This window comes from Bufo bufo, chromosome 1, assembly GCF_905171765.1.
Source record: "Bufo bufo chromosome 1, aBufBuf1.1, whole genome shotgun sequence".
NCBI lineage: Eukaryota > Metazoa > Chordata > Amphibia > Anura > Bufonidae > Bufo > Bufo bufo.
The window spans coordinates 35,864,878-36,153,235 of record NC_053389.1 but is presented as its reverse complement, the minus strand read 5'-3'; the positions used below and the strand labels follow the sequence as shown (position 1 = coordinate 36,153,235).

General features: G+C 45.6%; 2 protein-coding genes across 2 annotated transcripts; both read left to right on the top strand.

The window, feature by feature from the left end:
* The first annotated feature begins 17,115 nt into the window (after nucleotides 1-17,115).
* LOC120993498 (cysteine-rich venom protein 6-like) lies at nucleotides 17,116-46,148 on the top strand. The gene is made up of 4 exons (XM_040421997.1): nucleotides 17,116-17,138; nucleotides 27,981-28,037; nucleotides 29,630-29,665; nucleotides 45,694-46,148. Exons 2-4 carry the CDS (start codon nucleotides 28,001-28,003, stop codon nucleotides 46,041-46,043), a joined length of 423 nt encoding a protein of 140 aa, XP_040277931.1. The 5' UTR covers nucleotides 17,116-17,138; nucleotides 27,981-28,000; the 3' UTR covers nucleotides 46,044-46,148.
* Nucleotides 46,149-111,989: 65,841 nt separating this feature from the next.
* Nucleotides 111,990-249,360, top strand: LOC120993490 (serine protease inhibitor swm-1-like). The gene is made up of 4 exons (XM_040421985.1): nucleotides 111,990-112,043; nucleotides 246,588-246,651; nucleotides 247,294-247,332; nucleotides 248,920-249,360. Exons 2-4 carry the CDS (start codon nucleotides 246,615-246,617, stop codon nucleotides 249,300-249,302), a joined length of 459 nt encoding a protein of 152 aa, XP_040277919.1. The 5' UTR covers nucleotides 111,990-112,043; nucleotides 246,588-246,614; the 3' UTR covers nucleotides 249,303-249,360.
* The last annotated feature ends 38,998 nt before the right edge of the window (nucleotides 249,361-288,358 follow it).

Genomic DNA, 288,358 nt, shown 5'->3' with positions numbered 1-288,358 from the left:
GGTCAGGGACGTTATATCTCCATAACAGCACACTGGGTAAATGTAGTGGCGGCTGGGCCTGAGGCGGATAGCAGTTTGTCCTTCTACCACGAGGATTGCAGGGCACTTCAGTTTGCCTCCTGTTGCTTCCTCCTCATACTCTGCTTCCTCATCCTCTACCAGCTCCTCATCAGGTCAGCATGACACCTTCACCACCAACTTCAGCACAGCCAGGGGTAAACGACAGCAGGCAGTTTTAAAACTTATCTGTTTGGGGGACAAACCCCACACAGCGCAGGAGCTGTAGACGGGCCTTGAACAACAGACCGATGAGTGGTTTGTGCCAGTGAGCCTCAAGCCTGGCCTGGTGGTGTGCGATAATGGGCGAAATCTCGTAGCAGCTCTGGGACTAGCCAGTGTGACGCACATCCCTTGCCTGGCGCATGTGCTGAATTTGGTGGTGCAGAGATTCCTTTAAAATTACCCCGATATGTCAGAGCTGGCTGCATAAAGTGCGGGCCGTCTGTGCGCGCTTTTGGCGTTAGCCTGCTGCTGCTTGCCTGTCAGTGCCTCATATGCGACGTGCCCACAAGGTGGAACTCCACCTTGCACATGCTGGCCAGACTGTGCGAGCAGCAGCAGGCGATAGTGGAGTTTCAGCTGCAGCACGCACGGGTCAGTCGCACTGCGGAACAGCACCACTTCACCACCAATGACTGGGCCTCCATGCGAGACCTGTGTTCCTTGTTGCGCTGTTTCGAGTACTCCACCAACATGTGCAATAAGCAGGACACTGGTACAGCGGGTCAGCTATGCAGTGGGTCAGTATATATGTGTAGTAGTTTGGGATGCCAATTGCAGCTTGCGCAGGTACTGTAGCAGGGCCCTTTAAGATGTTATAACTCACGTACCAGGTGAGGAATGCCAGAGGGGGATAATGTCTCTGTATAGCAGATATGGTAGTGTCAACGGTGTCTCCTACCTTGGTACGGCTGGACTCCTGGATCCTGGCTCACTTGCAATAAAATTGAGGGTAGTCAGTAGGAGTAATGGTGGAATAATTGAGATCCAGACAGGAGATATAATCCAACTTGTCTTTACTTAATGGCAACAGATATCCATACGAGTTACAGCAATAGTCTTTTTGGGTCCCAGCAGGTATTGGCAATATGTGGCAGGAATCTATATATATTCTGCTTCTTATCATATGCCTAGTGAATCTGGCAGGTATTTATCTTCTGCTCTGTCTGTCTTCTGCTTGGTATGGGCCTGACTAGCTGAGGAGCAATTTGGCTTCTCCTGGACTCTGAATTAGTACTCACAGGACTGCTCGCAACGAATGATGTCGTCCTGGAGATCTGTAGTTCTGGAGGTTGTTGCTTGCTTGTCACCAGCTGAGGTAGATGACTCAGGCTGGGAAGATGGATCCTTGGCCTCAGCCGAGGCTGGATCCAGGGTTGGGATCCCTGGTTCTGGGAGCTCCTACCAACACAACCTACTCCCAGAAGGGGTCGCTAGTACCCACTAACTAAACTTCCTCTCCTCCTCATAAGACAGGACATGGGAACATCCCACTTCTGCTCACACAGGGGGGACTAGACTGAAATGGACTATTCCAGGCTAGATATACTAACTGGCTATGGTCTGCTACATATTGCTGCCACCTGCTGGCAGACAGGGAAATTACAGCAAATACATAATACAATCCTGGAAAATACATATACAGGAAAATGCAAAGTTTGACTACACAAGATGGTATTATATATACACTTGACATGTTGTAGCAGCGAGACAGAGTTTTTAGTGACATACTCTGGGATGGTACACATGGCCAGTGCCGATAACGCCGTTCTCAGCATTACTATCCCACTTCTATGCCTCCTTGAAAAAACGCTCATGGCGATGATGGAAGAGGATGTGGCACAGGAGGAGGAGGAGGAAGAGGGATCATTTCGTAGGGTTTCCGGCCAGTCATTCCCAAGTGGCTCCGAGGGTGGGTTCCTGCACCCACAAACCCAAGTTACACAATTGTCCAGCCAGGGCACAGTTCTGGAGGATCAGGAGGTGGAGGATCAGGAGGAGGAGATGGAGGAGGAGGAACCATGTTCACAGCAGGGTGGCACTCAGACCAGCTCATGGCCACCACTAGTGGATGGATGGGGCGATACAGAGGACACAGACGATACACCTGATTACTGAGTGGCCACGCTGCTGGATCCCCGTTACAAGGACAATGTACCGTCCTTAATTCCGTCACTGGAGCGTGATCGTATGATGCGCGAATCCAAGCGGACGCTGGTAGACTCGTTGCTGGTGGCATTCCCACCTGACAGCGGGGGCACAGTGAAAGCACAAGGCGAAGGCAGAGGATGAGGAAAAGGTCGCCAACGCAGCTGGGGCACCACCAGCACCTCAGAAGGCAGGGTTAGCATGGCCGACATGTGGAAAAGCTTTGTCAGCACGCCACAACAACCAGCACCACCAGCTGATATGGAACGTCTTAGCAGGAGGCAGCATTTCACCAACATGGTGGAGCAGTATGTGTGCACACGCCTACATGTACTGAATGACGGGTCTGCCCCCTTCAACTTCTGGGTCTCCAAATTGGGCACATGGCCTGAGCTTGCCCTTTACGCCTTGGAGGTGCTGGCCTGCCCTGCAGCCAGTGTATTATCTGAAAGTGTGTTTAGCACGGCAGGAGGCGTCATCACAGACAGGCGCAGCCGTCTGTCCACAGCAACAGAAGCTCACAATCATTAAAATGAACCAGGCATGGATCCCTCAGGACTTGTCCGTACCTTGTACAGAATAGACATGTATACCTGCACTAAGCAGCCATCGTTATACTGCAGCGCAACTGCTCATGTTTGTATTTTGGATATTTCACACTCTTTTGGAGTGTACCCTAACTTTGCAAAATTTAATTAAAACCAAAAACCTGTGTTCTTATCCTCCTCGTCCTCCTCCATCGCCGCTTCCACCTACTCCGCTACTTCCACGCCTCCTCAAACTCCTACTCCATATGGAACTCCACCTCATAAATAAAATTTTTTTTGTACGTGTTTTATTTTATATAATTTCACTACTTTGTCATTTACATTTTCGGGTGAAATTAATCAATTTTTGGGTGTATAGCACCACTGCTATACCTAGTAGACCGGTAAAAAAATAAAAATAAATTGTCATTTACCTTTTAGGGTGAAATTCACCAATTTTGGTGTGTATAGTACGACTGCTATACCTAGTAGAACGGTTGTAAAAAAAAATAAAAAATTGTCAGTTATTTATTCTGGTGAAATTCACCAATTTTTGGGTGTAATATACCCCTCCTCTACCTAGTTGACAGCTTAATAAATTTCAAGAATTTTTCTGTTACATTCTTGGGTTGACATTATACAATATTAGACGTGAATAAACACCTGCTATGCATAGTTGACAGGGAATAAAATGTAATAAATTATTCAGTAATTAATGATCGCCACATCCTTACATTCAATGCTTAAACTTTGAAAAGTTTTCACACTTTTATGCTTTAATAATTTCTCCCATATTTCAACTCTATCATTTTAAATTTGAAAAAATTAATCCTCCCTTGGATGTGGTCTCTCTCTCTCACACTCTCTCTCTGGCCTGGAACCCTGATTCCCCGCCACCCGTGATCACCATGGTAGGCACATAAAAGAACATCGAAAGTTGATAGAGCAGATATCAAATTGGATTGTGAACATCACGGGGACGTGCGACATGGTGGGGCAGCAAGTGTGCACACGCCTACACGAACTGACTGACAGGGGTCAGCCCCTGCAACTTCTGGGTCTCCAAATTGGGCACATGGCCTGAGCTTGCTCAATACCCCTTGGAGGTGCTGGCCTGCCCTGCAGCCGGTGTATTGTCTGAACGTGTGTTTAGCATGACTGGAGGGGGTTATCACAGGTTATATTTCCCAATGTTTTGGGGTGTACCCTAATTTTAAAAATAAAATTTAAACCCAAAAACCAGTGTAGGCTACCTCCTCCTCCTCCACCGCCGCTTCTACCTACACCGCCACATCCACCGCCTCCTAAACCTCCTACTCCATATGGACCTGGTCCTCTTAGATCAAAATTATTATTTTTTATTTTTACATATTTTATGTTATTTTAAGTCATTTCCCTATCCACATTTGTTTGCAGAGCACTTGCCATGCTCTTAACCACATTTTGACGCTATTTGCAGCGCTCTAGCCCTTTCCATGACATTTTTACAGCCATTTTAGTGCTCAAAAGTTCAGGTTTTCATTGACTTCAATGGGGTTCGGGGTCAAGTTTGGGTCAAGTTCGGGTTCCGAACTCAAACTTTTTTCCGAAGTTCGGCCGAACCCGTCGAACCCGAACATCCAGTTGTCCGCTCAACTCTAGTTAGGACTATGGTAAGGCGGGGAGTCAAAAACCCCCCGCAAAAATGGAAAATCCCAGGGCCCTTAAGGGGTTAAAATGCCCTTATTTATAATAGTGCTCCTACAGTATTCCTGCTAATAATAATGCCCCTATAGTGCTTCCAGCAATAACACTGCGCCCCAATTCTACCCCAGTAATGATACTGCTGAGAGTTGAAGTGTTACATCTAGGAGACAGTGCCCCAGGGGTGCCTCAGTAGTACCCCTATAGTGCCCTACATAATGCAACTTATAGTGCCTTGTATGTTACCCAAGTAAAATAAAAACATCTGATACGCCGTCATCTGCAGTGCAGGCCACAGACCTCTTCTGGCCTGCACCGACACAGGACTAGTGGCCTAAGGGTGAACAGTGGGCAGGGAACCATTGGCCACCATGCTCAAGCTCAGTATTCAACTGTATCTCCATGCTAGTACATTTGAATTTAGGAGGGCATCTGTGACCACCAGGTGGGTACATAAGTACCTGACACTTCCAGCATTAATGCTAGGATTCCCAGCTTCTTAGGTACCCAGTCGATGGCTGTGATGAAGATTTTGGCATCCATTTGGGTATCGGCCCAGTGAGTCTATGGTTAGTCTGCCGCTGCCAACAACCAGAATGGAGTAAGGCCTGAATATATAAAGGCTAGACAATCAGCAACTGCACTCTAATCAACCAGACAAAGCTAGATGACAACTAAGCCCAGATCCAGATGCAAGAGAGTTGCATAAAAACTGTTAAAACAAAATTAGTAAGGCTGAGTTCACATCAACGTTCAGCCTCGCAGTTCTTCTGCTCCGTTATACTTTGTAGGAGCAGGAGATCGGAGAGAACGGATTCGGCACAACACTGAGCCAAACTGAGCCTACAGACCCTATAGACTGTAATGGTCATGCAGGCAGGACTTTTGTCTCCACTTCAAAAATCCTTTCTCTGAGCAGAAACCTAATGCACCTCATTATAGTCCATGGGGTCTGTAGGCTCAGTTTGACTCAGTTTTGTCCTGAATCCGTTCTCTACGTTCTTCTGCTCCTATAACAGAGCAGAAGAACTGAGCGGCTGAACGATGATGTGAACTCAGCCTAAATTGTTGAACATGAAGCAATAGACATGTTGCTTGTAACACCCAATTTATTAATTGCAGATTAGACATCATAAAAAGACTTGGTGTCCTTAGTCACACCATGGACAGAACATGATGTCTACAGCTGACACAGTTACATAAATTATGTAATCAAAAATAAATAGAATAAAAATATAAGAAAATGACAAAATATACATTCAATAAAAAAAATGCGATAAACATAAAATATAATATACAATTAAAATAAACATATTTAATAAAAATCATAAACATGAACTTAAAACAAATAAGTAAGGCTCTGTTCACACTGACATCATCAAAAAATAAAGTAAAACAGTTTTAATCTTTACAAAAAGAAAAATGATTTGCAAAAAAGATTTTAGGCTGCCGGAATATATTTACGTTTTGACATATGAAGGATTTTTTTTTTTTCAGGACTTGACTTTTTTGTCAGAACAATGTACTGTGTAAGAAGATGAAGAAAGGGGCAAATACAGTTTATTATTTATGATAAAATATTTTGAATTATGTTAAAGGGATTGTCCAGAATTGGAAAAACATGGCTGCTTTCTTCCAAAAACAGCAGCACATCTGTCCTTAGGTGGTGTGTGGTATTAGAGTGAAGAACTCTGCCAGGCCCAACCTCGGCACATCTGGTGACGTCCACTGCCTGCTGCCTTTAACCAGGTATTAGTGTCTCCTGTCCCTTCAGGCATCAGCTATCAGAGGTAGTGTAATGACCTGGAGATTCCCTGTGGGAAAGTCTATGCTTCCTCACAGGTGAAAAACTCACGAGCCCTTAAAGTGTAACTGCCGTTCTGTTTTTATTTGTGTAATGTGCAGAGGCAGTGATACTGACCATTTTTTATTTTTTTTTGTCATCTGTGTTTTTATTGTTTTGGATAGCTAAGAGAAGTTATCCAATATGGTCATGACAAAATACAAAAATACCCCAATCGGGGCCATGAACATCAATGAATAACATGACACATTAAAGATACAGCATATGACTAGTATTACAGCATACTGAGTTACATATCCTGATGACATCATATAGGGTAACAAACTTGTTTATATCCATAAACTAGAGTAGAGAGTTAATGGGCACCTAGGAGAGGATATGCTTAGGCTAATGAGGAAGGGAAGGGGGGGGGAGGGGGAAGGGTGGCAGGTGTATTTCAGGAAACTATTTCACTAGGTATTAGGAGGGAAGATTGGAACGTGTTCCTCTGCAATATGGTGATTTCAGCCAAGCGTCCCAGGTTTTGAGGAACTTATGATGGGTGCGACATGATCTACTGGATATCTCTTCAAACCTACAAATTTGATGTAACTTTTCGAGCCATTCGTTAGTAGTGGGGGGAGCAGTATTTAGCCATTTCAAGGGGATTAGAGATTTGGCTGCTGCCAAAAAATGATTAATCAAGGCCAAGGAGTGTTGACGTGTATCCAATAGAGGAGACCCATATAAGACCAGAGCCGGAGTTAGTTGTGTACCCAAAATTTCTTTTGCTATACGTTCAATTTCAGACCAAAAGGGGCGTATAATCATGCAGTCCCACCATATATGGGTATGCGTACCAACCTGAGAATTACACCTCCAACACTGGTTTGTGGGGGATAGGTCATGTGCATAAAGAAACTCAGGTGTTTTATACCAACGAGCAAGAATCTTGTAGTGTGTTTCTTGCAAGCATACACATCTTGAGTAACCATGGGAATTCTGAAGGATTTGATTTATTTCCATCTCAGTGAAAGATAGACCCAATTACTTTTCCCAGGACAAAATGTACCCAGGGCTACTCAAGTGTTTTACTTCTCTCATTACCGATACCACTTTAGAGAGCCTACCAAACCTGGAGACCGTAGATGATAGATCTGATTCAAAATCAGTAAGTTCTCTGAAGGGATAGTTGGTTTGTAGGAAGTCTGCACAACATCTGTTGAAGTGTGAAATATGCAGAAATGTGAGAGTGAAGTTTGGAAGCAATTCTTGTAGTTCTGTACAACCGGGAATCCCTCCGCTCGGGAATAGATTTGAGACTGTTACGTGTGCTAGTTGGTCCCACATGGGTTTCAAGGTCAAAGATTCTCTGCCAACGACCACAGGTATTAGGCTGGAAGGCAATAATGGCAAGATTTTAGGAGCTAGAGAAGGTGAGAGTGAGGTCCAGGCATTAGAAGCACCTTTGAAAAGTAGGTTATTGTCAAGTGGGTTATACTTATTACGTACTTTAGAGAGAATCCACATATCACGCAATAAATCTCCTTTGTAAGCCCTTGCAGACCACTGGAATATGTTCTGCTGTTCAGAGAAGCCAGTCAAATTGATCCATCTTCTCAATTGAATCGCCTTATATAGTGTTTGCACATCTGGCAAACCTATCCCTCCTTTCCCCGAAGGTCTAACTAGGAGTTCATGTGCCAAACGAGGGCGTTTCTGTTTCCATATATAACTCGAGAACAGTGATCTTAATTTAGCAAAGAAAACTTGTGGCAATGCAATCGGTAACATTTGCATCTTATATAAGACCCTGGGAAGGATATATGTTTGAATGACATTTTTCCTGCCAAACCATGAGATCAGAGGAATATCATAGTCTGAGAGGATTTTTTGGATTTCCGTAAGGAGCGGACGAAAGTTCATATCATATAATTTATGTATGGACGAGGGGATATGTACACCTAGGTATTTGAGGGAAGAAGGGGACCACACAAAAGGCGAGATGCCTTTGACTCTCAAAAGATTTTGTTTGGTGAGGGAAATATTTAGTAACTCCGATTTCGTGACATTCACTTTGAAATTTGACACTTCCCCAAAAACTTCAAACAGATCAACCAGACAGGGCAGCCCCACCTCTGGCTCAGGCAGTAGAAACAGTTAGTCGTCTGCAAAGGCTAAAGCTTTCAGTTCCCCTTCAGGAGTAGGAAAGCCCTTAATGCGCAAATGTTGTCTTACTCTTTGTAGCAACGTTTCCATTACCAGTACAAATAAAGTGGGGGAGAGAGGACAGCCCTGCCTGGTACCGTTCGCTATCTCAAAGGGAGGCGACAGATAATCATTAACCAGAAGAGAGGCCGATGGATGAGAGTAGAGCGAAAAAATCGCTTCTATGAAGGCAATTGGAAAGCCAAACTTTATGAGAGTAGAGTGCATAAAGAGCCAATTAACTCTATCAAAGGCCTTCTCGGCATCTACTCCGAGAAGGACCAATGATTTAGCTTCTGTATGTGCTCGATGTATCGCTGTGAGTAGTTTAATCGTATTGGTCCTCCTCTCCCTCCCCGGGACAAAACCCGATTGTTCTTCACCTACTGTATCAGGTGCGGCAGGAGTTTCTTTATTCTTAAGGACAAAAGCTTAGCCCAAATTTTCAGGTCTAAATTTAGAAGTGATATGGGTCTATAACTCCCACATTCTTCTGGGTTCTTCCCTTCTTTTGCTATAAGGGTAATATGAGCCTCTTGAGACTGCTTAGGCCATGGGTCACCTCTAAACAATGAGGAGCAAAGATCTAAAAGGTGAGGCATGAGCACATCTTGGAATTTTTTGTAATAAAGCAATGGGAGCCAATCCGGTCCTGGGCTTTTTCCTGGGGGGAAGGAGGCGAGGACCATAGATACTTCTTTTTGTGTGATAGGGGTGAGAAGGGAATTTATCATAGCTTGGTCTAGCTTTGGCAAGGAGATGTCTTGTAAGAAGTTATCTGTCAAGATTTTCTTCTGATTTTCGCTGTGTGTCGTATTTGCTTTATCTATATTATATAGTGCTGAGTAATACTTGTGGAATGCTTCTGCCATCTCTGGAAGAGACGAAGTTGCCTTACCCATGTGGTCCCTAATTTTATGAATGTGTTGCTTAGCTTTCTCCTTCTTAAGCAAAGCAGACATAAGCTTCCCACCTTTGTTTCCATGGGCATATATCTTATGTCTAAAATGCAGGTAAGCCTTGGCAGATTTATTTTGTAGATGAGTGAGGAGCTTTTCTCTCAAGACTCTCAGTTTCTCTTGCGTTACACGTAAGCTGGAATTTTTATGTTCTTTCTCTAGAATAGTTATCTGTTCTAGCAGCTCATCTGTGACTTTTTGCCTTTCCTTTTTTAATTTAGATCCCCAGGAGATAAATATGCCCCTAACAAAAGCCTTATGAGATTCCCAAATTATTGGGCTCTTTGGGCCTGAGTTTTTGTTTAATTCGAAGAAAACAGTAAGTTGCGATTGTATATCCATAAATGCTTTAGTGTTTTCTAGAATCTGCTCGTTAAGGCGCCATCTCCATGTTGTGGGAACAACGTCAGCTAAGGTAAGGGATAAATGGACCGGTGCATGGTCTGATATAGTTATAACCGAGATACCTGTGGTCGTTACCCGTGGTAGCAGAGATGCGTGGACCATTAAATAATCCAACTTTGATGCGAGTTATGTACTGAAGAGAAATATGAGTAGTCCCGAGCGGAGGGATTCTGTAGCCGCCAGATGTCTGAAAGAGAAAGTTCAGAGAATTTAGAACGCAATTTAGCTAATGCACGTTGAGAAACGCCAGACTTATTAGTTGAGGAGTCCAGCGAGGGATTCAAAGTTACATTCAAGTCTCCTCCCAAAATTATGGGGCCGTCTGCAAATAGTTTAAGTTTGTCTAAGGTGTCTATAAGCCAAGAAACCTGCCCGTGGTTGGGAGCATACAAATTTGCCAAAGTAAGTTTGGTATTATATATTTGAACTCTCAGAAATAGTATTCTACCTTCTAGGTCTGTGAACTGTTTCAGAATTTTGATAGGGATAGATTTGTGTACTGCTATAGATACGCCCTTAGAGGCTGAGGTAGCATGACATGAGTGATACCAATTTGTAAAGTATTTGGAGGGTAACTTGGGGATTTTGTTTTTCTTAAAATGAGTCTCTTGCAAGAAGAGAATGGAGGCTTTAAGTTTCCTGAGCATGTCCAGTATATGATGTCTTTTATTAGGGGTATTGTAACGGTCGCGTACACACACACACACAGGGGGGAGGGAAGTGACCACTGCGCTCCACCCTTACCCCTGGCCCTGCCTACTTGCCTCGCGAGTCCTAATGACAGGGGAAAACTGGACGGCAATCCCTAACTTGGAATAAGTGCAGGGATGACAGACAGACAAACAACAGGACGTGAACGGACCGAGTCAATACCAGGAAAGCTGCAAAGTACAAATGGAGCAAGCAGAGAATTGTCAGGAGAAGCCGGGGTCATAAATACCAGGAGAGCAGAGAAGTACAAGAGGAGTCCTAAGAGAGTAGTCAGGTGGGAGCTGAGGTCACAATACCAGGACGGATGCGCAGTACAGGAGGAGCAGGCAAAAGGATGGTCAGGGAACAGGATCAGGTAAGTATTCAGCAGTCCAACAAATAGCCAGGAACCTAGAAATTAACAGGCAACCTGTAGCCAGCAGGCTGCCTGTATTTATAGTGGGGAGTGAGGGTCATGTGACGTGGCCAGCGTCACATGACCGACAGACCAACCAGTCGAGCACCGAGTGATCAGCTCGGCACTCAAGGCAGACTAGGAGCAGGGAGCCACACAGCTAGTAAAGCCGCCCTGGGAATGAGGTCAAACACAGAACCTCATTCCAAAAGCTAAGCAACAGTTCTGCGGGCAATGGGGGACCGAGTGCACCTTCGGAACCCCGTGACAGTACCCCCCCTTTTACGAGGGGCCACTGGACCCAAGACTTCAGGCGATGGATTTTCAGGGTGTTCTAAATGAAATTTACGAACAAGTCTAGGAGCATGAACCTCCCTGGCAGGTACCCAAGATCTCTCTTCAGGTCCATACCCCTTCCAGTGAATCAGGTACTGCAAGGAATTACGCACCTTCCTGACATCCACTATTTTAGACACCACATACTCAACAGCATCATTAACAAGAACCGGCGGAGGCGAGGCTTTTGATGGTACTACCGGTTCAAAATATTTTTTAAGTAGAGATTTATGGAACACATTATGAATGTGGAATGACTCGGGCAGCTCCAACCTAAAAGATACCGGGTTAATCACTTCCGTGATCTTATATGGTCCAATAAAACGAGGAGCAAATTTTTTAGAAGTTACCTTGAGAGATAGATTCTTGGAGGACAACCATACTTTATCCCCAACCTGAAAGTTTACCCCCCTTGAACGTCTCCTATCGGCCTTGAGTTTTTGAGAACATTGAGCCTTTTCTAGGTTCGATTGAACCCGGGCCCAAACTGTGCACAGTTCGGAGGAGAGTTTATCTGCTTCAGGGTTAGAGGAGGAGACGGACGACCCAGAATGAAAAAGGGGATGAAAACCATGGTTACAAAAGAAAGGGGAGACCCCAGCAGAAGAATTGACACGGTTATTCTAAGCAAATTCAGCCAACGGAAGGAATTTGACCCATAATTGCTGGTCATCAGCAACATACAACCTCAAGAATTGTTCCACAGACTGATTAAGGCGTTCAGTCTGCCCATTACTCTCAGGATGGTAGGCGGAAGAAAAAGACAATGAAATTTTACATCTTTGACAGAAGGCCCTCCAGAATTTGGACACAAACTGCACACCCCTGTCAGAAACAATATTTTCCGGGATGCCATGTAAACGAACAATCTCTCTCACAAAAATAGACGCCAGGGTTTTAGCATTCGGAAGTTTAGACAGGGGAATGAAATGAACCATCTTGCTAAACCTATCGACCACTACCCAAACCACAGTCTTACCCTCCGCCAGCGGTAGGTCAGTTATAAAATCCATCGAGATATGGGACCAGGGTCTACTGGGAATGGGTAGGGGTCGTAGGTTACCAGCAGGGCTAATCCTAGGTGTCTTGGACCTGGCACAAACCTCACAGGCTGACACGTAGGACTTGACATCCCTAGTTAGAGTGGGCCACCAATAAGATCTAGAAACCAGATCCTTAGTGCCCTCAATACCCGGATGTCCACAAAAGGCAGAATCGTGACACTCACCCAACAGCTGGAGACGAAATTGTACGGGAACAAGCAACTTATCTGTTGGGGTGGATACCGATGCCAGATGTTGTTCAGACCTAATGCGAGCCGAGATATCCTGGGTAAGAGCTGCTAAGAAGATTTTTGCTGGTAGGATGGATTCAGGTGGTACCTCAGTAGGTTGAAAAGCCTGGAAGCTCCGAGATAATGCGTCCGCCTTCACATTTTTACTTCCCGGCCTGAACGTGATGGAAAAAATCAAAACGAGTAAAAAACAGAGCCCATCTGGCTTGACGGGGATTCAACCTCTTAGCAGACTCGAGAAACATAAGGTTTTTATGGTCAGTGACAACAGTTACACAATGTCTTGCCCCCTCCAGGAAATGCCTCCACTCCTCAAATGCCCATTTAATGGCCAGCAGCTCCCTATTCCCTATGTCGTAGTTTCTCTCCGTGGGAGAGAATTTCCTGGAGAAGAAGGCACATGGTCTCAGATTAGTGAGGCTAGCAGGACCTTGTGAAAGGACTGCTCCTACGCCGTCCTCGGACGCATCCACCTCCACAATAAAAGGTTTCTCCTGATAAGGCTGGATCAGAATGGGAGCGCTACTGAATGCCTTTTTTAATTTTTCAAATGAAGAAATGGCCTCAGTAGACCAATTCTCCAAATCCACCCCTTTCTTAGTAAGGTCGGTCAACGGTTTAGCAATTACGGAAAAATTCATAATAAATTTACGATAGTAATTGGCGAAACCTAAGAACCGTTGTAAGGCCTTTAAGGATGAAGGTCTTACCCATTCCTTAATTGCTAGTACCTTACCAGGATCCATCTTGAAGGCGTGAGGAGTCAGAACATGCCCTAGAAACAGAATCTCCTGTACACCAAAGACACATTTCTCTTGTTTAGCGGATAGCTGATTCTCCCTCAACACCTCTAATACTTGTTTAACATGAGACACATGGGATTCGAAGTCAGGAGAAAATATCAAAATGTCGTCAAGATAGACAATAACAAATTTACCTAAGTACTCCCTAAGAATGTCATTCATGAAGTTTTGGAACACAGCTGGGGCATTGCTGAGTCCAAAAGGCATCACTTGATATTCAAAGTGTCCTACCGGAGTATTGAACGCCGTCTTCCATTCGTCTCCCTCCTTGATTCGGATTAGATTGTATGCCCCTTTCAGGTCAATTTTGGAAAACCAGGTTTCCCCCAGAACCTGGTTAAATAAATCCGGAATCAATGGGAGGGAGTATCTATTCTGGACAGTGATTTTATTTAATCTCCGGTAATCGATACATGGCCTAAGACCACCATCTTTTTTCTTAATGAAGAAAAACCCCACCCCCATAGGAGAGACAGAAGGTCTAATATGCCCTTTACCAAGGCTCTCCTTAATATAATCTTCCATAGCCTTGCGTTCGGGCATAGAAAGATTATAAATTCGTCCTTTAGGAAACTTGGCCCCCTCTACTAGCTCTATGGTACAATCATAAGGTCTATGGGGGGGTAGAACCTCCGGGGTTGGTGATAAGAATACATCAGAATATTCTCTAACAACAGAGGGTAAAGTATCAGACTTTACTGAGACCCCAGCCTGTACCACGGACAAGCACGAGTCACACTTAGGCCCCCAACTCACCAACTCCCCATTGGACCAATCTATAGTGGGGTTATGTAGTCGGAGCCAAGGCAACCCTAGTACCACCTCAGCAGGTAGGTTCTCCAGGACTAGAAGCGAACATCTCTCTGAGTGGCACACACCCACGGTTAGAGAAATCTCCGAGGTACATAAGCTCACCGTACCACCAATAAGAGGAGTAGCATCAATAGCCATGACATGGATAGGAGTTGGTAAGGCAAACATAGGAATACCCAATCTTACAGCATACTCAGAGTCAATAAAGCTAGCGGCTGAGCCAGAATCAATAAAGGCCTTACCCGGCCATTTATCTACTCCCAGAGAAATCGTAATGGGTACCGAAAGCTTACATTTAGAAAATTCAGGGTGTACCTGGTCTTTAGGGTGCCTTGTCTTAGGAGACTTGACAGAGAGGACCTTCTTAGGACACTGGTTGATCCAATGGTCAGGATCTCCACAGTAAAAGCATTCTCCACATCTGCGGCAAAGATTCCCTCGGGTCATGCCAACCTGCATGGGTTCCTCGGTGGAGACCTCAGCATTGTCTCTGGGATAGGCCTCTGGCTGGACCACCATCTGGGAAGAGAACTGTTGTTCCTGTCGTCTCTCTCTAACCCGTCGGTCAAGTCGGACAACAAGGGTCATCATCTCCTCTAAGGTCTCTGGAAGTTGATAACTGACCAGAAGATCCTTTAATTTATCAGACAGACCTGACCTGAACTGACTCTTCAGGGCTGGTTCGTTCCATCCTGAGGGGACACACCACCTTCTGAATTGGGTGCAATAATCCTCCGCTGGTAAATTGCCCTGAACCAGTGCCTTTAGAGCCGTCTCGGCTACTAGAGCCCTGTCTGGTTCATCATAGAGGGTACCCAAGGCCTGAAAGAACCCCTCCACAGAATATAAACAACTGGTGCCAGCAGGTAAAGAGAACGCCCAGTCCTGGGGATCACCCTGTAATAGGGAAATGATAATGCCCACCCGTTGACTCTCGGGGCCAGAGGACACGGGGCGCAAACGGAAGTAAAGTTTGCAACTCTCCTTAAAAGAGAGAAACTTCCTCCGGTCTCCAGAAGAGGGTTCTGGGAGCTTAATCTGGGGCTCAAAATGCGTACTGGAGGCCTGAGGAGTGGAAGAACCTTGCCCTAACTCAAAAGAACTGAGTTTTTCCCCTAATTCCTGCACCCTCTGCGTCAGATTAGAGACATGGTCAGTCAGGGTCACCAGAGGATTCATAATACAGTGGTTATTGGGCCTGTTAATCTGTAACGGTCACGTACACACACACACAGGGGGGAGGGAAGTGACCACTGCGCTCCACCCTTACCCCTGGCCCTGCCTACTTGCCTTGCGAGTCCTAATGACAGGGGACAACTGGACGGCAATCCCTAACTTGGAATAAGTGCAGGGATGACAGACAGACAAACAACAGGACGTGAACGGACCGAGTCAATACCAGGAAAGCTGCAAAGTACAAATGGAGCAAGCAGAGAATTGTCAGGAGAAGCCGGGGTCATAAATACCAGGAGAGCAGAGAAGTACAAGAGGAGTCCTAAGAGAGTAGTCAGGTGGGAGCCGAGGTCACAATACCAGGACGGATGCGCAGTACAGGAGGAGCAGGCAAAAGGATGGTCAGGGAACAGGATCAGGTAAGTATTCAGCAGTCCAACAAATAGCCAGGAACCTAGAAATTAACAGGCAACCTGTAGCCAGCAGGCTGCCTATATTTATAGTGGGGAGTGAGGGTCATGTGACGTGGCCAGCGTCACATGACCGACAGACCAACCAGTCGAGCACCGAGTGATCAGCTTGGCGCTCAAGGCAGACTAGGAGCAGGGAGCCACCCAGCTAGAAAGCCGCCCTGGGAATGAGGTCAAACACAGAACCTCATTCCAAAAGCTAAGCAACAGTTCTGCGGGCAATGGGGGACCGAGTGCACCTTCGGAACCCCGTGACAGGTATTTAGGCCCTTTACATTGAAGGTTGCACATCTGATTTCGCTCATAGTCCTGAATATTCCTTATACCTAATACAGGAAGAGTGCAGGAAAGGTCAAGACTTGTTCACAATTTGAACACTTTGTTACCTCCACCCCTGAGTACTAACTCACACAATAACCCATTTATTGGCTTCAAAGATTTGAAGCTCATCTTTTACTTTACTCCTCTCACTCATCTCATCCTCTTTTGTCATCCTTATTGGCCTTCACACTACTTGTGTGTTGAGGCTGGTAGTTTCTTATTCTCACGCTGATATCCTGCAGCTCAGCTCATTCCACCACCAGCTGTAAAAAATGGGTGTCAGACCCCAGCAATCTAATATCAATATCCTTAAGATAAGCAATCAACAGCTACAGGCTGAAACCCCCTTTAAAGGGAGAATTCCGTGATTGTTGTAAAAAAATTAAAATCAGACATCATATAGCACAACAATCTATTTCTAATAAAGGTAAAACCAACCCTGCACCTCACATGGATCCAGAGATCTCCACCTTCACTGCTCCAGTTGCTCTGCTAGATTATCTTCAGCTCGGGGGCGGGGGGGGGGGGGGGGGGGGTGTCCTTTCTGCTACAGCTCTCTCCTTGTAACTGCTAAAGCGTCTAACAGAACATATGGCTGGTGGCAGTTATAGATTTGAACTGAGCGCGTTCGAGGAGCTCAGTGAGACGGACAAAAAAAAAAAAAAAAAGAACAAACAGCAGGTGGCGCTGTACAGATACATTTTATTCTACATCTCAGTGGCTATGCAAATTTTTTTATTACATGAAATGGCGAGAGTTTTCAGATCCAGGTGCTGGTTTGAAAAATTTGGAATATGTTTCGTAACAGAAGCCATTAATGAAGAAGTCAGAAATGATTATAATTTTTGTAATCAGAAACTAATTATAGGTTAATGATTACATAATAATTTGGTCATTACATATGTCACAGTGACAGTCATTATAAACGGTATTTAGGTCACAGGTCACACCCGTATCACCCTTATACCCCCACTGTATATATAATGGAGCGGCAGTAGTATCCCTGCTTCACCTGAAGACCATACTCATCATCATACGTGCATCATCCAGGTAGGTACCAAAGCTTCTACTCTTCCAGACTAAAAGATACTGCCCCCATTGTGAAGGACTGTCCTCAACCTTGGGGAACGTTTTTGGGTGATAACTAAACTCATGGCCACCAAATAAACACAACAAGACCAATGGGTGAAACAAAAACAGTTTCTCACTTATCTTGTTTTTCATGTCTCTGGTGAAAGACCCATAGAGTAGATAGAGTCCTTAGCTAGTGGTGACCCGCTATGGGGCTGGTTCACATCAGCACATGCATATGGCAAATATGAAGTGTCCAGTGCTGTTTGACTCTATCCCATTCCTTCTAGGGGGTAACCGTTATAAGTGCCCATTCAGGTCAGAGGATGCAGGTTTCACTTGAAGAGACTTGAACGTCCTTACTTATTCCACTGGGGCGGGGAGTCATTGACAGATTGACTCCCTATAGAGAAGTCAGAGATGGCTTATTACCGTCCTTACCTTCCTGATGGCTACAGTTACAGGTTCTGTGCTGTAAGAGAGAGCATAAGGTTCACCCCTACCTTCCTCCTTGCACTTTGCCCAATGTACAATAACAGTGGTGGAAATTTACCATTTTTATAGGGGTTGTCCACGCAATCATTCATGGCTTATCCTCCAGATAGGCCATCAGGGTCTGATTGGCAGGGGTCTGACTCCTCTGATGCACTTTAATAGGAGCAGCACTGCAGTAACCAGCTCTGCCCACTGTGAAATGGATGGAGCTGGGTAGTTTAGGCAACAACTTCCAGTTCCAGAGTTACTGCTGCTAATCAGTGAGGTGCAGAGGGTCAAACTCATACTGATCAGACACTGGTGACCTATCCTGATAGGACACCAATAGTAAATTAGTGAACAGCGTCTTTTGCTTCACCGTGAATTATGAGATCTGGGAATAAAACAGGCTTGACAAGGCTTAGGTGTATAAAACTTTAGTATAGTATGATCTCTCATCTCCAACTATTTATTGAAACAAAAACCAACACCAGTGGTGGGTATACCCCCACAAAAATGTCAGGGTCTTAATAACTTGTCAAATGGCCTTGAGCATCAATTATAGCTTGACAACAACAACATCTAATGCTGTTCACAAGTCGTCTTATTGTCTGCTGAGGCATGGCATCCCATTCTTCCTTAAGGGCATCTCTCCAGTCATTGAGGTTCTGGGGTACAGAGTTACGAGCCTCTACACGGAAACTCAGCTGATCCCATACGGTTTCAATGGGATTCAGGTCTGGAGAAAGTGCAGGACACTCCATTTGAGGTCCCCAGTCTCCAGCAGCCTTTCCCTATTGATGCGATCTCAATGAGCTGGCGCATTGTCATTCATGAAGATGAACTTAGGCCTGTGTTGTTTATGCAGTTATTGAAGTAGTATGGGTGTTTTTTACTGGACCATTCAAAAAGTGTAGGGCAGTTCTGTATTGACTAGACACACCTGCCCACACTGTAACACCACCACCAAAAGCTCGTCTGGTGACAACAGAGGCTGATGCAAAACGCTCTTCTTGTTGTCTCCAAAATTGTTTTGGAGGCAATTGGGGCCATCATTTCTTCTCAGCGTGAATCGACTTTCATCAGTGAACAGCACTGAGGCCCACTGTTCCCAGTGTAAATGACAAGTCGATGACACCTGTGCCTGGTGGTGTGGTCAGGCATCATTTCAGGTTGTCTAGCACGCAGACCACGCTGATGTAAATGGTTTTGAATGGTCTGACGTGACACTTGGGTGCCTCGCACCTTCTTCAAATGTGCCTGGAGTTGTGAGACATTCATCATCCAGTTCCACAGGGCATTGTTCACATTGAAGCGGTCTTCCGTGTGGTATGTGGCCAAAGGACGTCCATTTCTATGCCTTTCTGTGACTCTTCCAGTCTCTCCGTATCTCTGATACAACCTGCTGATGACACTCTGTGACACTCTAAGCTCGGTGGCCACTTCAGTCTGAGAACATCCAGCTCGAAGCCTCGCAATGACGAGGTACTGTTCATCAATTGTTCGGTGTCGTTTTTTTGGTCTCATGATGTCAAAATATGAACAGCATGATGAGGAGGACTGTTTAAATACCTATTCTGTTTCAATAGTTTTTATTGAGTTTTTAATTTCAAACAGTTAAAGAAAGTACATTACAGTTTGATTTGTTACAGCGTCAAGCAGAGTACCATTCTAATCAGGTAATCAAAGGAGAATATACATTCCAATATAATACAATTATTCAGAGAACATTATTTTATGTAAAGCATCATCCTATTCTTTATTGTGCTTCAATGAAGCAACCGTCTATTTGGTAATTGCTTTGTGTGGCCAAAAAGTATTGTGTACTGTATGTAAAGTGTAGAAGAAACGGGGTAGATGCGGGTAGAGATAAAATAAACAAAAAGATATATAACTAGAAAGAACTTAGAAAAACCTATTTAGGTCCCTTATGCAAAGGAAAAAATGTTCATCACATCCTAATCTAAGGCTGGGTTCACACCTGAGCGTTTTACCGCGCGTTCCTACGCGCTGTAAAACGCTCAACAAGGAGAAACCAATGATTCCCTATGGGAATGGTTCACACCTGGGCGTTTACAGCGCGTACGATCGCGCTGTAAAACGCCCGACTCCCCAAGAAGTACATGAGCTTCTTTGGGGCGTCTTGTCGCACGTTCCCGTACATAGACTTTCGGGAACGCGCGACAATGGGCGTTCGCTTGTCTCTGTATGCGCGATTGCAAACGCCGGTACAATCGCGCATACAGAGCGCTCCTTTCAGAACGCTCAGGTCTGAACCCAGCGTCATGGCTCATGGACATGAACGTATTTTCTTTTCCGTGTCAGTTTATTTTTTATTTTTTTGCGGACCACATGCAGAACATACACTTCGATGGGTCCGCAAAAAAAACGATAGTTACTCCATGTGCATTCCGTTTCCGTATGTCCGTATTTCTGTTCTGCAAAAAAATAGAGCATGTCCTATTATTGTCTGACAAGGATAGAACTGTTCTATTAGGGGCCAGCTGTTCCGTTCAGCAAAATACGGAATGCACACGGATGTCATCTGTATTTTTTGCGGATCCGTTTTTTGCGGACCGCAAAATACATATGGTCGTGTGCATGAGCCCTAACTGTCTAATAATGAGAAGTACCTAGATGAAGACCACGGTGTCCCAATTCTGTGTATTTATTAAGGCTGGGTTCAGACCTTAGCGTATGGGATGGAGCGCTCTGTATGCGCGTTTACAGACGCGGCTCCGGAACAAGCGAACGCCCATTGTTGCGCGTTCCCGCTGAAGTCTATGTACGGGAACGCGCGACAAGACGCCCCAAAGAAGCTCCTGTACTTCTTGGGGCGTCGGGCGTTTTACAGCGCGATCGTACGCGCTGTAAAACGCTCAGGTGAGAACCCTGCCCATAGGGAAGCATTGGTTCTTGCCTGTTGAGCGTTTTACAGCGCGTAGGAACGCGCTGTAAAACGCTCAGGTCTGACCCCAGCCTAAGTGTATTGTTGCTTCTGGCAATCATTTTTTCAAAGCTACAATTGACATTTACCTTCATTATTATTTGAGACATGTGAGGAGTTGATGAGGATTTCCAATTTTGCGCTATACATTGGAGAGAAGCTGTTAAAATATGACCAGTCCTTTGGGGGACTGAGTACCTATCGATATCAAGTCTAAGCAAAAAAGTCAGGGCTAGGCCTCATGCACACGACAATTTGCGGTCTCCAATGCACGGGCAACGTCCGAGCGGCGGCCGGGATGGATCGAGACCCATTCAACTTTAATCAGTCCGTGATCCGTCTGCACCGGAAATTTTTTAACAAGTTCTATTTTTTTGCGCTGCGGAGGCACGGACAAAAACACTAAGGAGTGCTTCCGTTGGGTTCCGATCCGTGCTTCCGTTCCGCATCTCCGTGATTGCAGACCCATTCAAGTGATCCATGATGCGGAGTGCACACGGGCCAGTGCCCGTGTATTGTGGACCCGCCGTGTCCGGGCCGCGATAAGGGCACACAACGTTCGTGTGCAAGAGGCCTAAGTCTGCTATCTTTGCTTTAATGCTTGTAACATCATTGTCCAAGAAATTATGTGCGTCTACTAATGTGTTACGTGCTACAGTGTATTCTGCCATTTTGTTTTCCATATGATCTACCCTGTCTCCCAGTTCCTCTATATTCGCTGAAAGATTGCTACACATTTTAGTTATGTCTTCTTTAATTGAGCTTTTTAGGGCTAAGAGCATCTCCTTCATAAGATAACCTCATTAGAGGTGGGAATGTGGGCAAAGACCCCCCATAGTATGTTGGGAGCAGGGGCGGACACAGACAGCAGAGGGCCCCTGTGCAAAGAATATGCCTGGGCACCCTCCCCCCCAAGCCAAATTCGCAACCTAACCTATTCCGTCCTAACATTACTTATAGCAATAGAAGACATACAGGGTAAGGCTACATTCACACCTGCGACACTACGCTCCGGCCACCTGATCCGGCTGAAAATGCAAGGAATCGGCCAGATAAAAACCACAGCATGCAGCGGTTTGTGTCCCGCTGATTCTCTGCATTTTTGCCAGATTGTGTCCGGATCTCTGCCGTACCCCATTATAGTCAGTGAGGCCGGCGGGCATTCTGTCTGCATTCAGCAGTACCGGATCCAGTGAATTCCAGCAGGCTGTTCTCTGCTGGAACAGCCTGCCAGAATCACTAACGCAGATGTGAAAGTAGCCTAATACAGGTCCACATACCTCTTCCATCCAGGGACGTCTCCTTTGATGTAGATGTTCTCTGTCCTCATCTTCTCCTTTCAGACCAGACCGCCATGGTGATTTTTCAGCCATCTCTTCTCTCTGCAGAGTTTGACAGACATCTTAGTTCCCTACTTTTCCATCATCATCCTTCTCCCACCTTTTGAACACCCCATCCTGCCACCCCCAATACTGTGCCCACTGTGCTCCCTATACAGGTTACACACAGATAGTTCTCCTTCAATAATTACTGGCACACAGTGTCCTAAAAAATAACTGTGCCCAGAAAACAGTGTCCCTGACACTAATAGTGTAAACATAATGTTCCCCAAAAATAATTGTGCTAAGCCGATACCGTGCCAGGGTGCCCCCCACAGTAACAGTGCTCCCCAAAGTCCCATCAATAGAAATAATCATCTACCAGACAACACGTAGTAGTAATAGTGTCCCAGAAGTAATAATGCTCATATAGTGCTCATACTAGTATTTATGTTCCTCATAGTCCCTCAACTGTAATAAAACCCACCATAATGCCCCGGGTAGTAATAATTCTCTTTATAATGTGTTACAGTAAAAATAAAAGTGCCCTGTTGTGTGGCAGTATAAAATAAAATCCTCCTCTTAGTGCCCCCTGTAGAGCCAATGTCCCCATAGTCACCTCATAATGTGTGCCAATGACCCCTACTGTGTGCACAAAAAAACCCTTAGTGCCCTCAGTTGAGACAAGGTCCCCATAGTGCCCTATAATTTGCGCCAATATAAAATACTCCTATATCGTGCCCCAATAGTGCGCCTCCCCTTATCCCCATGGTGCCGACAATGTGCCAGAATAAAATGCCCCCATAATGTGTGCCAGTATAATTCCCCTATATAATGACCCCAATAGTGCTCCTATTACCTCATTCTCCATAGTGCCCCCCCATGTGTGCCAGTATATAAGATAGGGTCCCCAGTAGATGCCCCCATAGATGCTCCCCCCTTCTCCATAGTGCCCCCCATGTGTGCTAGTATATACGATAGGGCCCTAAAAGTGCTCCTCTCCTCCATTGTGCCCCCCATGTCTGCCAGTATATAATATAGGGCCCCAGAAGATGCCCCCATAGTGCTCCTTTCCTCCCTTCTCCACAGTGCCCCCCATATGTGCCAGTATATAAGATAGGGCCCCCATAGTGCTCCTCCCTCTCCATAGTGCCCCCCATGTGTGCCAGTATATAAGATAGGGCCCCCATATTGCTCCCCCCCTTCATAGTGCCCCCCATGTCTGCCAATATATCAGTTATTTGGCATATTACAGTATATAAAATAGGCAGGCCCCCCATATGTCACTTGCTCAGATAGGCCCCCATATCAGTTGCCCAGGACCCCCCATATCAGTTACTCAGGAGGACCCCCCAATATCAGTTGTTTATTTATTCAGCCCCCCATATATCTCAGTTGCCCCCCATATTGATGTGACAGACCCCCAGGGCCCCATCAGACCTCAGATCAGACTAAAAAGAAATAATGAAATCTTACCTCTCCTGCTCCGCTGCTCTCCGTGTCCTGATGTGAGTGCCTGCCCTGCTGGTTTTCAACAGCCCGCGCTGCACAGTCACATGACCTGACTGCGTACAGCGTCACGTCATAGTGCGCGCTGTACGCAGTCAGGCCGGAGGGGTAAGTAATCGCCGATCTCTTGCATACTAGTGAGCGCTTTTGGATGCGCTCACTAGTATGAATGGGCCCCCTCACACGCCGGGCCCCTGTGCAGCTGAACCGGCTTATGTCCGCCCCTGGATGGGAGAGAGAAACAGACTGTCACCACCAGATCTCTGAGAAGTTCTGATAGACGCTCTTCAGTACCTCCTGCATGATCTTCTTTTGTTTTGCTTTCGTTTTGACATCTCTCCTCCCTCTCCCAGCTGTCATCTATTAGCAGTGATTGCCTCCCTATATATCTCCTCCCCATACTGCCTCACCTTGCGGTTTATATTACATTCTGGATTGTGTTCTCTGCTAGAAGTTGCTACAGCTGGTTTTTCAGATAAGTCTATTTCTGTATTTGTTGTTTTCCTGTTGGCTTGGTTCTAGGTGACCCTGACTCCCTCCGTATTAAGTGCAGGGAGCCGGTGGTCGTGTCACCTCACTATTATAGGGTTTGCAGGTGTCACTCAGTCTAGGTACGTGGACATGCAACCTTCTATCACTGAGATCTTTGCATGGGCTGAGAAGACAGGGAGAGCTTCAAGGGCTTTAATAGGGGTCACCCTTTTGTTCCTTAGTTTTGGATCAAGCCAGTCGGATCCTTATTTGTAACTTCTTGTTTTCTGTTACACCATCCGTGACACAGACTTTCCTACCTCAGGATCAGAGGCTGGAATGTTTTCCATTCTTGTTAGTTTTTTTCCGGGCTCTTGACTGAAGAGGAGCCGGACTGCGCTTCATGCTGCAATAAGCGGTATGCTGAGCCCACAGAGACACTTCTAGGTGTTGTGGCTGGCGTGGTCAGGTCTATTAGTCTTAGAACCTGCTTTATTTGCATGCTGTGGTGGGCATCTTTGTTTTCCTCCCTCCTGTCTAGAAGCTGCTGCTGGCTGCACCGGTCTCACAGCTCTCTCCTTCCCTCCTCTCTGCTCTGTCATGAAGAAGTCAGCTAGATGTTTTGAACGCTCCCTGCTCCTACCTTCTTGCACCATGGTCAGTATGTCACTCTGCTGCTGCTGCCCTGGGTGGAGAAAGGTTTCAGTTTGGGGGCCTGAAACTGCTTGTAGCTGTGTGGGCTGAGGAGCTCCTCTAAAGTGCAGCCATCTCAGAAGGAGCTAAGCCACACACCCCTTAAATACCAATTCTAATTGAACCAGGAAATGCATTGGGCGATTCATGGATCAAACACCTGTTGCCGTTAAAGTGGTCGTCTCACTTCAGTAAGTGGCATTTATCAAGTAGAGAAAGTTATTACAAGCCACTTACTAACGTATTGTGATTGTCCATATTGCTTCCTTCTCTGGCTGGATTCATTTTTCCATCACATTATACACTGCTCGTTTCCATGGTTACAGACCACCCTGCAATCCATCAGTGGTGGTTGTGCTTGCACACTATAGGAAAAAGCACCAGCCTACGTGCGCTCCCATGGTCCCGGCCACCAGAGAGGCTGACGCTTTTTCCTATAGTGTCCAAGTACGACCACCGCTGATGGATTGCAGGGTGGTCTGTAACCATGGAAACGAGCAGTGTATAATGTGATGGAAAAAATGAATCCAGCCAGCGAAGGAAGCAATACGGATAATAATAATACATTAGTAAGTGGCTTGTATTAACTTTCTCTACATGATGAACTTACTGAAGTGAGACGACCCCTTTAAGCTCCTTGTTAGAGAACAGCAAGTTGTGCAAAAAGTAGTGAAACACTGAACATTTGGACGTGTGCATTCAAAAGGTTAGAGAAGGTCACATTAAGTTCTCCTGTAAAGGTTAAAGGGCATTTTAGGTTCATCCTGAAATTTTACCCACAAGCCAAATACCCCTAACTTTTTGTGAGTAGTATATACAGGTCCTTCTCCAAAAATTAGCATATTGTGATAAAGTTCATTATTTTCTGTAATGTACTGATAAACATTAGACTTTCATATATTTTAGATTCATTACACACAACTGAAGTAGTTCAAGCCTTTTCTTGTTTTAATATTGATGATTTTGGCATACAGCTCATGAAAACCCCAAATTCCTATCTAAAAAAATTAGCATATTTCATCCGACCAATAAAAGAAAAGTGTTTTTAATACAAAAAAAGTCAACCTTCAAATAATTAAGTTCAGTTATGCACTCAATACTTGGTCAGGAATCCTTTTGCAGAAATGACTGCTTCAATGCGGCAATGTGGCATGGAGGCAATCAGCCTGTGGCACTGCTGAGGTGTTATGGAGGCCCAGGATGCTTCGATAGCGGCCTTAAGCTCATCCAGAGTGTTGGGTCTTGCGTCTCTCAACTTTCTCTTCCCAATATCCCACAGATTCTCTATGGGGTTCAGGTCAGGAGAGTTGGCAGGCCAATTGAGCACAGTAATACCATGGTCAGTAAACCATTTACCAGTGGTTTTGGCACTGTGAGCAGGTGCCAGGTCGTGCTGAAAAATGAAATCTTCATCTCCATAAAGCTTTTCAGCAGATGGAAGCATGAAGTGCTCCAAAATCTCCTGATAGCTAGCTGCATTGACCCTGCCCTTGATAAAACACAGTGGACCAACACCAGCAGCTGACATGGCACCCCAGACCATCACTGACTGTGGGTACTTGACACTGGACTTCAGGCATTTTGGCATTTCCCTCTCCCCAGTCTTCCTCCAGACTCTGGCACCTTGATTTCCGAATGACATGCAAAATTTGCTTTCATCCGAAAAAAGTACTTTGGACCACTGAGCAACAGTCCAGTGCTGCTTCTCTGTAGCCCAGGTCAGGCGCTTCTGCTGCTGTTTCTGGTTCAAAAGTGGCTTGACCTGGGGAATGCGGCACCTGTAGCCCATTTCCTGCACACGCCTGTACACGGTGGCTCTGGATGTTTCTACTCCAGACTCAGTCCACTGCTTCCGCAGGTCCCCCAAGGTCTGGAATCGGTCCTTCTCCACAATCTTCCTCAAGGTCCGGTCACCTCTTCTTGTTGTGCAGCGTTTTCTGCCACACTTTTTCCTTCCCACAGACTTCCCACTGAGGTGCCTTGATACAGCACTCTGGGAACAGCCTGTTCGTTCAGAAATTTCTTTCTGTGTCTTACCCTCTTGCTTGAGGGTGTCAATGATGGCCTTCTGGACAGCAGTCAGGTCGGCAGTCTTACCCATGATTGCGGTTTTGAGTAATGAACCAGGCTGGGAGTTTTTAAAAGCCTCAGGAATCTTTTGCAGGTGTTTAGAGTTAATTAGTTGATTCAGATGATTAGGTTAATAGCTCGTTTAGAGAACCTTTTCATGATATGCTAATTTTTTGAGATAGGAATTTTGGGTTTTCATGAGCTGTATGCCAAAATCATCAATATTAAAACAAGAAAAGGCTTGAACTACTTCAGTTGTGTGTAATGAATCTAAAATATATGAAAGTCTAATGTTTATCAGTACATTACAGAAAATAATGAACTTTATCACAATATGCAAATTTTTTTAGAAGGACCTGTACATGGAGAGAGAGAGCGAGAGAGATAATGATATATATTAAAAAGTAACAGTCATCTGGGCCGTGAACAAATGAGCAAGCTCCCCATCGACCAGTTCCCAACATGGCATCGAGCACGAGCGGTGCTAATCACAAGAGTTTTTACCCAATCGATGCCATCGGTGCAGCTTAGCTCTTTGTTATATGCCTAGACGTTTTCTAACCTCCTCGCTGCTTCTAAAGGTCTTCAGTGTGCAGGATGCATGTACAGCTGCTTCAGACCTTAGGAACGCGGCCTGGTACCTGGTACCGCTAACCACCTACATTACAAGGAATTAAAGGGAAAGAACCACTAAAATAACATTTCCACACACCTTTAAAGGGGTTGTTTTACAGAAAAAAATCTACAGTTTTTACAAATCAGCTCCTGCATCTAAATACTTTTGTAATTGTGTGTGATTAAAAACTTAGCATAGCCACTGAGTTATTCACTGACATCTCTCTGTATAGCGCCACCTGCTGTTTGCTCTTTTAAAAAATTTCTTTGTCCTGCCCACTGAGATGGAATTACATGCATTAGTTCTGTCCTTCAACTACCACCAGCTACAGAAGAAAGGGCACACCCCCTGAGGAAGGGCACACCCCCGGAGAAAGGGCACCCCCCTCAGGAAGGGCACACCCCCTGAGGAAGGGCACACCCCCAGAGAAAGGGCACCCCCCGGAGAAAGGGCACACCCCCTGAGGAAGGGCACACCCCCTGAGGAAGGGCACACCCCATAAAGCTGTCCACTTGAAATAAATCTAGCAGAGCCATGAATGTGGAGACCTCTGGATCCATGTGAGGTACCTGGCTGGTTCTAGCTTTGTTAGAAAGAGATTGCCGTGTACTATAGGATTACATTATTCATGGGATAACCCCTTTAAGTATAGAGGTTTGAATCATGTGAATACATTTGCTGATCTCTGATTAAAGTTTTCTAATCAAATTAATTATTTACAGGAAGAAGTTTGAACCTAAAGATGGCGCCAACATCCGTGGTGCTCATTTTATCCCTGAGTGAGTTGCACATATTATCGGTATACTGTTGAATACAACGTATATAGAAAAATGTTCCATACAATATACAAAAAGTGATTGTCACATATTAGTAGTTACATATTAGAAATCATCTGTTTTATTTAACCTCTTAGTGACCACCCATACGCATTTTTACGGTGGTCACCATGGGGCCTTAGGCTGGGCCGCCGCTTTTTTACGGCAGCCCCGTCTAAGCGCTGCACAGATCCCCGTACAGCGGGGACTCGGCTCTCATATGAGAGCCAACCTCCTGCTCTAACAGCTCGGACCGGCGGGGTGCCTATCCGGGCTGTTTAACGCTTTACATGCCGCAGGCAATGGCGCCCGCCGCATGTAGAGTGCTCGCAGAGGGAGTGGACTCCCTCTGTCTTCCATTGGAAGCACACAAATGCGATTGCGGTCTGCCAATTTGTGTAAAGGCAGGCTGAGGCCTGGTATAGGCCCCAAGCCTGCCTTGAGTAGTTTCCAGCAGGCTGTGCCGTATAGCAGTCAGTCTCTGCAGCTGCCAAGTGAATAGTCCCTTTTCTAGATTGCTCCAGCTCTCTCTCCCTCTTTCACAGCAGGAAGTCTCAGCACAATGAGGAACTGAGCTTATCGCCTTTACAAAGGGGAAACCAAAAATAATTGAGTCAAATTGGTGAAAGTAACTCCAACATATAGTAGTGCCACATAGCTGAATATGCATTGGAACATGACTTCTTCACAGTTTTCCACACAACAGTCCCTTAAAGGGGTATTCTCCTCTCAGGCATTGAGGCCATTAATGTCTTATAGATGCGGGTCCCACCTCAGGAACATGCACCTATCTCTAGAACGCTGGTCTTGTTAGCTGCATGTTTAGGCTGCAAGAGACGGTTAGCTTTACAGGAACAGCTTAGCTATGTGTGTTATGCCGTTCCCGTACCTCCCATTCACTTTTATGGGAGCATAGCACAGTCAGCCTGGCTGCTTCTGTAAACCAAGCCAACTCTCGCAGCCTGGATGCGGTGGCCACTGGGAAGGGATGGGGTAAGGTTGGATCAGGAGACCCCTGTTCTAAAGATATGTTTGAGTCCCAGAAGTGGGACCTGCATGGCTTCATCTATCAGACATCCATGGCTACTTGAGTAGTCAATCTCATGCATTTCATCCAGGGGCATACACAGGTCTCACAATCTTTTTTTATAAATTGGAGTAAATTTTTTATTATCTAAAAAAATTGCTCACCACATCACCCACTTTGCCCTAATTTTGGGTCCAAAAATTTGATTATGTCCTCCAAATAATAAATTGTGTGAGGTGCTCCCCCTCACACAATGTATAAAACTGGCTGCCTGCAGCTACCACTAGGGGGAGCTGAGTGCACAGGAATTTATACAGATACCATTAAATATAATGGCAGCTGTAAACATTTCTTTGCGCGTTCCCTAGTGACAGCCGCAGTAAACCGTGGTACATTTTTGTTGGAAGCAGTGGAGTGGTCTGCCTCCACATGTGTACTGCCAGGGTGCCATATACAACCTCTCTCATTATATATGTTCTATGGTCTTTGCTCTGAATATATCCGGGACGTTTGTGTTCTTGTTTTGCAGGTCTTCTCATATTAATATCTGCCCAGGGATCTAATGGTAAGTATTAGACCCCCATTAAAGGGTGTCTCCGATGTTTATCTATTGATGACCTTTCTGCTCCCATTCAAATGAAAACCCCTTTAACTGGTTAATGGAGTGCGTAGTCCCCTCAGTCATTTATGTGCGAGCTCCTGCACACAGTGCCACAGGCAGGAACAGGTCCTTAGGGAACCCTATGACATCACTGATGACATCACAGGGATCCTCTGTGGTAGAGGGGGCTGGAGAGCACAGAATGGCTGCCACAGGACTCTCATACACATTAGACTATTGTCCGAAACCACCATTTTTTTCTTCGGATTTAATTTGCGGATTCTCAGAAAAATACACAGTGTATCTGTCCAGGGCAAATGTGACTCATGTGAACATAACCTTTAAGAGACTGAGCGAAAGGGAAGACCCCTCTAACAACCTGAACCGTCCCCTTCCAAACCATATACAGGACTCAGGTCCAGTGCTTCCATACATTACCCAGCATTCATTAACACATACAACAGTATACACATACATCAGTATACACATACAACAGTATACACATACAACAGTATACACATACAACAGTGCACACATACAACAGTACACACATACAACAGTACACACATACAACAGTATACACATACAACAGTATACACATACATCAGTATACACATACAACAGTATACACATACAACAGTATACACATACAACAGTATACACATACAACAGTATACACATACAACAGTATACACATACAACAGTATACACATACAACAGTGCACACATACAACAGTATACACATACAACAGTATACACATACAACAGTATACACATACAACAGTATACACATACATCAGTATACACATACAACAGTATACACATACAACAGTATACACATACAACAGTATACACATACAACAGTGCACACATACAACAGTATACACATACAACAGTGCACACATACAACAGTATACACATACAACAGTATACACATACAACAGTGCACACACAACAGTATACACATACAACAGTATACACATACAACAGTATACACACACAACAGTATACACACACAACAGTATACACACACAACAGTATACACATACAACAGTATACACATACAACAATATACACATACAACACTGTACATAGTGGTATACATATACACAGAATTCATTAACACATACAACAGTACACACATACAACAGTATACACACACAACAGTATACACATACAACACTGTACATAGTGGTATACATATACACAGAATTCATTAACACATACAACAGTACACACATACAACAGTACACACATACAACATTACACACATACAACAGTGCACACATACAACAGTACACACATACAACAGTATACACATACAACAGTATACACATACAATGGTATCGTACACATAAAACAGTATTTACATAGAACAGTACACATATACAATATTATACACAACAGTAAACACATGCACAGCGGTATACACATACACAGTTGTACACATATAGGTATATACTTACACAGCGGTATACACATACACAGCGGTATACACATACACATCGGTATACACATACACAGTGGTATACACATACACAGTGGTACACATATAGGTATACACATACACAGCGGTATACACATACACAGCAGCATACACATACACAGCGGTATACACATACACAGCGGTATACACATACACAGCGGTATACACATACACAGTGGTATACACATACACAGTGGTACACATATAGGTATACACATACACAGCGGTATACACATACACAGCAGCATACACATACACAGCGGTATACACATACACAGCGGTATACACATACACATATAGGTATACACATACACAGCGGTATACACATACACAGCGGTATACACATACACAGCGGCATACACATACACAGTGGTATACACATATAGGTATACACATACACAGCGGCATACACATACACAGCGGTATACACATACACAGTGGTATACACATACACAGCGGTATACACATACACATCGGTATACACATACACAGTGGTATACACATACACAGTGGTACACATATAGGTATACACATACACAGCGGTATACACATACACAGCAGCATACACATACACAGCGGTATACACATACACAGCGGTATACACATACACAGCGGTATACACATACACAGTGGTATACACATACACAGTGGTACACATATAGGTATACACATACACAGCGGTATACACATACACAGCAGCATACACATACACAGCGGTATACACATACACAGCGGTATACACATACACATATAGGTATACACATACACAGCGGTATACACATACACAGCGGTATACACATACACAGTGGTATACACATATAGGTATACACATACACAGCGGCATACACATACACAGCGGTATACACATACACAGTGGTATACACATACACAGCGGTATACACATACACAGCGGCATACACATACACAGCGGTATACACATACACAGCGGTATACACATACACATTGGTATACACATACACAGCGGTATACACATACACAGCGGTATACACATACACAGCGGTATACACATACACAGTGGTACACATACACAGCAGTATACACATACACAGCGGTATACACATACACAGCAGCTTACGCAGCGGTATACCCATACACAGCGGTATACACATACACAGCAGTATACACATACACAGCGGTATACACATACACAGCAGCATACACAGCGGCATACACATACACAGTGGTATACACATACACAGCAGTATACACATACACAGCGGTATACACATACACAGCAGCTTACGCAGCGGTATACCCATACACAGCGGTATACACATACACAGCAGTATACACATACACAGCGGTATACACATACACAGCAGCATACGCAGCGGTATACACATACACAGCAGCATACACATACACAGCGGTATACACATACACAGCGGTATACACATACACAGTGGTATACACATACACAGCGGTATACACATACACAGCAGCATACACATACACAGTGGTACACATACACAGCAGTATACACATACACAGCGGTATACACATACACAGCGGTATACACATACACAGCAGTATACACATACACAGCGGTATACACATACACAGCAGTATACACATACACAGCAGTATACACATACACAGCGGTATACACATACACAGCAGTATACACATACACAGTGGTATACACATACACAGCAGCATACACATACACAGCAGCATACACATACACAGCGGTATACACATACACAGCAGCATACACATACACAGCGGTATACACATACACAGCAGCATACACATACACAGCGGTATACACATACACAGCGGTATACACATACACAGTGGTACACATACACAGCGGTATACACATACACAGTGGTACACATATAGGTATATACTTACACAGTGGTTCACACATACACAGCAGCATACACATACACAGCGGTATACACATACACAGCGGTATACACATACACAGTGGTACACATATAGGTATACACATACACAGCGGTATACACATACACAGTGGTACACATATAGTGAAAATTATTACCTGGAATTTTGCTTTCCATGAGTCCGAAGGCAGCACATGAAGGGTTAACTGAGTCCTATTCTCGCCCCAGGACCGCCCACCTAGCTAAAAACAAGATAATTAATTAATTAGCAGTCCTCTAGGTCCCTATAAAGCACTCCCTCTTTCAAACCTCCAACGTGTATAAAAAATAGATTCAGGCAATATGCAAAACAAAAGGATTTATTAGGGAGGGTGTGTATGTGCTGCCTTCGGACTCATGGAAAGCAAAATTCCAGGTAATAATTTTCACTTTCCCCTGTCGTCCTCGGCAGCACATGAAGGGATATGCATAGATACTAAAGGGAGGGAATTACTGAACTGCTGCACTCAACACCGCAGTGCCATAGGCTGAGCTCTTATTTTCTATGTCCAGCCGGTAGTGCTTCATGAAGGTAGATGGCGTAGACCATGATGCTGCTCTACAGATCTCTTCTAGGGAGACATGCGCTTGTTCAGCCCAAGATGTTGCTGTGGCCCTAGTTGAGTGGGCTCTAATCGGAGAAGGAGGAGAGATGCCCTCTATGGTGTATGCCTCCAAGATGACAGACTTGATCCATCTTGCCAGGGAACTCTTAGATGCCTTGTGACCTTTATTAGGACCGGAGTATAACAAAAACAGATTTTCATCTAATCTAAAATTCTCCGTCCTACGAAGGTAGATCTCAACTGCCCTCTTGACATCCAAGGTGTGCCAGCGAGCTTGTTCTTCATCTGAGGGATCTGGGAAAAAGACTGGTAGAAATGCTTCTCGGTTGACGTTAGCAGAAGAAGGAACTTTTGGCACAAAGGAAGGTAGAGTGCGCAGCAGAACTCCATTCGGCAGGATTCTTAAATACGGTGTTTTAACCGATAGTGCTTGCAATTCCCCGAGTCTCTTAGCTGAAGTGATGGCAATAAGAAAGAGAACTTTACAGGAGAGCCAATTAAGTTCTGCGTCTATTAAGGGCTCAAAGGGAGTTTCGGTCAATCTTCTGAGGACTAATGACAGATCCCAAACAGGCATAGGGTGTCTCACCACCGGTCTAAGCTTCTTAATGGCCTTGAAGAAACGATTAATTAAGGAATGATGTCCGAATCTGCTTTCTGTCATGGCATTAATGGCTGTCATGTGCACTTTCAAAGTGTTCGGAGTAAGACCCTTCTGGAATCCATCTTGCAGGAACTGGAGGATAACAGGGACTGTAATATCTGAACATTCATTCTCTGACATCCAGGATGAAAATTTCCTCCATATCTTTTCATACTTGATATTCGTAGAGGCTTTCCGGGAGGAGAGTAGAGTATTGATGACAGGGACAGACAGCCCTTTTTCTTCTAGTCTGGACCTCTCAGTCTCCAAGCTGTGAGATGAAGTTTGTTCAGATGTTGATGAAACAGGCCGTTCTGAACTAGTAGGTCGGGATAAGATGGAAGCTTCCAGTAGACTCCTCTGGATAACTGGAGTAGAAGTGGGAACCATGGCCTGCGTGGCCAAAAAGGAGCAATCAAGATCGCTTGAGGTTTCTCTAATAGGATCTTCTGCAGGACTCTTAAGATGAGGGGTACCGGGGGAAAGATATAAACATACTGGTCCTTCCAAGTTATAGAAAAGGCGTCTACTGCTGCTGGATTCTGGAATCCGTTCAGGGAACAGAACTTGGGCAGTTTGCTGTTTTCCCTGGAGGCCATCAGATCTATAGACGGAGTACCCCATCTGGCTGTAATCTGCAGGAAGTATTTCTGGTTCAGCTCCCACTCGGTTTGTCTGATCTTCCTCCGACTGAGAAGATCCGCCTGAGTATTCAACGAGCCTTTGATGTGTACCGCCCTTAGATTCTGTAAGTGCCTCTCTGCCCATGCGAAGATCTTCCTGCATAATGCAAGGAGTAGAAGGCTCCGGGTGCCTCCCTGCTTGTTTATGTAAAAAACTGCAGGGAGATTGTCCGTCTGAATTAGGACTGATTGGTTCTTCAAATCTGCCCGAAAGTGTTGTAATGCCAGCTTGATTGCCTTCAACTCTCTGAAGTTCGAGGACAGCTGTCGTTCTGTGCAGGACCAAGAACCTTGAACCCAACTGCTTCCAAGATGGGCTCCCCAGCCCCGGGAAGAGGCATCTGTCGTAACAGTCACCGTAGGTGTTAGCTGGAAGGATTTTCCTCTGGATAGATTCCTTCCTCTTAACCACCATTTCAGCTCCGTGATTGTGGAATCTCTCAACCTGACACGGGCTGAGAGATTGTGGTTGTACTTCCAGACTTGAAGCAAGTTCTGCTGTAATTCCCGTATGTGGGCCTGAGCCCATGGAACTGCATCTATTACTGATGTCATATGACCCAGGGTTTTCATCACCCTGTGGACTGTAGGTCTTTGGCCCGCAATTAAGATCTGTGTAGGCGTAAACTTGCAACAGCGATTACGGCTAATTTCGTAAAAATCCTGGGTGCTGATGAGAGGCCGAAGGGCAGGGCTTTGAATTGGAGGTGCTTTACTTTTCCTCCCAGGGTAATTGCAATCCTCAGAAAGCGTCTGGACGCGTTCTCTATTGGGACATGCAGATAAGCGTCTCTCAAGTCGATGGATGCCAAGAAGTGACCTTCTTGAAGCAGAGACGTGATAGACCTTATGTTTTCCATCTTGAAATGAACCTTTGTGATGAACTGATTCAAGTAGCGGAGGTCTATGATTAGGCGCCACTTTCCCTCTGGCTTGGGGACTGGAAATACTCTGGAATATACTCCAGTTCCTTCTTGATGGGTTTATCCTCTGGTTTCTTCCTACCCTTATCCGATGTTCTGGCAAAATATCTTCGGTCAGATCCTCTCCTGTCCGAACGCCCGCGAAAATCGGATCTTTGAAAGCGCTGCCTTCTGAAGGGCCGAAAGCTTCTGGGTTGAAATCTGCGCCTGGCAAGAGGAAATTCCAGTGCTTTATCTTCCTTATTGGTTTCCAATAACGTGTCAAGTTGAGAGCCGAACAGACGCCCTGGTTCAAAAGGAAGAGAACAAAGGTTGTTCTTGGAGGGGACATCACCCGACCACAATTTCAACCAGATAGACCTCCTGATAGAGTTGGAGAGGGCCATATTTTTGGCTAATCCTTTCAGGGTATCCACGGGGAAGTCACATAGGAATTCCGCCGCGATCTTCAAAGAAGGAAGCTGCTGAAGCAAATCTTCTCTCTCAACGCCATCCTCAATATCCCTTCCTAGTTGACTCAACCAAACCCTCAGGGCACGGGCTACAGGTACTGCGGCCATGGACGCCTTCTTCAGGGAGGCTATATATGAATGAAGCCGTTTTAGGAGATTATCTGCCTTCTTATCCATGGGATCCTTTAATAACGTAGAGTCGTCAGATGGAAAAAAGGACCTCTTCGCTAGTCTGGCCACTGCAGGATCAACCTTGGAAGGTGCCCCCCATTTCTCACATTCGGCAGGGTCTATCCTGTACATAGCCCTAGCTCTTCTTCCTGAATCCATCTTCCTTAATGGATGTTTCCATTCCTTCTGGATGATGGATTCAAGCACCGGATGACTGGGAAAAACCTGTGCTTTCTTTTTAGGAAAGTAAAACAGGCTCCCCTCATCTTGGTCGGTACGCGTCTCCGTCTTGGATTCAATTATATGTTTCACATCCTTGATGAGACGGTTAATATCCTCCTTCCTGAACAAGAAGTTCTCTTCTGTGGATGGTTCTAGATCTGAGCTAGAACCAGAGGACACCTCCCCTTCCGAACGAGAAGACCTCTCGGGAGACGTAGAAGGGCTAGGATCAGCCCGTTTCCTCTTATGCGTCTTCTGTCTCTTAGACTGAGACAGAAAGGATTCGAGTAAGGAGATTAATTTTTTCGTATTATCTTCAGAGACAAGCTCCGGCTGAGTACAAGCTGCGCAAATGTTTGACGTGTAACCCTTAGGAAGCGGTTTGATACACGTGATACATAAGGGCTGCTTCTTATGTCTCTTCACACGCCTGGGTGAGGATTCCGGGGAATGGGAAAACGCCTCTAATCCACAGCTCCCACAATAATCGTCCTGGTGGTCATCAGGGAGAGGCTGGTCGCAGGATTGGCACAGCCTGTGCCTGTGTTTCCTGGCTCTTTTTCCTCCTTTACTGGAATGGCTGGACATCTGGAAGAGGAACAGATTAAATATATACCATAAAATATAAAGTCAGGTAAAACTGGCTGTAATCAGTCAAAACCAGAGCCTGGATAAGGGGTACCTTAGAAATAATAGAGCTCGACTGCCAAGGCACAAGGGCAGTGAGAGCATGGACTATACCACCTTAAATACAGGAGAAAATTAGAATTTGCCGCCGGAATCCCGGGGGGCGGGCGCCCGCTGATGACGTCACACTCAGCAGCCGACGCTGCGTTCCACGATGCGTTCCACTGGGATTTGCAGGCACCGCCATTGCCACCCAGAGAGAGAAGCGCTGGAGCGGCATATTGTAGGCATCGCTGCACACACGAACCCGGCACAGGAGAGGACATACTCCACAGAGCAGCGCCAAGGCACCCCCATGGCTAGCTGGACTCTGAGCCTAAGCCTGGGACACCCCCCAGGCATGAGGGCTCCAGATGAGGTGGGCTAGAAACCTGTCCAGAATCAGGACATGAAAAAAACATGTTGGAGGTTTGAAAGAGGGAGTGCTTTATAGGGACCTAGAGGACTGCTAATTAATTAATTATCTTGTTTTTAGCTAGGTGGGCGGTCCTGGGGCGAGAATAGGACTCAGTTAACCCTTCATGTGCTGCCGAGGACGACAGGGGAAAGGTATATACTTACACAGTGGTTCACACATACACAGCAGCATACACATACACAGCGGTATACACATACACAGCGGTATACACATACACAGCAGTATACACATACACAGCAGCATACACATACACAGTGGTATACACATACACAGCGGTATACACATACACAGCGGTATACACATACACAGCGGTATACACATACACAGCAGTATACACATACACAGCGGTATACACATACACAGCGGTATACACATACACAGCAGTATACACATACACAGCGGTATACACATACACAGCGGTATACACATACACAGCGGTATACACATACACAGCGGTATACACATACACAGCGGTATACACATACACAGCGGTATACACATACACAGCGGTATACACATACACAGCGGTATACACATACACAGTGGTACACATATAGGTATAGACATACACAGCGGTATACACATACACAGCGGTATACACATACACAGCGGTATACACATACACAGCGGTATACACATACACAGCGGTATACACATACACAGCAGTATACACATACACAGCGGTATACACATACACAGCGGTATACACATACACAGCGGTATACACATACACAGCGGTATACACATACACAGTGGTACACATATAGGTATACACATACACAGCGGTATACACATACACAGCAGTATACACATACACAGCGGTATACACATACACAGCAGCATACACATACACAGCGGTATACACATACACAGTGGTATACACATACACAGCGGTATACACATACACAGCAGCATACACATACACAGCGGTATACACATACACAGCAGTACACACATACACAGCAGTATACACATACACAGCGGTATACACATACACAGCGGTATACACATACACAGCAGCATACACATACACAGCGGTATACACATACACAGCGGTATACACATACACAGCAGCATACACATACACAGTGGTATACACATACACAGCGGTACACACATACACATACACAGCAGTATACACATACACAGCAGCATACACATACACAGCGGTATACACATACACAGTGGGATACACATACACAGCGGTATACACATACACAGCGGTATACACATACACAGCGGCATACACATACACAGTGGTATACACATATAGGTATACACATACAAAGTGGTATACACATACACAGCGGTATACACATACACAGCGGTATACACATACACAGCGGTACACACATACACAGTGGTATACACATACACAGTGGTACACATATAGGCATACACATACACAGCGGTATACACATACACAGCGGTATACACATACACAGTGGTACACATATAGGTATACACATACACAGCGGTATACACATACACAGCGGTATACACATACACAGTGGTACACATATAGGTATACACATACACAGCAGTATACACATACACAGTGGTATACACATACACAGCGGTATACACATACACAGTGGTACACACATACACATCGGTATACACATACACAGCGGTATACACATACACAGCAGCATACACATACACAGTGGTACACATATAGGTATACACATACACAGCGGTATACACATACACAGCGGTATACACATACACAGTGGTATACACATACACAGCGGTATACACATACACAGCGGTATACACATACACATTGGTACACATATAGGCATACACATACACAGCGGTATACACATACACAGTGGGATACACATACACAGCGGTATACACATACACAGCGGTATACACATACACAGCGGCATACACATACACAGTGGTATACACATATAGGTATACACATACAAAGTGGTATACACATACACAGCGGTATACACATACACAGCGGTATACACATACACAGCGGTACACACATACACAGTGGTATACACATACACAGTGGTACACATATAGGCATACACATACACAGCGGTATACACATACACAGTGGTATACACATATAGGTATACACATACACAGCGGTATACACATACACAGCGGTATACACATACACAGTGGTACACATATAGGTATACACATACACAGCAGTATACACATACACAGTGGTATACACATACACAGCGGCATACACATACACAGCGGTATACACATACACAGTGGTACACACATACACATCGGTATACACATACACAGCGGTATACACATACACAGCAGCATACACATACACAGTGGTACACATATAGGTATACACATACACAGCGGTATACACATACACAGCGGTATACACATACACAGTGGTATACACATACACAGCGGTATACACATACACAGCGGTATACACATACACATTGGTATACACATACACAGCGGTATACACATACACAGCAGCATACACATACACAGCGGTATACACATACACATCGGTATACACATACACATCGGTATACACATACACATCGGTATACACATACACATCGGTATACACATACACAGCGGTATACACATACACAGCGGTATACACATATACAGCGGTATACACATACACAGCGGCATACACATACACAGCAGTATACACATACACAGCGGTATACACATACACAGCAGTATACACATACACAGCGGTATACACATACACATTGGTATACACATACACAGCAGCATACACATACACAGCAGTATACACATACACAGCGGTATACACATACACAGCGGTATACACATACACAGCGGTATACACATACACAGCGGTACACATATAGGTATACACATACACATCGGTATACACATACACATCGGTATACACATACACAGCAGTATACACATACACAGCGGTATACACATACACAGCAGTATACACATACACAGCGGTATACACATACACAGCAGTATACACATACACAGCGGTATACACATACACATCGGTATACACATACACATCGGTATACACATACACAGCAGTATACACATACACAGCGGTATACACATACACAGCAGTATACACATACACAGCGGTATACACATACACAGCAGTATACACATACACAGCAGTATACACATACACAGCGGTATACACATACACAGCGGTATACACATACACAGTGGTACACATATAGGTATACACATACACAGCAGTATACACATACACAGTGGTATACACATACACAGCGGCATACACATACACAGCGGTATACACATACACAGTGGTACACACATACACATCGGTATACACATACACAGCGGTATACACATACACAGCAGCATACACATACACAGCGGTATACACATACACATCGGTATACACATACACAGTGGTACACATATAGGTATACACATACACAGCGGTATACACATACACAGCGGTATACACATACACAGTGGTATACACATACACAGCGGTATACACATACACAGCGGTATACACATACACATTGGTATACACATACACAGCGGTATACACATACACAGCAGCATACACATACACAGCGGTATACACATACACATCGGTATACACATACACATCGGTATACACATACACATCGGTATACACATACACATCGGTATACACATACACAGCGGTATACACATACACAGCGGTATACACATATACAGCGGTATACACATACACAGCGGCATACACATACACAGCAGTATACACATACACAGCGGTATACACATACACAGCAGTATACACATACACAGCAGTATACACATACACAGCAGCATACACATACACAGCGGTATACACATACACAGTGGTATACACATACACAGCGGTATACACATACACATTGGTATACACATACACAGCAGCATACACATACACAGCAGTATACACATACACAGCAGTATACACATACACAGCGGTATACACATACACAGTGGTATACACATACACAGCGGTATACACATACACATTGGTATACACATACACAGCAGCATACACATACACAGCAGTATACACATACACAGCGGTATACACATACACAGCGGTATACACATACACAGCGGTATACACATACACAGCGGTACACATATAGGTATACACATACACATCGGTATACACATACACATCGGTATACACATACACAGCAGTATACACATACACAGCGGTATACACATACACAGCAGTATACACATACACAGCGGTATACACATACACAGCAGTATACACATACACAGCGGTATACACATACACATTGGTATACACATACACAGCAGCATACACATACACAGCAGTATACACATACACAGCGGTATACACATACACAGCAGCATACACATACACAGCAGCATACACATACACAGCGGTACACATATAGGTATACACATACACAGCAGTATACACATACACAGCAGCATACACATACACAGTGGTATACACATACACAGCGGTATACACATACACAGCAGTATACACATACACAGCGGTATACACATACACAGCGGCATACACATACACAGCGGTATACACATACACAGCGGCATACACATACACAGCAGCATACACATACACAGCGGTATACACATACACAGCGGTATACACATACACAGCAGTATACACATACACAGTTGTACACATATAGGTATACACATACACAGCGGTATACACATACACAGCAGTATACACATACACAGCGGTATACACATACACAGCGGTATACACATACACAGTGGTATACACATACACAGCAGCATACACATACACAGTGGTATACACATACACAGCAGTATACACATACACAGCAGCATACACATACACAGTGGTATACACATACACAGCGGTATACACATACACAGTGTTATACACATACACAGCGGTATACACATACACAGCAGTATACACATACACAGCGGTATACACATACACAGCGGCATACACATACACAGCAGCATACACATACACAGCGGTATACACATACACAGCGGTATACACATACACAGCAGCATACACATACACAGCGGTACACATATAGGTATACACATACACAGCGGTATACACATACACAGTGGTACACATATAGGTATACACATACACATGCAGTGGGCGGGTTTGGGGTGACCCCAATGATGCGCTGGGTCCCCCGTTCTCCGTCGAGGTGTCACCATGTGTTGCTGCTCCCCGGAATGGAAGGTAAGGCGGGGTGCACCCCAGTGGGAAATAAGTCCAGAGAGTCGGGGTCTGCAGTAACCAGTTCTTTACTGGAGGAATTCAGGTGCAAAACAATACAGGTGAGACACTGAGCGGCCTCTCCGCTCTCCTCCCCGGCAGAAGAAGGGTTCGATGCTGAGGAAAGGCCCGGGCTAGCGGTCCTCCTCTCTCAGGCTACTTTCACACTAGCGATCCGGCAGGGATCAGCAAAAACCCTTCCGTTACTGATAATACAACCATCTGCGTCCGTTCTGAACGGATCCGGTTGTATTATCTGTAACATAGCCATGAACTCTATTGAAAGTCAATGGGGGACGGATCCGTTTTCTATTGTCTCAGATTGCTTTCTGTCCACATGCTGCGGTTTGCTCTCCGGTATGAGAACATTTTGGAGCTCTCCGTTCTGTTCAGTTACGTTTTGTCCCCATTGACAATGAATGAGGACAAAACGGAAGCGTTTTTTCCCCGGTATTGAGACCCTATAATGGATCTCAATACCGGAAAATGTTAACGCTAGTGTGAAAGTAGCCTTAGTAGTCACAGGATCTCAATAGCGGGGGAAGACGCTTCCGTTTTATCCCCATTCATTCTTCAAAACTGAACTGAAGGGAACAGAGTTCACCAGAATGCATTCCGTTCCATTTGGTTGCGTCCCCGTCACGGACAGAATAATCCTGCAAGCAGAGTTTTTATGTCCGCGATGTGGTGCGGAGCAATGCGGATTCATCCTGACACACAATGTAAGTCAATGGGGACGGATCCGTTGGTGTTCAAGACGGATCCTTCATGGCTACAGAAGACATAATACAACCGGATCTGTTCATAACGGCTGCAGACGGTTGTATTATCAGAACGGAAACCTTTTTGCTGATCCATGACGGATCCAGCAAAACCGCAGGTGTGAAAGTCGCCGAATCCTGCCTGTAATGATACCACCTCTGTGTACAGATAAGACAGGATCCACCATTCACAATAGGTGATTGTCACATCTTGTACAGTGACCTCAGACCAGGCCTAGAAAACTCTCCCATGTAAGGGCTCTTTTGACCCCGGAAGTTTTTCCGTTTTTGTTTTGCGCTCCCTGCCTTCCCGGAGCCATAACTTTTTTATTTTTCCATTCACATAGCCGTATGAGGGCTTGTTTTTTTGTGGGACAAGTGTTACTTTCCAAGACCACCATTCAATATTGCATTGCATGTAGTGGGAAGCAGGAAAAAAATTCCAAATGGGGTGGAATTGGAAAAAAATCTTTACGGGTTTTTTATTTACAGCGTTCATTGTGAGATAAAACTGACCAGTTACTTTCTTTCCTCCAGGTCAGTATGAATCCGGTGATACCTTATATGTGTAGTTTTTCTTGTGTTTTGATACTGATAAAATAATAAACATATTTTTTCCAAGGTTTAGAATTTTTTCTTCGCCACATTCTGACTCCTATAACTTTTTTGTAGTTATGTGTACAGAGCTGTGTGACGGCTCATTTTTTTTCGGGGTGATCTTTACTTTTCATTGATACCATACTGAGGTATGTATAGTTTTTGACCAATTTTTATTTAACGTTTTGTGGGAAAGCGACCAAACTGTGAATCGGCCATTTAGATTTTTTTTTTTTTTTACCATTTCTCCATTTGCCATATGGGGAAAATATTTTTATATTTTTATAGTATGGGTGTTTTTTCACATGGTGATACCCATGATGTGTCTTTTTAAAAAAATGTTTTATTTATTTTGGGAAAGGGGGGCTTTTAAATTTTTATATTTTTTTAGTTTTAAAAACGAAAAAAAATTTTTTAAACATTTTTATAGTTTCCTTAGGGAACTATTACAAGCAATCACTACATTGCTATTCTCATAGACTCCAATGCATTGGCTTTGGAGTCTATGAGAAATGCACTAGTTTCCTATGGAGCCTTATTACAGGCAAGGGCTCCATAGAAACTACTATGCAGCATCCTCCTGTCATTCTCTATACAAGCTCTGGCCCCTCTGATCGCCACCGTGGTGGGGCTGGAGCATTACCGGAAGCATGTGCTTCTGAGTTTTCGCGCTCACAGATGCCGTGGTCAGGTTTGACCACGGGATCTGAAGAGTTAAATGTCAACGATGGGTCGCGGACAATTGCTGTATGAAACAGCAGGCACCCTCCCCTCTCCGCGGCTATGGCGCTCCGCTCTGCTCAGGGGCAGGTGCCATCTTTAGAGATCCGGCCAGCGCTGCTGGTTGGAAAGGAGTTAAATATCTGGAATGCATGGAAAATTGAAAACAACATCATCAAAAATTCTTAAAAAATATGTGAAACATAAAAAAATTATTTCAACAGAAGGGTCATTTTCTGATGACATTCCCTTTAATCAATCCCTGCAAATTGGTGACTGGTCGTCATTGTGTAATTCCCAGAAATCCTTATATAAATCAAAATGATTGTTCAGAATTAAAAAAATATATATTTTAAAAAAGCCACCCCTATATTGAATTGTTGACACAACCCTACTGAAGTGAATGCAGCAGAGCTAGTGCACCTAGGTACAGGGGTGGTGCTGGTCTTGGTAATCATGGCCGCCTTTTCATTCTTCTTTATTCTTTTTTTTGCAGTCAATGATAAACTTTGTACGGGTGGCAGAGTATATGACTGTAGGCTCCCCTGTCCTCCAACCTGCGATAACCCAAATCCTAGGTGTGATCTTGCGGTGTGCCGCCCAGGATGTTTCTGCCCATTTGGCACTGTAGAAAGTGGCAACGGGAAATGCGTGAAGATAGAAGAATGCTGCAAGGGCAACACGACAAATGGCTGCCGCAATAACTGCCTCGATGTCTGCGAAAAACAGCCTGATCCGATATGTTTCACGTTTTGTGAAATTGGCTGTTCCTGCAAAAGTGGCTACGTGCGCCTGCCCAACAGCGACCAATGTGTCCTTCCTCAGGACTGCCCCAAAGCTGGCTAAAACCAATAAACCGGCCCCTGCGCCTTATTAGCTATGATCAAAATGTAAAGAGACCTACTGTATATGGAGTCATGTCTAATGGAAATAAACTGATTGTAAAGCTTGTTTTCATTCATTTCTATTGATTCATAAAGCGATAAGGATCTGACCAATCAGATCACAATCAGCCAAAACTGACTGTCCCCTGTCTCATCGGCATTTCAGTCTCTCTGAATTAGGGTAGATGTGTCTAGAAACTGAGCTCTAGCATGCAGATCAGACCTTTTTACATAAGCAGATAATTGCCCAAATGAACGACTGAATAAACGATCATTCATTACTTACGATTGTTATTGCTGCTGATTGTTCCCGACAGTTGCTTCGCTTGTCAGTGGAGGTGACCACTGCATTTACACGCAGCGATCTCCTCCTCAGTATGGGAAGCAGAGATTGCTGTTTAGATGGCATGACCTGCTGCCGGCAAACAATGCTTTAGTAGACCGCACCAACATACCTATTACCCAATGAATGAACGTTTTGCTCAAATTATTCATCGGGTAATCCTTGGCACCTTTACAACCTTCGGGCAGTGTAAAGTACCCTTTACTTGGATGGATTATTGTCTGGAGCAGGGGCATAACTATAATCCTCTAGGATCCAGAGCAAATTTTGATCTTGGGGCTCATTAAACAGACGGAGCAGTTCTAATCTTAAATGTTATATCACATCACAGTCAAATAGACATTTCTTGCCATTGTTTATGCAACGTGCCACCCCCCCAGGGTTGATCATGTCCCAGGTTTATTGGAATGCCGAGTGGTGTGGTGTGGCCTAAATAGTTTTCTCTGTGTGTGTCACGGTGCTCCTACCTGGATTCCGTCGCTCCCCAGGGCTTGGTTCCAAAGCAATAAAGGGACGAGTAATGGTGGAGAATAAATCGAGTCCAGACCTTTATAAAGTTCAACAGCTTTACTTGCATCAACTTATATCCAGACAATATTCAGGCTTTCTCTTGGTTTTAGCAGGTTTTGGCATATACTGGCAGGCAAACTTGAATATTCTGCTTCTCCTTCTCTGCTGTGCTAAAATCAGCTCGGTTCTGGCAGTTGGACTTTAGGACTGTTTTGGTATCTTTGGAGTGGGGCACCTTTGGATGTTGACCCACTTGTGACACTCTGTAGGTGAATCTGCAAGGAGTCAGGGTGCTCTATGAGCTGCTTCCCTTTTGACACTTCTGCTGCAGGATGGGGACCTCCCTTCGCTGCGACGTCTTGGCACATCTTTTCAGCTCCACTGTCTAGACTAGACTGGAATAAACTGGAACTGTAAACCCCTTTTTTTGATAAGAAACAGGACTGGCCCACTTCTGCCCAAAAGGGTGAAAATGGAATGGTATGTTCCATTCTATCTAAGGCTACTTTCACACTAGCTTTCGTTTTGTCCCCATTCATTGTCAATGGGGACAAAACTTAACTGTACAGAACAGAATGTTCCAAAAAGCAGCAGCATGCTGCGGTTTTCTTTTCGTCATGGGATATGGAGCAAGAGGGATTCATCATGACCCACAATGCAAGTCAATGGGGACGTATCCGTTTAATTCTGACACTATCTGACACAATAGAAAACGGATCTGTTCATAACGGATGCAGATGGTTGTATTATCAGTAACGGAAGATTTTTTGCTGATCCCTGCCGGATCAGGCAAAAACGCAAGTGTGAAAGTAGCCTAAGGATCTCTCGCTCTATGCCAAATACACACCTCCATCTGCTGGACAACCAGGAACATTACATGAACATAACAGTTTCAGAGTAACATTATGATGGACCTGGAATAAGTACAAGAATGACACTATGGGTTAGCAATTAGAGTTGAGCGAACACCAGGATGTTCGGGGTCGAGAAGTTCGGCCGAACTTCCCGGAAATGTTCGGGTTCGGGATCCGAACCCGACCCGAACTTCGTCCCGAACCCGAACCCCATTGAAGTCAATGGGGACCCGAACTTTTCGGCACTAAAAAGGCTGTAAAACGGCCCAGGAAAGAGCTAGAGGGCTGCAAAAGGCAGCAACATATAGGTAAATCCCATGCAAACAAATGTGGATAAGGAAATGAATTAAAATAAAAATAAAAAAATAAAAATTAACCAATATCAATTGGACAGAGGTCCCATAGCAGAGAATCTGGCTTCACGTCAGCAGAGAATCAGTCTTCATGTCATAGCAGAGAATCAGGCTTCACGTCACCCACCACTGGAACAGGCCACTGTCACATATTTAGGCCCCGGCACCCAGACAGAGGAGAGAGGTCCCGTAACAGAGAATCTGGCCTTATGTCAGCGCAGAATCAGTCTTCATGTCATAGCAGAGAATCAGGCTTCACGTCACCCACCACTGGAACAGGCCACTGTCACATATTTAGGCCCAGGCAGAGGAGAGAGGTCCCGTAACAGAGAATCTGGCCTTATGTCAGCACAGAATCTGTCTTCATGTCATAGCAGAGAATCAGGCTTCACGTCACCCACCACTGGAACAGGCCACTGTCACATATTTAGGCCCCGGCACCCAGACAGAGGAGAGAGGTCCCGTAACAGAGAATCTGGCCTTATGTCAGCACAGAATCTGTCTTCATGTCATAGCAGAGAATCAGGCTTCACGTCACCCACCACTGGAACAGGCCACTGTCACATATTTAGGCCCCGGCACCCAGACAGAGGAGAGAGGTCCCGTAACAGAGAATCTGGTCTTATGTCAGCACAGAATCTGTCTTCATGTCATAGCAGAGAATCAGGCTTCACGTCACCCACCACTGGAACAGGCCACTGTCACATATTTAGGCCCAGGCAGAGGAGAGAGGTCCCGTAACAGAGAATCTGGCCTTATGTCAGCACAGAATCTGTCTTCATGTCATAGCAGAGAATCAGGCTTCACGTCACCCACCACTGGAACAGGCCACTGTCACATAATTAGGCCCAGGCACCCAGACAGAGGAGAGAGGTCCCGTAACAGAGAATCTGGCCTTATGTCAGCACAGAATCTGTCTTCATGTCATAGCAGAGAATCAAGCTTCACGTCACCCACCACTGGAACAGGCCACTGTCACATATTTAGGCCCCGGCACCCAGACAGAGGAGAGAGGTCCCGTAACAGAGAATCTGGCCTTATGTCAGCACAGAATCTGTCTTCATGTCATAGCAGAGAATCAGGCTTCACGTCACCCACCACTGGAACAGGCCACTGTCACATATTTAGGCCCCGGCACCCAGACAGAGGAGAGAGGTCCCGTAACAGAGAATCTGGCCTTATGTCAGCACAGAATCTGTCTTCATGTCATAGCAGAGAATCAGGCTTCACGTCACCCACCACTGGAACAGGCCACTCTCACATATTTAGGCCCCGGCACCCAGACAGAGAAGAGAGGTCCCGTAACAGAGAATCTGGCCTTATGTCAGCGCAGAATCAGTCTTCATGTCATAGCAGAGAATCAGGCTTCACGTCACCCACCACTGGAACAGGCCACTGTCACATATTTAGGCCCAGGCACCCAGGCAGAGGAGAGAGGTCCCGTAACAGAGAATCTGGCCTTATGTCAGCACAGAATCTGTCTTCATGTCATAGCAGAGAATCAGGCTTCACGTCACCCACCACTGGAACAGGCCACTGTCACATATTTAGGCCCCGGCACCCAGACAGAGGAGAGAGGTCCCGTAACAGAGAATCTGGCCTTATGTCAGCACAGAATCTGTCTTCATGTCATAGCAGAGAATCAGGCTTCACGTCACCCACCACTGGAACAGGCCACTGTCACATATTTAGGCCCCGGCACCCAGACAGAGGAGAGAGGTCCCGTAACAGAGAATCTGGCCTTATGTCAGCACAGAATCTGTCTTCATGTCATAGCAGAGAATCAGGCTTCACGTCACCCACCACTGGAACAGTCCACTGTCACATATTTAGGCCCCGGCACCCAGACAGAGAAGAGAGGTCCCGTAACAGAGAATCTGGCCTTATGTCAGCGCAGAATCAGTCTTCATGTCATAGCAGAGAATCAGGCTTCACGTCACCCACCACTGGAACAGGCCACTGTCACATATTTAGGCCCAGGCACCCAGGCAGAGGAGAGAGGTCCCGTAACAGAGAATCTGGCCTTATGTCAGCACAGAATCTGTCTTCATGTCATAGCAGAGAATCAGGCTTCACGTCACCCACCACTGGAACAGGCCACTGTCACATATTTAGGCCCCGGCACCCAGACAGAGGAGAGAGGTCCCGTAACAGAGAATCTGGCCTTATGTCAGCACAGAATCTGTCTTCATGTCATAGCAGAGAATCAGGCTTCACGTCACCCACCACTGGAACAGGCCACTGTCACATATTTAGGCCCAGGCACCCAGGCAGAGGAGAGAGGTCCCGTAATAGAGAATCTGGCCTTATGTCAGCACAGAATCTGTCTTCATGTCATAGCAGAGAATCAGGCTTCACGTCACCCACCACTGGAACAGGCCACTGTCACATATTTAGGCCCAGGCACCCAGGCAGAGGAGTGAGGTCCCGTAACAAAGAATCTGAGCTTATGTCAGCACAGAATCAGTCTTCATGTCATAGCAGAGAATCAGGCTTCACGTCACCCACCACTGGAATAGGCCACTGTCACATATTTAGGCCCAGGCAGAGGAGAGAGGTCCCGTAACAGAGAATCTGGCCTTATGTCAGCACAGAATCTGTCTTCATGTCATAGCAGAGAATCAGGCTTCACGTCACCCACCACTGGAACAGGCCACTGTCACATATTTAGGCCCCGGCACCCAGACAGAGGAGAGAGGTCCCGTAACAGAGAATCTGGCCTTATGTCAGCACAGAATCTGTCTTCATGTCATAGCAGAGAATCAGGCTTCACGTCACACACCACTGGAACAGGCCACTGTCACATATTTAGGCCCAGGCACCCAGGCAGAGGAGAGAGGTCCCGTAACAGAGAATCTGGCCTTATGTCAGCACAGAATCTGTCTTCATGTCATAGCAGAGAATCAGGCTTCACGTCACCCACCACTGGAACAGGCCACTGTCACATATTTAGGCCCAGGCAGAGGAGAGAGGTCCCGTAACAGAGAATCTGGCCTTATGTCAGCACAGAATCTGTCTTCATGTCATAGCAGAGAATCAGGCTTCACGTCACCCACCACTGGAACAGGCCACTGTCACACATTTAGGCCCCGGCACCCAGACAGAGGAGAGGTTCATTCAACTTTGGGTTGCCCCGCAATATAATGGTAAAATGAAAATAAAAATAGTATTGAATGAGGAATTGCCCTGGAGTAGAATAATATATTGTTAAGGGGAGGTAGTTAATATCTAATCTGCACAAGGGATGGACAGGTCCTGTGGGATCCATGCCTGGTTCATTTTTATGAACGTCAGCTTGTCCACATTGGCTGCAGACAGGCGGCTGCGTTTGTCTGTAATGACGCCCCCTGCCGTGCTGAATACACGTTCAGACAAAACGCTGGCCGCCGGGCAGGCCAGCACCTCCAAGGCATAAAAGGCTAGCTCTGGCCACGTGGACAATTTGGAGACCCAGAAGTTGAATGGGGCCGAACCATCAGTCAGTACGTGGAGGGGTGTGCACACGTACTGTTCCACCATGTTAGTGAAATGTTGCCTCCTGCTAACACGTTCCGTATCAGGTGGTGGTGCAGTTAGCTGTGGCGTGGTGACAAAACTTTTCCAGATCTCTGCCATGCTAACCCTGCCCTCAGAGGAGCTGGCCGTGACACAGCTGCGTTGGCGACCTCTTGCTCCTCCTCTGCCTTCGCCTTGGGCTTCCACTGGTTCCCCTGTGACATTTGGGAATGCTCTCAGTAGCGCGTCTACCAACGTGAGCTTGTACTCGCGCATCTTCCTATTACGCTCCAGTGTAGGAAGTAAGGTGGGCACATTGTCTTTGTACCGGGGATCCAGCAGGGTGGCAACCCAGTAGTCCGCACACGTTAAAATGTGGGCAACTCTGCTGTCGTTGCGCAGGCACTGCAGCATGTAGTCGCTCATGTGTGCCAGGCTGCCCAGAGGTAAGGACAAGCTGTCCTCTGTGGGAGGCGTATCGTCATCGTCCTGTGTTTCCCCCCAGCCACGCACCAGTGATGGGCCCGAGCTGCTTTGGGTGCCACCCCGCTGTGAACATGCTTTATCCTCATCCTCCTCCACCTCCTCCTCATCCTCGTCCTCCTCGTCCTCCAGTAGTGGGCCCGGTCTGGCCACATTTGTACCTGGCCTCTGGTGTTGCAAAAAACCTCCCTCTGAGTCACTTCAAAGAGACTGGCCTGAAAGTGCTAAAAATGACCCCTCTTCCTCCTCTTCCTCCTGGGCCACCTCCTCTTCCATCATCGCCCTAAGTGTTTTCTCAAGGAGACATAGAAGTGGTATTGTAACGCTGATAACGGCGTCATCGCCACAGGCCATGTTGGTGGAGTACTCGAAACAGCGCAACAGGGCACACAGGTCTCGCATGGAGGCCCAGTCATTGGTGGTGAAGTGGGTCTGATCCGCAGTGCGACTGACCCGTGCGTGCTGCAGCTGAAACTCCACTATGGCCTGCTGCTGCTCGCACAGTCTGTCCAGCATATGCAAGGTGGAGTTCCACCTGGTGGGCACGTCGCATATGAGGCGGTGAGCGGGAAGGCCGAAGTTACGCTGTAGCGCAGACAGGCGAGCAGCGGCAGGGTGTGAACGCCGGAAGCGCGAACAGACGGCCCGCACTTTATGCAGCAGCTCTGACATGTCGGGGTAGTTGCGAATGAACTTCTGCACCACCAAATTCAGCACATGCGCCAGGCAAGGGATGTGCGTCAAACCGGCTAGTCCCAGAGCTGCAACGAGATTTCGCCCATTATCGCACACCACCAGGCCGGGCTTGAGGCTCACCGGCAGCAACCACTCGTCGGTCTGTTGTTCTATACCCCACCACAACTCCTGTGCGGTGTGGGGCCTGTCCCCCAAACATATGAGTTTCAGAATGGCCTGCTGACGTTTACCCCGGGCTGTGCTGAAGTTGGTGGTGAAGGTGTGTGGCTGACTGGATGAGCAGGTGGAAGAAGAGGAGGAGGAAGCTGAGTAGGAGGAGGAGGAGACAGGAGGCAAAGAATGTTGCCCTGCGATCATTGGTGGCGGAAGGACGTGCGCCAAACAGCTCTCTGCCTGGGGCCCAGCCGCCACTACATTTACCCAGTGTGCAGTTAGGGAGATATAGCGTCCCTGGCCGTGCTTACTAGTCCACGTATCTGTGGTTAGGTGGACCTTGCCACTGATGGCGTTGCGCAGTGCACACTTGATTTTATCGGACACTTGGTTGTGCAGGGAAGGCACGGCTCTCTTGGAGAAGTAGTGCCGGCTGGGAACAACATACTGTGGGACAGCAAGCGACATGAGCTGTTTGAAGCTGTCTGTGTCCACCAGCCTAAATGACAGCATTTCATAGGCCAGTAGTTTAGAAATGCTGGCATTCAGGGCCAGGGATCGAGGGTGGCTAGGTGGGAATTTACGCTTTCTCTCAAATGTTTGTGAGATGGAGAGCTGAACGCTGCCGTGTGACATGGTTGAGATGCTTGGTGACGCAGGTGGTGGTGTTGGTGGTACATCCCATGTTTGCTGGGCGGCAGGTGCCAACGTTCCTCCAGAGGCGGAGGAAGAGGCCGAGGCGGCGGCAGCAGCAAAAGAGGCCGAGGCGGCGGCAGCAGCAGAAGAGGTAGCAGGGGGAGCCTGAGTGAGTTCCTTGTTTTTAAGGTGTTTACTCCACTGCAGTTCATGCTTTGCATGCAGGTGCCTGGTCATGCAGGTTGTGCTAAGGTTCAGAACGTTAATGCCTCGCTTCAGGCTCTGATGGCAAAGCGTGCAAACCACTCGGGTCTTGTCGTCAGCACATTGTTTGAAGAAGTGCCATGCCAGGGAACTCCTTGAAGCTGCCTTTGGGGTGCTCGGTCCCAGATGGCGGCGGTCAGTAGCAGGCGGAGTCTCTTGTCGGCGGGTGTTCTGATTTTGCCCACTGCTCCCTCTTTTCCTACGCTGTTGGCTCGGTCTCACCACTGCCTCTTCCTCCGAACTCTGAAAGTCAGTGGCACGACCTTCATTCCATGTGGGGTCTAGGACCTCATCGTCCCCTGCATCGTTTTCCATCCAGTCTTGATCCCTGACCTCCTGTTCAGTCTGCACACTGCAGAAAGACGCAGCAGTTGGCACCTGTGTTTCGTCATCATCAGAGACGTGCTGAGGTGGTATTCCCATGTCCTCATCATCAGGAAAAATAAGTGGTTGTGCGTTAGTGCATTCTATCTCTTCCACCCCTGGGGAAGGGCTAGGTGGATGCCCTTGGGAAACCCTGGCAGCAGAGTCTTCAAACAGCATAAGAGACTGCTGCATAACTTGAGGCTCAGACAGTTTCCCTGATATGCATGGGGGTGATGTGACAGACCGATGGGCTTGGTTTTCATGCGCCATCTGTGCGCTTTCTGCAGAAGACTGGGTGGTAGATAATGTGAACGTGCTGGATCCACTGTCGGCCACCCAATTGACTAATGCCTGTACCTGCTCAGGCCTTACCATCCTTAGAACGGCATTGGGCCCCACCAAATATCGCTGTAAATTCTGCTGGCTACTGGGACCTGAGGTAGTTGGTTCACTAGGACGTGTGGCTGTGGCAGAACGGCCACGTCCTCTCCCAGCACCAGAGGGTCCACTAACACCACCACGACCATGTCCACGTCCGCGTCCCTTATTAGATGTTTTCCTCATTGTTCCCGTTCACCACAATTTTGAGAATGGCAAATTTGGGAATAGTTTTTCAACCCAGAACAAAAAGTGTGCTTTTACGGTCACTACAAATAACTTGACCAGCTAAAACAGTACAAATTTGGTTGAATAGAAATGTCAGGTCTATTTTTTAGGCGCTGGGTGACAGGCTCAACTTGCCCCTGATGTAGTATATGGCCAAAAAATAACCACACTATTGATGGTTAAATGCACATGGGTGACACAGGCTCAGCCTGCACCAGATGTAGTATATGGCCAAAAAATAACCAGACTGTTGATGGTTAAATGCACTTCGGTGACACAGGCTCAGCCTGCAGCTGATGTAGTATATGGCCAAAAAATAACCAGACTGTTGATGGTTAAATGCACTTCGGTACTGCAGCTGATGTAGGATAGAGCACAAAATAACCACACTATTGATGGTTAAATACACATGGCGCACCACAAGCCACAAAATGGCCGCCGATCACCCCAGAAAAAAGTGATCTAAAAACGCTCTGGGCAGCCTCAAAAAAGTGAGCAAGTCGATATTAGCACTTCAATGATCCACAGCTGCAGATCGATCACAGAATGAAGTCTTTTGGAGGAGTTAATCACTGCCTAATCTCGCCCTAACGTCGCAGCAGCAACCTCTCCCTATGCTTGAATCAGCAGAGTGACGTGCAGCGCTACGTGACCCAAGCTTATATAGAGGCTGGGTCACATGCTGGACTGGCCAATCACAGCCATGCCAATAGTAGGCAAGGCTGTGATGGCCTCTTGGGGCAAGTAGTATGACGCTTGTTGATTGGCTGCTTTGCAGCCTTTCAAAAAGCGCCAAGAAAGCGCCGAACACCGAACCCGGACTTTTACGAAAATGTTCGGGTTCGGGTCCGTGTTACGGACACCCCAAAATTCGGTACGAACCCGAACTATACAGTTCGGGTTCGCTCATCCCTATTAGCAATTAAAGACAGTAGCAGGGTGTAGGAATCGTAATTCCACTCTGGGATATTACATTTACTTAAATTGTTAAGAACTGAGATGAGAATCACTACATCAGTGTCTTGCTTTCCTAATTATGGTGTCTTCAGGGTCCCTAGACTGATATTTGCTGTGTTGTTGTGCATTTTCATAAGTATACAATATTAGCAAATGATATTTGTCAGGACTGGAATAGTGGATCAGGTATGCCGGGCAACCAGGAGGCTTCCTTAGTCAGAAGCCAATCATAAGGCTGAGGGCGGTGACGGAGGCTGAAGCCCTCCCCCAGCCTGAGTAGCACCTGTGGTCTGGAATGGAGCATGTGCACTACGCTTGTATCCCTGCGCACGCGGCTTGTGTACCGCGCACGCGAACCCGGCGTCCGACACGCGCAGGCGCACTGGCCACATTGACGTCAGGTGTCCTGTCAGGAGGAAGAGGAGGAGCTATCTGCGCCCGCCGCCCGCGCCTGCGAACCTGATGCGAAACGGCCCCCCTGGTTCCCTGACAATATTATAGCCAAAATGAATGCTCATTGCCTTTAAGAGGATATCAACTTGAACCAAAGTTCTGTTATGTGGCTGAGGAAGCCAAGATGAGTTCATGGCAAGTTCAATTTCTAAAAAAAAAAAATTGTAAACATGAACGGACATTGTATTTAAAAGTTATTGCTAAGAATATGGGTTTATCTATGGGGAGTACACCAGCTTCCTCAGACATGTCTGTCTAAAGGGAAAAAGGTTGTTTCATGGATAAGCCATGACGTGATAAGAATTCATATCCTTTAGGCACACCTGCTGTATGAGGTTTAATTCATATATTCATAATTATATTATATATATCTCTGTATGGTATATTTAGTTTACAACATATTTTAACTAATAATTCATATAATGTGTTGTCTATGTGTAACAATGTATCGATTTATATATATATGTTATACCATGTATATATCATTTAGAATATATTTTGTAGGAAATACAGAGACATTGAAGTAAGTTTCTGTTAATTGGATTTCTGAGAAGAGTTAATATATATTTCAAAAAGATAGGAGAAGACAGCCGACTCCAAGTCCAAGTCCAGGATATAGGTAATTAAAAGTTTTAGGAAAATACCTTTCTCAATTATGTATATTAAAAAGGTTAAGAAGGTATGTGAACGTATTATTAGATATTTTGTTTTAATGTTTAAGGTTGTGATGTTCATCTGCAGTACCACAGTGCCATCTGGAGGCAGATGGACAATATTATATTATTTTATAATTTGTTTGATAACATGTTAGGAGTTTATATGACATTATTGTATTATTAGCATGCGAATACACCCACCTTACCTGATTGGAAATCCCTAATCTAAAGGGGATGATTCTTAGATAAGGGGGGAATAATTACTTGTGTGCGGAACAGCAAGATAGATCCACAGATCCAGCCATCCATTCATTCAATCAAGACCAAAAGAAAACTCAAAAAGAAAACTTTACCAGAAGAAACTTGGATTATTTTTTGGGATTACTAGGAAAGTATAGTATATTGTGTTTACTACTCATGATATTAATAAGATATTTCTCTCGGTATATAGCCAAGTGTACCCATACTGTGGGAATATATAGTGTTAGGTGCCTCCATAATGCTGATTATTCTCTTAGCAAAGATGCATATTGTTAATGGAAGATCTGACATTATTTGAAAAGAGTAAACCCTTGGAAAGTTATTTTCCATAGTCTGATTGCCGAGCTGAATATTTTTTCATATTAATAGGGATAAGAGTTATTTTCCTGTATAATCCGTGTTTTATTGTTATAGCCTGTTTGATAAACAGAAGATCCTAAGTTTCTCTTGGTATATGAGTCTGTTTGTTTAAAATATGACACTGGTTGTCATAAATCACTAAGTCACACTGTGCTGATGAGATAGGGGTGTGTTAGCACCACTGTGTGGTACATTTTGGGTATTATTTTGTAACTTCATCATTTGTTTTGCAATTGTATTGATTTTATATTCTTTGTTTTATAATAAACGATATATATATTTTGCATATACAATTCTCCCTTTGTTTCACTGCTTGCACAAATAAAATTAAGATACTCGATAAAAAGAACTTAGAGGTGTGTTTATGTCCGCCTGAAGGATCATATATAATTTTTTTGATATATACATTTTTTTTTTATCCTCTTTTTTATATGAAGATTCTTTTTATATAGAAGATATATGACATGAATGGAGGTCCCACCGAGATCAAGTAATTATTTAATTGATTGTGCAAATAGTGAAAGGTTCCACATTTCTTCTTGGCTAGCCAGTGTGGTGTTACATCTATGTATTGATTAGTGATCAGAAAATTGAGTGCTACAGGCAGTGACCAGGGTAGTGGCTATGCTACAGCAGGTAGTCCACCTAGCCCAATGCAGTCTCTTTCACAAAAGAGACGTGAGTCTGTGCAGGGAATGGAGATCTATATAGCCCAGCTAGAATCAGATCTCAGAGTCACAGAGGCCAAGATTAAGGACTTAAAATACAACCTTGATCACAGCCATGATGCATATCAAAGGGCAAAAAGTGACTTAGAGGAGTTACATCTCTGGTATTCCAAAATTCAGCAGACAGGCAAATCAAGCCATACTATAATTGATATTGATCAAGATCCGTCTGATACTGCGGGATTTTCAGACTCCCCAAATCTTACGCCCCAACATCTAGACATGTCATCACATGCTCTTAAAGCAGACTCCATTCCAGACCACAAGCCACCCAGAAGTGATGGCATGATTACACAGGAGGCATTGACCCAATTAAAGGGAACCTGTCACCAGTTTTATGGTGTCCTAACTAAGGGCAACATAAATAAGTGACTGATTCTCTTAGCAAAATGCTGGGTCACTTTCTTTAACCGCCTCCGGACCGCATAACGCAGGATCGCGGTCCGGAGGCGGCTGTCCCAGGCAGAGTGACGCATCTATGCGTCATCTCGCGAGACGCGAGACTTCCTGTGAACGCATTAAGGTAAGAGAGTGGATCTACAGCCTGCCAGCTGCGATCGTTCGCTGGCAGGCTGTAGATGCGATTTTTTTTAACCCCTAACAGGTATAGTAGACGCTGTTTTGATAACAGCGTCTAATATACCTGCTACCTGGTCCTCTGGTGGTCCCTTTTGCTTGGATCGACCACCAGAGGACACAGGCAGCTCAGTAAAGTAGCACCAAGCACCACACTACACTACACCCCCCCTGTAACTTATTAACCCCTTATTAACCCCTGATCACCCCATATAGACTCCCTGATCACCCCCCTGCCATTGATCATCCCCCTGTCATTGATCACCCCCCTGTTAGGCTTCATTCAGTAGTCCGTATGTGTTTTACGGATCCACGGATCCATGGATCGGATCCGCAAAACACATACGGACGTCTGAATGGAGCCTTACAGGGGGTGATCAATGACAGGGGGGTGATCACCCCATATAGACTCCCTGATCACCCCCTGTCATTGATCACCCCCCTGTAAGTCTCCATTCAGACGTCCGTATGTGTTTTGCGGATCCGATCCATGGATCCGTGGATCCGTAAAACACATACGGACGTTTGAATGGAGCCTTTCATGGGGGTGATCATCCCATATAGACTCCCTGATCACCCCCCTGTAAGGCTCCATTCAGACGTCCGTATGTGTTTTACGGATCCATGGATCTGAATTTTTATTTATTTTTTCTTACAAAATCTCATATTCCACTAACTTGTGTCAAAAAAATAAAATCTCACATGAACTCACCATACCCCTCACGGAATCCAAATGCGTAAATTTTTTCAGACATTTATATTCCAGACTTCTTCTCACGCTTTAGGGCCCCTAAGATGCCAGGGCAGTATAAATACCCCACATGTGACCCCATTTTGGAAAGAAGACACCCCAAGGTATTCGCTGAGGGGCATATTGAGTCCATGAAAGATTAAACTTTTTGTCCCAAGTTAGCGGAAAGGGAGACTTTGTGAGAAAAAATTTTAAAAAATCAATTTCCGCTAACTTGTGCCCAAAAAAAAAAAATTCTATGAACTCGCCATGCCCCTCATTGAATACCTTGGGGTGTCTTCTTTCCAAAATGGGGTCACATGTGGGGTATTTATACTGCCCTGGCATTTTAGGGGCCCTAAAGCGTGAGAAGAAGTCTGGAATCCAAATGTCTAAAAATGCCCTCCTAAAAGGAATTTGGGCCCCTTTGCGCATGTAGGCTGCAAAAAATGTGTCACACATGTGGTATCGCCGTACTCAGAAGAAGTAGGGCAATGTGTTTTGGGGTGTCTTTTTACATATACCCATGCTGGGTGAGATAAATATCTTGGTCAAATGCCAACTTTGTATAAAAAAATGGGAAAAGTTGTCTTTTGCCGAGATATTTCTCTCACGCAGCATGGGTATATGTAAAATGACACCCCAAAACACATTGCCCAACTTCTCCTGAGTACGGCGATACCACATGTGTGACACTTTTTTGCAGCCTAGGTGGGCAAAGGGGCCCACATTCCAAAGAGCACCTTTATAATTTCACAGGGCATTTTTTACACATTTTGATTTCAAACTACTTCTCACACATTAGGGCCCCTAAAAAGCCAGGGCAGTATAACTACCCCACAAGTGACCCCATTTTGGAAAGAAGACACACCAAGGTATTTCGTGATGGGCATAGTGAGTTCATGGAAGTTTTTATTTTTTGTCACAAGTTAGTGGAATATGAGACTTTGTAAGAAAAATAAAATAAAATAAAATAAAATCATCATCATTTTCCGCTAACTTGTGACAAAAAATAAAAAGTTCTATGAACTCACTATGCCCATCAGCGAATACCTTAGGGTGTCTACTTTCCGAAATGGGGTCATTTGTGGGGGTTTTCTACTGTTTGGGCATTGTAGAACCTCAGGAAACATGACAGGTGCTCAGAAAGTCAGAGCTGCTTCAAAAAGCGGAAATTCACATTTTTGTACCATAGTTTGTAAACGCTATAACTTTTACCCAAACCATTTTTTTTACCCAAACATTTTTATTTTTATCAAAGACATGTAGAACAATAAATTTTGAGAAAAATTTATATATAGATGTCATTTAAAAAAAAAAAAATTACAACTGAAAGTGAAAATTGTCATTTTTTTGCAAAAATGTTGTTAAATTTCGATTAATAACAAAAAATGTAAAAATGTCAGCAGCAATGAATTACCACCAAATGAAAGCTCTATTAGTGAGAAGAAAAGGAGGTAAAATTCATTTGGGTGGTAAGTTGCATGACCGAGCAATAAACGGTGAAAGTAGTGTAGTGCAGAATTGTAAAAAGTGGTCTGGTCATTAAGGGTGTTTAAGCTAGGGGGCTGAGGTGGTTAATTTATCCAGTCAATCTGCCAACATCTTGTATTGAAAAGCTCCAGCTGATAATGATGAGTCATGAATATTCATGAGCTCCTGACTCTCCCCGCCTAGCTGCTGACAGTTATTTCCCATATGAATCAGCAGCAGGTGGGCAGGGGAGTGGCTATAGCTCTGAATTAAATATACTCTGGACTCACTGACATCACGCTGGACTCAAATCAGCCCATTAGCATGCAGCATCTTTGTGTGCATATTATGAGGTAACCATCTGTCACACCAGTAAGTGAATACATCTAAGGTACTTTTTAGTAGTTAATGATAGTATTAAATTAGTTAGATTATAATCAAATATCCACATGACAGGTTCCCTTTAAGTCAGGCATTCCAAACTGTAACCTCCTTACTAGGTGCCAGCAACACAGAATCCCCTAGAAGTGTCTCTCCACATATTCCCCTGGAGAGAGATGTAAGGGTTAAATCTCCTGCGCCATATGTGTCTTATGGAAGTGATCAAAATGCATGTGATTCTGACAGTGATACGGGAAAACATGTGTCTTATTCCCTACCACGCAGGAATGAGTTTACCCATAAGAAAGATCAGGGTCCCAGGCGACCAACATATGCTGAAGTGGTCTCTAAGAGGAAAAATCATCAGTATTCAGAAAAGGATCAGAGTTCCTCAAGCATCATTAAGTTTCTGAATGCCACTGTGCCCAAGTTCTCTAAGAAAGGTTCTTCTCAAATAGCAAACCACTTAGAACTGTATGAGTCCACTATGGATTCTTTAAAGTTGTACTCTGATGTTGACAGGATCAGATTCATGTCACTATTTTATTTCCTTTAGGGATAGAGGAATTCAAGATTGGCAAGATGTTTTGCATGAAATTAATCTGGAATTCGGACCTTACCGAACCCTTACTGCTGCAAAACGTGAGATATATAAACTCACATGTAGGCCCAATCAGAGCCCCCATGAATTCCTCCCTGTCCTTAAAAATGCCTATGGGTTAGCATATAGAACCACGGCATCAGATGTATATGGGTAATGACCTTCTGCACCGATTTGCTGTACAGATTGATCTGGTAAATAATACCCTCTGGTCCAGATTACCGGGAGACCCAGAGGGATTCCAGGATGTAAAGCAAGCCTTGATATGGGGACAACAGATGCCCTATGCAGTGAGTATCATGGTTGCTGAAGAGGTTAAAATCCCTGGAGGATGTAAACCATTTCTTCTTCTCATTCAAGTGAAGAAGGAACAAACTCTGAAGAACACGGATGCTTTGATCTGTTTGTCCAACCGGATGCAGCAATTCGGCCTGAAGGTAAAACCCACTCCTATAATTAACATTCATCAGGATCCATTGCACATGATAATTCATAACATGACTCCCCATAGCATATCTCTGCAAAAGAACACCGTAATTGGTCTAGCTATGGATTCAGAATACTATACTTTTGGATTCCAGAATGATGTTATTGGACTTATTCCTGATGAATACCTAACAGAAGAACAGGTAGTGGAACAACATTTTTCCTCAACACCTGAGGGGTTATTCAATATCCACTCTGTTTATCCTTTCAGTTCTGAAGAAGGTACATGCCACATCGAAGAATCATCATTGGTTTTCAACCAGGAGATCGATGAAAATGAGTACGAGTCCTGCCAACAAGGAAAGGATAAGGTACTCTACACCCAAAATGATTTAACTAGTGAGCTTGAAGAAAGTTACGAATTAAGTCAGCCTGAAATCTTTCCAGAATTTCAGAAACGAGTGGAAGAGCAAATCTCTTTAGCTGACGCATGCTCCAATGAGTCATCAGCGTCAACAGCTAAAGGAGCTCTTCACAGAATTCCAGGACATGTTTGCCAAGGATTCTTATGATTGTAGGGAAACAGACCTGCATGTCGCAAGAATCCAGACAGATCCTGATGCACCCCCTGTCTTTGTCAAACAATACCGACTTCCACTGGCGGCTTACGAGTCCCTATTGGAAATCGTCAAAAACCTGGAGAGAAGGGGCATCATCCGTCCAATACATAGCTCGTTCAACCATCCTATACTTGGAGTCCTCAAACCCAATGGTCAATTTCGACTCTGCTTGGACCTAAGACAATTAAACAAACATGTTTACATGTCCGGATTGCCCATGCCATACATTGACCAGTGTTTGGCGCAAATTCAAGGATCCAAAATTTTCACAGCTCTTGACTGTGCACAAGGATATTGGACGATTAAGGTGGACAAAAGGGATCAGTACAAACTGGCCTTCACATTTGGAAAGACACAATATGCATGGACCCGACTACTCTTCGGGTACATAAATGCGGGCCATGAATTTGCCGTGTTCATGCATAAGGCAAAGCCTGATGCCACTGAACGAGGTACCTTATCCTATGTGGATGACAGCCTAAGCAATCCACAGAAGAAGAAGGTGGAAGCAGTGATCAATACCAAGTCACCAACAAATCTCAAGGAGTTGAGATCTTTCTTGGGCATGATGAACTATTCCAGTAAGTTTATAGATAATTATGCCGAAATTACAAAACCTCTTTTGCAGTTGCTGAAGAAAGGAGTGAAATGGGAATGGAGTGAGCGTCATGAGAAAGCTGTGAATGAACTCGAGGCCAAGCTTGTTCAGGCCCCATGCCTTGCCTATCCAGAGGGTGGAAAACCTTTCTTCGTGGAAACAGGTTTCCACAGTCCTTTTCCAGAAAAAGGAAAACCTGAACAAGATCATCACCTATGCCAGCAAATCCTTATCACCGGTTGAGGTAAAATTCAACAGTTGTGAGAAAGCAATACTATCAACAGTGTGGGGTTTACAATATTTCAGGAGCTTTATTCAAGGTGAAAAGATCATTGTGGAAACTGCACATCAACCACTACAATATTTGCAAAGTGACAGGGTCAAGGATGGAAATTTGTCAAACAGCAGGATAACCGCCTGGACGATGTCCTTAATGGGATGGCCATTGGAGATCAAGTATAAACAAAATAATAAGAACCCAGTTGCTCAAGGATTAGCTGAACTGCATGATTGTTCCACTGCGGAACAGGAAGGTAAGTCACCAGAAAATGATTTCTTGGAGGAACAATCATCATCCCATATAAATCTTATGATGAGGAGTACTGCGAATAATTACCATATGTATATGTGGATGGCTGTTCTTTCCATACAGATGTAGGAAATGAGCGTACACTGGTTGCAGGTGTCGGAATTGCATGGAATAATATATTCCCGGACATATCCGTCAGATACAAAATTGGCCCCAAAAGTAGCCAAGTCCCAGAACTCACCGCTGTGTACAAAACCATACAAATGGCTATCGAATATGATATTAAAGAGTTTTCCATAATCACAGATTCTGATTATATTCCTAATAGCTTTGTGGAGTATTTCCCCGGATGGAAAAGATCCAACATGATGAGAAGCAATAACAAGCCAGTCAAGCATGGTAAGATGTTTTGTAAAATCGATGAAAGGGTTATTACCAACAGTCTTACCATTTACTGGACAAAGGTAAAGGGTCATTCAAAGTATCCAGTTATGGATAAGGGAGGGAATGATCTAGCAGACTCCCTCGCTAAACAAGCAGCCATCAATGGAGAAGTTTTGGATGTGGATGATCTCATGGTAACTGTCCAAGTGGATGCAACAACAAGAAGTCAGGCCCAAAAGGGAACTGAAGCCAATGTGTTGCAATGGAGCCAAGATTTCTCTAGTGAGGATCTCATTGCGAGCCAAAAGGGGGATCCAGTTATTGGTACTTTTTATAAACACATTGAAGATCCACAGAATTGTCCCATAAATATGGAAGACTGCGATGGCAGAGAGGAGTTACAGATTTTGATGAAGGGTAGGTCCCAATTCTCGTTACAGGATGGACTGTTGTTTAGGACCTCGAAGAATGGTATCATGCAAAGGGTAGTACTCACAACATACCAAGGTTTGATGCTACAACACGCCCATGATGTCCCGACAGCTGGTCACCGAGGTGAGAAGTTGACGTACGAGTTGTTACGGGACTATGCTTATTGGCCACAAGTGCTCGCACGTATTGTCAAGGATGTCTAATCTGCCCTCAATTCCAGCCACAGACACCCACTCATGGAGCGCCGCTGATAAAGAGGGGGATATCCATGCCATGGTCAGACATCCAAATTGACTTCATCGGACCAGTAACAACCTCATCAAAAGGCAACAGATATATGTTAACCGTAACTTGCTTGTTCACAAAATGGGTGGAATGTTTACCTTGGAAAACATGCAGTTCAAGCGTATGTGCATCTCTTCTCATTAACCACATATTTTCTAGGTTTGGTCTTCCCCAACGCATCGAGTCCGATCGTGGAAGTCATTTCACTAGTGAGGTGATGACAAAGATGTGGGAGATAATGGGGGTATAAAGGAAGCTGCATATAGCTTATCGGCCAGCCTCTAGGGGTGGAGTGGAACGTTACAACCAGTCCATTGTGAACATTCTAAAAAAGTTTGTCAATGAATACGGTAAGGACTGGGATGTCAAATTGCCTTTGGTTCTTATGGCCATCAGAGCCACCCCAAGCGCAGCAACCAAAATTTCTCCCTTCAAAATGATCACAGGCAGGAAGATGGTGTTACCCCAACATTTACTCTACCGGACGACAGACCACAATTTAATAAATGCTACAACATCTCATCAATATGTGGAAAATCTACGCAAGCACCTTCAGCATGTTTGTCATCCTAGCTCACGACTTCGCGAGATAGAAGGAGTTGGATGAAGAGAGGTGGAGAGATTTTACGGTTCCAGCTAAAGACAGAAACCAGGATTAGTATTGTATGAACAAACATGTGTACTAACCATCCTCATGTGTGTTTCCTCTGTGACTAAACATCTCTTAACTTACCTCTAAAACTGAGAACTTGCTCTGTTCAAGAAAAGAACCTATGCCAAAGATACATGATAGCATTAACTCTTTTCTTGCAGGATAAAATATGAAAGATGTATGTACTCATATGTGTCATACAATTTTATAGTTACAAGACGCCAACTAAGATGATTGCCATCATTTATGTCATCCTAATCTTGGGGAAGGAGCTCCTCGCCGAGCCGATTGCTGTGCCAGGCCCTTCATCCGGGATCATGCTGCAGGATACTGCAGGATTCATACTGACGAACAAGAGGATTCTATCCCAGAAGATCTACATTAGCCTGGATCCATGCGTTTTTGTTGAAAGACAATTCAACGTGTCCGAGATCGTGTCACCGGAGATCCAAGCCTGGTACCAGACGCACATCGGATATTCCCAAGAACGGATTGCGCAAATCCTGGAGCAAGCGAGAAAGACCTTGACCAGAGAGCAGTTATCTACAAACCAAATACCAAAGCAATTCATTTCTGCAATCGTAGCTGCCATGATTTTTGGCATAGTGGGCACTGTTATTGCTATCGGTGTGACAGTTGCCAAGTCCATCTCTATCAAGACATTGGAACTCGAAGTTGGTTAATTGAAAAGGAACCTAATAAATATTAATGCGGAGATGGAGAATCAAAACAAACATTTATCAAACTTATATACTGTTATGCAGGATCATCCTGGGATGGTTGAGTTTATTGACCATCCAAGTGGTGCGTTGGATAAGATTCTTCAAAAAGACTTTGGCCAAGTTATGGTACAAGCAAGGTTCACGCGCCCAATCCTTGGAGGATTCCATATGAAAAGCCCTTTTGGACATTCCAAATACATTCACACTTTCTGGAACATTTTTGGAATGTAGGGGGATTTGTTGTGCATTTTTTTTATAAGTATACAATATTATCTAATGATATTATAGCCACAATTAATGCTCATTGCCTTTAAGAGGAAATCAACTTGAACTATAGTTCTGTTATGTGGCTGAGGAAGCCAAGATGAGTTCATGGCAAGTTCAATTTATATAAAAAAAATTGTAAACATGAATGGACATTGTATTTAAAAGTTATTGCTAAGGATATGGGTTTATCTATCGGGAGTACACCAGCTTCCTCAGACATGTCTGTCTAAAGGGAACAAGGTTGTTTCCTTGGTAAGCCATGACGTGATAAGAATTCATATCCTTGAGGCACACCTGCTGTATGAGGTTTCATTCATATATTCATAATTATATTATAAACAGTACAGACAAAAAGTTTGGACACACCTTCTCATTCAAAGAGTTTTCTTTATTTTCATGACTATGAAAATTGTAGATTCACACTGAAGGCATCAAAACTATGAATCAACACATGTGGAATTATATACATAACAAAAAAGTGTGAAACAACTGAAAATATGTCATATTCTAGGTTCTTCAAAGTAGCCACCTTTTGCTTTGATTACTGCTTTGCACACTCTTGGCATTCTCTTGATGAGCTTCAAGAGGTAGTCACCCCAAACCATCTCGATTGGGTTCAGGTCCGGTGACTGTGGAGGCCAGGTCATCTGGCTCAGTACCCCATCACTCTCCTTCATGGTCAAATAGCCCTTACACAGCCTGGAGGTGTGTTTGGGGTCATTGATCTGTTGAAAAATAAATGATGGTCCAACTAAACGCAAATCGGATGGAATAGCATGCCGCTGCAAGATGCTGTGGTAGCCATGCTGGTTCAGTATGCCTTCAATTTTGAATAAATCCCCAACAGTGTCACCAGCAAAGCACCCCCACACCATCACACCTCCTCCTCCATGCTTCACGGTGGGAACCAGGCATGTAGAGTCCATCCGTTCACCTTTTCTGCGTCGCACAAAGACACAGTGGTTGGAACCAAAGATCTCAAATTTGGACTCATCAGACTGAAGCACAGATTTCCACTGGTCTAATGTCCATTCCTTGTGTTCTTTAGCCCAAACAAGTTTCTTCTGCTTGTTGCCTGTCCTTAGCAGTGGTTTCCTAGCAGATATTCTACCATGAAGGCCTGATTCACACAGTCTCCTCTTAACAGTTGTTCTAGAGATGTGTCTGCTGCTAGAACTCTGTGTGGCATTGACCTGGTCTCTAATCTGAGCTGCTGTTAACCTTCAATTTCTGAGGCTGGTGACTCGGATGAACTTATCCTCTGCAGCAAAGGTGACTCTTGGTCTTCCTTTCTGGGGTGGTCCGCATGTGAGCCAGTTTCTTTGTAGCGCTTGATGGTTTTTGTGACTGCACTTGGGGACACTTTCAAAGTTTTCCCAATTTTTCGGACTGACTGGCCTTCATTGCTTAAAGTAATGATGGCCACTCGTTTTTCTTTACTTAGCTACTTTTTTCTTGCCATAATACGAATTCTAACAGTCTATTCAGTAGGACTATCAGCTGTGTATCCACCTGATTTCTCCACAACGCAACTGATGGTCTCAACCCCATTTATAAGGCAAGAAATCCAACTTATTAAGCCTGACAGGGCACACCTGTGAAGTGAAAACCATTTCAGGTGACTACCTCTTGAAGCTCATCAAGAGAATGCCAAGAGTGTGCAAAGCAGTAATCAAAGCAAAAGGTGGCTACTTTGAAGAACCTAGAATATGACATATTTTCTGTTGTTTCACACTTTTTTGTTATGTATATAATTCCACATATGTTAATTCATAGTTTTGATGCCTTCAGTGTGAATCTACAATTTTCATAGTCATGAAAATAAAGAAAACTCTTTGAATGAAAAGGTGTGTCCAAACTTTTGGTCTGTACTGTATATCTCTGTATGGTATATTTAGTTTACAACATATTTTAACCAATAATTCATATAATGTGTTGTCTATGTGTAACAATGTATCGATTTATATATATGTTATACCATGTATATATCATTTAGAATATATTCTGTAGGAAATACAGAGACATTGAAGTAAGTTTCTGTTAATTGGATTTCTGAGAAGAGTTAACATATATTTCAAAAAGATAGGAGAAGACAGCTGACTCCAACAAGTCCAAGATATAGGTAATTAAAAGTTTTAGGAAAAGACCTTCCTCAATGATGTATGTATATTAAATAGGTTAAGAAGGTCATGCGAACATATTATTAGATATTTCATTTTAATGTTTAAGGTTGTGATGTTCATCTGCAGTACCACAGTGCCATCTGGAGGCAGATGGACAATATTATATTATTTTATAATTTGTTTGATAACATGTTAGCAGTTAATATGACATCATTGTATTATTAGCATGTGAATACACCCACCTTACCTGATTGGAAATCCCTAATCTAAAGGGGATGATTCTTAGATAAGGGGGGGAATAATTATTCGTGTGTGGAGCAGCAAGATAGATCCACAGATCCATCCATCCATTCATTCAATCAAGACCAAAAGAAAACTCAAAAAGAAAACTTTACCAGATGAAACTTGGATTATTTTTTTGAATTACTAGGAAAGTTCTTAAGAACTGGTCACATCTGAACTCTGTCTACCTTTGACCCGGTAACGTTTATTGTATTTACTACTCGTGATATTAATAAGATATTTCTCTCGGTAAATAGCCAAGAGTCCCCATACCGTGGGAATGTACAGTGTTAGGTGCCTCCATAATGCTGATTATTCTCTTAGCAAAGATGCATATTGTTAATGGAAGATCTGACATTATTTGAAAAGAGGACTAAACCCTTGGAATGTTATTTTCCATAGTCTGATTGCCGAGCTGAATATTTTATCATATTAATATCATATATTTTTAATTGGTCATAGGAAAACAGAGTCAAGGGATAAGAGTTATTTTCCTGTATAATGCGTGTTTTATTGTTATAGCCTGTTTGAGAAACATTTTGGGTATTATTTTGTAACTTCATCATTTGTTTTGCAATTGTATTGATTTTATATTCTTTGTTTTAAAATAAACAATATATATATTTTGCATATACAATTGTCCCTTTGTTTCACTGCTTGCACAAATCAAATTAAGATTCTCGATAAAAAGAACTTATAGGTGTTTTTATGTCCGCCTTAAGGATCATATAATTTTTATGATATAAACATTTTTTTTTTATCCTCTCTTTTATATGAAGATTCTTTTTATATAGAAGATACATGACAGTGTCCCTAATAAAAGTAATTTGTGCTGCCCCCCACAGGAGGTAGGCACAATGTCCTCCACAAAGCCCTCTAAAAGGCAGCCAGATGGGACCTTACAGTCCAAACAAGATGGAGGTACACAGTCTTTTATGGAAGATTCCAACACTCACATGGAATGGTGTGGCTGAGCGGGAGCACGGTTCCCAACTCTCCGGGTGCAATTCCTCTGCTATGTTTCTTCGAAGCTAAGAGGCAGGGGCGTAGCTATAGGGGAAGCAGGGGAAGTGGCTGCTTTGGGGTCCTGAGTCAGAAGGGGAGCATCCAGGAGGAGGAGGACTAAAAGATTTTGTAAGGGCCCCTCAACAGTATTACAAAATGAAATTATATACAATGGCAGTATAGACGGATGCAACAGCTACCGGGCCTGGTGTGAGAAAGTGATCTTTACTAGCCACAGGAATGGGGGCGGCATGAAAGCAAGGGGTTGCGAAAAAATTACTGGGGGAGGGGGGCCCCATTTAAAAATTTGCTGTGGGGCCCAGTCATTTCTAGCTACGCCACTGCCGAGAGGTGAACATTTATCTTACGCTTCTTCAGTTCCTACAGAATGGTGCTAAGCCAGCCAGGAAGGCTAAGTCCATGTTATGAGGTCCAGAACTTAAGTATTCTCCTCACAGACTGCATCACACTCCAACTGAACAGAGTGGAAGGGAAGGTGCAAAACCTAACTAGTTTAGCTCTGCCTTCCTTCCATAAGATTCTACACACCCAAGACATACTGCATGATATTAACAGCATGATAGCTTTAGTGCTCATGCACACGAACGTATCTTCTTTCCGTTTTTTTTGCGGACCGTATGCGGAACCATTAATTTAAATGGGTCCGCAAAAAAAACGGAAGTTACTCTGTGTGTATTTCTGTATGTCCGTTCTGCAAAAAAAAATAGAACATGTCCTATTATTGTCCGCATTACGGAAAAGGATAGGACTGTTCTATTAGAGGCCGGCTGTCTGTTCTGCAAACTACGGAATGCACATGGATGTCATCCGTATTTTTTGCGGATCCGTTCTTTGCTGACTGCAAAATAAATACAATCGTGTGTATTCTGTGGCTTGCTACGATTATGGAGATAACAAAAACCCTATAAATCTGGTAAGTTTTACAGTTTTTAAAAATTAAAGCACTTTTTAGAAAAAAAAGATTGCTTTGTGCTGCCATTCTCTGACACCCATAACTGTTATTTCCCTGGTGAGCGGTGAGGGGGATCTTTTATTGGGGTATGAGCTATAGAGATTATATTAATCATTTTTTATTTTATTTTTTGGGGGGGAGGTTAACAAAGAACTGAAAATTTTAGGATTGGGAATTTTTTATTTGTTTTACAGGTTAAAGTTTTTTTTTTTTAAAGTTCATGACCTATCCTCAGGGTCGATCCTCAGGATAGTCCACCAATTTGAAAATCCCCGGAAACCCCTTTAATCTCTTAAAGTAACACTCCAGACAAAATGGAATCACCAGACTATGGCTTGTGTAGGGGCTAAAGGGGGCGGAAAATGAGCTTTCTCAACAAAAAATACCAGCCAATTTAAGCCACGCCCAAAAGGGGCTGTGGTTGTGGGGGCGTGGCTTAACACAGGGTGTTAAGTTGCTATCATACTGTGGCTCTCAATAATATTAATGCCCCCATTTGTGCCCCCAGAATTAATAATGCCCCACATTAGTGTCCCCGGTAATATTAATGCCCCCATTAGTGCACCCCAGAATTAATGCCTCCATTAGTGCCCCCTGTAATATTAATGCCCCCATTAGTGCACCCCAGAATTAATACTGTCCACATTAGTGTCCCCCAGGAAGAATAATGCCCCCATTAGTGCTTCCTATGAAGAATAATGCCCCCATTAGTGCCCCCAGTTAGAATAATACCCCCATTCGTGCCCCTAGTTAGAAAAATGCCCCCATTAGTGTCCCCAGTTAGAATAATTAGTACCCCCAGTTTGCTTCTGCAAAAAAAAAAAAAGCACTCACCTCCGCTATTTGCTTGCGCTGCGGTGAACATTCGCTGCTCCCTCGAAGCTCAGGACAGGACCTGCGATTCAGTGTGATGACGTCTCACAGGTCCTGTCCTGCACATCCAGTCAGCAGCAGAAGCAAAGGGCGGAGGTTAGTGATTTTGAATTTTTTTTAAATTAACATGGGGGGGGGCGCTAGTTTGGTAAAGGCTGCACTAATGAGCGATCCACAATTGAAGCGCTCATTAGTAGCAGTCCGCAAAGGAAAATACCAGCAATTAACATTAATGGTACCGGTAGAAAAAAATTACCGGCAACGGCAGGGCCACTAAATTTCCAGCCTTGCTGGTGAGATACCGGCCGTGTGGCAACCCTAAGCATGACATGGAGCCTCCGTTTTTATGCTCCGCCCCTAAGCCTCCACATTCCCTATGACAGTGTCAGTTTCACATTGAGTGCTCCTTCCCCTTGGTGCTGACACTCCTCATACTCACAGGGTTGGCGCCGGGTACCAGTTTCCCATTCACGTTCACCAGGCACCTGGCAGCCGAGTCCTGGTTGGGAAATTCTACGAAGCAGTAACCGGAGAGTTCACTGGAACAGAGGAACGAAAACACTGTCACATGACTGTACAGCATAAAATATGAACAGCCTCAATTACACATCTCCCACGTTGTGTACACAGCTCCTACGCAGACCCATGTGTCTCCACAGATACAAACCCTGTCTGATCACATGCAGTCCTGTCTCTTCTGCTGTCTGACGGAACAAAGTAACACACAACGGCACGATCTGACTACACGGGGTTATCTGTAGTCTGTAACCATGGAGACAGGTCTGCGGTGTATGCCCAAAATGGTAGAACATTTTTGATGAAGACGATCTGTAAAGTTGCTGTGTTTTTTTTCTATTTTAAGTGCACTCAAGCAATGAATACAAGCCTAGTTGCAAAAGTCTACATACTCAACATACTAGAAAAGATACAGCAGGCACTTTTGCGGGTGGAACGACACTTAAAGGGGTTGTTCCATGAAAAATATTTTACAATTTTTAAACCAGCCCCTGGATCTGAATACTTTTGTAATTGCATGTAATTAAACATTTAATATAGCCACTGAGTTATTCAATAAAATGTATCTATATAGCCCCACCTGCTGTTTATTTTTTTATTTCTTTGTCCAGCCTGAGTTGTGAGTTGTGATAGCAGAGCATAGACACGCCCCTTGAACTGCAGCAGAAAAGACACGCCCCTTGAGCTGCCAGCTTGATATAAATCTAGCAGAGGAATGAATGTGGAGACCTCTGGATCCATGTGAGGTACAGGGCTGGTTCTAGCTTTGTTACAAAGAGATTGTCATGTCCTATATGATGCCTGATTTTCCTTTTTTACATTAGTCATGTGATAACCCCTTTAAGTCATGTGGGTTGAGAGGCAGCACATGGGCGTGGCAGCAATGACTGAGGTCACAGTGGCCACATGGAATCTCTGGGCTGATGGGGATGCACAGTGAATTAAGTCCCCATGTCTCTATTTCCATATTCATGAGAGGTGGAGTTACACACAGAGCCTGGAGAGGAAGAGAAAGGGAACATCCATCTTAGAGGGAGCTGAGACAGAGGAACTATGTCAGCAGAGGATACAACTGCATCCAGGTGTGGGAGCATACATCAGTGACCAGAGCTGCAGCTAAGTGAAGCTGATCATGTCCAAGACCCTGATCCTGTTCAGAGGAAGGAGGATTGCTTCCAGGAACACTAATGAGAGCTGAGGAGCAAAGCAACATACACTGCGGGACCGCATGCTTGTTGGAGAGGCATTTGTTCTGTTCAGAGTCACCAGCGGATGCAGAGCAGACCCAGGTCGGTAAGATTGTGCACGCACCTCATTACAGTGTTGGCGCCTAGAGACTGAGACCAGGCCTGCAGTTAGTTAGTTAGGGTTTCTGTTTGTGTCAGGCCACAAGTGTTGCTACTGTCCATTGCAAGGACTCTGTAACTCTAAGTGACATTCCACACTGGAGAGCTGATAAACTTCCCACAAACTCAAGCCAGGCTGGCGTTTTGTTCAGGAGGAATACTCAGGCACGTGCTACAGGACCAGTTATGGGACGAGGAACCCTGTAGAGCTTTGTAAGATTGTAAGCTGTTGTGCTGCACCTCAGGATAGCCCGTACCGCACACCCAAACAGTTATTCTTGCTTTTTTAAGGTAAAAACAGGTAAGATGTGGCAGTTTAGTCGTGCCTGCCAGTAGGCAAATTACCACATTTTCCTCCGGCATCCATCGGAGGGCGCCACACTGTGCAGCACAAGGGTCTCAGCCTTCGGGCTGGGTGTATGTAAATTTATTGTATGGTTCCAGCATTTGTGGTTGTGCTCAGTACCACGTTTAAGTAAAATTTTGTTTTGGCAAAAACTGGTAGTGGAGTTGTTTTCCTCATTCGTGACTTCGCTGTATCCTGGGGAGCCCACCCTTGTACCTGGCTTCCATCCTATGTCCAAAGTGTCTTTCAAATAACTCCAGAGGCATAAGGGTGCACTCCGACCCTGTATCAACTAGGCAGCGTATCTTCTGGCCTTCCAACTCGGCTTCCATAACGGGGCTGCTGGCATACAGGTTGTGTTCCTCACGCACAGGGCTTAGCTATTGGTGTACCGCCGCAGGACACCTGGCTACGGCGGCGGTCAGAAGTTTAACGTTGGCTCGGACTTCATCTGTTCTGGGCACTCTCTGGCCATACGGCAGTACTGTCGACAAGCTCAGCAGAGGGGCTCTCTTTTGACGAGCCCCCGCACCTGCTTTATCCTGGGTGGAGTGGCGTGGGGTGCTGAGGTCATTTATGGAGGCCTGGGTGATCCTGCCTTCATCTGGGAAACTTAAAGCCAAAGTTCTCTCAATTCTGTCGGCAGGGCCTGGACCATATCCTTTATGGACTCTTAGTCTCTAGACCCCGACTGGTCCCCTGTAGCATTTGTGCTACTCACTACTCTCGCTGCCACAGGCATGTGCTCTTCTTCTCTCTCCACTGCGGCTAGGTGTCACCGCCGGCTCTGGGAGAGATCTTAGAAGTTCAGATAGACGGAAGACTCAGGAGTCTATATGACAGATCTCTATTGTTTTCATTGTTGCTGACGGGTTTCCACCCCTTTGCAGGTGTTGCTCATTATCAGTCAGATGGCCCCTTTATATGTTCTGCCTTTCACTGGTTTCCCTGCGGCTAATAGTTCTTCTGAGGAGTGCTCTGCTTGTGTGGTGATTCTCTTGTCCCTTTTCTTGTTGTGTCTGTCCTGACTAGGCCTCAGGGAGACACTGGCTCCTTCAGGTTGGAAGGAGCCGGTTGCCTCTTTCCCCGTTCTCTAAGCTGAGGGTTTGGTTCAGTGTGTCAGCAGTCTCAGGTTCCAGTGCATGTGCATTTCTACCTTTGAGAATTGCACATGTGGTTAGCAGCTTAGGGAGAGAGTCAGGGTTTGCTAGGAGGTGACCTCTTTATTCCCTAGGCTTGGGGCTTAGTCTGTAGTTGTTTTGTTGTCCATCCCAGGGGCGGACATACCGCATGTTGTTGTGCATTTTCATACGTATACAATATTATCTAATGACATTATAACCAAAATGAATGCTCATTGCCTTTAAGAATAAAATCAGCCTGAACCAAAGTTCTATTATGTGGCTGAGGAAGCCAAGATGAGTTCATGGCAAGTTCAGTTTATATAAAAATAATTGTGAACATGAACGGACATTGTATTTAAAAGTTAAGATATAGGTTTATCTATGGGGAGTACTCCAGCTTCCTCAGACATGTCTGTCTGAAGGGACCCAGCTTGTTTCATGGATAAGCCATGACAAGATAAGAATTCATATCCTTGAGGCACATATGTATGAGGTTCAATATATATATGTTCATAATTATATTATATATATCTCTGTATGGTATATTTAGTTTACAACATATTTTAACCAATAATCCATATAATGTGTTATCCATGTGTAACAATGTATCAATTTATATAGATATTATGCCATGTATTTATCATATAGAATGTATTGTAGAAGGTACAGAAACATTGAAGTAAGTTTATGTTAATTCGATTTCTGAGAAGAGTAAATGTTATTTCAAAACAATAGTTATTCATGGATGTAGATAAGTGAAATGTACAAGTTCCGATGCCAAGCATCAAAGAAATTTCAACATATACTTCAACATATATTTCAAAAAGATAGGGGAAGACAGTGACTCCAACAAGTCCAGGATATAGGTAATTAAAAGTGTCAGGAAAAGACCTTCCTCCGTGATGTATATTAAAAGGTTAAGAAGGTCATGTGAACGTATTATTAGATGTTTAGTTTTAATGCTTAAAAGTTGTGATGTTCATCTGCAATACCACAGTGCCATCTGGAGGCAGATGGACAATATTATATTACTTTATAATTTATTCTATAACATGCTAAGAGTTAATATGACATCATGGTGTTATTAGCATGTGAATACACCCACCTTACCTGATTGAAAATCCCTAATCTAAAGGGGATGATTCTTAAGGGGGAATAATTACTCGTGTGCGGAGCAGCAAGAGAGAGCCATTGATCCATCCATCCATCCATCCATCCATTCATTCAATCAAGACCAAAAGAAACTCAAAAAGAAAACTTTACCAGAAGAAACTTTGATTATTTTTTGGATTACTAGGAAAGTTCTTGAGAACTGGTCCCATCTGAACTCTGTCTACCTTTGACCCGGTAACGTATATTTTGTTTACTACTCGTGATATTAATAAGATATTTCTCTCTGTATATAGCCAAGAGTTCCCATACTGTGGGAATATATAGTGTTAGGAGCCTCCATAATGTTGATTATTCTCTTAGCAAACAATGCATATTCTTAATGGAAGATCTGACATTATTTGAAAAGAGGACTGAAACCCTTAGAAAGTTATTTTCCATAGTCTGATTGCCGAGCGGAATATTTTATCATAATAATATCATAGATTTTTGATTGGTCATAGGAAAACAGAGTCAAGGGATAACAGTTATTTTCCTGTGTAATCCGTGTTTTATTGTTTGATAAACAGAAGATCCTAAGTTTCTCTTGGTATATGAGTCTGTTTGTTAAAAGGTATGACACTGGTTGTCATAAATCACTAAGTCACACTGTGCTGATGAGATAGGGGTGTGTTAGCACCACCGTGTGATACATTTTGGGTATTATTTTGCAACTTCATCATTTGTTTTGCAATTGTATTGATTTTATATTCTTTGTTTTATAATAAACAATATATATTTTGCATATACAATTGTCCCTTTGTTTCACTGCTTGCACAAATCAAAATTAAGATACCCGATAAAAGAATTTAGAGGCGATTATGTCCGCCTGAAGGATAATGTAATTTTTTTGTTTTTTTCTTGATCCTCTCTTTTATATGAAGATTTTCTTTATATAGAAGATATATGACAATGTGCAGCCGGTTAGGTTGCACAGGGGCCCAGAGCAGGAGGGGGCCCCTTCTTACTGGCTGCAGGGGGAGATAAGCTACTCCCAGGGCCGTCTTTAAAGCAGGGCCAAAGGGGCAGCTGCCCCGGGCCCAGATGCTCCTGGGGGCCCCAAGCAGGGGCATATGGGCCTGGCGGGGGGAGGGGCCTGTTGCACTCCCATGTAATGGGAGCGCTCTGACCGCGACCAGCATGAAGTACAGTGAGAATGCCGTCCCCAGTCAGAGCGCTCTTCAAACATGAGGTGGCGCAGAGGCAAGAAGGAGGAGGGGGGGCATACTCACCCGGCCCGGCAGTTCTCGTCACTGCCGGGCTGTTCGTTTCTATAGTGAAGCAGGGAGACCTTTCTGCTCCCTGCTTCACTGATATTCAGAACTCAGGCGCTCCCCCTGCTGGCCACACATTGTGCTACTGTCTGTGGGAGGAGCGCTGAATGCCCGGGAATCTGCCTTCAGTACAGCCAGCAGCGTGATGTGAGTGTGGGAGCCTGTCATCAGGGAAGTATTCAGTTTATCCCCCCCCCCATAAAGCTGCAAAAAGGGGGCAACCACTAAAGTGAGGGGGCACAAAAGAGCATAACCACTGTGAGGGGCACATATCTGGGTATAACAACTACTGTGAGGGGGCACAGATATTAGGCATAACTACTGTGAGGGGTACATATCTGGCATAACCGTTGTAAGGCAGCTCATATCTGGCATAACTATGGGCACATATCTGGCATAACGACTGTGAGGGGCACATATTTGGCATAACCACTGTGAGGGGCACATCTGGCATAACTGCTGTAAGGGGGGCTCATATCTTGCATAACCAGGGGCACATATGTGGCATAACTGCTGTGAGTGAGGCACATTTCTGGCATAACTGCTGTGAGGGAGGCACATATTTGGCCATAACTACTGTGAGGGGGCACATATCTGGGCATAACGACTGTGAGGGGGCACATATCTGGGCATAACAACTGTGAGGGGCACATATCTGGCATAACGACTGTGAGGGGGCACATATCTGGGCATAACGACTGTGAGGGAGGCACATATCTGGGCATAATGAATGTGAGGGAGACACACATTGTTGTGCCTTTTCATAGGTAAATACATTGATATCCAATTCATTCTAGTCAAGATGGATGTTCATTGCCTTTAAGAGCCATGCTCGACTATATTTACAATTTTGTATGTCTTGAGTAGGTCAAAGTAAGGTCGCACAAAGGTTTCTGTGTAAAAAGGTTTATGCCCTTTAGTGTTATTCTTCTCATGAATGTACCAGTCTTATAAGAGGCCTCCTTGTATACCTATACATTTATGAAGGGAGATAAAGATAAGCTCCATGCAGCTGGTTATAATTACCTATACAATTAGGTATTTATTAATGAAGCAAAATATATAATATTCATGTATTCATTTAATGAGCCTTAGTCCTTAGCATAAGACAATCAGTAGGTCATATATATATATATATATATATATATACAGTACAAACCAAAAGTTTGGACACACCATCTCAATCAAAGAGTTTTCTTTATTTTCATGACTATGAAAATTGTAGATTCACACTGAAAGCATCAAAACTATGAATTAACACATGTGGAATTATATACATAACAAAAAAGTGTGAAACAACTGAAAATATGTCATATTCTAGGTTCTTCAAAGTAGCCACATTTTGCTTTGATTACTGCTTTGCACACTCTTGGCATTCTCTTGATGAGCTTTAAGAGGTAGTCACCTGAAATGGTTTTCACTTCACAGGTGTGCCCTGTCAGGTTTAATAAGTGGCATTTCTTGCCTTATAAATGGGGTTGGGACCATAAGTTGCGTTGTGGAGAAGTCAGGTGGATACACAGCTGATAGTCCTACTGAATAGACTGTTAGAATTTGTATTATGGCAAGAAAAAAGCAGCTAAGTAAAGAAAAACGAGTGGCCATCATTACTTTAAGAAATGAAGGTCAGTCAGTCTGAAAAATTGGGAAAACTTTGAAAGTGTCCCCAAGTGCAGTCACAAAAACCATCAAGCGCTACAAAGAAATTGGCTCACATGCGGACCGCCCCAGGAAAGGAAGACCAAGAGTCACCTCTGCTGCGGAGGATAAGTTCATCCGAGTCACCAGCCTCAGAAATCGCAGGTTAACAGCAGCTCAAAATAGAGACCAGGTCAATGCCACACAGAGTTCTAGCAGCAGACACATCTCTAGAACAACTGTTAAGAGGAGACTGTGTGAATCAGGCCTTCATGGTAGAATATCTGCTAGGAAACCACTGCTAAGGACAGGCAACAAGCAGAAGAAACTTGTTTGGGCTAAAGAACACAAGGAATGGACATTAGACCAGTGGAAATCTGTGCTTTGGTCTGATGAGTCCAAATTTGAGATCTTTGGTTCCAACCACCGTGTCTTTGTGCGATGCAGAAAAGGTGAACGGATGGACTCTACATGCCGGGTTCCCACCATGAAGCATGGAGGAGGAGGTGTGATGGTGTGGGGGTGCTTTGCTGGTGACACTGTTGGGGATTTATTAAAAATTGAAGGCATACTGAACCAGCATGGCTACCACAATAGTTTGCAGCGGCATGCTATTCCATCCGGTTTGCGTTTAGTTGGACCATCATTTATTTTTCAACAGGACAATGACCCCAAACACACCTCCAGGCTGTGTAAGGGCTATTTGACCAGGAAGGAGAGTGATGGGGTGCTGCGCCAGATGACCTGGCCTCCACAGTCACCGGACCTGAACCCAATCGAGATGGTTTGGGGTGAGCTGGACCGCAGAGTGAAGGCAAAAGTGCCAATGGAAGACCATTGAAGCTCATCAAGAGAATGCCAAGAGTGTGCAAAGCAGTAATCAAAGCAAAAGGTGGCTACTTTGAAGAACCTAGAATATGACATATTTTCAGTTGTTTCACACTTGTTTGTTATGTATATAATTCCACATGTGTTAATTCATAGTTTTGATGCCTTCAGTGTGAATCTACAATTTTCATAGTCATGAAAATAAAGAAAACTCTTTGAATGAGAAGGTGTGTCCAAACTTTTGGTCTGTACTGTATATATACTGTATATATATAAAACTTTATATTATATTGTTATATGTTATGAAGACAACATGTATCCAGTATATTATATATATTTCTCATTAGGAGAATATTCGTCTCTAAAAGAGTGTCTGTAAAGATGTGTGTTTTGTAACAATTAATCACATCTTTGGTATGACAGAGGAGGTACTGATATCTCGGTCTATAGACCACAGTGTGAGAAACATGCAGAGAGACGCCTAGAGGTCTGTCTCTAATTGCTACAAGTGTCAGAATTAATCCGTATAGCTTTGAATTAAAGCTTCTAAGGTCAAATATATAGAATACTTTTATTCAGACTTACATAAGTTAACCCTTTATACTATGATGCAAATAGCTTACACAGCAGTGCCACCTAGGTATGAGTAGGTGACATTACAACAGTAGAAAAAGTGCATTCTGGGTAAGTTTATGATGTCATATTTCTTATCAATAGTCACGCTGTGACGGTAACGTACACTACACACATGGGGGAGGATAGTGACCACTACGCTCCACCCTCACCTCCGGCCCTGCCTACTTGCCTCGCAAGTCCTAATGACAGGGGACAACTAGACGGCAGTCCCTAACTTAGGATACGTGCTGGGAAGACAGACAAGACAAATAAAGGAACATGAACGGACCGGGTCAATACCTAGAGAGCTATGCAGTACTAAGGAATGAGCAGAGAATAGTCAGGAAAAGCCGAGGTCAAATACCAGGAGAGAAACGAAGTACAACAGGAGTCCGCAAAGAATCATCAGGTGGAAGATGGGGTCAGGATACCAGGAGAGATGCGCAGTACAGGAGGAGCAGGCAGAGAATCGTCAGGGAACACAGGATCAGGTAAGTATGCAGGAGCAAAACAATCACCAGATACCTAAAATTAAAAGGCAACCTGTGGACAGCAGGCTGCCGGTATTTATAGTGGGGAGTGAGGGTCATGTGACGTGGCCAGCATCACATGACCGACAGACAGACAAATCGAGCACCGAGTGATCAGCTCGGCGCCCAAGGCAGACCTAGGAGCAGGGAGCCTCCCAGCTAGCAAAGCCGCCCTGGGAACCAGGCCAAACACAGATCCCCGCTCCCGAAGCTAAGCAGCAGGTCTGTGGCTGATAGGAGACCGAGTGCGCCTTTGGCGCCCCGTGATAGTACCCCCCCTTGTACGAGGGGCCACCGGACCCAAGACTTCAGGCGATAGCCTTTCAGGGTGTTCTAAATGAAATTTTCGAACAAGTCTAGGAGCATGAACCTCCCTGGCAGGTACCCAAGATCTCTCTTCAGGTCCATACCCCTTCCAGTGAATCAGGTTCTGCAAGGAATTACACACCTTCCTGACATCCACTATTTTGGACACCACATACTCGACAGCATCATTAACAAGAACCGGCAGAGGCGAGGATTTTGATGGTACTACTGGTTCAACATATCTTTGAAGTAGAAATTTATGGAACACATTATGAATGTGGAATGACTCGGGCAGCTCCAACCTAAATGATACTGGGTTAATCCCCTCCATGATCTTATATGGTCCAATAAAACGAGGAGCAAATTTTTTAGAATCTACCTTGAGAGAGAGATTCTTGGAGGATAACCACACCTTATCCCCAACCAGAAAATTTGCGCCCCTTGAACGTTTCCTATTGGCTTTGAGTCTTTGAGAACTTTGAGCCTTTTCTAGGTTCATTTGAACCCGGGCCCAAACTGTGCACAGTTCAGAAGAGAGCCTATCCGCCTCAGGGTTAGAGGAGGAGACGGATGACCCAGAATGAAAACAGGGATGAAAACCATGGTTACAAAAGAAAGGGGAGACCCCAGCAGAAGAATTAACACGGTTATTCAAAGCAAATTCAGCCAACGGAAGGTATTTAACCCATAATTGCTGGTCATCAGCAACATACAACCTCAGGAATTGTTCCACAGACTGATTAAGGCGTTCAGTCTGCCCATTACTCTCAGGGTGGTAGACGGAGGAAAAAGACAACAAAATCTGACATCTTTGACAGAAAGCACTCAAAAATTTGGACACAAACTGCACACCCCTGTCAGATACAATATTTATCATGTAACCATACAATTTCTTTCACAAAAATAGACGCCAGGGTCTTGGCATTCAGGAGTTTAGACAGAGGAATGAAATGAACCATCTTGCTAAACCTATCGACCACTACCCAAACCACAATCTTACCCTCCCCTGGCGGAAGGTCAGTAATAAAGTCCATCGAGATATGGGACCAGCATCTACTGGGAATGGGTAAGGGTCGTTGGTTACCAGCAGGGCGAGTCCTAGGTGTCTTAGACCTAGCACAAACCTCACAGGCTGACACAAAGGACTTGACATCCCTAAATAGAGTGGGCCACCAATAGGATCTAGAAACCAGCTCTCTAGTGCCCTCAAAACCAGGATGTCCACAAAATGCAGAATCATGACACTCACCCAACAGCTGGAGACGAAATTGTATGGGAACAAACAACTTATCTGTTGGGGTGGTTGCCGGTGCCAGATGTTGTTCAGCCTTAATGAGAGCCGAGATAACTTGGGTTAAGGCTGCTACGAAGATATTTGCTGGTAGGATGGATTCAGGTGGTGCCTCTGTAGGCTGAAAAGCATGGAAGCTCCGAGATAATGCATCAGCCTTCACATTTTTACTTCCAGGCCTGAAAGTAATGGAGAATTCAAAACGAGTAAAAAACAGTGCCCATCTAGCGTGATGGTGATTCAACCTCTTAGCAGATTCGAGAAACATAAGGTTCTTATGGTCAGTGACAACAGTTACACAATGCCTTGCCCCCTCCAGAAAATGCCTCCACTCCTCAAATGCCCACTTAATGGCCAGCAACTCCCGATTCCCTATGCCGTAGTTTCTCTCGGTGGAAGAAAAATTTCTGGAAAAGAATGCACACGGTCTCAGGTTAGTTAGACTAGCAGGACCTTGTGAAAGGACTGCTCCTGCGCCGTCCTCAGACGCATCCACCTCCATAATAAAAGGTCTCTCCTGATCTGGCTGGATCAGAATGGGAGCGCTACTGAATGCCTTTTTTAGTGTTTCAAATGAAGTAATGGCCTCAGTAGACCAGTTCTCCAACTCCGCCCCTTTCTTAGTAAGGTCAGTCAACGGTTTAGCAATTACTGAAAAATTCTTAATAAATTTACGGTAGTAATTGGCAAAACCTAAGAACCGTTGTAAGGCCTTTAAGGATAAAGGCCTTACCCATTCCTTAATAGCTAGTACCTTACCAGGATCCATCTTGAAGGCGTGAGGGGTCAGGACATGCCCTAGAAACAGTATCTCCTGTACACCAAAGACACATTTCTCTTGTTTAGAAGACAACTGATTCTCCCTAAACACCTCTAATACTTGTCTAACATGAGACACATGAGATTTGAAATCAGGAGAAAATATCAAAATGTCGTCAAGATAGACAATGACAAATTTACCTAAAAACTCTCTAAGAATATCATTCATAAAGTTTTGGAACACAGCTGGGGCATTGCTGAGTCCAAAAGGCATAACCTGATATTCAAAGTGCCCTGCCGGAGTATTGAACGCCGTCTTCCATTCGTCTCCCTCCTTGATTCGGATTAGATTATATGCCCCTTTCAGGTCAATCTTAGAAAACCAGGTTGCCCCCAGAACCTGGTTAAATAAATCCGGAATCAATGGGAGAGAGTATCTATTCTGGATAGGGATCTTATTCAATCTCCGGTAATCGATACAAGGCCTAAGACCACCATCCTTCTTATTAACGAAGAAAAACCCCGCTCCCATAGGAGAGACAGAAGGTCTAATGTGCCCCTTACCGAGGCTTTCCTTAATATAATCCTCCATGGCCTTGCGTTCGGGCTTAGAGAGATTATAAATATGCCCCTTAGGAAACCTGGCTCCTTCTACTAACTCTATGGCGCAATCATAAGGTCTATGGGGTGGTAGAACCTCCGGGGTAGGTGATGAGAACACATCAGAATATTCCCTAATTACTGTGGGTAATATATCAGATTCTACTGAGACCCCAGCTTGTACCACAGACAAGCACGAGTCACACTTAGGTCCCCATTTCACCAACTCCCCCCGGACCAATCAATAGTGGGGTTGTGTAATCGGAGCCAAGGCAACCCTAGTACCACCTTGACCGGTAAGTTCTCCAGGACTAAGAGGGAACATTTCTCAAAGTGGCACACCCCCACGGTTAAAGAAATCTCTGAGGTACATGACCTCACCATACCACCTACCAGGGGAGTGGCGTCAATAGCCATGACATGGATAGGTGTAGGAAGAGAAAAAATTGGAATACTCAGTCTAATGGCTTACTCAGAGTCAATAAAGCTGTCCGCTGGACCAGAGTCAATAAAGGCCTTACCCGGCCATTTATTAACCCCTAGAGATATTGTTATAGGTACCAAAAGTTTACATTTCGTAATATCAGGGTGTACCTAGTCTTTAGGTTGCCTTGCCTTGGGAGACTTAACGGAGAAGGCCTTCTTAGGACACTGGTTGATCCAATGGTCAGGATCTCCGCAGTAAAAACACACTCCACGTCTGCGGCGCAGATCCCCTTGAGTCATGCCGACCTGCATGGGTTCTTCGGTAGAGACCTCAGCGTTGTTTCTGGGATAGACCTCAGGCTGGACCACCATCTGAGAAGAGAACTGTCGTTCCTGTCGTCTCTCTCTAACCTGTCGGTCAAGTCGGACTACAAGGGTCATCATCTCCTCTAGAGTCTCTGTAAGCTGATAACTCACTAGAAGATCCTTTAAGTTATCAGACAGACCTGACCTGAACTGACTCAAGTGCTGGTTCATTCCATCCTGAGGGAACACACCACCTTCTGAATTGGGTGCAATACTCCTCCGCATGTAGATCGCCCTGAACCAGAACCTTTAGAGCAGTCTCGGCTACCAGTGTCCTGTCTGGTTCATCATACAGGGTACCCAGGGCCTGAAAAAAACCCTCCACTGATGTTAAACAACTGGCATCAGAAGGTAAAGAAAATGCCCAGTCCTGGGGATCACCCTGTAACCGGGAAATGACAATGCCCACGTGTTGACTCTCGGGGCCAGAGGATACAGGGCGCAAACGGAAAAAAAGTTTACAATTTTCTTTAAAGGAAAGAAACTTCTTCCGATCTCCAGAAAAGGGCTCAGGAAGCTTAATCTGGGGCTCTAAATGTGGACTGGAGGCCTGAGGGATGGAAGTACCGTGTCCTAGCTCAAAAGAACAGAGTTTCTCCCCTAGCTCCTGTACCATCTGCGTCAGGTTAGAGACATGGTCAGTCAGGGTCACCAGAGGATTCATGATACAGTGGTTAGGTTACAGCCTGTTAATCTGTGACGGTAACGTACACTACACACAGGGGGGAGGATAGTGACCACTGCGCTCCACCCTCACCCCTGGCCCTGCCTACTTGCCTCGCAAGTCCTAATGACAGGGGACAACTAGACATCAGTCCCTAAATTAGGATACGTGCTGGGAAGACAGACAAGACAAATAATGGAACGTGAACGGACCGGGTCAATACCTAGAGAGCTATGCAGTACTAAGGAATGAGCAGAGAATAGTCAGGAAAAGCTGAGGTCAAATACCAGGAGAGAAACGAAGTACAACAGGAGTCCGCGAAGAATCGTCAGGTGGAAGCCGGGGTCAGGATACCAGGAGAGATGCGCAGTACAGGAGGAGCAGGCAGAGAATCGTCAGGGAACACAGGATCAGGTAAGTATGCAGGAACAAAATAATCACCAGATACCTAAAATTAACAGGCAACCTGTGGCCAGCAGGCTGCCTGTATTTATAGTGGGGAGTGAGGGTCATGTGACGTGGCCAGCGTCACATGACCGACAGACAGACAAATCGAGCACCGAGTGATCAGCTCGGCGCTCAAGGCAGACCTAGGAGCAGGGAGCCTCCCAGCTAGCAAAGCCACCCTGGGAACGAGGCCAAACACAGACCCTCGCTCCCGAAGCTAGGCAGCAGGTCTGCGGCTGACGGGAGACTGAGTGCGCCTTTGGCGCCCCGTGACACACGCCCATCTGACAATGATTGGAAAGTTCCAAACTAGGAAGGTGTATCTAACTGATAAGTTTGTGGTCATAAACCACACAAAGAGATTAGAGGGAGAGAAGTTGAGCTCTCTAGAGGGGTCTATCAAGATAAAAGCCATGGTGAGATGCACTATGATGGACCATGCAGCTTTCCTAGGAGCAGAAGTGAGATTCCTACTAGGACTTGGTAAGAGACACAGAGAATGATATTTCATTTTATTAAGACTAATTTGATAGTGTGGGTGAAATTATACCATCTAGATTAGCAAATAAATAAATACATTAATTGATCATCTCCATATTAAGTCTTAGGGTATTGTGAGACTTCAGTCTACCTGCAGAAGAATCTAGACTCATAATCTAGCAAAGCATTAAATTATTGCATATATAAACACTGCTCAAAAAAATAAAGGGAACACTTAAACAGCACAATGTAACTCCAAGTCAATCACACTTCTGTGAAATCAAACTGTCTACTTAGGAAGCAACACTGAGTGACAATCAATTTCACATGCTGTTGTGTAAATGGGATAGACAACAGGTGGAAATTATAGGCAATTAGCAAGACACCCCCAATAAAGAAGTGGTTCTGCAGGTGGTGATCACAGACCACTTCTCAGTTCCTATGCTTCCTGGCTGATGTTTTGGTCACTTTTGAATGCTGGCGGTGCTTTCACTCTAGTGGTAGCATGAGACGGAGTCTACAACCCACACAAGTGGCTCAGGTAGTGCAGCTTATCCAGGATGGCACATCAATGCGAGCTGTGGCAAGAAGGTTTGCTGTGTCTGTCAACGTAGTGTCCAGAGCATGGAGGCGCTACCAGGAGACAGGCCAGTACATCAGGAGACGTGGAGGAGGCCGTAGGAGGGCAACAACCCAGCAGCAGGACCGCTACCTCCGCCTTTGTGCAAGGAGGAACAGGAGGAGCACTGCCAGAGCCCTGCAAAATGACCTCCAGCAGGCCACAAATGTGCATGTGTCTGCTCAAACGGTCAGAAACAGACTCCATGAGGGTGATATGAGGGCCCGACGTCCACAGGTGGGGGTTGTGCTTACAGCCCAACACCGTGCAGGACGTTTGGAATTTGCCAGAGAACACCAAGATTGGCAAATTCGCCACTGGTGCCCTGTGCTCTTCACAGATGAAAGCAGGTTCACACTGAGCACATGTGACAGACGTGACAGAGTCTTGAGACGCCGTGGAGAACGTTCTGCTGCCTGCAACATCCTCCAGCATGACCGGTTTGGCATTGGGTCAGTAATGGTGTGTTGTGGCATTTTTTTGGAGGGCCGCACAGCCCTCCATGTGCTCGCCAGAGGTAGCCTGACTGCCATTAGGTACCGAGATGAGATCCTCAGACCCCTTGTGAGACCATATGCTGGTGCGGTTGGCCCTGGGTTCCTCCTAATGCAAGACAATGCTAGACCTCATGTGGCTGAAGTGTGTCAGCAGTTCCTGCAAGACAAAGGCATTGATGCTATGGACTGGCCCGCCCGTTCCCCAGACCTGAATCCAATTGAGCACATCTGGGACATCATGTCTCGCTCTATCCACCAACGTCACGTTGCACCACAGACTGTCCAGGAGTTGGCAGATGCTTTAGTCCAGGTCTGGGAGGAGATCCCTCAGGAGACCGTCCGCCACCTCATCAGGAGCATGCACAGGCGTTGTAGGGAGGTCATACAGGCAAGTGGAGGCCACACACACTACTGAGCCTCATTTTGACTTGTTTTAAGGACATTACATCAAAGTTGGATCAGCCTGTAGTGTGTTTTTCCACATTAATTTTGAGTGTGACTCCAAATCCAGACCTCCATGGGTTGAAAAATTTAATTTCCATTTGTAATTTTTGTGTGATTTTGTTGTCAGCACATTCAACTGTGTAAAGAACAATTAATTCAGATCTAGGATGTGCTATTTTTGTGTTCCCTTTATTTTTTTGAGCAGTGTATATGTATATATATATATATATATATATATATATACATATATATCCAGAAAAAGGACGGCACTCCAGCAGGATGAAGGTGAAAAACTTCTTTTTAATCAACCATACCAGCACCGTATGGTTGATTAAAAAGAAGTTTTTCACCTTCATCCTGCTGGAGTGCCGTCCTTTTTCTGGATATATTGGTTGGGGTAAGAGGTCGATTCCCCAGGAGCGTGCACCCGTTTTTTTCCTATTGTAGCCAGTGCCGCCATTTTTCCTTTTTATATATACATATATATATATATATATATATACACTCACCTAAAGAATTATTAGGAACACCATACTAATACGGTGTTGGACCCCTTTTGCCTTCAGAACTGCCTTAATTCTATGTGGCATTGATTCAACAAGGTGCTGATAGCATTCTTTAGAAATGTTGGCCCATATTGATAGGATAGCATCTTGCAGTTGATGGAGATTTGAGGGATGCACATCCAGGGCATGAAGCTCCCTTTCCACCACATCCCAAAGATGCTCTATTGGGTTGAGATCTGGTGACCGTGGGGGCCATTTTAGTACAGTGAACTCATTGTCATGTTCAAGAAACCATTTTTTCAGTCTTCAACAGTCCAATTTTGGTGAGCTCGTGCAAATTGTAGCCTCTTTTTCCTATTTGTAGTGGAGTTGAGTGGTACCCGATGGGGTCTTCTGCTGTTGTAGCCCATCCGCCTCAAGGTTGTGCGTGTTGTGGCTTCACAAATGCTTTGCTGCATACCTCGGTTGTAACGAGTGGTTATTTCAGTTAACGTTGCTCTTCTATCAGCTTGAATCCGTCGGCCCATTCTCCTCTGACCTCTAGCATCAACAAGGCATTTTCGCCCACAGGACTGCCGCATACTGGATGTTTTTCCCTTTTCACACCATTCTTTGTAAATCCTAGAAATGGTTGTGCGTGAAAATTCCAGTAACTGAGCAGATTGTGAAATACTCTGACCGGCCCGTCTGGCACCAACAACCATGCCACGCTCAAAATTGCTTAAATCTCCTTTCTTTCCCATTCTGACATTCAGTTTGGAGTTCAGGAGATTGTCTTGACCAGGATCACAACCCTACATGCATTGAAGCAACTGCCATGTGATTGGTTGACTAGATAATTGCATTAATGAGAAATAGAACAGGTGCTCCTAAAAATTCTTTAGGTGAGTGTATATATATATATATATATATATATATATATAGATATACATATATAGATGGAACATTCTTCGCCAAGCTAAGTGATGGATTCCCACAGGAAAGACTTGTTCCAAGTCCTTCCCATTTAAGATATGGTCTAGCAAAGATTCTAGATCCCTGTTATTTGTCTTAATATTCTTACCAAAGTCATATGTGTGAAAATAGTCCAGGAGGGGACGGAAGTTTATAGTTATCTCTTCTAAGTTATATCCTTGAATGGATTTGCCCATTCTGGAAGTCATGTGATGTGTAGTTGGTTAGAAGGGGCCAGAACGCATTTAGCATTCTATATTGATGGGATTAGACATGCCCATCTTGATATCATGAGGTTTTCTCTGAACAGAAGTAATGTATATAACTTATGTTCCTATTTTGATATCCTAACCTAATAATAGCTTGGTTATAATGTGACAAGTTATTTCCACTCACATGTATTGTTAAGCTTGTAATGCTTTATATTAACGCTATATATTTTCATTTGCATGTATCATTGTGTTTATTTACTTATGTATGTTTATAACCTTGTAACCAATAAATCTGCATATTTTTATAATACCTGTGTATTATTGTATAATGTAGGACTACATTTTTATCATTAACGTCATCTCACGTCAAAAGAACTTATTTATCTGAGCAAATAGTCAGACTCAGATGTGAATTGTATCGATTAGTTTGTCTACAATTCACCAGGTCATAATTTAAAAAATGTATTAAAAATTTTATAATTTTTTATATTTTTTATGGTTAATTATTTTTATGACCATAATTAATAATTCTTGATTGAATTATTATCACCCGACAATATCTGTGCATAACGACAGTGAGGGAGGCACATATCTGGGCATAACAACTGTGAGGGAGGCACATATCTGGGCATAACTACTGTGAGGGAGGCACATATCTGGGCATAACTACTGTGAGGGGCACATATCTGGGCATAACGACTGTGAGGGGGCACATATCTGGGCATAACTACTGTGAGGGATGCACATATCTGGGCATAACTACTGTGAGGGGCACATATGTAGTGTCCCACTAGGTAAATGTGGGCACTACACATGGGTGAATTGGGCCACGTTGTTCTCCAACTCCTGAGGAACAGGGGCATTGTATTTTACAGTCCATTTTAATGTATATTGCTATGCTTTTATGCAGGGCCGCTGATAGGCCAGTACAGCTGGCCCAGTTGTACCGGGCCCGGCTGGCAGGGGGGCCCGGGCAGCCTCGACATAACCAATTAATGTTTTAAAAAAAAAAAAAACCTCCACAGCCCTGACCGCTAGTCAAACGCCGTCGTACCCCCCCCCCCCCTGCTTTCTACGTTTTTTTTTTTTTTTTAATCGCCGCTCAGTACCTGCCTGCTTGCTCCGTTTGTATGCGGCAGCAGGTAGGGACTATTTCCTCTGTTTCGGGCGCGGAAGAGTATCTCTTCTCTCTCCCGCGCCCGCTCCTCTGCTCTGCTCAGTCTGCTCTGCAGAATCAAGTCCCGGCCAGCTTGTCCTTCCCTGGCGCCGCGGAGTGATTCTTCTCCCTCCGCGGCGCCAGGGAAGAGAGTGAGAGAAGGAAAAGCACCACTGGCAGTGAAGAAAGGAAAAAAAAAAAAAAATTTTGTGACACTCCGGGCAGCGAATCCAGGAATCCAGGGAGGCAGACAGCACAGCAGCCAGCGCTACTACTACAGTCTATCTACAGTGAAGGAGGAAGTGACTCTGTCCTGGGGCCAGGAATCAGGATAACAGGTATGAATGTACTTGTTTGGGGGGGGTCAAGATCTACTGTCTGCAGGCTCACTCTAATTATTATTTCAGGCCTGGCTACCCCACTGTAGTTGAGTTGTCTACAGTAAACTATCTTTAACGAGACCTGGCTTGTTGTTTTTTTTCCACCTTTATCATTTGTTTAATCTTCCTAATTTTTTCAAAATACCACTTCATTTATTCATTAATGTTTTTTTATTACATATTGATATTAAAGAGGTCTGTTCTCATCTGAAAACAGTATTTATTTTGGATAATAAAACTTATAACTGGCTGGAGAAAAATAAATATCACTTGTAGACAAATCTGCATGTTGTTTCAAGGCGGCGTCTGGGGAGGGGCCAAGGGCGGGGCCAGGGGTGTGGCTGAAGGAGGGATCAGGGGGTGGAGCTGAAGGGGGCCCCGTCATGTATGCTGTACGGGGCCCCATGATTTCTATCAGCGGCCCTGCTTTTATGTGTATTTTTCCCTGTTATGTGTGTATCAGGCCTGTTAGGGTGTAGTTCCTCCTCCTGGACAGTAGAGGGAGCTAGGGAACCCCTAGTATAAATAGTCAGGTCCTGTTCAGGGAAGGGTGTTGTGTAGTCAGGAGTCTGTGTAGAGCCAGATGAGTGTGTGCACTTTAGCCAGAGAGGAGCTGAAGGCCACCTCCTGACATGCAGCTAGACAGCCCAGGCTTCTAGTTGCCACCAGGAGAAGAAGTTGCCTCCTGAGAGAAACCTGAAGTTCCCATAACCAGAGCAGAGCAGAGCCAAAGTGTTTCCAGCCAACCTGAGAGCTGAAGGGCAGAAGGATTTTTCTTAAAGCAAGGAGATATATACTTGAGGAAGTTTGTTACCAAGGATAAAGCCAGCTATAGGGCATACGGGCCTTGGGATAAAGACAGATAGGATTCTGAGGAAAAGTTCAACCTGATCTGTAAGTGTTTAACCCTCTGAGTATCTTGCAAGAACAGTGTGCCTCCCATTTGTATAAGCCTGCTTGTGACTGCTGCTGACATATGGAACTTTGCCAAAAGACTGTAAATAGTTAACTGTTTCCAGTAAAAGGAAGTTTTGGTTCACCACAACATCGTGTTCCTCAATTATTCCTACCATAAATCAGTGTGCCACCGTTACCGGCACAGGCGTCACAAATTTAAAGGGATCTTGCCACCGGCACCTTAAAAACACCTGCAACATCCATGGCACCTCATCTACCATCAGGCCTGGTCCCTATACACAGAGAGTGCCCCAGAGGACCCCTGTGCCAGCCTCTCCATCACTGCTGTACTTTTGCCCAGGGTATATAAAAGACTGTGAGGACTATAACTACCCTCGGTTAGTAACTACCCCTGTGACCATTTGCCTCACCCTGCAGGGCGGCGTACTGCACATACCTGGGCATTACTGTGAGGGGCACATATCTGGGCATAACGACTGTGAGGGGGCACATATCTGGGCATAATGACTGTGAGGGAGCACATATCTGGGCATAACGACTGTGAGGGAGGCACATATCTGGGCATAACTACTGTGAAGGGCACATATCTGGGCATAACTACTGTGAGGGAGGCACATATCTTGGCATAACTACTGTGAAGGACACATATCTGGGCATAACAACTGTGAGGGGGCACATATCTGGGTATAACTACTGTGAGGGGCACATATCTGGGCATAACGACTTTGAGGGGGCACATATCTGGCATAACGACTGTGAGGAAGGCACACATTTGGGCATAATTACTGTGAGGGGGCACATATCTGGACATAACGACTGTGAGGAGGCACATATCTGGGCATAACTACTGTGAGGGAGGCCCATATCTGGGCATAACTACTGTGAGGGGCACATATCTGGGCATAATGACTGTGAGGGGGCACATATCTGGGTATAACTGCTGTGAGGGGCCACAAGGAGGACATAACTATTTTGACGGGTTAATTACTGTGAGGGGCCACAATGTGGGCATTAGTACTGTATGGTAGCATTAGATTACCCTGCTATACATTGGGATGGCTCAGTCTTACAGGCCAGCACAGCGTCCCCTGCTGGCGATTTCACAGGGGCAGTCACCATCCCTTCCTTATGTGATTATTCTTTTTCTCTATCACCACAGGGACCTTGTTCTGGATCCAGTGGACGTCACGCCAATGCCAGCGACACCTTGGATGAGGTAGGACCAGATTTTATTAGGACTGGGTGAGTATAGCCATGCATTGGGCTTAGGGCTCTTTCACACAAGCGGATGCCGTGCGGGTAATCCACTGCGTGAAAGAGAGCCAAGCCCCACTCCGGACAGCAGAGACACGGAGCATTAACATGATTGATAGTGCTCCGTGCCTCTCTGTGATCCTTTTACTACAAAATCTCAGTGACACTGTATGTTTTGTATTGCTATAAGTAATGTTAGGATAGAATTGGTTATTTTGAGAACTTGGCTTGGAGGGGAGGGGGCCCAGGCACATTCTTTGCGTAGGGGCCCTCTGCTGTCTGTGTCCGCCCCTGGTTGTTCCCTTTGGTTGTCTTTCCTTCCCCGTACTACCCGTGACATTAGCCGCCGAATGCTGTTACTGTTTCCCCTGCTCCTTGTTGTCATGGATCCTGTCTCTGCACTGGTGGATCGCATGCAGGGGTTGTCGCTGGAGGTAGCAGACCTCTGTGAAACTGTTGCAAGATGCCAGGCATCTGTCTCCGCCAGTGGGGTCCAGACCTGCTCTGAACCTAAGATCTCCCCCCCGGACCGATTTGCCAGAGGAAGTGACAACTTTGTTCGGTTCAGGGAGTCATGTAAACTTTATTTTCTCTTACGCCTTCACTCCTCTGGTGACGAGAGTCAAAAGATGGGGATCGTTAATTCTCTATTGAAAGGTGACCCTCAATCCTGGGTCTTTTCTTTGCCGACCGGATCTCAATCCCTCCGGTCGGTGGATAGTTTTTTCAGAGCCCTTGGACTTATTTATGACGACCCAGATCCAGTTTCTCTGGCTGAATCTATGTTGCGCGGCTTGCATCAGGAAAATCGGTCTGCTGAGTCCTACTGCTCTGAATTCAGGAGGTGGGCAACTGATTCTGAGTGGAATGACCCTGCCCTCCGGAATCAGTTCTATCAGGGGCTTTCTGAGAGACTAAAAGATGCCTTAGCACTCCATGAAAATCCTGTTTCATTAGAGGCTGCCATGTCTCTTGCGGTACGAATTGATAGACGTCTGAGGGAAAGGTGCAAGACTCCATTCTCTCAAGATGTATTACCTGAAGGGAGGTCGGTCACCTCTGACACTCGGGGTACTGAGACACCTGAGCCCATGTCTGGAGATGAACCTATGGAATTGGGACGGGTCTCTCCAGACCTTGGTGATAAGAACTTCAGGGCTAGAAAGAGACTTAGTTTTTTTGTGGTAAAGGGGGTCATTTTGTTAATGTTTGTCCCTATGTACCAGTTTGTCCTGGTGATGCAAAGAGATCTCAGTGTTCGCTATTGATTCTGCCCCCCTTTCTCAAAAATCGTTGACTCACATGGTGCAGGATATCCAGTTAAGGGTGGGGGATTCTAATGTTGAGGGTATTTCTTGTTTTATAATGAAGGGTCTGCCGGCCCCTCTGGTGCTAGGGTTGCCATGGTTGTCCAAACATAATCCTGTCATTAATTGGCAAGCGAGACAGATCAAGGGCTGGAGTGATTACTGTATGGACAACTGTCTTGTCACATCTCTTGCTGGGATATCCACGAAGATGTTGCTCTCGTTTCTCTCTGTCTCTCTGATGTGTTTGCTGAGGGTGTGGATCAGGAGTTACCCGCTCATAGAGAATATGATTGCCCTGTCAATCTGATTCCCGGAACTAAGTTGCCAAAGTCTCGGTTGTATAACCTGTCTGAACCCGAAAGAGTTGCTATGCGAAAGAATATTACTGAGAGTTTGGAAAAGGGACACATCAGACCATCTAAGTCACCTATGGCGGCAGGGTTCTTTTTTGTAAAGAAAAAAGATGGGACATTGAGACCGTGTCTAGATTTCCGAGAGTTGAATTGCAATCACTATCCGTGATCCTTATCCCCTTCCCCTGATCCCAGATTTGTTCAACCAGATTGTTGGAGCTAAGGTGTTTTCTAAATTAGACCTAAAAGGGGCATATAATCTAGTCAGGATCAAGGAAGGGGATAAATGGAAGACTGCGTTTAATACCCTAGATGGTCATTTTGAGAACTTGGTCATGCCTTTTGGTTTGACCAATGCCCCAGCAGTATTTCAACATTTCATCAATGACATTTTTCATCATTTGGTGGGATGGTTTGTTGTCGTATACCTGGATGACATATCTATGCCATTATTAATCCGGTTTCTTTTCGCCTTGAACTTCCGCAGGCTTAGAAGATCCATAATGTCTTCCATAAATCTTTGTTAAAGAGTTATGTGGAACCTGCTGTACCATCTCCCTTGCCACCTCCACCTGTCATGGTTGATGGGAATCTGGAGTTTCAAATTTCCAAAGTTGTTGACTCTCGCGTCCTTTGTGGTTCCCTTCAATACCTCATTCATTGGAAGGGTTACGGTCCGGAGGAGAGAATGTGGGTCCTGGCGACTGATGTGAATGCCAGTCGGCTGCTGAGGGCCTTTCACAGAGCCCACCCTAATAAAGTTGGTCCTGGGTGCCCGGAGGTCACCCGTAGAAGGGGGGGTACTGTCACCGCCGACTCTGGGAGAGATCTTAGAAGTTCAAATAGACAGAAGACTCAGGAGTCGATCTGACAGATCTCTATTGTTTTCATTGTTGCTGACAGGTTTCCACCCCTTCGCAGGTGTTGCTCATTATTAGTCAGGTGGCCCCTTTCACTGGTTTCCCTGTGGCGAATAGTTCTTCTGAAGAGTGCTCTGCTTGTGTGGTGATTCTCCTGTTCCAGTTGCTTCTCAAGCTAAGTCCTTTCCCTTTCTTGTTGTGTCTTTCCTGACTAGGCCTCAGGGTGACACTGGCTCCTTCAGGTTGGAAGGAGCCGATTGCCTCAATCCCTGTTCCCTAAGCTGAGGGTTTGGTGCAGTGTGTCAGCAGTCTCAGGTTCCAGTGCATGTGCATTTCTACCTTTGAGATTTGCACATGTGGTTAGCAGCTTAGGGAGAGAGTCAGGGTTTGCTAGGAGGTGACCTCTTTATTCCCTAGGCTTGGGTCATAGTCTGTAGTTGTTTTGTTGTTGTTCCCTTTGGTTCTCTTTCCTTCCCCGTACTACCCGTGACACTAGGTAGATGCTGTAGAATGTCACGTCGGCAGTCGGCCGGGTCATCTCTTGCAATTTGTCCTGTAAGAACTTGTTGGAGAGCCCCACTATGAACTGGTCTCGTAGTAGCCGGTCCACTTCCCGGAAGTGACCACGGCATCTGCGCAGAACGGAACCGGAAGTCGCGTGGTTCCATTCCAGTAACAGTTTTCCCAGGCTGAGAGAGGGGAACTTGTTAACTTGCGCTAATTGACCGAAGCCTCAAGCAGGCTTCAGAGTCAATTAGATGTATATATCAATACAGGCCACCAGGTGGCAGCCTTGAATTGATATAGTGCAAATGAAGTCTTCAATGATGGCTATTTAGCCATCACTGAATACTATGGGCAATCAAATAATTGCCAGTTATTGTCACCCAAGGTGAAAAAGTAAAAAAATAAGTAAAAAAAAGTTTTCACAAAAAAAAAAAAAGTTCAAGTCACCCACCTTTCCTTAAAATATAAATAAAATATAAATACTTAACCAATAAAAAAAAATAAACATCATGGGCATCGCCATGTGCGAAAATGCCCATACTATTAAAATATAACAATATTAATGGCATACGGCAAATGGCATAGCGGGAAAAAAATTAAAAACAGCCAATTTGCCATTTTTTGTCACTTCAACTAGCCAATAATTTTTTTTATAAAAAATGATCAAAAAGTCGCACACACTTAAAATTGGTATTACTGAAAAGAACAGATCGTTAGGCAAAAAATTAGCCCTCACACAGCCCCGTACACATAGTTACAAAAAAGTTATAGGGGTCAGAATATGAAAAAAAAAAAAAACTTTTTGCTCAAAGGTCTTAATTTTTTTTTTTCAGTATTAAAACGCAAGAAAAATTATACAAGTGTGGTATTGTTGGAACTGTAGAATGAAGATAACAGGTCAATTTTACCGCATAGTATACAGTGTAAAAAAATAAAATAAAAACATTTATCAGAATTGCGTTTTTTCCCAATTCTACCTCATTTGGAATTTCTTTCCCGCTCCCTACTACATGGTATGCAACCGTAAATGGTGTCATTAGAAAGTACAACTTGTCCCGCAAAAAATATGCCCTCATAAGGCTATGTGAATGGAAAAATAAAAAAGTTAGGACTATGGTAAGGCGGGGATTGAAAAAAAAACCTGCAAAAATGGAAAATCCCAGGGTCCTTAAGGGGTTAAAATACCCTTATTTATAATAGTGCTCCTACAGTATCCCTGCTAATAATAATTCCCCTATAGTGCTTCCAGCATTAACACTGCACCCCAATTCTACCCCAGTAATGATACTGCTGAGCAGGGGCGTAGCTATAGGGGGTGCAGAGGTAGCAGTCGCTACCGGGCCCAGGAGCCTGAGGGGGCCCAAAGACCCTTGTGCCACATAAGAAGACACTGATATGGAAAGTGCTTGCTGGTCAATTTACGCCTCTCGCTGGAGGGAAGGGATTAGGTCAAGAATTTGGCATGTGGGGTGCCGCCGTTTCAATTTTTAAATTTTTGCCTCCCTGGTCACAAAGCACTGAGGGAAGAGGGCCCAAGCTGAAATCTTGCACCAGGGCCCATGAGCCTTTAGCTACGCCTCTGCTGCTGAGAGTTGTAGTGTTACATCTAGGAGACAGTGCCCCAGGGGTGCCTCAGTAGTACCCCTATAGTGCCCTACATAATGCAACTTATAGTGCCTTGTATGTTACCCAAGTAAAATAAAAACATCTGATACGCCGTCATCTGCAGTGCAGGCCACAGACCTCTTCTGGCCTGCACTGACACAGGATTAGTGGCCTAAGGGTGAACAGCGGGCAGGAAATGATTGGCCAACATGCTCAAGCGCAGTATTCAACTGTATTTCCATCCTTAGGATGGCAGTACATTTGAATTTAGGAGGGCATCTGTGACCATCAGGTGGGTACATAAGTACCTGATGCTTCCAGCGTTAATGCTAGGATTCCCAGCTTCTTATGTACCCAGTCGATGGCTGCGATGAAGATTTGGGCATCCATTTGGGTATCGGCCCAGTGAGCAGTTTCCTGGTAGAGTCTATTGTAGTGTCCCACTAGGTAAATGTGGGCACTACACAAGGGTCAATTGGGCCACGTTGTTCCCACCTCCTGCGGGACAGGGTCACTGTATTTTATATAATGCTTTTATGTGTATTTTTCCCTGTTATCTGTGTATCAGGCCTGTTAGGGTGTAGTTCCTCCTCCTAGACAGTAGAGGGAGCTAGGGAACCCCTAGTATAAATAGTCAGGTCCTGTTCAGGGAAGGGTGTGTAGAGTCAGAAGTCAGTGTGGGCTTTAGCTAGGCAGCAGCTGAAGTGGAGCTTCTGACATGCAGCTAGATAGCCCAGGCTCCTAGCTTGCCACCAGGAGAAGAGTTGCCTCCTGAGAGAAACTAAGTTCCTACAAAGTACAGTGCAGAGCAAAAGTGATTCCAGCCGAACCAGAGAGCTGAAGGGGAGAAGGATCTATTTAAAGCAAGGAGACATATACCTGAGGAAGTTTTCCCTAACCAAGGATAAAGCCAGCCATAGGGCATACGGGCCTTGGGATAAAGACAGACTGGATTTTGAGGAAAGTGCAGCCTGATCTGCAAGTGTTTAACCCTCTGAGTATCTTGCAAGAACATTGTGCCTGCCAATTGATGTAAAGCCTGCATGTTACTACCTCTTACATGCGGAACTGACCAAAGATTGTAGATAGTTAACTGATTCAGTAAACAGAAGTTTCGGTCCACCACAACATCGTGTTCCTTAATTATTCCTACCATAAATCGGTGTGCCACCGTTACCGGCACTGGTGTCAATTTAAAGGGATCTTGCCACCGGCACATTAAAAACCTGCAACATCCAGGGCACCTCACCTACCATCAGGCCTGGTCCCTATACACTGAGAGTGCCCCAGAGGACCCCTGTGCCAGCCTCTCCATCACTGCTGTATGTCTGCCCAGGGTATATAAAAGACTGTGAGTACTATAACTACCCTCGGTTAGTAACTACCCGTGTGACCTCACCATTCGCCTCACCCTGCAGGGATGCGTACTGCACTATGGTCAGTCTGCCCCTGCCAACAACCAGAATGGAGTAAGGCCTGAATATATAAAGGCTAGACAATCAGCAACTCCACTTCTAATCAACCAGACAAAGCTAGGCGACAACTAAGCCCAGATCCAGATGCAAGAGAGTTGCATAAAAACTGCTAAAACAAAATTAGTTAGGCTGAGTTCACATCAACGTTCAGCCTCTCAGTTCTTCTGCTCCATTATAGGAGCAGGAGAGCGGAGACAACGGATTCGGCACAACACTGAGCCAAACCTAGCCTACAGACCCTATAGACTATAATGGTCATGCAGGCAGGACTTTTGTCTCCGCTTCAAAAATCCTTCCTCTGAGCGGAAAACTAACGGATACCATTATAGTCCATGGGGTCTGTAGGCGCAGTTTGGCTCAGTTTTGTGCCGAATCTGTTCTCTCCACTCTCCTGCTCCTATAACAGAGCAGAAGAACTGAGAGGCTGAACGATGATGTGTAGAGTTGAGCGGACAACTGGATGTTTGGGTTCGGCCAAACTTCACAAAAAAGTTCGAGTTCGGGACCCGAACTTGACCCCGAACCCCATTGAAGTCAGCTTTTGAGCACTAAAATGGCTGTAAAAATGTCATGGATAGGGCTAGAGCGCTGCAAATGCCAGCAAAATGTGGTTAAGAGCATGGCAAGTGCTCTGCAAACAAAAGTGGATAGGGAAATGACTTTAAATAACATAAAATACGTATAAATAAAAAATAATAATCTTGATCTAGGAGGACGAGGTCCATATGGAGTAGGAGGTTGAGGAGGCGGTAGATGTGGCTGTGTAGGTGGAAGCGGCGGTGGAGGAGGAGGAGGTAGCCTACACTGTTTTTTGGTTTTAAATTTATTTATATTTTTTTAAATTACGGTTTCGATGTTCTTTTCTGAGCCTACCATGTTCATCACGGTTATCGGCGAATCAGGGTTCCACGTCAGAGAGGGAGCGTGAGAAAGAGAGAGCACATCCAAGGGAGGTTAATTGTTTCAAATTAAATATGATAGAGTGGAAATGTGGGACAAAGTATTAAAGCCAGTGCAGTTTCTAGGTAAAATTTCTCTCAGGGCGAGTGTCAAAAAAATTTCCCCCCCCCCCCTCAAAACTGCTTGATGAAATAAGTGTCTCCCCATTGCACGGACGGTCACAGTGACGCACCCAGTGACCCACTGTCCCACAGACTCAGGCTCTCACTCACAGCAGGCTTCTTTCTCAGCACTGCTCCGGGCGGGCGGTAACAGGCAGGCAGTGCGGGCGGCGGTGCTCACCTCACTACTGTACCTCACGCAGTGCGTGAGGTACAGTGAGTGAGCGCCGCCGCCCGCACTGCCTGCCTGTGGGGGGACATTATTTTTAATAAGGATCACTATGGACATTATTTAGAATGGAGGCTGCTGTGGGTGTCATTACTCATTATAACTGTATAATGTCTGATAGGCCTAGTCCTGAGCTGAGTTATATTACCCTGCCCTGTATAATAATGTACCCTGATACCCCTCAGTTATATTACTCCCGCGGGGTAATATAACTAAGGGGTATCAGGGATGGGTACATTATTATACAGGGCATGGGCAGGGTAATATAACTCAGCTCAGGACTAGGCCTGACATTATACAGTTATAATGAGTAATGACACCCACAGCAGCCTCCATTCTAAATAATGTCCATAGTGATCCTTATTAAACTTAATGTCCCCCACAGTGACAGTGGCCCCCATTTTCATGTCTCCCACAGTGGCCCCCCCATTGTAATTAATGCCCCCCCATTGTAATTAATTCCCCCCATTGTAATTAATGCCCCCCCATTGTAATTAATTCCCCCCATTGTAATTAATGCCCCCCCCATTGTAATTAATGCCCCCCCCAGACCATCACTCGCCTCACAGCAGGCATCAGCACTGCTCAGGGGCTCAGGGCGGGCGGTAACAGGCAGGCAGTGTGGCGCTCACTCACTGTATGTCACGCGCCTGCGCCGCCTAGTGGGAGGAGCAGGCGCGTGACGTCAGTAAGTGCCGCCCGCACTGTCTGAAGAGTGAGAGGACTCGGCACTCGGGCGCAGGTCAGGCGAGATGTCAGAAGGAGGGAGCCAGGGCGCACGGCCGAGAAACGACAAGAGGGCGCCCCTGCCGGCGCCCCCCTTCTGACAGCGCCCCGGGCGGCCGCCCGTCCCGCCTGCCCCTAGAAACGGCCCTGATTAAAGCAGAAGGATCAAATGAAAGGGCCAATTAAAGACGAATTTTTGAAATTTAAGTCCCTGTCACCTATGCAGAGCAGGGGTTTTTCATCGCCAGAAATGGGTTAATGTCACCCCCTAATGGAACAGATTATTTTTAAAAATTTCTGTCCCTGTCACCTATGCAGAGCAGGGGTTTATTCACGTCCAAAATTGTAAAATGTCAACCGAAGAATGTAACAGAAAAATTTGTGAAATTTATTAACCTGTCTACTTGGTAGAGCAGGGATCTATGACAGAAAAAAATTGGTGAATCTCACCCGAAAATGTAACAGACAAAGTAGTGAAATGACATAAAATAAAATACGTACAAATAAAAAAAAATAATAATTTGATTTATGAGGTGGAGTTCCATATGGAGTAGGAGTTTGAGGAGGTGGTGGATGTAGCGTTGTAGGTGGAAGCGGCGGTGGAGGAGGACGAGGTGGTTTTAATTTATTTTTTAAATTAGGGTAGACTCCAAAAGAGTGTGAAATATCCAAAATACAAGAATGAGCAATTGCGCTGCAGTATAACAATGGCTGGTTAGTGCCGGTATACATCTCTATTCTGCACAAGGTACTGAGGGATCCATGCCTGGTTCATTTTAATGAACATGAGCTTGTCCACATTTGCTGTTGACAGACGCCTGCGCTTGTCTGTGATAACGCCCCCTGCCGTGCTAAACACGCGTTCAGATAATACACTGGCTGCAGGGCAGGCCAGCACCTCCAAGGCGTAAAGGGCAAGCTCAGGCCATGTGCCCAATTTGGAGACCCAGAAGTTGAAGGGGGCAGACCCGTCATTCAGTACGTGTAGGCGTGTGCACACTTACTGCTCCACCATGTTGGTGAAATGCTGCCTCCTGCTAAAGCCTGGTTCACCCCTGAGCGTTTTACAGCGCATTCCTACGTACGAACGCGCTGTAAAACGCCCTACGCCCAAAGAAGTACCGATGCTTCTTTGGGGCGTATTGTCGCGCGTTCGCGCCCATAGACTTCAACGGCAATGCAGCAAAATTTCTCCTTGTGTGCACGTAGGTTATCGTACATGGCCCAGAACTGTCCTCTTTGCTTTCGGTTCACAATCACAGGATGGACCCAGAACCGTCGCCTGCTCAGTCTCCTTCTCCTCAAACGCATTATATACACTGCTGCAACTATTGCTGCAATTCGTCGTCGTTTGCAGAGATCCATAACAGACTGCAACCAACACACTCTCCTCTGTACATAAACACACAGGAAAGGGTGATGGTGCTCCACAGGAAGTCTTTTTCATTGGACGCCTCTGTGGTCAATCGCAAGAACGCGCGTACGGCGCGTTCCTATTTCCAAAAACGCGCTGTAATACGCCCCGAAAAGGACTGACAAAAACGCGTGTAAAACGCTCGTATCAAATACGCTCAAGTGTGAACCAGGCCTAAGACGTTCCATATCAGCTGGTGGTGCTGGTTGTTGTGGCGTGCTTTTCCACATTTCGCCATGCTAACCCTGCCTTCTGAGGTGCTGGCGATGCCCCAGCTGCGTTGGCGACCTCTTCCTCCTCCTCTGCCTTCGCCTTGTGCTTCCACTGTGTCCCCGCTGTCAGGTGGGAATGCCACCAGCAGCGCGTCTACCAGCTTGCGCTTGTACTCGCGCATCTTACGATCACGCTCCAGTAACGGTACGTTGTCCTTGTAACGGGGATCCAGCAGCGTGGCCACCCAGTAATCAGCACAAGTTAGAATGTGGGCAACTCAGCAGTCGTTGCAGAGACACTGCAGCATGTAGTCGCCCATGTGTGCCAGGCTGCCCAGAGGCAACGAAAAGCTGTCCTCTGTGGGAGGTGTATCGTCTGTGTCCTCTGTATCTCCCAGCCACGCACCAGTGATGGCCATGAGCTGGTCTGGGTGCCACCCTGCTGTGAACACGGTTCCTCCTCCTCCTCCATCTCCTCATCCTCCAAAACTGTGGCCTGGCTGGACAATTGTGTACCTTGGGTTTGTGGGTGCAGGAACCCACCCTCGGAGCCACTTGTGAATGACTGGCCGGAAACCCTACGAAAGGATCCCTCTTCCTCCTCCTCCTCCTGTGCCACATCCTCTTCCATCATCGCCAGCAGCGTTTTTTCAAGGAGGCATAGAAGTTGCATAGTAACGCTGAGAACGGCATTATCGGCACTGGCCATGTTGGTGGAGTACTCGAAACAGCGCAACAAGGAACACAGGTCTCGCATGGAGGCCCAGTCATTGGTGGTGAAGTGGTGCTGTTCCGCCGAGCGACTCACCCGTGCGTGCTGCAGCTGAAACTCCACTATCACCTGCTGCTGCTCGCACGGTCTGGCCAGCATGTGCAAGGGGGAGTTTCACCTTGTGGGCACGTCGCATATGAGGCGGTGAGTGGGAAGGCCGAAGTTACACTGCAGAGCTGACAGGCGAGCAGCAGCAGGGAGAGAACGCCTAAAGCGCGCACAGACGGCCCACACTTTATGCAGCAGCTCTGACATATTGAGGAAATTTTTAAGGAATCTCTGCACCACCAAATTCAGCACATGTGCCCGACAAGAGCTGCTACGAGATTTCGACAATTATCGCACACCACCAGGCCGGGCTTGAGGCTCACTGGCACTAACCACTCATCGGTCTGTTGTTCAAGGCCCGTCTACAGCTCCTGCGCGGTGTGGGGTTTGTCCCTTAAACAGAAAAGTTTTAAAACTGCCTGCTGTCGTTTACCCCTGGCTGTGCTGAAGTTGGTGGTGAAGGTGTTACGCTGACTGGATGAGGAGGCGGTAGAGGATGAGGAAGCGGAGTAGGAGGAGGAAGCAACAGGAGGCAAACTGAAGCTCCCTGCAATCCTCAGTGGTGGAAGGAAATGCGCCAAACTTCTATCTGCCTCAGGCCCAGCCGCCACTGCATTTACCCAGTGTGCTGTTATGGAGATATAACGTCCCTCACCGTGCTTACTGGTCCACGTATCCGTAGTAAGGTGCACCTTGCCACAGATGGCGTTGCGCAGTGCACACCCGATTTTGTCCCCTACTTGGTTGTGCAGGGAAGGGATTGCACGTCTGGAAAAGTAGTGGCGGCTGGGCACGACGTACTGTGGGACAGCCACCGCCATAATGCCTTTAAAACTCTCTGTTTCCACCAGACGGAATGACAGCATTTCAAAGGCCAGTAATTTTGAAATGCTGGCATTCAGGACTAGGGATCGCAGGTGGGTAGGGGATACTCCCAGTGTTTGGGAGATGGAGAGCTGAACGCTTCCGTGGGACATTGTGGAGATGCTTGGTGACCCAGGTGGTGGTGTTGCTGGCAGATCCTCTGTTTGCGGTGTGGCAGATGGCACTGTCACTCCAGAGGTGGATGAAGAAGCCGAGACTGCAGCAGAAGAGGAAGCAGGAGGAGCCAGGGACCTTTCTTGATTTTTGAGGTGTCTACTCCACTACAGCTCGTGCTTAGCACTTAAATGCCTGGTCATGCAGGTTGTGCTCAGGTTGAGTTTATGCCTCGCTTCAGGCTCTGATTGCACAGCGTGCAAACCACTCGTGTCTTGTCGTCAGCACATGTAGTGTCCCACTACGCAATGGTGGGCACTACTCAAGGGTCAATTGGGTCATGTTGTTCTCCACCTCTTGTGGAACATGGTCATGGTATTTTGTATTGCATTATAATGTATATTGCCATGTTATCTCCTGTGTATCAGGCCTGATAGGGGTGTAGTTTCTCCTCCCAAACTGTAGAGGGAGCTAGGGAACCCCCTAGTATATATAGATAGGTCCAGTCCAGGATAGGGTGTGTGTGGTTAGAAGCCAAGTGTTCACTTTAGTCAAGTAGTAGCTGAAGATTCAGCTTCTAACATGCAGCTTGATAGCCCAGGTTCCTAGCTTGCCTCCCGGAGAAGAAGTTTCCTCCTGAAGTGATCCTGCATCTTGCAAAGTACAGAGCAATGCTAATCTTATCCAGCCAAGTAGAAAGCTGAAGGGAAGAAGGTTATTTACAGCAAGAGGATTTATACCAGAGGAAGGTTTCCCTACCCAAGGATAAAGCCAGCTATTAGGCATACGGGCCTTTAAGAAAGCCAGACAGGATCTGAAGAAAGTACAGCCTGATCTGTGAGTTTTATTCCCTCTGAGTTACCTTGCTAGGATTCTACCTGCCATTGATGTAAAACCTGCCTGTTATCAAATATTCTTCACATGGAACTGTCTGAAGATTGTACATAGTTGAACTGTTCAGTAAAGAGGAATTCTAGTTCACTACAACCGTGTGTACCTTCATTATTCCTCCTAACAATCGGTGTGCCACCGTTACCGCCACTGGCGTCACGAACTGTAAGGGATCTAGCCATAGGCACGCTAAACCTACAACACCCAGGGCACCTCACCTATCACCTGGCCTGGTCCCTATATCCAGAGAGTGCCCCAGAGGATCTACGTGCCAGCCTCTTCACCACTGCTGTACGCCTGCCCAGGGTATACTAAAAACTGTGAATACTAAGAGCAACCCTCGGTCTGTTAACTGACCCCCGTGACCTCACATTCGCTCACCCTGAAGGACTGGCGGACTGCATATTTTGGCATCACAAACAGGATGCATATATTTCTACGCCATAGTGGAATCTGAACTGTGTGCCATAATTGCCTACTAAGTGATAAATGCCCTATCTGTTTATTTGAAAATTTTGGGGCCAAAGAACTGTGGAAAATTGCGGTGTGAAACTGTATATTGTAGACTGTCTGCCGAGCCACCGCTTGCTGTCAGTGAATTGACAGCGTTATGTTTCAAGATGGCCGCCTAAGCTGACTGGAATTATTGCTGCGCCATCGCTGTATTTTGTTGGCGGGAAAAATTTAGTGCCTTCCACTGAGAGAGCGGGAAGGACTGTGTTTTCGCGCCACCGCCTCTGCATTTAATTTGCACATATGCCAAGATGAACTCCGCCTCCCCCATGTTGGACTACCTAGGGGGCGGCCTCCTGGAGCAGTGGGAGGTCTTGTGCGAAGTCCTGTGTGCAGTAGAGGGATTGGACATGTCGCAGAGTGGAGATTCTCCTGCCGGAATGGCATTACCTGCGGACAAGAACCCGGAGTCTGAGATGGTCAGAGAGGGAGAAGAGCCACCCGCTTATACTCCGGGACCGGAGAGGCCACCTTGCTCCCCACCGCGTCCGCAGCCCGAGCCTTGCCCTGGCTCGCGTGGAGGGAGGGTTAAGCCTTCTGCGCAATGGCCCCTGCTGATGGCCGAGATACGCGCCGCCGAGATACGCAAGACTACTGCCAAGAAGAGATACTTCGAGGAGCTCGCAGAGACTATATTCGCGCACCATTCAAATACCCAGCCCCGTCTGGAGAGAAGGCGGGGAGTGGTCGTGACTTTCGATAAAGGCCGAGGTTTCGGGTTTATAAAGGACTTCTCTACCGGCCGAGACGCCAGGGAACTCCTTGGAGCTGGCTTTGGTGTGCTCGGTCCCTTGCTGCGGTGGACAGTAGCAGGCGTACTGTCTAGGGGACGGCCGCTCCGCTTTTGCACCCTGCTCCCTCTTCTGCTGTGCTGGTGGCTCTGTGCGACCACCGCCTCTTCCTCCGAACTACACAGGTCACTCGCATGACCTTGATTCCATGTGGGGTCGAGGACCTCATTGTCCTCCACATCATGTTCGACCCAGTCTTCACCCCTGCCCTCCTTGTCAATCTGCACACTTTCGAAAGCCCCAGCAGTTGGCACCTGTGTTTCGTCATCATCCGAGACATGCTGCGATGGTCCTCCCATGTACTCATCTTGAAACATAAGTGGTTGGGCATCGGTGCACTCAATCTCTTCCACTTCTGGGGCAGGACTAGGTGGATGGCCCTGGGAAACCCTTCTAACAGAGTCATCAAAAAGCAGAAGTGACTGCTGCATGACTTGGGGCTCAGACTGCTTGGCTGATTTGCAAGGGGGTGAGGTGAAAGACTGATAGACATCGGCTGCAGGTGCCAACTCCGATCTTTCAGCAGGAGACTGGGTGGGAGACAATGTGAAGGAACTGGAGGCACTGTCAGCAACCCAATCTACTATCACCTGTACTTGTTCAGGCCTCACCATTCGTAGAGCCGCATTAGGCCCGACCAAATACCGCTGCAGGTTCTGTAGCCTACTCGCACCTTAGGAAGGGGTTTCACTTGTGCATGTAGCTGGCACAGATTGACCACGTCCTCTCCCTGCAACAGGAGCTCCAACAGCAGCACCATGACCGGGGCCACGTCCCTTATTTGACGCTCTCCTTATATTTCCCAAATTTAGGATCTTGCCCTAAATGGGTGTTTAATTAATAGCAGAATAGAACGACAGTATGTAAAGGTTGTATCTCACGCGTACAGATCCAGACTAGGCCGCAATTAAAGTTTTTTGCCCAAAATGGGTGTTTGTTTAATAACAGAATACGACAGCAGTATATAACCATTGAATTTCACATGTGCTGATGCAGCAAGGGCTGTAAAATTGTGGATTTTGCCCAAAAAGGGTGTTTTATTAATCGAAGAATATAACCATAGTATCTAAAGTGTGTATCTCACACGTACAGATCCAGACTAGGCCGCAATTTAAGTTTCTTGCCCAAAATGGCTGTTTTTAAAATAACAGAATAGAACCACAGTATATAAAGTGTGTATCTCACACGTACAGATGTAGACTAGGCCGCAATTAAAGTTTTTTGCCCAAAATAGGTGTTTTTTTAATAACAGAATATGACAGCAGCATATAACGCTTGAATTTCACACGTGCAGATGCAGGAAGGGCTGTAAAATAGTGTATTTTTTACAAAAAGGGTGTTTTTAAATACCCAGAAAATTATAGCTGTATTTCTAGCTTAAATTGCACACTGACTAATCCTGCAAAGGCACTAGGTGTTGGATATTGCCAAAAATGGGAGTTTTTTTTAAAGCCAGATTATTATTGCAGTATTTCAAGCTTGGATTTGAATGTCACTAAAGCACATATGCAGTGCTGATGCACTGAGCTTGCATAAAATGGCCGCTGCCCACCTAACAGACGGATAAAAGTTATTTTTCTGTGTCACTGGGCTCAGGGCAGGCTAAAAGATTGTGCACTGCACCCACACAACTAAATCTATGTAGATCGCTGAGTTCAATTGCAGTTCTGGTCACAGATTCTGTCCTATTCTCTCCCTACACTAGTAACAGCAGAGTGACGTGCAGCACTACGTGACTCCAGCTTATATAGAGGCTGGGTCACATGCTGCACTGGCCAATCACAGCCATGCCATTAGTAGGCATGGCTGTGATGGCTTCTAATTTCACACAGTTAAACGCTTGTTGATTTGCTGCTCTGCAGCCTTTCAAAAAGCGCTAAGAAATCGCCAAACACCGAACCCAAACCCGAACTTTTACTGAAATGTTCGGGATCAGGTCCGGGGTCCAAAAATCCTAAAGTTCGGTACAAACCCAAACTTTACAGTTCGGGTTCGCTCAACCCTAGTGATGTGAACTCAGCCTAATTAGTTGAACATGAAGCAATAGACATGTGGCTTGTAACACCCAATTTATTAATTGCAGATTAGACATCACATCATAAAAAGACTTGGTGTCCTTAGTCACACCATGGACAGAACATGATGTCTACTGCCACAGTTACATAAATTATGTGACCAAAAATAAATAGAGTAAAAATATAAGAAAAGGACAAAATATATACATTCAATAAAAAAATATAAATGTGATAAACATAAAATAAAACATACAGTAAACATAATTAATAAAAATCATAAACATGAACTAAAAACAAATAAGTAAGGCCCTGTTCAGATAATGTGTCCTAGTATAAAATGCCACTGTACAGAGCCCTCCATATAACATAACCCTTCTTTGTGGCTTCAGTAGATGCCCCTATAGTGCCACCTAATAATGTGCCAGTAAAAAGTGCCCCCAATGATGCCCCCCGACCTTAATGTCACATTACTCCCACTCCATGTCACATCACCCCTCCTTTTTACATCACCCCCTTAATGTCAAATTTCTTCCCCCTCCCCTCCATGGCAGGACTCCCCCCACCCAATGGCACATTTCTCCCCTTCCATGGGCCTGGCAGCAGCACAGCTTACCCCCCCTAATGGCACATTTCTCCCCCGACCACCTCCGTGATGGCACAGTGGCACTGGCCCCCTTTGAGCCCTATGTCTGCACGTCTCTGCAGAACAATGTACTGTGTAAGAAGATGGAGAAAGGGGCAAACACAGTTCATTATTTATGATAAAATATTTTGAATTATATTAAAGGGGTTGTCCAGAATTGGAAAAACATGGCTGCTTTCTTCCAAAAACATATATATATATATATATATATATATATATTGTTCTCTACAGAACTCACCTCCACCCCTTGGCGCCTCTGATAACCTCTACTCCAGGTACCTTTCTCGTGAGTCCTGGTCCATCCCTAGGACCGGAGAGTTCCAATTGTACCGTAATCCTCTTTTTTTTGTATTCCTATATCTATCTTCTTCCAAAAACAGCAGCACATCTGTCCTTAGGTGGTGTGTGGTATTAGAGTGAAGAACTCCGCCAAGAACGACCTCGGCACATCTGGTGACGTCCACTGCCTGCTGCCTTTAACCAGGTATCAGTGTCTCCTGTCCCTTCAGGCATCAGCTATCAGAGGTAGTGTAATGACCTGGAGATTCCCTGTGGGAAAGTCTATGCTTCCTCACAGGTGAAAAACTCACAAGCCCTTAAAGTGTAACTGCCGTTCTGTTTTTATTTTTGTAATGTGTAGGGGCAGTGATACTGACCATTTTTGAAATATACTTTAATTACTGAAATGATACATTTCTATTAGAAATATAGCTGTAAAGTTGCCCATTTTGAGCCTTAACAATGCTCCTCTGTCTTCTGTTTACATAACAGTGGAGACTTGCTAACACCGACTGTGTTATGTAAACAGAAGACAGAGGAGCGTTACTAAGGCTCAAAACGCGGAACTTTAGAGATATATTTCGAAAAGAAATGTATAATTTCAGTAAGTAAAGTATAATACAAAATAGTCAGTATCACTGCCCCTACATATTACAAAAATAAAAACAGAATAGCAGTTACACTTTAAAGGGGTCTTCCAGCCAGAAGCAGAAGTCCTCACTGTGTAGTGACTGTGCTGATATCCTGCTGCTCAGCTCACCCCACCACCAGCTGCCAAAAATGGGTGTCAGACTCCAGCAATCTAATATCAATATCCTTAAGATAAGCAATCAACAGCTACAGGCTGAAACCCCATTTAAAGGGCGAATTCCATGATTGTTGTAAAAAAAAGAAAATCAGACATCATATAGCAATCTTTTTCTAATAAAGGTAAAACCAACCCTGCACCTCACATGGATGCAGAGATCTCCACTTTCACTGCTCCAGTTGCTCTGCTAGATTATATTCAGAGGGTCCTTTCTGCTACAGCTCTCTCCTTGTAACTGCTAAAGCGTCTAACAGAACATATGGCTGGGGGCAGTTATAGATTTGAACTGAGCACGTTCGAGCAGCTCAGTGAGACGGACAAAAAATAAATAAAAAATAACAAACAGCAGGTGGCGCTGTACAGATACATTTTATTTTACATCTCTAAATTTTTGATTGCATAAAATGCAGAGTTTTCAGATCCAGGCGCTGGTTTGAAAATTTTAAAATATGTTTCGTTACACAAGCCGTTAATGAAGAAGTCAGAAATGATTATAATTGTTGTAATCAGAAACTAATTATAAGTTAATAATACACTAGGTTAATGATTACATAATAATTTGGTCATTGCATATGTCACAATGACAGTCATTATAAATTGTATTTAGGTCACAGGTCACACCCGTAACACCCTTATACCCTCACTGTATATATAATAGAGCACCAGTAGTATCCCTGCTTCACCTGAAGACCATACTCATCATCCTACGTACATCATCCAGGTAGGTACCAAAGCTTTTACTATTATCCAGACAAAAAGATACTGCCCCCATTGTGAAGGGACTGTCCTCAACCTTGGGGAACGTTTTTGGGTGACAACTAAACTCATGGCCGCCAAATAGACACAACAAGACCAATGGGTGAAACAAAAACAGATACTCACTTATCTTGTTTTTCATGCTTCTGGTGAAAGACCCATAGAGTAGATAGAGTCCTTAGCTAGCATCTCAGTAGTGACCCGATGCTACGGCAAATATGAAGTGTCCAGTGCCTGTTTGACTCTATCCCATTCCTTCTAGGGGTAAACGTTATATGTGCCCATTCAGGGCAGAGGATGCAGGTTTCACTTGAAGAGACCTTAACGTCCTTACTTATTCCACTGGGGCGGGGAGTCATTGACAGATTCACTCCCTATAGAGAAGTGAAAGATGGCTTATTACCGTCCTTACCTTCCTGATGGCTACAGTTACAGTTTCTGTGCTGTAAGGGAGAGTATGAGGTTCACCCCTACCTTCCTCCTTGCACTTTGCCCAATGTACATTAACAGTGGGGGAAATTTTTATAGGGGTTGTCTACGCAATCATTCATGGCTTATCCTCCAGATAGGCCATCAGGATCTGATTTGCAGGGGTCTGACTCCTGCACTCTGACAATCAGAGGCTCTGATTCACTTTAACCAACTCTGCCCACTGTGAAATGGATGTAGATGGGTAGTTTAGGCAACAACTTCCAGTGCCTGAGCTATTGCTGCTAATCAGTGAGGTGCAGAGGGTCAAACTCATACTGATCAGACACTGGTGACCTATCCTGATAGGACATCAATAGTAAATTAGTGAACAGCGTCTCTTGCTTCACCATGAATTATTTGATCCAGAAATAAAATAGGCTTGAAAAAGCTTAGGTGCATAAAAATTTAGTATAGTATGATCTCTCATCTCCAACAATTTATTGAAACAAAAACCAACACCAGTGGTGGGTATACCCCCACAAAAATGTCAGGGTCTCAATAACTTGTCATATGGCCTTGAGCATCAATTATAGCTTGACAACAACATCTAATGCTGTTCACAAGTCGCCTTATTGTCTGCTGAGGCATGGCACCCCACTCTATTTGGAGGGCAGCTCTCCAGTCATTGAGGTTCTGGGGTACAGAGTTACGAGCCTCTACACGGCAACTCAGCTGATCCCATACGGTTTCAATGGGATTCAGGTCTGGAGAAAGTGTAGGCCACTCCATTTGAGGTCCCCCAGTCTCCAGCAGCCTTTCCCTATTGATGTGACCTCAATGAGCTGACGCATTGTCATCCATGAAGATAAAATTAGGCCTGTGTTGTTCATGCAGAGGCACAATGACTGGATTAATGTTGTTATTGAAGTAGTATGGGCTTGTCACTGGACCATTCAGAAAGTGTAGGGCAGTTCTGTATTGACTAGACATACCTGCCCACACTGTAACACCACCACCAAAAGCTTGTCTGGTGACAACAGAGGCTGATGCAAAATGCTCTCCTTGTTGTCTCCAAAATTGTTTTGGAGGAAATTGTAGCCATCATTTCTCCTCAGCGTGAATCGACTTTCATCAGTGAACAGCACTGAGGCCCACTGTTCCCAGCGTAGATGACAAGACGATGACGCTTGTGCCTCGTGGTGCGGTCAGACACCATTTCACGTCGTCTAGCACGCAGACCACGCTGATGTAAATGGTTCAGAATGGTCTGACGTGACACTTGGGTGCCTCTCACCTTCTTTAAATGTGCCTGGAGTTGTGAGGCATTCATCATCCAGTTCCACAGGGCATTGTTCACATTGAAGCAGTCTTCCGTGTGGGATGTGGCCAAAGGATGTCCACTTCTATGCCTTTTTGTGACTCTTCCAGTCTCTCCGTATCTCTGATACAACCTGCTGATGACACTCTGTGACACTCTAAGCTCGGTGGCCACCTCAGTCTGAGAACATTCAGCTCGAAGCCTTGCAATGATGAGCTACTGTTCATCAATTGTTAGGTGTCGTTTTGGTCTCATGATGTCAAAATGTGAACAGCATGATGAGGAGGACTGTTTAAATACCAATTCTGTTTCAATAGTTTTTATTGAGGGTTTAATTTCAAACGGTTAAAGAAAGTACATTACAGGTTGATTTGTTACAGCATCAAGCAGAGTACCATTATAATCAGGTAACTAAAGGAGAATATAAATTCCAATCTAATACAATTATTCAGATAACATTATTTCATGTAAAGCATCATCCTATTCTTTATTGTGCTTCAATGAAGCAACCTTCTATTTGGTAATTGCTTTGTGTGGCCAAAAAGTATTGTGTACTGTATGTAAAGTGTAGAAGAAAAATAAACGGGGTAGATGCGGGTAGAGATAAAATAAACAAAAAGATATATAACTAGAAAGTACTTAGAAAAACCTATTTAGGTCCCTTATGCAAAGGAAAAAATATACATCACAATCTAATCTAAGGGCTCATGCACACGAACGTATTTTCTTTTTGTGTCCGTTCCATTTTTTTTTGGCGGACCGTATGCGGGACTATTCACTTCAATGGGTCCGCAAAAAAAAAAAACGGAAGTTACTCCATGTGCATTCCGTTTCCGTATGTCCGTATTTCTGTTCTGCAAAAAAATAGAACATGTTCTATTATTGTCCGCATTAGGGACAAGGATAGGACTGTTCTATTAGGGGCCAGCTGTTCGGTTCAGCAAAATACGGAATGCACACGGACGTCATCCGTATTTTTTGCGGTTCTGTTTTATGCGGACTGCAAGATATATACGGTCGTGTGCATGAGCCCTAACTGTCTAATAATGAGAAGTACCTCGATGAAGACCACGGTGTCCAAATTTCTGTGTATTTATTAAGTGTATTGTTGCTTCTGGCAATCATTTTTTCAAAGCTACAATTGACATTTACCTTCCCTATTATTTCAGACATGTGAGGAGTTGATGAGGATTTTCAATTTTGCGCTATACATTGGAGAGAGGCTGTTAAAATATGACAGAGAACAGTCCTTTGGGGGACTGAGTACCTATCGATATCAAGTCTTAGCAAAAAAGTGTCAGGGTTAACTGGTAGATTGATGTTAAGTGAAGAGTAGATTAGAAGGACAGTTTTTTTTCCAGAAACCTGTAATAATTGGGCATTCCCAAAATATATGTCGTAATGTGCCGACTTGATTACAGCCTCTCCAACGTAGATCGGGGGAATCTTTATATATTTTAGAGAGCCTGTATGGGGTGTAATACAATCTGAAGATTAGTTTGGACTCGGAGTAAGCCTCATGTTAGAAATGTGTGAATCCAGATAGGGTCCTGCTAATCTCCCTTTCAATGATTTATTTATTTGATTATTCAATATTACATAGGAGGGATGGATTTTAGGGGGTGAGAACTCGTTTTTATTCAGGAAGGTACGTATTTGGAGATATTTATATAAATCTGATTTATCTAGTCCGTATTTATTGCTCAAGAATAAAAAATTATGAAGTATTGGGCCTTTGTAAAGATCTTGTATGGTCTTAATACCTGATTGTATCCATGAGGAGACTGATATTTCCGGGATGACAATATCGAGGACTTGGAGGAGAATTTCCATTGTTTTAAGGATTGGGAGATTTGAGCATATTTTGATATGTTTGGAGAGTGGATTTGACCGTCGGCAGTAAGTTGGTATTATTTATATTGCCCACATTAGAGGCCAGTAAGAGAATGTTTAGTCTTTCAGTCTGACTAGTATGTTTCTCTATGTTCACCCAGAGTTTGTCAGATTGGGGAGTCCACCATGCTGTCGATTGATCAAGTAGCGAAGCAATATGATATGAGTTAATATCTGGGAGGCCCAAACCACCATGGTTTTTATGTCTGGTCAGTACCCCAACTGCGATTTTAGGGTGTTTGTTTGACCAAATAAGCTTGCTACGGCCAGGGTTGAAAGGAAACACTGGCAGCAGATCACCGCTGAAGACACGGCGCCTGGGAGCATCACTTCCTGTCCTTTATGGTTTGGATCATGTGACCTTGCTGACCAATCCTCACCCTCCTGCAAATATTTAAGTGACTCAGCCCCCTTCCCAGATGCCTCAGTGTCAAGGTCCTTGTGTCCTGTTAAGGTTCCTGATATCTGCTTGTGTTCCTGACTCGTACATGTATTCCTGGACTCTGCTACCTGTTTGATCCCTGCCTGCTTGCCTTGACTCTCCTGTTGCCGACCCGTATTGCCTGACCTGTACCTGTGCCACCTGCCCTGACCTGTTGCCTGTTTGACTTCTCCTCTGCCTCACCCTTCGGTGCTGCACTGTTGCTCTTGGTTACGATTCAGCCTGCTGACAACGCCTGTACCTCTGGCACCTTTCTCAGGTACCTCCTGGTCCGCCTGGACCAGCTGCCTCGTGTGCCTATCCTCCTCAAGAGTTAGCGACCTGGTGTTCCCCTCGGGAAAGTCTATCCCCACCATCAGGGGTACTGTGAAGATCGAGGGGTTCACTTAGACAACGCCCTTAGAGGAGGTGGGACACGTGGCACAGTGTTGACCGTGCATTGGGGACCGAAAATTGTGGTCCCCAATGCACGGAACGGCTGCACAACGGCCGTGTGCATGAGCCCTCATATGTAGGGGGTTCAGTAATTTACCATTAGTTGTTGTATCTGTGAGTTGACCGCGGCAGTGCAAGGGTTAATGCGCCGGCATAGATGTTTTCACCGATGCCGGCGCATACAGCAGGGGTCCGGTATCAGTGACTGCCGGACCCCTGCAGCTGATCAGTACGGCGCTGGGATTTGTGACCCTGATACCAACGCCATACATGTACAGTGCTGGTATCCTACGGTATCCTCCGGCTAGTAGTGTCTAAGGTTGGATTAGTTATAATGTTAAGGTCACCAAATATGTATAGATGACCCTATTGAACGTTTGCAAATTTTTTGGCAAATTTGTTTAAAAAAGAAATCTGCGAAGCATTGGGGCCATATAAATGACATATTGTGTATATTATTCAGCTTACATACCAAGACAAACCTTCCCCTTTTATCTTTCAATAGACATACTTTCCCAAATGCTATGGAGTCTGTAATTGCAATGCATACACCCGCCTTTTTTGTGGTTGAGCACGAGTGGTAAAAATATGGGGGAAATGTTTATGCTTCATCTAGGGGCATCTTCTAGCAGTAGATGGGATTCTGGAATGCAGATAATGTCTGCTCTATTGTTTTTTGCTTCCCTCCAGAGAGAATGGCGTTTATATGGATGATTAAGTCCTTTTACATTTAAGGAGAATACTTTAATAGTCATTTTGTGTAGTTGTGAATAGCTTGCGGTTGTCGTAGATCCTTGGGAACGGACTGTAAGTCTTTGGTTTGGCTTGACTGGCATAAATCAGTTTGTCTGGTTTGAAGGTCTTCTGAGGACGAGTTGTGTTGTTGGGGTGGCCGTCTGGTTGTCATCTGATGTTGGTTCTAAAAAGAAACAAAGCAAAAACGCAAACAAAAACAGTAGAACTATTCCTTGTGGAAGTTATCTGGGCGATCAACAAGTGTATGGGGACAGTCATTGTGGACTTGTTCTCCTCATGTGTTGTGAGGTTCAGGCCTCCTTAGAGGCATGGATCCATTCCTCCTGAATATTCGTTGTTCCTTTTTTCCTCATGTTCTGTGATTATTAGTTGCCACTGTGTAAGTAGCTTCTTCCCTTGTTCTAGGTTTAGTATGATGTGGGTTTTCCCTTCTTTATGGAGAATTAGCTGGTGGGGAAGCCCCATTTGTAAGGGATTTTGTTTTCCCTTAGACATGCCGTAATAGGGTTAGATGTTTCCTTTCTAATATAGTCGCTTGTGAAAGGTCTGTAAAAAGCGCTACTTGTTCATAGGGCTCCGGTAGAGTGTGTTTTTTTCTTGCCGCTGCCATCATTTCTTCTTTAATGTGGTAGACGTGGATGCGGGCCAGGACATCTCTAGGTTTGTTTTCGGGTATAGAATTAGGTTTAGGGAGTCTGTGTGCCCTGTCCACTGTGAGACCTAAGGGTGTCTCCTTTGGGTAAAGGGTTTTCATTATATTCTGAACATATTTAGTCAGGTCACTGGGGGGAATTGCTTCAGGAATCCCTCTGAACTGAAGGTTGTGTGCAGTTTGCAGTCTCCAATGCACAGGCAACGTCCGAGCGGCAGCCGGGATGGATCGAGACCCATTCAACTTGAATCGGTCCATGATGCGTCCACACCGCAAAAAAAAATACAATAGAACAAGTTCTATTTTTTTGCGGTGCGGAGGCACGGACAGAAACATTAAGGAGTGCTTCCGTTGGGTTCCGATCCGTGCTTCCGTTCCGCATCTCCGTGATTGCAGACCCATTCAAGTGATCCATGATGCAGAGCGCCCACGGGTCGGTGACCGTGTATTGCGGACCCGCCGTATGCGGACCACAATACGAGCACTCAACGTTCGTGTGCAAGAGGCCTAAGTCTGCTATCTTTGCTTTAGTGCTTGTAACATCATCGTCCAAGGAATTATGTGCGTCTACTAATGTGTTACGTGCTACAGTGTATTCTGCCATTTTGTTTTCCATATGATCTAGCCTGTCTCCCAGTTCCTCTATATTAGCCGAAAGATTGCTACACATTTTAGTTATGTCTTCTTTAATTGAGCGTTTTAGGGCTAAGAGCATCTTCTTCATAAGATAACGTCATTAGAGGTGGGAATGTAGGGGAAAAAAAAGCACCAGCCTACGTGCGCTCCCAGCCACCAGAGAGGCTGACGCTTTTTCCTATAGTGTGCAAGCACGACCACCGCTGATGGATTGCAGGGTGGTCTGTAACCATGGAAATGAGCAGTGTATAATGTGATGGAAAAATGTATCCAGCCAGCGAAGGAAGCAATACAGATAATAAAAATACATTAGTAAGTGGCTTGTATTAACTTTCTCTACATGATAAATGCAACTTGAAGTGAGATGACTGCTTTAAGCTCCTTGTTAGAGAACAGCAAGTTCTGCAAAAATGAGTGAAACACTGAACAGTTGGACGTGTGCATTCAAAAGGTTAGAGAAGGTCACATTAAGTTCACCTGTAAAGGTTAGTGGGCATTTTAGGTTCATCCTGAAATTTCACCCACAAGCCAAATACTCCTAACTTTTTGTGAGTAGTGTGTATGTACTGTGTATATATATATATATATATATATATATATAGAGAGAGAGAGAGAGAGAGATAATGTTATATATAAAAAAATAACAGTCATCTGGACCGTGAACAAATGAGCAAGCTCCCCATCGACCAATTCCCAACATGGCATCTGTCAGTCGCCCATATAATACAACGAGCGGTGCTAATCACAAGAGTTTTTACCCGCTCGCAGGGCCGTCTTTAATATTGATTGGAGCCTGGGCAAAAATTTACTTGGGCCCCCTGGATCCCGCCTTCCCACACCCTAGCAGGCAATCACGCCCTCCACCACAACACACACAAAAAATCCCCACACCTGGTAGAGTACAGTAATTGACTGTAAATACTTCCAGTTCTGAAGACTCCAGTGGCTCAGGATCAGTGCTCTGGGCAGCTGGGCTCAGGCTGGAAGTGGGCACCGCTCTGCAGGAAGGAGACCGGGGCTCGGCTCACCCTAGTGTTACAGTGCACCCCAGCACCCCACAGTATGCAGTATAGCACCCTATAGTATACAGCACCACACAGTATGCAGTATAGCACCATATAGTATGCAGCACCCCACAGTATGCAGTATAGCACCCTATAGTATACAGCACCACACAGTATGCAGTAAAGCACCCTATAGTATACAGAACCCAACAGTATGTAGTATAGCACCCTATAGTATGCAGCACCCCACAGTATGCAGTATAGCACCCTATAGTATACAGCACCCCACAGTATGCAGTATAGCACCCTATAGTATACAGCAACCCACAGTATGCAGTATAGCACCCTATAGTATACAGCATCCCACAGTATGCAGTATAGCACCCTATAGTATACAGCATCCCACAGTATGCAGTATAGCACCCTATAGTATACAGCATCCCACAGTATGCAGTATAGCACCCTATAGTATACAGCATCCCACAGTATGCAAGCAGTATAGCACCCTATAGCATACAGCACCCTACAGTATGCAGTATAGCACCCTATAGTATACAGCAACCCACAGGATGCAGTATAGCACCCTATAGTATACAGCACCCAACAGTATGCAATATAGCACGCTATAGTGTACAGCACCCCACACTATACAGTATACAGCACCCCACAGTATATAGTAGAGCAGTATAACACTCCACAGTATACAGCAACCCATACTATACAGTATACAGCACCTCACAGTATACAGTAGAGCAGTAGAGCACCCAACAATATACAGCATCCCACAGTATACAGCACCTCACAGTATACAGTGTACAGTACCCCAAACTATACAGTATACAGCACCTCACAGTATACAGTAGAGCAGTATAGCACCCCACACTATACAGCACCCCACAGTATACAGCACTTCACGATATACAGTATACAGCACTCAAAACTATACAGAATACAGCACCTCACAGTATACAGCACCCCACAGTATACAGTAAATCAGTATAGCACCCCACAGTATACAGCAACCTAACGGTATACAGCATCCCACAGTATACAGCACCCCACAGTATACAGTAGAGCAGTATAGCAACCCACAGTATACAGCACCCCATAGTATACAGCACCCCATAGTATACAGCACACCATAGTATACAGTAGAGCATTAAAGCACACCACAGTATACAGCATCCCACACTATACAGCACCCCACAATATACAGCACCCACAGTATACAGCATCCCACACTATACAGCACGCCACAATATACAGCACCCCACAGTATACAGTAGAGCAGTATAGCACCCCATAGTATACAGTACCCCACAATATACAGCAACCCAAAGTATACAGTAGCTTACAGTATATTAGCATAACAGCCTCTGTCACCTTTTCCTGACGTAATCTTCACAAAAAAAGCTCCACAATTAAGGCAAACTTCTCCTGCTGCAACACTCCTGGTAGAAAGAAAGGACCTTTGATTACCTCATAACCATGTGACCAGTAATATTGCTAGGTTTCTGGTCACATGGTGATGATGTCATCTAAGGTTCTTTAGAATCACAGCTCTCATGGTTCGCTGCCTGGAGTGCTGGCAGGCAGGCATGGCAGCACCCCCCTGTGTAGCTGACAGCCTGACACCCGGGGCAGTGGCCAGCAGGGCTCAAGAGGCAGCGACCTTGGGCCCCCCAGGAGCAACTGGGCCCGGGGCAGCTGCCCCTTTTGCCCCTTGTTAAAGATGACCCTGCCCGATCGATGCCATCGGTGCAGCTCAGCTCTTTGTTATATGCCTAGAAGTTTCTAACCTCCTCGCTGCTTCCAAAGGTCTTCAGTGTGCAGGATGCATGTACATCTGTTTCAGACCTTAGGAACATGGCCTGGTACCACTAACCACCTACATTACAAGGAACAAAGGGAAAGAACCACTAAAATCCACTAAAATAAACATTGCCACACACCTTTAAAGGGGTTGTTCCACAGAAAAAAAATCTACAGTTTTTACAAATCAGCTCCTGCATCTGAATACTTTTGTAATTGCGTGTAATTAAAAACTTAGCATAGCCACTGAGTTATTCACTGACATCTATCTGTATAGCGCCACCTGCTGTTTGCTCTTTTTCAAAATTCTTTGTCCTGCCCACTAAGATGCATTAGTTTTGTCCTTCAACTGCCACCAGCTGCAGTAGAAAGGGCACACCCCCTGAGGAAGTGCACACCCCATAAAGCTGTCCACTTGAAATAAATCTAGCAGAGCCATGAATGTGGAGACCTCTGGATCCATGTGAGGTCCAGGGCTGGTTCTAGCTTTGTTAGAAAGAGATTGCCGTGTACTATAGGATGTCTTGTTTTCATTTTTACATTATTCATGGGATAACCCCTTTAAGTATAGAGGTTTGAATCATGTGAATACATTTGCTGAATGATCTCTGATTAAGTTTTCTAATCAAATCAATTATTTACAGGAAAAAGTTTGAACCTAAAGATGGCGCCAACATCCGTGGTGCTCATTTCATCCCTGAGTGAGTTGCACATATTATCGGTATACTGTTGAATACACCGTATATAGAAAAATGTTCCATACAATATACAAAAAGTGATTGTCACACATTAGTAGTTACACATTAGAAATCATTCGTTTTATTTAACCTCTTAGTGACCACCCATACGCCTTTCTACGACGGTCACTAAGGGGCCTTAGGCTGGGCCACCGCTTTTTTACAGCAGCCCCATCTAAGCGCTGCACGGATCCCCGTGCAGCGGGGAGCGGGGGCTCAGCTCTCATATGAGAGCTGACCTCCTGCTCTAATAGCCCGGACCGGCCGGCTGTTTAACGCTTTACATGCTGTGGGCTGGGGCCTGGTATAGGCCCCAAGCCTGCCTTGAGTAGATTCCAGCAGGAAAGTTGCTCACCACATCACCCATATGTCCTCTAAATAATAAATTGTGTGAGGTGCTCCCCCTCACACAATGTATAAAACTGGCTGCCTGCAGCTACCACTAGGGGGAGCTGAGTGCACAGGAATTTATACAGATACTATTAAATATAATGGCATCTGTAAAAATTTCTTTGCGCGTTCCCTAGTGACAGCCGCAGTAAACCGTGGTACATTTTAGTTGGAAGCAGTGGAGTGGTCTGCCTCCACATGTGTACTGCCAGGGTGCCATATACAACCTCTCTCATTACATATGTTCTATGGTCTTTGCTCTGAATATATCCGGGACGTTTGTGTTCTTGTTTTGCAGGTCTTCTCATATTAATATCTGCCCAGGGATCTAATGGTAAGTATTAGACCCCCATTAAAGGGTGTCTCCGATGTTTATCTATTGATGACCTTTCTGCTCCCATTCAAATGAAAACCCCTTTAACTGGTTGATGGAGTGCGTAGTCCCATCAGTCATTTATGTGCGAGCTCCTGCACACAGTGCCACAGGCAGGAACAGGTCCTTAGGGAACCCTATGACATCACTGATGACATCACAGGGATCCTCTGTGGTAGAGGGGGCTGGAGAGCACAGAATGGCTGCCACAGGACTCTCATACACATTAGACTATTGTCCGAAACCACCATTTTTTTACTTCGGATTTCATTTGCGGATTCTCAGAAAAATACACAGTGTATCTGTCCAGGGCAAATGTGACTCATGTGAACATAACCTTTAAGAGACTGAGCGAAAGGGAAGACCCCTCTAACAACCTGAACCGTCCCCTTCCAAACCATATACAGGACTCAGGTCCAGTGCTTCCATACATTACCCAGCATTCATTAACACATACAACAGTATACACATACAACAGTATACACATACAACAGTATACACATACAACAGTATACACATACAACAGTGCACACATACAACAGTATACACATACAACAGTATACACATACAACAGTATACACATACAACAGTATACACATACAACAGTGCACACATACAACAGTATACACATACAACAGTATACACATACATCAGTATACACATACAACAGTATACACATACAACAGTACACACATACAACAGTGCACACACAACAGTATACACATACAACAGTGCACACATACAACAGTGCACACATACAACAGTATACACATACAACAGTATACACATACATCAGTATACACATACAACAGTATACACATACAACAGTATACACATACAACAGTGCACACATACAACAGTACACACATACAACAGTATACACATACAACAGTGCACACATACAACAGTGCACACATACAACAGTATACACATACAACAGTATACACATACAACAGTATACACATATACAACAGTATACACATACAACAGTATACACATACAACAGTGCACACATACAACAGTACACACATACAACAGTATACACATACAACAGTGCACACATACAACAGTGCACACATACAACAGTATACACATACAACAGTATACACATACAACAGTATACACATATACAACAGTACACACATACAACAGTACACACATACAACAGTACACACATACAACAGTGCACACGCACAACAGTGCACACATACAACAGTGCACACATACAACACTGTACATAGTGGTATACACATACACAGCGGTACACATATACATATACACAGCAGTATACACATGAATAGTGGTACACACATACAACAGTATACACATACAACAGTACACACATACAACAGTATACACATACAACAGTACACACATACAACAGTATACACATATATAACAGTACACACATACAACAGTACACACATACAACAGTACACACATACAACAGTATACACATACACAAGAGTATACACATACAACGGTACACATATACAATATTATACACAACAGTAAACACATACAGCAGTGCACATGTTCAACAGTATACACATACACAGCAGTCTACACATACACAGTGTTACACTTATAGGAATACACATACACAGCAGTATACACATACACAGCGGTATACACATACACATATAGGTATACACATACACAGCAGTATACACAGACACAGCAGTATACACAGACACAGCGGTATACACATACACAGCGGTATACACATACACAGTGGTATACACATACACAGCGGTATACACATACACAGCGGTATACACATATACAGCGGTATACACATACACAGTGGTATACACAGACACAGCGGCATACACATACACAGCGGTATACACATACACAGCGGTATACACATACACAGCGGTATACACATATACAGCGGTATACACATACACAGTGGTATACACATACACAGCAGCATACACATACACAGCGGTATACACATACACAGCGGTATACACATACACAGCGGTATACACATACACAGCGGTATACACATACACAGCGGTATACACATACACAGTGGTATACACATACACAGCGGTATACACATACACAGCGGTATACACATATACAGCGGTATACACATACACAGTGGTATACACAGACACAGCGGCATACACATACACAGCGGCATACACAGCGGTATACACATACACAGCGGTATACACATACACAGTGGTACACATATAGGTATACACATACACAGCGGTATACACATACACAGTGGTACACATATAGGTATACACATACACATGCAGTGGGCGGGTTTGGGGTGACCCCAATGATGCGCTGGGTCCCCCGTTCACTGTCGAGGTGTCACCATGTGTTGCTGCTCTCCGGAATGGAAGGTAAGGCGGGGTGCACCCCAGTGTGAAATAAGTCCAGAGAGTCGGGGTCTGCAGTAACCAGTTCTTTACTGGAGGAATTCCGGTGCAAAACAATACAGGTGAGACACTGAGCGGCCTCTCCGCTCTCCTCCCCGGCAGAAGAAGGGTTCGATGCTGAGGAAAGGCCCGGGCTAGCGGTCCTCCTCTCTCAGGCTACTTTCACACTAGCGATCCGGCAGGGATCAGCAAAAACGCTTCCATCATAATAATACAACCATCTGCATCCGTTATGAACGGATCCGGTTGTATTATCTGTAACATAGCCATGAACTCCATTGAAAGTCAATGGGGGACGGATCCGTTTTCTATTGTCTCAGATTGCTTTCTGTCCACATGCTGCGGTTTGCTCTCCGGTATGAGAACATTTTGGTGACTTCGTTCTGTTCAGTTACGTTTTGTCCCCATTGACAATGAATGAGGACAAAACGGAAGCGTTTTTTTTCCGCTATTGAGACCCTATGACGGATCTCAATACCGGAAAATGTTAACGCTAGTGTGAAAGTAGCCTTAGTAGTCACAGGATCTCAATAGCGGGGGAAGACGCTTCCGTTTTACCCCTATTCATTGTCAATGGAGACAAAACTGAACTGAAGGGAACAGAGTTCACCAGAATGCATTCCGTTCCATTTGGTTGCGTCCCCGTCACGGACAGAATAATCCTGCAAGCAGAGTTTTTATGTCCGCGATGTGGTGCGGAGCAATGCGGATTCATCCTGACACACAATGTAAGTCAATGGGGACGGATCCGTTGGTGTTCAAGACGTATCCTTCATGGCTACAGAAGACATAATACAACCGGATCTGTTCATAACGGCTGCAGACGGTTGTATTATCAGAACGGAAACGTTTTTGCTGATCTATGACGGATCCAGCAAAACCGCAGGTGTGAAAGTCGCCGAATCCTGCCTATAATGATACCACCTCTGTGTACAGATAAGACAGGATCCACCATTCACAATAGGTGATTGTCACATCTTGTACAGTGACCTCAGACCAGGCCTAGAAAACTCTCCCATGTAAGGGCTCTTTTGACCCCGGAAGTTTTTGTGGTTTTGTTTTGCGCTCCCTGCCTTCCCGGAGCCATAACTTTTTTATTTTTCCATTCACATAGCTTGTTTTTTTGTGGGACAAGTTGTACTTTTCAAGACCACCATTCAATATTGCATTGGATGTAGTGGGAAGCAGGAAAAAAATTCCAAGCAATTCCACCAGAGTTTTTTATTTACAGCGTTCATTGTGAGATAAAACTGACCAGTTACTTTCATTCCTGCAGGTCAGTATGAATCCGGTGATATGTGTAGTTTTTCTTGTGTTTTGATACTGATAAAATAATAAAAACCTTGAAAAAAAATCTGTAAAATTTTTTCTTCTCCACATTCTGACTCCTATAACTTTTTTGTAGTTATGTGTACAGAGCTGTGTGACGGCTCATTTTTTTTTCGGGGCGATCTTTACTTTTCTTTGATACCATACTGAGGTATGTATGTCTTTTGACCAATTTTTATTTCACGTTTTGTGGGAAAGCGACCAAACGGTGAATCGGCCATTTTTTTTTTTTTTTTTTTTTTTCATTAATCCATTTGCCATATGGGGAAAATATTTTTATATTTTTATAGTATGGGTGTTTTTTCACATGGTGATACCCACGATGTGTCTTTAAAAAAAATGTTTTATTTATTTTGGGAAAGGGGGGCATTTACATTTTTATATTTTTTTAGTTTTAAAAACGTAATTTTTATTTTTTTTTAAACATTTTTATAGTTTCCATAGGGAACTATCACAAGCAATCACTAGATTGCTATTCTCATAGACTCCAATGCATTGGCTTTGGAGTCTATGAGAAATGCACTAGTTTCCTATGGAGCCCTATTACAGGCAAGGGCTCCATAGAAACTACTATGCAGCATCCTCCTGTCATTCTCTATACAAGCTCTGGCCCCTCTGATCGCCACCGTGGTGGGGCTGGAGCATTACCGGAAGCATGTGCTTCTGAGTTTTTGCGAGCACGGATACTGTGGTCAGGTTTGACCACGGGATCTGAAGAGTTAAATGTCAATGATGGGTCGCAGACATAAGCTGCGGGTGGCTGCTGTATGAAACAGCAGGCACCCCCCCTCTCTGCGGCTATTGTGCTCCGCTCTGCTCAGGGGCAGGTGCCATCTTTAAACATCCGGCCAGCGCTGCTGGTTGGAAAGGAGTTAAATATCTGGAATGCATGGAAAATTGAAAACAACATCATCAAAAATTCTTTAAAAATATGTGAAACATAAAAAAATTATTTAAACAGCGGGTCATTTTCTGAGGACATTCCCTTTAATCAATCCCTGCAAATTGGTGACTGGTCGCCATTGTGTAATTCCCAGAAATCCTTATATAAATCAAAATTATTGTTCAGAATAAATGTTTTATTTTTTTTTTAAAAGCTACCCCTACTGTATATTAAATTGGTGACACAACCCTACTGAAGTGAATGCAGCAGAGCTAGTGCACCTAGGTACAGGGGTGGTGCTGGTCTTGGTAATCATGGCCGCCCTTTCATTCTTCTTTATTCTTTTTTTTGCAGTCAATGATAAAACTTGTACGGGTGGCAGAGTATATGACTGTAGGCTCCCCTGTCCTCCAACCTGCGATAACCCAAATCCTAGGTGTGATCTTGCGGTGTGCCGCCCAGGATGTTTCTGCCCATTTGGCACTGTAGAAAGTGGCAACGGGAAATGCGTGAAGATAGAAGAATGCTGCAAGGGCAACACGACAAATGGCTGCAGCAATGACTGCCTCGATAGCTGCGAAAAAAAGCCTGATACGATATGTGAAATGTCTTGTAAAATTGGCTGTTCCTGCAAAAGTGGCTACTTGCGCCTGCCCAACAGCGACCGATGTGTCCTTCCTAAGGACTGCCCCAAAGCTGGCTAAAACCATTAAACCGGCCCCTGCGCCTTATTAGCTATGATCAAAATGTAAAGAGACCTACTGTATATGGAGTCATGTCTAATGGAAATAAACTGATTGTAAAGCTTGTTTTCATTCATTTTTATTGATTCATAAAGCGATCAGGATCTGACCAATCAGATCACAATCAGCCAAAACTGACTGTCCCCTGTCTCATCGGCATTTCAGTCTCTCTGAATTAGGGCTCATTCAGACGGCCGTATGCTGTCTGCAAAAATACTGAATGCTATCCGTTTTTTTGGATAGTATTCAGTATTTTTGCGGACCCATAGACTTCAATGGGGCCATGTCCTGATTTTCACGGACAAGTATAGGACATGTTTGATTTGTTTTGTGGAACCGTGGAATAGAAAAGGGCCCCATAGAAGTGAATGGGTCAGCATCTAATCCGCAAAAAAAAACAACGGATTTGCATTTTTACGGATAGCATACGGCCGTCTGAATGAGCCCTTAGTGTAGATGTGTCTAGAAACTGAGCTCTAGCATGCAGATCAGACCTTTTACATAAGCAGATAATTGCCCAAATGAACGACCAAATAAACGATCATTCATTACTTACGATTGTTTTTGCTGCTGATTGTTCCCGACAGTTGCTTCGCTCATCAGTGGAGGTGACCACTGCATTTACACACAGCGATCTCCTCCTCAGTATGGGAAGCAGAGATTGCTGTTTAGATGACATGACCTGCTGCCGGCAAACGATGCTTTAGGAGACCGCACCAACAATCCTATTACCCAAAGAACGAACGTTTTGCTCAAATTATTCATCGGGTAATCCTTGGCACCATTACAACCATCGGGCAGTGTAAATGCAGTACCCCAGTCCCTCAGGGAGAGCGAATGTGAGGTCACGGGGGTCAGTTAACAGACCGAGGGTTGCTTTTAGTACTCACAGTTTGTAGGATACCCTGGGCTGGCGTACTGCAGTGATGGAGAGGCTGGCACGAAGATCCTCTGGGGCACTCTCTGGATATAGGGACCAGGCCGGGTGATAGTTGAGGTGCCCTGGGTGTTGTAGGTTTAGCGTGCCTGTGGCTGGATCCCTTACAGTTCATGACGCCAGTGCCGGTAACGGTGGCACACCGATTTGTTGTAGGAATAATTGAGGTACACACAGTTGTAGTGAACCAGAACTCCTTTTTACTGAACAGTTCAACTATATACAGGCTTCAGTTAGTTCCATATGCAAAATCTTGGTAACAGGCAGGCTTCACATAAATGGCAGGCAAAATCTTTGCAAGATACTCAGAGGGAATAACACTCACAGATCAGGCTGTACTTTCTACAGTTCCTGTCTGGCTTTCTCCAAGGCCTGTATGCCCTATAGCTGGCTGTCTCCTTGGGTAGGGAAACCTTCCTCTGGTATAAATCCTCTTGCTGTAAATATCCTTCTGTCCTTCAGCTTTCTACTTGGCTGGTTAACACAATGCCTCTGCTCTGTACTTGGCAAGATGCAAGGAACTTCAGGAGGAAAACTGTTCTCCTGGGTGCAAGCTAGAAACCTGGGCTATCTAGCTGCATGTTAGAAGCTGATCTTCAGCTGCTCTCTAGCTAAAGTGCACACTGGCTTCTAACTACACACTCCCCCTCCCTGGACTGGACCTGTCTATATATACTAGGGGGTTCCCTAGCTCCCTCTACTGCCTAGAAGGAGGAACTACACCCCTAACAGGCCTGGTACAGGAGATAATAGGAAAATACACATTAAAATACAATACAAAATACCATGACCATGTTTCAAAAAAGGAACAACGTGACCCAATTGACCCTTGTGTAGTGCCCACATTTACGTAGTGGGACACTACATAAAGTACCCTTTACTTGGATGGATTATTGTCTGGAGCAGGGGCATTACTATAATCCTCTAGGATCCAGAGCAAATTTTGATCTTGGGGCTCATTAAATAGACGAGCAGTTCTAATCTTGAGTGTTATATCACATCACAAAAGCCAATATAAAAGTAAAATAGACATTTCTTGCCATTGTTTATGCAACGTGCCACCCCCGAGGGTTGATCGTGTCCCAGGTTTATTGGAATGCCGAGTGGTGTGGTGCGGCCTCAATAGTTTTGTGTGTGTCACGGTGCTCCTACTTGGATTCTGTCGCTCCCCAGGGCTTGGTTCCAAATCAATAAAGGGATGAGTAATGGTGGAGAGTAAATCGAGTCCAGACCTTTTATAAAGTTCAACAGCTTTACTTGCATCAACTTTCATCCAGACAATATTCAGGCTTTCTCTTGGTTCCAGCAGGTTTTGTCATATACTGGCAGGCAAACTTGAATATTCTGCTTCTCCTTCTTGGTTCTGGCAGTTGGACTTTAGAACTGTTTTGGTATCTTTGGAGTGGGGTGCCTTTGGCTGTTGACCCACTCGTGACACTTTGTACAGTAGGTGAATCTGCAAGGAGTCAGGGTGCTCTATGAGCTGCTTCCCTTTTGACACTTCTGCTGCAGGATAGGGACCTCCCTTCGCTGCGACGTCTTGACACATCTTTTCAGCTCCACTGTCTAGACTAGACTGGAATAAACTAGAACTGTAAACCCCTTTTTTGGTAGGAAACAGGACTGGCCCACTTCTGCCTAAAAGTGAGAATGGAATGATAAGTTCCATTCTATCTAAGGCTACTTTCACACTAGCTTTTGTTTTGTCCCCATTCATTGTCAATGGGGACAAAACGTAACTGTACAGAACAGAATGTTCCAAAAAGCATTCTGTTACGTTTGGTCACGTTCTAATACCGGAGAGCAGAAGCATGCTGCGGTTTTCTTTTCGTTATGGGATACAGAGCAAGAGGGATCCGTCATGACCCACAATGCAAGTCAATGGGGACGGATCCGTTTAATTCGGACACAATAGAAAACGGATCTGTCCCACATTGACTTTCAGTGGAGTTCATGACGGATCCGTCTTGGCTATGTTACAGATAATACAACCGGATCCGTTCATAACGGACGCAGATGGTTGTATTATCAGTAACGGAAGCGTTTTTGCTGATCCCTGCTGGATCAGGCAAAAATGCAAGTGTGAAAGTAGCCTAAGGATCTCTCTCTCTATGCCAGATACACACCTCCATCTGCTGGACAACCAGGAACATTACATGAACATAACAGTTTCAGAGCAACATTATGAAGGACCTGGAATAAGTACAAGAATGACATTATGGGTTAGCAATTAAAGACAGTAGCAGGGTGTAGAAATGGTAATACCACTCTGGGATATTACATTTACTTAACTTGTTAAGAACAGATGGGACCTTACAGTCCAAACAAGATGGAGGTACACAGTCTTTCATGGAAGATTCCAACACTCACATGGAATGGTGTGGCTGAGCGGGAGCGAGGTTCCCAACTCTCCGGGTGCAATTCCTCTGCTATGTTTCTTCAATCCGAGAGGCAGGGGCGTAGCTATAGGGGAAGCGGCTGCTTTGGGGCCCTGACCCAGAAGGGGGCCATCCAGGAGGAGGAGGACTAAAAGATTTTGTAAGGGCCCCCTCAACAGTATTACACAATGAAATTATATACAGTGGCAGTATAGACGGATGGAACAGCTACCGGGCCTGGTGTGAGAAAGTGATCTTTACTAGCCACAGGAATGGGGGTGGCATGAAAGGAAGGTGTTGCAAAAAAAATTACTGGGGGGCCCAGTCATTTCTAGCTACGTCACTGCCGAGAGGTGAACATTTATTTTACGCTTCTTCAGTTCCTACAGAATGGTGCTAAGCCAGCCAGGAAGGCTAAGTCCATGTTATGAGGTCCAGAACTTAAGTGTTCTCCTCAGAGACTGAACAGTGGAAGGGAAGGTGCAAAACCCAACTAGTTTAGCTCTCCCCCTCCTTCCATAAGATTGTACACTCCCAAGACATACTCCAGGATATTAACAGCATGATAGCTTTAGCGTTCATGCACACAAACGTATCTTCTTTCCGTGACCGTTCTGTTTTTTTTGAGGACTGTATGCGGAACTATTCATTTCAATGGGTCCGCAAAAAAAACGGAAGTGTATTTCTGTATGTCCGTTCTGCAAAAAAAAATAGAACATGTCCTATTATTGTCCGGAAAAGGATAGTACTCTTTTATTAGGGGCCAGATGTTCTGTCTGCAAACTACGGAATGCACACGGAATGCACACGCACGCGGACCGCAAAATACATACGATCGTGTGCGTGAGCCCTTATTCTGTGGTTCTCTACGATTATGGAGATAACAAAAACCCTATAAATTTGATAAGTTTTACAGCTTTTAAAAATTAAAGCACTTTTTAGAAAAAAAGATTGCTTTGTGCCGCCATTCTCTGACACCCATAACTGTTATTTCCCTGGTGAGCGGTGAGGGGGATCTTTTATTGGGGTATGAGCTATAGAGATTATATTAATACCATGTTGGTTTACAGGGGACCTATTGATCTTTTTTTTTTTTGGGGGGGGGGGGTGAACAAAGAACTGACAATTCTAGGATTGGGGATTTTTGTTTTGTTTTACAGGTTAAAGTTTTTTTTTTTTTAAGTTGATGACCAATCCTCAGGGTCGATCCTCAGGATAGTCCACCAATTTGAAAATTCCCAGAAACTCCTTTAATCTCTTAAAGTAACACTCCAGACAAAATGGAATCTCTAGACTATGCCTTGTGTAGGGGCTAAAAGGGGCGGAGACTGACCTTGCCCAACAAAAAATACCAGCCAAGTTAAGCCACACCCAAAAGGGGCTGTGGTTGTGGGCGTGGCTTAGCACAGGGTGTTAAGTTGCTATCATACTGTGGCGCTCAATAATATTAATGCCCCCATTTTTGCCCCCATAATTAATAATGCCCCACATTAGTGTCCCCAGTAATATTAATTCCGCCATTAGTGCACCCCAGAATTAATGCCTCCATTAGTGCCCCCAGTAATAGTAATGCCCCTATTAGTGCACCCCAGAATTAATACTGTCCACATTAGTGCTCCCCGTAATATTAATGCCCCCATTAGTGCACCCCAGAATTAATGCCTGCCATTAGTGCCCCCTATGAAGAATAATGCCCCCCATTAGTGCCCCCCAGGAAGAATAATGCCCCCATTAGTGCCCCCAGTTAGAATAATGCCCCAATTAGTATCCTGGGTTTGCTTCTGCAAAAAAAAAGTACTCACCTCCTCTATTTGCTTGCGCTGCGGTGAACAGTCGCTGCTCCCTGGAAGCTCAGGACAGGACCTGCGATTCAGCGTGATGACGTCTCACAGGTCCTGTCCTGCACATGAGATTAGTGATTTGTTTTTTATATTAACGGGGGGGGGGGGGGGGGGGAGCTATAGTTTGGTAAAGGCTGCACTAATGAGCGCTCCACGATGGAAGCGCTCATTAGTAGCAGTCCGCAAAGGAAAATACCGGCTTAGAAAAAAATTACCGGCATTGGCAGGGCCACTAAATTACCGGCATTGCTGGAGATAGCGGCCGTGTGGCAACCCTAAGCATGACATGGAGCCTCAGTTTTTATGCTCCGCCCCTAAGCCTTCACATTCGCCTTGACAGTGTCAGTTTCACATTGAGTGCTCCTTCCCCCCTGGTGCTGACACTCCTCGTACTCACAGGGTTGGCGCCGGGTACCAGTTTCCCATTCACGTTCACCAGGCACCTGGCAGCCGAGTCCTGGTTGGGAAATTCTACGAAGCAGTAACCGGAGAGTTCACTGGAACAGAGGAACGAAAACACCGTCACATGACTGTACAGCATAAAATATGAACAGCCCCCATTACACATCTCCCACGTTGTGTTCACAGCTCCTACACAGACCCATGTGTCTCCACAGATACGAACCCTGTCTGATCACGTGCAGTCCCCTCTCTTCTGCTGTCTGACGGAACAAAGTAACACACAACGGCACAATCTGACTGCACAGGGTTATCTGTAGTCTGTAACCATGGAGACAGGTCTGCGGTGTATGCCCAAAATGGTAGAAATTTTTTGATGAAGACGATCTGTAAAGTTGCTGTGTTTTTTTTCTATTTTAAGTGCACTCAAGCAATGAATACAAGCCTAGTTGCAAAAGTCTACATACTCAACATACTAGAAAAGATACAGCAGGCACTTTTGCGGGTGGAACAACACTTAAAGGGGTTGACCCATGAAAAATATTTTACAGTTTTCAAACCAGTTCCTTGATCTGAATACTTTTGTAATCACATGTAATTAAACATTTAACATAGCCACTGAGTTATTCAATAAAATGTATCTGTATAGCGCCACCTGCTGTTTATTTTCTTATTTCTTTGTCCAGCCTGAGTTGTGAGTTGTGATAGCAGAGCATAGACACGCCCCTTGAACTGCAGCTGAAAAGACACACCCCCTTGAGCCGCCAGCTTGATATAAATCTAGCAGAGCAATGAATGAGGAGATCTCTGGATCCCTGTGAGGTACAGGGCTGGTTCTAGCTTTCTTACAAAGAGATTCTCATGTCCTATATGATGTCTGATTTTCCTTTTTTACATTAGTCACGGGATAACCCCTTTAAGTCATGTGGGTTGAGAGGCAGCACATGGGCGTGGCAGCAATGACTGAGGTCACAGTGGCCACATGGAGTCTCTGGGCTGATGAGGATGCACAGTGAATGAAGTCCCCATGTCTTTACCGCATATCCCATTTCTCAACACAAACTCTCCGTACTGATGCCAACAGCGGCATCATACTGCCACACCCAATACTGTGTCCATGGTGCTCTCCAATGGCCCCAAATACTAAACTGTAGAAAAAATGCCCCTAGTAGTAATAATGCTGCTATAGTGATCCCAGTAATAACAATGCCTCTATACTGCCCCATGTATTAATAATGCCCCCTATAATGCCTTTGTAGGATGGGGAAACAGTTCTCCTTGTCTGAACACTGGGTAGATTAAATTAAATGATCTGGACTGACATTCTGCTGTTTGGCCACAAGATGCCGCTGTTTCCTAAACACAGCTACAGACTGCATATATTTCCATATTTATGAGAGGTGGAGTTACACACAGAGCCTGGAGAGGAATAGAAAGGGAGCAGCCATCTTAGAGGGAGCTGAGACAGAGGAACTATGTCAGCAGAGGATCCGACGGCATTAAGGTGTGGGAGCATACATCAGTGACCAGAGCTGCAGCTAAGTGAAGCTGATCATGTCCAAGACCCCGATCCTGTCCAGAGGAATGAGGATTGCTTCCAGGAAAGCTAATGAGAGCTGAGGAGCAAAGCAACATACACTGCGGTACCGCATGCTTGTTGGAGAGGCATTTGTTCTGTTCAGAGTCACCAGCGGATGCAGAGCAGACCCGGGTCGGTAAGATCGTACACGCAGCTCATTACAGTGTTGGCGCCTAGAGACTGAGACCAGGCCTATAGTTAGCTAGTTAGGGTTTCTGTTTGTGTCAGGCCACAAGTGTTACTACTGTCCATTGCAAGGACTCCATAACTTAAAGGGACAGTCACACTGGAGAGCTGATAAACTTCCCACAAACTCAAGCCAGGCTGGCGTTTTGCTCAGGAGGAATACTCAGGAACGTGCTACAGGTCCAGTTATGGGAGGGGGAATACTGTAGAACTTTGTAAAATTGTATGCTATTGTGCTGCACCGCAGGCTAGCCCGTACCACACACCAATACAGTGGTTCTTGTTCTTTTAGGGTAATAACAGGTAAAACAACTCCACCACCAGCTTTTGTCAAAACAGAATTTAACTTAAATGTGGTAATGAGCACAACTACAAATGCTGGGAACATACAATAAACATTTACATAGACCAAGCCCGAAGGCTGAGACCCTTGTGCTGCACAGCACGGCGCCCTCCGATGGATGCAGGAGGAAAGTGTGGTAATTTACCTACTGGCGGGCACAACTAAACTACCTGCTATTACCCTAAAAAAAACGGTATATATTTGTAAATACTGTAAATATTTGACATAGATAATAAACTACACAAATTAAATGGATATGCATGCTACCTTTCAGTGAAAGCTCCTCAGGAGATGATGAAGACGAGAAGATGACCCTGCAGAATTTATAGCTTTGCTCTTCTAACCAGGAGACTGAATATTTTTGGAAATTTTTATGAGCTTCCTCCAGGTGGGACTAATTACGAGTCTCATGGACTGAAGACAATTCTATTTCATTTAGGCAATCCATTACCCAACAGGTGTAATTACACTCTGATTCAAATATTTGGTAATATAGAATGCTGCCATGTGCCATATATGAGTGTTATTTTACCTGAACTTCTTATCCTTAACCTACTACACCACAATGTTGTGTCTAATCCAGGCATGCTTAACCTGCGGCCCTCCAGCTGTTGCAAAACTACAACTCCCATGATTCCCAGACAGCCTACAGCTATCAGCCTACAGAAAGGCATGGTTGGGAGTTGTAGTTTTACAACAGCTGGAGGGCTGCAGGTTGAGCATCCCTGGTCTAATCTAATGAAGATTTGGTATAAATATCAGGTCAATTCCCTTACTCAGGGCCTGAAGGTCCACGTAAATTTCACAAGTATGTTCTATTTCTTGGATTGATCTGTCTGGTTGTTAGCTCGTGTAGATTTTGCCTTAAGCAAAAAAAAAAGTTCCTTTTAGCCAACCCAAGTTGTTAGTTAACTTAAAATGAAATATACCCTACCCTAATTCCAAGTGAATGTAAAATCAAACTGTGTCTGAAGTGTATTACCCCAGACCTGGGGGTATCTGCAATTGTTATGTTTTATATTTTGTGTCTTGTATGTGTATTCATGTTTTCGCAGTTCATTCCAGCAGAGTAGGTACTGGTTGGCAATGGTTAGCATTGGGAATAGGGCCAATCACCCTGTTCTTCCTCCCTACCTATCGGTAGAGCTGGTCTTACTTTCTGCTTGGATGGAGAAGTCCCAGTCCAGACAGTAAAGCAGGGGTGGCCAATCTTACAGACACAAAGAGCCCAAAAAAAACACGTATGACTATGAGGAGCCACAAGCTACACATTTTCACACGAGTCACCGTACTTTTCGCCCTACAAGATGCACCTAGGTTTTAACAAAGAAAAATAAGAGAAAAATAAATAAATAAAATTTTTTCATCAGACCTCAGATCAGAGTCCTAAATCAGATCCCCAATCCTCATCTGACCTAAAATATGTACCCCAAACCTCATTAGGCCTCCAAATCAGACCCCCAAATAAAGACCCCCATGTTCGGATCAGACAACACAAATCAGACTCCCAGTAACAGACCCTCATTGCTCAGACCCCCCCCCCCCCTAATGCTCAGATCTGCCCCCTCATGCACAGATCTCCCCCCCAATGCTAAGATCTCCCCCTTTCTCAGATCTCACCCCCGATGCTCAGACCTGACAAACCCATGCTCAAACAAGATACCCCATGCTCAGATCCCCCCCATGCTCAGATCTGACCCCCATGCTCAGATCAGACCCCCATTGCTCAGATCAGGACCCCCTCATGCTCAGATCAGACCATACCCTTCATGCTAAGATCAGAACCTCCTATGCTTAGATCAGACCCCAATGCTCAGTTCTATCATTAAAAAAATTGTCTTCCCTCTCCTGATCAGGCACTGGGCACCTGCTCGGGCACCTGCTACTCTGCAGGTCTGACATGCTCGCCACTGTTACCTGATGAGCACAACGTCAGGTCAGTGCGTGTCTCCATGTACTACGTTCTCACACTGTGTGCATCAGGACGTAGTGGAGAGTGAGCTGGAGCTGCAAAGTAGCAACAGTGCCTGATCAGGAAAAGAGATCTGAGCCTGGGGTGGAGAGTGAGCCGCCTGACTGCTTCCCGGCTCCACAGCTGGAGCCGCACTTGAAGAAGCAAAGAGCCACATGCGGCTCAAGAGCCACAGGTTGGCCACCCCTGCTGTAAAGAGTAAGGAAGCACATGCTGTACTCATATCGTTTCCAATTCTCCTGTGAGACCACACTGGCCAGAAGGATATTTAGGAACCAGATCAAGTTCTTCTGTGAGACCAGCACTCCTTCAAAATCAAGACTACTGTTTCCAGAAACCATTGTTATGACAAAACAACAGAGTCATTATGCAATGAGCAGGACACTAGTACAATGCAGTGGGTCAGGATTAGAGATGGCCCGAACTATCCGACGGCGAACAGTTCCCGGCGAACATAGCTTGTTCGCGTTCGCCTCTGCCGGGCGAACACATGCGATGTTCGGTCCGCCCCCTATACATCATCATTGAGCAAACTTTGACCCTGTACCTCACAGTCAGCAGACACATTCCAGCCAATCAGCAGCATACCCTCCCTCCCAGACCCTCCCACCTCCTGCACAGCATCCATTTTAGATTCATTCTGAAGCTGCAGTCTTAGTGAGAGGAGGGAGACTGTAACTGCTGCTGATTTAATTGGGAAATCGATAGCTAGGCTAGTGAATTCAGTGTCCACTCCAGTCCTGAAAGACTCATCTGATCTCTGCTGTAAGGACAGCGTCCTGACAGCACCCCAAAAAGCCCTTTTTAGGGCTGCAACATTAGTCTGCTTTTTTTTTTTCCTTTATATACATATTGCAGTTGCCTGGCCTGCCTGTGTGTGAGGAGCTGCAGGCCCACAGACTGTAGTGTGCCCACTGCCAGTGCTCACCCCTGTCATTCCGTGTGGCACAGGACTTTGCTTAAAAAAAGGCACTTAATTTTTACACTTTAATCTAAGGTTAGTTGCCTGCCAGTGTGTGTCAGGCTGACTTCCACTGACTGTAGTGTGCCCACTGCCAGTGCCCACCACTCATACCGGCTGGCACAGGACTTTGCATAAAAAAGGCATTTAATTTTTACACTTTAGTGTAATTTCAGCTGCTTGCCTGCTGCTAGTGTGTGTCAGGCCGACTTCAACTGACTGTAGTGTGCCCACTGCCAGTGCCCACCCCTGTCATCCCGTGTGGCACAGGACTTTGCTTAAAAAAAAGGCACTTCATTTTTACACTTTAATCTAAGGTTAGTTGCCTGCCAGTGTGTGTCAGGCCGACTTCAACTGACTGTAGTGTGCCCACTGCCAGTGCCCACCCCTGTCATCCCGAGTGGCACAGGACTTTGCTTAAAAAATAGGCACTTAATTTTTACACTTTAATCTAAGGTTAGTTGCCTGCCAGTGTGTGTCAGGCTGACTTCCACTGACTGTAGTGTGCCCACTGCCAGTGCCCACCACTCATACCGGCTGGCACAGGACTTTGCTTAAAAAAGGCATTTAATTTTTACACTTTAATGTAATTTCAGCTGCTTGCCTGCTGCTAGTGTGTGTCAGGCCGACTTCAACTGACTGTAGTGTGCCCACTGCCAGTGCCCACCCCTGTCATACCGAGTGGCACAGGACTTTGCTTAAAAAATAGGCACTTAATTTTTACACTTTAATCTAAGGTTAGTTGCCTGCCAGTGTGTGTCAGGCTGACTTCCACTGACTGTAGTGTGCCCACTGCCAGTGCCCACCACTCATACCGGCTGGCACAGGACTTTGCTTAAAAAAGGCATTTAATTTTTACACTTTAATGTAATTTCAGCTGCTTGCCTGCTGCTAGTGTGTGTCAGGCCGACTTCAACTGACTGTAGTGTGCCCACTGCCAGTGCCCACCCCTGTCATACCGAGTGGCACAGGACTTTGCTTAAAAAATAGGCACTTAATTTTTACACTTTAATCTAAGGTTAGTTGCCTGCCAGTGTGTGTCAGGCTGACTTCCACTGACTGTAGTGTGCCCACTGCCAGTGCCCACCACTCATACCGGCTGGCACAGGACTTTGCATAAAAAAGGCATTTAATTTTTACACTTTAGTGTAATTTCAGCTGCTTGCCTGCTGCTAGTGTGTGTCAGGCCGACTTCAACTGACTGTAGTGTGCCCACTGCCAGTGCCCACCCCTGTCATACCGAGTGGCACAGGACTTTGCTTAAAAAATAGGCACTTAATTTTTACACTTTAATCTAAGGTTAGTTGCCTGCCAGTGTGTGTCAGGCTGACTTCCACTGACTGTAGTGTGCCCACTGCCAGTGCCCACCACTCATACCGGCTGGCACAGGACTTTGCTTAAAAAAGGCATTTAATTTTTACACTTTAATGTAATTTCAGCTGCTTGCCTGCTGCTAGTGTGTGTCAGGCCGACTTCAACTGACTGTAGTGTGCCCACTGCCAGTGCCCACCCCTGTCATACCGAGTGGCACAGGACTTTGCTTAAAAAATAGGCACTTAATTTTTACACTTTAATCTAAGGTTAGTTGCCTGCCAGTGTGTGTCAGGCTGACTTCCACTGACTGTAGTGTGCCCACTGCCAGTGCCCACCACTCATACCGGCTGGCACAGGACTTTGCATAAAAAAGGCATTTAATTTTTACACTTTAGTGTAATTTCAGCTGCTTGCCTGCTGCTAGTGTGTGTCAGGCCGACTTCAACTGACTGTAGTGTGCCCACTGCCAGTGCCAACCACTGATACCGGGTGGCACAGTAGCTTGCCGATAAATAAGGCATTTAATTTTTAGACAGTAGTCTAAATTCAGTTGCTTGCCTGCTGCCAGTGTGTGTCAGGCCCGCTTCCACTGACTGTAGTGTGCCCACTGCCAGTGCCAACCACTGATACCGGGTGGCACAGTAGCTTGCCGATAAATAAGGCATTTAATTTTTAGACAGTAGTCTAAATTCAGTTGCTTGCCTGCTGCCAGTGTGTGTCAGGCCCTCTTCCACTGACTGTAGTGTGCCCACTGCCAGTGCCAACCACTCATACCGGGTGGCACAGTAGCTTGCCGATAAATAAGGCATTTAATTTTTACACTTTAGTGTAATTTCAGTTGCTTGCCTGCTGCCAGTGTGTGTCAGGCCCGCTTCTACTGACTGTAGTGTGCCCACTGCCAGTGCCAACCACTGATACCGGGTGGCACAGTAGCTTGCCGATAAATAAGGCATTTAATTTTTACACTTTAGTGTAATTTCAGTTGCTTGCCTGCTGCCAGTGTGTGTCAGGCCCGCTTCCACTGACTGTAGTGTGCCCACTGCCAGTGCCAACCACTGATACCGGGTGGCACAGTAGCTTGCCGATAAATAAGGCATTTAATTTTTAGACAGTAGTCTAAATTCAGTTGCTTGCCTGCTGCCAGTCAGTGTGTCAGGCCCTCTTCCACTGACTGTAGTGTGCCCACTGCCAGTGCCAACCACTCATACCGGGTGGCACAGTAGCTTGCCGATAAATAAGGCATTTAATTTTTACACTTTAGTGTAATTTCAGTTGCTTGCCTGCTGCCAGTGTGTGTCAGGCCCGCTTCTACTGACTGTAGTGTGCCCACTGCCAGTGCCAACCACTGATACCGGGTGGCACAGTAGCTTGTCGATAAATAAGGCATTTAATTTTTACACTTTAGTGTAATTTCAGTTGCTTGCCTGCTGCCAGTGTGTGTCAGGCCCGCTTCCACTGACTGTAGTGTGCCCACTGCCAGTGCCAACCACTGATACCGGGTGGCACAGTAGCTTGCCGATAAATAAGGCATTTAATTTTTAGACAGTAGTCTAAATTCAGTTGCTTGCCTGCTGCCAGTGTGTGTCAGGCCCTCTTCCACTGACTGTAGTGTGCCCACTGCCAGTGCCAACCATTCATACCGGGTGGCACAGTAGCTTGCCGATAAATAAGGCATTTAATTTTTACACTTTAGTGTAATTTCAGTTGCTTGCCTGCTGCCAGTGTGTGTCAGGCCCTCTTCCACTGACTGTAGTGTGCCCACTGCCAGTGCCAACCACTGATACCGGGTGGCACAGTAGCTTGCCGATAAATAAGGCATTTAATTTTTAGACAGTAGTCTAAATTCAGTTGCTTGCCTGCTGCCAGTGTGTGTCAGGCCCACTTCCACAGACTGTAGTGTGCCCACTGCCAGTGCCAACCACTGATACCGGGTGGCACAGTAGCTTGCCGATAAATAAGGCATTTAATTTTTAGACAGTAGTCTAAATTCAGTTGCTTGCCTGCTGCCAGTGTGTGTCAGGCCCACTTCCACAGACTGTAGTGTGCCCACTGCCAGTGCCAACCACTCATACCGGGTGGCACAGTACCTAGCACGCGTAGTACCACTTATCTAAAAAAAAAATGACAGGCAGAGGCAGGCCACCCCGCAGGGGCCGTCGTGGTCGTGGTGCTGTGATTTCCACTGTCCCTGGAATAATGCCCAGTTTTCAGAGGCCACGTACCCTGAACCCGAAAAATTCAGAGGACGTAGTTGACTGGCTTAGACAGGACACCCAATCTTCAACAGCTTCCGCTAAGAACCTTGACGCACCATCCTCCTCCAACTCAGCTTCGGTCACCTGCTCTCAAGTTACCACGCACCCGCCCGTCGCCACTACCACCACAGCCACCACAGCCGCTTCACTTGATCCGTCAGAGGAGTTATTTACACATCAGTTGGATGCAATTAGTGATGCGCAACCATTATTGCCAGATGATGTAGATTACGGGGATATGTCTCAGTCAGGCAGGATTACACACATGGACGTACAGTGTGATGATGATGATGTTGTACCCGCTGCTGCTTCCTTTGCTGAGGTGTCAGATACAAGTGAAGCGGTTGATGATGACGATGTGTCCACGGATGCCACGTGGGTGCCTGCTCGAAGAGAAGAAGAGGGGGAAAGTTCTGAAGGGGAGACAGAGAGAATGAGGAGACGAGTTGGAAGCAGGGGGAGGTCGTCGCAAGGAGTTAGTGGCACAGTCAGACAGCATGTATCGGCACCTGGGGTCAGCCAGACAGCACGCCAGTCAACGCATGCTGTTGCCACCACTAGAATGCCGTCATTGCAAAGCTCAGCAGTGTGGCATTTTTTTTGTGTGTCTGCCTCTGATAAAAGCAATGCCATTTGCAACCTGTGCCAAAAGAAACTGAGTCGTGGGAAGTCCAACACCCACCTTGGTACAACTGCTTTGCGAAGGCACATGATCTCACATCACAAACGCCTATGGGATCAACACATGAGTACAAGCAGCACACAAACTCAAAGCCACCATGCTCCTCCTGGTCCTGCATCTTCAGCCACGTCAACCACTGCTGTCCTCCCTGCCCCCTCTCAACCACCCGCCACTCCATCTCTCACCTTCAGCAGTTCCTGCTCATCTGCCCACAGTCAGGTGTCTGTCAAGGACATGTTTGAGCATAAGAAGCCAATGTCACAAAGTCACCCCCTTGCCCGGCGACTGACAGCTGGCTTGACGGAACTCTTAGCCCGCCAGCTTTTACCATACCAGCTGGTAGAGTCTGAGGCCTTCAAAAAATTTGTCGCTATTGGGACACCACAGTGGAAGGTACCCGGCCTAAATTTTTTTTCATAAAAGGCAATTCCTGATATGGGACGTAACAGGGATTAAACTGATGAGAATAATACTACAGAAAATACCACTCATATCGGTGGAGGGAGCCAGCGTTTTTTTAACCATCTCCCCGTTCAAAAAATCTATTTAATAAATGGCCCCCAGATTGGGGATGTTAGAGGGATTAAACTGATGAGAATAGTACTACAGAAAATACCACTCATATCGGGTGTGACAGTAAATTGCACGGCGCAGATGCAGTCACCGTGGTTTAAAACAGAGTGGAGGGAGCCAGCGTTTTTTTAACCATCTCCCCGTTCGAAAAATCTATTCAATAAATGGCACCCAGATTGGGGACGTTAGAGGGATTAAACTGATGAGAATAGTACTACAGAAAATACCACTCATATCGGGTGTGACAGTAAATTGCACGGCGCAGACGCAGTCACCGTGGTTTAAAACAGAGTGGAGGGAGCCAGGTTTTTTTTAACCATCTCCCCGTTCGAAAAATCTATTCAATAAATGGCACCCAGATTGGGGACGTTAGAGGGATTAAACTGATGAGAATAGTACTACAGAAAATACCACTCATATCGGGTGTGACAGTAAATTGCACGGCGCAGACGCAGTCACCGTGGATTAAAACAGAGTGGAGGGAGCCAGCGTTTTTTTAACCATCTCCCCGTCCGAAAAATCTGTTTAATAAATGGCCCCCAGATTGGGGAGTCGGGGACGTTAGAGGGATTAAACTGATGAGAATAGTACTACAGAAAATACCACTCATATCGGGTGTGACAGTAAATTGCACGGCGCAGACGCAGTCACCGTGGATAAAAACAAAGGGGAGGGAGCCAGCGTTTTTTTAACCATCTCCCCGTTCGAAAAATCAATTCAATTGACCTTTCGGGGACCCTTGGTGTTGTACGTGGCTGGGTGGAGGAAGAAACCTTCAATGACATCACCGGGACGTGGCTAGCTTGGTATCCAACCTTGTGCAAATGGGGAGTTTGCGGTTGTGCAAATGAACTGTTTGCGGTGCATTAAAAGGGGAGTTTGGTCTGTCAATGTCTGTGATGCGGGCGTAACCCTTACACTACCTGATCGATACAACATCATACCTGATCGTATACACACACTGGATGTTTTAAAGCACGTTATTCCAAACAATTTAGGAATGTTAGTTGATTTATGCCCTTTATGGATTAAAACCCGACTCTGCGTCCACTACGTAATTTTCCATGGGAGTTTTGCCATAGATCCCCCTCCGGCATGCCACAGTCCAGGTGTTAGACCCCTTGAAACAACTTTCTCATCACTATTGTGGCCAGAAAGAGTCCCTGTGGGTTTTAAAATTCGCCTGTCTATTGAAGTCTATGGCGGTTCGCCCGGTTCGCCAGTTCGCGAACATTTGCGGAAGTTCGCGTTCGCTGTTCGCGAACTGAAAATTTTATGTTCGCGACATCACTAGTCAGGATATAAATGTAATAGTTTGTGACGCCATCTGCAGCTTGCGCAGGTACTGTAGCAGGGCCCTTTAAGATGGTATAGCTCACATACCAGGTGAGGAATGCCAGAGGGGGAATAATGTCTCTATGCAGTGTCAACGGTGTCGCCTACCTTGGTACGGCTGGACTCCTGGATCCTGGCTCACATACAACAAATTGAGTGTTGTTAATAGGAGTTCTGATGGAATAATTAAGATCCAGACAAGAGATATAGTCCAACTCGTCTTTACTTAATGCAGCTTTGAATCCGTACAAGTTACAGCTTCAGTCTTTAGGTCCCAGCAGGTTTTGGCAATATGTGGCAGGAATTTATATCTATTCTGCTTCTGGTACATATGCAGCGTACTCAAGTTGTGTGTAGAAAGGTGTCCCTGGGTGTAGTAGTGCAATGACACTAACCTGAGACGGCTGACTCTCTGCAAGGGCAGGTGATGGTAGAAAATGTTCGTGACGCCAGTGCCAATTAAACGGTGGCACGCCGTTTGCTGATAGCAGGAATAAATGAGGAACACCGTGATGTTAAAACAGAACTCCAACTTTAGTAGTTTTCATAGAGACATTAACGGAAGCACAGTTCCTTTGCATACAGTTGATTTTTCAATACGGTCGATGCAGGCAATACAGATTGAGCAAGGTGACTACAGAGTGTTAAACACACAGGACTTGCAGTACAGGAGCTTGCACTCTATCTCTGACTGATCCTGGGACATAGCAAATCTTCTCCAAGGCCCAATACCTTAACTCTGGCGTATATCCTTGGTTTTAGCTTTATAAAGTACCTCCTCTGTTATCTTGAGTACCTCTTGCTTCTCTGCGCTTTGCCTCTGTCTCCCTCTCAGCTTCCTCAGGCTCTAGAAGTTTCTGAACAGTGGTCTTCCTGCTTCTGCATATATATATGTTCAGGAGGGGAACCTTCTCTTTGCATCTGGAACCCGGTTACAGGGACTGCAATACCCTCTCCTGGTTCCGCAGGCTTCAGGCCTGGACTTGTCTCTGACATAGTCTAAGCTCCAGCTTCAGACTGCAGGCTGCAGCTTTAGACAGACACTTAGACTAGACTCCCCTTCACTTCCCTGACTAGGCCTTATATAAACTAGGGCTCTCTAGCTCCCTCTAGTGACTAGAAGCTGGAATGACACCCCTAGCAGGCCTGTACATGCAAGTTTCATAGTAACAGGGAAATACATAGCATTGCATTACATGACAATTTATAAAAATGACATATACCAACTTCCCCATAATTAAGGAGGGACGACAGCACACCAAGTGACACTTTTGTAGTGACGGGCATTACAGTCCCCGTACACTACATACCCCACTGCTTTAAGCTGAGTACGACCTCGTACTCCATCAGGGCTCGCCCAACTGGAATCTCTACCTGAAACAGAAAAAAAAAGACATGCAGGCATACATACATGTAATTCATCTGCATTTACATTCATATCAGGTCCAATTGGCAAAGATGAAGGGTGGTGACAAGGGGCGTCGTTCTCTTCTCTTCAGGATAGTGAATGGAACGGGGGCGCTGACCTGGCACAGCGTAACATCAGAACCAGGATAGTCCATGACAATGAATAAGTCCATAATAGAACAGTACAATAGATAAAACAGTATAAAAGTTCTTGGAGGCTCAAAGAACAAACATGAGTCCGTACCCAGGTTATTTTCCCAATAAATCACAGAGGCTCTCATGCGGTGGAGTCCATCTCTGGGCACATTTCCTTTTAAAAGAGCAAAAATCTCAGAGGCTCAGGTTCTTTTGAGTCTGTCTCCGGGCACGGTTCCTTAGTATAAAGTTGCACAATAAAATTGTACAATATAAAACAAGTGCTGTAATACCCCTGATCAACCTGAAAAGGGGGTGAAGGGTAAAAGGTGCAACTAAGGAACAGGCACAACTTGGCGTGGGGGTAGCAAAAGCAGGCAGGAGGTCCTGGGAACAAACTTGGCTTTGTTGACTTTAATACTTCAGTGGTCAACACCTACCACTGAGCCGTGGATAAACTGGCAGCAGCAACAAACGACCAGGAACATAGGACTCCTGTCCTGGAAGGGTTAATACCCTCATTCATTGATGAAATAAATCAAAAGGCCTAGCAGGCTGGTTTACAGAGGCATATCATAATCACTTAACCCTGCTGGCAAATATGGCCTGTAGTAGTCCTCTACAGGAGGATGGGCCCACATAACGGTGTTAGGGGGCAGCTGCAGAGTAAAGGGGCCCCTAATAGGTATTGGCCCCATGGGCCTAGGGGTAAACCCTTGGGTGGACCGTACCGGTCCCGGCATAATAATGGTGGGATGGATTGGAGTGGATACCGCCGCCGCAAGCGGTCCGGTGGGCTCTGCGCAGCAATTCACAGCAACAGGGGGTCTTCTTTGGGGCACTGGCGGAGCGGTGGCAGCAGAAGGTACTCTACGGGTGGTGACAGACACCCTTACCTCGTCCTCCTTTGGCGGCGTCTGGATCCTGGCGGTCGCGATCTTGCGCAGCTCCCGCAACTTTTCCTCCAGCCGGACAATCTGCTCACCGATGCTCTCCGTGTCAGAGTCGCGGTCATCTGCTGGCGCCGCCGGCGCAGGTACAGTCACCGATTGCGCGGACTCGGCCTCTGCAGGTTCTGGTGATGCATCGGGTCTCCGACCCCTCCGGATGTTCTCAAAGGTATTTCGAAGTCCCTTTAGATTTTCCATCTCTTGCATGGTCTTCTCCCGACGAGGCAGCTCGGGGGAAGGGTAAGGGCTCACCCATTTTTCCAACACGGTTGGCTGCCAGAAGACGTTAGGCCCAATGAAGGAGCTCCGCTCCTGGAAGGCGTGATGGGCCGGCTCTGGAGAGCGTTCCGGTTCCCGCTCGCAGCCAGAGTAGTCTTCTTCTTCTGCCTCCCAGTCTTCAGGTTCTCGCTTGGGACGGGTCACGGCAGTGGCATAAGGGCCTCTCAGGCTCTCGGCAGGGGTGAACTCCACTTCCTCTCCCTCGCGGAGGCTGTGCTGATAGGAAGGGAGGTAGTCTCTCTTGACAGACCTTCGGTTAACATATAGGTCTCTGCCAGTCAGGTAATCTTGGATGAACCCGTAGCCACGGGTTTTGTCAAAGGACACCACCACTCCCTTTCTCCTTTCCAGGCGGGGTTGGGTGTTGGTGTGTCGTTCATGAATTGTCTTGGTCAACTCTTCATAGTAGATCTTGGTCTTGGTATTTCGCTTTATTGCGGCCTCCCGGATCTCCGCCATGAGTGAGGACCATTTGAAAGAGGGCTGAAAGAAGTCTCTCCACGAGCCATAGCAGGGCTCTGGTTCTTTCTCCCTTGGGCGGCAGGCGGGTTTCTCCGGTCCCGGAGAGTAGGCCGGTGGAGCCTCCTCTGGCTCTACACCAATATCAGACATCTTTGAAATCTCAGGTGCGGACGTTGCAGCAACGCTCTGTTCACTTTCCAACATGCTCGATCCTTCTCTGGAGAGCGATAGGGTCGCGTCAATTAACTCAGCCAGCTCCTCCCCTCGCACTGGGAGGCCGCCCCCCAGGTATTCCAGTATATGGAAGGCGGTGTCCATGCTGGCAGACATGCAAATGTCCAGATAAGCAGTGGCGCCTGACCTTGAACTCCTTCCCGCTATTTCCTCAGAAAGGCGCCAATTTTTCCCGCCTTTTCGGGACGAAGATGACGCAGCAGTAAATTCAGCAAGCTCAGCGGCCATCTTTAGCAAGAAACGCTGTCCATTCACTGACAGCAAGCAGGATTGTAAAAAGTCCACAAAACCACACTCCAAGGTGGCGTTTTTCTTCCTCTTGATAGCGCAACACTGTACAGCGCTTTTTGGAGGTTTTAGGCACACTTTGGGTAGGATTTTCAGTCCACAAAGTCCACTTTAAATAAACAGGTAATTTGTCACTTTGGTCACAGGGCAACTGTATAAGGCACAAAGTTCACGCTTCTTGCACTATAAAGCGTGCGTATCCTGTTCGTGACGCCAAAAGAGAGGTGCAGCGTACTCAAGTTGTGTGTAGAAAGGTGTCCCTGGGTGTAGTAGTGCAATGACACTAACCTGAGACGGCTGACTCTCTGCAAGGGCAGGTGATGGTAGAAAATGTTCGTGACGCCAGTGCCAATTAAACGGTGGCACGCAGTTTGCTGATAGCAGGAATAAATGAGGAACACCGTGATGTTAAAACAGAACTCCAACTTTAGTAGTTTTCATAGAGACATTAACGGAAGCACAGTTCCTTTGCATACAGTTGATTTTTCAATACGGTCGATGCAGGCAATACAGATTGAGCAAGGTGACTACAGAGTGTTAAACACACAGGACTTGCAGTACAGGAGCTTGCACTCTATCTCTGACTGATCCTGGGACATAGCAAATCTTCTCCAAGGCCCAATACCTTAACTCTGGCGTATATCCTTGGTTTTAGCTTTATAAAGTACCTCCTCTGTTATCTTGAGTACCTCTTGCTTCTCTGCGCTTTGCCTCTGTCTCCCTCTCAGCTTCCTCAGGCTCTAGAAGTTTCTGAACAGTGGTCTTCCTGCTTCTGCATATATATATGTTCAGGAGGGGAACCTTCTCTTTGCATCTGGAACCCGGTTACAGGGACTGCAATACCCTCTCCTGGTTCCGCAGGCTTCAGGCCTGGACTTGTCTCTGACATAGTCTAAGCTCCAGCTTCAGACTGCAGGCTGCAGCTTTAGACAGACACTTAGACTAGACTCCCCTTCACTTCCCTGACTGGGCCTTATATAAACTAGGGCTCTCTAGCTCCCTCTAGTGACTAGAAGCTGGAATGACACCCCTAGCAGGCCTGTACATGCAAGTTTCATAGTAACAGGGAAATACATAGCATTGCATTACATGACAATTTATAAAAATGACATATACCAACTTCCCCATAATTAAGGAGGGACGACAGCACACCAAGTGATACTTTTGTAGTGACGGGCATTACAGTCCCCGTACACTACACATACGCCTATAGATCTGGCAGGTATTAGTCTTCTGCTCTGTCTGTATTCTGCTTGGTAGCGGGCCTGACTAGCTGAGGAGGTATTCGGCTTCTCCTGGACTTGGGAAATGTACTCACAGGACAGCTCGCAGGGTATAGAGTCTTCTTCCTGGAGATCTATTGTTCTGTGGATGCTGCTTCTCTGGTCGTCCAGCTGAGGTAGATGACTCAGACTGGGAAGATGGATCCTGAACCTCAGCCGAGGTTGGATCCAGGGCTGGGATCCCTTGTTCTGGGAGCTCCTATCCACACAACCTACCCCAACAGGGGTGGCTGGTACACTCACTAGACTTCCTACTCCTCCTCATGATGCAGGACATGGGAACATTCCACACCTCCTCAAAGAGGGGGGGAGCTAGATTGGAATGTACTATTCCAGTCCAGCTATGCTAAACTGTCTAAGTCTATGCTAAACACATTGCTGCCACCTGCTGGTGTACATGGAAACCACAGCAATTATATGAAACAGGCATAGAAAATGCACATAATGGAGAATGCAGTGTTAGATTACACAAGATGATAATACATACACACCTAACATATGGTAGCAGGGAGACAGAGTTTAGTGACATACTCTAGGATGTTACAATTAGAGAACTAGAGCTTTACAGACATTCATGCAAGGAGCGGGACTGCAGCTCAGACACCTATCACTCAAACCACATCCAGGCCAGACTAACTTCAAGCCTGTCACACAGTGGACACCTATAGTCACACCTAGTGCTATAAAATTGCCATCCAACCTCCTCATCGGGATCCAGAAACTGCACTTTGTACTTAATACTGCTGGATGCGACACACATTATATTTTACGCTAAGTAAAGAGAGAGTGTTAAACATTTACTTCTGGCCTCATCAGCCATGATTGGAGGCCAGATGGCAGGCAGGCAGACAGCAACATTGGCAAAATAAGGCACCGAGAGCAAGGCCAGATCTATTCATTGGCCTCAGCTGGAGGAGCGTCCAATCCAGGCTTGGTTCATTTTGGCAAAAGTGATGTTTCAGAAACTGGTGGAGGACAACGTGGTCTGTTTGGGCGACATTGCACCTCCCACAGTGCTGAAAATGCTCTACAAGATGACACTAGAGGCTAGACAAGAAAGTTCAGGCCACTGTTCAAATACGCTTGCCCAGGAATCCATGGGGTCAGGGAACAGGGTATGCACCAGAGACTGGCCAGGGTTTAGGTAGGCCTGAACCTGGGAATTGAGGCGGGACCTGTTGGATTGCTGACTGGCTTCAGCCTGGCGGGGCATGAGGAAAAACCCCTCCACCATGTTGAGGAGAGTGAAATGCCTGCTGCTGCTCATGGAGGTGGGAGGGGTATATTCCGCGGAGAGAGGCTTCCTTTTCAGACATGCTGGCAGCAGGCATCTTCTCACAAAAGCAGTGGCAAGCTTTCCTGGGTTTAACGTAATTTGTCCTCCCTTTCGTAAGGAGAAAAACATTCACAATTTTGCTTTAATAGAGAGTGTCTAAAAGCATGGCTATCCAGTAATCATCAGGCTGCTTGATGACACGCCTGTCCCTTCGTAAACAAGTAAGTCCACAGGTCGCCATTCTGGCCAGTGTGTCCAAGGAGCCAGTTTTTTCCAACTCCACCCTCCACCCCCCAGTACTTTCCAACTCCACCTGTCATCATCTTCTTGCTCCTCCAACTCCAACCCCGACTCCTCTTCCTCCTCCTCCCGTTGCAGCACCTCATGCTCATCCTCCCCCATGGCATTTTCTCACTGTGCGTTCCCATCTGCTACAGGTTGGACAGCAAGATACGTGGCAAGCGCCCGACTGTATAGGGAGGGTGCTTAGGGACTGATGGTCCTCCTCCCCCCATTCCCCCTTCAGGACATTCTGGGAGCTGGCCCCGTCATGTAAGGTTTAAGTAGTGGTGGATTAGGACGGCCGTTAAGGGGTTAATTCTGGTGGAACCTCCGTAGACAGGATGGGGGCGGTGCAGGAATCCTGAAGGTACATATACCCCTCCCCCTGCTCCAGCACTTCCTCTTGCAAGTGGAAGCAAAGATTGTAGAGGTATTCTCCCTCTTTGTTCTGTCCACTCCAAGTTTCCGCGGGAGTTGCGGCCTCTCTTGGCCTCCTGGCGAGTTTGCATGTAGAGGGTGAGGGTTGGCCGGCTCATTTGTGAGAGTTACCGGCTTTCCCTGGCACCCTCCACCCCCCTGCTCCTATTTACGGTTATGGCCGGGAGCTGCCGCATCATGCGTGCAGCCCCGGCGCTTAAGCTATGGGGCCGCTGGTAATCCCTGCCCCCTCCCCGCTCCCCGCTCCCTGCTCTCCGTTCATTTTACTAACTTGCTGGGAGCTGCCGCATCATGCGAGCAGCCCCGGCGCTTAAGCTATGGGGCCGGCGGTAATCCCCGCCCCCTCCCCGCTCCCTGCTCTCCGTTCGTTTTACTAACTTGCCGGGAGCTGCCGCATCATGCGAGCAGCCCCGGCGCTTAAGCAGTAGTGTCGGCGGTAACTCCCGCCCCCCCCCCCTCCCTCCGCTCCATTTGACAGGCATGGCCAGTAGCTGCCGCACTATGCGAGCAGCCTCACCACCTAAGCGATGGACCTGCGATCCGCACGGCAGCCCCCATCCTCTCCACCCCTCTACATTGACCCCTAATTTGACCTGCGTCCCTCTATTGATTGACCTGTATGGTCTCGCAGCGCCGCACCGTGCCCCTTCTCCCCCCCCTTTTTAACCCCTACACAGCGCCTTTGACTGACTACTATGATCGGTGGTGGGGGCATAAGGATTTTTTTTTTTTTTTTCACCCCCAACACCTGAGCATCCTTTGAATCCGGTAGAGACATTCAGTAATAGAGATATCTTTGTATATTTACTATTTTCTAAGCTCGGTGCTATGATGCAGTCGCTGTGAGTTCGGACTCCCTCACAAATTTTTGCTTTTTGTATTTCAATTGTTTCAGTAGGGCGAATCAAAGGGGGATACCCGCGATGTGCACGGTACAGGAGGCCTTATTTTAGTGCAACTGTGTTGTTCGGCTCGGCGGTATTGGGCGCAGCGGTTGCAGGTTTTGTACGTGGCTCCGCTGCCTCTATTTGGGTGTATATTGCAGGAGCCGGGTCTCAGGTATAATTGGAAGTTAAGACGTAAGCGGATTTCCGGGTCCGTTTGTTCGTCGCTCAGGGTAGAGCCTTAAAAGGTGCTAACACAATTCATGAAATTTCACTTTTATCTGCAGCCTTTCATATCCCCGTTCTTGGCGGTTTTAAAAACACTATTGGTCATCTTATGGCCTTCACAGGCCGTCATGCTGACCCTCCAAAATATAATTTTCATGCATCGTTCCAATTTACGGCTGGCGATGCGGTTGTAATAAGTGAGTATTTACTTTGGTAAGTCATGTTTCGCCTCCTTCAGCCTTTGTTGCCTTATTGATATTTCATCCAAGATGTTTGTCTTCTTCATTCTAGGCCGCACAGCGTTTGGTTTTATCTCTGGTTTTTATGGGGTAATAGTTTTATTGGGCTTAGGGCCCGCCTATACATTACGATCCAGTGTATCTAGGTGGTGTGTACCTCCTCTCCCGCCCGGTTTCGATTGGCGGGTAGTTGGTTATTTGGTTATGACTTTACTATGGGGGGCTTCAATTCCTTTTTTCTCAGCGTGGTTTTTTCCTCTGTGGTTTTTCATTTCAAAAAGCAAATAAAAAATATGGAAAGTGAAAATATATAACTAATTAATACATAATTAAACGATAAGAATAAAAAAAAAAAAAAAAAGTCATTTGTATGGAATAGAGGTATTCTGTGGCTAGTTATATGATCGATCCTCTATGTGGTGGCTGCTCAGGCTAATTGTTTTTTCTTTCAGGTCGTGGTGTTCGGTGGTTTGCTGGTTGGCCTTTCGGATATCTTCCGTGGGTTCGGAGAGAGGACCTCGGCCCGGTGGGCGTTTTTGGTTTCGAGAGGTGGAAGTTTCTGGAACGGGATCCGGGATTCCAGGTGGTTGGTATAGAGTTGTGCCAGGGGCGCGGTGATGCTGGAGACACAGCTGAGATAATTCCCTGGCCTATTCCGTAGCTTTGGACATCATGGTTCTTACGTACGTTTATCTCAGTCATTTTTAGGAGGTTGGTGATAATCACACAGGTGGGTATATTTGGGATTGCGTTAGGGATACAATACAGAGGTATAGATCATGGGGTGGTGTTTTGTCACCGTTTCGGATGTTGCAGCTATATGGTGTAGTGCTTACAGCTGGATCAACGACTCTCTAACCTTCTTTTTCCGTACGCAGGGGATCCCCTCTTATAGTGGCTCAGTCCTGTGGGTAGATTTATGGGAGTTGTCCAGCTCCGGTATGTCTGCTTGTTTACGGGACACCAGAACTGTACACTGTCCTTCATGGTGGTTTCACTAGTATTTTATATGAGGGTTGGGCTATGTTCTCCTCACGGGTTTCTATCCCCCGTTTTTCATCAACCGGTTTTCTTATTGGCTTTGTTTTTGATGGTACATGTTGGCGTTTTGTATGTTAGTCGGTAAATTCCTTTTCGCCTGTAAGAAGGTTTTAAACAGACCCTGTTCCGCTGGGTGGTGGTCGGAGCCCCGTTTGGAGAACGGTTCTCCTCCGTGGCGGCATTTGAGTACAGCGGAGATATGTTGGGAGCAGATGGCGTGCTTGCCCGCTGGGAGTCCAGCTGTGGGCATACTGCTCTGATGATTACGGTTTAACTTGCCTGCTGGGAGTCCAGCGGTGGGCATATCGCTCTGATGATTACGGTTTAACTTGCCCGCTGGGAGCCCAGCGTTTGGCATACTACTCCGATATTATGGTTTATTAAGGTTTGCCGCTTTAATAAAGAAGCTGTGGCTGATCACCATCCAGCAATAAAATGATACAGTTGTCTGTGTTGTTTGTTATGGGTCAAGGTTGGGTAAAGGGGCCAGAGGTGATTAAAGGTGTTTCCCCCCCCTTCCCATGTTTCCCTGAATACCGGCAGTCTTAGCTGTTCTTTCTCCCCTGTTACCACCTGTTGCATGAATGTCTGTGTCTCTTCAAAAATACATATGAGAGGAATGAGGAACAACTGCAGCATGAACAGCATGAGCTGCCACTACCTGACCTGGAAGCAACACGTGCTCCCTGCTGAGGCAGTCTGGTGCATGACAAAATCGTTCACATCTTTCTGCGGCTCGTACAGAGGATTGCTAGTGTTTAATGATGAATTCCAGTGACATGGAACGTTGCGCATTAAGCATTGTAGCTGCAGACCATTCTGATGCTGCAAGTCCAGGGGAACTTTCCTCACCGCATGTGAATGGCTGAAAAGAGGGACAGTCTCTTGGACATTGACAGCACTTCACACAGGCCAGTGCACTTTTTCTTAAAAGATCATAAGGCCAAGCAGGGAGCATGTGTTATTTCCCACAGGTTCAGGGCAGCCAGGGTGTTGAGGTCATTGTCCTTGACCACCTTGCTTCGTTGGAGTCGGTGGTGTGACAACCAGTGGGATTTTTGCTGTTTGATGTACTGCTCGCTGGTGTGGCAACTCTCCCCCAGGCTAATCAGCTCTGACCCCACATGGCAATGCGGGACTTCATACATGTGATAGGAAGGAGGGGGAGCAGGAGCGATGCTGTGCCCAGCTTCTGTTGTGGATGGGAGTGCATCCATTGTGGAGGAGGCAATGGGCTTAGCTCTGGTGCATTTTAGGCCTAACCCACCCACAGTGTCAGTGGCATCATTAGGTCCCGAAGTAGACATGGACCTGGCTATTCTTTGGGAGGTATTTTACCTCTGCTCTTTACCGCTCCTACTGCCACCACCACCCTTCTCCAATAATGTTGCCTCCTTCTCAGCACCCTGATCTGGTTCCCATGTCCTGTCCATCACACAATTGTTATCAGAGTCCTCACCTTCCCTACTGCTTTTATCAGACTGTGAAATATCAAGATGGGCTCCTGGCCCCCCATCCCCTGCTCTGTTTTTTTCTCTAACTGACACTGTTGCTGCCCCCACCACTAATGTCTTGGCTACAGGTGCCACTATTACCACTACCATCAACACACAGCTATGCATGGGGTCCCCAGCCTCCTCCTGAACCTCCTCCTCAAGACAACCCAAATGGTGATTGCTCTCACTCGAGTCATTATCAGGGAGACTCTCTTGACTGTCTGCCATAGGGCGTGGTCAAGTTTTCTTGCCACTACTTAGGAAAAAGGAAGGTGCTTAACTAGGATGGAACAGTAAAGGCAGAGAGGACTCCACTTAAAGCCTTCTCTGGGCTGCGCCTACGCTGACTACGTTACAGTGAGGAAGCCGGCACCAGGAGCGCGGCCTTCACTCACTGCGCCTGCGCCGAATGCAGAAGTGAACGGCGCAGGCACGGGATTTCCTCAACGATGCATGGAACTTGGACATCAAAATATGTTGACCCCTGTGGCAATAATGTATAGATCCACAATATCTCAAGAAGAGAGAATTTCCTCTCTTATTTATCTCTCCTGCATTTTTTATTTTTTATTTTACTTTTTTATTTTTGAAGAAACATATATATACAACATACCAACACTATATAGAAAACAGAAACGCGTTTCCAGTAATAAATGGAACTGGACTGGTATGTTCAAATGGATCTCTCCATAATTTGTTCAGTATAAGTAACGACTATATAAGTTGTTCTTCTTTTTTAATATATATTTTTAGTATATCAGTATACAGTATTTATTCAAGGTATAACTATATGGATGTTAATGGGAGGATCCATCCCACCTTTTTGTAGAACCTCAGAGAGGTTCATTAAAAACAATTAGTATATCTTTCTCTATTAGTGTTGATCGCGAATATTCTAATCGCTAATTTTTATCCCAAATATCGTCACTTCGAGAATTCGCGAAGATGTAGAATATAGTGCTATATATATTCGTAATCGTGAATATTCTAGATTTTTTCTCCATCAGTAACCTCCCTTCTTGCTTGTGGGCCAATGAGAAGACTGCAATATATGTGTCAGAGCTTAGCAACATCCCTAGCAACCAATAGGAAAGCTTCCTCCCCCCTTACTATATAAGAACCTCCCCAGCAGCCATTTTCGCAGTTTTTTTTGCAGTTTTGAGACAGAGAGCAGTGACATTGCTGTGCTCTGTGCTTTCATCTGGATCCTATTCCTTATCCAATTACATTAGATAGTTAGTTAGTTCATATATATATACATATATATATATATCTATATACACTGCGTGCAGAATTATTAGGCAAATGAGTATTTTGACCACATCATCCTCTTTATGCATGTTGTCTTACTCCAAGCTGTATAGGCTCGAAAGCCTACTACCAATTAAGCATATTAGGTGATGTGCATCTCTGTAATGAGAAGGGGTGTGGTCTAATGACATCAACACCCTATATTAGGTGTGCATAATTATTAGGCAACTTCCTTTCCTTTGGCAAAATGGGTCAAAAGAAGGACTTGACAGGCTCAGAAAAGTCAAAAATAGTGAGATATCTTGCAGAGGGATGCAGCACTCTTAAAATTGCAAAGCTTCTGAAGCGTGATCATCGAACAATCAAGCGTTTCATTCAAAATAGTCAACAGGGTCGCAAGAAGCGTGTGGAAAAACCAAGGCGCAAAATAACTGCCCATGAACTGAGAAAAGTCAAGCGTGCAGCTGCCAAGATGCCACTTGCCACCAGTTTGGCCATATTTCAGAGCTGCAACATCACTGGAGTGCCCAAAAGCACAAGGTGTGCAATACTCAGAGACATGGCCAAGGTAAGAAAGGCTGAAAGACGACCACCACTGAACAAGACACACAAGCTGAAACGTCAAGACTGGGCCAAGAAATATCTCAAGATTGATTTTTCTAAGGTTTTATGGACTGATGAAATGAGAGTGAGTCTTGATGGGCCAGATGGATGGGCCCGTGGCTGGATTGGTAAAGGGCAGAGAGCCCCAGTCCGACTCAGACGCCAGCAAGGTGGAGGTGGAGTACTGGTTTGGGCTGGTATCATCAAAGATGAGCTTGTGGGGCCTTTTCGGGTTGAGGATGGAGTCAAGCTCAACTCCCAGTCCTACTGCCAGTTTCTGGAAGACACCTTCTTCAAGCAGTGGTACAGGAAGAAGTCTGCATCCTTCAAGAAAAACATGATTTTCATGCAGGACAATGCTCCATCACACGCGTCCAAGTACTCCACAGCGTGGCTGGCAAGAAAGGGTATAAAAGAAGAAAATCTAATGACATGGCCTCCTTGTTCACCTGATCTGAACCCCATTGAGAACCTGTGGTCCATCATCAAATGTGAGATTTACAAGGAGGGAAAACAGTACACCTCTCTGAACAGTGTCTGGGAGGCTGTGGTTGCTGCTGCACGCAATGTTGATGGTGAACAGATCAAAACACTGACAGAATCCATGGATGGCAGGCTTTTGAGTGTCCTTGCAAAGAAAGGTGGCTATATTGGTCACTGATTTGTTTTTGTTTTGTTTTTGAATGTCAGAAATGTATATTTGTGAATGTTGAGATGTTATATTGGTTTCACTGGTAAAAATAAATAATTGAAATGGGTATATATTTGTTTTTTGTTAAGTTGCCTAATAATTATGCACAGTAATAGTCACCTGCACACACAGATATCCCCCTAAAATAGCTAAAACTAAAAACAAACTAAAAACTACTTCCAAAAATATTCAGCTTTGATATTAATGAGTTTTTTGGGTTCATTGAGAACATGGTTGTTGTTCAATAATAAAATTAATCCTCAAAAATACAACTTGCCTAATAATTCTGCACTCCCTGTATATATATTACAGATAGTTAGTGGGAGATAGTCAGTGTAGGTCAGATAGTGATATAGTGTAGCTGATAGGTTCCAGTGCAGGGTGTTAGGTTGTGTGATAGGAATTACTGTTTCTCTGCTGTCCATACATACATGCTACAGACATAGTGCTGTGATGTCACAACAATACTTAGTGCACCAATCAGTAATATCTACTCAGACCTGATACAATGTGAAGTTGCATGTATTGCTCAAAAAATATGCGCATCATTAGTGCTGATTTGTGCAATTGCGAAAATAGTGACTAGAGATCACGAATTCGCGAATTTATTGCAAATATAATGCGAAAATATTGTGAAAACAAATATTGCCTATGCCGCTCATCACTAGCAGTCAGACCTGCTAAAATGTGCAGTTGCACGTATTGTGCCAAAATATGCGCATCATTAATTGCCGATTAATTGCCGAATATATTGGAGCACTCTATCTGCATATAAAGCTATTGTAATGTTTTGCCGTGCCAACCATTTTCTCCAGTCTCAGGAAACTTCTAGCAGCTTGAAAAATGTAGCAAAAGTGACCCACGCCTGTATTGCGCGTGCAATACGCGCATATTACATTGTCGATTTTCACAATCAAGAAAATAATCGAGAATTTGTGAATTTATGACGAATATTCGCGAAATATCGCAAATTCGAATACTGCCCCTGCCGCTCATCACTACACAACAGGCTTTAAAAGATATAAGGTAACTGCACCACTAAACGCCAAATATATTTTGCTTTTGCCACTAATACACAACAAAAAGGTCTGTATTTTTCTCACTTCACCACACAACGGCTAATAAGCCCTTTTCTTCCCACTAAAAAAAGCCAAAAAATGCTTTAGAACAGTGGTGCCCAACCATTTTTCATCTGAGGGCCGCACTAGACATGGTATAAATTTTGCGGGCCAGAACCAGGTAGCTTTGCCAGAAAGAAATGCAAACACTCCATCATTAATTGGGCCGTACCCCCACCACCGTACCTATCTAGCTGGTCAATTGAGCTTAAAAAGACATTTAATGAGCAGGAAACTATGTTAATCTTGCAATCATCTATACCCAAAATCACATCAACTAGGCTTCGAGAGTCGCACTATAAGATAATCTCTAGGTGGTATAGAACTCCCGTTCTTTTAAACAAAATTAATCCGGAGATTTCTATGCTATGCTGGAGGTGCGGTGATGGGGTTGGTTCCATTACACTTATCTGGTTTTAATGCTCTAAAATTGCCCCTCTGTGGCAGAAATGTAATCAGATAGTTTCTGATATATATGGGACGCATGTAGAGGTAGACGAAGAACTCGTTCTACTGGGACTTTATAATAAAACACATAATATCCTCAAAGATCAGCTATTTCCCTTCTTAATTGCAGCGTTAAAAACCATTATACCTAGACACTGGTTAGGCGCAGAAATACCTTCTATACAGGATTGGCTCACGGAAGTCTTAACTATTAGCCGGTTTGAGAAATTTAGATGGACCATTGCCGGCAATCCCAAAAAGTACCTCAGGATCTGGACCAGGTGGAGCGATTACGTTTCTACTAACAGGATCTCTAAATATTTTGACTGAATATATTTTCAACAAGTGATTTTCCGCTTCCACTCTTTCTTTTAAAGATTATTCACTAAGAACATGTGACAATTTTTTGTTCCCCACCGTTTGACCTCTTGTTTTGTTTTCCTCCCCCTCCCTCCCCCCTTTCCTTCCTTTCCCTTTCACCATTCTACGAGTCCTTCTTTGATTGACTTATATTAATCCACTTGCAATGTTCTCATAGTCAATAAACGCTCACCTTGTTATTAATCTGGATTAGATTAAACTATGGATGATAATCATTAGAAATGTTTTTTCACTAGTGATATTTTTTTCTGTGCTTAGAACTAGGAAATAAAATCTCTTTGTTGTCATAATAAAATATACTGCTCACATATATATATATATCTGTAATGGTGATTGTTACCTCACCCCATACTCCTGTAAGCTTTTATCGCTTTTATTATGCTTGTTAATAAAAACAAAAATTTACAAGAAATGCAAACACTGTGAGGGGGCATGTGTGAGCATTACTATTGTAAAGGAGCAAATATCTGGGCATTTTATCTGTGAAGGGGGCAAATATTTGGGCATTTTATCTATGAAGGGGGCACATCTGGGCATTACCCCTGTCAAGGGGGTACATCTGGGCATTACCTCTGTGAAGCGGGCAAGTCTGGGCATTACCTCTGTGAAGGGGTCACATCTGGGCATTACCACTGTAAAGGGGGCACATCTGGCCATTACCACTGTGAAAGGGGGCACATCTGGGCATTACCACTGTGAATGGGGCACATCTGGGCATTACCACTGTGGAAGGGGGCACATCTGAGCATTACCACTGTGAAAGGGGGCACATCTGGGCATTACCACTGTGAAGGGGGCACATCTGGGCATTACCACTGTGAAAGGGGGCACATCTGAGCATTACCACTGTGAAGGGGGCACATCTGGACATTGCCACTGTGAAGTGGGCACATCTAAGTATTACCACTGTGAAGGGGGCAAATCTAGGCATTACCACTGTGAAGGGGGCACATCTGGGAATTACTACTGTGAAAGGGGGCACATCTGGGCATTACCACTGTGAAATGGGGCACATCTTGGCATTACCACTGTTAAAGGGGGCACATCTGGGTATTACCACTGTAAAGGGGGCACATCTGGGCATTTTGTAGTAGTAATGCCCTCTGTGCCCCCTTGACAGTAGCAATGTCCTCTGTGCCCCTTTAACAGTAATAATGTCCATTATGCCCCCTCCATAGTAATAATGCCCATTGTGCCCCCTTAATAGTAATAATGCCCTCTGTGTCCCTTTGTAGTAGTAATGCCCACTGTGCCCCCTTCACAGTAATATGCCCTGACACACACACACCACAGTGGGTGTATTTTTTTTTTTTCTAACTGAAGCAGCAGCAGGCCTCGGCTGCAGTGTACACTACAATGCACACAGCGGTTTTCAGGAGGACTATAGAGGAGCACTGGATCGAGCGAGCGGCTGCAAAGATGGAAAGTTTTTTCCTACCTGGAGGAGGGTGAGCTGCGGCCGGCGGCGAGCACAGAAGTGAGTGAGATAGGTGCGCGCACACTCCCTGACTCAGAGCGCGCACGCTACTTCATAGGCTGATCCCCCTGCTGCTGCACTGCCCACGTGACCTCCCCTCCTCTGTCTGTCACTGCTGGCTGCGCTCATCCCGCCTGAGCCGTTCAGTTAATGATTCACTGAATGGCAATGGTCAAGATGAGCGCTCACACATAGTTCGCTGCCTGATGCCGGCGGCACTGCACGGGCCGCATGACACAGCTTCGCAGGCCGGATTTGGCCGGCAGGCCGTAGGTTGGGCATCACTGCTTTAGAACATATAACAGCACCGCACAAGGGCAAATAGAACATAGAAATATGTCCTTGTAATAAACCCTGTTAATGGCTGTATCACACAGCACTTGCACCCCAATAACAAGAACGGTTTGCTGGAATTACAGAGCAGTATAATAGCAATTTGGATCCCCAGTCAGTGCAGCAAGGTGTAATAGGATTGTTCCTGTTACCCAGGCTGTAACCTTCCTACAGAACCCTCTTCAACATAAATGCTGTGGAATGATTCCTCCCTATCCTTTCCCTATACCTTGAATAATCTTTCCCTGCACTTGTAAATCGCTTTTTGTGAACAATTAAATATATTTTTTTCTAACACTGTCCCTAGCGCCTGCTGACGTCTCTCCCTGCACTCAGTACACTGGGAAATGGCAGAATCCAAGATGGCTGAGGCTATTTATAGGGCTGTGACATCACAGGGCTGGCTGTCTGCTGATTGGCTGCATGCATGGCATTATGGGTGATCCCGCCTTCCCAGAGTTCCTTTCTCCATGTCCTCACACGTGCAGCAGCCATTTTAGGAAAACTGTGACTCGTTACCACGAAGCGCAAGGAAATTTACATTCGGTGCGAATCGAATTTTTCTACTTATCATCATACTTGCATCATCCAGGTAGGTACCAAAGCTTCTACTCCTATCCAGACAAAAAGATACTTCCCCAATTGTGAAGGGACTGTCCTCAACCTTGCGGAACATTTTTGGGTGACAACTAAACTCATGGCCGCCAAATACACACAACAAGACCAATGTGTGAAACAAAAACAGTTACTCACTTATCTTTAGTGATGGACGAACATTGGCCGGGACGATTCGTGAATGCGCGTTCGTGATCAAATGTTTGCAAACCGCGCGTTCGCGGCAGGCCCCATTCACTTTAAGGGAAGGCGAACATGAAAAACCTTCAGCTCATATTTGCAGCCAGCAAACACTTACTAGAAGTACACAAATAGTCCCACAACATGGACAGTGACATACCAGAGGGGGATCATTGGCAAAAATTCCCACAAAAAATATGTATTTTAATCAGGGGCCATTTTTATGCATCTTAAAGGGAAACTCCAAAAAATGTGCCCTGCTGGAGCCTAGAAAAAATATATTTCCTATCGGTTTGATGTATACAAAAGTGCAGCACGTTTTTGTATCCTGTAGAGTCAATTAAAAAAATGCAGACGTTAATGTAATATTTTTTTCTACCATGGAACTGTATGGTGAACGGACGCCACTGTACGGCATCAGTCTGAGGCATCTGTTAACGCATACATTTTTGGTATTCATTAAATGGATGGCAAAAATAGGATGTGAACCCAGCCCTAGTGTCAGAATAAGCACCAGTACACAGCGGAGCAGCGTGCTGGAGAGGGGAGGCCGCCATGTACTGACAGAGCGCTACCTGGTCCTGGTGGTCAGGGATGAGGACTGTGTTTCCCAAGGATCATTTTCTACTGGGAAATACAGGGCACAGTATAATACACTAGAATCTATATAATATAAAGATATTAGCCCTACCCCCGAATAATAATACAATTAGGTGGTCATTTATTATATAGAAATACATCTATGTTAGGAGTATTTCTGACATAGATTGTGGCGTAAAGGTCCTTAGCTCCGCAATCTGCATATTTTTCCCACTCATGCCAGGTCTAAAAAAGGATGGCATGGGCAGGGAAAGGGATACAGTTATGGCCACCCAGATATTGGATACCACCACCATATATTGACCGGATAACACCTCTGCACAGTGACCGGATAAAAGAGTATAAGAGGGCACAGTACAGGGAATGACTAGGGGCACTGCACAGGGTGTGGTAAGAGGGCACAATGCAGGGTATAAGGGGGCACAGTACGGGGTGAGGGGCACAGTACGGGATGTGGGGCACAGTCACATGACCCTGTGATACCGGGGTCATGTTTGTACCGGGGGTCTAAGTACATTGCCACCCAGTACTGGTCCTTGCCCTTAATGCTTTTTATACAGGGGTCCCTCTTCAAACACTGGAGCATGAAGGCCCCCATTTGCACTAAATTGGAAGCGGTGGAGTGCCCTGGCTCCTGCTCATCGCCCAGGAGAATGTCATCCTGGGTCTCCTCCCCCCAGCCACAGACAACACCAGGGATCCCAGAAAAGTTTAAAGCTTGCTCTTCTTGCTCCTCCTCCTCCTCCCCCAGCCACCATCCTCCTCTGACTCCTCTTCAGACTCCTGCTGACTTGTCTCAGATGGAGTAGCCCCCCTGGGAATTCATTCAGCATTGCGACTTCCTCATCTTCCTGCTCCTGCTCCTCAACAGCTTCATCAATGACACGACGCAATGCACGCTCCAGAAAGAAGGCGTAAGGTACAATGTCACTGATGGTGCCCTGGCTGTAACTGACCAGTTTGGTGATCTCATCAAATGGCCGCAGAAGTCTGCATGCGTCGTGCATGAGCAGCCATTGGCGCGGTGTTAAGAAACCAAGCTCCCCAGAACCTGTCCTGCCTCAGAGTTCGTACAGGTAGCCGTTAATGGCACGTTTCTGCTGGAACAGCCTATCAAGCATACACAAGGTGGAGTTTCAGCTCGTCGGGCAGTCACAAATCAGATGTCTGATGGGCAAATGGTGTCGCTGCGTCATCAAGGGGAGCCATGGCCGTGTAAGATCTTCTAAAATGGCCAGAGATTTTCCTGGCCTGCCGCAAGACGTCCTGTACCCCGTGGTATTTGGCAACGAATCGTTGCACGACTAAGTTCAGGACGTGTGCCATACACGACACGTGTGTCATTTTGCCCTGTTTCATCGCGCTCAGCAGATTGGCACCGTTGTCGCACACCACTTTACCAACTGTCAAATTGAGTGGGCTTAGCCACTGATCGGCCTGTGACCGCAGAGCTGAAAGCAGTGCAGGACCGGTGTGGCTCTTGGCTTCCAGGCACAACAGCCGAATCACAGCATGGCAACATCTCACCTGGCACGTCGAATAGGTTGGGGGTGCAGCAGAAGAGGCGGTAGCAGTGGAAAAGGAGGAGTCAGCCGAGGAGGAGACGGAGGATGGCGTAGGAGGAGAAGAAGAGGCTGGCCTGCATGCAATCCGTGGCAGTAACACAAAATCCACATGCGTGTCACGGGTTACATGCTTGATGACTGTCAGAAGGTTCACCCAGTGGGCAGTAAAAGTTATGTACCTTCCCTGCCCGTGTTTGCTAGACCATGTATCTGTGGTCACATGTAACTTGGCACCGACACTGTGTGCCAGAGATACATTCACTTGCGCTGAACGTGGCCAAATAGTTCAGAGATGCCCTTCTGGGATAAATATTTCCTTCCAGGGACCTTCCATTGCGGTGTGCCAATGGCCACAAATTTTCTAAAGGCCTCCGAGTCCACAAATTTATATGGCAGTAGTTGGCAGGCTAGCAGTTCCGACAAGCCAGCAGTCACCCGTTGGGCAAGATGATTATCCAGCGTCATCATTTTTTTACGCTAGAACATTTGGGCCATGGAAGCCTGCCTCGTGCCAGATGAACGCGACAACGGCACAGTGGAAGATGGAGTGGAGGACAAATGGGAGGAGAGAGAAGAAGGAGAAGAGGCAGAATGTGGAGCGCTGGGAGTGTGGCTTTTTGGGTTCTGACGGCGTTGCTCCCACTGGGCTCTGTGATGGGAGGCCAGGTGCCTTCTTAAGGCAGTCGTCCCTAGGTGAGTGTTGGGCGTATGCGTTACTTATGCGTTGACAGCACAGGCTGCAGATGGCAACACTATTGTCAGCAGCTGACACGTTAAAAAAAGCCCACACTGCGGAGCCATGTGTCGGCGTCCTGGGAGCGCCAGATGTGACCGTGCATGGTGGTTGGCTCACTCTAGATACATTTGCAGTCTGCTTTTTGCCTCCTGTGCACTGCGATGTTCTGCCTGCTTCTCCTCCTTCTCCTCCCTATCTGCTGCTCCGTCTCTCCCTCTGAACTCCCCTCCTCTTCCTCTCTTGTGGGCAGCCACGTGATGTCCATCGACACGTCATCATCATCACCTTCACCATCACTGACATTAGAGATCTCGGAGTAGGCAGCAACAGCGGGGACCACCCTCCTTGGGCTGATCTGGGTACTGTCGTCAGACCGATGGGTGGCGGCCGTTGCTACCTCCTCTTCCTCATCCGATGCTAAGAACTGCTGCACATTGGTAAGGTCTGGGAATGGATGGGAAAATAATTCCTCTGACTCGAGTGGAGGCGCCATGGTGGTGGTGGTGGTGTCTTTGGGGGTGCACACAGCAGAGAGTGAGGAGAGTGCAGATAGAGAGGATGAGGAGGGTGCAGAAGCGGAAGGCTGAGTGAGCCACTCAACCAACTCTGGTGTGTCCTTTCACGTAATCGCACGCACCTTCTCCAACTTCCCACTTAGGCTCCGGCCTGGTGCACCTGCCCGACCCCTGCCACCCCTGCGGAATGGCCTGTCTCTTCCTCAGCCTTTCATTTTCAAAATGACCCTGTGCCAAAGTCCCTAGAGAAGAGCAGTATTTGTGGAAATCGATATATGGCAGGTCTCAATCAGTTAGTTGAAGCTGGTATATCAAAACTCGCAATCTGTATTTTTTGAAAGCAGGTATATGGAAAACCTCTATCATTATTTTGTGGAAGCTGATAGATGCAGTGTCCTGTAGCACACTGCTTAATGTTGTGATTGTGTTTCCTGTAAACTGTGCTTGTAAATGTGTTCTCATAAAGTTGCATAGGGAGGGGGAGGTTCTAACAAGCCTCCCAGAGTTCACTCCGCCTGTAACGGCATACAAGGGAATACTCCAAACTCCCGAACGGAACCTCACCAATAGCTGCTAGCAGACGAATAGGAAACACACCCAAGCGGCTTACACTCCTAGCAATTAGTCTCTAACAGCATACAGTGAATCCCCCCAAGAACGAGACGAGGCTCTGTGTTGAGGGTCCAGCAGTGGACAGCCAGAGCTGTGTGTCCACCGTTCCCACACAACACTGTTACACCTTAGTACCACCCACAGGGTTCTGCAAGACAACCAGCAGACACGCACAATACACTCAGACATTCCCGCACAAAATCCTCCCCTCTGCCTGTGACACAACCACCCCACACAATGGGTCAATGAAACCACCACAGGCAGGAGAACACACAGTGCTACACAATGTCTTCTGTCCTGGAGACAATTGTGAAGTAATCCAATCTATCTCCAAGGGCAGAGGCAAAACTTTATTAGCCACATGGTAGCAAAAGACAATAAAAGACAGAAGAATATTTAACTGTGCAGCTATTTCATAAAACATAGACATTTAACATATCCAAAAATGGCACGAATTAGACCAGGGGTCCAAAAGTTTGTAAAAGTCCTTTGTGAACAAAGGAAGCATGGCTTTTCTGCCCAAAACCAGTTTTTACAGAGTTAGGCTGTGTGAGATAATTAGCTTAACTGGGTGTGGTAAGCCAACTAGGTACAGAAATTACCTCTATTCACAACAGCAAAACTACACAAAAATACATAACCCCTATCAAACTGAACAGAACCCCCACATTCAACTTATCCCCAGATGGCTTGGATCTGAGCGCTCAATATATCCGAACAGCGCTCAGATGCCACAAACACAGTCAAATCACCATGGGGTTTAAGTTTAGCATGGGCTGATGAGAGGGCCCATAATCCTGGGGCAAGAGGCTGGCAACCAGGCCTCTCCAACACCCAGTGGCGAGATTGGTTTCGCCACACCGCCCTACACACAACACAGAGCAGAAGGAGCAAGAAGGTCAGTGTGTGCGATGTCTGACCTCCACAGCCATTTTGGAGAGTTATCCAAACGCCATACTTAGTTCCATGCACCAGCCCATAGAAGGGAAAAGATTACAGAAGAACAAGGCAACTCAGAGAGGGAATGAGAATATTGACAAAGGAAGCTAACCGTCATTTGTGGTCAAGGCTCCGGGGGGAGCGCTGGATGAAGGTAAGAGAAACTGGACACGGTTGAACCTAACTTGGCTAGTGGTGTGCCTTTAGCCATGTACGCGGGTAAGCCAGAAAAGGGGGCAAACCCAAGAAGTCTGAGCTTGGAGCGAGACTGGAAATGAGGGAGGGTAGGGTGGGGCACCACGCGATGCTGACAACTTAGAGAGGCCGTGCGGCAGGATAAGTACCCTATGCCCCTCCCACAAATGCAGGCTGGAAATCCAGCCTGCTGTACTTGTGGTCAAGGCTCCGGGGGGAGCGCTGGATGAAGGTAAGAGAAACTGGACACGGTTGAACCTAACTTGGCTAGTGGTGTGCCTTTAGCCATGTACGCGGGTAAGCCAGAAAAGGGGGCAAAACATGAATTTAGGCAGTTTATTGATTGAGAAATTACAGAACCAAACTGGAAAAAGCTTTGGCGATCTCGACCCGTGGATGTGGGATGTAACGGGAAAAACATGAAGATTGCCACCGTCCCATCTTCCGGATGATGTGAGCTGGGACGCCGTGTTTGGAAGCTGCGGACGCGGCCCCGATTCGGAAAGAATGCCCGGATATGGAGGCGGCGTGAAACCCTAGACCCGAAGCTAGAGTGCGAATGTGTCTGATGAACTGCGCAGAAGACAGTGAGCGCACGGGGAATGGCAGTAAGGGACTGTCGGGATTTCTGTCACGGAGAGTGGAGAGCAGTTGGTTGAACACTGCCACTGGGCACCAAGGGTTGAAGGAATTGAAGTACTCGATCTGAACCGGTGGACCGACTTGGGAGGTTTTAGAGGAAGCTAGGAGGAAAATGAAATGGTCGAGACTACGGTGGAGCTGACTAATTGCTGGCCTTATGTTTTGGGCTGAGGTGCAGCAGAACTCCCCAGGCCTGAGAAACCCATAGAAGCTGAGGTAGAGGGCAGCTTTGAGGATCAAACTTTTAAATGGGCCAAAAGGACTACCATCTAGGGCGGCAGAAATTTTTTGAAATAAATCCCCTGTGACCGGTTGTCTGGTGGGAGTGGACGGAGAGGAGAGCTTCTGGATGCCTCTCAAGACTGCCTTAACCGCCTGGGAAGAAAAGAAGGAGATATGACTGGGATGATTGATCATGTGGTGATGTACTTATCTAGTCCATGATCAGGGCTTCGAACCCTGGAGGATTGATTCCGACTCTCCGCGCTCCTGGCATGACCTGAAAAAATAAATTAAAGTTTAATCGGGACAGGGCATCGGCTGCGGTGTTCTTTTTGCCCTCTATGTGCCTGCAGATGACGTGGAAGTTGTGTTGCAAAGATAGCCAGGTGAGTTTGCGAACTAGACGCATGACCTTGGGGGAGCTGGACCTACCCCTGGCGAGGATGTCGACAACCGCTTGGTTGTCCGTCATGAAGCATACTGGCCTGTTACTCCATGACTGCCCCCAGACAAGAGCTGCTACTACGATGGGGTATACTTAGAGCAGGGGAGAGGACTTGGCGTCCTCCTGGTCTGTAGAGACCTGCGGGGGCCAAGGACCCGCAAACCATTGGTCCCCGCAGATGGCCCCGAAACCGAGGGATGCGGCAGCATCGGAAAACACCAAGGGGGAGGCATCATTCCACTGGGGAACAAAGAGGGAGATGCCGTTCCAGCTGGACAAAAAAACTGACCACATGGCCAGATCCGCCAACGCATCGCGTCCGAGGTGGATGAGGGCATGCTGATCTGAGGCTGTTGGGAGGAGTCTGAGTAGGCCGGAGGTGAACGATCTGCCCTGGGGCATGATCCTGGCGGCAAAGTTGAAAGACCCCAACAACGATTGGAGTTCCAACTTTGACACCGTGTGGGTACCCACGAGCCTGGCCACTGAGTCCTTTAGCCTAATTAACTTGTCCAGGGGAAGGCTGGCCTCCATTTTGACGGTGTCCAGGGTGATACCTAAAAAGGTGATTACCCTGGAGGGGCCCTCGACCTTTGATGGGGCCACTGGGACGTTCAGGTGACTGAACAGGCTGAGGAGGCTGTCCAGCCTGTCCGGGACGTGTTCGGCCTGCTCGATGAGCAAGAAGTCGTCCAAGTAATGGATCACCCTCGGACAATGGGCATGGTTGACCAGAATCCAGTGAAGTGCTTGGGCGAACTGATCAAAGAGCCAGGGGCTGCTCTTTGACCCGAACGTCAAGCGGGTGGCAAAATAATACTTTGCCCTCCATTTGATGCCATAGAACTTCCACAGGTGAGGCAGAATTGGTAGCAACTTGAAGGCATCAGAAATGTCAGCCTTCGACAACCAAGCTCCTGCTCCGACCTGTAAGATGAGTTCTATGGCCTCGTCCAGAGAAGAATACTGCATGGAGAATTCGTCTGACGGGACCAGAGAATTTAGGCTGGGGGTGCAGGATGCATGAGGAGCAGACAGGTCGTAGATTAATATTTTTTTATTTGAGGATTTCTTGACAACTAAGCCTATGGGGCTGACCCGGTACACAAGGAAAGGAGATTCGGCAAATAGACCAATCATGAATCCTTTCTGCAATTCAGCCTCCAACAATTCGTCCACCGCCACGGGGTCCGCCAGAGATGAGAGAAGGTTGGGGCATTCATGAGTGACCTGCAGAAGGGTGACTAACCCTGTATGGAAACCCTCGGAAAAACCCTGTTTGAGAAACAGGACGAAACTGGGGTCATGGTGCTGTTGGAGGAGGGAGAGTAACAGGTCAATGTTGACCCCGCCTAGTCAGGAGCGTTTGGCCGTTCGTTGGGAACAGGAGGACTGAGGGTGGGCCCTAAAACAGATAGAGCAAATGTGTAATGCTTTGCACTTGTCGTAACTGCAGAAGCCTAAGTTGAAATTGTTACATATTTGATTCTTCCCTAAGAAGGTGATGGGACGGCCGAGTTTGTCCGTGAAGGGGTTGGATTTCTGCGCTCCGGTGTTGATTATTAGCCTGGCAGGGGGTGGGTTGGAGACATGGGGGCACCAATCGGAAGAATGGAGGACTGATTGCCAACCGGAGCAAGCTGGGGCTTTCTGGCCGGCAAAATGCCTGCAAAAGAGCTCCATGTCCAAAACAGCCCAGTTGGTGACGTGCTGATATTGGAGGAACGCAGCTGCTGCCTTTGTGGAAAATGACCGGTGGTATTCATAAAAGGCGGAGCCGCCTTATTTGTACCCTAACTCGGTGATCCTGTACAGGTACGTATCTAGTTCCTCCCTGCGGTGGGGATGCATGGAGCACACGATGTCACGGTACAGGCTGAAGGTCAGCATGAATTCGGGGATGGTAAGCTTCCTATTGAGGCGGACATCTTTAGACCTGAGCACCACCGATACATCACCGCAGGAAATTGTCCGGTTTTCGACTGTGTTGTGGGTGGAGATCAGGATGGCGGCTAAGTTGATGTCCTTTCCTGCCAGAATATCACGCCTGATATTTTCAGGCACGAAGAAAGCGGGGGCGATGTCGGGAGTGCCAAGACTTGTACCTGGGGTGTTGGACCGGGAAGTGGAAGGAACGGCTTCGGGTTCTGGGGGAGGAGGAGACGTGGAACCCATGTTCTCGATGGCCTGGAGCCTGGAATCGATGTCTGAAATTGATGACGCTAAGTTGTTGATGGTTGCGTGGAGTTGGGTCAGGAATAGTTGAATGGTAGACATGGAGACCAGGTCTTCGGAGGCTCTGGGTGGTTCGGGAGCCCTGGGTGATTCGGGAAAGAGCAGACGGTATAGCTCGGCCTTTCGCGCTGATGCAGAGTGGCGGATCCCCTTCTTTTTGAGTTCAGTGACCAACCTGGGGATGGTCCAATGTCTGTAAGAAGCGCGGCTGGCTGCTTCGGAGATCGCTGACTCCGGGATAGACATCGAGTCTTCAATGTCGGATACGTGGGACATGATACCACTGAATATGGGCACACCATTCGAGCCGGACCCTGTTGGGAGGATCTGAAGTGAAATGACAAATCCCATGCAATACCAAGATTTTTTATTTTTTTTTGTAACTTACCTGGAGCCAAGAAGGGTTAGGATGGAATTTAAATGGAACACTGGGTGCAATCGAAAAGGCCGTGTATGTCCGCGAAGAGGGTGAAAACTTCACACCCTGCGAACCTGGGATCGGTAAGTGAGGAAGAAAACTAACTGGTACCTGCGTGAAGAGGTACACCAAAAATATTCTGAAACTGAACTTACGTAGATGACGATCAGGAAGAACGAAACCTGAATAAGGAGAAAAGAAATGACAACCTGAGCGTGTCAGGAAATTACGAAAAAACAATAGACGGTGCAGAATGATCGGATTGGAGACCCAGGGTGCTCCAGGAGTTGGTTCTGAAGGAGATGAAAGATGGTGCTGTGTAGACGAGTGGCACATGCCAGGTGCCCTGATGAGTGGACAGAAAGCATGCCCAGGGCCAACGAAACTGACCTGAACGTGTCAGGCAGAAGAAACATGGAAATAACCTGAACGGTTCCAGGCGACGGAAGGACAAGACCTGAAGGAATCACGAAAAAACAAAGTGGCCTGAGCGTATCAGGTAGTGAATGAAACATGACCTGGCGTGACAGGTGATTTAGAAACGTTGGGCCCTGTAAACAAGACCGAGGGCCGAGACGCCTCTGGTGACGATGCCCCAACTGGATGCCAGCGTGGAATTTACCAGTGTGGCAGGCAGTGAGGTGACATGATCCGCGCGTGATGGCAACGGAGAGCAACAGGACCCGAGCGTGACAGGTAGAGAAGCATGAACTGACCGTGATATGTACACTTATGAGGCAGAAGACAAGAAGTGTGACAGGACAGTAGGAGAGGAGTTCGACATGAGTGGCGTGAGTAGACAAAGGAAAAGATTTGGAATGATGAACGAAAAACAAGCAGATCAGGCAAACGGGACACGAAAAACCGAACGTATCAGGAGGGAGGACATGAAGAACACTGAACATAACAAGCAAGAGGACATGATCAAAACCTGAACGTATCAGGCAACAGGACATGACGAAAACCTGAACGTATCAGGCAGGAGGACACGAAGAAAACCCTGAACGTATCAGGTGACCGGACATGAAGAAAAACCTGAACATATCAGGCAACAGAAACGAAGAAAACCTGAATGTATCAGGCAACAGGACACGAAGAGAACCTGAACGTATCAGGCGACAGGACACGAAGAGAACCTGAACGTATCAGGCGACAGGACACGAAGAGAACCTGAACGTATCAGGCGACAGGACACGAAGAGAACCTGAACGTATCAGGCGACAGGACACGAAGAGAACCTGAACGTATCAGTGCAAAACAGGAAATGAAGACAACCTGAACGTACCCGGAAGGAGAAAACCATGACGGGCCAGGCAATAGAATACAAGAAAAATCTAAGCGTGTGACAGAGCTAGACGGAAAGGAGTATTTTTTTTTTTTTGCAGTGCAAGTGTTGCTTGATGAGACGCAGCATGGTAAACGGGGGGGTTCTCCACCGGCCGGACCCGCCGATCCGTTGGACTGGACCCGGGGGGTGGGCCCCTGGCGTGGAAAAGGGAACCCGGCGTTGAGGATGCTGCGACTCATGGTGGAATGTGACCTCTGAACGTGGGGGGGGGGGAAGCGGCTGAAGAGTGGATGACATGCCTGCGCCATGCAGTGGGCCAAAAGCCAGAAAATGGGCCCTGACCCGCCTCATGATCTGTCCTGGATGAGCTCCCCCCACCTCAGCACAGGCTCAGGATCGGTTAAATCATCGGAAATGTACCAAAACCTGGGGGAGCTGCGGCGGAGCGGACTTGTCCCGAGCAGAGGACCCCGGCACCCCACTCTCACGCATGCTGTGTCTGAGTTCAGCCCCCAGAGGTGGGTAAGGGACAGCTCCTCTGTAGAGTAATGGCATGCTCCAGCAGGCATTGACCCTGCAGGAGACTGCTTGGCACATTGAGGAGCTGTGCCCATGCTAAGGCAGTGTCCCGACCTATCCACAGGAAGAAGCGCAGTTCTCCGCGTCCCCGTCTGCTGCTGTCTCTGACACCGGCAATGAGAACTGCAGGAGGGAGGAGGAGACCGTGCAGCGCCCCCTGCAGTAGCGTCGGGCTGAGAGAAGGGGCCTGTGTTTGCCGGTGGAAGTCTCCGCAGCGTGCTGATGGCAGGGACCCTGCTGCTGCCCGCGGCCCCTGGATGCCCAGCTGCTGGCCGCTGCCGTGTATGTGTATGGGACCGACCGGGGAACCGCAGGGGCCGCTATGCACGTGGCGTGTGGAGGGAGCGCAGTGAGCGGGGATGAACTGGGGGACCGTGAGGCTGGCAGCGGCCGCCCGGACATGCCGACGAGTGACAGAGCGAAACGGGACCGATTTCAGCTTACCACAATTCGCCGCGCAGGAGAGGAGTACTGCCGCCGCCGCTGCTCGTCGATACAGGGAAGGCCGGAACCGGAAGTCGCACTCGGATGACGTCACCGCAATACGAGTTGCACCACGCGATGCCGACAACTTGGAGAGGCTGTGCGGCAGGATAAGTACCCTATGCCCCTCCCACAAATGCAGGCTGGAAATCCAGCCTGCTGTACTTATCAGACTCCAGCCTTCTTTGCATCAGGTGGAGAGATTCATAGCTACAAGCTACCCACCATAATTAAAGACAAAAAGGCCATTTGTCAGAATATAGTATTCCTAGAAGAGGATACAGAAGTATAGGATTATACAGTATAGCAGAGATAGTTCATCCCTCCAACCTGGAGAAATAAGAGAGATAATGACTGATTGTCATAGAGGACTATGCCTTATGAAACCTCTGGGAACTAATGTGAATCTCTGTAAAAGCTGCCTTGATGTAAACGACTTTTGCATACATTGATGACCTGTGGATCCGCTTCAGTAAAGTACTGGGAGTTTGTTAAAAGCTCTAGTCTCCATATTCTATATCACCATTACTACTACTCTCAACATTTGCACCTAATGGTGCTGGCATCACAAACCAAGGGCCCAGCCACCAAAGCACCTTAAACACCAATTACCATCAAGGGCACCTCAACCAACATCTGGCTGGTGTTCCCTGCAACAGAGAGTGCCCTGGAGAATTTTGTGCTGTCTTCCCATCCACTGCACACTGGCCCCAAGGGACAACTTAACCATGAGTACTACTATCCTCGGCACCTTATCACTAGTAGGCTCTTGCACATCACTCCTAGGGTGTCCGGTCGTTGCATTAGAATTGGCGTCACGAACAGGATCAAATCCTTTGCACCTTATGCGAACTATATAACAACAGGATACAAAATCCTCTGTACATAGTAAGAATAAGCCCCACTTGCTTTATTGAAAGACTTTTGTTTGTTACACGCTTTATTGGGCTGCAGAACTGTTTCAATTGCTTAAGACTGCATGGATGTGTGATACAAGTCACATGCTACGGAATCGCTGTATTAAAAGTGGAAAAATCGCATGTTTCTGTGTTACTACCACTGTTTGCTGTCTGTGAATGGACTTTTGCATTGACAGACAGAGTCGGTGCTGGTCAAAGGGAGACTGGGCGCAGCACAAACTGAAGGATAGACCTAGGACGTGTGGTGCCACTAGCCAAAGGGCCTCTGGCCTGAGGGAGACAAAGGCAGGTAGCCTAGAAGCATGCAGGACCGGTGTGGTCTGTACAGAACCAAGGTGACTCAAACCTGCCGTTTGTTTGCTATGGAAGGACTTTTTGTTCTATGCTCTATGTGGATACTCCCCTTTGTGGTCTGCATATTGCCTGTTGTGCCTTTGGTGTGAATAAAATCACGGTGTATCACAAAGACTGTCTGTGATTGCCTCAATACTGCCGCAACTACCGTAGCCTACCACGAGCACACACCCACAATATACATATATAATAGTGTTCCGACTCCCCTGCAACCTGAGAACCTTCCAGGAATGTCAGAGCGAGTGCCGCTGGACGGAATTAACTTTAAGCGGGACTGTTTGGGATCATAATCTGCCTTGCAAAGCACCATACTACTCAGGGCTTTTTTTCTCAGAGAAAAGGTGGTGGAACTCACCCCCCTCCCCTGGCCACGCCCCTACCCACCCCTAGGACCGCCCCTTTAGAGAACAGGGATGCAAGTAAATCAGGGGCGGATTAAGTGCATGATAGGCCCGGGGCTGTCTAACCAACTTGGGCCCCCCCCTCCATTTTAGTTTATTATTTTTTTGTATGAAGAGGCTGCGGTGCTTAATGAGCGCCACAGTCTCTTCTTAGGCCATATGACATCTTCAGACAAAAAAAATACCCCAAATTGGGTCCTAAACTGAAAAATTTGGTTGCCAAATTTAAAATACATATAATTATAATACAAACCGGATTCCAAAAAAGTTGGGACACTAAACAAATTGTGAATAAAAACTGAATGCAATGATGTGGAGATGGCAAATGTCAATATTTTATTTGTAATAGAACGTAGATGACAGATCAAACGTTTAATCCGAGTAAATGTATCATTTTAAAGGAAAAATACGTTGATTCCAATTTTCACGGTGTCAACAAATCCCAAAAAAGTTGGGACAAGTAGCAATAAGAGGCTAGAAAAAGTAAATTTGAGCATAACGAAGAGCTGGAAGACCAATTAACACTAATTAGGTCAATTGGCAACATGATTGGGTATAAAAAGAACTTCTCAGAGTGGCAGTGTCTCTCAGAAGCCAAGATGGGTAGAGGATCACCAATTCCCACAATGTTGCGCAGAAAGATAGTGGAGCAATATCAGAAAGGTGTTACCCAGCGAAAAATTGCAAAGACTTTGCATCTATCATCATCAACTGTGCATAACATCATCCGAAGATTCACAGAATCTGGAACAATCTCTGTACGTAAGGGTGAAGGCCGTAAAACCATACTGGATGCCCGTGATCTCCGGGCCCTTAAACGACACTGCACCACAAACAGGAATGCTACTGTAAAGGAAATCACAGAATGGGCTCAGGAATACTTCCAGAAACCATTGTCAGTGAACACAATCCACCGTGCCATCCGCCGTTGCCAGCTGAAACTCTACAGTGCAAAGAAGAAGCCATTTCTAAGCAAGATCCACAAGCTCAGGCGTTTTCACTGGGCCAGGGATCATTTAAAATGGAGTGTGGCAAAATGGAAGACTGTTCTGTGGTCAGACGAGTCACGATTCGAAGTTCTTTTTGGAAATCTGGGACGCCATGTCATCCGGACCAAAGAGGACAAGGACAACCCAAGTTGTTATCAACGCTCAGTTCAGAAGCCTGCATCTCTGATGGTATGGGGTTGCATGAGTGCGTGTGGCATGGGCAGCTTGCATGTCTGGAAAGGCACCATCAATGCAGAAAAATATATTCAGGTTCTAGAACAACATATGCTCCCATCCAGACGTCATCTCTTTCAGGGAAGACCCTGCATTTTTCAACAAGATAATGCCAGACCACATTCTGCATCAATCACAACATCATGGCTGCGTAGGAGAAGGATCCGGGTACTGAAATGGCCGGTCTGCAGTCCAGATCTTTCACCTATAGAGAACATTTGGCGCATCATAAAGAGGAAGGTGCAACAAAGAAGGCCCAAGACGATTGAACAGTTAGAGGCCTGTATTAGACAAGAATGGGAGAGCATTCCTATTTCTAAACTTGAGAAACTGGTCTCCTCGGTCCCCAGACGTCTGTTGAGTGTTGTAAGAAGAAGGGGAGATGCCACACAGTGGTGAAAATGGCCTTGTCCCAACTTTTTGGGGATTTGTTGACACCATGAAATTCTGATTCAACATATTTTTCCCTTAAAATGGTACGTTTTCTCAGTTTAAACTTTTGTTCCGTGATTTATGTTCTATTCTGAATAAAATATTAGAAGTTGGCACCTCCACATCATTGCATTCAGTTTTTATTCACGATTTGTATAGTGTCCCAACTTTTTTGGAATCCGGTTTGTAAAAAAGACATATAGGGGAATACAGCACCACATACCTCTTACATCCAGTGACATCTCCTGTCATGTAGACCTTCTCTTTCCTCTTCTCCTCCGTTTGACCCGGACCACCATGGCAAATTCTTTCAGCCGTATCTCGTCTCTACAGTTTGTAACACAGACACGTTAGATTTATCAATTTTTCCATCAACCTCCTCATCCTGGTGTCCCCACAGTGTCATCCTGCTGCCACTCCTAATACTGTGCCCGTTTTGCTCCCCAATGTTCAAGGTACTATACTGCTGAAAAAATTGTGACCCTAATAGACATAATTGGAGTCATTTATCAAACTGGTGTAAAGTAGAACTGGATTTCCAAAAGAGCTGTCAAATATGAAAGGTGGAATCTGATTGGCTGCTATGGGCAACTAAGCCAGTTCTACTTTACACCAGTTTGATACATTACCCAAAATGTTCCTATAGTGTCCACAGCAGCTATAATGTCCCCTAGAGTGCCCCCAGTAATATTACCACCCTCTATTGTGCTCCAGGCAATAATCCCTGTATAGTGTCCCCTAAAATAATAGAATTGCCCCTACAGTGCCTCCCCAATAGCAACACACCCATATAGTAATTTCCACCACACTGCCCACACATAGTAATCCCCCCATAGTAATTTTCCCCACACAGTAATTTCCCCTACATAGTAATTTGCCCCACACTGCCCCTACATAGTAATTTCCCCCACACTGTCCCCACATAGAAATTACCCCACACTGCCCCCACATAGCAATTTCCCCCACACTGCCCCCACACAATAGTTTCCCCCACACTGCCCCCACATAGTAATTTGCCCCCACACTGTCCCCACATAGCAATTACCCCACACAATAGTTTCCACCACACTGCCCCCACATAGTAATTTGCCCCCACATAGTAGTCCCTCCCATAATAATTTGGCCCCACACAGCCCCATATAGTAATTTGCCCCCACATAGTAGTCCCTCCCATAATTATTTGCCCCCACATAGTAGTCCCTAGGCCTCCCATGATAATTTAGCCCCACATTCCCCCTCCCATGTACTCGAGGTCTCTTCCCTAATAGGTCCTCCTCTGTGTGTCGTCCCCCACATGTCCCCCAAAGTAGGCACATAAAATAAAATAAAATAAAAAATAAAAAATGAAAAGCTAAATACTCACCGTCCAGGGCCAGGCACTTGCTCGCAGACGAAGGCGGGATGAGGCAGGCGTGCACACGTCAATGTGCTGTGTCCCGGCACAGGCACGTGATGACGTCATCACGCACGCCTGCGCCGGGATTTCACTACTGCATAGGCCTCAGGCCTACTAGGCCTGAAGCCTATGGCGGTGATAGGCGACGGGACAGGGAGCTATGCGCTCCCGTGCCCCGCCGCAGTATGTGGGCGTTCGGGTCGGCGTTGGGCCCCCCAGCGGTGCTGGGCCCGGGGCTGCCGACCCAAACGTCCCTATAGTAAAAATCCGCCACTAAAGGGGGGCGGGGCGAGTCGGCAGAAAATAGGTGGCGGAACGCTGTTCCGGGGCGTTCCGCCAGAAAAAAATGCCTGATACTACTCCATATTAAGTTGTAACAATGACTCTTAAAGGGCCAGGCACCTGCAAAGTAGCAGTTGCCCATAGCAATACAACGCAACAAGTGTGTAAGACTGTACTTAACCTGCATTTTATTGAAATCCTGTCACTGCCATGTCTGAACAAGGAGATAGTGAGCAGCCTGACCTTAGCAGGTCCACTGCAGTAGCCGCAACTGGTCCTAGTGCAGGCCCAGCCAATGCAGCACCAAGCATCAATCCCTTAACAATGCCTTATTTTCTAGGAGCACCCTGGTTCCCACGATATGCTGGGGAAGCTCACACTGTTGTCGATATTCAGATTGTATCTTGTGTCAACAGAACAGCAAATGCAAATCCTCATTGCACAATTGGTAGGAGCCGCCCTGAGAGAAGTAAAATCCTGGCCAAGCTCAGAGAAAAGAAGAGTGGAGCAGATATTTGAACGACTCTACACCACTTTTCAACCCAGGACTATGTCAGAGGTCAAGATGAGATTCTTCAGCAAGAGAAAGCAGCCCGGTAAATCACTCAGAGACTTTGCATTATCCTTACAGGAAGCCCTGCGAGCTGTTATACAGGTAGACCCTCATGAAGCAGAGGATCAAGATAAAACACTGATAGAACAATTAATTGAAGGTGTTAGTGTAAGCCGTGTACTGGGGTGGGCTCCCCAGAATACAGCGAAGTCACAGACAAGGAAAGCGACACTGACACCAGCTTACTATGCAAGAACAGAAACTTTACTTAGACGACAAGTAATAACATAAGAACAATACAAACATGCTATATCTCCGGACCCACAGTCAAAGTCCCTGCCCACTGGACAAGCCTAGCCGATGGCGGACACAGCAGAGCTTGCAAGTCGTGCTGTGCCGCTACAGAGGACACCCCTAGCCGATGGCAGAGCCTGCAAGTCAATAACTGCGCTGCAGTCCAGTACAGTACAGCCTAGCAAAACTATCTACTCCTAACTAACTAACTAATGCTAGGCCTAGGCTAGTCTCTGTATCTTCAGGCGCCACACAATATAACAATCAGTAACCCCCGTGGAAATTGAGTGTTTTGGCCAGTTTGACATTGATTTTGATCATTTCAGTCATCTTGTTTACAATTAAATCAAAGAGACACTTGTAAGTCAGACAAATATAACATAACATTTATAATGAAATAACCACAAATGTCTTTTCTGTGCTCACATCATTATCAGTTTTATTCAACCCCCAAGTGACATTCAATCTTAGTACTTAGTACAACATCCTTTTCCAGTTATAACAGCTTTTAAACGTGAAGCATAGCTTGACACAAGTGTCTTGCAGCGATCTACGGGTACCTTCGCCCATTCTTCATGGGCAAAAGCCTCCAGTTCAGTCACATTCTTAGGCTTGCGCGCTGCAACTGCTTTCTTTAAGTCCCACCAGAGGTTCTCAATCGGATTTAAGTCTGGTGACTGCGATGGCCACTTCAAAATGTTCCAGCCTTTAATCTGCAACCATGCTCTAGTGGACTTGGAGGTATGCTTGGGATCATTGTCCTGTTGAAAGGTCCAACGTCTCCCAAGCCTCAGGTTTGTGACGGACTGCATCACATTTTCATCCAATATCTCCTGGTACTGAAGAGAATTCATGGTACCTTGCACACGCTGAAGCTTCCCTGTACCTGTAGAAGCAAAACAGCCCCAAAGCATGATTGACCCCCCGCCATGCTTCACAGTAGGCAAGGTGTTCTTTTCTTCATAGGACTTGTTCTTCCTCCTCCAAACATAGCGTTGATCCATGGGCCCAAACAGTTCTAATTTTGTTTTATCAGTCCACAGAACACTATCCCAAAACTTTTGTGGTTTGTCCACATGACTAATAATTGTGTCAATGAAGAAATCACAAAAAACATTTAATACTGTATTACAAAAACAATTGATGTCATTTTAGTTGCATTTGGTTCTTTAGAAAGTCCTTGTAAGATTTCATTCTGAACACAATTACAAATGTACACTAAATTCCCTAAAACCCTATACAGCATTGGGGGTTGAATAATTTTGAACACAACTGTACCTCTGCCATGGTGGACTCTGGAGCAAATGGGAACTTTATGGACATTGATTTTTCTAATAAGCATGGAGTGAAAATCCAAGGGAGACTTTCACCAATTCTGGAAATGTTGATGGGTCCCCACTGAACTCAGGCCCAATTGATCAAGAGACTGAACCCTTGGAGATAATTATGGAACCCAATCACCAAGAGGTTTTATCTTTTTTTACTAATATCATTGCCCCATTTTCCAATCATCTTGGGACTACCATGGCTGCAAGCTCAGAACCCTCAGATCAACTGGGAAACTAAAGTAGTATCCTTCCCACCAGAGGTTCACTCAGAACAGACTTTATCTAATCAACCTCAAGTAGATGGTACTGAGGACCTCGAAACATCACCTAAACTGCCATCTATGTATAAAGAATTTGTGGATGTTTGTGATAAAAAGAATGCTAACAAGTTGCCCCCACATTGACCTTATGACTGTCCCATTGAACTATTGTCGGGAGCAGCTATACCCTTTGGAAGCATATATCCATTGGCAGAGCCTGAACTTAAGGCTCTCAAAGAATACATAGACGAAAATTCAGCTAAATGATTTTTTCGTCCATCCACTTCACCAGCAGGTGCACCAATATTTTTTGTTAAAAAGAAAGACGGTACCTTAAGGCCTTGTGTCGATTATAGAGAACTAAATAAAATAACAATAAAAAATCGTTACCCTCTGCCTCTTATACCTGAGTTGCTGGATAGAGTCCGTTATGCAAAAATCTTCACCAAACTAGACCTACGAGGAGCCTATAATTTAGTGCGTGTTAGACCTGGTGATGAATAGAAAACAGCATTCAGATCACGTTACGGGCATTTCGAGTACTTAGTCATGTCTTTTGGACTGTGTAATGCACCTGCCACCTTTCAGCATTTCATTAATGATATTTTCAAAGATCTGCTAGATCAGTTTGTAGTCATCTATCTGGATGACATACTAATTTTCTCTAATTCTGAGGAAGAACACCAAAATCATGTTAAAATGGTGCTACAGCGTCTACGAACTCATCAACTCTATATTTAGTTGGAGAAATGTGAATTTCATCAAACAGAAATTCAGTTCCTGGGTTATGTAATTTCTACTGTAGGATTGCATATGGACTCCAGCAAGATTCATGCAATAATTGACTGGCCAACCCCAAGGAATGTGAAAGAAGTTCAACTTTTTGTAGGATTTGCTAATTTCTACAGACGATTTATCAAAAAAAAAATTCTGCTATAATTACACCAATTACTCAATTAACAAGGAAGGGAATACCATTTATTTGGTCTCCCCAAGCACAGGATGCATTCCTCTGTCTAAAGACAAAATTCACCACAGCCCCTATACTGATTCATCCTGACCTTGAACATGCCTTTATCGTTGAAGTTGATGCTTCTGACTGTGAAATAGGGGCTATTCTATCACAAAGAACAGGAGAAAAAGACTTGCTTCACCCAAGTGCTTATTTTTCCCGAAGACTGACCTCCTCAGAAAAGAATTATGATGTGGGAAACAAGGAACTTTTAGCCATCATTGCTGCTTTCCAAGAGTGGCGACATCATTTGGAAGGAGCAGCACAGCAGATAGTGGTGCTAACTGATCATCGTAACTTAGAGTTCATCAGATCTGCTAAATGTTTGTCTCCCCGTCAAGCTCGGTGGAGTCTGTTTCTTAACCGATTCAATTTTGTGATCTCTTATAGACCTGGTTCCCGAAATGGAAAAGCTGATGCCTAAGGCTACTTTCACACTAGCGTTCGGGGCTCCGCTTGTGAGTTCCGTTTAAAGGCTCTCACAAGCGGCCCCGAACCGATCCGTCCAGCCCTAATGCATTCTGAGTGGATGCGGATCCGCTCAGAATGCATCAGTCTGGCTCCGTTCAGCCTCCGCTCCGCTCAGCAAGCGGACACCTGAACGCAGCTTGCAGAGTTCGGGTGTCCGCCTGGCCGTGCGGAGGCAAACGGATCCGTCCAGACTTACAATGTAAGTCAATGGGGACGGATCCGTTTGAAGATGACACAGTATGGCTCAATTTTCAAACTGATCCGTCCCCCATTGACTTTCAATGTAAAGTCAAAACGGATCCGTTTGTTCATGGTTATGCAAATGGATCCGTTCTGAACGGATGCAAGCGTTTGCATTATAGGGGCGGATCCGTCTGTGCAGACACCAGACGGATCCGCTCCTAACGCAAGTGTGAAAGTAGCCTTATTCAGACTGTTCTCAAATGATTCCTCTTCACCTGCACCACCAACTACCGTTCTGTCGGAATCCAATTTTGTGGGGGTCATTACTAACAAGGATCTGCTAGAAGACATAAGGGCAGCATATGAGACTGATCCGGTTCTCCTAAATCCACCAGATGATATATCTCTTATGTTTCAAAATAAAGTTTGGACTCATAAGTATTGCATTTATGTGCCAGAGAGTGTACGACTGAGAGTATTAAAATTAATTCATGACTCCAAGCTAGCAGGTCACAAGGGAATTCAGAAGACAAAAGAACTTCTGCCACGCTTCTTTTGGTGGCCTAATTATCAAGAGGATGTGGAGAAATATGTTTCTTCTTGTAACACCTGTGCCATGAATAAAACTCCTCGTACTTCACCAGTGGGACTTTTGCAGCCTCTGTCAATCCCGTCCCGTCCTTGGGGGTCTATATCCATGGACTTTATTGTCGATTTGCCTGCTTCTAAAGGGAAAAGTGCCATCCTAGTTGTGGTTGATCGATTGACAAAAGCAGCTCACTTTATTCCATGTGCAGGTCTCCCTTCTGCCAAAGAAACTGCTGAACTTATCATCCAAGATGTCTTTCGTCTCCATGGAGTACCAGATGAAGTTGTCTCTGATCGCGGAGTACAATTTACGTCCAAATTTTTGAAGAATTTTTGTAAAACACTGGACATTGATGTTAATTTGTCATCCGCTTTTCACCCCCAATCAAATGGTCAGACTGAACGCAGAAACCAAACTTTGGAGCAGTATCTCCGATGCTACATTTGCCATTTTCAAGATGACTGGGTTGATTTGCTTCCAATGGCAGAATTTTCATACAATAATACTCAGAATGCTTCCACCAAACAAACACAATTTTTTGCTAATTTGTGTTACCATCCAAGTATCCTCTCTAATTTCCCCAGAGACACTTCTATTCCTGCTGTCAATGACAGAATTCAATCTCTCCAACAGAATCTGGAGATGGTAAAGGACACATTAAAGATTGCCCAGGAGAGATATAAGCAAACAGCAGACAAATCCTGCAGGCCTTCTCCAACTTTCAAGGTGGGAGATGAGGTATGGCTTTCTACGAAGAATTTAAAACTTCATGTACCTTCAGCAAAACTAGGTCAAAAATTTATTGGACCTTTCAAGATTATTGGACAAATAAATGCAGTAGCTTTTCGGTTAAAACTTCCCAGGACAATGAGAGTACATCCTGTGTTCCATGTATCACTTCTGAAACCTGTTATTCCAGATTTATTTCCAGGACATAATCTGCCTCCTCCCGATCCAGTTGAAGTAGATGGACAAGAACATTACACTGTTGAAAAAATACTGGACTCTAGAATTTTCCGAAATCATCTACAATACCTAATTAAATGGCAGGGGTATGGCACCGAGGACAATTTATGGGAACCTGTAAACAATATTAGTGCTCCCCGACTGCTTAAATAATTTCACCAAAGATATCCAGAAAAACCGAGCCAAGCATCGTCCGGAGGTCGATGCTGAAGGAGGGAATAATGTCAGAATTTGATGTAATCTTCTAAATTACCACTAGTGGCCGCTGTTTCACCCACTCTGAACTTGTGTTGCAATTTCACTCCTCCACCACTGGAGGCTGCTGTGTTATTTGAGGATTTGCCTTTAACTAAGATGGCCGTTGTGATACTGATTGGGAGCCATCTTGTTTCCTGTTTGGGCCTGCTTATACCCATGAGGCAATGCAAACATTGCTCGAGTATTGTGACTTGTTCCAGTCTCCTGCTCCTCAGAACTATCCTTTCCAGACCGTTCCGATTCTTCACTGGATTACCTACCTTGCGACCTACTCCTCAAGTCTGCCCCTCGTTTGTTCCTTCTGGCCACTGGATTCCAGCCGCGTCTATCAGCAGCGTAAGAAAGTATATGATCCGGCACCGGAGGCCCTGAGTAATTGTCAGCTTGTCCCACTGCCTTAACAACTTCTGACCCTCTGGGGTCAGGAGGGCTCGTTCTTCTGGCAGAGACCAGATCTTGCTCCGAACCCATTCTTTCACCTTCCAAAAATCCCAGCAGCTATCCTGGACTCTCTCCCAATCAGTCAACGTTTTCCCCAGCACCAGCGTCATTCCAGACACCACCCCACTTGAATGTGCCACATCCGGGAACAGAGGTAAGCGACCAAGGTCAGGAGTTTCAGTATCCTCTAACTCCTCATCGGCTCTCTGAGTCGACTGTCCTACTGGAACTCGAGAGAGTGCATCGGCGTTGCCGTTCTCCCTACCGGACCGGAACTTGATGTGGTATTGGTACTTAGAGAGGCGGGCCAACCATCTTTGCTTGAGTGCGCCGAGCTTGGCATTCTCCAGGTGTGCCAACGGGTTGTTGTGCGTCATCACGGTCACTTCTGCACCAGTCAGGTATTCTGAAAACCTTTCGGTCATGGCCCACACCAGTGCCAGTAGTTCCAGTTTAAAGGGGCTATAGTTATCAGGGTTGCGTTCTGACTCTCTTAGGGACCGGCTCCCATAGGCGATGACTCTCTCCCGTCCATCCTGGACTTGGGACAAGACGGCCCCCAGACCATGTAGGCTTCCATCAGTATACAGCAGGAATGGAGTATCAAACCGTGCGTAAGCCAGGATCGGGGCATTGGTCAGCGCCTCTTTCACTGCTTCAAAGGGCTCTTGTTGCCGGGGCCCCCAGTTGATGGGACATTTCTTCGGGCCCCCAGCCGTGCCTCTTAGCAACTCGTTTAACGGAATTTGGGTATAAACCTCCTGTAGTAGCCGGCCAGTCCCACGAACGCCCGTACCTCCCATAGCGTACTTGGCCGGGGCCTCTTCTGAACGGCCTCCACCTTGCTGAGGGCCGGTTTTACCCCCTCCTGGGTGACCACATGTCCTAAGTACTCTATCTGCTGTCGGAACAGCTGGCATTTCTTTGGCTTGATCTTGAGCCCATGGTCTCGTAGCCGTCCCAAGACTTGTCGCAGCTTCTGGATGTGATCTTCAAAGGAGGCCCTGAACACTACTATGTCTTCCAGGTATATCAATACTGATTCGAAGTTGAGGTCTCCCAGACAGTGTTCCATCAATCGCTGGAATGTTCCCGGAGCATTGGAGAGGCCGAAGGGCATCCGTTTGAACTTGTAGAGTCCCATAGGTAGAATGAAGGCCGTCTTGGCTTTGTCCTTCTTGGCCACCGGCACCTGCCAGTACCCACTAGCCAAGTCAAGAGTTGAGAAGAACTTAGCTTGGCTCAGGGCTGATAATGACTCTTCAATCCGCGGAAGGGGGTAGGCATCCCGGACGGTCTGAGCATTCAGCTTCCGATAATCCACGCAGAACCGGAGACTCCCGTCTTTCTTCCGCAACAAAACTACCGGAGCAGCCCACGGACTTTGACTTTCCTGGATCACCCCGTTCTCCAACATGCTGGCCACCATATCTTTCACCTCCTGATTAGGGATGAGCAAACCCGAACTGTATAGTTCGGGTTCGTACCGAATTTTGGGGTGTCCGTGACACGGACCCGAACCCGAACATTTTCGTAAAAGTCCAGGTTCGGGTTCGGTGTTTGGCGCTTTCTTGGCGCTTTTTGAAAGGCTGCAAAGCAGCCAATCAACAAGCGTCATACTACTTGCCCCAAGAGGCCATCACAGCCTTGCCTACTATTGGCATGGCTGTGATTGGCCAGTGCAGCATGTGACCCAGCCTCTATATAAGCTTGGGTCACGTAGCGCTGCACGTCACTCTGCTGATACAAGCGTAGGGAGAGGTTGCTGCTGCGACGTTAGGGCGAGATTAGGCAGATTAACTCCTCCAAAAGACTTAATTAAGTGATCGATCTCCAGCTGTGGATCATTGAAGTGCTGATATTGAATTGCTCACTTTTTTTAGGCTGCCCAGAGCGTTTTTATATCACTTTTTTCTGGGGTGATCTGCGGCCATTTTGTGGCTTGTGGTGCGCCAGCACAAGCTACCACCAAGTGCATTTAACCATCAATAGTGTGGTTATTTTTTGCTATATCCTACATCAGGTGCAGGCTGAGCCTGTGTCACCCAAGTGCATTTAACCATTAATAGTGTGGTTATTTTTTGGCCATATACTACATCAGGTGCAGGCTGAGCCTGTGTCACCCAAGTGCATTTAACCATCAATAGTGTGGTTATTTTTTGCTATATCCTACATCAGGGTCAAGCTTTCATCAAGTGCATTTAACCATCAATAGTGTGGTTATTTTTTGGCCATATACTACATCAGGTGCAGGCTGAGCCTGTGTCACCCAAGTGTATTTAACCATCAATAGTGTGGTTATTTTTTGCTATATCCTACATCAGGGTCAAGCTTTCATCAAGTGCATTTAACCATCAATAGTGTGGTTATTTTTTGGCCATATACTACATTAGGTGCAGGCTGAGCCTGTGTCACCCAAGTGCATTTAACCATCAATAGTGTGGTTATTTTTTGGCCATATACTACATCAGGGGCAAGTTGAGCCTGTCACCCAGCGCCTAAAAAATAGGCCTGACATTTCTATTCCTCCAAATCAGTACAGTTTTAGCTGGTCAAGTTATATTTAGTGACCGTAAAAGCACAGTTTTTGTTCTGGGTTGAAAAACTATTCCCAAATTTGCCATTCTCAAAATTAGTAGTTTCTGCTATATCAGGCCTACTTTAAATCTATCCCAAAAAGGATATCTTAGATTGAAGGTGCTGATAGTGTCATTCTGAAAAACTTAACACACACGCTACAGTGCAGATACAAGTCTAATTCTGTGATTAAAGGTATATCTGTCACACAGCGCGTAAAAAATAGGCCTCACATTTATATTCAACCAAATCTGTACTGTTTTAGCTGGTCAAATTATTTGTAGTGACCGTAAAAGCACAGTTTTTGTTCTGGGTTGAAAAACTATTCCCAAATTTGCCATTCTCAAAATTAGTAGTTTCTGCTATATCAGGCCTACATTAAATCTATCCCAAAAAGGATATCTTAGATTGAAGGTGCTGATAGTGTCATTCAGAAAAACCTAAGACACACGCTACCGTGCAGATACAAGTCTAATTCTGTGATTAAAGGTATATCTGTCACACAGCGCGTAAAAAATAGGCCTGACATTTCTATTCCTCCAAATCAGTACAGTTTTAGCTGGTCAAGTTATATTTAGTGACCGAAAAAGCACAGTTTTTGTTCTGGGTTGAAAAACTATTCCCAAATTTGCCATTCTCAAAATTACTAGTTTCTGCTATATCAGGCCTACTTTAAATCTATCCCAAAAAGGATATCTTAGATTGAAGGTGCTGATAGTGTCATTCTGAAAAACTTAACACACACGCTACCGTGCAGATACAAGTCTAATTCTGTGATTAAAGGTATATCTGTCACACAGCGCGTAAAAAATAGGCCTCACATTTATATTCAACCAAATCTGTCATTACTTGTGTCAATGCATTAGTGTAATACGGTACCTAAATAGATAGCCAGACAGTGTTAGGTGTCTGTAAAAAAAGGCCTGAATTTTAATTCAATACATTGGCCCGAATAATATTTTTCTTATTGTGGTGAACGGTAACAATGAGGAAAACAACTAGTAAGGGACGCAGACGTGGACATGGTCGTGGTGGTGTTAGTGGACCCTCTGGTGCTGGGAGAGGACGTGGCCGTTCTGCCACAGCCACACGTCCTAGTGTACAAACTACCTCAGGTCCCAGTAGCCGCCAGAATTTACAGGGATATTTGGTGGGGCCCAATGCCGTTCTAAGGATGGTAAGGCCTGAGCAGGTACAGGCATTAGTCAATTGGGTGGCCGACAGTGCATCCAGCACGTTCACATTATATCCCACCCAGTCTTCTGCAGAAAGCGCACAGATGGCGCATGAAAACCAAGCCCATCAGTCTGTCACATCACCCCCATGCATATCAGGGAAACTGTCTGAGCCTCAAGTTATGCAGCAGTCTCTTATGCTGTTTGAAGACTCTGCTGCCAGGGTTTCCCAAGGGCATCCACCTAGCCCTTCCCCAGGGGTGGAAGAGATAGAATGCACTAACACACAACCACTTATGTTTCCTGATGATGAGGACATGGGAATACCACCTCAGCACGTCTCTGATGATGACGAAACACAGGTGCCAACTGCTGCGTCTTTCTGCAGTGTGCAGACTGAACAGGAGGTCAGGGATCAAGACTGGGTGGAAGATGATGCAGGGGACGATGAGGTCCTAGACCCCACATGGAATGAAGGTCATGCCACTGACTTTCACAGTTCGGAGGAAGAGGCAGTGGTGAGACCGAGCCAACAGCGTAGCAAAAGACAAAGAGGGAGCAGTGGGCAAAATCAGAACACCCGCCGCCAAGAGACTCCGCCTGCTACTGACCGCCGCCATCTGGGACCGAGCACCCCAAAGGCAGCTTCAAGGAGTTCCCTGGCATGGCACTTCTTTAAACAATGTGCTGACGACAAGACCCGAGTGGTTTGCACGCTGTGCCATCAGAGCCTGAAGCGAGGCATTAACGTTCTGAACCTTAGCACAACCTGCATGACCAGGCACCTGCATGCAAAGCATGAACTGCAGTGGAGTAAACACCTTAACCACTTCCCATCTGGGCCCTTTGCCCCCTTCCTGACCAGGCCAAATTTTGCAAAACTGACATATCTCACTTTATGTGGTAATAACTTTGGAACACCTTTATTTATCCAAGTCATTCAGAGATTGTTTTCTCGTGACACATTGTACTTCATGATAGTCAAAAATTTGAGTCAAAATATTTCACCTTAATTTATGCAAAAATCCCAAATTTACCCAAAAATTTGAAAAATTCGCAATTTTCTAAATTTCAATTTCTCTGCTTTTAAAACAGAAAGTGATACCTCATAAAATATTTATTACTTAACATTCCCCATATGTCTACTTTATGTTGGCATCATTTTGGAAATGTCATTTTATTTTTTTAGGACGTTAGAAGGCTTAGAAGTTTAGAAGCAATTCTTCAAATTTTTAAGAAAATTGCCAAAACCCACTTTTTAAGGACCAGTTCATGTATGAAGTCACTTTGTGGGGCCTACATAGTGGATACCCCCATAAATGACCCCATTGTAGAAACTACACCCCTCAAGGTATTCAAAACCGATTTTACAAACTTTGTTAACCCTTTAGGCGTTCCACAAGAATTAAAGGAAAATGGAGATCAAATTTTTAAATTTCACTTTTTTGGCAGATTTTCCATTTTAATCAATTTTTTTCTTTAACACATCGATGGTTAACAGCCAAACAAAACTCAATATTTATTACCCAGATTCTGCGGTTTACAGAAACACCCCACATGTGGTCATAAACTGCTGTATGGGCACACGGCAGGGCGCAGAAGAAAAGGAACTCCACATGGTTTTTAGATGCCATGTCCCATTTGAAGCCCCCTGATGCACCCTTACAGTAGAAACTCCCAAGAAGTGACCCCATTTTGGAAACTAGGGGATAAGGTGACAGTTTTATTAGTACTATTTTTGGGTACATATGATTTTTTGATCATTCATTATAACACTTTATGGGGCAAGGTGACCAAAAAATTGTTTGTTTTAGCACAGTTTCTATTTATTTATTTTTACAGCGTTCACCTGAGGGGTTCAGTCAAGTTACATTTTTATAGAGCAGATTGTTACGGACGTGGCGATACCTAATATGTATACTTTTTCTCATTTATTAAAGTTTTACACAATAATAGCATTTTTGAAACCAAAAAATTATGTTTTAATGTGTCCATGTTCTGAGAGCTATAGTTTTTTTTATTTTTTGAGAGATTTTCTTATGTAGGGGCTCATTTTTTGCGGGATGAGGTGACGGTTTTATTGGTACCATTTTGTGGGACATACGCATTTTTGATCACTTGGTGTTGCACCTTTTGTGATGAGAGGTGACAAAAATTGCTTGTTTTGACACAGTTTTTTTTTTTTTTTTTTTACGGTGTTCACCCGAGGGGTTAGGTCATGTGATATTTTTATAGAGCTGGTTTTTACGGACGCGGCAATACCTAATATGTATACTTTATTTTATTTGTTTCACTTTAACACAATAATAGCATTTTTGAAACCAAAAAAATGATGTTTTAGTGTCTCCATGTTCTAAGAGCTATAGTTTTTTTTATTTTTTGAGAGATTTTCTTATGTAGGGGCTCATTTTTTGCGGGATGAGGTGATACTAAATATGTCTATTTTATTTTATTTTTTCAATTTTTTTTTTTTTTTTTATTCCTTACTTGGGATTTTTTTTTTTTTTACATGTGAAACTTTTTTTTATTTTATTTTTTCAAGCCTTTATTTTATTTTTATTTTATTTTACACTTTTCGTCCCCCATAAGGTCATACAAGACCTCTGGGGGACATTTGCTTCACTTTTTCATTTTTTTGCACTGTTGATTTCTCCTGTAACTGGGGCTGACATAGTAGCCCCAGTTACAGGACAAATGCACCCCTATAGAGGCTGTACAGCAGAATACAACGCTGTACAGCCTCACAGCAGGGCTGATCGAGGTCTCTGAGAGACCTCACACAGCCCCTGCACTCTCCGGTCACGGCGGTCACATGACCGCCGGGCCGGAACAGGAAGCGCACAGCGCTTCCTGCTCTGCAGACACAGCGCTCGGTGAGCGCTGTGTCTGCAGCGATCGTGAAGGCAGGGACACCTGGGAACTGTCCCTGCCTTGTGTTAGGGTTGCCCTGCTGTCACTGACAGCGGGCAACCCGATCAGCAGCTGCACGATTAGCGTGCAGCTGCTGTTTTTGAAAAGACGTTTTAAAACGCCCATTAGGAGATAGACGTCCACCCATAGGACGTTTATATCCTATGGGCGGACGTGAAGCGGTTGAAAACAAAGAAGTCACTCAGGCTCCCCCTGCTACCTCTTCTGCTGCTGCCGCCTCGGCCTCTTCTGCTGCTGCCGCCGCCTTGGCCTCTTCCTCCGCCTCTGGAGGAACGTTGGCACCTGCCGCCCAGCAAACATGGGATGTACCACCAACACCACCACCTGCGTCACCAAGCATCTCAACCATGTCACATGGTAGCGTTCAGCTCTCCATCTCACAAACATTTGAGAGAAAGCGTAAATTCCCACCTAGCCACCCTCGATCCGTGGCCCTGAATGCCAGCATTTCTAAACTACTGGCCTATGAAATGCTGTCATTTAGGCTGGTGGACACAGACAGCTTCAAACAGCTCATGTCGCTTGCTGTCCCACAGTATGTTGTTCCCAGCCGGCACTACTTCTCCAAGAGAGCCGTGCCTTCCATGCACAACCAAGTGTCCGATAAAATCAAGTGTGCACTGCGCAACGCCATCTGTGGCAAGGTCCACCTAACCACAGATACGTGGACCAGTAAGCACGGCCAGGGACGCTATATCTCCCTAACTGCACACTGGGTAAATGTAGCGGCGGCTGGGCCCCAGGCGGAGAGCTGTTTGGCGCACGTCCTTCCGCCGCCAAGGATCGCAGGGCAACATTCTTTGCCCCCTGTCTCCTCCTCCTCCTACTCAGCTTCCTCCTCCTCTTCTTCCACCTGCTCATCCAGTCAGCCACACACCTTCACCACCAACTTCAGCACAGCCTGGGGTAAACGTCAGCAGGCCGTTCTGAAACTCATATGTTTGGGGGACAGGCCCCACACCGCACAGGAGTTGTGGCGGGGTATAGAACAACAGACCGACGAGTGGTTGCTGCCGGTGAGCCTCAAGCCCGGCCTGGTGGTGTGCGATAATGGGCGAAATCTCGTTGCAGCTCTGGGACTAGCCAGTTTGACGCACATCCCTTGCCTGGCGCATGTGCTGAATTTGGTGGTGCAGAAGTTCATTCGCAACTACCCCGACATGTCAGAGCTGCTGCATAAAGTGCGGGCCGTCTGTTCGCGCTTCCGGCGTTCACACCCTGCTGCTGCACGCCTGTCTGCGCTACAGCGTAACTTCGGCCTTCCCGCTCACCGGCTCATATGCGATGTGCCCACCAGGTGTAACTCCACCTTGCACATGCTGGACAGACTGTGCGAGCAGCAGCAGGCCATAGTGGAGTTTCAGCTGCAGCACGCACGGGTCAGTCGCACTGCGGAACAGCACCACTTCACCACCAATGACTGGGCCTCCATGCGAGACCTGGGTGCCCTGTTGCACTGTTTCGAGAACTCCACCAACATGGCCAGTGGTGATGACGCTGTTATCAGCGTTACAATACCACTTCTATGTCTCCTTGAGAAAACACTTAGGGCGATGATGGAAGAGGAGGTGGCCCAGGAGGAAGAGGAGGAAGAGGGGTCATTTTTAGCACTTTCAGGCCAGTCTCTTCGAAGTGACTCAGAGGGAGGTTTTTGCAACACCAGAGGCCAGGTACAAATGTGGCCAGACAGGGCCCACTACTGGAGGACGAGGAGGACGAGGATGAGGATGAAGCATGTTCACAGCGGGGTGGCACCCAAAGCAGCTCGGGCCCATCACTGGTGCGTGGCTTGGGGGAAACACAGGACTATGACGATACGCTTCCCACAGAGGACAGCTTGTCCTTACCTCTGGGCAGCCTGGCACACATGAGCGACTACATGCTGCAGTGCCTGCGCAACGACAGCAGAGTTGCCCACATTTTAACGTGTGCGGACTACTGGGTTGCCACCCTGCTGGATCACCGGTACAAAGACAATGTTCTCACCTTACTTCCTACACTGGAGCGTGATAGGAAGATGCGCGAGTACAAGCGCACGTTGGTAGACGCGCTACTGAGAGCATTCCCAAATGTCACAGGGGAACCAGTGGAAGCCCAAGGTGAAGGCAGAGGAGGAGCAAGAGGTCGCCAACGCAGCTGTGTCACGGCCAGCTCCTCTGAGGGCAGGGTTAGCATGGCAGAGATGTGGAAAAGTTTTGTCACCACGCCACAGCTAACTGCACCACTGCACAGCTAACTGCACCTGATACGGAACGTGTTAGCAGGAGGCAACATTTCACTAACATGGTGGAACAGTACCTGTGCACACCCCTCCACGTACTGACTGATGGTTCGGCCCCATTCAACTTCTGGGTCTCCAAATTGTCCACGTGGCCAGAGCTAGCCTTTTATGCCTTGGAGGTGCTGGCCTGCCCGGCGGCCAGCGTTTTGTCTGAACGTGTATTCAGCACGGCAGGGGGCGTCATTACAGACAAACGCAGCCGCCTGTCTACAGCCAATGTGGACAAGCTGACATTCATAAAAATGAACCAGGCATGGATCCCACAGGACCTGTCCATCCCTTGTGCAGATTAGACATTAACTACCTCCCCTTAACAATATATTATTGTACTCCAGGGCACTTCCTCATTCAATCCTATTTTTATTTTCATTTTACCATTATATTGCGGGGCAACCAAAAGTTGAATGAACCTCTCCTCTGTCTGGGTGCCGGGGCCTAAATGTGTGACAGTGGCCTGTTCCAGTGGTGGGTGACGTGAAGCCTGATTCTCTGCTATGACATGAAGACTGATTTTCTGCTGACATGAAGCCTGAATCTCTGTTATGGGACCTCTCTCCTCTGCCTGGGTGCCTGGGCCTAAATATGTGACAGTGGCCTGTTCCAGTGGTGGGTGATGTGAAGCCTGATTCTCTGCTATGACATGAAGACTGATTCTGTGCTGACATGGATCCAGATTCTCTGTTACGGGACCTCTCTCCTCTGTCTGGGTGCCAGGGCCTAAATGTGTGACAGTGGCCTGTTCCAGTGGTGAGTGACGTGAAGCCTGATTCTCTGCTATGACATGAAGACTGATTCTGTGCTGACATGAAGCCAGATTCTCTGTTACGGGACCTCTCTCCTCTGCCTGGGTGCCTGGGCCTAAATATGTGACAGTGGCCTGTTCCAGTGGTGGGTGACGTGAAGCCTGATTCTCTGCTATGACATGAAGACTGATTCTGTGCTGACATGAAGCCAGATTCTCTGTTACGGGACCTCTCTCCTCTGTCTGGGTGCCTGGGCCTAAATATGTGACAGTGGCCTGTTCCAGTGGTGGGTGATGTGAAGCCTGATTCTCTGCTATGACATGAAGACTGATTCTCTGCTGGCATGAAGCCTGAATCTCTGTTATGGGACCTCTCTCCTCTGCGTGGGTGCCTGGGCCTAAATATGTGACAGTGGCCTGTTCCAGTGGTGGGTGACGTGAAGCCTGATTCTCTGCTATGACATGAAGACTGATTCTCTGCTGACATGAAGCCTGAATCTCTGTTATGGGACCTCTCTCCTCTGCCTGGGTGCCTGGGCCTAAATATGTAACAGTGGCCTGTTCCAGTGGTGGGTGACGTGAAGCCTGATTCTCTGCTATGACATGAAGACTGATTCTGTGCTGACATGAAGCCAGATTCTCTGTTACGGGACCTCTCTCCTCTGTCTGGGTGCCTGGGCCTAAATATGTGACAGTGGCCTGTTCCAGTGGTGGGTGACGTGAAGCCTGATTCTCTGCTATGACATGAAGACTGATTCTCTGCTGACATGAAGCCTGAATCTCTGTTATGGGACCTCTCTCCTCTGCCTGGGTGCCTGGGGCTAAATATGTGACAGTGGCCTGTTCCAGTGGTGGGTGACGTGAAGCCTGATTCTCTGCTATGACATGAAGACTGATTCTCTGCTGACATGAAGCCTGAATCTCTGTTATGGGACCTCTCTCCTCTGCCTGGGTGCCTGGGCCTAAATATGTGACAGTGGCCTGTTCCAGTGGTGGGTGACGTGAAGCCTGATTCTCTGCTATGACATGAAGACTGATTCTGTGCGACATGAAGCCAGATTCTCTGTTACGGGACCTCTCTCCTCTGTCTGGGTGCCTGGGCCTAAATATGTGACAGTGGCCTGTTCCAGTGGTGGGTGACGTGAAGCCTGATTCTCTGCTATGACATGAAGACTGATTCTCTGCTGACATGAAGCCTGAATCTCTGTTATGGGACCTCTCTACTCTGCCTGGGTGCCTGGGCCTAAATATGTGACAGTGGCCTGTTCCAGTGGTGGGTGACGTGAAGCCTGATTCTCTGCTATGACATGCAGACTGATTCTCTGCTGACATGAAGCCAGATTCTCTTTTACGGGACCTCTCTCCTCTGCCTGGGTGCCTGGGCCTAAATATCTGACAATGGACTGTTCCAGTGTTGGGTGACGTAAAGCCTGATTCTCTGCTATGACATGCAGACTGATTCTCTGCTGACATGAAGCCAGATTCTCTGTTACGGGACCTCTCTCCTCTGCCTGGGTGCCGGGGCCTAAATATATGACAATGGACTGTTACAGTGGTGGGTGACGTGAAGCCAGATTCTCTGCTATGGCATGAAGACTGATTCTCTGCTGACGTGAAGCCAGATTCTCTGCTATGGGACCTCTCTCCAATTGATATTGGTTTATTTTTATATATTTTATTTTTATTTTAATTCATTTCCCTATCCACATTTGTTTGCAGGGGATTTACCTACATGTTGCTGCCTTTTGCAGCCCTCTCGCTCTTTCCTGGGCTGTTTTACAGCCTTTTTAGTGCCGAAAAGTTCGGGTCCCCATTGACTTCAATGGGGTTCGGGTTCGGGACGAAGTTCGGGTCGGGTTCGGATCCCGAACCCGAACATTTCCGGGAAGTTCGGCCGAACTTCTCGAACCCGAACATCCAGGTGTTCGCTCAACTCTACTCCTGATACATCTTAGTTGGGATCTGCCGGTAGCGTTCCCTGATCGGCGCAGCATCGCCGGTTGGGATTTCATGTTCGATGGCAGTAGCACACCCAAAGTCCTCATCATGTATTGAGAAGGCCTCCTGAAATTCCCAGAGGGTGTCTTCCAGCAGCTTTTGTTCCCACGGGGTCAGGGTTCTTCAGTCCACCCCCATACGGGACATGATCACTCGACCGTTCCACTCCGCTGTCGGGGTTTCCCTTGAATGGACCTCCACAGCATAGGTCCAGGCTGATCTCCTATCCGGCTGCAGCGTAAAGCTCCTTCGTCAAGCGATACCCCCTTCGGACACATAAACTTTGGCCAGCAGGGTGTTTGCAGGGACGGTTAACTCGCAGTCCTCAACATTACAGCAGCGTATAGGCACACATCCGTCTTTCACAACGGCAAACGCCCAGGCTACCAGTGGGCGAATCTGCGTTTCTTCTTGATAAGCGGGCTCGATCAGGACCTCCAGTCCATTCAGTCGTCGTCCAGCCACCACTGGCAGCATCAATATTCGCTCCTGTCGAGGTGGGATCTTCAACGGAGTCCTCCGTAGCACCCTCACGTCTCCAATGGCCTGTCCAGACAGGTTACTCTTTTGCAGGCTACAGCTCCTCACAATTTGTTGTAAGACCTTCTGGGTAGGCCGGTGTGCGGTGTCCGGTTGCCAGTAGTTCGGCCCTTCCTTGGCATAGAGTTGATGATCTTGGTCTCTCAGTATATTCATGCCCAGGGTCACGTCCATTCCTTTCCGGGACGAATGATCCACCAGCATGACCCCTTTCTTGCCGATGTCTTGCCCAAACAGTCGGACCCGCATCCACACAATCCCTCAAGCATCCATCTCTCTATTATCGGCAGCCGTCAGCCTGATGACGCTCCCATCTTCAGGCTCCATCATATGCCTGAAGTGCCTCTCAAAGAACTCCAAAGGCATTAGAGTGCACTCTGACCCTGTAACAACTAGGCAGCAAACCTTTCGGCCTTCCAGCTCGGCTTCTAATACGGGGCTGCTGGCATACAGATCACGTTCTTCACGTAGAGGGCTTAACTTCTGGTGCACCGCCGCAGGACGCCCAGCTATTGCAGCGGTCGGAAGTTTAAGGAAGGCTCTGACGCTACCTGTTCTGGGCACTCTCTGGCCATATGGCCGTATTTTTGGCAAACCCAACAGAGGGGCCGTCTTCTGCCCGGCCCCCTCGCCGGGTTGTTTCCGGATGGAGTGACACGGCCGGGATGGTTCTACCTTCATCTGGGACACTTCCAGCCGAAGCTCTTTCAATTCCACCCGCAGGGCCTGGACCACGTCCTTTAAGGACTCAGATTCTTCAGATCCCGGCCGGTCCCTTGTAACATGCGTGCTATTCACCACTCTCGCTGACACAGGTATGGGCTCTTCCTCCCTCTCTACGGCAGCTAAATAAATGCTGTAGAATGTCATATCGGCCATTGTTCGGGTCATCTCTTGTAATTTATCTTGTAGGAATTTATTGGAGAGCCCCACTATGAACTGATCTCGTAGAAGCCGGTCCACCTCCCGGAAGGCGCCCATAAGCTCAGGGTCTCGTCGTTTTAACTCATTCAGCGTCTCCTGTAGAGCATTGGAATATTGCATCAGGGTCTTGCCCTCTCGCTGACGTCGGTTAAAGAAGTGACTCCGTAACTGTACCACTTTGGCCCGCCCCCCTTGGACTCTCTCTAGCAGGTAGAATATCTTCTCTAGGGTATCTCTCTCAGAGTCAGGCCTTACCATCACTGTCCGCCTGGCGTCGCCCTCTAGGGCTCCCAATGCAACTTCGGCCCGCAGTTCGGGGGTCAGGTTACACATTTTAACCGCACTTCGCACCCTTTCAGTCTAGTCCTGCAATGTCATGTTGTTACCGTCATACTTTGGCAGATGATGCAGCAGTGCCCCTACAGGGATGTATCCTACTGGGGTAGCCATATTGTTGGGGGCAAGCTGGACTTGCGCCAGTGCACCCTGGGCTGGGTCCTGATCCGGCACCACTGGCGCCGGGGGACAATCTCCCGCCACATTCCTGTCCATAACGGTCGCTGTATCCTGCCGACTACGCCAAGTTGTAAGACGTGTACCGGGGTGGGCTCCCCAGAATGCAGCGAAGTCACAGACAAGGAAAGCGACACTGACACCAGCTTACTATGCAAGAACAGAAACTTTACTTAGACAACGAGTAATAACATAAGAACAATACAAACATGCTATATCCCCGGACCCACAGTCAACGTCCCTGCACACTGGACAAGCCTAGCGAATGGCGGACACAGCATAGCCTGCAAGTTGTGCTGTGCCGCTACAGAGGACACCCCTAGCCGATGGCAAACGCAGCAGAGCCTGCAAGTCAATAACTGCGCTGCAGTCCAGTACAGTACAGTACAGCCTAGCAAAATGATCTACTCCTAACTAACTAACTAATGCTAGGCCTAGGCTAGTCTATGTATCTTCAGGCGCCACACAATTTAACAATCAGTAACCAGGTGTACTGACCTGTGTCCATTCTGGGCCTGAGGATGCAGCCTACCAGGGATGGCCACCAACCTCTTAGCAACCATGCGGCCTTGCTTGATGATGAGGCCTTCAGTCCACACACTGAACTGGTCTTCCTGGGACAACCTCTCTTTCAGAAGAGCTGGATTCAGTCAGGGTATAACAGCTACTCTCCTTCTTCTGAGTGTCCATTAACTGCCAGACATCTGCAAGCCAGGATGGAATCGCATTCAGTCTCTCACAGCACAATCCTTCCACCACTATGCCAGATCAGCAACTTCCTGTTTCACTCACAGGCAGCAGCATGAGTCATCATCTGTTTTGCATATTCAAATCTCAGAGTGTGCTGGCTGTAGCGGCAAAACAGTGGCCTCTAGTGCCCGGAATGCCAAATGACAGTTTAAGTATATAACTTATGCAGAAATAGCTGTTTCACAATCTCACATTAGTACAGAAACCTTAAAGAGCCAGTTAAAGATGTTAGCTGCACAGCACCCAAGTTCTACCTTCCTAGACTTCAAAGAGCTAGCTATCAGTATTCTGGGGAAAGACTCGCAACCAGAGCCTGCTAGGCCTGCTGAATTGTCTGTGAATAAGTCAGCTATATCTCCAAAATGTCACCCTATAGCCATTTAGGAAGCCCAAGCTCCGGTTCCTTATGCAGTTGCTGGCTTGACAGAACAGGTTAACTTCCTAACCAAAAGTCTAGAGAAAGTATGCAAAAACTAGAACAGTGGGAGAAACCCTTATTGCTGGAGGATGTGACACCGTCACCAAGTTAGCATTTCCCTCCCGATTATAAAGATACTTATCCCAGAAACTCTGGTAGACGCCCCACTGACCGATTTAACGAGCCGAAGCGACCCATTTGTAGATACTGTCACAAGCCAGGTCATACAGAAATGATGTGCTGGCAGTTAAAAGGTCGACCCCGAGGCCAAGGATCTGTCACGGAAGGTGTACAGGAAACTAGAAGACACACAATGAATATATGACTGACTGGATCCAAAACTAAGGAACAAAAGGGAGTGCCTTGCATCCGACCTGGCTCTCTCCCTGGCTGCTCAGCCTATGCGAAAATCCCAATGGTAGATGATCGCATATCCTCGTACCTCGACTGTATAACACCTGAACACCCTATAATAGTGAGGGGACACGACCACCGGCTCCCTACACTAGATACGGAGGGAGTCAGGGTCACCTGGGATCCAGCAAACAGAAAAACACAAATGAATGGTTCATAGCCATGTGAAGATGGACCTGGAGTGTAGCACAATCCCTGGCCATGATCAGGATGTCATCCAGGTAAATTATAAGTCTCACCCCCCGGCTGCGGAGGTAAGCTACCACCGGCCGCATGAGTTTGGTGAAACACCAGGGGGTGGAAGACAGACCAAACGGGAGGCACGTGAAGCGCCAAATGCTCTCTTGCCAACAAAACTGGAGAAGATCCCTGGAGGAGGGAGCAACCGGGACCTTTAAATACGCATCTTTGAGGTCCAGCTTCGCCATCCAATCGTCTGGCAAAAGCATGTCCCTTAGAAGGTGGATGTCCTCCATTTTGAAGTGTCGATACCTGACGAAGGTATTCAGAGCCTTCAGGTTGATGACGGGGCGATTCTGGCCTCCTTTCTTTTTGACTACAAAAATGCTGCTTATTACTCCACCGTGAGTGTGAGGAGCTAGCTCCACGGCTGCCTTTAGGAATAGGTCTTGTAGTTCTGTGTCTATAAGGGACTAAGACGCTAGAGACAGAGCCATGGACTGTGGGGAGGGAGGGACTATAGGGGGCCCCACAAGGTCTATGTGAAACCTCCAAATCGTGGTTAACACCCAAGGGTCGCTGGTAATGGAAGCCCATACATGCGAAAAATGTTGGAGTCTGCCCCCTACGTAACTGTCGAAAAAAAGGAGATGAGGTGGAAGACTTACCAAAGGGGCGCCTGAGGTTAGGGTTTCCTCTATACACTCTCCCTCTTCCTGGCACGCCACGAGACAGGAAAAAGGTGGGTTGGTGCCTTGGGTCCTGTCCTGGAGTTCGGTAGGATTGGAAGGAGCCTCGACCCGTGCCATGGGTCTGAAAGGAGGAGCGGCCGGACAGACGGCCCCTTGTACTGCCAGCCCTGGAGGAAACCCTACCACTGAAGACTCTGCGCATGGAAGACTGCGCTTTATCCAGGGCAGTGAAGGTACCTACAAACTTCCCTAGGTCCTTTATAAACTAGTCTCCGAAAAGGAACCCCTGGGTCTCCTTTCCTGACTCTGTTAGGGCCATATTGGTGAGTTTAGGCTCAATTTCCATTAAAATTGACTTGCGTCGCTCGATCGCCAATGACATATTTGCATTTCCTGCCATGCAAATGGCTCTCTGGACCCAACCTCGGAGTTCCTCGGGGTCGACTTGTCGTCCCTCAGCTTTGGCAGATTCTGCCAGATCAAATATCTTCGCTAGTGGCCCCAATATATCTAACAATTTGTCCTGGCAGGCTCGCAGAGCCGAATCCAAGCCTCTACGGGGGCTAAACCCCGATTTAGATAAAAATTGGACCATCTTAGGGTCCACCACTGGCGTCTCACAAACCTTATTAGGGATGGCCGGACGCGGGCACTCGGCCCGAAGCTTATTCCGCGTCTCTTTACTAAGAGGTCTGCGGACCATAGACTCCAAGTAACTGGCTACATGAGGGGCCAGAAGCCACTCAGCTGACCTAGGGTGGTGGAGGGAGTCCGGATCAAATAACGGATCGCCCGCAGGGTCTGTAAGGGGAACGGGCAAACTAGAAGTTGTAACGGACTTATTAAAGGCAGGCCGTAGTGGCCGGGGCGAGAAAGCCACTGATGCCCCTTGGTCTTCTGCCATGTCTATGCCCTCCTCCTCTGAATCGCGTGGAGATTCCAGTAAAGCCTCCTCCTCGGACTCTCTGCAAGAGTCAGAATCAGACTCAGGATGGGACCGGGCTGATTTCCATTGCCGTGCACGTTCTGCCTGGCGCGGACAGGCTCGTTTGCGCGACCTAGGCGCGCCGTCATGGGATGGTACCGGGCCATCATTGCTAACGATTCTGGAGGCACTTCTGGTTGTCAAGGGAGGAGGATTAGGGGCCAGACTAGTGGACGGATTAGCAATAAGGACCTGGGAAATGGAATGGGTCAGTACTGATGACATGGATCCCATAGCAGTCATAATGGCATTGGAAATTGACTGTTGAAGGGCCAGAGCCTACGCATCAGAGGAAATAGGAACCATTCCACCTGATGCAGGCATGGACCCTTGTAAGGCAGGAGGGGGAGGGTTATCTTCCTGACCAGAGCTACCTCGAGCTGGTGTAAGGGCCCTATGAGAAGACATCCTCTTATTGGAATGATTAAAACTGGTGACACTGAGCAACAATAATAATAGTACTGGTAGCAGTGAACCACTATCTCCGGCCCTGGAGAGAAAAAACTCTGCCTCCTCACTAACCTAACAAGCTAAGGACAGAGAAGATGGGGTTAGTCACGCACATGTAAGAAGACACAGCCGCCGACCTGCTGTAGTAGGGAGCCGCCCGCCGAATACACCGAGCGGAGCGGCGATACTAGAGAAGATGGCGTCCGAAATCTCGTGAGATTTTGGACGCCGCAACGGCTAGGAAGACGGTGGCTGAAAAACTATGATGGCGCCCGAGATCCCGCGCGACTTCGCGAGATCTCGGGCGCGCCAAACGGACGCTGATGGAGAAAAAAACCCTGCTACAAGAGCGGGGAGAAAAACTAACCAGGTGAGGGAAAAGACCACCGGGGAACACTAGGGGTGGCGGAAGAGGAAGGGGTAGGCACAACAAACCCCCTCAGACCACCAGGAGGGTAGAGGAAAAACCTAATAACAAGAGTAAAATAGGCAAATCCTAAAAACCCATATATTTAAATACAAACGAATAAAAGATGGAAAAAAACACAAACTAATGTCAGAGAGAACCCTCCATATAGGAGAAAATATATCAAATATGAGAATATACACACAAAATGCCACAAAACCAGAACCAGATTAGTGTGGATACTTAGCTGGGTGGCAGCAGCAAAGAAAGAGGAAGATATGCTTGGATGGCGCTTCCTTTATATGGGACTAAGGAGGCGGGGCTATCAGCCCATTGGTGGTTATATTCTTGTTTTTTCTTTGCTGCTGTGTGGTTCAGTAAAGAAAGGGTTAAGCAATAGGAGCCTCCGTGTCTTGAAATAAAATCTCTTTTGTCCCTCGGGGTACTGAGTCACTTAAGGTAGTGTCTGGTGATGAGCCTATGCAGTTGGGACAGGTCTCTTCAGGCCCTGGTAATAGGAACCTCAGGGTTCAGAGAAGACTTTGTTTCTTCTGTGGAAAAGAAGGACATTTTATTAATGTTTGCCCTTATATTGAACCTCAAGGTGAAAAAAAAAAAAAAAGGTTCTGACTAATAGATCTAGTTCTCTTACTCTTGGTAGCGTGGATGGATGGGGAGTCAGAGAAGGTATTTTTGTCTTTTACCTGTAGTACCCGATTTCTCCTGCCTGCCATGGTGGCACTAGACTCTGAAAATATTGAATTAGAAGTATTTGTTGACAGTGGTGCAGGGGTTAACCTTGTTGATTATCAAGTTGTTCAGAGTCATCGTTTTAAAACAAGCACATTAAACAAAGGGATAACTGTGTTTGCTATTGATTCCAATCCTCTCTCGCAAAAGTGTCTGACTCTCATATGGTGCATGATATTCATTTGAGGGTGGGTGATTCTCATGTTGAGTCCATTTCTTGTTTTGTGCTGAAGTGTTTGTATGCTTCTCTAGTGCTAGGTTTACCATGGTTGATCAGACATAATCCTACCATAGATTGGCAAGCAAGAAAGATCAGTAAGGCTCTATTCACACATCCGCAATTCCATTCTGCATTTTGCGGAACGGAATTGCGGACCCATTAATTTCTATGGGGCCGCACGATGTGTGGCTCCGATCCGGAATTGTGGACCCGCACTTCCGGGTACGCAATTCCGATCCCGAAAAAATAGAACATGTCCTATTCTTGTCCACAATAGCGGACAAGAATAGGCATATTCTATTAGTGCCGGCTATGTGCGGTCCGCAAAATGCGGAACGCACATTGCCTGTTTCCGTGTTTCGCGGATCCGCAAAACACACACGGATGTGTGAATGGACCCTAATTGAAGTGATTTCTGTATGGACAACTGTCTCGGCGCATCACTTTCTGTGGCATCCACTAAGGTGTTACCTCCGTTTCTTTCAAATTTTTCGGATGTATTCTCTGAGGGTGGAGATCAGGAGTTACCCCCTCACCGTGAGTATGATTGTCCGGTCAATCTTATTCCCGGAGCTAAATTGCTAAAGTCTCGGTTATATAATCTTTCTCAACCCGAAAGAGTAGCTATGCGAGAGTATATTACAGAGAGTTTGGCAAAAGGACATATTAGACCATCTAAGTCATCTGTGGCTGCCGGCTTCTTTTTTGTTAAAAAAAAAGATGGGTCCCTTAGACCATGTTTAGATTTCCAGGAGCTAAATCTTATCACTGTCTGGGATCCTTATCCCCTTCCCTTGATCCCGGATTTATTCGATCAGATTTTTGGAGCAAAGGTGTTTTCCAAGTTGATTTAAGAGGGGCTTATAATCTGATAAGAATCAGGGAGGGGGATGAATGGAAGAGGGCCTTTAATACCCCTGAGGGTCACTTCGAGAACTTGGTCATACCCTTTGGTTTGACTAATGCTCCGGCAGTCTTTCAGCACTTTATCAATTACATTTTTCATCATTTGGTAGGGAGGTTTGTTGTTATTTACCTCGATGACATACTAATTCACTCGCCTGATATGGAGACTCATCAGGATCATTTAAGACAAATATTATTGATTCTCCGGGAGAATAAGTTGTATGCTAAGTTGGAAAAATGCGTGTTTGCTGTTCAGGAGCTGCAGTTCCTGGGTTACTTGCTTTCTTCCTCAGGTTTTCGAATGGATCCCGAAAAGGTCCATGCGGTATTAGACTGGGATCAACCTGAGAATCAGAAAGTGCTGATGCGGTTTTCGGGATTTACTAATTACTACAGAAAATGTATCCTGAATTATTCCACTATTGTCAAGCCTTTGACTGATATGACCAAGAAAGGTGTGGACTTCTCAGTCTGGTCGGAAGAGGCATTACATGTAGTGTTGAGCGAACACCTGGATGTTCGGGTTCGAGAAGTTCGACCGAACTTCCCGGAAATGTTCGGGTTCGGGATCCGAACCCGACCCGAACTTCGTCCCGAACCCGAACCCCATTGAAGTCAATGGGGACCCGAACTTTTCGGCACTAAAAAGGCTGTAAAACAGCCCAGGAAAGGGCTAGAGGGCTGCAAAAGGCAGCAAAATGTAGTTAAATCCCCTGCAAACAAATGTGGATAGGGAAATGAATAAAAATAAAATAAATAAAAAATAACCAATATCAATTGGAGAGAGGTCCCATAGCAAAGAATCAGGCTTCATGTCAGCAGAGAATCAGTCTTCATGTCAAAGCAGAGAATCAGGCTTCACGTCACCCAAAACTGGAACAGTCCATTGTCATATATTTAGGCCCCGGCACCCAGGCAGAGGAGAGAGGTCCCATAACAGAGATTCAGGCTTCATGTCAGCAGAGAATCAGTCTTCATGTCATAGCAGAGAATCAGGCTTCACGTCAGCCAAAACTGGAACAGTCCATTGTCATATATTTAGGCCCTGGCACCCAGACAGAGGAGAGAGGTCCCATAACAGAGATTCCAGCTTCATGTCAGCAGAGAATCAGTCTTCATGTCATAGCAGAGAATCAGGCTTCACGTCAGCCAAAACTGGAACAGTCCATTGTCATATATTTAGGCCCCGGCACCCAGACAGAGGAGAGAGGTGCCATAACAGAGATTCCGGCTTCATGTCAGCAGAGAATCAGTCTTCATGTCATAGCAGAGAATCAGGCTTCACGTCAGCCAAAACTGGAACAGTCCATTGTCATATATTTAGGCCCCGGCACCCAGACAGAGGAGAGAGGTGCCATAACAGAGATTCCGGCTTCATGTCAGCAGAGAATCAGTCTTCATGTCATAGCAGAGAATCAGGCTTCACGTCAGCCAAAACTGGAACAGTCCATTGTCATATATTTAGGCCCCGGAACCCAGGCAGAGGAGAGAGGTCCCGTAACAGAGAATAAGGCTTCATGTCAGCAGAGAATCAGTCTTCATGTCATAGCAGAGAATCAGGCTTCACGTCACCCACCACTGGAACAGGCCACTGTCACATATTTAGGCCCAGGCACCCAGGCAGAGGAGAGAGGTCCCATAACAGAGATTCCGGCCTCATGTCAGCAGAGAATCAGTCTTCATGTCATAGCATAGAATCAGGCTTCACGTCAGCCAAAACTGGAACAGTCCATTGTCATATATTTAGGCCCCGGCACCCAGACAGAGGAGAGAGGTCCCATAGCAGAGATTCACGCTTCATGTCATAGCAGAGAATCAGGCTTCATGTCAGCCAAAACTGGAACAGTCCATTGTCAGATATTTAGGCCCCGGCACCCAGACAGAGGAGAAAGGTCCCATAACAGAGATTCTGGCTTCATGTCAGCAGAGAATCAGTCTTCATGTCATAGCAGAAAATCAGGCTTCACGTCACACAAAACTGGAACAGTCCATTGTCATATATTTAGGCCCCGGCACCCAGACAGAGGAGAGAGGTCCCATAGCAGAGATTCAGGCTTCATGTCATAGCAGAGAATCATGCTTCACGTCACCCAACACTGGAACAGGCCACTGTCAGATATTTTTAGGCCCCGGCACCCAGACAGAGGAGAGGTTCATTCAACTTTGTTTTGCCCCGCAATATAATGGTAAAATGAAAATAAAAATAGGATTGAATGAGGAAGTGCCCTGGAGTACAATAATATATGGTTAAGGGGAGGTAGTTAATGTCTAATCTGCACAAGGGATGGACAGGTCCTGTGGGATCCATGCCTGGTTCATTTTTATGAACGTCAGCTTGTCCACATTGGCTGTAGACAGGCGGCTGCGTTTGTCTGTAATGACGCCCCCTGCCGTGCTGAATACACGTTCAGACAAAACGCTGGCCGCCGGGCAGGCCAGCACCTCCAAGACATAAAAGGCTAGCTCTGGACAATTTGGAGACCCAGAAGTTGAATAGGGCCGAACCATCAGTCAGTACGTGGAGGGGTGTGCACACGTACTGTTTCACCATGTTAGTGAAATGTTGCCTCCTGCTAACACGTTCCGTATCAGGTGGTGGTGCAGTTAGCTGTGGCGTGTTGACAAAACTTTTCCACATCTCTGCCATGCTAACCCTGACCTCAGAGGAGCTGGCCGTGACACATCTGCGTTGGCGACCTCTTGCTCCTCCTCTGCCTTCGCCTTGGGCTTCCACTTGTTCCCCTGTGACATTTGGGAATGCTCTCAGTAGCGCGTCTACCAATGTGCGCTTGTACTCGCGCATCTTCCTATCACGCTCCAGTGCAGGAAGTAAGGTGGGCACATTGTCTTTGTACCGTGGATCCAGCAGGGTGGCAACCCAGTAGTCCGCACACGTTAAAATGTGGGCAACTCTGCTGTCGTTGCGCAGGCACTGCAGCATGTAGTCGCTCATGTGTGCCGGGCTGCCCAGAGGTAAGGACAAGCTGTCCTCTGTGGGAGGCGTATCGTCATCGTCCTGCGTTTCCCCCCAGCCATGCACCAGTGATGGGCCCGAGCTGCGTTGGGTGCCACCCCGCTGTGATCATGGTTCATCCTCCTCCACCTCCTCCTCATCCTCGTCCTCCTCGTCCTCCAGTAGTGGGCCCTGGCTGGCCACATTTGTACCTGGCCTCTGCTGTTGCAAAAAACCTCCCTCTGAGTCACTTCTAAGAGACTGGCCTGAAAGTGCTAAAAATGACCCCTCTTCCTCCTCCTCCTCCTCCTCCTCCTCCTGGGCCACCTCCTCTTCCATCATCGCCCTAAGTGTTTTCTCAAGGAGACATAGAAGTGGTATTGTAACGCTGATAACGGCGTCATCGCCACTGGCCATGTTGGTGGAGTACTCGAAACAGCGCAACAGGGCACACAGGTCTCGCATGGAGGCCCAGTCATTGGTGGTGAAGTGGTGCAGTTCCGCAGTGCGACTGACCCGTGCGTGCTGCAGCTGAAACTCCACTATGGCCTGCTGCTGCTCGCACAGTCTGTCCAGCATGTGCAAGGTGGAGTTCCACCTGGTGGGCACGTCGCATATGAGGCGGTGAGCGGGAAGGCCGAAGTTACGCTGTAGCGCAGACAGGCGAGCAGCGGCAGGATGTGAACGCCGGAAGCGCGCACAGACGGCCCGCACTTTATGCAGCAGCTCTGACATGTCGGGGTAGTTGTGAATGAACTTCTGCACCACCAAATTCGGCACATGCGCCAGGCAAGGGATGTGCGTCAAACCGGCTAGTCCCAGAGCTGCAACGAGATTTCGCCCATTATCGCACACCACCAGGCCGGGCTTGAGGCTCACCGGCAGCAACCACTCGTCGGTCTGTTGTTCCATACCCCGCCACAACTCCTGTGCGGTGTGGGGCCTGTCCCCCAAACATATGAGTTTCAGAATGTCCTGCTGACGTTTACCCCGGGCTGTGCTGAAGTTGGTGGTGAAGGTGTGTGGCTGACTGGATGAGCAGGTGGAAGAAGAGGAGGAGGAAGCCGAGTAGGAGGAGGAGGCAACAGGAGGCAAAGAATGTTGCCCTGCGATCCTTGGCGGCGGAAGGACGTGCGCCAAACAGCTCTCCGCCTGGGGCCCAGCCGCCACTACATTTACCCAGTGTGCAGTTAGGGAGATATAGCGTCCCTGGCCGTGCTTACTGGTCCATGTATCTGTGGTTAGGTGGACCTTGCCACAGATGGCGTTGCGCAGTGCACACTTGATTTTATCGGATACTTGGTTGTGCAGGGAAGGCGCGGGACATGAGCTGTTTGAAGCTGTCTGTGTCCACCAGCCTGAATGACAGCATTTCATAGGCCAGTAGTTTAGAAATGCTGGCATTCAGGGCCAGTGATCGAGGGTGGCTAGGTGGGAATTTACGCTTTCTGTCAAATTTTTGTGAGATGGAGAGCTGAACGCTGCCGTGTGACATGGTTGAGATGCTTGGTGACGGAGGTGGTGGTGTTGGTGGTACATCCCCTGTTTGCAGGGCGGCAGGTGCCAACGTTCCTCCAGAGGCGGAGGAAGAGGCCGAGGCGGCTGCAGCAGCAGAAGAGGTAGCAGGGGGAGCCTGAGTGAGTTCCTTGTTTTTAAGGTGTTTACTCCACTGCAGTTCATGCTTTGCATGCAGGTGCCTGGTCATGCAAGTTGTGCTAAGGTTCAGAACGTTAATGCCTCGCTTCAGGCTCTGATGGCACAGCGTGCAAACCACTCGGGTCTTGTCGTCAGCACATTGTTTGAAGAAGTGCCATGCCAGGGAACTCGTTGAAGCTGCCTTTGGGGTGCTCGGTCCCAGATGGCGGCGGTCAGTAGCAGGCGGAGTCTCTTGGCGGCGGGTGTTCTGCTTTTGCCCACTGCTCCCTCTTTTGCTACGCTGTTGGCTCGGTCTCACCACTGCCTCTTCCTCCGAACTGTGAAAGTCAGTGGCACGACCTTCATTCCATGTGGGGTCTAGGACCTCATCATCCCCTGCATCGTCTTCCACCCAGTCTTCCTCTCAGACCTCCTGTTGCAGAAAGACGCAGCAGTTGGCACCTGTGTTTCGTCATTATCAGAGACGTGCTGAGGTGGTATTCCCATGTCCTCATCATCAGGAAACATAAGTGGTTGTGCGTCAGTGCATTCTATGTCTTCCACCGCTGGGGAAGGGCTAGGTGGATGCCCTTGGGAAACCCTGCCAGCAGAGTCTTCAAACAGCATAAGAGACTGCTGCATAACTTGAGGCTCAGACAGTTTCCCTGATATGCATGGGGGTGATGTGACAGACTGATGGGCTTGGTTTTCAGGCGCCATCTGTGCGCTTTCTGCAGAAGACTTGGTGGGAGATAATGTGAACGTGCTGGATCCACTGTCGGCCACCCAATTGACTAATGCCTGTAGCTGCTCAGGCCTTACCATCCTTAGAACGGCATTGGGCCCCACTAAATATTGCTGTAAATTCTGGCGGCTACTGGGACCTGAGGTAGTTGGTTCACTAGGACGTGTGGCTGTGGCAGAACGGCCACGTCTTCTCCCAGCACCAGAGGGTCCACTAACACCACCACGACCATGTCCGCGTCCCTTACTAGATGTTTTCCTCATTGTTACTGTTCACCACAATAAGAAAAAAATTATTTGGCCCAATGTATTGAATTCAAATTCAGGCCTTTTTTTTACAGACACCTAACACTATCTGGCTATCTATTTAGGTACCGTATTACACTAATACAGGCACAGCAGTAATGACAGATTTAGCTGAATATAAATTGTAGGCCTCGTATTTAGGCCCTGGATGACAGGTATACGTTTACGGACAGAATTAGACTTGGAAATGCACGGTAGCGTGTGAAGTTATTGAGAATGACCCTATCCGCACCTTCAATCTAATATACCCTTTTATGGATAGATTTAAAGTAGGCCTGATACAGCAGAAACCACTGATTCAGGGAATTGCTAAGTTGGTAATTGTATTTCCACCCAGAACAAAAACTGTTCTTTGGCGGACACTAAATGAATTGACCAGCCTCAGCAATAAACACAGATTTAGCTGAATATAAATTTTAGGCCTATTATTTAGTAGTGTTGAGCGCGAATATTCGAATATCGAATTCTTTTTTGAATATCGGCACTTCGGTAATTCGCGAATATTTCGAATATAGTGATATAAATAAGTTGTTCGTACCTGTCCTTTGGATTCCTGGCTTCCTGGCGGCTCCAGTCAGTGCCCGTTGCCGCTTCTGCCGACTTCCGTGCTCATGGAGCGTCCCCATCACCATGGGAACGTCTCCATATACTAGAATGTACTGTCGGATTTGAGAATTACGTCGAAATCGCAATTCGATTATTTCAAGTTATAATAATCGAATTTCGATTTTAACTTAGCACTGCTATATTCCATATTAGTTAATTCTAGCCTAATATGGAATATAGCAGTGCTAAGTTAAAATCTAAATTCGATTATTATAACTTGAATTAATCGCATTGCGATTTCAACTTGGACCTGGTTTACTATGGTTGGCTTGGTAGAATTAGCGAATCTTCGTTTTAGCTACCTATTCGTCAACTTCGCTAATTCTAACAATCATATAGGAAAGTTTACTATAGAGACAGCTAAGATTAAATCGCTATGCGATTATATGACTGCTTTTAAAAAAAAAAAAAAATTGAATAATTATAATACCTGATAATTATTATAATTATTCTATTTATAAAAAAAAAGCAAAGTAATATAATCGCATAGCGAATTAAACTTAGCTGTCTCTATAGTAAACTTTCCTATATGATTGCTAGAATTAGCGAAGTTGATGAATAGGTAGCTAAAACGAAGATGCAGAATACTTCGTTATCTTCGTTTTGTGGAATATGACGAATACATTCGTTATATTCGTTTTGTGGAATATAACGAATATATTCGTCATATTCGCTAATTCTACCAAGCCAACCATAGTAAACCAGGTCCAAGTTGAAATCGCAATTCGATTAATTCAAGTTATAATAATCGAATTTCGATTTTAACTTAGTACTGCTATATTCCGAATATCGGCACTTCGCTAATTCGTGAATATTTTGAATATAGTGATATAAATTCGATATTTCGAATATTCGTTTTTTTAATATATTTTTTTAAATTGTTATATTTTTTTCTTTCCCACTTCCCTAAAGTTGTTCTTACCTGTCCTTTGGATTCCTGGCCTTCTGGCTGCTCCAGTCAGTGTCCGTTGCCGCTTCTGCCGACTTCCGTGCTCATGGAGCGTCCCCATCACCATGGGAACGTCTCCATATACTAGAATGTACTGTCGGATTTGAGAATTACGTTGAAATCGCAATTCGATTATTTCAAGTTATAATAATCGAATTTAGATTTTAACTTAGCACTGCTATATTCCATATTCGTTAATTCTAGCCTAATATGGAATATAGCAGTGCTAAGTTAAAATCAAAATTCGATTATTATAACTTGAATTAATCGCATTGCGATTTCAACTTGGACCTGGTTTACTATGGTTGGCTTGGTAGAATCCCATGGTATAGAATAATTATAATAATTATCAGGTATTATAATTATTCTATTTATTTATTTTTTTAAAAGCAGTCATATAATCGCATAGCGAATTAAACACAGCTGTCTCTATAGTAAACTTTCCTATATGATTGCTAGAATTAGCGAAGTTGACGAATAGGTAGCTAAAACGAAGATGCAGAATACTTCGTTATCTTAGTTTTGTGGAATATAACGAATATATTCGTCATATTCGCTAATTCTACCAAGCCAACCATAGTAAACCAGGTCCAAGTTGAAATCGCAATGCGATTAATATAACTCGAAGTAATCGCATGGCGATTTCAACATCCGTCTCCCATTGACTTTCAGTCCCCTATTAATATACCATCAGATCGGAGTTTTCTCCAATCCGATGGTATATTTTAACTTGAAGCGTCCCCATCACCATGGGAATGCCTCTATGTTAGAATATACCATCGGATTTGAGTTACATCGTGAATCTCAGATCCGACAGTATATTCTAACACGCTTCAACTGAGAACTGTGTACATGACTGCCCCCTGCTGCCTGGCAGGTGCTGCCAGGCAGCAGGGGGCAGACCCCCCCCCTCCTGTATTTAACTCATTGGTGTCCAGTGCGGCCCCCCCTCCCTCCCCAGTATTAAATGTGACCAGTGCGACCCCCCCTCCCTCTATATTCATTGGTGGCCAGTGTGGCCCCCCTCCCTCCCTCCCCAGTATTAATTGTGACCAGTGCGGCCCCCCTCCCTCTATATTCATGGGTGGCCAGTGCGGATTCCCAGTATTAAATGTGACCAGTGTGGCCCCCTTCCCTCTATATTCATTGGTGGCCAGTGCGGATTCCCAGTATTAAATGTGACCAGTGCGGCCTCCCCTCTCCCCCCCCTAATTAAAATCACCCCCCCATCATTGGTGGCAGCGGAGAGTACTGATCGGAGTCCCAGTTTAAATCGCTGGGGCTCCGATCGGTTACCATGGCTGGTAAAAGGTCTGTGCGGCGCATTGCCTATAGCACAGACCTGCCACTTACCAGTAGGAGGAGCTCCCGGCTGGTCACAGACATCAGCTCGCAGGTAAGTATAATGCTTCTATTTATTGCTAAGTAACCATGGCAGCCAAGACTGCAATAGCGTCTTGGCTGCCATGGTAACCGATCGGAGCCCCAGCGATTTAAACTGGGACTCCGATCGGTACTCTCCGCTGCCACCAATGATGGGGGGGTGATTTTAATTAGGAGGGGGGAAGAGGGGAGGCCGCACTGGTCACATTTAATACTGGGAACCTGCACTGGCCACCAGTGAATATAGAGGGAGGGGGGTCGCACTGGTCACATTTAATACTGGGGAGGGAGTGGGGCCGCACTGACCACCAATGAGTTAAATACAGGAGGGGGTGGTCTGCCTCCTGCAGCCTGGCAGCACCTGCCAGGCAGCATGGGGCAGTCATGTACACAGTTCTCAGTATATTCTAACTTGAAGCGTCCCCATCACCATGGGAACTCCTCTGTGTTAGAATATACTGTCGGATCTGAGATTCACGATGTAACTCAAATCCGATGGTATATTCTAACATAGAGGCGTTCTCATGGTGATGGGGACGCTTCAAGTTAAAATATACCATCGGATTGGAGAAAACTCCGATCTGATGGTATATTAATAGGGGACTGAAAGTCAATGGGAGACGGATGTTGAAATCGCCATGTGATTACTTCGAGTTATATTAATCGCATTGCGATTTCAACTTGGACCTGGTCTACTATGGTTGGCTTGGTAGAATTAGCGAATATGACGAATATATTCGTTATATTCCACAAAACGAAGATAACGAAGTATTCTGCATCTTCGTTTTAGCTACCTATTCGTCAACTTCGCTAATTCTAACAATCATATAGGAAAGTTTATTATAGAGACAGCTAAGATTAATTCGCTATGCGATTATATGACTGCTTTAAAAAAAAAAAAATAGAATAATTATAATACCTGATAATTATTATAATTCTATTTATAAAAAAAAGCTAAGTATTATAATCGCATAGCGAATTAAACTTAGCTGTCTCTATAGTAAACTTTCCTATATGACTGCTAGAATTAGCGAAGTTGATGAATAGGTAGCTAAAACGAAGATGCAGAATACTTCGTTATATTCGTTTTGTGGAATATAACGAATATATTCGTCATATTCGCTAATTCTACCAAGCCAACCATAGTAAACCAGGTCCAAGTTGAAATCGCAATTCGATTAATTCAAGTTATAATAATCGAATTTCGATTTTAACTTAGTACTGCTATATTCCATATTAGGCTAGAATTAACGGATATGGAATATAGCAGTGCTAAATTAAAATCGAAATTCGATTATTATAACTTGAATTAATCGCATTGCTATTTTAATAGGAGAGTAGCCTTTAAGTTAAAATCGCAATCGCGATTATTTAAATTGCATATTAATCGCGATAACAAGAATAATGACGAATATTCGATTTCGACGAATATAAAACGAATATTCTATCGAATATTCACGAATTTCGTCAAAATCGAATATGGCACCTGCCGCTCATCACTATTATTTAGGCGCTGGATGACAGGTATACATTTACGGACAGAATTAGACTTGGAAATGCACGGTAGCATGTGAAGTTATTGAGGATGACACTATCCGCACCTTCAATCTAATATACCCTTTTATGGATAGATTTAAAGTAGGCCTGATACAGCAGAAACCACTGATTTAGGGAATTGCTAAGTTGGGAATTGTATTTCAACCCAGAACAAAAACTGTGCTTTGGCGGACACTAAATGAATTGACCAGCCACAGCAATAACCACAGATTTAGCTGAATATAAATTTTAGGCCTATTATTTAGGCGCTGGGTGACAGGTATACGTTTACGGACAGATTTAAACTTGGAAATGCACGGTAGCGTGTGAAGTTATTGAGGATGACACTATCCGCACCTTAAATCTAATATACCCTTTTATGGATCGATTTAAACTTGGCCTGATTGAACAGAAACCACTGATTTAGGGAATTGCTAACTTGGGAATTGTATTTTAACCCAGAGCAAAAATATATCCTTTGCCAGACAGCAGACAGTATTACAATTGGCTAGCCACAGTTGAAACACCAGATTTAGGGTACTGCTATTTTGGCAATTGTATTTCACCCCTCAATAAAATAGCAAGCACAGCCAAGCCCCTGATGTAGGATATAGCAAAAAAATAACCACACTATTGATGGTTAAATGGACTTGGTGGCAGCTTGTGCTGGCGCACCACAAGACACAAAATGGCCGCCGATCACCCAAGAAAAAAGTGACATAAAAACGCTCTGGGCAGCCTAAAAACAGTGAGCAATTAAATAGCAGCAGTTCAATGATCCACAGCTGTAGATCGATCACTGAATTAAGTGTTTTTGCTGAGTTAATCACTGCCTAATCTAGCCCTAACAGCTGCAGCTGCAACCTCTCCCTACACTGATCAGAGCAGAGTGACGTGCGGCGCTACGTGACTCCAGCTTAAATAGAGGCTGGGTCACATGCTGCACTGGCCAATCACAGCCATGCCAATAGTAGGCATGGCTGTGATGGCCTCTTGTGGCAAGTAGTATGACGCTTGTTGATTGGCTGCTTTGCAGCCTTTCAAAAAGTGCCAAGAAAGCGCCGAACACCGAACCCGAACCCGGACTTTTGCGAAAATGTTCGGGTTCGGGTCCGTGTCACGGACACCCCAAAATTCGGTACGAACCCGAACTATACAGTTCGGGTTCGCTCATCCCTAATTACATGCTTTTTTTGCAATAAAGGAATGTTTCGCTTCTGCTCCCATTCTGGTGCAACCCAATGTGTCTCAACCTTTCATTGTGGAGGTTGACACGTCAGAAGTGGGAGTCGGAGCAGTGTTGTCGCAGGGTCCATCTCCTGGCAAATGGTACCCTTGTGCTTTTTTTCTAAAAAAAACTCTCTTCTGCCGAAATAAATTATGATGTTGGTAATAGAGAGTTGCTGGCCATTAAATTGGCCTTTAAAGAATGGAGACATTTGTTAGACGGAGCGATTCATCCCATTACAGTAATTACTGACCATAAGTATCTGGCTGACCTGCAATCAGCAAAGTGTCTGAACCCAAGGCAGGACAGATGGTCATTGTTTTTTACTAGATTTAATTTTGTGGTCACTTATCGCCCTGGGGCCAAAAACATCAAAGCGGATGCTTTGTCGGTTCGCTTTCCTGGGGGGGCGGGGGTATTCTGAGGATTCAGCTCTGATTTTGGCTGATGGGGTGGTGGTATCCGCCCTTTATCCTGAACTTGAGGCAGAGGTGTTGGGAGCTCAAGGTGCGGCACCTGATTCCTGTCCTCTAGGGAGGTTGTTTGTTCCTTCTGGGCTTCGACACAAGGTGTTCAAGGAGCATCATAATACTGTCCTTGTGGGACACCCTGGGAGCAGATCCACTGTAGATCTTATTTCTCGGAGATTATGGTGGCCAGGTTTACGTAAAAGTGTGGAGGGCTATGTGGCAGCTTGTGAGACCTGTGCACATGCCAAGGTAACTCATACTCGGCCTTCAGGATCTCTTCTTCCTTTATCCATCCCATCCCGTCCTTGGATGCATTTGTCCATGGACTTCATCACTGATTTACCTAGCTCTTCTGGGAAGACTGTGATTTTGGTGGTGGTAGACCGCTTCAGTAAGATGGCGCACTTTATACCATTATCAGGTTTGCCCAATGCCAAAACTTTTTGTCTTTGGCTGAGTTTGCCTTGAATAAACATAGACAGGAGTCCACTGATAAGTCACCATTTTTTGGTATATATGGGTTTCACCCTCAGTTTGGTACTTTTTCTGGGACTGAGTCCTCTGCTATACCTGAAGAGGAGAGATTATTTTCCTCATTGTCATCTATCTGGTGGAAGATTCAAATCAATAAAAAAAAAATGGGCGAAAGATATAAATATATGGCTGACAAGAGACGTATGACTGGTCCGGACCAGTGTGTGGGTGATTTGGTGTGGTTGTCCACTAAGGACATTAAGTTGAAGGTACCCTCTTGGAAGTTGGGCCCAAGATTTATTGGTCCTTACAAGATCCCTGCAATTATTAATCTAGTTGCAGGTTCTAGAATTTCCGCAGGCTTGGAAGATCCATAATGTGTTTCACAAATCTTTGTTGAAAAACTATGTGGAACCTACTGAACCATCTCCCTTGCCACCTCCTCCTGTAATGATAAATGGTAATCTGGAGATTCAGATCTCCAGAATAATTAACTCACGTATTCTTCGTGGTTCCCTTCAGTACCTTGTACATTGGAAGGGTTACGGTCCAGAGAGAGAATGTGGGTTCCGACAACTGATGTCAGTGCTAGTCACCTTTTTAAAGGTCTTTCACAGGGCACACCCGGATAAGGTTGGTCCTGGGTGCCCGGAGGTCTGAGAATATCAGATAGACTTGCAGCACGTGAGTCTATCTGACAGGTCTTTCTGTTTTTCCTTGCTCTCTGTTGTTGTGGACAGGATCTCACCTCTCCACAGGTTCTGCTCATTTGCTGTTTAGTGGCTCTATTTAAGCCCACCTCTCACTACAGACCTTGCGGTTGTTATTTCCATCTGGAGTTCTAAGCTGGTTGTTAGAGGTTCTCCTGCTTCTTACTCATCTCAAGCTAAGTCCTCCTGTTTCTACTTTGTGTGTGTGTTTTGTCTAGGTCTCAGGGAGACGCTGGTCCCTTCACAGTGGAAGGTCCCGGCAGTCTTATCCCTGCTCCCTAATTTAGGGTTTGTGACAGTTTCAGCAGGTCCTAGGTTCCGGTGTATGAGTTCTTCCACCATTAGGATTTGCTCATACTGTCAGCAGTCGGTGAGAGGCTCAGGGATAACTAGGAGGTTACCATCCCCCTCCTCACTAGCTTCGGGGCCTAGTCTGTGCTACTGTTGTAGTTTGTTTATTTGGTAATCTTCCTTTCCCCACTTACCGTGACATTCTTGCTGTCTTCCCATCCACTGCACGCCGGCCCCAAGGAACAACTTGACCGTGAGTACTACTATCCTCATCACCTTATCACTAGTACGCTCACGCACATTACCCCTAGGGTGTCCGGTCGTTGCATATATGGCAGGCCTCAATCAGTTGTTAGTTGAAGCTGGTATATCACCCTCAAGCAGTAATTTTGTGGACGCAGGTATATGGAAAACCTCTATCACTATTTTGTGGAAGCTGACAAATCGTAGCCCTCAATCAGTATTTTCTGAAAGCATACAAATGCACTATATTATACTTTTTATGTTAGAAAGTATATTATAAGTATATCACACTCCTCTGTGTATCACACCTATCGATATCACAACGTTACCAAGTCCGTTTTGTGGCCCTTTTAGCTAGCATTTAGTGTCCCTAAGTTCCTAACAGCCTGTACCTATTCCAAAATGCAACCTCTCCCTACACTGGCAAAACACATAATGTAAAATGGCTGCCAGATCGGGTTCTGTTATAGGGTTGTGGGTGTGTCCATGTGCTGAAACGTTTTGTCTGTCCTGTCCCACCTCATGGATGTGTCATGGGTCAAAGTTCGGCGCAATGCAAAAGAATATGGCGAGCGCGGACATTGCCATATGTTCGCATGTTCGGCGGATAGTGAATGCGCAAAGTTCGCCGCGAGCCGACCACCGGGGCGAACCGCAAGGCCATCACTACTTATTCTTGTTTTTCATGCCTCTGGTGAAAGACCCATAGAGTAGATAGAGTCTTTAGCTAGTGGTGACCGGCTATGGGGCTGGTTCATAACCATACATGCATATAGCAAATATGAAGTGTCCAGTGCTGTTTGACTCTATTCCATTCCTTTTAGGCGGTAACCGTTATAAGTGCCCATTCAGGGCAGAGGATGCAGGTTTCACTTGAAGAGACTTGAACGTCCTTACTTATTCCACTGGGGCGGGGAGTCATTGACAGATTCACTACCTATAGAGAAGTCAAAGATGGCTTATTACTGTCCTTACCTTCCTGATGGCTACAGTTACAGGTTCTGTGCTGTAAGGGAGAGCAGAGGTTCACCTCCTTGCACTTTGCCCAATGTACATTAACAGTGGGGGAAATTTACCATTATTAAAGGGGTTGTCCACGCAATCATTCATGGCTTATCCTCCAGATAGGCCATCAGGATCTGATTGGCAGGGGTCTGACTCCTGCACTCCGACAATCAGAGGCTCTTATTCACTTTAATAGGAGCAGCACTGCAGTAACCAACTTTGTCCACTGTGAAATGGATGGAGCTGGGTAGTTTAGACAACAACTTCCAGAGCCAGAGCTACTGCTGCTAATCAGTGAGGTCAAACTCATACTGATCAGACACTGGTGACCTATCCTGATAGGACATCAATAGTAAATTAGTGAACAGCGTCTTTTTCTTTACCATTAATTATGAGATCCGGAAATAAAATAGGCTTGACAAGGCTTAGGTGCATAAAAGTTTAGTATGGTATGATAAAATACGTAAAACATTATACACTACACACAAAAAGTTAGGGATATTTGGCTTTCGGGTGAAATTTATGGAAAACATAAAGAGTTCATGCTAAAGTAATATTATATCATGAAAATAGAAGCATGCAATGGTGATGTCCTCATCTCAAACAATGTACTGAAACAAAAACCAACAACAGTGGTGGTTATACCCCCACAAAAATGTCAGGGTCTCAAAAGCTTGTCATGTGGCCTTCAGAATCAATTACAGCTTGACAACAATGTCTAATGCTGTTCACAAGTCGCCTTATTGTTGTCACGAGGGTGTCAAGAGCCACGCCTGACTCCGTTATACCCGGGGTCAGGAAGTTGCAGCGGGTGGCTGCGCGCTCTATGTAGAAAGATAGAGCTGTTTCTTTATGGTAGCTTTCTGGGTTTGCCTTGCAACCCTTTTTGGCTCACTTAGGGATCCGTAGCTCCTTTTCCTCAGCTGTTTCTTGTCCAGCACTCCCAACCTCCTTATATTCCCCTCTCCCACTTCTCTGGTTGCCAGATATAGAGCTTCCTGCCTGGACTTCTATACCGATCCACTGGAGCTGTGTAGCTGAGATCCCTGGTTGTTGTTCCAGAGCGTTACCCTCCGGATCCCTGTAGGGCCTTTGTGGTCTGCTGTGGTCGCCCACCTGGGATTATATGTTTGTCTGTATTGTCTGTCCTCTCCTTGGTGTTTTCCTCTTAGTGTCAGTGGTGCGGACTAGTGATCCCACCGCCCCGTTCACTACATAGGGCTCATCTTAGGGAAAGCCAGGGTTTAGGCACGTGATCGGCGTACGGGTGAGGAACCCGTCTAGGGACGTCAGGGCAGTCAGGTGCCAGCCGCAAGGTGAGTCAGGGGTCACCACCTTTCCCTCTCCCTTGGACAGGGCCTTCCCATTTCCCTCCCTCTGCATGACGCCGATCATTACAATTGTCTGCTGAGGCATGGCTTCCCACTCTTCCTGAAGGGCAGCTCTCCAGTCACTGAGGTTCTTGGGTGCAGAGTTACGAGCCTCTCACGGCAACTCATCTGATCCTATACGTTTTCAATGGGATTCAGGTCTGGAGAAAGTGTAGGCCACTCCATTTGAGGTCCCCCAGTCTCCAGCAGCCATTACCTATTGATGCGACCTCAATGAGCTGGCACATTGTCATCCATGAAGATGAAATTAGGCCTGTGTTGTTCATGCACAATGACTGGATTAATGTTGTTATTGAAGTACTATGGGCTTAGAAAGTGTAGGGCAGTTCTGTATTGACTAGACACACCTGCCCACACTGTTACACCACCACTAAAAGCTTGTCTGGTGACAACAGAGTCTGATGCAAAATGCTCTCCTTGTTGTCTCCAAAATTGTTGGTGGCCATCATTTCTCCTCATCATGAATCAACTTTCATCAGTGAACAGCACAGAGAAAAAAGTCATGCAGGCAGGTCTTTTGTCTGCGCTTCAAAAATCTTCCTCTGAGCAGAAACCTAACAGACCTCATTATAGTCCATGGGGTCTGTAGGCTCAGTTTAGCTCAGCTTTGTGCCCAATACATTCTCTACATTCTTCTGCTCCTATAACAGAGCAGAAGAACTGAGCGGCTGAACGATGATGTGAACTCAGCCTAATTAGTTGAACATGAAGCAATAGACATGTGGCTTGTAACACCCAATTTATTAATTGCAGATTAGACATCACATCATAAAAAGACTTGGTGTCCTTAGTCACACCATGGACAGAACATGATGTCTACTGCTGACACAGTTACATAAGTTATGTGACCAAAAATAAATAGAATAAAAATATAAGAAAAGGACAAAATATATACATTCAATAAAAAATAAATGTGATAAACATAAAATATAACATACAATTAAAATAAACATATTTACGGTAATAAAAAACATAAACATGAACTAAAAACAAATAAGTAAGGCTCTGTTCACACCAAAAAATAAAATAAAACAGTTTAATATTTACGAAAAGCAAAGTGATTTGCCAAAAATATTTTATGCTGCTGGAATTTATTTACGTTTTGACATAAGGAGGATTTTTTTTTTCAGCATTTGACTTTTTGGTCAGAACAATGTACTGTGTAAGAAGATGGAGAAAGGGGCAAATACAGTTCATTATTTATGATAAAATATTTTGAATTATGTTAAAGGGGATGTCCAGAATTGGAAAAACACGGCAGCTTTCTTCCAAAAACATCAGCACATCTGTCCTTAGGTGGTGTGGGATATTAGAGTGAAGAACTCTGCCGGGCCCAACCTCGGCACATCTGGTGACGTCCACTTCCTGCTGCCTTTAACCAGGTATTAGTGTCTCCTGTCCCTTCAGGCTACAGCAATCAGGGGTAGTGTAATGACCTGGAGATTCCCTGTGGGAAAGTCTATGCTTCCTCATAGGTAGTGTTGAGCGAGCATGCTCGGCTAAACTGTTGTTCGGCTCGAGTATCGCTATGCTCGGCACATCCGAGTGCTCGGCTGTATAAACTGCGGGTGCTCAATTACAATTTAAGTCAATGAGAGTCCCGAGGATCAAACCAAGCACCCCCTGCTCTAAAGAGATGAGGGTGTCTGCTTCACAAAAAAAGGTTAGAAATGGATGGAAACCCCATCAAAATGCTTTGGAAACAGCATTAAGAGGATGGCTGGATGCATCTTAGACTCCTATTATCTACGACATACAATAGACAACCACACAAATGATATATGCCAAAAGCCAGGTATATGCAAGCCATCACTCTATCCATGAGAAGATGACAGGCTTAGTCAGCATACCTTACAATGGCAGCCTTGTGCACTATGAGACATTCCAAACCAGCTCTCATCTGACTGAGAGCCAGTAAGCCTCAAAGTTACTTCAGATCTGTTGGATGGCTAGGGTGGACCTGCGCACCTAGATCAATATTATTAGGGTGACAAAAAGTTTTCTGATTGTCCTAACATAATATTCAATTACCTTTCTATACAGTTTTGTCATGTAAAAATGAATTTTCATAAACATGGGCATATGGGAAAGACATGCAAATGAGCAGAATCTGCCTTGTTTTTCAGCTGAAAAAACATTTGCATGGAAAATTTGCAATCTACACTACTCATGAACAGCGCCATCTATTGGTTTCATAGTCTTATGACAAGTGTAATAGTCTTTGAGGCTTACTGGCTCTCAGTCAGATGAGAGCTGGTTTGCAATGTCTCATAGTGCACAGGGCTGCCATTGTAAGGTATGCTGATTAAGCCTGTTATCTGTCTCATGGATAGATTGATGGCTTGCACATACCTGGCTTTTGGTATACAGCCTTTGTGTGGTTGTCTATTGTATGTCGTAGATAATAGGAGTCCAAGATGCATCCAGCTATCCTCTTAATGCTGTTTCCAAACCATTTTGATGGGGTTTCCACCAATTCCTAACCTTTTTTTATGAACCAGACTCCCTCTTCTCTTCCAAGCAGGGGGTGCCTGGGGTTCACCCGTTGACTTCCATTGTGCTCGGGTGCTCGGTAGATGTGTTCGGCCAGAGCACACGAGCACTTTGGTGCTCGATCAACACTACTCATAGGTGTAAAACTCACAAGCCCTTAAAGTGTAACTGCCGTTCTATTTTTATTTTTGTAACATATAGGAGCAGTGATACTGACCATTTTTGTAATATACTTTAATTACTGAAATTATACATTTCTATTAGAAATATAGCTCTAAAGTTCCGCGTTTTGAGCCTTAGCAACACTCGTCTGTCTTCTGTTTACATAACAGTGGAGACTTGCTAACACTGACTGTGTTATGTAAACAGAAGACAGAGGAGCGTTGCTAAGGCTCAAAACGCGGAACTTTAGAGCTATATTTCTAATAGAAATTTATAATTTCAGTAATTAAAGTATAATACAAAAATGGTTAGTATCACTGCCCCTACACATTACACAAATAAAAATAGAATGGCAGTTCCACTTTAACACGTTAAGGACCCAGGACGAGAACACTCGTCCTAAAGGGTCGGTACTTAGTGTCCCAGGACGAGCATTCTCGTCCTGCGGCCCTCCCTCCCCCCCGCGTGCGGTGACGCAATCAGCGGCAGCTATCCGGCTGTTACTGACAGCCAGATCCCTGCTGCATCCACCAGCATCGGTGATAACGCAGATGCCGGTGGATTAACCCCTCATATGCTGCGGTCAGTGCTGAACACGGCATATGGGAGGTTTGCACTCCCTCACCTCATCCATCGGGTCCCCGCGCTGCTGTGGTGGGGACTCGATGGTTGCCATGGCAGCCGCAAGCCATTCCAAGGCTTGGGGCCCGGCATGTACGAAGGCCTAAGAGGCTTAGCCCCCAGGCTGGGTCTCCTAGGCAACTGTTAGCGTCTTACAGTGTAAGGCCTCATGCACACGACCGTATTTTTTCACGGTTCCGTTGGTCCGTGATCCGTGACCGTTTTTTCGTCCGTGGGTCTTCCTTGATTTTTGGAGGATCCACGGACATGAAAAAAAAGTCGTTTTGGTGTCCGCCTGGCCGTGCGGAGCCAAACGGATCCGTCCTGAATTACAATGCAAGTCAATGGGGACGGATCCGTTTGACGTTGACACAATATGGTGCAATTTCAAACGGATCCGTCCCCCATTGACTTTCAATGTAAAGTCAGGAGTTAATATACCATAGGATCGGAGTTTTCTCCAATCCGATGGTATATTTTAACTTGAAGCGTCCCCATCACCATGGGAACGCCTCTATGTTAGAATATACCATCGGATTTGAGTTACATAGTGAAACTCAGATCCGACAGTATATTCTAACACAGAGGCGTTCCCATAGTGATGGGGACGCTTCTAGTTAGAATATACTACAAACTGTGTACATGACTGCCCCCTGCTGCCTGGCAGCACCCGATCTTTTACAGGGGGCTATGATCAGCACAATTAACCCTTCAGGTGCCGCACCTGAAGGGGTTAATTGTGCGTATCATAGCCCCCTGTAAGAGATCAGGGGCTGCCATGCAGCAGGGGGCAGACCCCCCCTCCCTCCCCAGTTTGAGTATCATTGGTGGCCAGTGTGCGGCCCCCCCGCCCCCCTCTATTGTAATATCATTGGTGGCCAGTGTGCGCCCCCCCCGCCCCCCCCCCCTCTATTGTAATATCATTGGTGGCCAGTGTGCGCCCCCCCCTGCCCCCCCTCTATTGTAATATCATTGGTGGCCAGTGTGCGGCCTCCGTCGGCCCCCCTCCCCCCCTCTATTGTAATTTCATTGGTGGCCAGTGTGCGGCCTCCCCTCCCCCCCCTCCCGATCATTGGTGGCAGCGGAGATTCCGATCTGAGTCCCAGTTTAATCGCTCTGGGGCTCCGATCGGTAACCAGGACGCTACTGCAGGCCTGGTTGCCATGGTTACTTAGCAATATTACAATATTAGAAGCATCATACCTGCTGGCTGCTGCGCTGTCTGTGTCCGGCCGGGAGCTCCTCCTACTGGTTAGTGACAGATCATTAAGCAATGCGCCGCACAGACCTGTCACTTACCAATAGGAGGAGCTCCCGGCCGGACACAGCGCAGCAGCCAGCAGGTAAGTATGATGCTTCTAATATTGTAATATTGCTAAGTAACCATGGCAACCAGGCCTGCAGTAGCGTCCTGGTTGCCATAGTTACCGATCGGAGCCCCAGATCGATTAAACTGGCACTCCGATCGGAATCTCCGCTGCCACCAATGATCGGGGGGGGGGGGGGGGGGCACACTGGCCACCAATGATATTCAAACTGGGGAGGTCTGCCCCCTGCTGCCTGGCAGCCCCTAATCTCTTATAGGGGGTTATGATATGCACAATTAACCCCTCAGGTGCAGCACCTGAGGGGTTAATTGTGCGGATCACAGCCCCCTGTAAGAGATCGGGTGCTGCCAGGCAGCAGGGGGCAGACATGTACACAGTTCGTAGTATATTCTAACTAGAAGCGTCCCCATCACTATGGGAACGCCTCTGTGTTAGAATATACTGTCGGATATGAGTTTTCACGAAGTGAAAACTCATCTCTGAAAAAGCTTTTATGCAGACGGATCCGAAGATCCGTCTGCATAAAAGTAACCTACGGCCACGGATCACGGACGCGGATGCCAATCATTGACTTGAATGGGTCCGCGAAAAAAAAACGGAAAACGTCACAACGGCCACGGATGCACACAACGGTCATGTGCATGAGGCCTAAGACACTAACAATTCAATACAGCGCAATAAATCTGTATTGTGCTGCATTAAAACAGGCATCAGACCCTGTAATGTTGAAGTCCCAGAGTGGGACAAATAATAAAGTTTAAAAAAAAAGTTTAAAAAATTACGTTTTCAAAATAAAAATGTAAAGTTACAAGTAAAAAAAAAAGCGTCCTTTTCCCACAATAAAGTAAACAAATTTGTAAAAAATTGGGAAAAAAAGAAAAGTAGACATATTAGGTATCGCCGCGTCTGTATCGACCAGCTCTATAAAAATATCACATGAACTAACCACTCAGATGAACACCGTCAAAAAAATTAAATAAAAACTGTGCTAAAAAAGCTATTTTTTTGTCACCTTACATCACTAAAAGTGCAACACCAAGCGATCAAAAAGGCGTATGCCCCCCAAAATAGTACAAATCTAACCATCACCTAATCCCGCAAAAAATTAGCCCCTACCTAAGACAATCGCCCAAAAAACTAAAAAACTATGGCTCAGAATATAGAGACACTAAAACATCATTTTTATTTGTTTTAAAAATTCTGTCATTGTGTAAAACATAAGTAAATAAAAAAAAGTATACATATTAGTTATCGCCGCATCCGTAATAACCTGCTCTATAAAAATATCACATGACCTAACCCCTTAGGTGAACACCGTAAAAAAAATTAAATTAAAACAGTGTAAAAAAAGCCATTTTTTGTCACCTTACATCACAAAAAGTGTAATAGCAACCGATCAAAAAGTCATATGCACCCCAAAATAGTGCCAATGAAACCATCATCTCATCCCGCAAAAATCATACCCTACCTAAGATAATCGCCCAAAAACTGAAAAAAACTATGGCTCTCAGACTATGGAGACACTAAACATGATTTTTGTTTGTTTCAAAAATGAAATCATTGTGTAAATAAAAAAGTAGACATATTAGGTATTGCCACATCCGTAATAACCTGCTCTATAAAAATATCACATGACCTAACCCCTCACGTAAATAGCGTAAAAAATATTTAAAAAACTGTGTAAAAAAAGCTATTTTTTGTCACCTTACATCACAAACAGTGTATTAGCAAGCAAACAAAAATTCATACGCTCCATAAAATAGTACCAATCCAACCGTCATCTCATCCCGAAAAAAAATGAGCCCCTACACAAGACAGTCACCCAAAAAATAAATAAAACTACGGCTTTCAGAACTCCTTCACAACTCCTACACACTCCTTCACAAGCTCCTCCCCCAGCAACAAATGTAACACCTTAGTGAGCTAGGCTCATTAGCAAACGCACAATAGCAAACACCTGACCAAATTCCTTACCTCTTCTCAAGCAATGGTCAGCAAAAAAAACACAGATGAGCCAGTTGCAAACTCCAAGCCAATCTCTTGCAGTATCTCTTCAATCTCTTCAGTCTCCTGCAATATCTCTACACTGTACTTAATGTAGTACTTGAAGGTAGTACTTGCAGCTAATGAATTAGGCCAGCTAATGAGTCTGTCTCTATATATACACACACTCCTTCACAAGCTCCTCCCCCAGCAACAAAAGTAACACCTTAGTAAACTAGGCTCATTAGCAAACGCACAATAGCAAACACCTGACCAAATTCCTTACCTCTTCTCAAGCAATGGTCAGCAAAAAAAAACACAGATGAGCCAGTTGCAAACTCCAAGCCAATCTCTTGCAGTATCTCTTCAATCTCTTCAGTCTCCTGCAATATCTCTACACTGTACTTAATGTAGTACTTGAAGGTAATGAATTCTGCTTTCATGATAGCTCTACTTAATAGAAAGGAACTGAACAAAAAAGATGGTTTGCATCTTTCTCTCAAAGGAACAAATGTACTTAGTGAACAACTCCAAGAATTTGCGGAAGAGTATTTAAACTAGGAAGGGGGGGCAAAAGAGTGAAAATAAAAGAGTCCAATTGCCAGTACAGGTCAGAAGCACAGAGGTTAAGAAATTATAAGCTCAGAGTCCTGTCTACAAATGCTCGCAGTTTAGGTAAAAAAATCAATGAACTTGGGTCAATAATGGCATCTGAGAATGTAGATTTAGTGGCTGTTACGGAGACATGGTTTAATGAAAGAAATGACTGGGACATAACCATACCAGGGTACTCTTTATACAGAAGAGACAGAGAAGGCAAGAAAGGAGGAGGAGTGGCCCTGTATGTGAAAGATAGCATTAAATCTAACCTAATACAAGTTGGTGAGGCCAACATAGAGTCAGTTTGGGTTACGTTGCAGTTTGCTAACCATGCAGTAACTCGTGTAGGTGTGATATATAGACCACCTGGTCAAGTTAAAGAACTAGATGATCTACTAGTTGAAGAAATAGCTAAAATGACAATGAAAGGAGAAGTTATCATTATGGGAGATTTCAATCTTCCAGATATAAACTGGAAAACCAAAATAGCAAGTTCTACCAGGAGTACAGATATTCTAAATTCCCTACTGGGGTTATCTCTACAACAAGTGGTTGAGGAGCCAACCCGGAGGGAGGCCATTTTGGATTTGGTATTCACAAATGGGGATTCGGTATATGATGTCATTGTAGGCGAAACCTTGGGATCTAGTGATCACCAGTCAGTGTGGTTTAATATAAGAACTGTGAAAGAGTCCCACCACACAAAAACAAAAGTTTTAGATTTTAGAAAAACAGACTTTTCAAAAATGAAATTAGTCATAAATGAGTCCTTATCAGACTGGAACGGATTACATGGAGTCCAGGAGAAATGGGACTACTTAAAAGGTGCATTATTGAAGGCAACAGAAAATTGCATTAGACTTGTCAGTAAAAGCAAAAAAAGGAAGAGACCACTGTCGTACTCAGCAGAAGTGGCCCAAATCATTAAAAATAAAAAGCTAGCATTTTGTAATTATAAAAAAACCCAGAGCAATGAAGATAAGGAAATCTACAAGATTAGGCAGAAAGAGGCCAAGCAATTTATAAGAACTTCTAAAGCGCAGGCAGAAGAAAAACTAGCTCAGTCTATGAAAAAAGGGGATAAGACATTCTTCAGATATATAAATGAAAAAAGGAAATTAAAACAAGGAATAACTAAATTAAAAACAAAGGACGGAAGGTATGTAGAAGAGAATAAAGGGCTAGCCGACTGCCTTAATGAATACTTCTGTTCAGTTTTTACAAAAGAAAAAGAAGGAGAAGGACCTCCACTAGAAAGGATGACTAATAAATTGTTTGATGCATGTGTCTTTACAGAGGAAGATGTTCTAAGTTTGCTGTCTAAAGTGAAGACAAATAAGTCACAGGGGCCTGAAGAGATACACCCAAAATTATTAAAAGAGCTTAGTGGTGAGCTGGCAAAACCGTTAACAGATTTATTTAACCAATCATTAGTAACAGGAGTCGTCCCGGAAGATTGGAAATTGGCAAATGTTGTGCCCATTCACAAGAAAGGTAGTAGGGAGGAATCGAGCAACTATAGACCAGTGAGTCTGACATCAATAGCAGGCAAATTAATGGAAACCCTATTAAAGGATAGGATTGTGGAACATCTAAAATCCCATGGATTGCAAGATGAAAAACAACATGGGTTTACTTCAGGGAGATCATGTCAAACAAATCTTATAGATTTTTTTGACTGGGTGACTAAAATAATAGACGGTGGAGGTGCAGTAGACATCGCATATCTAGATTTTAGTAAGGCTTTTGACACTGTCCTACATAGAAGACTTATCAATAAACTGCAGTCATTGAGCATGGACTCCCATATTGTTGAGTGGATTAGGCAGTGGCTGAGTGACAGACAGCAGAGGGTTGTAGTCAATGGAGAACATTCAAAACAAGGTCATGTTACCAGTGGGGTTCCACAGGGATCTGTACTGGGACCAATTTTGTTTAATATCTTCATAAGTGATATTGCAAAAGGCCTCGATGGTAAGGTTTGTCTTTTTGCTGATGACACAAAGATATGTAACAGGGTTGATGTTCCTGGAGGGAAACGCCAAATGGAAAAGGATTTAGGAAAACTAGAAGAATGGTCAGAACTCTGGCAACTGAAATTTAATGTGGATAAGTGCAAGATAATGCACCTGGGGCGTAAAAACCCAAGGGCAGAATATAGAATATTTGACACAGTCCTGACCTCAGTATCTGAGGAAAGGGATTTAGGAGTAATTATTTCAGAAGACTTAAAGGTGGGAAGACAATGTAATAGAGCAGCACGAAATGCCAGCAGAATGCTTGGATGTATAGGGAGAGGTATAAGCAGTAGAAAGAGTGAAGTGCTTATGCCGCTGTACAGAACACTGGTGAGACCTCACTTGGGGTATTGTGCGCAGTACTGGAGGCCATATCTCCAGAAGGATATAGATACTCTAGAGAGAGTTCAGAGAAGAGCTACTAAACTAGTACATGGATTGCAGGATAAAACTTACCAGGAAAGATTAAAGGACCTTAACATGTATAGCTTGGAAGAAAGAAGAGACAGAGGGGATATGATAGAAACTTTTAAATACATAAAGGGAATCAACTCGGTAAAGGAGGAGAGCATATTTAAAAGAAGAAAAACTACCACAAGAGGACACAGTTTTAAATTAGAGGGGCATAGGTTTAAAAGTAATATAAGGAAGTATTACTTTACTGAGAGAGTAGTGGATGCATGGAATAGCCTTCCTGCAGAAGTGGTAGCTGCAAATACAGTGAAGGAGTTTAAGCATGCATGGGATAGGCATAAGGCCATCCTTCATATAAGATAGGGCCAGGGACTATTAATAGGATTCAGATATATTGGGCAGACTAGATGGGCCAAATGGTTCTTATCTGCCGACACATTCTATGTTTCTATGTTTCTATGGAGACACTAAAAAATCTTTCTTTTTTAAAAAATGCTTTGTTACGTAAAACTGAAACAAACTATCAAAAAAGTAGTCATATTTAGTATTGACGCATCCATGACAACCTGCTCTATAAAAATACCACATAAACTATCCTGTCAGATGAATGTTGTAAATAACAAAAAATAAAAACGGTACCAAAACAGTTATTTCTTGTTACCTTGCCTCACAAAAAGTGTAATATAGAGCAACCAAAAATCATATGTACCCTAAAATAGTACCAACAAAACTGCCACCTTATCCCGTAGTTTCCAAAATGGGGTCACTTTTTAGGAGTTTCTACTCTAGGGGTGCATCAGGGGGGCTTCAAATGGAACAAGGTGTCAAAAAAAACAGTCCAGCAAAATCTGCCTTCCAAAAACCGTATGGCATTCCTTTCCTTCTGCGCCCTGCCGTGTGCCCGTACAGCGGTTTACAACCACATATGGGGTGTTTCTGTAAACTACAGAATCAGGGCAATAAATATTGAGTTTTATTTGGCGGTTAACCCTTGCTTTGTAACTGGAAAAAATTGATTCAAATGGAAAATCTTCCAAAAAAGTGAAATTTTGAAGTTTTATCTCTATTTTCCATTAATTCTTTTGGAACACCTAAAGGGTTAACAAAGTTTGTAAAATCAGTATTGAATACTTTAAGGGGTGTAGTTTGTAAAATGGGGTCATTTTTTTGCCTTAATTTTACCACTGTCATGTAGTACAATATGTGACCAAAAAACAATCTTAGAATGGCCTGGATAAGTATTTTAAAATTATCACCACATAAAGTGACACATGGCTGATGTGCAAAAAATGGCCTTGGTCCTTAAGGTGAAATATGGCAGGGTCCTTAAGGGGTTAAAGAGGTTTTCCAGCCGCCTCCTGCCGGAAGCAGAAGTCCTCACTGTGTAGTGACTGTGCTGATATCCTGCAGCTCAGCTCACCCCACCACCAGCTGTAAAAAATGGGTGTCAGACCCCATTAATCTAATATCAATATCCTTAAGATAAGCAATCAACAGCTACAGGCTGAAACCCCCTTTAAACGGAGAATTCCACGATTGTTGTAAAAAAGATATCAGACATCATATAGCACAACAATCTCTTTCTAAGGGCTCTTTCACACTTGCGTTATTGTCTTCCGGCATAGAGTTCCGTCGTCGGGACTCTATGCCGGAAGAATACTGATCAGGATTATCCTAATGCATTCTGAATGGAGAGTAATCCGTTCAGGATGCATCAGGATGTCTTCAGTTCCGGTACGGAACGTTTTTTGGCCGGAGAAAATACCGCAGCATGCTGCGCTTTTTGCTCCGGCCAAAAATCCTGAAGACTTGCCGCAAGGCCGGATCCGGGATCAATGCCCATTGAAAGGCATTGATCCGGATCCGGCCTTAAGCTAAACGTCGTTTCGGCGCATTGCCGCATCCGACATTTAGCTTTTTCTGAATAGTTACCATGGCTGCCGGGACGCTAAAGTCCTGACAGCCATGGTAAGTGTAGCGGGGAGCAGGGGAGCAGCATACTTACCGTCCGTGCGGCTCCCCGGGCGCTCCAGAGTGACGTCAGGGCGCCCCAAGCGCATGGATCACGTGATCACATGGATCACGTCATCCATGCGCATGGGGCGCTCTGACGTCATTCTGGAGCGCCCGGGGAGCCGCACGGACTGTAAGTATACCGCTCCCCCGCTCCCCACTACTACTATGGCAACCAGAACTTTAATAGCGTCCTGGGTGCCATAGTAACACTGAAAGCATTTGGAAGACGGTTCCGTCTTCAAATGCTTTCAGTACACTTGCGTTGTTACGGATCCGGCAGGCACCTCCGGCAACGGAAGTGCATGCCGGATCCCAACAACGCAAGTGTGAAAGAGGCCTAATAAAGGTAAAACCAACCCTGCACCTCACATGGATCCAGAGATCTCCACTTTCACTGCTCCAGTTGCTCTGCTAGATTATCTTCAGCTGGGGGGGGGGGGGGGGTGTCCTTTCTGCTACAGCTCTCTCCTTGTAAATGCTAAAGCGTCTAGCAGAACATAAGGCTGGTGGCAGTTATAGATTTGAACTGAGCGCGTTCGAGGAGCTCAGTGAGACGGACAAAAAAAAAAAGCCCAGCAAGTGGCGCTGTACAGATACATTTTATTCTACATCTCAGTGGCTACGCTAAATTTTGGATTACATGAAATGCCGAGAGTTTTCAGATCCAGGCGCTTGTTTGAAAAATGCAGAATATGTTTTGTTACACAAGCCGTTAATGAATAAGTCAGAAATGATTATAATTGTTGTAAACAGAAACTAATTATAGGTTAATGATTACATAATAATTTGGTCATTACATGTCACAATGACAGTCATTATAAACGGTATTTAGGTCACAGGTCACACCCGTAACACCCTTATACCCTCACTGTATATATAATAGAGCGGCAGTAGTATCCCTGCTTCACCTGAAGACCATACTCATCATCATACGTGCATCATTCAGGTAGGTACCAAAACTTCTACTCTTATCCAGACAAAAAGATACTGCCCCCATTGTGAAGGGACTGTCCTCAACCTTGGGGAACGTTTTTGGGTGACAACTAAACTCATGGCGCCAAATAGACACAACAAGACCTATGGGTGAAACAAAAACAGTTACTCACTTATCTTGTTTTTCATGCCTCTGGTGAGAGACCCATAGAGTAGATAGAGTCCTTAGCTAGTGGTGACCCGCTATGGGGCTGGTTCACATCAGCACATGCATATGGCAAATATCCAGTGTCCAGTGCCTGTTTGACTCTATCCCATTCCTTCTAGGGGGTAAACGTTATAAGTGCCCATTCAGGGCAGAGGATGCAGGTTTCACTTGAAGAGACTTGAACGTCCTTACTTATTCCGCTGGGGCGGGGAGTCATTGACAGATTGACTCCCTATACAGAAGTCAAAGATGGCTTATTACTGTCCTTACCTTCCTGATGGCTACAGTTACAGTGCTGTAAGGGAGAGCATAAGGTTCCTTGCACTTTGCCCGATTTACATTAACGGTGGTGGAAATGTACCATTGTATAGGGGTTGTCCACGCAATCATTCATGACTTATCCTCCAGATAGGCCATCAGGGTCTGACTCCTCTGATGCACTTTATTAGGAGCAGCACTGCAGTAACCAACTCTGTCCACTGTGAAATGGATGGAGCTGGGTAGTTTAGACAACAACTTCCAGTGCCAGAGCTACTGCTGCTAATCAGTGAGGTGCAGAGGGTCAAAGTCATACTGATCAGACACTGGTGACCTATCCTGATAGGACACCAATAGTAAATTAGTGAACAGTGTCTTTTGCTTCACTGTGAATTATGAGATCTGGGAATAAAATTGGCTTGACAGGAGGTGTTATACTATATGCTGTGTGGGGCTGGAGGTGTTATACTATATACTGTGTGGGGCTGGAGGTGTTATACTATATACTGTGTGGGGCTGGGGTGTTATACTATATACTGTGTGAGGCTGGGGATGTTATACTATATACTGTGTGGGGCTGGGGATGTTATACTATATACTGTGTGGGGCTGGGCTGTTATACTATATACTGTGAGGGGCTGGGGGTGTTATACTATATACTGTGTGGGGCTGGGGTGTTATACTATATACTGTGTGGGGCTGGGGTGATATACTATATACTGTGTGGGGCTGGGGTGATATACTATATACTGTGTGGGGCTGTAGGTGTTATACTATATACTGTGAGGGGCTGTAGGTGTTATACTATATACTGTGTGGGGCTGGGGTGTTATACTATATACTGTGTGGGGCTGGGGTGATATACTATATACTGTGAGGGCCTGGGGGTGTTATACTATATACTGTGTGGGGCTGTAGGTGTTATACTATATACTGTGAGGGGCTGGGGGTGTTATACTATATACTGTGTGGGGCTGGGGTGTTATACTATATACTGTGTGGGGCTGGGGTGATATACTATATACTGTGTGGGGCTGGGGTGATATACTATATACTGTGTGGGGCTGGGGTGATATACTATATACTATGTGGTGCTGGGGTGATATACTATATACTGTGTGGGGCTGGGGGTGTTATACTATATACTGTGTGGGGCTGGGGGTGTTATACTATATACTGTGTGGGGCTGGAGGTGTTATACTATATACTGTAAGGTGCTGGGATGTTATACTATATACTGTGTGGGGCTGGGGTGTTATACTATATACTGTGTGGGGCTGGGGTGATATACTATATACTGTGAGGGGCTGGGGTGATATACTATATACTGCATGGGGCTGGGGGTGTTATACTATATACTGTGTGGGGCTGGGGTGATATACTATATACTGTGTGGGGCTGGAGGTGTTATACTATATACTGTGTGGGGCTGGGGTGTTATACTATATACAGTGTGGGGCTGTAGGTGTTATACTATATACTGTGTGGGGCTGGGGTGTTATACTATATACTGTGTGGGGCTGGGGTGATATACTATATACTGTGAGGGGCTGGGGTGATATACTATATACTGCATGGGGCTGGGGGTGTTATACTATATACTGTGTGGGGCTGGGGTGATATACTATATACTGTGTGGGGCTGGAGGTGTTATACTATATACTGTGAGGGGCTGGGGGTGTTATACTATATACTGTGAGGGGCTGGGGTGATATACTATATACTGTGAGGGGCTGGGGTGATATACTATATACTGTATGGGGCTGAGGTGTTATACTATATACTGTGTGGGGCTGGAGGTGTTATACTATATACTGTGTGGGGCTGGGGGTGTTATACTATATACTGTGTGGGGCTGGGGGTGTTATACTATATACTGTGTGGGGCTGGAGGTGTTATACTATATACTGTGTGGGGCTGAGTGTGTTATACTATATACTGTGTGGGGCTGGGGTGATATACTATATACTGTGTGGGGCTGTGGTGTTATACTATATACTGTGTGGGGCTGGAGGTGTTATACTATATACAGTGTGGGGCTGAGGTGTTATACTATATACTGTGTGGGGCTGGAGGTGTTATACTATATACCGTGTGGGGCTGAGGTGTTATACTATATACTGTGTGGGGCTGGGGTGTTATACTATATACTGTGTGGGGCTAGAGGTGTTATACTATATACTGTGAGGGGCTGGGGTGTTATACTATATACTGTGTGGGGCTGAGGGTGTTATACTATGTACTGTGTGGGGCTGGGGTGTTATACTATATACTGTGAGGGGCTGGAGGTGTTATACTATATACTGTGTGGGGCTGAGGGTGTTATACTATATACTGGGTGGGGCTGGGGTGATATTCTATATACTGTGTGGGGCTGGGGTGTTATACTATATACTGTGTGGGGCTGTGGTGTTATACTATATACTGTGTGGGGCTGGAGGTGTTATACTATATACAGTGTGGGGCTGAGGTGTTATACTATATACTGTGTGGGGCTGGAGGTGTTATACTATATACTGTGAGGGGCTGGAGGTGTTATACTATATACTGTGTGGGGCTGAGGGTGTTATACTATATACTGTGTGGGGCTGGGGTGTTATACTATATACTGTGAGGGGCTGGAGGTGTTATACTATATACTGTGCGGGGCTGGGGGTGTTATACTATATACTGTGCGGGGCTGGGGGTGTTATACTATATACTGTGTGGGGCTGAGGGTGTTATACTATATACTGTGTGGGGCTGAGGGTGTTATACTATATACTGTGTGGGGCTGGGGTGATATACTATATACTGTGCGGGGCTGGGGGTATTATACTATATACTGTGTGGGGCTGAGGGTGTTATACTATATACAGTGTGGGGCTGAGGTGTTATACTATATACTGTGTGGGGCTGGAGGTGTTATACTATATACTGTGAGGGGCTGGAGGTGTTATACTATATACTGTGTGGGGCTGAGGGTGTTATACTATATACTGTGTGGGGCTGGGGTGTTATACTATATACTGTGAGGGGCTGGAGGTGTTATACTATATACTGTGCGGGGCTGGGGGTGTTATACTATATACTGTGCGGGGCTGGGGGTGTTATACTATATACTGTGTGGGGCTGAGGGTGTTATACTATATACTGTGTGGGGCTGAGGGTGTTATACTATATACTGTGTGGGGCTGGGGTGATATACTATATACTGTGTGGGGCTGGAGGTGTTATACTATATACTGTGTGGGGCTGGGGTGTTATACTATATACTGTGTGGGGCTGGGGGGTTATACTATATACTGTGTGGGGCTGGGGGGTTATACTATATACTGTGTGGGGCTGGGGGTGTTATACTATATACTGTGTGGGGTTGGGGATGTTATACTATATACTGTGTGGGGTTGGGGGTGTTATACTATATACTGTGTGGGGCTGGGGATGTTATACTATATAATGTGTGGGGCTGTGGTTGTTATACTATATACAGTGTGGGGCTGTGGTTGTTATACTATATATAGTGTGGGGCTGGAGGTGTTATACTATATATTGTGTGGGGCTGGAGGTGTTATACTATATACTGTGTGAGGGGCTGGAGGTGTTATACTATATACTGTGAGGGGCTGGAGGTGTTATACTATATACTGTGTAGGTCTGGAGGTGTTATACTATATACTATGTGGGGCTGTGGTTGTTATACTATATACTGTGTGGGGTTGGGGATGTTATACTATATACTGTGTGGGGCTGGAGTGTTATACTATATACTGTGTGGGGCTGTGGTTGTTATACTATATACTGTGTGGGGCTGGAGGTGTTACACTATATACTGTGTGGGGCTGGGGGGTTATACTATATACTGTGAGGGGCTGTGGTTGTTATACTATATACTGTGAGGGGCTGGGGTGTTATACTATATACTGTGAGGGGCTGGAGGTGTTATACTATATACTGTGTGGGGCTGTGGTTGTTATACTATATACTGTGAGGGGCTGGAGGTGTTATACTATATAATGTGTGGGGCTGGCGTGTTATACTATATACGTTATACTATATACTGTGTGGGGCTGGGGTGATATACTATATACTGTGTGGGGCTGAGGGTGTTATACTATATACAGTGTGGGGCTGGGGTGTTACACTATATACTGTGAGGGGCTGGGGGTGTTATACTATATACAGTGTGGGGCTGGGGTGTTATACTATATACTGTGTGGGGCTGGTGTGTTACACTATATACTGTGAGGGGCTGGGGGTGTTATACTATATACAGTGTGGGGCTGGGGTGTTATACTATATACTGTGAGGGGCTGGGGTGTTATACTATATACTGTGAGGGGCTGAGGGTGTTATACTATATACTGTGTGGGGCTGGAGGTGTTATACTATATACTGTGTGGGGCTGGGGTGTTATACTATATACAGTGTGGGGCTGTAGGTGTTATACTATATACTGTGTGGGGCTGTAGGTGTTATACTATATACTGTGTGGGGCTGGGGTGTTATACTATATACTGTGAGGGGCTGGGGTGTTATACTATATACTGTGAGGGGCTGAGGGTGTTATACTATATACTGTGTGGGGCTGGAGGTGTTATACTATATACTGTGTGGGGCTGGGGTGTTATACTATATACAGTGTGGGGCTGTAGGTGTTATACTATATACTGTGTGGGGCTGTAGGTGTTATACTATATACTGTGTGGGGCTGGGGTGTTATACTATATACTGTGAGGGGCTGGGGGTGTTATACTATATACAGTGTGGGGCTGGGGTGTTACACTATATACTGTGAGTGGCTGGGGGTGTTATACTATATACAGTGTGGGGCTGGGGTGTTATACTATATACTGTGTGGGGCTGAGGTGTTATACTATATACAGTGTGGGGCTGTAGGTGTTATACTATATACTGTGTGGGGCTGGGGTGTTACACTATATACTGTGAGGGGCTGGGGGTGTTATACTATATACAGTGTGGGGCTGGGGTGTTATACTATATACTGTGTGGGGCTGGGGTGTTACACTATATACTGTGAGGGGCTGGGGGTGTTATACTATATACAGTGTGGGGCTGGGGTGTTATACTATATACTGTGAGGGGCTGGGGTGTTATACTATATACTGTGAGGGGCTGAGGGTGTTATACTATATACTGTGTGGGGCTGGAGGTGTTATACTATATACTGTGTGGGGCTGGGGTGTTATACTATATACAGTGTGGGGCTGTAGGTGTTATACTATATACTGTGTGGGGCTGTAGGTGTTATACTATATACTGTGTGGGGCTGGGGTGTTATACTATATACTGTGAGGGGCTGGGGTGTTATACTATATACTGTGAGGGGCTGAGGGTGTTATACTATATACTGTGTGGGGCTGGGATGTTATACTATATACTGTGTGGGGCTGGGGTGTTATACTATATACTGTGAGGGGCTGGGGTGTTATACTGGCAAGCAACGGGATCATTCTCACGGCCCAGAAGGACAGCTACAAGGCAACACCAGTTCCTGGATTACAAACTGAGGGCAACGCTAGTACCCGTACAGCGCCTCTATCTACTAAGGAACCAAAATCAGCAGTGCAAGCATGGAGCCCTGCTACACTCAGGAGGAGTTTGATAGAGAGGTTAATGGGGTGCTGTCTCTCTTGGGACCCAACCCCGCGGAAAACCTCGTACAGATGGTGAAGTGGAGGATCAGAAAGTACCTGCAGGCCATGGCAGCGGTAGACAGGAGGGAGATACCCCAGCGGCCGAGCAAGTTCCCAGTAGCTGAAGGTGCCGTCCTTGCTCCCCAGAGGCAATGTGAATTACAGAGAGCTGAAGGTGCCGTCCAGTCTCCCCAACAGCCGAGTATTGTATTGGGAGCAGAGACAACCGGTCTCTCTCTCCAGCGGCAGTGTGTACCCTTAGGAGAGGAGACAGTTGGTCCCTCTCCACAGCAGCCAAGTGAGTCCCAGGGAGCTGAAGGTGCTGTCCTTCCTCCCCAGCGGCAGTGTGTCCTGCAGGGAGCAGAGATAGTTGGTCTCTCTCCCCAGCAGCCAAGTGAGTCCCAGGGAGCTGAAGGTACCGTCCTTGCTCCCCAGCGGCAGTGTGTATTCATGGAGAAGAGACCGTCGGTCCTCTCCCCCAACAGGAACCAGAAGTACCAGAGGTCGCGGACCTCATAGACTGGTCCTGGGAGGACTCCCAGCAGGCAGGGGGAGATGGCACCGAAGTCTCTCTACCGGCCTTACAGGGATGCTGGGCAGACGGCCCAGATCTCCAGTGGCAGTGTGAGTACCAGGAGGAGGAGGTAAGCGATCCCTACCCTCCACAGCTAACCCCTACCGAGATACTGAGGTCAGTAGAGGAGCCGTTAGCTTCCTCTGTTCCCCTCCAAGCAGAAGAGCTGGCATCTGGGCAGAGCGCCGCTGGCCTCTGCCCTAACTTTCCCTTTGTTACCGGGCAGGACTATACCCCGGTTGCTCCAGCGGAAGAGCTGGCAACTGGGCAGAGCACAGTTGGCCTCTGCCCTCCTTTGTCCCAGGCTTGTCTATCTGCAGGTCCCCCTAGCTGAAGCACTGGCACCAGGGCAGAGTACCGCCGGTCTCTTCTCACTCAGCGACCCACAAAGCCAAGAGACCAGTGCCCAACACAGCCATGTTGAAGCCATGGGACCGAAACAGGCTACAAAATTCCCCAGGTGCAGTAACCAACTGATGGGGGGGGGGAGGACTGCACTGTAGATTGTATATTATTGTGGGGGGGCTGCCTTGTTGATTGTAATTTACTGTGGGTGGGTGACTCAACTAACTCAGGCACTGACCGACAGAAGGTCAGCTACCTGGTTAGTCTCCCCCCGAATGGGAAGATATGTGGCGAAAGCCACTTCGCCACAGTGTTTTGGAGGGGGCTGTTTGCCCGCCTCCTGCCCCAGGATTACGGCCCTTTAAGATACTTTTACTAACTTTTAAACCCCTGAACCTATTCAAGTGAATTTTGGATAGGTTTGTCCCGAAGTTATACTGGTTAAATTGATATAAGTTATATGTATGTACAATGTAAACTCACAAAGTTGTAACAATTTATAAGAAGTGTAACTTTTCAGCTTAGGAGATAGTTGTGTAGATACAGAAATTGACTCAATTATCTCCTAGACAGAGGGGAGGAATATGCTGGGTGTGTTTCTATTGTCCCATTGTCCCATTGTGTCCGATTTGCTGCTGTACTTACATTGTATGTGTTGTAATATATTGATTGGTTGTATTTCAAAACCCTGTGGGCAGTACTATGTTTGTGGATTGTAAATAAAAGAGGCTGTACGTGCAAGTACAGTCAGAGGCTGCTTAACCCTCAAGCGAAGTGTTGTCTCGTTCTTGGGGGAATTGGATTGTATGCTGATTGCCAGGAGTGTAAGCCGATTGTATGCTTTTCCTGTTCCGCGGTTTCCAGTGTTCGTGCAGTTTGCAGTTCGGCAGACTGGTGCTTGCAGTAGCTGCCTGTGCATTGAAAGGAGGATATCGTCTGAACGGAGCTGTGTGCTGAACGGTCCGTTAGAACTATATACTGTGAGGGGCTGAGGGTGTTATACTATATACTGTGTGGGGCTGAGGGTGTTATACTATATACTGTGTGGGGCTGGAGGTGTTATACTATATACAGTGTGGGGCTGGGGATGTTATACTATATACTGTGTGGGGCTGGAGGTGTTATACTATATACTGTGTGGGGCTGGGGTGTTATACTATATACTGTGTGGGGCTGAGGATGTTATACTATATACTGTGTGGGGCTGGGGTGTTATACTATATACTGTGTGGGGCTGGGGTGTTATACTATATACTGTGTGGGGCTGGGGTGATATACTATATACTGTGTGGGGCTGGGGTGTTATACTATATACTGTGTGGGGCTGGGGTGTTATACTATATACAGTGTGGGGCTGGGGATGTTATACTATATACTGTGTAGGTCTGGAGGTGTTATACTATATACTGTGTGGGGCTGGGCTGTTATACTATATACTGTGAGGGGCTGGGGGTGTTATACTATATACTGTGTGGGGCTGGGGTGTTATACTATATACTGTGTGGGGCTGGGGTGTTATACTATATACTGTGTGGGGCTGGAGGTGTTATACTATATACTGTGTGGGGCTGGGGTGTTATACTATATACAGTGTGGGGCTGGGGGTGTTATACTATATACAGTGTGGGGCTGGGGGTGTTATACTATATACAGTGTGGGGCTGTAGGTGTTATACTATATACTGTGTGGGGCTGTAGGTGTTATACTATATACAGTGTGGGGCTGGGGTGTTATACTATATACAGTGTGGGGCTGAGGGTGTTATACTATATACTGTGTGGGGCTGGGGTGTTATACTATATACTGTGTGGGGCTGGGGTGATATACTATATACTGTGTGGGGCTGGGGGTGTTATACTATATACAGTGTGGGGCTGTAGGTGTTATACTATATACTGTGTGGGGCTGTAGGTGTTATACTATATACTGTGTGTGGCTGGGGTGTTATACTATATACTGTGAGGGGCTGGGGGTGTTATACTATATACAGTGTGGGGCTGGGGTGTTATACTATATACTGTGTGGGGCTGGAGGTGTTATACTATATACTGTGTGGGGCTGGAGGTGTTATACTATATACTGTGTGGGGCTGGGGTGTTACACTATATACAGTGTTGGGCTGGGGGGGTTATACTATATACTGTGTGGGGCTGAGGGTGTTATACTATATACTGTGTGGGGCTGGGGTGTTATACTATATACTGTGTGGGGCTGAGGTGTTATACTATATACTGTGTGGGGCTGGGGGTGATATACTATATACTGTGTGGGGCTGGGGTGTTATACTATATACTGTGTGGGGCTGGGGTGTTATACTATATACAGTGTGGGGCTGGGGTGTTATACTATATACTGTGTGGGGCTGGAGGTGTTATACTATATACTGTGTGGGGCTGGGGGTGTTATACTATATACTGTGTGGGGCTGGGGGTGTTATACTATATACTGTGTGGGGCTGGGGTGTTATACTATATACTGTGTGGGGCTGGGGTGTTATACTATATACAGTGTGGGGCTGGGGTGTTACACTATATACAGTGTTGGGCTGGGGGGGGTTATACTATATACTGTGTGGGGCTGAGGGTGTTATACTATATACTGTGTGGGGCTGGGGTGTTATACTATATACTGTGTGGGGCTGGAGGTGTTATACTATATACTGTGTGGGGCTGAGGGTGTTATACTATATACTGTGTGGGGCTGGGGTGTTATACTATATACTGTGTGGGGCTGGGGTGTTATACTATATACTGTGTGGGGCTGAGGATGTTATACTATATACAGTGTGGGGCTGAGGATGTTATACTATATACTGTGTGGGGCTGAGGATGTTATACTATATACAGTGTGGGGCTGGGGTGTTATACTATATACTGTGTGGGGCTGAGGATGTTATACTATATACAGTGTGGGGCTGAGGATGTTATACTATATACTGTGTGGGGCTGAGGATGTTATACTATATACTGTGTGGGGCTGAGGGTGTTATACTATATACTGTGTGGGGCTGGGGTGTTATACTATATACTGTGTGGGGCTGGAGGTGTTATACTATATACTGTGTGGGGCTGAGGGTGTTATACTATATACTGTGTGGGGCTGGGGTGTTATACTATATACTGTGTGGGGCTGGGGTGTTATACTATATACAGTGTGGGGCTGGGGTGATATACTATATACTGTGTGGGGCTGGGGTGTTATACTATATACAGTGTGGGGCTGGAGGTGTTATACTATATACTGTGTGGGGCTGAGGATGTTATACTATATACTGTGAGGGGCTGGGGGTGTTATACTATATACTGTGTGGGGCTGTGGTGTTATACTATATACTGTGAGGGGCTGGAGGTGTTATACTATATACTGAGCGAGGCTGGGGGTGTTATACTATATACTGTGTAGGTCTTGAGGTGTTATACTATATACTGTGTGGGTCTGGAGGTGTTATACTATATACTGTGAGGGGCTGGGGATGTTATACTACATACTGTGTGGGGCTAAGGTGTTATACTATATACAGTGTGGGGCTGGAGGTGTTATACTATATACAGTGTGGGGCTGGGGGTGTTATACTATATACAGTGTGGGGCTGGAGGTGTTATACTATATACAGTGTGGGGCTGGGGGTGTTATACTATATACTGTGAGGGGCTGGAGGTGTTATACTATATACAGTGTGGGGCTGGAGGTGTTATACTATATACAGTGTGGGGCTGGAGGTGTTATACTATATACAGTGTGGGGCTGGAGGTGTTATACTATATACAGTGTGGGGCTGTAGGTGTTATACTATATACAGTGTGGGGCTGGAGGTGTTATACTATATACTGTGTAGGTCTGGAGGTGTTATACTATATACAGTGTGGGGCTGGAGGTGTTATACTATATACAGTGTGGGGCTGGAGGTGTTATACTATATACAGTGTGGGGCTGGGGTGATATACTATATACTGTGTGGGGCTGGGCTTGTTATCCTATATACTGTGTGGGGCTGGAGGTGTTATACTATATACAGTGTGGGGCTGGAGGTGTTATACTATATACAGTGTGGGGCTGGAGGTGTTATACTATATACAGTGTGGGGCTGGAGGTGTTATACTATATACTGTGAGGGGCTGGGGGTGTTATACTATATACTGTGTGGGGCTGGGGTGTTATACTATATACTGTGTGGGGCTGGGGTGTTATACTATATACTGTGTGGGGCTGGGGTGTTATACTATATACTGTGTGGGGCTGGAGGTGTTATACTATATACTGTGTGGGGCTGAGGTGTTATACTATATACTGTGTGGGGCTGGAGGTGTTATACTATATACTGTGTGGGGCTGGAGGTGTTATACTATATATTGTGTAGGGCTGAAGGTGTTATACTATATACTGTGTGGGTCTGGAGGTGTTATACTATATACTGTGTGGGTCTGGAGGTGTTATACTATATACTGTGTGGGGCTGAGGATGTTATACTATATACTGTGTGGGGCTGGGATGTTATACTATATACTGTGTGGGGCTGAGGATGTTATACTATATACTGTGTGGGGCTGGGGCTGTTATACTATATACTGTGTAGGTCTGGGGGTGTTATACTATATACTGTGTAGGTCTGGAGGTGTTATACTATATACTGTGTAGGTCTGGAGGTGTTATACTATATACTGTAAGTTGCTGGGCTTGTTATACTATATACTGTGTGGGGCTGGAGGTGTTATACTATATACTGCTGGTTCACATCACTACATGCACTTTAATATGAAGGATCCAGTGCTTGTCTTTACAACTCCTTTGGATAGAAAGCAGCATCAAGATCCTTCCACTGGTTCCTATCCTTTATTTGCTACTATTATATTGCCCTTGACGAGGCAGAGCCTTTCTTAAATTCTCATTATCCACTGGGAAGCAGAATGAGGCCAACCAGAGCTGATGGATGACATGAAGACTTCCTCGTTATCAGGGACTCGACGTGTCCTCCTGTTACATGGCTGACCAGTAATACCACATTTCTCCTGAAGTGGACGCTGCAGGGAAACAGAGGGGCCACATGGAGCTTCTCCTAGAGCTAACTGCTGATCACCAGGGGTTTAGTAAGCTTCTCCCACACTGATCAGCTGATTGTGGAGGTGACTTCATTCTGAGAAGAGGTTGTCATAGTTTAAAAATGTCAATTGATTTACCCAATGTGCCATAATAATGATGATGAAGGTGGTGGTGTGGGCTCAACTCAGTTCAATAACAGACAATGTATGAATCCTGTAAATACATTTGCTTACTTCTGAAAGTTTTCCTACTTAATCAGTTTAATTTATCATTTACAGGAAAAAGGGTTAACCCTCCCAGGTAACATGGCACAAACAATCACATTGCTGCTGATAACCCTTGGTGAGTTGCACATTTCATTGTCAGAGAGGTCTCTCGCCTCTAAATCAAGCTCTCAATCAGACTCTAGCAGCTCTTTCTCTCCCCTTTCAGAGCAGGAAGACTCAGCACAATCTCGAGCACAAATCATCACCTAAATTAGATTATACCAATCAGCTAGATGTAATTACTCCCAAATTTCTCTGTTTTTGAACCTGATGGAACTTCCTCAGTCCTAGCTAGGGGCAGCAAGGACTATATAGCAGTAAAACCAACAAACGGGCTTTAAGAAGTGGAACCCACAAAATCATGTCCGATTTATGAAGCTCACCACATTGTAACGACCTACAGGAATGCCACTTAGGCCAGTACCACGTGCTATAGGGTGTAAGAAAGACCTTCCCATAACAGAAAATAATTGTCCTGATGGGCAATGGTATAGTCAACGTCTGGTCCTGGGTGGATTCTTAGCTAACATTTAGTAAGGGCCTCTTTGATGACCTGACCTGATTGTGGCCCCTACCTCAGTAGTGCTTTTCATACATTTCTTCTTGTTGGACTGCTGATACCACTATATACCAGTTTCTTTATAACCCCTGACATTGTATATTCTTTGGATTTTCTCTACACTGTATAGACCATGAATTTTAGATTTTTGTTTTGCAGGTGTGCTCCTCGGGCTCATAACCGTACAAACAGACAAAAGTAAGGATTACACCCCTAAAGACGTATTTATTGTATACAGTTTTTGTTCTATGTGATATTTTACATTATATCATAACCATTACTATATAAGCATTAGATTTCGCTTTCTCCACATGGAGTCTCTAGTCCCCGGGTAACAGTCCATTAGTCAATGTGACAGCTGCTGCTCCGGCCATAAAATGGGCTCAGAATTGTTGTTTCTTCCCATCACCCACTGACAAGATCAGGAAGGTAGGCTATTTAGGAACAATGGGACATCTGGCCAGGGTAGAAAACATTTGGATGCAGCTTCTATCACAAAATGGGACAATGAAATTCCAGTTTAAGGACTATTAAGGACAGGCAAAACTGATTTGCTGTGTTATGCTTAGTTACATGGATTCAAAGAAGTCTCTTTGTCATGGTCTTCCCATAAGGTCCTCAGACCCTGCACTGGGCAAATTCTGTAGTGTTCCTTCATATTCGTTCCCAATGAGACTTACTTTTATTGGTGACATTGTACCATACCAAAAATCTATTAAATCCTCGCCCTCATAAAACAACAGATGCAGTAAAGGGGACCGGGTATAATATTCAACTACATTATACTATACTGAGTTACCATGAAAGTGACCAAAGAGCAATGATTGATCTTCTACAGTCTAGTTAAAGGGCATCTGTCAGCAGTTTTGTACCTATGACACCGGCTGACCTGTTACATGTCCACTTGGCAGCTGGAGGCCTCTGTGTGGGTCCCATGTTCCTATGTGTCCACATTGCTGAGAAAAATGACGTTTTTATATATGCAAATGAGCCGCCATTACACCTAGAGGCTCTGCTCTCTCTGCAACTGCTGTGCCCTCTGCACTTTCATTGACAGGGCCGAGCAGTCTACAGTTTGTCAAAGTCAGTTGCAGAGAGAGCAGAGCCTCTAGGTGTAATGACGACGCCCCCGTTGCTCCTAGAGGCTCATTTGCATATATTAAAACTTCATTTTTCTCAGCAATGCGGGCACATATGGACATGGGACCAACACGGAAGCCTTCAGCTGCCAAGTGCACATGTAACAGGTCAGCCAGTGTCATAGGGACAAAACTGCTGACAGATGTCAGGGGGATACTATATCGCCTATTTGGTTGCATTAATGACATACATTATTTTGTGAGGGTTTTCTTTTAGTTTTCCCAGCCTAAAATTTATTCCGTCTGCTGGAGTGTGTAAATGAGAGAACAAGAGACAATTATTCAACGGCTTTCCGTTCAAGCGATGAGGCTCCAGTCTCTGCTCCTTCTGGTCTCTTGTGGGCCAGAAGTGTGATGTCCCATCTGTGGTCTTCCATCGGCTGACCTCAGCAGTGATGTGACCACTGAGCCTCGGTGGTGGACAAGGGTCTCACCAAACATACAAGACCCTGGCTGCTTTCAGAAACAATGCCTCGCCTGTCCACAGGTTGTGTCTGCTATTTCAACTCAGCTTCTGAGCTGTGAATGGAGCTGATACTACGAACGTCCTCTGGAAAGGCGTGCCACTGTTTTTGTAAGAAAGCAGCCATGTTTTTAAAATCCAGGACAATCCTTTATCTTGTTAATAATTCTTCTTCTTTTGCAGTCAGCTGTCCATCTGGCAAAGTACCTGGTTGTGTGTTGTGTCAACCAACCTGTGATAACCTGAAGCCTAAATGTGATGTTCCTGAAAAATGTGTTCGAGGATGTGTCTGCAAAAGTGGCACTGTAGATAATGGCCTTGGTGAATGTGTGGAAGCGTCGAAGTGTGGACTCTGCGGGAACGCAACATATACCACATGTACCAATCCCTGCCCTAAAGGTGCAATGTGCATAATAGGTTGTCTTGAAGGCTGCCTCTGTAAACCCAACTACGTGTGCCTACCTGACAGCAACAGATGTGTCCTTCCTCAGGATCTCCCCAAAGTGGATCCAACAATTACACCATCCACAGTGTGTCTTATTAGGAAGTCTCAAAATGTAAAGTGACCTCGTCTAATCATATGGAGATGTGTCTGATGAAAATAAAGTGATTGCTGACATTGTTTTTATCTACTTTCATTGACTCATTAAGCGATCAGGATCTCCGACCACTCACTGACCAATCAGATCATAGTCCGTCTAGACTGTTATGAAAATGATCTCCTGATCTGATTGTGATCGGTCTCATCCACATTATGTCTTTCTGACTTCAGTTTTCTTGGCACTAAACTGCTGAAGGACATAGTTGGCGCTGTGAACAGGTGGCGATGCATACCTTTCTCCTTTGGTTTTCTGGTAGTGCTGAAAATATAAACTTAGGGGAACATTTATTAAGACCAGCATTTTAGACGCCGGTCTTAATAAACCCCTATCTGTGGCGGTGGATGTGGCTGGAGTTATGAAGAGGCGCCGGTCTCCCCATAACTTTGGCACATCCAATGCCAGTCTAAGGCTCCATTCAAACGTCCATGGTGTATTGCAGATCCGCAAATTGCGGATCCACAATACACCCGACCGGCACCCCCATAGGACTGCCCATTCTTGTTGTCAATTGCGGACAAGAATAGAACATGTTTTTTTCGGAGCCGCGGACCGGAAGTTCAGGGGCGCGCTCCGGAAATGCGGATACGGAGAGCACATAGTGTGCTTTCCGCATCCTTTCCTGCCCCATAGAGAATGAATGGGTCTGCACCCGTTCCGCAATTTGCGGAATGGATGCAGACCCATTCTGCGGACGTGTGAATGGACCCTAAATGTAATATGTCTTCCTTGCTGTCTTACACTTAGACCTTTTTCTATGCCTAAAAAAGGCGTAGAAAATGGTGAATGAGACGGGCCTTCCGGCTCCTCTCCTTCCACGTGACGCCCACAATTTTAGGACCTGAATAATAAATGACCCCCTTAGAATCCAGACCAGCAAGTGTCCTCCAGAAGAACCAGTCACACTGACCTCTAGCACCTAGTCAAGGTGCCATCCACATGAGGCCCAGATGAGCCCACTGATACTTCAATGGCCATGGTCAGTGCCAGTAGTGGGTCCTCATCCTACCACCATGCCTTGGATCTCATGAAATCCATTATAAATTATTCATGTAGGAAAACTGAGTATGGATATGCATGGCCCTCTGCACTAAGGTCTATGGGAGCTATGCACACAGCCACTGATTCTCCCTCATCTGTATGGCCACCTCTGACTGATGTTCTAATACAAGTTCTTGTATCGATGGGATTTGCTAAAGGCAAAAATACATGAGATGGACCAATCTACAGATTATCACAAGGATTGTATGGACTAAGATATCCATCATAGAGCTAAAACTCTTATGGTTTCCAAGTAGACCCATGTATGGAGGGTCAGAACCTCACCCCCAACAGAAGATTGAGGAGCAGTAGACTCAAGACTCAAGTCGAGTGTTTCAAGAGCCAGGGAGAACATTTGCCACTAAGGAAGTGGGTCAGGCACTACGTATAGGCATTACTAATTACAAAGTGCCGGATGTCTCATTTTAGTTGTGTACAACCACACTCAGGATAGGCTCAGAGAAGGGCATGAAAGTTTAATTAAATGAGGTAACTACACGTGTGACTACAGTGCCAATTAGTGGTGAAAAGAGTGTAGCACATGCTGCAGCAAAGTCCCATTCACTTCTATGGAGCCAGAGCTGCGTACAAAACACACAATATACAAGATGCTGTGATATTTTCTGAACAATGCATAAAAAAACATGAAATGAATGGTTCAGGATTCAGTCCGGACGCTATGGGTTCACTATATGCATCACATCCGGACGGAAAACCTGCTTGTGTGTAAGAGGCCTAAGGCTAGCCAATATATAGCAAATATGATTGTAATGGCATACAGTAAATGTAGCAAATAGTATTATTCCCTGTCATCCATAACTATGCATAGATAGACACTAGCACTGGAGGATTTTAACAGGGACATTTGGGTCTGTAGCCCAGGGCCAGAAGTTTCTGTGGGGCACAATGCCACCGACAACGCCTGTTACAAGGAAGGAGAGCATGATGCTGGTAAGAGAAGGAGGAGGACATCCCTCAAAAAGATGACTACTACCTGTAAGTAGGCCGGCCACTATTTGTTCCAAGTGGTGCCTTGGATCTGAACCCGAGTTCGGGAAATGTTTTATTACAGTATAAATCAATTTCTAAAGTTATTACACGAAGTCTCGCGAGACTTCGCAAAGTAGTAACTTTAGCTCATTGGAGCCAATACATTCTAATATGCTCCATACAGTATTGAAACTAAGTTTTATGCGAATCGCCTTCAGATGTTGAAACTTTGTGCTAATCCCTAACTTTGATATAAAAAGACTATTGTGTTTGGATTAAAAATATACAATACCCCAAATCAGGGATGGACTATGCCTTTGAGTGCTTTATCATGGACTGCATGCCCTAAAAATAAGATCAACTCCCAATTTTGTCACCATCAAGCACCGAAGTTACTACGCCTGAATTCACCCTGCGTCATGAAAGCTGGAAGATATATCTGCTTATTGATGAGGTGTATTGTCATGCTTAACCCTTTGCCTATATGTATTTATTTAAGTGACATACAGTAATAGAACCGTGCAACCTTGATTTCTAGGCATTGGTATTTTTGGGTGCTGCACTTATATTTTTCAGGTATCTTCAGAGAGATGCAGAGCTTCAGTCAGGTGAAACGCCGGGAGAGGATTACTTTTAAGTGGGGGCGGATGCAGCGTCCCACTCTGTAATAGTAGTGGGGCCCTGTGTATATATATAAACTCACCTAAAGAATTATTAGGAACACCTGTTCTATTTCTCATTAATGCAATTATCTAGTCAACCAATCACATGGCAGTTGCTTCAATGCATTTAGGGGGGTGGTCCTGGTCAAGACAATCTCCTGAACTCCAAACTGAATGTCAGAATGGGAAAGAAAGGGGATTTAAGCAATTTTGAGCGTGGCATGGTTGTTGGTGCCAGACGGGCCGGTCGGAGTATTTCACAATCTGCTCAGTTACTGGGATTTTAATGCACAACCATTTCTAGGGTTTACAAAGAATGGTGTGAAAAGGGAAAAACATCCAGTATGCGGCAGTCCTGTGGGCAAAAATGCCTTGTGGATGCTAGAGGTCAGAGGAGAATGGGCCGACTGATTCAAGCTGATAGAAGAGCAACGTTGACTGAAATAACCGCTCGTTACAACCGAGGTATGCAGCAAAGCATTTGTGAAGCCACAACACGCACAACCTTGAGGCGGATGGGCTACAACAGCAGGACCCCACCGGGTACCACTCATCTCCACTACAAATAGGAAAAAGAGGCTACAATTTGCACGAGCTCACCAAAATTGGACTGTTGAAGACTGGAAAAATGTTGCCTGGTCTGATGAGTCTCGATTTCTGTTGAGACATTCAAATGGTAGAGTCCGAATTTGGGGTAAACAGAATGAGAACATGTATCCATCATGCCTTGTTACCACTGTGCAGGCTGGTGGTGGTGGTGTAATGGTGTGGGGGATGTTTTCTGGGCACACTTTAGGCCCCTTAGTGCCAATTGGGCATCGTTTAAATGTCACAGGCTACCTGAGCATTGTTTCTGACCATGTCCATCCCTTCATGACCACCATGTACCCATCATCTGATGGCTACTTCCAGCAGGATAATGCACCATATCACAAAGCTCTAATCATTTCAAATTGGTTTCTTGAACATGACAATGAGTTCACTGTACTAAAATGGCCCCCACAGTCACCAGATCTCAACCCAATAGAGCATCTTTGGGATGTGGTGGAACGGGAGCTTCGTGCCCTGGATGTGCATCCCTCAAATCTCCATCAACTGCAAGATGCTGTCCTATCAATATGGGCCAACATTTCTAAAGAATGCTATCAGCACCTTGTGGAATCAATGCCACGTAGAATTAAGGCAGTTCTGAAGGCAAAAGGGGGTCCAACACCGTATTAGTATGGTGTTCCTAATAATTCTTTAGGTGAGTGTATATTAAAGGCTGTCTGTGCCATTCCGCAAATTGCGGAACGCGCACGGACGCCATCCGTGTTTTGCGGATCTGTGATTTGGGGACCGCAAAACACACCACGGTCGTGTGCATGAGGCCTTATAGTGATGCACAGTCTTTTTACAGCTAACAGTGATTCAAAAGCATGTATTTGCACTGCCACAACTTGGCTTAAAAGACCCTTTTTTTTCTCCACTACTTTATTGGCCCCATGGGACAAAGCTCCTGCAGAGGCGCACACAGTTTTTTTTCCCTTTACTAAAAACTGCTGTATGCTTTTCTTTTTGTTTAGCTGGTGATTAGCTGGGACTGTTGCTGGCTGGCACAACGATGCGCACGTCCGTATATTGTAAATTACCTGCCTGTCATACTGACGCACAGTAACTGTTTCACTACCACAGCGGACTAGCTATGTATGTTGCTGCACTGCACAATGATGTACACCGAGATACACTCTCCCTGCAGGCCGGGAAATAGCTGATTTAATACACTTTGTGACAAATTAATTCGTAATGAGCAAATTTCTTGGAAGAATTTGGCAAAGCGTCCAAATAGAATTTTTGAAAACTTTGCTTATCTATAATAATTATATTTGTGTTCAGTACGGCTATCCGAGCGAATACATTTCCTAATAACAGCAGTGGAGGTGTGGCGGGACTGCTATCTGTTAGGGCAGCCTAAAGTGGGCCAACCTAGGTATTAAAGTTTTCAGAAAAATGATAAGAAAAATTTAAAGGGGTATGGGTGGGTGGGTACCACGAATGCCGTAGGGCCGTGCGTCTCGGGAGAGGAGGTAGCCCGCAGCTCTTATATAGCCTGTACACTTGTTTATGTATATAATTCCACATGTGTTAATTCATAGTTTTGATGCCTTCATAGTCATGAAAATAAAGAAAACTCTTTGAATGAGAAGGTGTGTCCAAACTTTTGGTCTGTACTGTATATATATAGATTTGCAGAATGTTATTTTATAGGATGTATCCATATTGCTGTAATTCCTTCTAACAGGCAGTTTACACCTTTGTAGACACAGCCAGTCACCCCTAGGTGGTGTTGGCACCACATATATAGATATACACTGCTCAAAAAAATAAAGGGAACACAAAAATAACACATCCTAGATCTGAATTAATTAAATATTCTTCTGAAATACTTTGTTCTTTACATAGTTGAATGTGCTGACAACAAAATCACACACAAAAAAAAAATATGGAAATCAAATTTTTTAACCCATGGAGGTCTGGATTTGGAGTCACACTCAAAATTAAAGTGGAAAAACACACTACAGGCTGATCCAACTTTGATGTAATGTCCTTAAAACAAGTCAAAATGAGGCTCAGTAGTGTGTGTGGCCTCCATGTACCTGTATGACCTCCCTACAACGCCTGTGCATGCTCCTGATGGGGTGGCAGACGGTCTCCTGAGGGATCTCCTCCCAGACCTGGACTAAAGCATCTGCCAACTCCTGGACAGTCTGTGGTGCAACGTGACGTTGGTGGATAGAGCGAGACGTGATGTCCCAGATGTGCTCAATTGGATTCAGGTCTGGGGAACGGGCGGGCCAGTCCATAGCATCAATGCCTTCGTCTAGCATTGTCTTGCATTAGGAGGAACCCAGGGCCAACCGCACCAGCATATGGTCTCACAAGGGGTCTGAGGATCTCATCTCGGTACCTAATGGCAGTCAGGCTACCTCTGGCGAGCACATGGAGGGCTGTGCGGCCCTCCAAAGAAATGCCACCCCACACCATTACTGACGCAATGCCAAACCGGTCATGCTGGAGGATGTTGCAGGCAGCAGAACGTTCTCCACGGCGTCTCCAGACTCTGTCACGTCTGTCACATGTGCTCAGTGTGAACCTGCTTTCATCTGTGAAGAGCACAGGGCGCCAGTGGCGAATTTGCCAATCTTGGTGTTTTCTGGCAAATGCCAAACGTCCTGCACAGTGTTGGGCTGTAAGCACAACCCCCACCTGTGGACGTCGGGCCCTCATATCACCCTCATGGAGTCTGTTTCTGACCGTTTGAGCAGACACATGCACATTTGTGGCCTGCTGGAGGTCATTTTGCAGGGCTCTGGTACTGCTCCTCCTGTTCCTCCTTGCACAAAGGCGGAGGTAGCGGTCCTGCTGCTGGGTTGTTGCCCTCCTACGGCCTCCTCCACGTCTCTTGATGTACTGGCCTGTCTCCTGGTAGCGCCTCCATGCTCTGGCCACTACGCTGACAGACACAGCAAACCTTCTTGCCACAGCTCGCATTGATGTGCCATCCTGGATAAGCTGCACTACCTGAGCCACTTGTGTGGGTTGTAGACTCCGTCTCATGCTACCACTAGAGTGAAAGCACCGTCAGCATTCAAAAGTGACCAAAACATCAGCCAGGAAGCATAGGAACTGAGAAGTGGTCAGGTCACCACCTGCAGAACCACTCCTTTATTGGGGGTGTCTTGCTAATTGCCTATAATTTCCACCTGTTGTCTATCCCATTTGCACAACAGCATGTGAAATTGATTGTCACTCAGTGTTGCTTCCTAAGTGGACAGTTTGATTTCACAGAAGTGTGATTGACTTGGAGTTACATTGTGTTGTTTAAGTGTTCCCTTTATTTTTTTGAGCAGTGTATATACACTGATGAACAAAAGGGTAACAATGTTTTGCATTTTCGACTTTCGAGGATCCATATCTCACTGTCCACTACAGCTTTGAACGTGAGACTACCATCATTTTATAGACCATCATCTTGGCTATCTCATACATAAATTGAACTTTCAACTATTTAGTGTATGATTAGTTAAAGGGGTTATCCGAGTTAATTAAAAAAAAATAAAACCTCTTAAAACCCATCTGGATATACATATAATTTGGTTAAGCTAGATTTCATCAAGTTAACCACTTGCCGCCACGCTAACGCCGAAAGGCGTCATCGATGCGGCGCTCCCAGGTCACACTAACGCCGATTGGCGTCATCTCGCGTGAGCCGAGATTTCCTGTGAACGCGCGCACACAGGCGCGCGCGTTCACAGGATCGGAAGGTAAGCGAGTGGATCTCCAGTCTGCCAGCGGCGATCGTTCGCTGGCAGGCTGGAGATGCGATTTTTTTAACCCCTAACAGGTATATTAGACGCTGTTTTGATAACAGCGTCTAATATACCTGCTACCTGGTCCTCTGGTGGTCCCTTTTGTTTGGATCGACCACCAGAGGACACAGGCAGCTCAGTAATATGTAGCACCAAACACCACTACACTACACCCCCCCTGTCACTTATTATCATTGATCACCCCCCTGTCATTGATCACCCCCTTGTAAGGCTCCATTCAGATGTCCGTATGATTTTTACGGATCCACTGATACATGGATCGGATCCGCAAAACACATATGGACGTCTGAATGGAGCCTTACAGGGGGGTGATCAATGACGGGGGTGATCACCCCATATAGACTCCCTGATCACCCCCCTGTCATTGATCACCCCCCTGTCATTGATCACTCCCCTGTAAGGCTGCATTCAGATGTCCGTATGTTTTTTACGGATCCACGGATACATGGATCGGATCCGCAAAACACATACAGACGTCTGAATGGAGCCTTACAGGGGGGTGATCACCCCATATAGACTCCCTGATCACCCCCCTGTAAGGTTGCATTCAGATGTCCGTATGTTTTTTACAGATCCACGGATACATGGATCGGACCTGCAAAACACATACGGACATCTGAATGGAGCCTTATAGGGGGGTGATCAATGACAGGGGGGTGATCACCCCATATAGACTCCCTGATCACCCCCCTGTCATTGATCACCCCCCTGTCATTGATCACCCCCCTGTAAGGCTGCATTCAGATGTCCGTATGTTTTTTACGGATCCACGGATACATGGATCGGATCCGCAAAACACATACGGACATCTGAATGGAGCCTTATAGGGGGGTGATCAATGACAGGGGGGTGATCACCCCATATAGACTCCCTGATCACCCTTCTGTCATTGATCACCCCCCTGTCATTGATCACCCCCCTGTAAGGCTGCATTCAGATGTCCGTATGTTTTTTACGGATCCACGGATACATGGATCGGATCCGCAAAACACATACGGACATCTGAATGGAGCCTTATAGGGGGGTGATCAATGACAGGGGGGTGATCACCCCCATATATACTCCCTGATCACCCCCTTGTCATTGATCACCCCCCTGTCATTGATCACCCCCCTGTAAGGCTGCATTCAGATGTCCGTATGTTTTTTACGGATCCACGGATACATGGATCGGATCCGCAAAACACATACGGACATCTGAATGGAGCCTTATAGGGGGGTGATCAATGACAGGGGGGTGATCACCCCATATAGACTCCCTGATCATCCCCCTGTCATTGATCACAACCTGTCATTGATCACCCCCCTGTAAGGCTGCATTCAGATGTCCGTATGTTTTTTACGGATCCATGGATCGGATCCGCAAAACACATACGGACATCTGAATGGAGCCTTATAGGGGGGTGATCAATGACAGGGGGGTGATCACCCCATATAGACTCCCTGATCACCCCCCTGTCATTGGGGGGTCATTGATCACCCCCCTGTCATTGATCACCCCTCTGTAAGGCTCCATTCAGATGTCCGTATGTTTTTTACGGATCCACTGATACATGGATCGGATCCGCAAAACACATACGGACATCTGAATGGAGCCTTATAGGGGGGTGATCAATGACAGGGGGGTGATCACCCCATATAGACTCTCTGATCACCCCCTGTCATTGATCACCCCCCTGTCATTGATCACCCCCCTGTAAGGCTCCATTCACATATTTTTCGGAAAGAAGACACCCCAAGGTATAAATATCTTGGTCAAATGCCAACTTTGTATAAAAAAATGATATTTCATATTTCTCTCACCCAGCATGGATATATGTAAAATGACACCCCAAAACACATTGCCCAACTTCTCCTGAGTACAGCAATACCAGATGTGTGACACTATTTTGCAGCCTAGGTGGGCAAAGGGGCCCACATTCCAAAGAGCACCTTTTGGATTTCACCGGCCATTTTTTACAGATTTTGATTTCAACCTACTTCACACGCATTTGGGCCCCTAAAATGCCAGGGCAGTATAACTACCCCACAAGTGACCCTATTTTGGAAAGAAGACACCCCAAGGTATTTTGTGATGGGCATAGTGAGTTCATGGAAGTTTTTTATTTTTTGTCACAAGTTAGTGGAATATGAGACTTTGTAAGAAAAAAAAAAAAAAAATCATCATTTTCCGCTAACTTGTGACAAAAAATAAAAAGTTCTATGAACTCACTATGCCCATCAGCGAATACCTTAGGGTGTCTACTTTCCGAAATGGGGTCATTTGTGGGGTGTTTGTACTGTCTGGCCATTGTAGAACCTCAGGAATCATGACAGGTGCTCAGAAAGTCAGAGCTGCTTCAAAAAGCGGAAATTCACATTTTTGTACCATAGTTTGTAAACGCTATAACTTTTACCCAAACCATTTATTTTTTTTACCCAAACATTTTTTTTTTATCAAAGACATGTAGAACAATAGATTTAGAGAAAAATTTATATATGGATGTCGTTTTTTTTGCAAAATTTTACAACAGAAAGTGAAAAATGTCATTTTTTTGCAAAAAAATCGTTAAATTTCGATTAATAACAAAAAAAGTAAAAATGTCAGCAGCAATGAAATACCACCAAATGAAAGCTCTATTAGTGAGAAGAAAAGGAGGTAAAATTCATTTGGGTGGTATGTTGCATGACCGAGCAATAAACCGCTAAAGTTGTGGAGTGCCGATTTGAAAAAAGAGCCTGGTCACTAGGGGGGTATAAACCTGTGGTCCTTAAGTGGTTAAAACCCATATTTACACCTTTTCATGGTTCTGTCATTGCTTTGTTTACATGCTGAAGTACAATGCTGAGGGGGCGTATAACAACAAAGCCTGAGTTCTGCCTCATGAATATTTGTGGGCGTGAACAATCTGACCTTCCCCTCACCCTGCTCTGCACATCCTAACTTTGCATAAACCAGTCACATGATCATCTCATAGCTCACACAAACAGATCATTCTGTCACATTGCAGAAACACAGGCTCAATGTATCTAAGCTCTATGGCAGCTCTGTGTATCTAAGCTCTATGGCAGTTCTGTGTATCTAAGCTCTATGGCAGCTCTGTGTATCTAAGCTCTATGGCAGCTCTGTGTATCTAAGCTCTATGGCAGCTCTGTGTATCTAAGCTCTATGTATCTAAGCTATATGACAGCTCTATGTATCTAAGCTATATGGCAGCTCTGTGTATCTAAGCTCTATGGCAGCTCTGTGTATCTAAGCTCTATGGCAGCTCTGTGTATCTAAGCTCTATGTATCTAAGCTATATGACAGCTCTATGTATCTAAGCTATATGGCAGCTCTATGTATCTAAGCTATATGGCAGCTCTGTGTATCTAAGCTCTATGGCATCTCTGTGTATCTAAGCTCTATGGCAGCTCTGTGTATCTAAGCTCTATGGCAGCTCTGTGTATCTAAGCTCTATGGCAGCTCTGTGTATCTAAGCTCTATGGCAGCTCTGTATATCTAAGCTCTATGGCAGCTCTGTGTATCTAAGCTCTATGGCAGCTCTGTGTATCTAAGCTCTATGTATCTAAGTTATATGACAGCTCTATGTATCTAAGCTATATGGCAGCTCTGTGTATCTAAGCTCTATGGCAGCTCTGTGTATCTAAGCTCTATGGCAGCTCTGTGTATCTAAGCTCTATGGCAGCTCTGTGTATCTAAGCTCTATGTATCTAAGCTATATGACAGCTCTATGTATCTAAGCTATATGGCAGCTCTGTGTATCTAAGCTCTATGGCAGCTCTGTGTATCTAAGCTCTATGGCAGCTCTGTGCATCTAAGCTCTATGGCAGCTCTGTGTATCTAAGCTCTATGGCAGCTCTGTGTTTTTAAGCTCTATGGTAGCTCTGTGTATCTAAGCTCTATGGCAGCTCTGTGTATCTAAGCTCTATGGTAGCTCTGTGTATCTAAGCTCTATGGCAGCTCTGTGTATCTAAGCTCTATGGCAGCTCTGTGTATCTAAGCTCTATGGCAGCACTGTGTATCTAAGCTCTATGGCAGCTCTGTGTATCTAAGCTCTATGTATCTAAGCTATATGACAGCTCTATGTATCTAAGCTATATGGCAGCTTTGTGTATCTAAGCTCTATGGCAGCTCTGTGTATCTAAGCTCTATGGCAGCTCTGTGTATCTAAGCTCTATGTATCTAAGCTATATGACAGCTCTATGTATCTAAGCTATATGGCAGCTCTATGTATCTAAGCTCTATGGCATCTCTGTGTATCTAAGCTCTATGGCAGCTCTGTGTATCTAAGTTCTATGGCAGCTCTGTGTATCTAAGCTCTATGGCAGCTCTGTGTATCTAAGCTCTATGGCAGCTCTGTGTATCTAAGCTCTATGGCAGCTCTGTGTATCTAAGCTCTATGGCAGCTCTGTGTATCTAAGCTCTATGGCAGCTCTGTGTATCTAAGCTCTATGTATATAAGCTATATGACAGCTCTATGTATCTAAGCTATATGACAGCTCTATGTATCTAAGCTATATGGCAGCTTTGTGTATCTAAGCTCTATGGCAGCTCTGTGTATCTAAGCTCTATGGCAGCTCTGTGTATCTAAGCTCTATGTATCTAAGCTATATGACAGCTCTATGTATCTAAGCTATATGGCAGCTCTATGTATCTAAGCTCTATGGCATCTCTGTGTATCTAAGCTCTATGGCAGCTCTGTGTATCTAAGCTCTATGGCAGCTCTGTGTATCTAAGCTCTATGGCAGCTCTGTGTATCTAAGCTCTATGGCAGCTCTGTGTATCTAAGCTCTATGGCAGCTCTGTGTATCTAAGCTCTATGGCAGCTCTGTGTATCTAAGCTCTATGTATCTAAGCTATATGACAGCTCTATGTATCTAAGCTATATGGCAGCTCTGTGTATCTAAGCTCTATGGCAGCTCTGTGTATCTAAGCTCTATGGCAGCTCTGTGCATCTAAGCTCTATGGCAGCTCTGTGTATCTAAGCTCTATGGCAGCTCTGTGTTTTTAAGCTCTATGGTAGCTCTGTGTATCTAAGCTCTATGGCAGCTCTGTGTATCTAAGCTCTATGGTAGCTCTGTGTATCTAAGCTCTATGGCAGCTCTGTGTATCTAAGCTCTATGGCAGCTCTGTGTATCTAAGCTCTATGGCAGCACTGTGTATCTAAGCTCTATGGCAGCTCTGTGTATCTAAGCTCTATGTATCTAAGCTATATGACAGCTCTATGTATCTAAGCTATATGGCAGCTTTGTGTATCTAAGCTCTATGGCAGCTCTGTGTATCTAAGCTCTATGGCAGCTCTGTGTATCTAAGCTCTATGTATCTAAGCTATATGACAGCTCTATGTATCTAAGCTATATGGCAGCTCTATGTATCTAAGCTCTATGGCAGCTCTGTGTATCTAAGCTCTATGGCAGCTCTGTGTATCTAAGTTCTATGGCAGCTCTGTGTATCTAAGCTCTATGGCAGCTCTGTGTATCTAAGCTCTATGGCAGCTCTGTGTATCTAAGCTCTATGGCAGCTCTGTGTATCTAAGCTCTATGGCAGCTCTGTGTATCTAAGCTCTATGGCAGCTCTGTGTATCTAAGCTCTATGTATATAAGCTATATGACAGCTCTATGTATCTAAGCTATATGACAGCTCTATGTATCTAAGCTATATGGCAGCTTTGTGTATCTAAGCTCTATGGCAGCTCTGTGTATCTAAGCTCTATGGCAGCTCTGTGTATCTAAGCTCTATGTATCTAAGCTATATGACAGCTCTATGTATCTAAGCTATATGGCAGCTCTATGTATCTAAGCTCTATGGCATCTCTGTGTATCTAAGCTCTATGGCAGCTCTGTGTATCTAAGTTCTATGGCAGCTCTGTGTATCTAAGCTCTATGGCAGCTCTGTGTATCTAAGCTCTATGGCAGCTCTGTGTATCTAAGCTCTATGGCAGCTCTGTGTATCTAAGCTCTATGGCAGCTCTGTGTATCTAAGCTCTATGGCAGCTCTGTGTATCTAAGCTCTATGGCAGCTCTATGTATCTAAGCTATATGACAGCTTTATGTATCTAAGCTATATGGCAGCTCTGTGTATCTAAGCTCTATGGCATCTCTGTGTATCTAAGCTCTATGGCAGCTCTGTGTATCTAAGCTCTATGGCAGCTCTGTGTATCTAAGCTCTATGGCAGCTCTGTGTATCTAAGCTCTATGGCAGCTCTGTGTATCTAAGCTCTATGGCAGCTCTGTGTAAATAAGCTCTATGGCATCTCTGTGATCTAAGCTCTATGGCAGCTCTGTGTATCTAAGGGTACTTTCACACTTGCGGTAGGACGGATCCGACAGGCTGTTCACCATGTCGGATCCGTCCTGCGGCTATTTCGCCATGCCGCCGGACCGCCGCTCTGTCCCCATTGACTATAATGGGGACGGGGGCGGAGCTCCGGCGCAGCATGGCGAAAGCCGCCGGACTAAAAAGCCTGACATGCAGTAATTTTTGTCCGGCGGCCTTTCGCCGTGCACCGCCGTGCTGTGCCGGAGCTCCGCCCCCGTCCCTATTATAGTCAATGGGGACGGAGCGGCGGTCCGGCGGCACGGCGAAATAGCCGCAGGACGGATCCGACATGGTGAACAGCTTGTCGGATCCGTCCTGCCGAAAGTGTGAAAGTACCCTAAGCTCTGAGGCAGCTCTGTGTATCTAAGCTCTGAGGCAGCTCTGTGTATCTACGCTGTACATATCTAATATAGCTTAGATAGATATAGGTATCATATATGACACCTATATCTATCTAAGCTATATTACAGCCATATCTATGTTGACTATATACTATGTAGTCACTGTCCTCCCTCCCCCCATACACAATGCAGTGTCCCCCACCCCTCCATACACACAATGCAGTGTCCCCCACCCCTCCATACACACAATGCAGGTTCCCCCACCCCTCCATACACACAATACAGGGTCCCCCTCCCCCACCCCATACACACAATATACACAATGCAGTGTCCCCCACCCCTCCATACACACAATGCAGTGTCCCCCACCCCTCCATACACACAATGCAGTGTCCCCCACCGCTCCATACACACAATGCAGTGTCCCCCACCGCTCCATACACACAATGCAGTGTCCCCCACCCCTCCATACACACAATGCAGTGTCCCCCACCGCTCCATACACACAATGCAGTGTCCCCCACCGCTCCATACACACAATGCAGTGTCCCCCACCGCTCCATACACACAATGCAGTGTCCCCCACCGCTCCATACACACAATGCAGTGTCCCCCACCGCTCCATACACACAATGCAGTGTCCCCCACCCCTCCATACACACAATGCAGTGTCCCCACCCCTCCATACACACAATGCAGTGTCCCCCACCGCTCCATACACACAATGCAGTGTCCCCCACCGCTCCATACACACAATGCAGTGTCCCCCACCCCTCCATACACACAATGCAGTGTCCCCCACCGCTCCATACACACAATGCAGTGTCCCCCACCGCTCCATACACACAATGCAGTGTCCCCCACCGCTCCATACACACAATGCAGTGTCCTTCACCGCTCCATACACACAATGCAGTGTCCCCCACCGCTCGATACACACAATGCAGTCTCCCCCACCCCTCCATACACACAATGCAGTGTCCCCACCCCTCCATACACACAATGCAGTGTCCCCCACCGCTCCATACACACAATGCAGTGTCCCCCACCGCTCCATACACACAATGCAGTGTCCCCCACCGCTCCATACACACAATACACACAATGCAGTGTCCCCCACCCCTCCATACACACAATGCAGTGTCCCCCACCCCTCCATACACACAATGCAGTGTCCCCCACCCCTCCATACACACAATGCAGTGTCCCCCACCCCTCCATACACACAATATACACAATGCAGTGTCCCCCACCCCTCCATACACACAATACACACAATGCAGTGTCCCCCACCCCTCCATACACACAATACACACAATGCAGTGTCCCCCACCCCTCCATACACACAATGCAGTGTCCCCCACCGCTCCATACACACAATGCAGTGTCCCCCACCGCTCCATACACACAATGCAGTGTCCCCCACCCCTCCATACACACAATGCAGTGTCCCCCACCGCTCTATACACACAATGCAGTGTCCCCCACCCCTCCATACACACAATGCAGTGTCCCCCACCCCTCCATACACACAATGCAGTGTCCCCCACCCCTCCATACACACAATACACACAATGCAGTGTCCCCCACCGCTCCATACACACAATGCAGTGTCCCCCACCCCTCCATACACACAATGCAGTGTCCCCCACCGCTCCATACACACAATGCAGTGTCCCCACCCCTCCATACACACAATGCAGTGTCCCCCACCCCTCCATACACACAATGCAGTGTCCCCACCCCTCCATACACACAATGCAGTGTCCCCCACTTCTCCATACACACAATGCAGTGTCCCCCACTTCTCCATACACACAATGCAGTGTCCCCCACCCCTCCATACACACAATGCAGTGTCCCCCACCCCTCCATACACACAATATACACAATGCAGTGTCCCCCACCCCTCCATACACACAATACACAGAATGCAGTGTCCCCCACCCCTCCATACACACAATACACACAATGCAGTGTCGTGTCCCCACCCCTCCATACACACAATGCAGTGTCCCACACCGCTCCATACACACAATGCAGTGTCCCCCACTCCTCCATACACACAATGCAGTTTCCCCCACCGCTCCATACACACAATGCAGTGTCCCCCACCGCTCCATACACACAATGCAGTGTCCCCACCCCTCCATACACACAATGCAGTGTCCCCACTCCTCCATACACACAATGCAGTGTCCCCCACCGCTCCATACACACAATGCAGTGTCCCCACTCCTCCATACACACAATGCAGTGTCCCCCAACCCTTCCATACACACAATGCAGTGTCCCCCACCGCTCCATGCACACAATACACACAATGCAGTGTCGCCCACCCCTCCATACACACAATGCAGTGTCCCCCACCCCTCCATACACACAATGCAGTGTCCCCCACCCCTCCATACACACAATACACACAATGCAGTATCCCCCACCCCTCCATACACACAATGCAGTGTCCCCCACCGCTCCATACACACAATGCAATGTCCCCCACCGCTCCATACACACAATGCAGTGTCCCCACCCCTCCATACACACAATGCAGTGTCCCCCACCGCTCCATACACACAATGCAGTGTCCCCACCCCTCCATACACACAATGCAGTGTCCCCCAACCCTTCCATACACACAATGCAGTGTCCCCCACCGCTCCATGCACACAATACACACAATGCAGTGTCGCCCACCCCTCCATACACACAATGCAGTGTCGCCCACCCCTCCATACACACAATGCAGTGTCCCCCACCCCTCCATACACACAATACACACAATGCAGTGTCCCCCACCCCTCCATACACACAATGCAGTGTCCCCCACCGCTCCATACACACAATGCAGTGTCCCCACCCCTCCATACACACAATGCAGTGTCCCCCACCGCTCCATACACACAATGCAGTGTCCCCCACCGCTCCATACACACAATGCAGTGTCCCCCACCCCTCCATACACACAATGCAGTGTCCCCACCCCTCCATACACACAATGCAGTGTCCCCCACCCCTCCATACACACAATGCAGTGTCCCCACCCCTCCATACACACAATGCAGTGTCCCCCACCGCTCCATACACACAATGCAGTGTCCCCACCCCTCCATACACACAATGCAGTGTCCCCACCCCTCCATACACACAATGCAGTGTCCCCCACCGCTCCATACACACAATGCAGTGTCCCCCACCCCTCCATACACACAATGCAGTGTCCCCCACCCCTCCATACACACAATGCAGTGTCCCCCACCGCTCCATACACACAATGCAGTGTCCCCCACCGCTCCATACACACAATGCAGTGTCCCCCACCCCTCCATACACACAATGCAGTGTCCCCCACCGCTCCATACACACAATGCAGTGTCCCCACCCCTCCATACACACAATGCAGTGTCCCCCACCCCTCCATACACACAATGCAGTGTTCCCACCCCTCCATACACACAATACACACAATGCAGTGTCCCCCACCCCTCCATACACACAGTACACACAATGCAGTGTCCCTTACCCCTCCATACACACAATACACACAATGCAGTGTCCCCCACCCCTCCATACACACAATGCAGTGTCCCCCACCCCTCCATACACACAATGCAGTGTCCCCCACCTTCCTCTCCCCGGGAAACCTAAGAGCCCAGGCAGAAGCACATGTCTTTACTCTCCAGTGTAAACAGCAGGGAGGGCGGGTCTTTCATCTGATTGGCTGTCCTGACTTGCCTTCTCCCTTTTATTGGCTGAGCTGCTTGTCCTTCATGCCTGCTCCTGGATCACAGCAATACAGCGACTGGCAGCACCTGGGTAACCCTTTCCTTATCAGAGCTCTCCTGTACACTCTTTAAGTGCAACACAGGAGCTTCTGTTTTGCACAGTAATGACAGCCCTGTGTATGGTAATGACAGCCCTGCTGCTCAATTGATATGCTAATGAGATCGCGGCAGAGGGGGGGCGGGCACCAAAGGCTCTGACGTCTCGTTTACAGAGCTGGGCCACTCCCTCAAGCAGGGAGAAGCTTGTAAACGAGACGTCAGCACCAGAGAAGGGTTGATGACGTCGGGGGTCACATGACCCAAATCAGCAGTGTGGAAACAGCGCAAAATCAATAAAGTGAGTACATTAGAAATGTATCTTTAATGATGTATAAAGCAGCCCTAACACATATTTTTTTAAGTCGGATAACCCCTTTAAGCCTGTTCTTGTCATGTAACTGCATTGTTACCGTTTTGCTCCTAAAATGTAAAATTTTTATTTTTTATTATTTTGCTTGTATTTTGTAAATCCACCTTTGGCTTTCAGCACTGCCTGATACATTCTGGGCATGCTCTCCATCAGATTCAAGCATGTCTCAACAAAAATCTGTTCCCAGGTCTCTTCTACACCTTCCCAATGTTGGTGCATACTGGTCGACTCACAGCTTTTTCTTTAACTCTACCCACAAGTGTTCGATTGGGTTTACCTCTGGAGACTGTGGGGGGCAATCCAGCACCTCTACTTCATTGTCATTGAACCATTTCTTCACCAATCTTGACGTATGCTTCAGGTCGTTGTACTGCTGGAACATTAGGTCATCCTTTTCATACCCATAATGCTCGAGTGTACGAAGTAACTTGTCTTGCAGGATACTCACATATTGCTCAGCATTGAGACCACCATTGATCCTGGTCAAGTATCCAACGCCCTTGGTTGCGAAACAACCCCATATCATCCGGCTTCCTCCACCGAACTTGACAGTCCCTTCAATTTCTCGATCCGTGGGCCCCCTTTTCCCTTTTTTCTTCCAGACCCATTTGCACCCATCAGAGTCCACTCATGGCTCCAAATCACCCGTTTCCAATCTTCTACTGTCCATTGTTTGTACTTTTTTGCAAACTCGAGCAGATGCTTCTTATGATGATATTGAAATCAAGGCTCCTTCACCTGTTTTCGGGCCACAATTCCCAAATTATGTAATGCGTGTCGCATGGTGCTTCCATGGACGTCTGTGATCTCACTATTACGAAGCATATGAGCCGCCTCCACTACCGTGTTTGTCGCACCAGAACTGACAGACCTTGTGATGATCCGACTTGTTGACTCCGATATTTTGCCTAGATGTCCACCTCTTGACTTTGGAATTCTTCATTTCATATTCTTTCAGCAGTTTGGCAATTTTCTTGGCCGAGATATCGCTATCAATGAGCTGGATGATGCTGTTTCTCTTTTCTTGGGAAATCTTCTTCATGGCTGTGCTTGGATTTTAATCAGTGACCTTTCGCATAGAAATAAATCTAATAAGACTCTAAACTATTAGGGAATGTGAGTACAGGTTGTAATTAGAGATGAGCAAATCAAAATTGACAAAGTGGAATTTGAACCAAATTTCGGAAACATTCGATCCCTCCTGAAGTCAAATTTCCTTGCGCTTTGTGGTAATGAATCACATTTTTTCTAAAATGGCTGCTGCACATGTTACAAAGTGAAAGTAAGAAGCCTGAGAATGAGGGAGCACCCATAATGCTATGCAGACAGCCAATCAGCAGATAGCCAGCCCCTGTGATGTCACAGCCCTATAAAAAGCCTCCTCCTGTCTGATCTCCGGCATTTTACAGTGAACTTAGTGCAGGGAGAGACGTTGCAGGCACTAGGGACAGTGATTAGTAAAGACTTTAACCCCTTTGCTACCAGCGCCGTACATGTATGGCGCTGGAGCAATGGGTAAACATGGCGCCCGCTCGCAATAATTCCGATCCCGGTAATTAAATGCTTTAGATGCCGTGACCAAGTGAGGTCACAACATCAAAATGCACAAAAACCAGATAGAAGGCTAGGATAAGAAATGAGCAAAATAGGGTTTCAATGTCAAATTAAAAATCCCTGATAGAACAAAATAAAAAATAAAAAAACATTATTTATAGGCTCATACAAGACCTTCAAAATGATCACAAAAAAAAAAAAAAATGTTAAGAAATATATATATAAAAAAATATATATAAAAGTTTAAATCAACCCCCTTTCCGTATAATTAATAAAATAAATACCTAAATAACAATAAATATAAACATCATGGGTATCATCGCGAACCAAAAACGCCCATACTATTAAAATATTTTAAAACATTTCCAATATGGTGAATGGCGTAATGGAAAAAAGGGTCAAAATGGGCAATTTCGCCATTTTTTCATCGCTTCTCTTACCCAAAAAATGTTTATAAAATGTGATCAAAAAGTCACGCACACTCCAAATTGGTATCAATAAAAATGACAGATTGTTCTGCAAACAATGAGCCCCTAAGCAGCTCAGTAGACTATAGTATAAAAAAGTTATAGGGGTCAGCATATGATGATTTAAAAAAAAAAAAACATTTTTTATCAAAGTTAGGCCTCATGCACACGACCGTTTTTTTTTGCGGTCCGCAAAAACGAGTTCCGTTTTTCCGTGATCCGTGACCGTTTTTTCGTCCGTGGGTCTTCCTTGATTTTTGGAGGATTCACGGACATGAAAAAAAAGTCGTTTTGGTGTCCGCCTGGCCGTGCGGAGCCAAACGGATCCGTCCTCAATTACAATGCAAGTCAATGTGGACGGATCCGTTTGACGTTGACACAATATGGTGCAATTTCAAACGGATCCGTCCCCCATTGACTTTCAATGTAAAGTCAGGAGTTAATATACCATAGGATCAGAGTTTTCTCCAATCCGATGGTATATTTTAACTTGAAGCGTCCCCATCACCATGGGAACGCCTCTATGTTAGAATATACCATCGGATTTGAGTTACATTGTGAAACTCAGATCCGACAGTATATTCTAACACAGAGGCGTTCCCATAGTGATGGGGACGCTTCTAGTTAGAATATACTATGAACTGTGTACATGACTGCCCCTGCTGCCTGGCAGCACCCGATCTTTTACAGGGGACTGTGATCAGCACAATTAACCCTTCAGGTGCCACACCTGAAGGGGTTAATTGTGCGTATCATAGCCCCCTGTAAGAGATCAGGGGCTGCCAGGCAGCAGGGGGCAGATCCCCCTCCCTTCCCAGTTTGAATATCATTGGTGGCCAGTGTGCGGACCCCCCCCGGCCCCCCCTCTATTGTAATATCATTGGTGGCCAGTGTGCGCCCCCCCCGGCCCCCCCCCGGCCCCCCCTCCCTCCCTCTATTGTAATATCATTGGTGGCCAGTGTGCGGCCCCCCCGGCCCCCCCTCTATTGTAATATCATTGGTGGCCAGTGTGCGGCCTCCGTCGACCCCCTTCCCCCCCTCTATTGTAATATCATTGGTGGCCAGTGTGCGCCCCCCCCACCCCCCCTCTAATGTAATATCATTGGTGGCTAGTGTGCGGCCTCCGTCGGCCCCCCTCCCCCCCTCTATTGTAATTTCATTGGTGGCCAGTGTGCGGCCTCCCCTCTCCCCCCCCCGCCCGATCATTGGTGGCAGCGGAGATTCCGATCGGAGTCCCAGTTTAATGGCTCTGGGGCTCTGATCGGTAACCATGGCAACCAGGACGCTACTGCAGGCCTGGTTGCCATGGTTACTTAGCAATATTACAATATTAGAAGCATCATACTTACCTGCTGCGCTGTCTGTGACCGGCCGGGAGCTCCTCCTACTGGTAAGTGACAGATCATTAAGCAATGCGCCGCACAGACCTGTCACTTACCAGTAGGAGGAGCTCCCGGCCGGTATACATGTATGATATTACAATAGGGGGGGGGGGGCCGCACACTGGCCACCAATGATATTCAAACTGGGGAGGGAGGGGGGTCTGCCCCCTGCTGCCTGGCAGCCCCTGATCTCTTATAGGGGGCTATGATATGCACAATTAACCCCTCAGGTGCAGCACCTGAGGGGTTAATTGTGTGGATCACAGCCCCCTGCAAGAGATCGGGTGCTGCCAGGCAGCAGGGGGCAGTCATGTACACAGTTCGTAGTATATTCTAACTAGAAGCGTCCCCATCACTATGGGAACGCCTCTGTGTTAGAATATACTGTCGGATATGAGTTTTCACGAAGTGAAAACTCATCTCTGAAAAAGCTTTTATGCAGACGGATCTTCGGATCCGTCTGTATGAAAGTAACCTACGGCCACGGATCACGGACACGGATGCCAATCTTGTGTGCATCCGTGTTCTTTCACGGACCCATTGACTTGAATGGGTCCGTGAACCGTTGTCCGTCAAAAAAATAGGACAGGTCATATTTTTTTTTTGACGGACAGGAAACACGGATCACGGATGCGGCTGCAAAACGGTGCATTTTCAGATTTTTCCACGGACCCATTGAAAGTCAATGGGTCCGCAAAAAAAAAAGGAAAACGGCACAACGGCCACGGAGGCACACAACGGTCGTGTGCAGGAGGCCTTAAAATGTATATTTTTTTTACACTATTTATACTCACTGCGCCTAATACTCAAATGGACGGCGCAGGCGCGGGATTTGTGGGGCACGGAGGAGACCGAGGATGTCAATCACCTTTACAAGGGCATGCCAGACGGTGTGAGGACGGAGCCTCTAGGTGTCGCACCAACGCCCCACTAGCACCTAGAGGCTCATATGCATATTATGAAAGTCATTATTTAGCGCGAGCGGCGGCAGGCAGGGAGATATAAGTCACACAGTTATGTTCTGCTGACATTAGCACATCATTAATGTCAGCCAGCTGCCTCACGGTATTTCTGATGACAGAAACCCTTTAAGCAGTAATTGCAGTAATCCTAGCATCTGTTATTATGTTGAAAGTGCGGTCTGATACAACCAGTTTTGGGTGTGTTTATTTTAAATATATAAAAGTACCTCCATTCATTCTTGCTTCTGGGGTGAACTTGCCGTCTTATACAGCCAGTTTTGTAGGTGTATTTAGATCATATATAAAAGTATGTCCATTCATTCTTACTTTTTGGGTGCAATTGCGTTCTGATACAAACTGTTTTGCGGTCTATTTAATTCATATATAAGTACTTGCGGTCTGGCATGCTGCATGGGTGAAGAAACCACGCTCCTCGGGCTTAAGGAAAAAAAAAAAAAAAGATACTAGAGGTGATCACACCATAAAGGCTGAGAACAGATAACCCGAAAAGGGTTAGCCGCCGAGGCCGCCGTTTGCCGAAGCCGAACACTTCTCTACACACTTTTAGGGTGGTCTTTTACATTTAATTCGATGCCTCAATCAGTAGTTGCAGTGAGTTCACACTTAAGGTGTATTGCTCTGTGTTTTGGACCCAAAACTGATTTGATACTATACAATTTAGGGTGTTCAAATTCTTTTAGACTTAATTCGATGTGTCAATCAGTATTTGCGGAGTTGGTGCGAAGTTACAGCCTGATACTATTGCTCTATTACCCTTGTAGATAATATTACAGTAGAGTATGTCCGACAGACAGGTGAAGAGAAAAGATTTGCTGCTTCCTCGATTATAGTCGAGTGGGAGCTGGTGTTGCGAGTGTGATGTAGCCGATCACACGTGGGAGTCGGGTAAAGAGGGGGCTTCATCATCATCATCATCATCATCATCATTATCATCATGAGAAGAGGGTGGCAGCTTGTGCATGAGGCAGCGGCTAAGCCACGAGGGTGGTATTGTGGCCGTGAGTCATCAGGGTGGCAGCAGTGTGAGATCTGTAGCCAAATGCGCCTGCTACTCAGGAGCCTACCTGTCCGGAAAGAAGTAGTGGTGCACGGGTTCATGGAGGCAGTGGTAGCAGGTGTAACGCCCATGGGTGTAGGAACCCCCAAAAATCTGAGGGGGACAGCATTTTTGCTCGCCGGGTATATTCTTATTCAGTAAACTGCGAGTTGTTTATATCTTTAAATTTTAAGTGTGTGTGTGTGTGAAAAATCTCACAACAAAAAAATATGCAAAAGGAACAGTTCTTTGTTTATCAGGTCACAGAAACAATAATCTCCCCTTATATATAATTTACTTACAGTTCTGAAGACTCAGGGGTGCTGGCTGGCTTGGCTGGGCAGAAGGAGTGTGGGATCAGTGCTCTGGGCAGCTGGGCTCCGGGCTGGAAGTGGGCACAATAAGAAAAAAATATTTTTCATTACACCTCAGGTCAGACCACCAATGAGACCCCCAATGTTAATCAGACCTCAGCTAACAGCCCCAATAAGATCCCCAATGTTAATAAGACCTCAGATCACACCTCAGCTCAGACCCCAATATGAATGACCCCCAATCAGACCTCAGATAAGAGCCCCAGTGCCTCTCATCAGCCCCCCAGTGCCTTTCATCAGCCCCCCAGTGCCTCTCATCAGCCCCCCAGTGCCTCTCATCAGCCAGTAATACCAGACCCCCCCAATCATGTGCCAGTGATAACAGCCCCCCCAATCATGTGCCAGTAATACCAGACCCCCCCCAATCATGTGCCAGTAATACCAGACCCCCCACAATCATGTGCCAGTAATACCAGGCCCCCCCATCCAATCATGTGCCAGTAATACGAGGGCCCCCCCAATCATGTGCCAGTAATACCAGGGCCCCCCCAATCATGTGCCAGTAATACCAGGGCCCCCCCAATCATGTGCCAGTAATACCAGGGCCCCCCCAATCATGTGCCAGTAATACCAGGGCCCCCCCCCAATCATGTGCCAGTAATACCAGGGCCCCCCCAATCATGTGCAAATAATACCAGGGCCCCCCCAATCATGTGCCAGTAATACCAGGGCCCCCCCAATCATGTGCCAGTAATACCAGGGGCCCCCCAATCATGTGCCAGTAATACCAGGGGCCCCCCAATCATGTGCCAGTAATACCAGGGCCCCCCCAATCATGTGCCAGTAATACCAGGGCCCCCCCAATCATGTGCCAGTAATACCAGGGCCCCCAATCATGTGCCAGTAATACCAGGGCCCCCAATCATGTGCCAGTAATACCAGGGCCCCCCCCAATTATGTGCCAGTAATATCAGGCCCCCCCATTATGTGCCAGTAATAACAGGGCCCCCCCATTATGTGCCAGTAAAAAAAACTAAGTATTGTATATAGTTTAAAAAAAATTAACAATTAACAATACTTACCTCTTTGGAGCGATGCGATGCAGGCCTCTTCCAGCCTGTGTCCCGACTCCAGCACTGTACGGCTCAGACGCCGGCCGGCCTAGTAGTGCCAGCAGCCTATCAGAGGAACAGGAAAGGGACACACCTCCCTGCCCTGCTCCTCCGTACAGCCTTCTGTTTGTATCGCTGTCCTGAGGACGGCGATACAAACAGATCACTATGGAGATGAGCGCTTCGCTTCCACAATAGAAGCGCTCATCTCAGTACCTGCCCCGCCGCCGCCGCACATACTGCCGCTGGGGGGATTTGACCAAACCTGTCCCCCCCGCATTATTTCCTGGGGGGAATCCGTGGCAGGTGGCAGCGAATATGGCAGAGAAGTAGATAGAATAAAATGGAACCTTTCTGTCCATTCTAACATCCTTCCTGTGGAGGAGTGGGCAAGTCCTAGGTCCTGCAGGAAGGGTGGGGACCAGTTAGTTCCAGTTGAGTAGTTGAGTGCTAGCTAAGCAGGTCTGCAGTGCTGCGTCCCTCCTGGACGTGTGCTGCCCACACCAGCCAGAACACCTCCAGTTCTGCTGGAGCAGAGAGAACAGTTCTAGAAGTCTCATTAGCCAGAACTTGCCCTGTGCCTTGCCATAAAGTCAGACAAAGAGAGAAGTTGCAGCAGAAAGCAAAAGGAAAAGTCCATATTTAATTCTGTCAGCACAGCAGAGCCAAAGAGTAGCAGATGTAACAGAGCCGAGAGTGTTTGCCTGCCATTTTATGCTAAAGCTTTCTGGAAACCAAGACCAAATCTGTAAACCGTTTGAAGAAACGTTTATGCAAAATAAAGCTGCCATTGAACTATATACAAGGTCTGGACTTAATCTCTTTCATCATCTTCTCCACCACCTATTCACCTTATTTGCTCTGCTTCGTCCGGCGACGCCTGGGGTTCCTGGATATACAGGTAGGAGCACCGTGACAAGTGCACAGTCACATCACCTAAAGGCACATTATAGACCACCCTTACACCACTCTGGTATTCCTTCACCTGGGTTCCACCATCACCTTTTATATAGGGGGACTCAGTCCCTCGTTGCTGAAATGCAACTAGTGTCAAAAAATTAACACATCTTAAAGGGACCCTAGTCGCACGTGTGGGCAGTTGCAAGTGATGTCTACAACATGATCACATGTGTGCCCCTATACTGCAAGAACTATAGAGGATCTACTGTAGTGCCTATAAAACCACAACAAAAGACTTTATTGCATTTACTCACTGTTGGAGAGTGTGATTCTGCAGCGATTGCAGCACTGTGGCAAAACTGGGGCTAATCAGCCATCTTAGATTTGGACCTCAAGAGGGGCCTGGACTTATTTCTGGAGCATAATAATTTTACAGGCTATAGCTACTAGAGAGGGGTCGTTGATCCAGGGAGTTATTCTGATTGCCTGATTGGAGTCGGGAAGGAATTTTTTATTCCCCTAAAGTGGAGAAAATTGGCTTCTACCTCACAGGGTTTTTTGCCTTCCTCTGGATCAACTTGCAGGATAACAGGCCGAACTGGATGGACAAATGTCTTTTTTCGGCCTTATGTACTATGTTACTATGTTACCTCGTGTGTTGGGAGGAAGATATCCACCCAGCAGAGGGGGGAACCAAAGAGCCTGCCTCCAAAGAGGAACCATTTTAAAGCAGAAGGAACTAAAGTGCTTAGTACAAGTTCCCAGGAGGACAAAGAGGAAGTGAAGCGGCGTCCATTTTAGAAAAGGGAAAATTCAGTTCCTTTTGCCCTGGATCATGAGAAGCAATGTCCAGAGGTCTGAGTGAGTATTTCTGGGGAAAATAACCTTGCTAAAGACTGTATGAGACTTTTATTTGCCTGACAGTGCCTTATATCCTCCAAAATTGCGCAGTTGCAGTTACTCTTAAAGGAGCCACGCACCAATTCTGCCATTGTTACCCATAGCAATGCGCGTTTAAATTGCAATCTAGCCTACATTGACCCCTCTAGTCTGGTACAGGATATCAAAAGCCATGTCTGACAGCGAAGATAGCGCCCACTTGGACTGCGGTGATCTCCCAGCGGCAGCTGCAGCCGCCTGCGTCATGCCTCTTACTATACCATTCTACTTTGGAGCACCTTGGCTCCCACGTTATTCAGGAGAACCCCATTCACTCAGGGAATTCCATGATAAAACGTTGGCTATTTTTAAGCTATATCCAGTATCTCAGGACCAGAAAGTGGAAATCCTGATTGACCAGTTACAGGGAACTGCTCTCTGGGAGGTTAAGTCCTGGCCTCGGCCAGAGCGAAAAACAGCTGAGCAGATTCTAGACCGACTCAGTACCATCTTTGAAACTAGGACTGCCTCTGAACTTAAGATGTGTATCTTTGGGAAACGAGAGCAGTCGGAGGAGACTTTAAGATACTTTGCCCTGCCCCTGCAGGTAGCCCCTTGAAGCTGAGGGACAAGAGCAGACCCTCAGAGAGCAGTTTATTGAAGGTGTCCTCAACGAATCTCTCAAACATCAGCTGAAGATGCTGTCAGCTCAGCACCCAGATACCCCTTTCTTGGATTTTAATGAGCTTGCTATCGGCATCTTGGGGGAAAGTCCCAATTCTGAATCTCCTGAAGACAGGAAGGCATTGCCTGTCCTACAACCTGCTGCACACAGCCAGATAGCGGAGTGTGGGGCTCAGGAACCTGTCCCAGATGCTGTCGCAGTTCTGACAGCTCAAGTGTCCCTAATAGCTGAGAATATGGAGAGGATGAGGAAGCAGCTAGAGCGACTGGAACAGCAGCCCAAGGCGGAGAAAGGGACTACTACACCAAGAGATCGTCCTACACCTGGTCTGAAAGGGATTTTTCATAAATCTTACTTTTGATACATCACAGATTAGACATAGATTATACAAACCTCATCTCTTGTGGAATGCAGTACCCCGAATTAACATATCTCACACCCTGCCAGTGCTGGACACAATAGCAGCCTCCCTGAACAAAAGGCTATTTAACATTTCACCTTACATACAATGACAACAAACTATGATAACCTATTCAACTTATTAGCATGTAGAGAAAAACCTGTTCAATGTAAGATAACCCTTTTCATGTATATAGCAGATACCAGTATTGTTTAACAAAGTTTCAACTGTATCTTGACAAACATGTCTCCCAAGGCCTGCTGAGAACTACCAGGATTGTTCCAATTGGATCTTGAGAGACAATATGCGCCCACCCCCAATAAGCCCTATAAATATGTGCTGGGAAATAAAGATTTTAGATATTTAACAACCTATGTTAAGTCACGGTTGATATTTATATCCTGATCAGAAGCAAACCGGATATTCGTTGCACAGAGAAATATTCACGGGTTGGAGGTCTGATGCCTCATCATATAACAGCATAAACCTGCCTGAGAAAAACCGCTAACAGTTTGGTGTCAGAAGGTGGGATCCACCAAAAAAAACTGTATGGGGTAAGTGATTCTATATTTTCTATATATATTATTACTGCCCTATACTGTAAGAGTGGATTATTTGAACCCGGTAAGCGCTTCTGATAAGCGTCTCCCCGAGGAATCTGATATTCCTAAAGAAATAGAGGGATCTGAAGTCCCGCAGGAATCTGATATTCCTGAAGAAAAGATGGGGTCTGGAGCCCCCTAATCTGAAAAACAGTATTGTGTGCAACGAATATCCTTTGCTAAACCTGTATATAGCTGTATAGTTGCTTAAGCATTTTTTTTTGGTCGTTATACAGTATATATATAAGGTTGAATTTTACTGTATAGACTGTGTATAGATTATGTATAGATTGTATGTGAGTTCATGCTGAAAAGGTATAAAATTGGCCATCAATAGTTTAAAATCTGCCATAAATTCAGGAGTAGTTATGAACCTGAATTAGAAGAAATAGGATAAAAACCACATAAACTGATAAGCATAAGGTTTGTCAGTAAGTATTTTTGCACTGAACACAAACATCCTTTGATAAACCTCCAAATTCAGCTGATCTCACTGTATATTTTAGCTAAGTAAAAATGGGCAATTCTTATGGTAAGGAGGATCCCAAAAAGAAACTGAATTTTTAATTTAGAACTGAAAATCAAGTCCCTAAGTCTGCTGCAAATCTCTCTACGGTGAAACTGTCTCCTAAAAATGAATTGGGGGAAAGTCCAAAAATGTTTGTCCAGAGGTGTTTAGGTCCATTTTATACTGATCCTTGGGTTGATAATATGTGTAAATGGACAGAAGGAATGAAATGTACTGACCCGTTCCCAAAAGAAGGGTCTTTTTCCGACTTTCATATGGCCATGATCAAGGGCCTATGTCTAAAGGACATAGACACTTTTCCATGGTACAAAGGAGACCCTGGAATAAAATGTACATAAAAACTTGTGGCCAGGCATGGCTATCTGTGCAAAAGTTTTGGACTGACTTGTGCAGTTCAAATACAAGACAGCAAAGTAAAACCCCCATTGTGACTACAACTCCTGTCCCACCCCCATATGTGCCATTGCACCCTTAAGTAACAAAATTAACAACAGAATCAGATGATGAGATAGGCGCACACTTGACTCTACCACAGGCTTCTGGCCTTAGAGAACCTGAGGAACAGGTTTTGTCTGAGCATGCTAATCAGCCTATTGTACAGTCTGAACCCATAAATAGAGTGCCTGCCCGCTATTATTATTATACATATTGTACAGTCTGCACAGCCCAGTAGAACAATATATGCAAGGGCATTAAAGATTCAAGGGTTGATCAAAGACGCTAACGGTCTATGGTCAAAGGGAGGAGTAGTATTTGGATGGGGAGACCCTTCCCAACCCCATGGACAATGAGTCCATTAATTCTGATGCCTAGAGACTTGCAGCAGATACAAGAGGAATATGTGGCAAAACTGATTAAGAAATTAAACATTGACTATGATGATATTTCGCTCTTGTTTCCCTTGCCAACAGGTGCACCAACCCAACCCTCGTCTTACAGGAAAAGATGGCGCTGGATTATCTTTTAGCTTCTTAGGGGGGTTTCTGTGAGTTTATAGGAGAGGACTGCAGATACCAGGGATAAAGTCCAGGCCCATATGGATAAGGTCAGTGTAATTGAGATAGGGCTATTACAAATGAGGGATAGAATCCTTTCACAGATTTGGGTGGTTTTGGAGATTTCCTGTTTTCCATAGGTAACTGGTTGAAGGAAATAGGAGTATATATCCTCATGTTGTTGTTTTTCTCTTTATCATATATATCCTGGTGAGATGCTCTTGCTGTTTGATCGATCGGATCACCCAGTCACGGGCAGATAATCACATCCTAATCGCAGCTCCCAGATACACCACGGATCAACCTATGTCTTTGATGGAAAGGATGTCCAACTAAACGTTCATCGCCACGCCACACCTTACCACATCAGAGTAAACTCCCCGAAGAATCGAACTGAAGGATGGAGCATCATCATGGAGGCAATGACACCCAAGGAGTATCACAATCGACGAGGGCAAGTGAAGGAAACCGAAAATTCAGCAAGAGACTCAAAGAACACAGGGGACATATTACAGAGAGGAGGGAACTGTCGTGGAAAGTTTTATTAAGAATAGGATGACTATAGTAGACTTTCTTTTTGGCTTAGGAATGGTATGTAGGTTTATTTTCTCTATGCCACCCTGTGTAAGGTCTGACCTGATTACGGTTATGAGAGCGTGATCGGGTAAGGTCGTTGCAAGGGAAATTCTATAGATCAGCACTCTGGTCCCTACTCCCCACGTGAAAGCCGCCACCGTTGGTTTGAGGGAGATCTAATGGCTGCTTGCTCTGAGAGCAACGTTCTTAGTGAAAGCTACCAGCGGGTCCTCATCAGCAACGGTGGGGTATGGCACACTGATGCCGGTCTCACTGAACCATGGGCGCCCCAACATGGAACATTAATTGGTGGGACTGGTGTCCATGTGAATGCTATATCACCTTTCTTGGTCGACCCTGTTTTAAAAGACCTTCCTCAGGGACTGATCCCCCCTTTCGGAACCATGTCTAACAGAGATTCACTGTGGGTCAGTAGCATATTTGTACCAGATTAAATAGATGTTGTCCGATTAGGGCCACATTTGTTTAAAAAAAGGCTGATTCATTTGGCAGCATTTGCGCATGTTCTGGGTGGGGTAGTGGATGGTGAGTGTTTGAGCGCCACCCACCGGCACTCTCAGGAAATGTGCGAATGTGTACCTTCCAGGTCTAAAAAGTATTTCTATTGGTCAATGCATGAGGTGGAATGTACCTGCATATCTGTAACATTACTGGGCAGCCATGTGCCATGGAGGGCGGGGTTAGCCCAGTAAAAGGTCTAACCCGAATATCCTATCTATGTGTAGAGCTTGCATGCCTTATCTTCTTTCTTACTTTTCTTTCTTCTCTATTTTCACTATGCAGGAGATTTTTTCCTACTGTGCGCCAAATTCCACAGAAGTTTTTTTTTATCTCCTTCATAGTCTTTAGTGTCTTCATGTGTCACACACACATACATATGTATATATATATATATATATATATATATATAGACGAAAAAGTAGGACTGCACTCCTGAGTTGTAGTAAAATAGATAAAACTTTTATTCACCCATTATATGGCAAACTTGCGACGTTTCGGCTCACAAGAGCCTTCCTCAAGCATGAAAACAGTGAAAATGAAAGCATATAAAGACATATCATAAGTGACCAACCAATCACAATGTGGTTCCAATCATAATTAGATTAAATACATCTGACGCATGTGCGAAAAATAAACAAAGTGCATGTGCGTAAAGTGACATGTGCCATAAGATCATCAATACATGAACTATATCCTTATGTGTAGATCAAATAACCATACAATGTACAATACAACAGGTACATATAAATAACATCTTTTGTACAACTATAGTGAATAAAGTGACTTAATATGCCGGATGAAGATCATAAAGATCATACCTCTACAAGTCATGGCGCCCACAGAGACCATCGCGCTCCATTGAGCGTCTCCGATAACTCATTGCGCATGTCCAGACAATCGTCATCATGTGACGCATGCGCTCCTCGCAATTGTGCTGAAACCGCCATATTGCTTGAAGGCAAAACTGCCCTACGGTTCCATTAGTATTTGTTATGAATATACTTATTGTGCAAAATGCCTCCTCGATGGTTTATCAAGCCGCAGTAGGTGTCTCCTACGTTATCCAGCAAGTGGGGAGAGCTCCAAATCTGCCGACATGGACCCCAACCCAACAGGTCGCATATGTCAGGAGGGGACACTTCAATGTACCCCGCTGGCACTGTCAACCCAACTGCCGATAATAGCTCAGCCATAAGGGGGATTCTCCCCTCAAATTTTTTAAGGAAAGCATTACACATAAATTTAATATCTGGAATTGCGCAACAATTGTAAAGGACAAGTACTATTGCTGGGCGTCATCACTTTCAAAGAGGCACGGTCCGAAGATCCCCATCCGGTCGTGAGGAAGTTAAAATTTCTAAAAGACAAGAATTTTTTTTTTTTTTAATTTGTTTCAAATAGGATGATATATTTTATGTGAATTACAAATTGTACTTTCACCATTCCTTGGCACTATGATACACAATTGAAACAGGAGAACCGCAGATACAAGGAAAATCAGGATCAACCCCAAATCAATGGTCCTTCACCTAAATTCCACATTAAGACCTCTAGGATGTAAACTATTCAAAGTATATATCCATTGTAGTTCTCTCCTTTTTAAAATTGCTAAACGGTCACCGCCTCTTCTAGGTAACGCAATATGATCTATGATCCAGCAACTTAGATCCCGTTCTGTGTGATGAAGGGATCCAAAATGTCTGGAAACAGGTAGATCAATGCGCTTTTTCCTTATGGAATTTCTATGATTGTTTAACCTTAGTTTCAGTTCCGTTGATGTTTCACCAACGTATATTAAGTTGCAGGGACATGATAACACATAAATCACATATGATGAAGAACATGTAAGATGAAATCTAATAGGATACTCTTTCCCTGTATATGGATGTACAAAGGATCTGGATTTGCATATATAGCGACAATTGACGCAGCCGAGGCACGGGAAACATCCAAGCCCCGACTGCGTCAATGTTCGCTGCACAATACTTTTTTTAGGACCTATATCTGCTCTGACCAATTGGTCTCTAATATTCCTGTTCTTCCGGTATGATAAAAGAGGAGGGATTTTAAACTCAGGGACATCTTTATGACATCTACTGAGGATACTCCAATTGTTTTTCAAAATCTGTCCTATCTCCAAACTACAGTCAGAGTATGTCGACTTAAACGGTATCCTTTGAATGTTTTGAGGAATAGATGGTATACTTTCCGTGTTTATATGAAGGACTTTACTTTTTTGTTCATTTAACAACTTACGGGGGTAACCACGTTCTTTAAATTTACCTTCCATTATATCCAATGTGGTGGTCAACTCCGCCTGATTGGATACAATGCGCTTTGCCCTCAAAAATTGCAAATAAGGGAGATGTTTAATTAGACTACGGGGATGATTGCTTTCGAACCGTAAAATCGTATTTCTGTCTGTTGGCTTAACAAACAGACCCGTGCAGATTGAACCGTCAACCAATTTAACATTAGTATCCAGAAATGACAGATTTGTTTTAGAATAAGACACCGTATATTGAAGATCAGCATCCACACTATTAAGGTACTGATGGAATTCATTTAGTTGTAATTCAGTACCCGTCCACAGGAGGAAGACGTCATCTATGTATCTCCACCACCTCAAAACATGTTGGATATAGATAAAGTCCTCCTCTATGTGACGCATATAAATATTTGCATACGTTGGGGCCACATTTGACCCCATCGCCACGCCACTAGTGATGAGCGGGAGGTGCCATATTCGATTTCGCGATATTTCGCGAATATTCGCATGAATATTCGTGTTATATTCGTCGAAATCGAATATTCGCAATTATTCCAATTATCGCGAAATTATTTTTTCGCATATTGCGAATATTTATCTTGATAGTATAAGGCAACGTTCATATTCTAATGACTATGGCTAGGCTAATATGTGTATTTTACGAAATTTCGTAATATTGCTCTAACTTCGTCTCTTAGAATATTACGAATATTCTAAAAGACGAAGTTAGAGCAATATTAAGAACATTTGCAAAAGTCGAAATTGCGATGCGAGTAATATAACACGAAATAGTCGCATGAAGATTTAAACTTAGCACTGCTATATTCCATATTCTAGCCTAATATGGAATATAGCTGTGTTAAGTTAGCACTGCTATATTCCATATTAGGCTAGAATATGGAATATAGCTGTGCTAAGTTGAAATCTTCATGCGACTATTTCGTGTTATATTACTCGCATCGCAATTTCGACTTTTGCAAATGTTCTTAATATTGCTCTAACTTCGTCTTTTAGAATATTCGTAATATTCTAAAAGACGAAGTTAGAGCAATATTACGAAATTTCGTAAAATACACATAGATTGTATTTAAGCTAATATACTGCTATAGTAATAATTTTTAATAGTGTACATATTTTACAAAACTTAAGTTCATAAGAGGCAAAAAAAAATTACAGGAAAAAAAAGGGATTATAGCACTATATTAGCTAAATTACAATCTATATGTGTATTTTACGAAATTTCGTAATATTGCTCTAACTTCGTCTTTTAGAATATTCGTAATATTCTAAGAGACGAAGTTAGAGCAATATTACGAATATTCTAAAAGACGAAGTTAGAGCAATATTAAGAACATTTGAAAAAGTCGATATTGCGATGCGAGTAATATAACACAAAATATTCGCATGAAGATTTCAACTTAGCACTGCTATACTCCATATTCTAGCCTAATATGGAATATAGCAGTGCTAACTTAGCACAGCTATATTCCATATTAGGCTAGAATATGGAGTATAGCAGTGCTAAGTTGAAATCTTCATGCGAATATTTCGTGTTATATTACTCGCATCGCAATTGCGACTATTGCGAAATTTCGTAAAATACACATATAGATTAGATTGTAATTTAGCTAATATGGAATATAGCAGTAAGTTGAAAACGCCACTGACTGGAGCAGCCAGGAAGCCAGGAATCCAAAGGACAGGTAAGAACAACTTTAGGGAAGTGGGAAAGAAAAAAATATAATAATAAAAAAAAAAAGAAAAAAAACGAATATTCGATTTCGCGAATATATAGAACTATATTCTAAATATTCGCGAAATCTCGAAATTGCGATATTCGAGAAAAAAATTCGCAATTCGAATATTCACGCTCAACACTACACGCCACGTTTTTGATTAAAAAATGTATCTTGAAACAAGAAGTAGTTGTTCTCAAGTACCAATTTCAGAAGAGAATTGACAAAGTGTTTTGTATCCGAAGTGATATGTGAACCATCCAGATATTTATTGACTGTAGAAATACCTTTCTCATGTCCTATTGATGTATATAAAGATACCACATCAAAAGATGCAAGAGTTATAGACTCCACACTACTAATATCAACTGCTCTCAATTGTTGCAAAAAAATCCCCTGTATCTTTGATATAAGAATGTCCAGCTGTCGAAAAATCCCTGAGCATTTTATCAAGAAAAATAGCTATTCTGCTAAATATAGAATCTGTACCTGATACGATGGGGCGGCCATGTCTAATCTGTGATGTATCAAAAGTAAGATTTATGAAAAATCCCTTTCAACCCAACCATTGATCCCAACTTATATATATATAAAAACGGATCACTGTATGTTTTCCTCCATCTACGGCCGTGTGTGTGTATGTGTATGTATGTATGTATATATATACAGTATGTATATATATACACAGTATATATATATATATACACACATACATATGTATGTGTGTGTGTGACACATGAAGACACTAAAGACTATGAAGGAGATAAAAAAAAAACTTCTGTGGCGTCCCACGTGTTATCAGCACATGCGGTCTTAACTCCGATCAGCTTTAAAACAGTTTTTTGAACTAGGAAACAGTCCGCTTTAACGCCGGGGTCGATATGTTGTTAGACGTTTTTCAGCTAGCACAAGTACATCTTCTGTTGAATTTCTGGATCAAATAGATGTATTCAAACCTCGTGCAAACGAACGGCACCCGGGCCGTATGGGCAATACCAGGAGCCAGTGGGCGAATTACAGGTGCGCAAGGTCCGACTCAAAGCAATCTCCCAGTAACCTCCAGCATGTGACCATGCATACAATGGGAGGAGGCAGAGCTCTGGTGCCGTTCGTTTGCACGAGGTTTGAATACATCTATTTGATCCAGAAATTCAACAGAAGATGTACTTGTGCTAGCTGAAAAACGTCTAACAACATATTGACCCCGGCGTTAAAGCGGACTGTTTCCTAGTTCAAAAAACTGTTTTAAAGCTGATCGGAGGTAAGACCGCATGTGCTGATAACATGAGGGACGCCACGTTAAGCACAGAAAGACGAATACTCCATTGCTGACAAGCAGTGAGTAACTTGTTGCAATTAATCACAGCAAGGTTGTAACTGTTAAATCAAAGTCAAAGCAGTGAGGAACTATATACCGCAAACTAAGAGACTGCCTTATTCACTAATCCTTATATTGAATAAACTGCAGGTATACCGCAGACCTTTAAAAAAAACGCACTCATTAATTTATTGGTTGAAACTCAAAATCCTGAACTAGACATTGAATTTAAGACTGAAGTTTGCGATCCAACTACTAACCAATCCCTTAGTGTGGTTTTATGTGATATTATTTTAACCATTGTATTTTATGTTATTTTAGTGTGATTAATCAGGTACCTTAATTGTTATATTTGTTAAATAAACTATTTTAATATATTGGCTAGTGTTTTATGTGAATCCAGATGTAGGTGTGCCCCCTTATCCTTCTGTATAATTCAATTTCCCTAAAGGTTGGGGTTGCCTTTTTTAGGGCGAGCACCCATTCCCTGCAATTTGGAGGGTGAGCCATTCCAATATATCCAATATAATTTCTAAAGATAATCAGTGGGAAGATGTGGAGATGCCAATGTTCTACTCCCGATTTGCCTGACAGAAAAGCTCTATGCACTAAGCATCGGATATCCAAAGCCACTAGTTCTCCAAATACCTGTGGTCCCTCCCCTCCAGTTGAGAAAAAGCGGAGAGCCGATTCAGAATTAATTCACCTCTGGCGACAACGGAAAATGCTCTTTCTACAGAGACATCTACTCCTCAGGAGAATGCTTGATCCAGTCACCTGTGAGCGCTTCTATCAGATAGTGGTGCCCCGAGGAGATGCTAAGATGGTAATGGACATGTACCATAAAAGGTCTGGTCATTTTGGAACCCATAAAATGCGGAAGCCACCATCAGGCGGCGTTTCTACTGGACTGGCATGAGAAGGGATATTGAAGCCTGGTGCTGGGAGTGTGCTACCTATGCTCTGGCCAAAGAAGAAAGACATGATCAGCGAGCCCCCCTTCATCCAATAGTGAGTAGGAGTCATCTAGAAATCATGGCTATCGACCACGTGAAACTAGAACCCAGCAGATCCGGATACACTTATGCTATTACAATCATAGGCCACTACACCAAGTTTGTCGTGGCTGTACCTGTAAAGGACTTAACTGCTAAAACTACAGCAGCTGCCATATAGAAGAGCTTCATTCTGCCATATGGGTGTCCTGACAAGATAATTACTGATCAAGGATCTGCATTCAAGTCTCAGTTGTTCTATGAACTTTGTGCACTGTACAACTGCAAAAAACTGAGGACCACCGCATATAACCCACAGGGAAATGGACTGTGCGAAAAGATGAATCAGACACTGATCAATATGCTCAAGGCTGTGCCATCTCACAAGAGGGCTGAGTGGCCTTCACTTCTCCCTTAATTAGTGTAACTGTACAATAACACCACTCATTGCTCCACCGGGTACACCCCTTACTACCTCATGTTTGGAAGACAGGGCCGTTTGTGACCAGTCCTCGCCCTCGACATCCCTGTGCTGGACTCTGAACCACTCCTTCCCCAATCTGAGTGGGTCAAAGAGCATCAGAAGCGCCTAGAGGATGCCAGAGAAATAGTGGACCCTAAAATAGAGAATGCCCATCAAAAACAGGACTTTGATCTCCATGCACATGCTGAGCCCTTACAACCAGGAGACAAGGTTTGGCTCAGAAACAATCCCAAGTAAGCAAGCTGGATAGTCGCTGGGATCACGAGCCATATCCTGTAGTGGCTATCCCCCCATCTGAAGTCTATGAGATCCAAATAAGAGATAAAGTTACTCAGCGAGTACACCGCAACAGGCTCAAAAAATGCCTGCAGGAACCTGTTCAGGAGCAGTCAAGAGAAGTGGATAAGGCACCCGAACTGCCATTGTCTTCAGAAAGTGAGACTCCAACAGAATTGCCTTCTGTGCTTGACCCCTTCACTGGTTACTCCAGCCTGAAATTCGAGTCCTGATGCCAGTTGCTGAGATTACTCCAAGTCAGACAGCTGATCCCCCTTCACAAGTCCAGGACTCTACCTCTACCGCTGGAGACTTGGAACTGCTCTTGCAGAGATCCCAACGGACCAATAAAGGTAATCCACCTGCCAGTTATCGGGAATTCTTTGAAACGAGTGTTTAGCTACAGAGACAATAGGAGCCAAGCCATTGACATATCTTGAGAAACTTTCCCCTTGTTTTGTGGTTATATTTTGACTGTTTTCTTTTCCATCTGCCCTTTTGTGCCTGGACTTCATGGACTCCATTCATCATCCTATGCAGTTTGACACCATATATCATATGGATTACAAATACCAGTTTGGCTACCTCATGTGGATTACAAATAACTTTTTGAGTTACAGTACAGACCAAAAGTTTGGACACACCTTCTCATTCAAAGAGTTTTCTTTATTTTCATGACATTGAAAATTGGAGATTCACACTGAAGGCATCAAAACTATGAATTAACACATGTGGAATTATATACATAACAAACAAGTGTGAAACAACAGAAAATATGTCCTATTCTAGGTTCTTCAAAGTAGCCACCTTTTGCTTTGATTACTGCTTTGCTACTCTTGGCATTCTCTTGATGAGCTTCAAGAGGTAGTCCCCTGAAATGGTATTCACTTCATAGGTGTGCCCTGTCAGGTTTAATAAGTGGGATTTCTTGCCTTATAAATGGAGTTGGGACCATCAGTTGCGTTGAGGAGAAGTCAGGTGGATACACAGCTGATAGTCCTACTGAATAGACTGTTAGAATTTGTATTATGGCAAGAAAAAAGCAGCTAAGTAAAGAAAAACGAGTGGCCATCATTACTTTAAGAAATGAAGGTCAGTCAGTCAGCCGAAA

Coding starts and splice junctions, on each gene's coding strand:
- LOC120993490 (XM_040421985.1), top strand. CDS start 246,615: ATGGCACAAACAATCACATTGCTGCTGATAACCCTTG. Junction 246,652..247,293: donor ATTGCTGCTGATAACCCTTG/GTGAGTTGCACA, acceptor TTTGTTTTGCAG/GTGTGCTCCTCGGGCTCATA. Junction 247,333..248,919: donor AACCGTACAAACAGACAAAA/GTAAGGATTACA, acceptor CTTCTTTTGCAG/TCAGCTGTCCATCTGGCAAA.
- LOC120993498 (XM_040421997.1), top strand. CDS start 28,001: ATGGCGCCAACATCCGTGGTGCTCATTTTATCCCTGA. Junction 28,038..29,629: donor GGTGCTCATTTTATCCCTGA/GTGAGTTGCACA, acceptor CTTGTTTTGCAG/GTCTTCTCATATTAATATCT. Junction 29,666..45,693: donor ATCTGCCCAGGGATCTAATG/GTAAGTATTAGA, acceptor TTTTTTTTGCAG/TCAATGATAAACTTTGTACG.